A 288,358-nucleotide genomic window follows, 5' to 3' on the forward strand; every position below is an offset into this window, starting at 1 on the left:
TCTACATTGGAGATGTATGAGAATTTCCATTTGACAAGTGCCTTCTGTGTGCTGGGAAGTTTCCAGATATGTTAAAAAAATTGACCATATACTATAAAGTAGGAGTTTTTTCTCAAGTTATGAGGGCAGAAACTGAGGCTCACAGAGATTAAAAGATTCATAAAAGTTTTCAGTATTAGTGGTGGCTAGATGGGGATATGGGCTTCACAGGTGGTTCAGTGGGTAAAGAATCTGCATGTGGTGCAGAAGACCTGGCTTTGATTCCTGGGTCAAGAACAGCCCCTGCAGGAGGGCATGGCAACCCACTCTAGTATTCTTTCTGGGGAATCTCATGGACAGAGAAGCCTGGTGGGCTACAGTCCAAAGGGTCACAAAGAATCAAACACTTCTTAAACGACTGAGCCTGTGTTCTATACTTAAGTTTGTCTGGTTCCAAATCTGCTACTGAAGTTGGACATGAGTTTGAGCAAATTATGGGAGATAGTGAAGGACAGGTAATCCTGGCATGTTGCAGTTCATAGGGTCTCAAAAAGTTGGACATGACTTAGCGACTGAACAACAAAAACTGAAGTTGGTCTGAATCAGCAAAGAGGGATTCATTATCAAGCTGGTTTTAGGAAAGGCAGAGGAACCAGAGATCAAATTGCAAATATCAGCTGGATCATCGAAAAAGCAAGAGTTTCAGAAAAAACATCTATTTCTGCTTTATTGACTATGCCAAAGCCTTTGACTATGTGGATCACAATAAACTGTGGAAAATTCTGAAGGAGATGGGAATACCAGACCACCTGACCTGCCTCTTGAGAAACCTATATGCAAGTCAGGAAGCAACAGTTAGAACTGAACATGGAACAACAGACTGGTTCCAAATAGGAAAGGGAGTACATCAAGGCTGTATATTGTCACCCTGCTTATTTAGCTTATATGCAGAGTACATCATGAGAAATGCTGGGCTGGAGGAAGCACAAGCTGGAATCGAGATTGCCGGGAGAAATATCAATAACCTCAGATATGCAGATGACACCACCCTTATGGCAGAAAGTGAAAAGAATTAAAGAGCCTCTTGATGAAAGTGAAAGAGGAGAGTGAAAAAGTTGGCTTAAAGCTCAACATTCAGAAAACTAAGATCATGGCATCTGGTCCCATAACTTCACAGCAAATAGATGGGGAAACAGTGGCTGATTTTATTTTTGAGGGCTCCAAAATCAATGCAGATGCTGACTGCAGCCATGAAATTAAAAGACACTTACTCCTTGGAAGGAAAGTTATGACCCACCTAGAGAGCATATTAAAAATCAGAGACATTACTTTGCCAACAAAGGTCCTTCTAGTCAAAGCTACTTTTTTTCCAGTAGTCATGTATGGATGTGAGAGTTGGACTATAAAGAAAGCAGAGTGCCAAAGAATTGATGCTTTTGAACTGTGGTGTTGGAGAAGATTCTTGAGAGTCCCTTGGACTTCAAGGAGATCCAACCAGTCCATCCTAAAGGAGATCGGTCCTGGGTGTTCATTGGAAGGACTGATGTTGAAGCTGAAACTCCAATACTTTGGCCACCTGATGTGAAGAGCTGACTTATTTGAAGAGACCCTGATGCTGGGAAAGATTGAGGGCAGGAGGAGAAGGGAACAACAGAGGATGAGATTGTTGGATGGAATCACCGACTCAATGAACATGGCTTTGGGTGGACTTTGGGAGTTGGTGATGGACAGGGATGCCAGGCATGCTGCGGTTCATGGGTCTGCAAAGAGTCGGACACGACTGAACGACTGAACTGAACTGAACTGAGGCACTCATCTGTATGATCCAGCTCATGATGTTTGTTTTGTTTTGTCTGGTCAGCACTAGGATATGTTTTCTCTGGTTAGCCCTTCTTACTCTCTTTTGAACTGTGGTGTTGGAGAAGACTCTTGAGAGTCCCTTGGACTGCAAAGGAGATCCAACCAGTCCATTCTAAAGGAGATCAGCCCTGGGCATCTTTGGAAGGAATGATACTAAAGCTGAAACTCCAGTATTTTGGCCACCTCATGCGAAGAGTTGACTCATTGGAAAAGACTCTGATGCTGGGAGGGATTGGGGGCAGGAGGAGAAGGGGACGACAGAGGATGAGATGGCTGGATGGCATCACTGACTCAATGGACGTGAGTTTGAGTGAGCTCTGGGAGTTGGTGATGGACAGGGAGGCCTGGCATGCTGTGATTCATGGGGTCACAAAGAGTCGGACAAGACTGAGAGACCAAACTGAACTGAACTGAACTCTCTTATATCCTGATGTGCAGGCACACACACACATACACACTATGTATATATAAATAAACATTTATATATAACTCATATATTTATTTTCTATCCTTGGTTTCTAGAAACATTTAGAGTTTGTGATGTCTCTCCCTGGTATAATGAATGATTGTGGGTTTTGGAACAAGACAAGTGGAGCATTTTAGTCTAGGCCTAACCAATTACTAACAATATATGTGCTTTGGGCAAGACTTTAGCCCAATTCCACCACACATGTGAAAATAGCCAACCCTAGGTTGCAGAGCTGTTGTAAAGATGAAAAGAAAACACATGTAAAGTGCCTGGTATTTGGTAAATATTAGTGCCCTCCATGATCCCTTCTCACCCTCATCAGCATCTTTTGTGAAATCACTTTGAAAATTCTCCACTGTTAGCTCTAATACTGACTATTCTGAGAAAAGTGTTGGTTGAGGCTATAATATCAATTGCTAGAGTAAGGAAATATTAGACTAGAATTCTTCCTGCCTCCATGTCTACTGAGTCATAGAGTTAGAAGATACTAAGTACAAAAGAGAATGTGAGAATAGCCTTGATATTAATGTGCCATAATTTATAATAGAAATATTCAGTATTTCATTCATGATCCTTGGTCCCTTACCATACCAAAGATGTAAAAATGGGTCATAATAAGGAGAGGTGGGAAGATAGGTGAAAAGATTTCTTAGGAGTTGGCTATCACTGTGTTTAATGTCTTTACTTATTTCCCTTACTTCAACCCAATGGGGATGGTGGTCTGTGTGGCCCTTTGGAGAGCTAGATGTATATGTTACTGCAGAAGTTGGTGGGAAGGGCAGCTCTGTTTCCTTGGGTCTGATTTTCAGGCAGGATATCTAGAAGACAAGTCTGACAGACTGCTTTGGTGATAGAAGTAGAAGAGGGTTGCTCAAATCTCATTAATCTGTGTTCCTCGATCTCATCCAGAGAAGGTACGTGAATGATTCTGATGGAGTAGCCTGGGCCACATAGAGGAACTTATAGCAGATGCTGCCAGTGCTTCACATATGTCACTCAGGCCCTTCCATGTCAGTGTCCTCCAAGTAACTCCAGTCCTAACGACTTTTCTAGAACTGGAGGGGGCCACTCTGCCTGGGATAGACCAGAAGTGTCAGGCAATTAATTCCTCCTTGGAGCAGTCCTAGAACAAGTTGAAGTGTGAGCACAAAGTGTATTTGTATACATACTAATACCACAGTTCTCTTGCTTCTAAGCTGGGATATTCCTGAGGTACTTGTTTGACACTCTCTGTCTTGTTCCCTGTGGACATAAATGTAATTCTAATGGCAGCTGGTTTTGTGTTGTGCTCTTCACTGGTGGTTTCCTCCTCCCTCATTACCCTGCTGCTATTTCTCTGAAAGTCCCAAAAACTATTTGCATTCAAATCCTCACCTAAGGATCTACTTTTTGAGGAATTCAAACTAAGACAACGAGCACTAAAGAAGGTCAAAGGAAGAACACCCTTACGAAAGGATTCTGGAACTCACCAACCAAGTTACAAAAAGGGACCTATTACTGGTGGTGATAAGAGAGGTGATGATAATCCTTGGCAGGCTGAGCATCACAATTATAAGTATTCTCATCTATGGTGAATTGGAATGTAGTTTAAGCTTATACAGTATCTCAGCATTTTTTCAATATAGTGGCAATGGTAATTATGAGGACTGTGGAACTGGTTATTGTTAATTTTTAAGGGAAAAAAAATGACAGGCTCAATTCAACAACCACCAAATTATTCTCAGTATGAATCTAAGAAGACTTCAGATACGGCATTTGAAGAGACCATATTTCCTATAGCCAGAGGCAGATCTAGCTAAAAATTGGATGCAGACCTGAATGGAAAAGGTAGAATTGTAAAGACAATTCTCAGCCATGCCAAATCTCTTATGCTAAAATTGGGGCCTTGATAGGAAAGAACTGTGGCTCTGACATCTGAGATGGGAATATTTGTGGCAGATAAACTTGAAAACATTGAATTTGTAGATTCTCTTGAACACCTAGGCCTATAGAAATGGTTCACTCCTTATTGTTATAGGATTATAGATTTTCTCATTGCAGACAAATCATGAGATGTCGTAAGACATCTCTTCATGAGATGATACTTATCTTCTTCAAAGTTTACCTCTATCCCACTTATAGATTCTAGGATAATAACTAGGATAAAAACTCAGCTTGAACTCTTGGAAAAATAATTTCCCTGCTCCAGGAAAAGAGGAATTATCTCAAAAGAGCTATAAGACTTGGAAAATATGTCCTGGTAGAATCAGGAAAACATACTTGAAAGTGGACTTTGAGGGTTCCACCCAGCAGGGAGGACTATAAGACTGAAAACAAAGAATTTCAAAATGAAGGGATTACCTACTCTTCCCCATGACATCGGTTTTAATGTACTGGGAAGGACTCCTGTAGTCCATGCTAATATGCTGCTGGCATAGTTATTTGAAGCTTGGAAACTGATGGCCTGCATCAAATGAAATGCAATTGCTGTATAAATACTCAGCTCTTTTGCTCTTCAGATGGGAGATTTCTTGGATCTGTGTTGAACACTCTTTCCTAAGTTTTCTCTTAGAATTAAGCAGCAAAACCCTGACTAGATTCCTGGGGTGGGGAGGGGTGAAGAAATGTCACTGATGACAACTGAGCTAAGGGCTGAATGTCAGCATGTCAGGGAGGAGGTTCTCCATCTTGAGTCAATTTGGAGACCTATCAGGATTCAAGAGTGTAAAGGTATCTTGGGACAGAATCAATCAGGGTAAAATTTTCCTATCCTGTTACCATTTTTCCTCCCCTTTTCTTTGACTCCAGAGATAAAATAAACTATTTAGCGATCTAGGGATGAGAAGGGAGGAAAAAAGAGGAGAAATACAAGCCAAATATACAGAAATCAAGTCAAATACTAATTTTTATGGCTCTAGGCTTTCATTTTAAAATAAGTACCTGAACTGGGAACTTCCACATGTACAAACTGGGTTTAGAAAAGACAGAGGAACCAAGGTCAAATTGCCAACATTTGTTGGATTATAGAGAAAGCAAGGGAATTCCAGAAAAACATCTACTTCTGCTTCATTGACTACACTAAAGCCTTTGACTGTGTGTATCATGACAAACTGCAGACAATTTTTGAAGACATGGAAATACTAGATCACCTTTTCTTTCTCCTAAAAAACCTGATTCAGTTTAAGAAACACCAGCTAGAACCAGACATGGAACAACTGACTGGTTCCAAATTGAGAAAGGAATATGTCAAGGTTGTATATTGTAATCCTACTTATTTAACTTATTTTTTTTTTATGCAGAGTACATCATGAAAAATGCCAAGCTGCATGAGTCACAAACTGGAATCAAGATTTCTAGGAGAAATGTCAACTTCAGACAGGCAAATAATATCATTTCACTCTAATGGTAGAAAGTGAAGAGGAGCTAAAGAGCTTCTTAATGAGAGTGAAAGAGAAGAGAAAAAATGCTGGCTTAAATCTCAGCTTGAAAACAGATAAACAAACCAAAAGCTAAAATCATGGCATTTGGTCCCATCACTTCAGGCAAATTGATGGGGAAAAAGTGGAAACATGACAAGTTTTATTTTCTTGGATTCCAAAATCACTGTGGAAAGTGACAGCATCCATGAAATTAAAAGACACTTGCTCCTTGGAAGAAAAGTTATGACAAACCTAGACAGCATATTAGAAAGCAGACACCTTACTTTGCCAACAAAGGTCCTTATTGTCAAAGCTATGGTTTTTCCAGTAGTCAAGTATGGATGTGACAGTTGGACCATCAAGAAGGTTCACTGAAGAACTGATGCTTTTGAATTGTGGTGCTGAAGCAGACTTTTGAGAGTCCCTTGAACAGAAAGGTGATCCAACCAGTCAATCCTAAAGGAAATCAACCCTAGATATTCTTTGGAAGGGCTGATGCTGAAGCTGAAGCTCCAATACTTTGGCCACCTGATACAAAGAGCTAACTCATTGGAAAAGACCCTGACGCGGGGAAAGTTTGAAGGCAAGAGGAGAAAGGGTGACAGAGGATGAGATGGCTAGATAGCACCACTGACTCAATGGACATGAATTTGAGCAAATTCTGGGAGATAATGAAGGACAGGGAAACCTGGCGTACTGTTGTCCATGGAGTCACAGAGCCGGACATGACTTAGTGACTGAACAACAACAGCAACAAGGTTTTCATTTTAAAATAAATCCAAGCTGTGAGGAAAGAGAAAATATACAATTAATTAGTTTTTAAATTTTTATGTCTTAGACTATATAGTCTAATTACTGAATTGACATTATGTTCTGATTTAAAAGGATGTAGGAGTGTCTTTTAACTAAAAGTGATTAAAAACGTCATGATTTTTCATTCAGTGGCATAAAAGATATTTCTGGAGAATATCTAAGTTCCAATGAAACAAACATACAAACATATTCATTTGATTATATCAGGTGTGCCTCTTCAACATGCTCTTTCTGCTACTTCATTATTGCTTTTGTCTGCTCCCAATATCTTCTGTTATAGTAATAAAAACATAGCTGATAGCAACTGATGTAGAGGAAAATTAACTTAGAGTACAGGAAGAAATCTAAGCTGTCTCATATATTCTTTTCTAGTCAGTCATACTTCAGGGTTGGTAACTCCCAGGCTCCTTTCACATTGTTTCATTTGTTTTCTTTTCAAGCATAAAATGGTATATAAACAATGAAAAAAAAGTATAAGAGATGAAAGTTTGAAAACCATGAAGCCATTTGGCTTTCTTTCTTGATTCGAAAAACAAATACAAAAATCTTTGCTTCATAACGAAGAAAGAAACAGGAGGAGTTTAGATGGCCACCCACAATATGGAATAAGTCATTTACTATTACGTGTTCCACTGGAATCTTCCAGAGCATTGAACATCATGTGCCCACCAACAGATCTGTGACCCAAGCCAAATGTTTCTCTCTTGCTGTGAGCTTTTTGTGTTACAGAAAACAAAATACAAAGCTATACTCAAATCCTGCAAGATTACTTCCCCTTTCTTTGCATGAACCTTCATTTACCATGAAAGGTAACAATTTTGTTGGCACTACTTATTCTCTTCCAAACACTCTTGATTGATCCTTGGGACCTAATGTTTTTAAAATTTGTTGCAGATTGATTTACTAGAGAATTCTCACTCTACATCAGATGCTCTCTTGGCCAAATTCAATAATTCAGAGAAAACAGTAATTGGAATTGTCATAAAATATAGGTAGGGCTCAAGATGCCCACCTCTTTCTTTGAATTATTGTCTCTTTAACTGTACAGAGAGAGGTTATATGTATAGGCCAGAGGTTCTCAACCACAGTAATTTCACACCCTCACCTCCATGATATTTAGTAATGTATAGAGATAAATTTGATTGTCACATTGGGGAGGGGTACTGAGAGTATCTAGTGGAACGAGACCTGGAATGCTGCTAAACATATGTGTTAGCCTCCTATTGTTGTGTAATACAGCAGCTCTAAGCAGCACTCATGTATTGTTTCAGAGCTCCATAGGTCAGAAATCTGGGAGAATTGGGAGGGGTGATCAAGCAGGTTCTCTATTTAGAGTCTCACAGGACTGAAATCAAGGTGTTGGCCCAGCCGGGCTCTTATATGCAATCTCTGTGGCAGAATCCTTTTCTAAGATCATTCAGGTTGTTGGCAGAATTCAGCTCCTTGCTGTTGTAAGACTGATGTCCTCCTTTCCCTGCTGGATGTCAGACATTGTTAGAGCCTAATGGGCATCCATATTAGTTAGCTTCTGTCCCCTGCCATCCATAATAAATGCCATAATAGCATGTTTTTGTGAATTTGTGCTTTGAATTTCTGTTTTCCTCTTCTGTTACCAGCTAGAGAAAACTCTTTTTTAAAAGTGTTTACTTAACCAGATCAGGCCTATGTAAATAATCTTTATATTTTAAGGTCAACTTTATGGGAATTAATTAATCTCCAAAAAATCACTTCATAGTATTTAAATTAGTTTTTGATTGAACAATGAGGAGGGTGTAGCCAAGGGGGACCATCCTTAGAATTCTGCTTACTCCATGCCTAAGACAACAAAGAATTATCTGGCTCCAAATGCTAATATTGCCAAGATCAAAAAACTCTGGTTTAGGCATATCTTTTTGTGCATGGTGGAAATATTTTGTTTATCTTTCTTGTGAAAGACAGATTCACAGCCTACAGAACTTGAAAGAAGCATATGCCAGTGGGTTTCTGATCATGATCCAAAACTCTCATTTTGTCAGAGCTGTTGATCACAAAGATCTTAAGGGTTGCTTGATATCTGCTGGTCTTAACCCATCAACCTCTTAGCTTCACATCCATCCATCTACTTAGTTTACATTCTATTTTTTGACATGCATGGTATTTCATTTAAAGTTGTTAGAAAAAAAAGGAGGAGCAAACATTCTTTATATTTGGCTAAATGACAAAAATGTGGACATATGTGTAATTAGAATACAGGTTCCTAATTACAGGGGCTTTTTTTTTTTTTTTTTTTTTTTTTTTTTGGTCACTGATGTACTAAGCACCTAGCACAATTTGAGGCACATGTTAGGCACACAGTGAATATTCATTGGATGAATGAATTTCCCAGTCAAGGATAATGTAGCAATAGGAATCTTGACTTTCTGTACAAATAACTCAGATTTAAATGGGTCTGAGACTTGAATGGAGAATGCTCTATTATGACATATAAAAGGATGAAGCATATACTTACACAGCTTGAGATCAGAAATGCCCTGATGGGTATATAAAGATATGTGGACTTGCAACCTTTCTTAAAGTTAGAGAAGCCACCTGATTTAAATTCCTACTCTAGGAAGAAATCCCCTATATGAAGAAATCTGATTTAAATTCCTACTCTAGGAAGAAATCTCCTATATGAAGAAATCTCCTATATCAGAAATTTCCCTGGTGCGTCTAGTTTCTGTTTGAGTCCTAGACTGTGTCATGGGTCTTCCAGGATGGCTCAGTGAGTAAACAATCCACCTGCAATTCAGGAGACACAGGAGATGCAGGTTCAATCCCTGGGTGGGGAAGATCCCCTGGAGGAGGAAATGGCAACCCATTCCAATATTCTTGCCTAAAAAATTCCTTGAACAGAGGAGCCTCACAAGCTATTCATTCCATGGAGTCACAAAGAGTCAGACAGGACTGGGCACGCATGAACAGATGGTGTCATGGGAACTGGACACTTTGGAATAGAAATGTTCAAAGAGCTTTTTTCTCATGAATACTCCCTAAAAGACTTTTGGTGAATCATAGACCCCTTTGCACATTTTAATTTGACATTGAAAACTTTTAAATTATAAGTTAACAGTTATAAAGAATGTAATTTCTGGTATATCCCATATGATGCAAGTATTTTAAATATATTTTGTTAAAACATCCAGATTGATAGATTTAGTCCAATCAATTTGTAAATATGTCTTCCATAATATCTATCATAAAAATGCAGTTCAAATTGTCTATTCAAATAGATGAATCAGGCTTACTTTCTGTGAGAAAAATAATCCAAATTCATTTTTCAATTTAAATAAACTAGACTATTTGTATCCCTGTGACAACCATTTCATTTCTAAATTCTAATTCTAAGATAAATCAATATATAGATAGATATAGAGCCTTAAAATGAGTCTGTCACCTGGATGAAATAAGGCATTGTCCTATCAATATTTCTTACAGATGAAATTTCTGCTTTGCTGTCACTTCCTCAGGAGTTATACATCCTCAAAGTATTCCTTTGTTGGTTCCCCAAAGGACTGTACACCCTGAGCAATGCATGACAGTAAGGCTGAGGAACAGGTTTGAACATAGATTTTTCCTTAAGACAATAAAGTAGGAGAAATACAAAGAGAGGTGACATAGGATAAGTTTTAATCTCAGATAGATACATTTTGGGGAAAATTACACATAGAGGTTGATGATTTGGGAAACGATTCTTCTAAAACTATACATCCCCATCAGATCAGATCAGATCAGTCGCTCAGTCGTGTCTGACTCTTTGCAACCCCATGAATCGCAGCACGCCAGGCCTCCCTGTCCATCACCAACTCCCGGAGTTCACTCAGACTCACGTCCATCGAGTCAGTGATGCCATCCAGCCATCTCATCCTCTGTCGTCCCCTTCTCCTGCCCCCAATCCCTCCCAGCATCAGAGTCTTTTCCAATGAGTCAACTCTTCGAATGAGGTGGCCAAAGTACTGGAGTTTCAGCTTTAGCATCATTCCTTCCAAAGAAATCCCAGGGCTGATCTCCTTCAGAATGGACTGGTTGGATCTCCTTTGCAGTCCAAGGGACTCTCAAGAGTCTTCTCCAACACCACAGTTCAAAAGCATCACTTCTTCAGCGCTCATCCTTCTTCACAGTCCAACTCTCACATCTATACATGATCACAGGAAAAACCATAGCCTTGATTAGATGAATCTTTGTTGGCAAAATAATGTCTCTGCTTTTGAACATGCTATCTAGTTTGGTCATAACTTTCCTTCCAAGGACTAAGCATCTTTTAATTTCATGGCTGCAGTCACCATCTGCAGTGATTTTGGAGCCCATAAAAATAAAGTCTGACACTGTTTCCACTGTTTCCCCATCTATTTCCCATGAAGTGATGGGACTGGGTGCCATGATCTTCGTTTTCTGAATGTTGAGCTTTAAGCCAACTTTTTCACTCTGCACTTTCACTTTCACCAAGAGGCTTTTGAGTTCCTCTTCACTTTCTGCCATAAGGGTGGTGTCATCTGCATATCTGAGGTTATTGATATTTCTCCTGGAAATCTTGATTCCAGTTTGTGTTTCTTCCAGTCCAGGGTTTCTCATGATGTACTCTGCATATAAGTTAAATAAACAGGGTGACAAATACAGCCTTGACGAACTCCTTTTCCTATTTGGAACCAGTCTGTTGTTCCATGTCCAGTTCTAACTGTTGCTTCCTGACCTGCATATAGGTTTCTCAAGAGGCAAGTCAGGTGGTCTGGTATTCCCATCTCTTTCAGAATTTTCCACAGTTTACTGTGACCCACGCAGTCAGAGGCTTTGGCATAGTCAATAAAGCAGAAATAGATGTTTTTCTGGAACTCTCTTGCTTTTTCCATGATCCAGTGGATGTTGGCAATTTGATCTCTGGTTCCTCTGCCTTTTCTAAAACCAGCCTGAACATCAGGAAGTTCACGGTTCACATATTGCTGAAGCCTGGCTTGCAGAATTTTGAGCATGACTTTACAAGTGTGTGAGATGAGTGCAATTGTGTGAGTTTGAGTATTCTTTGGCATTGCCTTCTTTGGGATTGGAATGAAAACTGACCTTTTCCAGTCCTGTGGCCACTGCTGAGTTTTCCAAATTTGCTGTCATATTGAGTGCAGCACTTTCACATCATCATCTTTCAGGATTTGGAATAGCTCAACTGGAATTCCATCACCTCCACTAGCTTTGTTGGTAGTGATGCTTTCTAAGGCCCACTTGACTTCACATTCCAGGATGTCTGGCTCTAGGTGAGTGATCACACCATGTTGATTATCTGGGTCATGAAGATCTTTTTTGTACAGTTCTGTGTATTCTTGCCATCTCTTCTTAATATCTTCTGCTTCTGTTAGGTCCATACCATTTCTGTCCTTTATCGAGCTCATCTTTGCATGAAAAGTTCCTTTGGTGTCTCTGATTTTATTGAAGAGATCCCTAGTCTTTCCCATTCTGTTTTTTTCCTCTATTTCTTTGCATTGATCGCTGAAGAAGGCTTTCTTTTTTTTTTTTTTTTTTAATTTTATTTTATTTTTAAACTTTACATAACTGTATTAGTTTTGCCAAATATCAAAATGAATCCGCCACAGGTATACATGTGTTCCCCATCCTGAACCCTCCTCCCTCCTCCCTCCCCATTCCATCCCTCTGGGTCATCCAGGTTCGATGCACGATACTGAAGAAGGCTTTCTTATCTCTTCTTGCTATTCTTTGGAACTCTGCATTCAGATGTTTATATCTTTACCTTCCTCCTTTGCTTTTTGCTTCTCTTCTTTTCACAGCTATTTGTAAGACCTCCCCAGACAGCCATTTTGCTTTTTTGCATTTCTTTTCTATGAGGATGGTCTTGATCCTTGTCTCCTGTACAATGTCACGAACCTCATTTCATAGTTCATCAGGCACTCTCTCTATCAGATCTAGGCCCTTAAATCTATTTCTCACTTCCACTGTGAAATCATAAGGGATTTGATTTAGGTCATACCTGAATGGTCTAGTGGTTTTCCCTACTTTCTTCAATTTAAGTCTGAATTTGGCAATAAGGAGTTCATGATCTGAGCTACAGTCAGCTCCTGGTCTTGTTTTTGCTGACTGTATAGAGCTTCTCCATCTTTGGCTGCAAAGAATATAATCAATCTGATTTCGGTGTTGACCATCTGGTGATGTCCATGTATAGAGTCTTCTCTTGTGTTGTTGGAAGAGGGTGTTTTTTATGACCAGTGCACTTTCTTGGCACAACTCTATTAGTCTTTGCCCTGCTTCATTCCATATTCCAAGGCCAAATTTGCCTGTTACTCCAGGTGTTTCTTGACTTCCTACTTTTGCATTCCAGTCCCCTATAATGAAAAGGACATCTTTTTGGGGTGTTAGTTCTAAAACTAAAACTTTTTTGGGTGTTAGTTAGGTCTGCATCCCCATAGACCCCTAGCAAAATCTTAATGTACTTCCAGGGACATAAGCCCCTCAGTTTAAAGACTGGTTTACATAGTTAGAAAAAACTCTTTTAAATTATGAAATAGTGAACTGAAATATACTTCCTACTATATATCTTGGACTTCCCTGGTGGCTCAGACGGTAAAGCATCTGCTTACAACGAGGGAGACCCGGGTTCAATTCCTGGGTCGGGAAGATCTCCTGGAGAAGGAAATGGCAACCCACTTCAGTATTCTCGCCTGGAAAATTTCATGGATGGAGGAACCTGGTAGGCTACAATCCATGATGTCGCAAAGAGTCGGACACAACTGAGCAACTTCACTTTCACCGTTTATCTATTCTTTTATGTTTCAGTTCTCTTTGAGTACCTAGAACAGGACAAATTCATCTTCCATTGATGACACTCTAAACATTTGAAGTTTCTATGATGTATTCTTGATGTCTCACCATCTCTAGGATTCATAGCCCAAGTTTCTTGAGTTACTCATTGTCTATCCTTACTTTCATTCCCTTCACCCTTATATTTATCCTCCCATAAAAATACTCAAGCTTATAAAAATTTTCCTGAATTTTTATGTCCAAAACAGTACAATGCTTCTACTATAAGGGTTAAAATATTAATCTTTGTGATAAATTTACAATGTGAAGAGCTACCATTTATTGAATGCTTAGTATATGCTTAGTGCTCAAAAGAAACACTGCAACGAAGATGCTATTCTCATTTTATACATGAGAGGAATGAATCAGGAGAAAAAAAAAAGTAGATAATTCGAATAAAGTCAAAAAGTTCATTCAGAACCTTGTTTATTAATCAGTTGCTTACTGGGCCAGTAGTTGATTTAATAGCAATATGGCAACACGTGGAACATATTTTTGTATATATGCAGGGACCCCGAGTAGTTGAGATACGTGATTAAGCAAAATGTTAGGATCACCTAAACAAACTCTGAAAAAGTCCTTGTAAATCTAAGATGACCTGGAATGTACTGTGGTCTTGAATAACCTGCTTAGGTGACCTAGTGAAGTACTAGGGTTTCCAAACGACTCTGCTCAGTACAAGGGATTGCTTGGAGCATCTTGTGAACTGGTGCTGGGGAAAAGGGGAGGCCCCGGTGAAGGGACTTCCCAGCTCCCCTCCACTGCTTCAACAAAACAGCTCTGTTCTTCTCCAGTTTTATTTGCTTACCCTTCTCCAATAAGAAGTAGATAGAGATAAAATTGTGATAGGGTTAAAATAGATATATGTGTATGCCAGTGTGAGTGTAAGAGGGAAAGAGAGAGAAACCACTAGTCACGGAAAGAACGCTAATTTTGCAGCCAGCTTGTTTGGGTTTGATCCTAGTATTATACGTACTATTAGGCAACTTGGGCATGGTTTTTAGCTACTTTGAGCTTTAATTTCCTCACCTGACATATGGAAGGTACTCAAAGATCTTTGTTGAGCAAATAAGTGAGTAAATAAATAAATAAATTTGTATTTTGGCAAAAATAAACTTGCAGGGTTATGTTGAGGCTTTATTATAGAGTCTTTAGCATGCTTGGTATATAGCAGGCATTTTGCAAATAATAATAATAGCCATGTATTATTGTTGGTGGTAGTGTAATTATTATGGATTCATTGCTTTTGGGGGATTGATGTGCCAGGTACTCATGTAGCACTGTTCTGTAAGCTAGAGATTCCTCTTAAAACTTGAGAACAAATATCATATGTTGCTGAATGTTGGGAATGCACCTGAGTCCAAAGGGGCCTTCCCATCATAACAGGAGATCATGGGAGTCTCAGAGGCTTCTTGGTCTTCCACTCTTGCAAGTGTTACCTGAAAAGTTTGGTCGTAAAAACACTGGCAACATATTGTCTGGAAGAAGTCTTGCCATTGTGCCAGGTGTGCCAAAATCATACAGCGACTCAATGGGATCAGTTCTTGCAGCCCAAGAGGTATGCATGTTTTCTGTCACTGGTATTCTTGGGGCTTGAATCATACTACCCAGTGACACCCACTTCTATCTATTGAGCACTTTCATTTTCTGGGTTAGAACAAATTATAAACCTGCAGACTCTTCTTCTTGAGGCAGGAAGGAGAAAAAAAGTGACCTGAAAATTGATGTCTTTAATCTACCTAAATCATTTCCAGTTAAATACCATTGTCTTGTGGATCACATTCATCTGCTGCAGATTGTAAATTCTCCAAGCAAGACCTTGTCTTTTCATAGATTGTGGAAAATGGTGCAGACACTTTTAGCACTTGTGTTATAACAGATGGTTATCATTTATAACAAAAGAATAAGAACAATGGCAGCCTAATCACATGCCCTAGAAGCTTGGTATGGAAAAGAAATCCCATTATATATATATTGCAATCCCAGTACTGTGTATTATAAAAAGTATGCACGTTTTGCACTAGGAAAATATGACAACTTATTTTTTTTTTCAATTTTAGAAAACAGACCAGTGGGAGTTAATTCTTACTATGTAAAAATTCTTTGCTTTACAAGACACTTTTTCTAAAGAGTCTCTTTAAATAGCCAGATCTCTTTTTGGAGTATTTAAAATTGAATTTGCTTTACAAAATGCTGATTAGATTCAACTTTTCAGGAGCAAGAAAAGTGTACACAAATGGGGCGTTGCATGTTAAGAGTTAATGGTGAAGTCTCAGTGATCATAGTGAAAAGGAGGCCCACCCTTCTAGAACTTGAGCCCATCAAAGTCAGCATAGCTAAATGTGGCAGGTGGCTTTTACAAGGCATTAGGTGTCCCCACTCCAGGAAAGAAACCTAAACCAGCACTGGGGTCATTGACCATCATTAACTCTGTGACTCTGGAGGCCAAAGGCATCAATCCATGCTCTCAAGAAGCCATGCATTATTCAACATGTACTGCCCTATTAGCTTCAGTAGAGATATGTTTTGTTTTGTTTTTTAATGGAAACTATTATGGAAAAATGTTGATGACTTTTATTCAAATGAATGAAAGAATCTGGGGGAGAAAATATGTATTTTTCTCTTATATGTGTCATGGGCAAGAAGAGAGAAAGGAAAAGTTAGAGTAGGACTAGATAGGAACACAGGTTCAGAAGAAGGGACCCCCAGATTACAGACAACTGTTTACCACACACATGAAACCATCTTTCTTACAAAGCCTTCTGCTTGCAAATACAAGGTGCTTACCATTTATTGCTTTTCTTCCTCAATGCTGAGGCACAGCAGGAAAAAGCAGCAGTGAACACTGCAGCACTCAATTTAGCAACAGAGAATTGTACAGGCACTGTATTGGACTCAAAGATGGGAAGACAACAGAACTGTAAGGGAAGAAGGAAATGCACACTTAATAAGACACCTGAATGCCTTCAAAGACCAATACATTATCTTTGAAACTGCTGTTTTCTATAGTAAAAATATGAGAATACTTTGTTTTGAAGTTGGCTACTGTAGTCAAATGTGCTATTCATATTTTCCCAAGGGTTCCAAACCAATAGTTCATTAGTCTCTGCCCAGATTTAGGCAGAATCTTTCAGGAAGTCCTATCCATTGTACTGAAAGACTACTGTTAATACTACAGAAAGGCAAGGGACACCTTTGCAAATGTTAGGGCCAATAAATGGGGTACTCTGTAAGAAGCACAATGCTTGGAATTTTCATAGGGTTTCATTTCTGCACTTTTCTGAATGATTTTCATCTCCCTGCCTTATAAGCTTTTTGCGTGCTGTGTGTGCTCATGAGCGTCTAGATTGTCAGCATACAAGGAGTATTTAATACACTGAGTGTTATTTTGGGCCTGGAGTTGAGTGCGTGAGGGAAGAGAGGAGGATCCCGAGTTGGGTAGAGGGAAAGATAAGTGGGAGATTCTGACCTTATAGGAGAGGAAAATGGTTCATTTGCATTGTTTGATATTAAATAAATGTTCACGTTTGTATTTCAGGTTCTGCCACATCTGTGTTCAGAAATGTCCCTCTCACGGACGCAGTTTCTGTTCAGAGCCAGGCCAGCACAGACAGGATTGGAGAAAGGGACGATCCTCGTCAGCAGAGAGAGGAAATCTATTGTGTGCCCTGAGGGGAGAGGGATCTCTAGAGTGTAAAAATGTGTGCTTGGGACCACGTGGGCAAGAGGTGAGGGTGAAGAATCGGGCAGCCAGAGAACGAAGCTTCAACCCTTCCCAAGCAGAGCGCTGCGGAAGGTGGGTTGCTTACAGGGTGGAGCTGGGGATTACTGCCCAGCGCCTGGGCAGGGAAACAGCAGGGAACTGAGAACCTGTGTGGCAGAGCCTGGCTTTGCCAGGACGAGGTGTTGGGGTATGAGGGTGAGGTGGGGGCCTGAGGGGTGGCTTGGAGCCCTGGCGGTGGCTGCCTGACGTCACCGGCCTCTCTGGCAATAGGCTGCGAGCTGAGCTCCCCAAAGCGGCAGCGGCGGCGGCAGCGCGGCTCGGTTTCTGGCCCCTTCACTCCGCGCCTTCTGCAGCCGATACTGCAGCCGCGCGGCGGGGCTCCCTCCTTGCAGCCAGCTGGCGGCCCCAGGTAAGGGACGCGGGGCGACTGAAACTCGGGGCGGCCGGGTGGCCTGGCGCGAGTGGGTAGGACAGCCCTGGCGGCCTGCGCAGGCACCTCTGGCCGTGGCTTCGGCCCCCGCCCCTGCCCCGGCCCGGGCTTGCGCGCCGCCTCGCTGCTCCGCAGTGCAACAGTTTGCAGCGGCCTCTCGAGAGCGGAAAGGGGGCTCTGCTGTGCGCTAAGGGTCTTCCTGGCTCTGGTCCCCGGGAAGAGCCTCAGGGCCCTCAGGCTGAGTCTGGAAAGACCCGAGAGAAGGTCCGTTCCCCAAACTTTGCAGGCGGGAACCCTCCCCCTTTCATTTCCAGTACCATTAGAAGCAGGATACTGTCAAGTGGGGGTGGAGACACAGAGAGATGGGGAAAAGGGGGCGTTTGTAGGGATGTGCTTTAGCTAGGAAAGGTGCTTCAGCCAGTGCTTTTTTTTTTTTTTTTTGATTGGGGGGTGGGGAGGTACCGAGGAAGAAAGCTGGAGCAAGGGTGGAGCGCAGTCCTGCGTGTCAGCCGTGGCCGCGGACAGGGATGGAGTGGATGTAGCTCCAGAGTTACCCCCATGGGAATGATACCTAAGGGATCTGACATCGTTCAGGGAGGGTCTGGAGGGCGGGGGACCCAAGGGAGGATTGCGTTCCCGGAGCCGGCTCGGCGGCCCAGGGTGGGTGCTAGGAAGGGTAAGATTCAGGAGAAGACATCCATTGAGAGGGCGCAGAAAAGAGGCGAACCGGCGCTCTGAGAAGAGAGGACCGCGTTCCGAAGTGGCTGCGTGTCTGTTGCAATTAGAAAGTTGTGGAGGGCGCAGGGAGGCTGCTTTATCTGCTGAGTAATCGGCATCTCTGCGGTGTCGGCGCAGACCCTCTTCTCCGCAAAGTGGCGAGAGAGCAGAACTGAAGGCTTTGGTGCGCGGCCAGGGGCGGGCGGGCGGACTGGGGTCTGTGGGCTGTGAAGACTGGCAGCGCCCAGCTGAAGCAGTGCGCTCAGAGGGCCGCTTTGCAGTGGCGCTGATCATTCCGGTTCTCTGCTCCCTAGGCAGCGGCCGGGATCCTAACCAAGCCTGTTCTCTTTGCAGCCTGGTGCTTTGGCAAAGGAAAAGGGCGCGCGGACACGCGTTCGAGGCGGGGCCGGAGAGGATCTCCTGGGCACCGCTCGCTCCCTGGCCGGTTTGCTTGCCCACAGTTGCTCCCTTAGTCCTTCGCTCGCGTGCGCATCCCCTCCCACACCAGGGAGTAGTTTTGGGTGCTGCGGGCTCCGTCCTTTTCTTGGCTGGTGAGAACCGTGTGCTCAAAAGAGGAAGTCCTGAGGGCCCAGCCCCTCCCAGCCCAGCGCCGATGAGTGCCAGGGCGCCCAAGGAGCTGAGGCTGGCTCTGCCGCCGTGTCTCCTCAACCGGACCTTCGCTTCCCCCAACGCCAGCGGCAGCGGCAACGCGAGCGCCCGTGGCCAAGGCGCAGGAGGCGGTAGCAGTGGCACCTGCATCACGCAGGTGGGACAGCAGCTTTTCCAGTCCTTCTCCTCCACGCTGGTGCTGATTGTCCTGGTCACCCTCATCTTCTGCCTCATCGTGCTGTCCCTCTCCACTTTCCATATCCACAAGCGTAGGATGAAGAAGAGGAAGATGCAGAGGGCTCAGGAGGAATACGAGCGGGATCACTGCGGCGGCAACCGCGGTGGGAGGGGGCTGCCCCAACACGAGGGAGGCCAGGCTTCCACCCAAGGAAAAGAAGCCCGGCTGGAGAGGCAGGCCCGGGACTCTGCCTTCTGCGCCCCATCCAGCGCTTCTTCTTCGTCTTCTCCTCCTGGCCTCCCATGCCAGGCTCCCTGTGCTCCGCCTCCACCGCCGGCCCCCAGTCCGCAAGGAGCACACACAGCCTCCTCCTGTTTGGACCCAGTTGGCGAGGGCCTTTTGCAAGCGGTGGTACTATCCTGATTGTCTAGCCCCTCTCCTCTTCCCTTCCTCCTTTCCAGCATTTTTGCCGTCCTTGCTTTTTTTTTTTTTTTTCCCCTCCCTTCCGGTCTTTCTCTTCCACTTTCCTGTGGCCTCCCTTTCCTCTTCCCTTTTTCCTTATCTGTCCTCCCCCTCCTCTGTTTCTCCTCCGCCGAGGCACTGTGCGGTATTTGTAAATATTGGGCGAGGGAAGTCTCGGAAGAAGAAATAACGCTGATAATACTTTATTATTAATATTTATAGTAATTATTCTAATATTAATTACATGATCCAAGCGCATGACAAATCACATAATTTCTCATTGTCAATGAAAGACGCGTCTTCCCTTTGCACTCTGCGCCCCCCACAATACGGAGGAGAAACCGCACAAGCTACCAAATATGTAAAAGGCATTGACCCCTGGAGCAAAGGGAGTGGAGGGGCCTGGTGTGTTGTACATAGCTGTCAAGTTAAGGTTCATTACCTTTCTTCTCCTTAACCCCCAAAGCTTTCACTTTTCCTTCAGCTTCCCTCCTTTCCCCATTCCTATCTTCAGCTGGGCTCAGGCAATAGTACACTATAAAGAAAACGTAAACTTAAGCACCAGGACTACAAGAGGCCACAGAGACTTGTCCTGAAAAACGTTTATGACAGGTACCGCTCTCCAGTCAGCTCTCTTCTTACCTTCAGTTTCTCTTTTCTAGGACCAGGCATTTTAATTTACTTTTAGAAATGCCCCTTGCTGGTCGAGCATAAGTTTATTGAAAATCTTTTAAATGAGTTTAAATGACAGAATCTAGTCCTTTATCCTTGCCCCACCCCCACCTGTACACCTTTGACTTGTGGCATTTCAGGATTCAAGGAGGATCCGGGAGCTGTCCAGCTAGATCTGGTGCTGAAATTGTCTCAGAACTGGTTACATTCTTTGGTTGTGCAGGTGCAAAAGGGGCTATTTTGGGAAGTGAATATGTTAGCTTTTTGTTGGTTTCTTTCCTCTTTTTCTACAGTCGGGTTTATATGTACTATTGGTTTTCTTCTTATTAAACATTGCATACATTACCTTTTTTTTTTGTAAAAAATAAATTAGGCAATGTGCAGTACTGAAAGTGCAGTGTTTAACCAACCAGAATGTTTCTGTTTAATTTTTAGAACACGTGCGCCTTTGTTATATATTTATTATATTGGTACCAAATACAAAAGCAAACTATAATTCTGTACTATGTTCTTCAAACTGTATATTCGTGTTCTTCTTTAGCTGTTGATATAATGGTTACCACTGGATGAGGATTTCAGTGGTCAGGCCTGGCTTCTGCTGTTTCCAGAAGTGTTCTTTTGTACCTTACTCTGTAGTAGACTGTTATAAAAAGATGATACTTCTGTTTTCTTATTTCTTTTGCAAATGACAGAGACAACCACAACAGAAAACAAACAAATAATGGATGTGCAGGAATGCCATCTATTAAAACATGGTTAATATTTAAACAGTGGCTGTAGTCCTCCCTGCATGCAGTTACCACCTGGAGGCAGTGGTGTGTGTGTGTGCTTGCTTATATTGTATGTGTTGGGGGTGAGACTGGTGGGGATGTTGGGCAATTTGGATGACAGGACATGCAAATTTTAAAAGAAGTTAATCCAGTAACTGCTTGTAGAATAAAAATGTCTGCAACTTGTTAGTTAGAAATCTGTTCCTGTATCTGGGGTGCAGTTAAAGAGTGTCTCTCTTTCCCTTTCTCAGTCTGGCTTACCTAACTTCATTGAATGTATGAAAAAAGACTAAGAAAAAGGAAAGTGAGAGACAAAATTCAATATTTTTGTTCTCTCTCCTAATGCCAGACAAGGCCATCTGTGTTACAAGTGGAATCCACCTATGGTTATTTACCAATTTGTTTCCCTTGGGCTGATGATAGAAGGGTCCAGAAGCATATTATAACTTATCTGTATGCAGAGGCATCCTTTCTTGGGAACAAATATGGAAAATGTATGAATGAGAATGTTCTACAAAAAGCTCAACTAAAAGGGACCTTACTAACCTGCAGGATGTAAGGCAACAGTGCCCCTAAGTGCATCCCTCTCCCAAGTAACAAGTAGTTCTAGAATCTCTGTCTTGGTTCCAGGTGTATGTGCTATTAGAGGAAACATTACCTCTGAGATTTTAGGCCATCTATTAAATTGCCCAAACTCAATTTACATCTTTTCTAAATTGATGTAATAAGCTAAATTTTAATCACCGATTAGATACCACTCAAGACCTTTCCTGAAGCACAGAGGATCATCATTTAAGCATGTAGTGTTGTAATACTAGGAAGACTAGGTGTAATCTTTGGATACAATATATTAAACAATGAACCAGATTCTCTCCAGTGCCTTAGTCACTTCCTAGTAATAGATAAAAGACAGCATTAACTCCCTCAGTCCACTTGGGAATCCTTTAGTATATCAGAGCTCTACATTGTACATTAGAATGACTAAGGCACTGTGAAGAAGAAAGTCCATTAATTTTTGTAGCTCACCCTCATCTAGCTATAGCTATTTAATACCCTATTACAGAATGACTTTGGGGCTTGAAATTTGAATAGAATTAGGGATTCAGAAGGGAGCATCCTCATTTCCAGTGAGCTCCACTAAGTGCATGGATATTACTTTCTCCCCCTCATTTGGTGCACTTTTTACAGTGAATAATTTCCCATTTTATTAAAGCAATAAGATGTTCTGTTGTGAGCAGTGCTGGATGATGATTCCATTTCCTTGGTGCTGAAGCTACTCATACATTTTTGCCTTATGAATCATAGTGCATTCAAGGCATGCAATAATAATCCGGTTTCAAGAAGCAACCTGTACACTCCAGGGGGTAATTATGAAATTGTCTTGTATAATATTTCCCCAAAGGAGTAGAGGGAACAGGAGAAATAAAAACATTATATATATTGTCTTACAAAGATCTCGATACCTCTAAACATAGCCACACATCCATAATATGCTATAATTGTGCACCTTTTAATATGTACACCTTTCTCCATTAATTGACTATGGTTTAATATTTTTAATAGTGCTCTCTGTAAAGATGATGTGGTTTGTGAGTCAAATTTCATGCTGAGTTAATATTCTCAGAACTCCATAAACTTCTGGTGGTGTCACTTGAGGTTTTTTTTATGAGATAGAGAATCACATGAAATTTTAGTAATGCCAGTTCCCACACCAAATTATTGCAATAAGCACATATCCAAGCAATTTGCACAGACCCTGTTTAAAGCATTGCTTCTTATAGAGCTCAGTTGACAGTCTCAGGAGTTCGGGATGCTACCAACAGGGCATTTTGGATTTCATTTTATATGAAACAAAAGGAAATCTGGAAATAGACAAATTTATTTTAAGGATTTTATTCACTGATGTCCCGTCAAACTAATTGCTTCAAATCCCTATAGCTACAGCTCAACTTATGCACTTGCTATTCAGTATTCATAAGGTGGCATGCTTGATTCTTATTGTTTTTAAAGATAAGAAAATTGGAGAGAGAATACCATTATGTCAACTGTATAGGACTCTGAATCTTAAAGATGTAGATGGATATAATCTTCTTTAGAATTTATATACACCCATAGATATGTATTTATATATGCATACATTTTGTACAAATTTACAATGGACTTTTTGTATTCTCTTTTCTGTCATTACAAGAATGAGATGGAAACCAAATAGTTGTTCCATCCTCTTATCCAGAGAGGATACTGAGAAGTTGGGTATATGCATGCACTTATTTCTCTGGAGTTAAATCTGAATGACTTTCCCTTTATTTAATGAAAGGGGAGAGTTCTGTTTGACTCGGGGGAATTGGTAATTAGATAAGCTTCCTTTCCTTGTTAGTGACTCAAATGTAGCAATGATACTGAATTTATGACCATATCTATGTGGTCTGAATATCTAGATGGAAAACAAAAATACCTAGAAGAGATTTAGGGCCATCTAGACCACAAACCTGGATTGTGGCTCAATTTTTAATTTTCAGCCTATATGTGGTGTGGAGATACAATTTATATCTGCATAGCTAAAGGTAAAGTGAAAATATGACCATTATCTGTTTAGTTTGATAAGTAGTATTTGGAAAATATGGATAAAGTAGCTTTAAAAAACTTTGGCATCTGACTTTTTCCACTGTTTCTATCTATATCAATTTAATTAATTAGATAATGGTTAAAATTCCATTTTCCATTGTGCAGGCATGCTTTAAATGCTTTTCTGTGGGTGACAGTTGAGCAATTGCTAGCTGATATTATGTGGAAGTTGTAGGTTAAATTAGAACCAGAAGCTTAATCTGGTCAGGCTCCTCAGGTCCATTCCCATGTGAATCTGGACTTTGAGTCTAAATCTGAAAAGCCGCTCATCTGGGCTATTCTTTTTTGGAACTAGTGTTTGTGGCTCATAGATGTTTTAGTTTACATTAGGATAAATTGACCTATCTACTGAAGGATACTTAATCATTGAATTGAACGTAAATCTTATTCTGATTTGCTTTTTATTTATTTGATAATTTTTGAGAAACAGTTTCAATGGCTTGAAATCAATACTTATTAATGTCACCAACCTAATAATACAATTGGTGCCATGTAGGAATGCTTAGCTTAGGATAGAATTTAATTAGCTTTAATTAGGGACATGTCTTATTAAGATGGTCCTATCTGTGTGAGGGAGGGGCATGTGATTTCACTGGATTTTTTTTTTCTATTGAGAGGTTAACAACAACAATAATGACGACAACAAGACCAGCAACAGAAAAAAAAAAACAAACCTGATTTTGGAACTTGAGTATATCCAACAGACAGAATAAAACAGATACCAGAATTCATGGAAATTTTGTTCTGTTTTTCTATCAATAAAAGAGTTTTCTTGTTAATTGGCTTTTTGGACACTATTTCCTTATTAACTTAATCTGTGAAATAGCAGGATTACAAAATTATTCATTCTATTACCCCCAGATGCTCAAAGAAAAAAATTTTTAAATCCCATTACCCATCTGATCTTCCTTACAAATCAACTGCATGTGAGAAGTGGAAAGTGTATACATTTTGAAAGTGAAAAGTGAAAGTGTTAGTCACTCAGTCATGTCCGATTCTTTGTGACCCCATAGACTATAGCCTGCCCAGTTCTTCTGTCCATGGAATTCTCCAGGCAATAATACTGGAGTGGGTTGTCATTTCCTACTCCAGAGGATCTTCCTGATGCAAGAATAGAACATGCGTCTCTTAACATCTCCTGCAATGGCAGGTGGGTTCTTTACCACTAGCACCGCCTAGGAAGTCCAATTTAGAATAACCCAACAAACTGAGTCCAGTACAATAATTCACAATCATTTTAAGAACATGCTCAGTCTCTTTAGATCACATGCTCAGTCTCTCAGATTTCCTCTCTCCCAGCCTATATTTCTCTAACATAACCAGATGTACGGGGAAAAGATACAGTTGACATGATTTTGTGGCAGTGGGGGAAACTGGAGCCTCAGATTCATTTAAATTCCTATGGATTCTACTTGAACCCTGCTGAAAAGCAGCTGATTGGAACTGCTCTCTAATCTGAGGTGCTATTTCCCTATCCAGCCTTTGTGCTGACATTCACCACTGTAGTCTTAGACCCCAGACCTTTGTCCCCAGGCTCAAAGTCATCTCCGCAGGGATCTATACACCCTGTCCCCTGCCATCCCTAGGTCCAGCAGTGCTCTACAGTTTGTCCCCTTTTTTAAATATAGGAACTTCTGGGTGTCCTGCATGCCATGGACCTTCTATTGAAGAGCACAGGTGCTAAGACTTAGTCTCCAACCATGGTCCTCCTGGGAAGTAAATATTCTTCAGCCTCAGCTGTTTGACTCAAAAGGTGGACAGGTATTCATTTAGCTAGGCCTCATGAGACTTTGATCACTTGATGTGAAGGACTGACTCATTGGAAAAGACTCTGATGCTGGGAAAGATTGAAGGCAAAAGGAGAAGGAGGCAACAGAGGATGAGATGGTTAGATAGCATCACTGAGTCAATGGATATGAATCTGAGCAAACTCCAGAAGATAATGGAGGACAGAAGAACCTGGTGTGCTCAGTCCATGGTATCACAAAGAGTCAGACATGACTTAGCGACTACACAACAACAGAAGACTGACAATGAATATACTTGCTGACTCCTTGGATATCCCTATGAGGACTTAATTAATTAAATGGTAGCTGGATATTCTTTCTCTGATTAGTTATTGAAATCCAATCTCTTTTTCTAAAAGTACTTCTCCAAATATGTCCCAGTCTTGCTGATATCACTGGGCTTCCCTTTCTGAAAAGTTGACTCTATTTTTCAAAACTTTGCAGAACTTTTATTAATGCCTCTTTTCTACCTTACACTGACCATCCTCTGTCTGCATCTGCAAATCCTCTCTCCTTGGGTCATGGCCCCAAAATAGGATTTTTAATTTTAGCCTGGAAGATTATATATCACTGAATGATACAAAAATTTGCTCTGCAGATTTTCAAAAATCTTGGGGAAACCCCTCAAATACACTGAGATGACAAAAAAAAAATACTTTTCACATACAGATGTGGCTACTCTATTTTCCTATAATTAATCTAATCTATGTCATAGGAACTAAGCTCTTTTAAGAAAATTCTCAAACTCTCAATTTTTTTCTTTCTGCCTTGTTTCTTTCCAAGTTAGTGTCTGGGAAAGAATTACATGATCTTATTGTTACAGATGATGAAGATGCCTCTGAACTGTGCAGTGTTAAATATATTTTGGGGCTGTAGAGTGTCCATTCAATCTACCCTCTGGGAAGAAAGTTCCAGCTAGTACCCACCACTGTATCCTGTGATCCTGGACATTTTATATATCTCAAAATCTGAGTCTACAGAAGCTTTTTTATTCTAAATGCAAGATTTTGCTGTTTTACTGTGTGATAAGCATCTCTAAATCTCCTCAACTGGGAGAAATGAAAATCTCTGGGTACCTTGGTACATCCCATTCAGGCAATGGGTAATAAGAAGATCTCTAATTGCCTATTGTCACCACCATCGACCCACTGCCACTGCCTTCCTATAGAAGAAAGAATAATAGCTCACTTTCCCTAGTAATGGTTCCTCCTAGTATAGCCAGGGAGATACTCTAAACTCTCTGGTCTAAAATCCTCAGACTCTTTGATCCTTTTAGAATGCTCATCATTTGACCCCTCTCTATTGTTGTCTGTTCCTAAATTAAGGGGCTTAAGCAGCAAGAACAGAACCTACCCATCTCAATAAATATTTGACTCCTTTCTTCCCTCCAAATTAACTGAAAGGGATAGACTTTTTCTATATAGCCTCCTTAAGGACTTCCTCTGGTACAGTCAAGCAAAAAGGGGTAGATTGGGGCTTTTGCTTTCTAAATGCCATGTCTCCAACCTCACAGGTAAGTCTTAAAATGGAAGAGAGAGTGTGGAAGAGTGATTGGTCTATTGGTAAACAGGCCTACATTGGGAGTTGCTTCAGAAATACTTTATTAGTTACACTTGTTTATACAGACATGGCTATTTTTAGTTGAACAGCAAAAATTCAGGGATATCAGAAAGACATTCTTTCTCCACTCTGCTTGCCAGTGTGTGAAGTCCCTAAGTTAACAGCTGGTTCCAGTGGTTTAAAACACCCTTGAGAGAGATCATATGTGCCACCAGGCACATATTTTGTGCCTCAATATGTATCACCCTTTCCTAGAGATCCTGCAAAAGAAAGGAGAAGAAGACGTGTAGGTCCCTAAGTTCCAAAAGGGGCAGATATCATCAGAGAAGAACAAAGAAGGAAAAGCTGGAAGATACACTTCTCTAGCTTTGCCCTTGTGGGGTGGACCCCCTTCACCTGTCACAGTGAGGAGATGCATAAAGGATCATAATTATGCCCTGCATATGAGACCATGGCCATGCTATGTCAGGTTTATTTGCAGGATTCACCCAGGTTAGCAGTCCTGTTCTTAGACTCATGGGTAGCTTCATTCCTTTGCTACACTTCTACTTCCCTGTTTCTGACAGCTGTCAATCTACCTGCAGTCCCCACAGTCCTGTGGCTTGGTCACTGATTAGGTCATTGACAATTTTTGTTTTGAATCTGATTGATGAGATGATCCCTTTGAATCTTTCACCTCTGGCATTTGGGAGTTCATTCAATCAAATGATATTCACTGAGAACAAACTACATGCCAGGCATCATTTTTGGTGCCAGAAATACAGCAGTGAACAGAATAGGCAAAATGTCCCATCTTCACAGAGATTTCATTCTAGTGGAGGAAGACAATAAACAAAAGTCATAAGTAAATTATGAAGTATCTATTGGGATAGAAGTGCTATAGAGATAATAAACTACAGAAGGGGGATATGGAGTGTTCCGGGAGAGAGTGGATTAGGATGGTCAGAGAAGGTTTCACTGAGAAAATATCTGAGCAAAGACTTGAAGAAGTTTCACAAATATATGAATGAGTTAACTGAACTGATTAAAGATTGTTTGGTTAGAAGGACTTGTAAAACCCAGTTCAACAAAGGTCCTAGTTTTGTTGTTGTTGTTGTTCAGTCACTCAGTTGTGTCTGACTCTTTGCAACGGCATAGACTGCCACATGCCAGGCTTCCCTGTCCTTCACCTAGTTTTGTAAATGATCAAATAAAAATTTTGGTTTAGAAAGAAGGCAAGAAATGGATGCGTACCGAACAATCTATCAAACTGTCACTCCCCAAGTAGGGAAGAGGGGTAAAATCTATTCCTAACCTTGAGGACCTCATAGTCTAATAAGCCAATAAATTTCAACTCAGGTCAATCCTGGTAACAAATATATGTTTTTAGAAAAAGTACCTCAGAAACATAAAGCAAGTGTAGCAGAAAAGTCTGTAGGGAAGGGTTAGAAAAGTTTCCCAGAGGAGGTAATACTTTAGTTAGCTTTCAAAGCATAAGTAGGTATTCGCCAAGAGAAGGAAATACATTCTAGGCAAAAATAAAAACAAAAAACATGTCTGAAAGCACAGAGGTAAGAGTGCTGTGCATATTTGGGGAATGTTACAAAGTTCATACTGGAAGTGACATACAAGAAGTCTGGAAAATGAAGTAAGCCAGACCATTAAGGCTCCTTTAAGAGTCTCTTCTGAGAATATGCTTTTCTGTTGTCAGTGGGGAGTCAGTGAGGAATTTTGAATATAGAGCAGCATCAGCGTATAGAATAGAATCAAATGTGTTCATCGAACTAGATGTAGAGGCACCAGATAGAAAGCAACTGTCACAATCTTGCAACAAATGAAGAGAGTTTGAACCAATGGGGATGAAGTTGAAGGAAAAGGGTATATTCAAGAAAATGTTAGGCTACTGAATTGATGGAGCTGGTGATTAATAGATGCATGGGGTGAGGGAGTGGAAGCAAAAAGAAGAGAAAAAGGCAGAGAGTAAATTTATGCTTTCTATTTTGTAGATTAGAGCAAATGGTCTGGGTGCTGCTTAAGCATGAATTGGGAAGAATGAATTGGGAACAAAGTTAATCATGAACCACTGGGGGCTCAAATGGAGTTATGGTCTTTGCTTGGAATAGCATAAATGGGTTTGCTCCTAGGTCATGCTCAGACTGATAAAGTCTTGCTCTGTGAAGTATCCTGAAATCTGGCATTTGAACTTCAACAAATAGCATTGCCACTATCATGTAGTTTCTGGATGACTGCTCATTGTCATCAACTTGCAGGAGTTCTCCATATGTCTGGAAGTGTGTGTGTTCTGATATTAGCTTCTAGGCCATTTGTTGCAATTCTGAGACATGCCTGCAGAGAACTGTGAAGTTATACAGGAGCTACCATAAACCTCTTGGTTCTCTTGGAATAGAGAAATGATCAGATATGACACCATTGACTGTGATAAGAACTGATACTGCTGCAAAGGAATTGCAGGGTGTTGTTGAATTTGTTGAAGATCCAATATAACCAGAATTATGGGGAAAAAGCCTGAGTTCAAATATTGGCTCTGCCATTTGGTATCCCTGAGACCTTGGGTAAGTTCTTTAACTTTTCATGCTTCAGTTTTATGAAAGTTTGTTGTATGAATCCAGTGAGAATGTATATGCAAAGGTCTACCAATAGTGGACAATGATTGCATGGTAGTTCTTATTTCTGCTTCCTTTTTGGGGATTACATAACAAAGGGAGGGTGTAGTTTTCTGTTAGATGATTAGTAGAAAGCTTATTTCTTTATGCTCTAAAATCACATTCTAATCTCTAGCAAAGTGCCTGGCATATGGTACTTATTCAATAAAAAATGTTGTTAATAAATAAGTGACTGAATGAGTTGAAATTTTGCAAACACATTCCTGATAATGTCCTTTGATTCTACTGTAGGGTTGTAGTCAAAAACACCCACAGAAGAAAAGTAAAAGTCAACAGGATATTTGTAATGATCATCAATTTCACTTGACTTCTGGATGGCAATAAGAGTGGCATCAATGGAATCTTTGGTATTATCTTCAAAGAAATGTTTTGCAGATATAATGTTCCACCACCATATTCTAGCCCTACTCTATGGTTGTCTAAATAGCCCAGCAAAACTTGCTTGTAGGATCTGAATCTTAATGCTTCTCGTGGCTGGTACAAAAGTAGTAAGTCAATCATATTAACTGAGGCCAAATGAACACTTGTTGAAGAGGATCAGGTAAGTAATTGGTTACCTGGTATTGTCTCAGTGTCCATGAAATCTTCTACACTTGGAAGAGATGCTAAAGAAGAAAATAGGACCCAATCTTCTCAAAGAGATTGTGACTCAAAGAGTTAGGGAGAGAAGACTTCCAGAATGTAATAATGAAAGAGAAAACAAATTGAAGTGGCAGTTATGAATAAATAATAAGCCAACTTGAATGAATACAAACTGATTATGGATTATAAAATCTTCTTTCACTCTCACATCCATTAAGGAAGCCATAAGATTCCACTGATTACTGTAGACAGAGAAATTTGAGTCTGACAGCAAGATATGGAGTTGAGGAAATGAGAGACCTAGTCTCTGTCTACACTAGAAAGTGTGCTGCTGTCCCTAGTGGTTAGGAAAACTATAGACCTTTGGCAGACTTGCCACAACCCATAATTTCTCTTTTTTCACCTACCCTAGAAGCGACTTAGCAGCAGCAGCAGCAGAATGTCCTTATGTTCTCTGAACCGCCCAATGTTTCCCAATGTTTCGCTCTGTGTCCAAATACCACTTGAAGGTCAGTCTTCCTCTTTTATGACTGCTATACCCAATTTCAATGTGTGGAGATTGTGTTTCTCACACCACCAACAGGCAATTCTTAGACACCGGTTGGGTATCTTACAATTTATCTAAAATTTGACACCATCTATCAAGAGACAGCATCAGAATCCACAGGTAAGGGTCTCAATCTCACTACACTGCCCCTACTCTTACTTCAAACATAGGTCACAATTCCAGGTTGTTCCTTTTGGTCCATTGGCTACAAATCGGAGGTTCCCACAACTTCCCCCACAGCTTCAACTAACTTCCTAGAGTGGCTCACAGAACTCATAGACACATTTTACTTACTAGGTCTCCAGTTTATTAGACAAAAGACTGTAACTCACAAGCAGCCAGATGCAAGAGATGCACAGGGCAAGCTATTTGTAAAGAACACAGAGCTTCCATGCCCACTCAAGTGCACCACTCTCCCCAATTCTCCATGTGTTCACCAACCCAGAAGCAATATGAATTCCATTTTTAATTTTTTTTTAAGGGAGGCTTCATTACACAGGTGTGATTGATTAAATCACTGACCATTGATGATTGAACTCCATCTCCAGGCTCTTTCCCCTTCCTGGAGGTCTGAGGGTGGTCTAAGTTCAATCACATGGTTGGTTCTGCAGACAGTCAGCCCCCATCCTTAGGTGCTTTCTTGGTTGCTTTCAATTTTTAGGAAATTCTAAGAGTTTGGGGAGCTGTGAAGTAGGAAACTTGGAGGAAGATCAAATATATATGACAAATATGTTTTTGTCATCTGAATGACAACATATACATTTTTCTTACCAATCACAATTTTATACCTTCAAAAGTCACACTTTCTCTTGGGACCATTGTCTATCTTTGAAAATTCAAAATGAAAGTGTGTCCCTCTCTTAATTTCATCTGTGGCTTACTCCTTTCCTTATCAGATCGCTACTGTTTGCAACGTTGAGCATGGGTATTTGGTATTTATAACCAATAATGACTATGATGGTTTAAGATACCATTCTCATTTAATGGAAGCCTACAATGCCTTGGGTAGGGATAGGTATTTCAGAGAAAAGCTCTGGGTGCCCAAGTGTTGATCTTGCTACCTTTCTGATCATATCAAGAGAATAACCATCTACTTTGTCTTCAACAGGTAAGACCCAGAACAGATTAACAACCATAGAGGCCTCAGGCCTTGAAAAAAATATGACCTCCCAATCTATCCCCATCATGTGATTTAATACAAAAATAAAACTCATATATAAATCAGGAAGTCCATTAATAAAGTTCTGCTTTTTCCCATGACAGCTATTTTAATGTTTTGTTAAAATAACACTTTTTATTTTTTCAGGTTCAGTCTGCCCAGTGGAAAATCTAGTCAGCATTAAGTATACTTAATGAAATAACAATGTGAACTCTGCAAGGGCCAACATCTTGGATCTACAGAAAGTTCATCACCCAACCCTCTAAACCTGCTGGGCTTAGTCATCAAGGAAGGGGCACCTTAGACTTCACAGACATATAAGGAGGGGGTACACTGGGGCCATGGATCTTGTCAGGCCTGGCTAATACTGATTTCTATACTCACCTTACAGTTTGAGGAGGTCAGTTGGTGAAGTGGAATATGAGAGAAAGCATGCTCACTTTTGCACCTTCTAATTGGAAGGCTCTTTGCCTCTTCAGATGCCAAAATGTCCTTAGGGGCTAGTCCAGGACTATCAATCATCATGACTTATGCTCACTCTGGCTTATTCCACCTATAGTTTTCAGCAGAGTTGCCCAGGTGTCATTCACTTTCCTGAACTGCAAAAGGAAAAAAAAATTATCAGGGATAAAATCTTCAAGAAGATCTTGTTTCAAACCAGTAAAACATCATTGCCCTCTGTTCTTTTTCTTTGTAGAAATGCTCATCAAAATTATTTAAAGAAGATAATGATAACCCTGTATGAGAGACAGCAAAAAAGAGACAGATGTATTGAACAGTCTTCTGGTGGGAGAGGGCGAGGGTGGGATGATATGGGAGAATGACATTGAAACATGTATATTATCATATGTGAAACAAATCGCCAGTCCAGGTTTGATGCATGATACAGGGTGCTCAGGGCTGATGCACTAGGATGACCCAGAGGGATAGGATGGGGAGGCAGATGGGAGGGGGTTCTGGATGGGGAACACATGAACACTCATGGTAGATTCAAGTCAGTGTATGCAAAACCAATACAATATTGTAAAGTAAAATAAATTAATTAATTAATTAAAATTAAATTAAATTAAAATTTTAAAAAAGACACTAAAAAAAATCATTTAAAGAAAGAGAAACTTTAGCACCACATAGAAAGTATCCTATCCAAACTCAAAGTAGGTGCCTTTGTTTGCACCTGTTTTATATTTAACCAAGGTATCTCAGTTAACTTTCAGGATAAAATTTCCAAAGTAATTATTTCTATTTTGTAGACTAAAAACTGAGGCTCTGGATGATTAAGCAATTTCCCTCAAGATCACTCATTTAGTAACTGAGTCTGGTTTTGAATTAAAATTTGCTCCTAACTATCAATACACAGAGCATATGCTCATTAACTGTTTACTATGCTGGGGGACCAGAGATGCTATTTCTCTGTGCACTAGCACATAGGACTGGAATCAAATGGAATGACCCAGCTTTTTGAGCTCTGTTCTGTTCTCTCATGAGAACCTCATGGCCTTCAGACCTTGCTGTAAGAGTCAGTGGATATGGCAGTTCTCCCCTTCCAAAGACAAGTAAATAGAATTATGCAAATCAAATTGGTAAAGTCACTGCCTCTGAAACAAACCCAAAAGCCACAACCACCCACCAAATTGCATAAAACAGAGCTGTGGCTCTGAGAATACACAGTAGCTCCAAATGCACTGAAATAGAATGCACCAGTATAGCTGTTAGGATGTCATACTGGGGAGGAAACAAGCAGTTACTCCCTCAAGGCTGAAGAAGGTCATGTGCTATAGTAGAAGTATTATCATAGCTTTCCACAGAGCCAGACAAAAAGTGAAAGAATTCAAATTGGGCCTAGGTAGAAGGGAAGAATGAGGAAAGGGGCTTCTAAAAGGAAAGTGGGACTGTAGCTCTTAAGGGTTTGAAATACAGATTTGATTTTGTTTCTTTATAAATATTGTAAATGGGGTAATTGGAAATGTTTCACTATAGCTTACTCAATAACAGTAAGCTGCATAAGTGAAGCTAAGAATTTTACTTTTATCTTACTCATTCTTGACAAAACTCTGTGATGCAGAGGTTGTCCTCACTCATAACTTACTGATAAGGAAACTGGGGCTTAGCTCGTGACTTGCTTATGGCCACAGGGTGAGTTGCTGAGCCAGTGTGGCCCTGGAGCTCTGTGTCCCTCTAATCTGGCAGTCACTCTATTCCTGTATTTTCTCTGTGTTCCCATCCAGATTCTTTGCTAGACAACTGGCTATGCTTGATCCAACATGACAATTTTTTTTTTCCTTTTCCATGAATGCTAACTCTAACCAACCTCTCTTGCTACCATTTTGGCCTGTAGCAAAAGGTTCAAAATCTCTCCCAGCTTATTTCCCCCACTTATCTGTACTTTCTGATTGAGAAACATCTGGCAAAGTACAGACAGCTGACTATAGGCCATGGATTAGGCTTTGAGAAATTTGGGTCTCAGGTTTCAAGACCTTACTCTGACTGTGTAAAAATCCCCCTTCACAACACAGACAATGAGAGAGAACAGCAGTGTACACAGCCACCCACTGATGGGCACCAAGCAATGCCCCTGGCAACCACACAGAAAGCATCCTTTGGCAATGTTTAAACCTAGTTAAATGCCCAGAGTATGTGGGTGAGCTCCTTTGCAGGGCACAGGAAGAAGCAACTCATGGTGGAAAGAGCATAGACTCTGGCCTGAATTCCTGCTATTACCTCACCTGTCATGGGACCTGGAAATGTTTGCTCAGATCCCCTGAGCCTTTATTTTCTTCAACCTTAAAATGAAGATAGAGATACCTACTTATAAAATAACTGAGATTTTTAGTATAAGAATTTATATCATGTATCTAAAATAGCAATGAAACCCAGATTGTTGTTCTCTTTCAACAGTGGTGATCATGCATCGTGCACTTGTTAAGTACACAGGCACTTAGTGTTCACTGTATCTCCACATAGTTCTATGAGATACATTCTATTAACTCTTTTTTTTTTTTTTTTTTTTTTTGCATAGGTAAGCAAACTTAGAGTTAGTAAGGTTATAGAACTTGCCCAGAGTCACATGGCCAGGATTGTGGGAGACTTGATCTGATCCCAGTTTTGTCTGAGTCTGAACTCGTGCATTTTATACCACCTTTCATGCTATCTTCTCTTCTCCATCTCCTCTACTTCACCACAATTCTTTTATTTCACACTTCATTCAAAGGTGACAACTCAATATTAGAGCAAATAGATGGAATACAATATTAGTTTTCCATAAACTTAGCCCAGAGTGCTTGTTTATGGCCAGGACTTTGGTAAAGGGCAAGGCAGCTGCAGGGGAGCAGAGCAGAACCAAGCAGCAGAGTTGATTGATCCTGTTGAATACAATTTATCTTCAGAAGGAAAATGCATTTGGGCACCTAATCTTCAGCTCTTCCTATCTTGTAATTCTGAAATAACCTGATCCAGAAGGTTTACTGTTCCACAACTGGTTTGGAGGTATCACTCTGGCTTAACCTGAGGCCTCTGATTAAAACTCTAGCACATGATCATCAATGATATTTTCACTCATTTTTCCTTGAAGGAGGCTTGTAAATACCTTCCAAGAGCACCTCTTTGACTTGTATATAGCTACTTCTGTTAGTAAATCCAAGGAAGGCTAATGGGCTTCCAACTTTGGAAATTATTGTACCTAGACATTCAGTGAAGTGTTGATTTTACAGTTTTATAAGAACAGCTTATTCAAGAAGGGAATCTTCCTAAGTTATGGATTTCACTTACCCTAGCTTAGGAATGAGTAAACAAATTAAATAGCAACAGCCCCACAGCACAGACAGTGTTCTTTGGTGAATATCAGGATCCAAGACATTCTTCTTAAACTTGAAACCAGAATGAAATTGACATGCACAACTCATCCACTGGTACATATCAGACGTATCTACCCTTGGACATTGTGGTTTTTTGTTTTTGTTTTTGTTTTTCTGATTATGGATACCCTTGTGCAAAGATGAGACAACTTTCTTCCAAAAGGACTGGAAATATTTTTTCTCCTACTCTGGAGGGAGGGAAGTATTATGTATTATCCCTTTTACAGAGATAGTCTGAGGAATGGCCAGTATACTACTAAATATAAATCACAACTCAGTATACCAATCTGTCTCCATGAAATGGATTCAACACAGAAATACAAGCTGGGTAAGTGTCTCTTAGCATCCACCAGAAATCCTCTTCAAAATTGCTTCCAGCCACCCCCATTTACTTGCTCTGCTTCTTCTCTCTTTGCTCTCTCTCTCTCCCTTGTATTTTTTTTTTTTATAACATGCTCTATGTTAGCTACATACTTTGGTTCCTGTTCTCCCTTCTAACCATTGGATGCATGACCCAGTTTCAGTCTTTATGTGTAGAGCAGAAACTGTCAGTGCTTCTCCTGCATTCCTTTGACATTAGTGAACATCATAAGGATTCCCTTACATGTGAATGGCTTCTTAGTGCAAACATCACAACTCTCTCAGTTTAGTTCAGTCACTCAGTCATGTCCAACTCTTTGTGACCCCATGAACTGCAGCATGCCAAGCTTCCCTGTCCATCACCAACTCCTGGAGCTTGCTCAAATTCATGTCCATTAAGTCAATGATGCCATCCAACAATCCCATCCTCTGTTATCCCCTTCTCCTCCTGCCTTCAATATTTCCCACCATCAAGGTCTTTTCCAATAAGTCAATTCTATGCATCAGGTGGCCAAAGTATTGGAGTTTCAGCTTCAGCATCAGTCCTTCCAATGAATATTCAGGACTGATTTCCTTTAGGATGAACTGGTTGGATCGCCTTGCAGTCCAAGGGACTCTCAAGAGTCTTCTCCAACACCACAATTCAAAAGCATCTATTCTTCTGTGCTCAGCTTTCTTTATAGTCCAACTCTCATATCCATACTTGACTACTGGATAAACCATAGCTTTTACTAGACAAACCTTTGTTGGCATAGTAATGTCTTTGCTTTCTAATATGCTATCTAGGTTGGTCATAGCTTTTCTTCCAAGGAGCAAGCATCTTTTAATTTCATGGCTGCAGCTACCATCTTCAGTGATTTTGGAGCCCAAGAATATGAAGTCTGTCACTGTTTCCATTGTTTCCCCATCTATTTGCCATGAAGTGATGGAATCAGATCCTTTTGTAATCAGATCTGTGATCACAAAGATCTATGATCTGTGATCTGATCTGTTATCAGAGCTTAGCTTTGTGAATGCTGAGTTTTATGCCAGCTTTTTCTAACTCTCTACCTCTCTACAACTTTTTTTTTTAATTTTATTTTATTTTTAAACTTTACATAACTGTATTAGTCTCTACAACTTTTTACCTGAATGTTTTTTCAGGCCGTAGGAACACACCACACCTCCTCCCATGGAAGACAGAAGTCCTACGAAGTTAAATTCCCCACAGGAGACTGCCATCATTTTCCCTAGTGAGATATGTGCTGTATAGTCCCCTAAAGACTCCTTGACTAATTTCCCCCTCCCCTATGGTGCTCCTTCAATTCACCTCCCAAATAAATGAAAAGTGAAAGTCGCTCAGTTGTGTCCAACTCTTTGAAACCCCATGGGCTATAGAGTCCATGGAATTATCAAAGCCAAAATTCTGGAGCTGGTAGCCTTTCCCTTCTCCAGGGCATCTTCCCAACCTAGGGATTGAACCCAGGTCTCCCACATTGCAGGCGGATTCTTTACCACCTGAGCCACAAGAGAAACACTTGTGGAGTGGGTAGCCTATCCCTTCTCCAAGGGATCTTTCTGACCCAGGAATCGAACTGGAGTCTCCTGTATTGCAGGAGGATTCTTTACCAACCTGAACTATCAGGGGAGCCCCCAAATAAATGAATCCTATTTAAATCTTTGTCTCAAGCTCTGCCTCTTGGAGTAGCCAACCCACAGTACTACCCTAGTTTTAGGCATGAGCATTCTCTGGTACATAAACTTATATGTCTTCTGAGACCTAAAGGAAAAGATCCATAGGCTTAAGTCCTGCCGTAGACTCCTGATAAATGCTGCAGTCAAACTTGATCTTCACCTAGGTTGTTCTAGGTAGGAGAAGTTTGAGACATTATCAGTAACTAAATTGATGCAAAATTTCATGATTTATGAAAGTGAATAGACCAAATAAGATACTTTCTGAAAAACTGTCCCCAAATCACTTCAAAAATAATTTTGTATGAACTTGACTTGACCTGAGGCAATATAATATGGTGGTAGAAGCTTGGGCTCTGGAGTCAACCTTCTTGTACCTCTCTTAGCCAATGCCTGTGTGCTATACATTCAAGTGGAAGGCACAATCCCCTAGGTATTTCCAGGGCAGGTGACTTTCATTTGATGAGGACAATTCTTAGCAGAAGGGTGTAGCTGTGAACTGTTAGCTGAGGGTTGGGTACAGTGCTTAATAAAGAGGATCTTAGTGGGACTTCAACAGCCATTATTAATATCCTCTACTTCCTAAAATGCATATCATGTTGTTAATAATAGAATTCTATAGTCATTTCTGCTACAGTGATTAGAAAAAAAAAATCCACCAATGCTTATTCTGTTTCTTAATCAATTGGTAGCACAAAGTATTCAAATAATTTGCTTCCTTTCTCCCCAGACACCAAGCATGCCATCTCTTGTTGGGCATAGTGAAGGTAAAAATGTTAGTTGCTCAGTTGCATCTGACTATTTGTGACCCCATGAACATAGCCCTCCAGGCTCTTCTGTCCATGGGATTTTCCAGGCAAGAATACTGGAATGTGTTGTCATTTCCTTCTCCAGAGCATCTTCCTAACCCAGGGATTGAACCTGGGTCTTGTGCATTGCAGGCTTATTCTTTACCCTTTGAGTCACCAGGGACATAGTGGTCATAGGCTATTATCAAGGAAGAATTGTAGAAGCATCTCTTCCTCTGGTACCTCATAAATTTCTTGCTAATCGTAGGGATTCTGAATTTGCTTTTAGATCTCACTTGTCAGCATCCTTGCCATCTATACAAATCTTGGGGTGGGAAGGCAATTACACTATCTTGTGGGTTTATGAGAAACTACCAACCTGTATCTGGACAGACTGTCTATATTGCCACAACATGCTTTGGGCCCAGGGACTAAAATCTTCGATCAATCCCATCTGCTTTCTGAAAAGTTATTTTCCATTAATCCTTTCCTTCACATGCATAGTTACTCTGTTTCAGTTCAGTTGAGTTAAGTTCAGTCGCTCAGTCATGTCCGACTCTTTGCGACCCCATGAATCGCAGCACGCCAGGCCTCCCTGTCCATCACCAACTCCCGGAGTTCACTCAGACTCACATCTATCGAGTCAGTGACGCCATCCAGCCATCTCATCCTCTGTCGTCCCCTTCTCCTTCTGCCCTCAATCCCTCCCAGCATCAGAGTCTTTTCCAATGAGTCAACTCTTCACATGAGGTGGCCAAAGTACTGGAGTTTTAGCTTTAGCATCAGTCCTTCCAAAGAAATCCCAGGGCTAATCTCCTTCAGAATGGACTGGTTGAATCTCCTTGCAGTCCAAGGGACTCTCAAGAGTCTTCTCCAACACCACAGTTCAAACGCATCAATTCTTTGGTGCTGAGCTTTCTTCACAGTCCAACTCTCACATTCATACATGACCACTGGAAAAACTATAGCCTTGACTAAACGGACCTTTGTTGGCAAAGTAATGTCTCTGCTTTTGAACATGCTATCTAGGTTGGTCATAACTTTCCTTCCAAGGAGTAAGCATCTTTTAATTTCATGGCTGCAGTCACCATCTGCAGTGATTTTGGAGCCCCCCTAAAAAAGTCTGACACTGTTTCCACTGTGTCCCCATCTATTTCCATGAAGTGATGAGACCAGATGCCATGATTTTTGTTTTCTGAATGTTGAGCTTTAAGCCAACTTTTTCACTCTCCACTTTCACTTTCATCAAGAGGCTTTTTAGTTCCTCTTCACTCTCTGCCATAAGGGTGGTGACATCTGCATATCTGAGGTTATTGATATTTCTCCTGGCAATCTTGATTCTAGCTTGTGCTTCTTCCAGCCCAGCGTTTCTCATGATGTACCCTGCATAGAAGTTAAATAAGCAAGGTGACAATATACAGCCTTGACATACTCCTTTTCCTATTTGGAACCAGTCTGTTGTTCCATGTCCAGTTCTAACTGTTGCTTCCTGACTTGCATACAGATTTCTCAAGAGGCAGGTCAGGTGGTCTGGTATTCCCATCTCTTTCAGAAGTGTCCACAGTTTATTGTGATCCACACAGTCAAAGGCTTTGGCATAGTCAATAAAGCAGAAATAGATGTTTTTCTGGAACTCTCTTGCTTTTTCTATGATCCAACAGATGTTGACAATTTGATCTCTGGTTCCTCTGCCTTTTCTAAAACCAGCTTGAACATCAGGAAGTTCACGGTTCACATATTGCTGAAGCCTGGCTTGCAGAATTTTGAGCATCACTTTACTAGCATGTGAGATGAGTGCAATTGTGCAGTAGTTTGAGCATTCTTTGGCATTGCCTTTCTTTGGGATTGGAATGAAAACTTACCTTTTCCAGTCCTGTGGCCACTGATGAGTTTTCCAAATTTGCTGGCATATTGAGTGCAGCACTTTCACAGCATCATCTTTCAGGATTTGAAATAGCTCAACTGGAATTCCATCACCTCCACTAGCTTTGTTGGTAGTGATGCTTTCTAAGGCCCACTTGACTTCACATTCCAGGATGTCTGGCTCTAGGTGAGTGATCACACCATTGTGATTATCTGGGTCATGAAGATCTTTTTTGTGCAGTTCTTCTGTGTATTCTGTGTATTTACTAATGGCTAATAGAGCTTTTCAGCAAAATAGAGTGGTGGGAAAACAATGAATTAAGAATCCAGAGGCCTGAATGTGAATCCCGGTTTTACCACCTCCCCATTGTGGAGACCTCAGCAAGTCATTCTTCTGCCAAGCATCCTTTTCCTTCTTTATAAAACTGATTCTAAAGATCTGCCCTGAGTCCTTCACAGGATCATTGTGTGATCAAGTGAGAAAACACACAATTGATATATAAAATGCTGTCCCAAGGCAAATTTTAATGTTATTGACATTGCAATGCTTAGTATATTTACCTTTGAATGTCTGTAGCCTTATAACTTTGGCTAATGAGTGGTATAGATCCAAATAGAACCCCTGCAAAAGCCTCACCAATGGCTCCACTTTACCCTAAGCATCCTCCCTTAGCTCTTCAGTGATCTAAGTCTTCCTTTTGTGGTAAGTTATTCAACTTTTATCCAAGATTAACTTTCCAGAGAAATAGAATTATATTGTTATACCAAGGAAGATAATTTCAAAATCCATTAAAATGACTAATTTAACATTAATATATTTGTCTATTATATCACTTCTAATACAAAAACCAGCTTTTCTTTCATAGTTGTACCAACATACTGGTGATACATGGAGCATAGAGTTTGGATTAAATCTTAGTTCTGATTTATGCTGTCTGCGTGGCCTGGAGCAGAGCATCTAACCTCTCCCAGTCACTGTTCCTTTAATATGTAAAATGGAAATGTTAATAACATAAACTATCTCCAAGAGTTGTTGTGAGTTTTAAGTACCATAACACTAAAGCCCTTTACATTGATCCTGAAACATTATACCAAATAAGTATTGTCTATTGTTAACATGGGCTTCACTGATGGCTCAGACAATTACTCTGCCTGCAATGCAGAGACCCAGGTTCAATCCCTGGGTTATGAAGATCCCCTGGAGAAGGGAATGGAAACCCACTACAGCATTTTCCCCTGGAGAATTCCATGGACAGAGGAGCCTGGTGTGCTATAGTTCATGAAGTCTCAAAGAACTGGATAAAGTTGAATGACTAACACTTTCACTTTCACATCATTAACATGCCATGCTATGGCCCAAGGCCTAAAATAACTTTATGCTCTATTTTAAAGAAGAGAGAAGTATACCTGGATGAACACAGAAATCTGTAGATTCCATCTTTCTGCTACATATCTCCTGGTCTTAGGACTTATTCCTTATCAGGCAGATTCTGATATGGACATTCTTGTACAAGTGATTTATTGTGGAAGAACTTTCAGGTAAGACCTGTGAAGAAGAGAGGAAAGCAGGATAGGGTCGATAAATGCTAGAAAGTAGCTATGCATGCATGTGTGCTAAGTCACTTCAGTCATGTTCAACTCTTTTCGACCCCATGGACTGTGTGACCTCCCAAGCTCCTCTGTCCATGGATTCCCCAAGCAAAAATACTGGAGTGGGCTGCCATTTCCTTTTCCAGAGGATCTTCCCAACCCAGGAATCCAACCCATGTCTCTTATGTCTCCTGCATTCTTTACCACAGTCAGCTGAGTCTAAAATCATTTACTCCTTAATCCCAGGGAGCTTTGGGGTGTGAATAACTCTATAGTTACTCACTAGAGGCAAGGGGGGCAACATTTTCCAATATAATTGTTAACCTCTTTGTTTTTCTTTAGGTCTGTTAGGATAAATAGGTTTGCAAAGAAAAAAATGTAGATATCCCTAAGTATATTCAGTTTCAAACAAGCTTCTATAGCTAAGTGTTTCTCTAATCCCTAAAGATCCTTGTTAACAGCATTAAAATTCTAATGGAATATATTAATCTAAAAGCATGCAAAAACCTTTTCCAAATGTGATTTATTTAACAATATAAAATCAGTTTCTCAATGATAATACCCAGGTCTTCATATTTTCTTAATCTTGCAAATAATTCTACATGGAAAATTGGTATCCAGGCTGCCTAACATTGCCATCTAGCCTATATAAATGCATAAAAGTTAAGATCCTATTATGAAGTTTAAGGTTTTGCCCCCAAGTACTTAGCATTTAAATTTCTGGAATTAGTGGTTTGCTCTTATTACCTTTTCACAAAAGGCTTCCTATGGAAATGGATTCTGTTATATGTTTGATCAAACATTCATTATTTTTATCTGTTTCTTGAGGAGCATTAACTTACCATGAAGAGGACACATTAAAATGATGTATAAATCAATGGCATGTTTATTAATGGTATAGTAACGGGATGTCAGGCTCTAGCAGTCGGACAACCACCTAATATGGAAGTTAACAGCAGGAGAGCCATGAAATCTTATGTCTGCTGCTTATTTTGAGGGGGAAAAAAAGAAAAAGAAAAACAACATGTATGGCTACAGCTTCAAAGGGTTAAAATTACATCATTTTCACTTTGAGGTGAAACATTTCTTTTTTGAAATCATCTTTAAAGTAGCAGGACATTATATCATAGACTTTGGTTATTGATGGTGAAATATGTGCTTTTTAGTGCAGTGAGAAGCTTGCTTAATTCCAGGTTGTTTATTTTAACAATATTTATTTAGTGCCTTCCTTTTTTTGAACACTAGGAAAATAAAGCAAAAGGAAAGACATTTATCTTCTTTTTCAGCTAATAGTCAAGGGCAGTAGAGAAATGAGTGAATATTTCCAATTACAAGTAGAGGTAATCATTTGCAGAGGTACCCAATCTTTTCTTTAGAATCAGGTAAGGATTCCAGGGAAGAAAGCACTGTTCTAAGTTTCCAATAGATGGGAGTATTGAGGAAAGGTATTGCAAGAACCCTAAAGCTCCACAGTGTTAGAATCTATGCCTGTACAACTTCTATCACATCTCTTAACACAGCACCAGTACACTGCAGATTATCAATAAATACATGTTGAAGGGAGGAAGAAAGTGAAAGATAGTGAAGTGATAGTCACTCACTCATGTCCAACTCTTTTCAACCCTATGGACTGTAGCCGACCAGGCTCCTCTGTCCATGGAACTCTCCAGGAAAGAATACTGATGTCCATTGACAGATGAATGGATAAAAAAGTTGTGGTATGTATACACAATGGAATATTACTCAGCCATAAAAAGGAATACATTTGAGTCAGTACTAATGAGGTGGATGAACCTAGAACCTATTATACAGAGTGAAGTGAGTCAGAAAGAGAAAGATAATGTATTCTAACACATATATATGGAATCTAGAAAAATGGCACTGAAGAATTTATTTCCAGGGCAACAATGGAGAAACAGACATAGAGAATAGACCTATGGACATGGGGAGAGGGGAGGAGAGGTTGAGATGTATGGAAAGAGTAACATGGAAACTTACATTACCATATGTAAAATAGATAGCCAATGGGAATTTTCTGTATGGCTCAGGAAACTTAAAAAAAAGAGGGGTTATATATATACTTATGGCTGATTCATGTTGAGGTTTGACAGAAAACAGCAAAATTCTGTAAAGCAATTATGTTTCAATAAAAAATAAATTAATAAAAAAAAAAAAGAATACTGGAGTGGGTTGCTATTTCCTGCTCTACGAGATCTTGCCAACACAGGGATTGAACCCAGGTCTCCTGCACTGCAGGCAGAGTCCTTACCAGCTGAGCCACCAGGGAAGCTCCAAAGGAAGGAAGAGAATGTGACAAAATAGATGTTCAACATAGTTACAAATGAATTTATGTGTGTCTGAAGCTACTGATGCCAATTGACATCACCTACGTCAGCCGTAGAGTTGTTTTCTCAATGGCAGAGCTGATTAATGCTTCTTACACAGTTGTTTGCTAAGCAATGGCTTTTAGAGTAATTGCTTTATCCATTCCTCTATTGATAGACATTTAGTTTGCTTTCATGTCTTGGCTATTGCAAATAGTTCTGCCAAGAACATTGGGGTGCATGCATCCTTTCAAATTATGGCTTTCTCTGGGGTATATGTCCAAGAGTGAGATTTCTGGTTAATATGGTAGTTCTATATTTAGGTTTTTAAAGAACTTCTGTACTGTTTCCCATGGTGTCTGTACCAAGTTACATTCCCACAAATGGTGTAGAAATGAAGTAAGTCAAACATAGAAAGACAAATATCATTTGATACCACTTAAATGAGGACTCTAAAAAATAAGGTGGTACAAATGAACTTATTTACAAAACAAGAGTCATGGGTGTAGAAAACAAAATTTTGCTTACCAGGGGATAAGGTAGGGAGGGATAAATTGGGAGATTGGGATTGACATATACATACTAATATATATATATATAATAGACAACTAATAAGAACCTACTCTATAGCACAGGGAACTTTATTCAATATTCTGTTATGGCCTAAATGGAAAAGAACCTAAAAAAAGAATGGAGATACACACACACACACACACACACACAACTGATTCACTTTTCTGTACATCAGAAACCAACATGACATTGTAGTCAACTGTACTCCAAAAAAATTTTGGAAAAAAAAAAAAGTGATTGCTAATTCTTCAGTTGGATAAGATAGAAGATTGGTTTTATTTTTAAGATCCCTAAATATGGCTTTTGATCCCTCTATTGTACATTATTCATACAGCAGAGTAATGTTTTTAAAGAATAGGTTAAGATTCAGCTAAAATGTAGAAACTAATTAAATTACTCATTCATCAAATACCTATTGAAATTCTATTATGTGACAGGGTATGTAAAAAGTCTCAGACATAGGAAAATGAAAAAATACAGTCTCTATACTCAAGCTGTTTACAGTCTTTGATGGAGAAAAATGCTGAATCAGACATTTACAATATGCTATATGCATTGTCATTAAGGTATATATAAGATGCTATGAGGCTGCAGGTGAGGGGAAATGATTAGAATGCATGGTTTGAGGTAGAATTTGTTATTAGGGAAGATTTATTAGAAAAAATGATATCTTGCCTGAACATTAGAAGTACGGATTAGGTTCAGTTCAGTTCAGTTGCTCAGTCGTGACCCCATGAATCGCAGCACGCCAGGCCTCCCTGTCCATCACCAACTCCTGGAGTTTACCCAAACTCATGTCCATTGAGTCGGTGATGCCATCCAGCCATCTTATCCTCTGTAGTCCCCTTCTCCTCCTGCCCCCAATCCCTCCCAGCATCAGAGTCTTTTCCAATGAGTCAACTCCTTGCATGAGGTGGCCAAAGTATTGGAGTTTCAGCTTTAGCATCATTCCTTCCAAAGAACACCCAGGACTGATCTCCTTTAGAATGGACTGGTTGGATCTCCTTGCAGTCCAAGGGACTCTCAAGAATCTTCTCCAACACCACAGTTCAAAAGCATCAATGGCTATGTAGGTGTTAATGGAGAGGAAAGACTTTTTTTTTTTTTTTTTACAAACATTGGAATACAATGAATTATGATGTATATGTGTAATGAAAAGTTGGCTAAGCATGTAAGAAAGGGTAAGGGGAGGAGATAAAAAAGTAGTGGGAAATGTTTATTGCAGCACTATATATGTCCCATCAGCAAATAAACAGTTAAGGAAATATGGTATATACATAGAGTATTATTCAGCCTTAGAAAAGAAGGGAATCACACTATCTGCAAAAACATGATGAACCTGGAGGACATTAGGCTGAGTGGAGTAAACTGGTCACAGAAGAACAAATATTGTATGATTTCACCTGTATGAAGGATCTAAAATAGTCACATTCATAGAAATGGAGACTATGACAGTGGTTGCAAGAGACAAAGGAAGTGGGGAAAATGGGATGCTATTATTCAATGGGCATTAAGCCTTAGCTATGCAAGATGAATACGTTCTAAAGATCCACTGTATAACATAGATCCTACAATATGGTATTGGGGACATTAAAATTTTTGTAAGAATAAAATTCATGTCAAGTATAGGTGGAACTCATGTCAAGTGTTCCTATCACCCAACAATAGAAGGATACAGGGAAACTCTGGATGGTGTTAGATATGTATACTTCCTTGATAGTGGTGTTGGCATCATGGATGTTTGCTTATGTCCAAATTCATCAAATTATACACATTAAATGCATATCTCATGCATTTATATCCCAATAAAGTTGCTTCAAAAAGATGGTGAGGCATAGGACTAGAAAATAAATGGAGTCAAATAATAAAAAACCATGTATGCTACACAAAACATTTTAGACAATTTGATAGAGAATTTGAATGTTTTGAATAGGGAAGTAATGTGATCAGACTTATATTTTAGAAGTATGGCATTGGCAGTATAGGAAATCATGCCTGATTTGGAAGGTGACTTGGAACGTGTTACAGGTTTCCATGTGATTAGTGATGACAGCCTGGAAAATAAGTGTGGGCAGAGTAAAGGGATATTTTTGAATCACATGGCAGATTTTTAGAAATATCAAGAAAACCCTTTCTCCACCTCTGCCTGTACTCCCCACTCCATCTCCAAGAAGCCTTCTAATTTTTTTCAAACTTTAACATAGAATTTTGCTATTATTATTAAATATTAAATGTGAGAGTTGGACCATAAAGAGTGCTAAAGAATTGATGTTTTTGATCTGTGGCGCTAGAGAGGACTGTTGAGGGTCCTTGGACAACAAGGCAATGAAACCAGTCAATCCTAAAGGAAATCAACCCTGAATATGCATTTGAAGGACTGATGCTGAAGTTGAAGCTGAAGCTCCAGTTCTTTGGCCACATGATTCAAAGAGCTGACTCACTGGAAAAGACCCTGATGCTGGTAAAGATTGAGGGAAGGAGAAGAAGGGGGAAACAAAGGAAGAGATGGTTGGGTGGCATTATCAACTCAATGCACTGAATTCGAGCAAACTCTGGAAGATATTGAAGGATGGGGAAGCCTGGCCTGCTGCAATCCATGGGGTCACAAAGAGTCAGACATGACAGTGACTGAACAATAACAACAATATATTAGAGATATTAATATTAAGGATAGGCCAATGGGCAAGGCACAACAGGGCTTCAGATCTATAAACTCATGAGGCTGACACATCATACACAAATATGGTTATATGAACCAGAATTATTTTTTTAGCTGTCTTTAAAGAAGTGACCAAAGTACCCTACTTCATTAAAGGTACCCCTCAGAAAACTGTTAAATAAAATCATGTTGTTAATGATTTGCACTGGTTGTCTTCCCTGCTGGATCAGGAGGTAAAATATCCAACTACAATGTAGGAGACTTGGGTTCCATTCCTGGACAAGGAAGATCCTCTGGAGAAGGGAATGGCAACCCACTTCAGTATTTTTGCCTGGAGAATTCCATGGACAGAGGAGCCTGGCAGGCTACAGTCCACGGGGTTGCAGAGTCAGACATGACTGAGCAACTAACACACACACTAATGATTTGAAGCTAAGAAAGACCAGGAAACACAGTTGATACAAGAATTATATTCACAAATGGATGAAATGTTGGTAAACAAAATACTTGTGGAGGTGTGTTTGTCCTATATTCTGCCAGAGAGAATGAAAGTCAAAAAAGCACATTGTTCTGAATAGTGGAGTGGAACTTCCAAAACAATGGGGAAAAGATTGTAACTATGTGAGCCTGTAGATATGTTAACAAACCTAATATGGTCATCATGTTGCCATATTTCATAAAACAAATCATCCCGTTGTACAGCTTCACCTTATACAATGTTATATGTCCATGCTAACTCAATGAAGCTGGGAAAAAGTTTTAAAAATATTATGGGGAGGGAGGTGGGAGGGGGGTTCAGGATTGGAAACACGTGTACACCCATGGAGGATTCATGTTGATGTATGGCAAAATCAATACAATATTGTAAAGTAATTAGCCTCTAATTAAAATAAATTTAAATTTAAAAAATAAAAAATAAATATTCCAGATTTTAATGTTTTTATCTTTAGAGGTTAACTCCAAATGACCCAGAAATAGCTAAATATATCAGTTATGGATATTTTAGTGAGATAGAAACTATTGGAGATTTATAGGAAGGTTCCTGTGAATGAGACCTTACTTTGAAATAGGGTCTCTTTAGACATGATGAAGTGAAGGATCTGAGATGGGATCCTTCTGGTTGTTGTTGCTGCTGCTGCTAAGTCACTTCAGTCGTGTCCAACTCTGTGTGACCCCATATACAGCAGCCCACCAGGCTGCCCTGTCCCTGGGATTCTCCAGGCAAGAACACTGGAGTGGGTTGCCATTTAAGGGTGGCCTTAAATCCAATGACAGGGTCTTTATTAGAGACAGAAGAGGCGAAGCCACAGAGATGGGAGCTATGTGGCCACGAGTTCAGTGAGGCCTGAAGCCCTGAAAAGCTGAAAGAGACAAGAAAGACCCTCCACAGGAGCCTCTGAAGGAAACAAAGACCAGCTTACACCTTGATATGAGACATCTGCTCTCCAGAACAGTGGGGGGAGGATAAATTCCTAAGTCACCAGCTGGTATTATTTGTTACAGCTGACCCAGGAAGCAAAGATAAGTAATTTAAAAAAGTATATATGACAAAGGACAACTACTGTAAAAGCAAAAATGGCATGTTCAAAGAAGGAGACATTATCTTCAATAATTTCTATAAAAAATAGAAAAGGAACAAAGTACAACAGAAAAATAACAGTCAACAGGCAGTTCATAGAAGATACACAAAAGATCAATAGCATGTAAATATATGCTTAACTTTCTCAGAAACCAAAAAACAAGTCAACTTTAATAATCATAAGGTAGTATGTCTCAGTATCAAATCAAAAATATCTTAATTTGATAGTACAAAGTTTTCACAAGCATTCAAAGAAAGTTACCTTTCTATAAGTTGCCAATTAATTCTTTTAAAATGTATTTTTAATTGAAGGATAACTGCTTTACAGAATTTTGCTGTTTTCTGTCAAAAGTCAACATGAATCAGCCATAGGTATACATATATACCCTCTCTTTTAAACTTTCCTCCCATCTCCCTCCCTATCCCACCCTTCTAGGTTGATTCAGAGCCCCTGTTTGAGTTTCCTGAGCCATACAGCAAATTCGGTTTGCTATCTATTTTACATGTTACCCTTTCCATACATCTCACCCTCTCCTCCCCTCTCCCCAGGTCCATAAGTCTATTCTCTATGTCTGTTTCTCCACTGCTGCCCAGTAAAAATTCTTCAGTACCATTTTTCTAGATTTCGTATATACATATATGCGTTAGAATACTATATTTATCTTTCTCTTTCTGACTTACTTCACTCTGTATAATAAGTTCTAGGTTCATCCAGATCATTAGAACTGACTCACATGTGATTCTTTTTATGGCTGAATAATATTCCATTGTGTATATGTACCACAACTTCTTTATCCATTCCTCTGTCAATGGACATCTAGGTTGCTTCCATGTTCTAGCTATTGTAAATGGTGCTGCAATGAACAGTGAGATACATGTGTCTTTTTCAATTTTGGTTTCCTCAGGGTATATGCCTAGGAGTGGGATTGCTAGGTCATATGGTGGTTTTATTTCTAGTTTTTAAAGGAATCTCCATACAGTCTTCCACAGTGGCTATATCAATTTACATTACCACTAACATTGCAAAAGTGTTCCCTTTTCTCCACACCCTCTCCAGCATTTATGGTTTGTAGACTTTTTGATGATGGCCATTCTGACCAGTGTGATGTGATATCTCACTGTAGTTTTGATTTGTATTACTCTAATAATGAGCGATGTTGTGCACCTTTTCATGTGTTTGTTAGCCTTCTGTATGTCTTCTTTGAAGAAATGTCTGTTTATGTATTTTTCCCACTTTTTGATTGGGTTGTGTGTTTTTTCTGGTATTGAGTTGTATGAGCTGCTTGTATATTTTGGAAATTAATCTTTTGTCAGTTGTTTCATTTGAGATTATTTTATCCCATTCTGAGGGTTGTCTTTTCACTTTGCTTGTAGTCTCCTTTGCTGTGCAAAAGCTTTTAAGTTTAATCAGGTGCAAGTTAATATAGGTTGATAAGAAGTCTGGAGTCCTTGAGGAGGAGAAAGGGTTCTGGGGCTATTGAGGAGGAGAAAAGTACAAACATTTTTTTCCCCTACATTCCTCCATTGTCATCACATAAAATGTGTTTTCTTTAAGCCAAGAGCTAATGGCTCAAGGGTATGTTTTTCCTTAGTGAAAGTGAAGTCACTCAGTTGTGTCCGACTCCTTGCAGCCCCACGGACTGTAGCCTACCAAGCTCTTCTATCCATAGAATTTTCCAGCCAAGAGTACTGGAGTGGGTTGCCATTTCCTTCTCCAGGGGATCTTCCCAACCTGGGGGTCAAACCTGGGTCTCCCACATTGCAGGCAGACACTTTACCATCCGAGCCAATTGTACAAATGATTATATAACAACAATACATCTTGTTTGAGAACATGCTTCTCCTTTTTAACAGAAACCTTCTGACCAATCTTCTTATCTTAAGAACCATGTTATGGAAGTGGGTCTGGTAAGACCTCTCTATTGTTAGTTCTAATCCTGCTGATTTAAGATGTATATTGTAGGTGTGGGTCTGGTAAAAGTGTATAAGGCATTGATAAGCCTGGAAAAGGTCAGTTTTCATTCCAATCCCAAAGAAAAGCAATGCTAAAGAATGTTCAAACTACCATACAATTGCACACATCTCACACACTAGCAAAGTAATTCTCAAAATTCTCCAAGCCAGGCTTCAACAGTATGTGAATCATGAACTTCCAGATGTTCAAGTTGGATTTAGAAACGGCAGAGGAACCAGAGATCAAATTGCCAACATCCATTGGATCATCAAAAGAGCAAGAGAGTTCCAGAAAAACATCTACTTCTGCTTTATTGACTACACCAAAGACTTTGACTATGTGGATCACAGCAAACTGTGGAAAATTCTTCAAAAGATAGGAATACCAGACCACCTGACCTGCCTATTGAGAAATCTGTATGCAGGTCAAGAAGAAACAGTTAGAACTAGACTTAGAACAACAGACTTATTTCAAATTGGGAAAGGAGTATGTCAAGGCTGTATATTGTCACCCTGCTTATTTCACATATATGCAGAGGACATCATGTGAAATGCAGGCTGGATGAAGCACAAGCTGGAATCAAGATTGCTGGGAGAAATATAAATAACCTCAGATACACAGATGACACCACCCTTATGGCAGAAAGTGAAAGAACCTCTTGATGAAAGTAAAAGAGGAGAATGAAAAAGTTGGCTTAAAGCTCAACATTCAGGAAGTTAAATCATTACACGTGGTCCCATCACTTCCAGGCAAATAGATGGGTAAACAATGGAAACAGTGAGAGACTTTATTTTCCTGGGCTCCAAAATCACTGAAGATGATGACTGCAGCCATGAAATTAAAAGATGCTTGCTCCTTGGAAGAAAAGCTATGACAAACCTAGACAGCATATTAAAAAGTAGAGACATTGCTTTGCCAACAAAGGTCCACTTAGTCAAAGCTATGGTGTTTCCAGTAATCATGTATGGATATAATTTGGACTATAAAGAAAGCTGAGCACCAAAGAATTGATGCTTTTTAACTGTGGTGTTGGAGAAGACTCTTGAGAGTCCCTTGGACTGCAAGGAGATCAAACCATTCAATCCCAAGGAAATCAGTCCTGAATATTCATGGAAGAACTGATGCTGAAGCTGAAACTCCAATACTCTGACCACCTGATGCGAAGAACTGACTCATTGAAAAAGACCCTGATCCTGCGAAATATTGAAGGCAGAAGGAGAAGGCACAACAGAGATTGAGATGGTTGGATGGTATCACCGATTTGATGGACATGAGTTTGAGCAAGCTCTGGGAGTTGGTGAAGGACAAAGAAGCCTGGTGTGCTACAGTCCATGGGGTCACAAAGAGTTGGACACGACTGAACAACTGAACTGAACTGAATTTATAAGACTAGTGAGTGGGGGCATTCTCTGACCCCTCTTCTGATGTCTATTTCAAAACATTTCTCTGTCCTCTTTCACTGTAACAAAAGCTCTGAGTAATCAAGCCTGGTCCCTGATCCTAAAGCTAAATTTTCTTCTTTGGAGATCACAAATCTGACACCATTCATTGTAAGCTATCAATACCAAAGTAGTGAAGAACTCTTGACCCCACTTTCCATTTTAGCCTCCTCTTCCTTTTTTGGCTGTGCACTCAAAACCAAAGCTTGGAGGAGGCATCAGTTGATGCAGATAAAGCAGAGGAGAGTCCCTGGTGATCTGTAAGGTAGCTCAAGAACTCGCCTGCAGTGTGGGATACCTGGATTCGACCCCTGGGTTGGGAAGATCCCCTGGAGGAGGGCATGGCAACCCACTCCAGTATTCTTGCTTGGATGATCCCAATGGACAAAAGAGCCTGGCGGGCTACAGTCAACAGGGCCGCAAAGAGTCACACACCACAGAACAACTAAACACACACAAGACTTCATTATGTGTATGCGATGTGTATTAAGAAGAGGCACATCTGGAGAGTCAGGTAATGTCTTAGACCATTGTTTCTCTACCTCAGCACTGCTGACATCTGGAGCTGGATGACTCTGTGATGTGGAGTGTTCTGTGCCCTGAGGGGTATTGAGAAGCACCTCTGGTCTTCACTCACCACATGCCAGGAGTGGCCTTCTACCTGCAATGGTGACAGCCATAAATGTTCTTATTTATTATTATCCTCTTAGATAATATTGAATGCTGTTTATGGATAATGTAAGATTATGACTTTCTCATTCAAAGAGTTATTGATTCAGAATAGAAGCTCTGTGAGTCTATTCTTTTTTTTTTTCTAATTTAAACACATTTATAATGAAGAGTGAGATGGCAGTTTCCTCATTGCTTTATTTTACTAATTCCCTGCCAGAAGGAATTTAACAAATTGGATAATGGCTTTATCATATGATTCCCCAATTTTACAAGAGATTTCTAAAGAGAGCCACATAATGTCCAAAGGTCCTTAAAATTGCCTGATATCCTTTCAGGACTTCCCTAGTGGTCTAGTGGTTAATATTCCATGCTTCTAATGCAGGGGGCACAGGTTCGGTTCCTGGTTGGGGATCTAAGATCCCACGTACTAAGTGGTGCAGCTAAAAAGTTAAAAATTATGAAGAAAAGAGTGAGAGAGGGGATAACTGCTGAGGTAAGGTCCTGAGAAATCAGAAGATAAATTAATCAAATCTTCAGCAGGAATTAGATTTTCACAAGAGAAAAGTCCTTCTTCCCATGGAATCTTGAGTCAAATTTGTCAGTTGTCCATGAATACAGATAATGAGACAAGAAGCTCATTATCAAACAGTCCTTGGTGCAAAGGAACTGGAAAGTATGTCTCTCACATCCATTCTAACTAAATTATAGTATTTCTATGGGAAGAACCTATGTCTTATTCTCTTTTAATATATACTCATACCAGAGACAAGAAATGATGCAAAGTAGGTAATCCATAAATGTGCTTTCTTATTGCAAATCAATATGGGATCAATATCTCATACAAATTCAATATGTGAGTAAATGTGTGCTTAAAACTCTGTAAATTATTTAGGATTTAACAGTGCTTGGATTAACCATATTCATAGCTTTTTTTGAGACACACTGTATATAAGTTCTACAAATAAAGGAAATATCCTTTCATATTCTTTTATGAAGGTTTATTACTTACATAATAGACCTTGGAATAAAGGGTCAGTAGGAGAAAATTTTCATTGTTGTTTTGAAGTTGATCTCAAGAAAGTCAGAGATATGTTTGGTGTGAATGGTGAAAATTTTTTTCCTATGAGTATGTGTGTATTATGTCTCCAGCCCTTGCTGACATAACTATAGGGTGCAAGATCTGATAGCATGGGAATACAATAGAGGTGCTCACATTCATGGAAAAGGATTTTTAGAAAATCAAGCTAAGGGACTCCTGACAGAATTTTTTGGTCTCCAAGAACACTAACAAAGAGATAGAGCTGTAATTTTAAGGTTTTCATGGACAAAATTAAACTTGAAAATGTGTATTAGGAACCTACTATGCAATGGACTGTACACAGATTTACTGGGCTTTTCTGGAGTTAAAAAAAAGGGCACCGCCTCAGGAGAAGTTTAGCAGAGGAATAGTAACTCACACTTTTCTTCAAGCCTTGGAACAGTTCACAAAGTTTGATTAGTAGTCCTAGCAATCATTTCAACATTGACTTGCCATGTTGATGAAGCACATTTGCATAGTGAACAAGCTATATGGCCTGTTTGGGGAATCCTGAATACAAAGTTGAAGTAGCTCAGTCCCCGACTTTAAACAATCGCATCTTGGTAGGGGGAAAAATATATATCCAAACATCAAATTGACTCTAATGCAAGGCAGAGAAGCTTTAGTGTTCTAATTGAGGCACATACACACTGGTGGCTCAGAGGTTAAAGTGTCTGCCTGCAATGCGGGAGACCAGGGTTCAAACCCTGGGTCGGGAAGATTCCCATGGAGAAGGAAATGGCAATCCAATCCAGTATTCTTGCCTGGAGAATCCCATGGATGGAGGAACCTGGTGGGCTACAGTCCATGGGGTCGCAAAGAGTTGGACACAACTAAGCGATTTCATTCACTCACACATCAGTCTGTCAGTCAGTTCAGTCACTCAGCCGTGTCCGACTCTTTGCAACCCCATGAATCACAGCACGCCAGGCCTCCCTGTCCATCACCAACTCCCGGAGTTCACTCAAACTCATGTGCATCGAGTCGGTGATGCCATCCAGCCATCTCATCCTTTGTCGTCCCCTTTTCCTCCTGCCCCCAATCCCTCCCAGCATCAGAGTCTTTTCCAATGAGTCAACTCCTCGCATGAGGTGCCCAAGTACTGGAATTTCAACTTTAGCATCATTCCTTCCAAAGAACACCCAGGAATGATCTCCTTCAGAATGGACTGGTTGGCTCTCCTTGCAGTCCAAGGGACTCTCAAGAGTCTTCTCCAACACCACAGTTCAAACGCATCAATTCTTCAGAGCTCAGCTTTCTTCACAGTCCAACTCTGTCATCCATACATGACTACTGGAAAAACCATAGCCTTGACTAGACGGACCTTTGTTGGCAAAGTAATGTCTCTGTTTTTGAATATGCTATCTAGGTTGGTCATAACTTTTCTTCCAAGGAGTAAGCGTCTTTTAATTTCATGGCTGCAACCACCATCTGCAGTGATTTTGGAGCCCCCCAAAATAAAGTCTGACACTTTTTCCACTATTTCCCCAACTATTTCCCATGAAGTGATGGGACCAGATGCCATGATCTTAGTTTTCTGAATGTTGAGCTTTAGGCCAACTTTTGCACTCTCCTCCTTCACTTTCATCAAGAGGCTTTTGAGTTCCTTTTCACTTTCTGCCATAAGGGTGGTGTTATCTGCATATCTGAGGTTATTGATATTTCTCCTGGCAATCTTGATTCCAGCTTGTGCTTCTTCCAGCCCAAAGTTTCTCATGACATACTCTGCATAGAAGTTAAATAAGCAGGGTAACAATATACAGCCTTGACATACTCCTTTTCCTATTTGGAACCAGTCTGTTGTTCCATGTCCAGTTCTAACTGTTGCTTCCTGACCTGCATATAGGTTTCTCAAGAGGCAGGTCAGGTGGTCTGGTATTCCCATCTCTTTCAGAATTTTAGATATCTCTAAAACAGTAGGAAGTCAAACAGACATAGGTATCCCAATGGCAACATTACATTGTGAGGAGACTGCCGCAAGGCTGCAATAGAGACAATGGAGAAAAAAATATTTATAAAATAAGACTGGTTCCATCACATATAAACACTCAGACAATATTTTAATTTCCCATTCATGGATCACAGTCTTGTTGTCGTGAAGAGGCTTGCATAACTCAATGAAGCTATGGGGCCACCCAAGACAGATGGGTCATAGTGAAGAATTTTGACAAAACATGGTCCACTGGAAGAAAAAATGGCAACCCACTCCAGTTTTCTTGCTGCAAGAGCCCAAGGAACAGTATGAAGAGGCAAAAAGATATGATACAAGAAGATGAGCCACCAAGGTTAGAGGGTGTCTAATATGCTACTGTGAAAGACTGGAGGGTAATTACTAACAGCTCAAGAAAGAATGAAGCCACTGGGCAAAAGTGAAAAGGACAGGTATACATGCGTTAGTATACTGTATTGGTGTTTTTCTTTCTGGCTTACTTCGTATACCTGTGGCTGATTCATTTTGATATTTGGCAAAACTAATACAGTTATGTAAAGTTTAAAAATAAAATAAAATTAAAAAAAAAGTGAAAAGGACACTCAGTTATGGATGTGTCTGGTGGTGAAAGTAAAGTCTGATGCTGTAAAGAACAATATTGCATCTGAATTTGGAAGGTTATGTCCATGAATTAAGGTAAACTGGATGTTGTCAAACAGGAGATGGCAGCATTGAACATCAACATCCTAGGAGTCAGTGAACTAAAATGGACAGGAATGGATGAATTTAATTCAGATGACCCTTATGTACACTACTGTGGGAAGAATCCCTTAGAAGAAATGGGCTAGCCTCATAGTCAATAAAAGAGTCTAAAATGCAGTACCTGGGTGCAATCTCAAAAATGATAGGATGACCTTGGTTTGTTTCTAAGGCAAACCATTCAACATCAGAGTAATCTAAGTCTATGTCCCAACCATTGATGCTGAAGAAGCTGAAGCTGAATAAGTTCTATGAGTACATACAGCACCTTCTACAACTAACACCAAAAATGATGTCCTTTTCATCAGAGGACTGGAATGCAAAAGTAGAAAGTCAAGAGATACCTGGAGTAACAGGCAAGCTTGGCCTTGGATGCTCTATATAGTCAGAAAAAAATAAGACCTGGAGCTGACTGTGGCTCAGATCTTGAGCTCCATATTGCAAAATTCAGACTTAAGTTGAAAAAAGTAGGGAAAACCACTAGGCCATTCAGGTATGACCTAAATCAAATTCCTTATGATTATATAAGGTGATGAATACATTCAAGTGGTTAAATCTGGTAGACAGAGTCCTTGAAGACCTATGGCTGGAGGTTCGTAACATTGTATAGGACACAGAGACCAAAACCACTTTCAAGAAAAAGAAATGCAAGAAGGTAAAGTGTTGTCTGAGAAGGCTTTAAAAATAGCCAAGGAAAGAAGTGAAAGGCAAGGGGAAAATGAAAAGGTACACCCAACTGAATGCAGAGTTCCAGAGAACAGCAAGGAGAGATAAAGATTTTTAAATGAACAGTGCAGAGAAATAGAGGAAAACAACAGAATGGGAAAGACTAAAGATCTATTCAAGACTAGAGATATTAAGAAAATATTTCATGAGAGGATGAGCATGATACAGAATGGAAACTGTAAGGATCTAACAGAAGCAGAGATATTAAAAAGAGGTGGCAAGAATACACAGAAAAACTATATAAGAAAGGTCGTAATGACCGAGACAACCACGATGGTGTGCTTACTCACCTAAAGCCAGACATCCTGGAGTGTGAAGTTAAGGGGGCCTTAGGAAGTATTACTGCAAACAAATGTAGTGGAGGTGGCAGAATTGTACCTGAGCTATACAAATACTAAAAGATGATGCTGTTAAAGTTCTGCACTCAATATATAATCAAATTTGGAAAACTAAGCAGTGGCCACAGAACTGGAAAAAGTCAGTTTTCATTCCAATCTCAAGGAAAGGTAATGTCAAAGAAGATTCAAACTCCTGCACAGTTGTACCCATTTCACATGCTAGCAAGATAGTGCTCAAATGGATTCAAGCCGGGCTTCAAAACTATGTGAAATGAGAACTGCCAGACATACAAGTTGGGTTTGAAGAGGCATAGGAAACAGGGACAAAATTACAAACATCCACTGGATCATGGGGAAAGCAAGGGAATTCCACAAATACATCTACTTCTGCTTCATTGACTAAGCTAGGGTTGTGTGATCACAACAAACTGAAAAATTCTTAAAGAGATGGGAACACCAGACCGTCTTACCTGCCTGCTGAGAAATCCATATGCAGGTCAAGAAACGATAGCTAGAATCTGACATGGAACAACTGGCTGGTTTAAATTGGAAAGGAAGTATGACAAAGCTGTATATTGTCATCCTGTTTATTTAACTTATATGCAGAGTACATCATGAGAAACGTTGGGCTGGATGAAGCACAAGCTGGAATCAAGACTGCCAGGAGAAATATCAAAAACACTAGATATGAAGATGGTACCACCCTAATGGCAGAAAGCAAAGAGGAATTAAAAAGCCTCCTGATAAGGTTGAAAGAGGAGAGTGAAACAGCTAGCTTAAAGCTCAACATTCAAAAAGTTAAGATCATGACATCTGGTCTCATGACTTATGGCAAATAGAAGGGGAAAAGGTGGAAACAATAACAGATTTTATTTTCTTGGGCTCCAAAATCACTGTGGACTATGAATTTCAGCCATGAAATTAAAAGACACTTGCTCCCTGGAAGGAAAGCAATGACAAACCTAGACAGCATCTAAAAAGCAGAGATATCGCTTCACCAACAAAGGTCCATATAGTTAAGCTATGTTTTTTCCAGTCATCATGTATGGATAGGAGAGTTGGACCATAAAGAAGACTGAGCACTGAATAACTGATGCTTTCAAGTTTTGATTCTGGAGAAGACTCTTGAGGTCCCTTGGACTGCAAGTATATCGACAAGTCAATCCTAAAGGAAACCAACCCTGAATATTCATTGGAAGGACTGATGCTGAATCTCCAATATTTTGGCCACTTGATGTGAAGACCCGACTCATTGGAAAAAACTCTGATGGTGGGAAAGATTGAAGGCAAATGGAGAAAATGTCTGCAGAGGATGAGAGGGTTATACAGCTTCAGAAACTCAATGAACATAACTTTGAGCAAACTCTTTGAAACAGTGGAGGACAGAGGAGCCTGGCCTGTTACAGTCCATGGGGTCACAGAGTCAGACACTACTTAGTGACTGAACAACAAGAATTTTAATTAGAGTTTCATGGCTCTGAAAGTACAAATCTAAAATTATATCTCTGTAGTAAGTTTTGACTAGAGATGTGAACAACAAATTCAAACAAATTTTAAACTAATTATTAGGGTTAGGAATTATTTGTTGAAAGGAAGTGACATTTCACACACTGCATACTGTACATACAGTATGCATTAATCCTTACAGAAAACTTAGATAAAATGTCAAGAAAATAAATGTATAATAAAGTGTTTACAATGTGTATTTAATGATAAATGAGATTTCATAGTAGTAGTGGAGAATATTAAAAGTAATCCCCATTTATTCCTATAACATGGCTTGGGGTACTTCAATATGAGACAAAATGCTAGCATGAATGGGTTATGGATCTCTCCATTCAGGCATATTTTTAGTCCCAAGATTAACATGTTAGGTGGAAATTCAGGGGACTATTGATCTTTTTTGAATGATCAAAATAATCTGGATGATCTACAAAATCTTGTATAATGTTATGAACCTCCATCCATAGGTCTTCAGGCACTCTATTAGATATAAGCCCTTGAATCTATTTGTCACTTCACCTGTATAATCATAAGAGATTTGACTTATATCATAACTGAATGGCCAGTAGTTTTCCTAACTTCGTTCAATTCAAGATTGAATTCTGCAATAATGAGTTCATGATCTGAGCCACACTCAGCTCCCGGTCTTGTTTTTGCTGACTGTATAGCGCTTCTTGATCTTTGTCTGCAAAGAATATAATCAATCTCATTTTGGTATTGATCATCTGGTGATGTCCATATGTAAAGTTTTCTCTTGTGTTGTTGGAAAAGGGTGTTTGTTATGACCAGTAAGTTCTCATGGAAAAACTTTGTTAGGCTTTGCCCTGCTTCATTTTGTACTCCAAGGCCAAACTTGCCTGTTACTCCAGGTATCTCTTGATCTTCTACTTTTGCATTTCAGTCCCCTATGATGAAAAAAAGTCACGTTTTGCTGTTAGTTCTAGAAGGTCTTGTAAGTCTTCATAGAACTGTTCAATTTCAGCTTCTTTAGCTTTAGTGGTTGGGACATTGACTTAAATTACTCTGATATTGAATAATTTGCCTTGGAAATGAACCAAGATCATTCTGTCATTTTTGAGACTGCACCCAAGTACTGCGTTTCAGACTCTCTTGTTGACTATGAGGGCTACTCCGTTTCTTCTAAGGAATTCTTGCCCACAGTAGTAAACATAATGGTCACCTGAATTAAATTCCTGTCCATTATAGTTCACTGATTCCTAAAATGTCAATGTTTACCCTTGCCATCTCCTGTGTGACCACTTCCGATTTACTTTGATGCATGGACCTAACATTCCAGGTTCCTATGCAATATTGTTCTTCACAGCATTAGACTTTACTTTCACCACCAGGCACATTGACAGCAGGGTGTTTTTTCCACTGTGGCTCAGCCTCTTCACTCTTTCTGGAACTATATATATCCACTCTTCTGAAGCAGCATATTGGATACCTACCTACCTGGGGGTGGGGTGGGGTGCTCATCTTTCAGTGTTATCTTTTTGACTTTTCATACTGTCCATGGAGTTCTCAAGGCAAGAATTCTGAAGTGGTTTGCCATTCCTTTCTCCAGTGGACTACGTTTTGTCAGAACTCTCCACAATGACACATTTGTCTTGGGTAGCACTACATGGGAGAAGGCAATGGCACCCCACTCCAGTACTCTTGCCTGGAAAATCCCATGGACGGAGGAGCCTGGTAGGCTGCAGTCCATGGGGTCGCTAAGAGTCGGACACGACTGAGCGACTTTACTTTTACTTTTCACTTTCATGCATTGGAGGAGGAAATGGCAGCCCACTCTAGTGTTCTTGCCTGGAGAATCCCAGGGACAGCGGGGCCTGGTGGGCTGCCGTCTATGGGGTAGCACAGAGTCGGACACGACTGAAGTGATTTAGCAGCAGCGGCGGCAGCTCTACATGGCATGGTTCATAGTTTCACTAAGTTACACAAAGCTGTGATCCATGTGATAATTTTGTTTAGTTTTCTGTGGTTATCATTTTAATTCTGTCTTTCCTCTGATGGATGAGGATAAGAGGCTTGTGCAAGCTTCCTGATGGGAAGCACTGGCTGTGGGGGAAACAGAGTCTTGCTCTGATGGCTAAGGCCATGCTCAGTAAATCTTTTACCCAATTTTCTGCTGATGGTGGGGCTATGTTCCCTCCCTGTAGTTTGACCTGAGGTAAAACTATGGTAGGGGTAATAGTGACCTTGTCCAAAAGGACTCATGCCAGCACACATCACCTCCCATGACTGCTGCTCTTAGTGCCCTTAACCCTGTGGCAGGCCACTGTCAACCCACACCTCTGCTAAGAACTCCCAAACACTCACAGACCAGTCTTGCTCAGTCTTTTGTGGGGTCACTTCTCCTTTATCCTGGGTCCTCATGACCCAGGTTTTATTTGTACCCTCCAAGAGTTTCTGTTTCCTCAGCTCTGTGGGCATTCTCTAATCAAATCCCACTGACCTTCAAAGTCGGATACCCTGGGGATTCTCAGTCCCTTTGCTGGATCCCCAGGTTGAGAAGTTTGTTGTTGGGACTAGAACTTTCACAACACTGTGAGAACTTCTTTGATATAGCCATTCTCCAGTTTCTGGATTCCTCACCCTGGGCTCTAGGTAGGGAGAGGTGGGCTAATGGCAACCTTTTGCAAGGGTTGCCATACACCACACCACACCTCCTAGGATTACCACTGCCATAACCCCTATTCCCCCAGCAGGTCACTGCTGATGCATGCCTCTACAGGAGAACCTCAAACACTCAAAGGCAGGCTGGGCTCAGTCTCTTATACAGGTCACTGCTCCTTTCCCTGGGTTCTGTTGCACACAATGTTTTGTTTGTTCCCTTCAAGAGTCTCTGGTGAATATGAAGTTTGATTTTAAACTCCATTTGCTCCTCCTACTGTCCTGTTGTGGTTTCTCCTTTGCCCTTAGATGTGGTTTTTTTTTTTTTTTTTTTTTTATGATTTCCAACATTCTCCCATCAAGGTTTTTTTAGCAACTAGTTGTGATTTTGGTGGTTTCATAGGAGAAGATGAGCACACATCCTTCTACCCTGCCATCTCACTTATAGGTGGTGATCAAAACCATCCCCAAGAAAAAGGCAAAATGGTTGTCTTAGGAGGCCTTACAAATAGCTGAGAAAAGAAGTGAAAGGTAAAAGAGAAAAAGACATACCCATCTGAATACAGAGTTCCAAAGAACAGCAAGGAGAGATAAGAAGGCCTTCTTAAGTGAACAATGCAAAGAAACAGAGGAGAAAAAAAATAGAATGGGAAACACTAGAGATCACTTCAAGAAAATTAGAGATACCAAGGGAACATTTTATGCAAAGATGGGTACAGAAAAGGACAGAAACAGCAAGGACCTAACAGAAGCGGAAGATATTAAGAAGAGATGGCAAGAATACACAGAAGAACTGTACAAATTTTTCTTAATGACCAGGATAGGTCATTTAGTTCCCCAAGAGGAACTTAAGAGTTTTCAAGAAGGTGAAAGAGAGTGAAAACTAAGATAGCATCTTGTCCCATCTCTTCATGGTAAATAGATGGGGAAATGGAACCAGTGACAGACTTTATTTTTTTGGGCTCCAAAATCACTGCAGACTGTGACTGTAGCCATGAATTAAAAGACGTTTGCTCCTTAAAAGAAAAGCTATGACAATCCTAGTTGTGTATTAATAAAGCAGAGATATTACTTTGCCAACAAAGGTCAATCTAGTAAAAGCTATGGTTTTTCCAGTAGTCATGTACAGATGTGAGAGTTGGACCATGAAAGCTGAAGACCAAACAATTGATGCTTTTGAACTGTGGAAGGACTGATGCTGAAGCTGAAGCTCCAATACTTCGGGCACCTGATCTAAGAACAGGAGAACAGAGAGAGAGAGAGAGAGAGAGAGATCTTCTGAAAGACAAGGCATTTACTCCCAATGAAAGTCAGTTATTCTTCATATAAGAGAAAAAAGGCGTGAGAAAATCCACCTGAGGCTCTTTTGGAATTGATCTATCAAAGATATGGAAAAATGGCAAAAGGATTGAGAGAAACCCCTTTGAGGCATTGAAGATCTTCATCAATTTCAGGGTATTTCCACTACAAAAAAAAGGGGGCCAGAGAAACAGTGATGAGATAAATTCCCAAGATACAGAAAGTTGACTCTGGTACCAGAGCAATAAAAATTCCCCAATTACTTAATAAGATGGCAGCCAGCTGTAATGCAGAAAAGAAGACTTTTTTTTTATAGTTAAGAAAGCTTGTGGCTCAACTTTAAATCATAATGAGAACTGTGGAAACTTACCAGTGCTCAGATTTTAAGTCATGCAGAAAAGAAATCCCTGGAGAATGAGTAAATGAAGCCAAAAGGGAACTGAGTAAAACTAAGCAGCCATTCTAGAAGCATGACATGACAAGGAATGTGTCCTTTTTCTTTGAGTGACTATTATTTACTTCAGTGTCTATTTTTTAATATATAAAAGATCTGGCATAATGTAAATAATTATAGTACATATGGATGCCCAAAGAAGATATGACCCATGGACAATAAGAGAAATAATCAATTCAAGTAGAATTAAAGCTGATGCTGAAGTTGGCATTATCAGACAAAAACCCTAAAATATCTGTGATTCTTTCTGAATTAGTGAGGTTATTTTTAGATAAATATTCAAGAGTCAAATTGCTGGATCATATAGTAGTTCTATTTTTAATTATTTTTCAGAAACTGCCATGTTGTTTTCCACAGTGGAAATACCAATTTACTTTCCCAAGAGCAGTGTACTAGGGTTCCCCTTTCTCCACATCCTCATCAACATTTGTTATTTGTGTTCTTTTTGACGATAATCATTTTGAAAGGTATGAGGTGATATCTCATTGTGGTTTTGATTTGCATTTGCCTGGTGATTAGCAATGTTGAACTTCTTTTCATGTGCCTGTTAGCCATCTGCATGCCCTCTTTGGAAAAATGTCCATTCTGTCCTTTGGTTCAATTTTCAATCAGGTTGTGTGTGTGTGTGTGTGTGTGTGTGTGTGTGTGTGTGTTTATCGTGAGTTATTTGGGCTGTTTATATATGTTTGGTATTGATCTCTTATCAGCCATATCGTTTCCAAATATTCTCTCTTACTCAGTAGGTTGTCTTTTTGTTTTGTTGATGGTTTCCTTGCTGTGAAAAAACTTCTAAGTTTAATTAGGCCCTGCTTATTTATTTTTGCTTTTATTTCCTTTACTTAAGAGACATATTAAAAAATATTGCTATAATTATACAAATAAACAACAAGCACATGAAAAGATATTCAACATTGCTAATATGTATACACAAATATATACACAATGGGACACCCCCCAGTCATAAAAAAGAATAAAATTTTGCCACTTGCAACAATGTGAATTGACATGGAGAACATTATGCTAAGTGAAATATTTCAGAAAGAGAATGAAAATACTGTATAATATTAGTTATATGTGTAATATAAAAAATATAAAAACTAGAGACCATAACAAAAAAGAAGTGGACTCACAGATATAGAGGCAAAAATAATGGTTGCAAGTGGAAGTGGGGAAGAGGGGCATATAGGAATAAGAGAGAATGAAGGATAAAAATTATTCTGTGTAAGACAGGTTAAGGATGTATAGTATAATTGGGGAATACAGACAATATTTTGTAATAATTTTAAATGGAATGTAATCTTTAAAAAGATTACAGATACATTTAAAGATCTGTAATCTTCAAAAGATTATAGATACATGTAAAAGACAGATAGTGAAAAAGCAGAAACAGTGACAGATTTTATTTTCATGCACTCCAAAATTATTGTGGATGGTGACTGCAGCCACAAAATTAAAAGACACTTGCTTCTCAGAAGAAAAGTTATGACAAACCTAGACAGTTCATTAAAAAGCAGACGTATCATTTTGTCAGCAAAGGTTAGTACAGTCAAAGCTATGATTTTTTCAGTAGTCATGTATGGTTGTAAGAGTTGGGCCATAAAGAAGGCTGAGCACTGAATAATTTATGCTTCTGAATTGTGGTGCTGAAGAAGACTCTTGAGAGTCCCTTGGACAGCAAAAAGATCAAACCAGTCAATCCTAAAGGAAATCAACCTTGAATATTCATTGGAAGAACTGAAGCTGAAGCTGAAGCTCCAATACTTTGACCACTTGATGCAAAGAGCCAACTCATTGGAAAAAACACTGATGCTAGGAAAGATTGAAGGCAAGAGGAGAAGGGGATGACAGAGGATGAGATGATTGGATGGAATCACTGACTCAATGGACATGAGTTTGGGTAAACTCCAGGAGATAGTGAAGGACAGGGAAGCCTGGAGTTCTGTAGTTCATGGGGTTGTAAAGAGTTAAACATGACAGTGACAGAACAAAAAGAACAATCTTTAAAAATTTAAAAAATTTTTTCAAATTAAAAAATAAAATAAGTTTTGCCAAATATCAAAATGAATCCGCCACAGGTATACATGTGTTCCGGCAAAACTAATACAATTATGTAAAGTTTAAAAATAAAATTAAATTTAAAAAATAAAAATAAAATAAAGTAAAATAAAATACCAGTGATGTTTTTTAAAAAATGCCAAAGGATTGTGGAATAGGTGGACAAAATATATAAAGCAATTGGTATCTTCAGTAGAGACATGGAAATTATGAAAAAAGAATCAAATAGAAATACTAGAATTGAAAATTAAATGAAAGAAATAAAGAATTCTTTAAATGGGCAGGGTAGAAACAACAAAGAAAAGAATGGGTGAAGATAAAACAGGTCAAAATTATAAACAGAAATGCAAATAGAAAAAAAAATGAGTAAAATAACAGAACAAAGTGACCAAGGTTTGTGGAATAATATCAAAAAGTCTTACATGCATGTAATTGGAGGCACTGAAAGTGAAAGCAGACAATTATTTCAAAAAGTAATGGCCAAAACTTTTCATTTTGGATACCAAACCAAAAAATTCAAGACCAGTAATCCCCAAAACTATGAACAGAAAGAAAATCACAGGTAGGCACATCACAAATTGCTGTTTCTTCTTTAAGTGCAATTAGTCAAAAAGCCAGAGAAATTAAAATATACTGGATACACAGAGGCAATAAATTACGGATGACTTTCCAGCATAAATAATGGAAACCAAAAAGCAATGGAATTATGTCTTCAAGAAGCTGAAAATAAAAATACTATCAAGCTAAAATTCCGTTTCTAGAAAAAAATTTTAAATGAAAGTGATTAAAATTACAGACAATTAAGACAGACTTTTAAATGAATAATTCTGGGACAACTGGGTAGCTATTTGCAAAAAGTTAAAATTAGATCCACATCTAACACCATACACATGACTAAATTACAAGTACTGTAAGAAAGTAGAGACATATTCTTCCTTCAGTTCAGTTCATTTGCCCAGTCGTGTCCAACTCTTTGCGACTCCATGAATCGCAGCACGCCAGGCCTCCCTGTCCATCACCATCTCCCAGAGTTCACTCGGACTCACATGCATTGAGTCAGTGATGCCATACAGCCATCTCATCCTCTGTCCTCCCCTTCTCCTCCTGCCCCCAATCCCTCCCAGCATCAGAGTCTTTTCCAATGAGTCACCTCTTCACATGAGGTAGCCAAAATACTGGAGTTTCAGCTTTAGCATCATTCCTTCCAAAGAAATCCCAGGGCTGATTTCCTTTAGAATGGACTGGTTGGCTCTCCTTGCAGTCCAAGGGACTCTCAAGAGTCTTCTCCAACACCACAGTTCAAAAGCATCGATTCTTCGGTGCTCAGCCTTCTTCACAGTCCAACTCTCACATCTAAACATGACCACTGGAAAAACCATAGCCTTGACCAGACGGACCTTTGTTGGCAAAGTAATGTCTCTGCTTTTGAATATGCTATCTAGGTTGGTCATAACTTTCCTTCCAAGGAGTAAGCGTCTTTTAATTTCATGGCTGCAGTAACCATCTGCAGTGATTTTGGAGCCCAAAAAAATAAAGTCTGACACTGTTTCCACATCTATTTCTCTTAGGTGTAGGGGGAAATTCTATCTAAATATAGCTCAAAATCCTGAACCAATAAAAGAAAATTTTATATGTTTCATTACATAAAAATTTGAAGGAGAAAAGATTAACAACTTAGTAGAAAACTAATATGAAGAGATCATTTGCAGAAATATACAAAATAGCTCACAAACTCACTCATAATGAGAAAATGCAAATAAAAGAACACTAAGAAACCATTAATGACATATTAGACTGACAAAACTAAAATTATCTTGGCAATGCTGTGGAGAAATAGACACTCATACAATGCAGATGGAAATGCAAGTTGACTCAACCCTTAAAGAAGAAAATTTGAAAATATCTACTAATGCTATTTATGCACTTAACTCTGACCCATAAGTTCCCCTTCTAGAATGCAACCTAAAGATGCACCTCAACAACAACAACAAAAAACGCATATCCACAAGCTTATTTATTGCAGCATTGCTCATAATAGCAAAATATTGGAAATAGTCTAAATGTTCATGCATAGGAGAGTGGTGGTTGCATAAATAGCACATCTATACAAGAAAATATTAAGCATTCATCAATGTATATCTGTGAACAATAGATTGGAGTGATTTGGACTGATTTATAAGATACATAATTGAGTTAGCAAGCAAAATGGAAGAATAACTTTAGTAAAGTGCACTTTCAGGAAAAAAGGAGATAGAAACACATGCTTTTCGTCATTTGTATAAAGAAATACAGGAAAGCTACACCAGATGCTAAAGAGATTGGATATATTGGATATGCATAGGATATATATAGGTGGGAAGGAAAGGAGTGGAAATTAGTGGGGAATGAAAACAAGTTGGTAGGGATGAAGATGACATGATACTTCTTGAAGCATAACTTTTTGTATACTTTTGACTTTTAAAAACCATAGTAACATTTATTATGGGCCAGAACTCAAATAATTACTATTAACAGATTAGAGAAAAGCTGAAATGAAATCCAAGCTGATTCTAGTTAACCCAATTTTATTACAAATGAAATATATTAATGAACTAAAGAGCCTCTTGATGAAAGTGAAAGAGGAGAGTGAAAAAGTTGGCTTAAAGCTCAACATTCAGAAAACTAAGATCATATAATCTGGTCCCATCACTTCATGGCAAATAGATGGGGAAACAGTGGCTGACTTTATTTTTCTGGGCTCCAATATCACTGCAGATGGTGATCGCAGCCATGAAATTAAAAGACGCTTACTCCTTGGAAGGAAAGTTATGACCAACCTAGACAGCATATTAAAAAGCAGAGACATTACTTTGTCACAAAGGTCCATCTAGTCAAGGCTATGGTTTTTCCAGTAGTCATGGATCGATGTGAGAGTTGGACTATAAAGAAAGCTGAGTGCCAAAGAATTGATGGTTTTGAACTGTGGTGTTGGCGAAGACTCTTGAGAGTCCCTTGGACTTCAAGGAGATCCAACCAGTCCATCCTAAAGGAGATCTGTCCTGGGTGTTCATTGGTAGGACTGATGTTGAAGCTGAAACTCCGATACTTTGGCCACCTGATGTGAAGAGCTGACTCATTTGAAAAGACCCTGATGCTAGGAAAGATTGAGGGCAGGAGGAGAAGGGGAGAACGGAGGATGAGATGGTTGGATGGCATCACCGACTCAACGGACATGGGTTTGGGTGGACTCCGGGAGTTGGTGATGGACAGGGAGGCCTGGCGTGCTGCGGTTTATGGTGTCGCAAAGAGTCAGACACTACTGAGCAACTGAACTGAACTGAACTGAATGAATAACATGACCTCATTGAAGGGTATTGGGAAGAGAATAACTAGTAATTAATTTTGGAAAGCAGTATTTTCCTAAAGGCAAAAAGAATTACATTGAAATACTACAATCTAGTTAGTAATTCTTTTTATATACAAGAATATGTTATGAAGTCTGTAATTACTTTATGTGTATTCTGAAATTAAACAAACGGTGAGTATAATATAGATAAGGAGAGCAAGATTTCTCATTGTTGGGGGGAAATTTTACAAATAAGAAAGGAACAAGAAAGACTAAAATAAACTTATTATATTAAATTACAATCAGTGGTGTCTGTATGTACTACTCATTTTTTTTTTTTTGGAATAAGTATACATGCACAAACACATACACATGTTTTTGTGTGCAGCATAGAATACTTACAAATATTTAATAGTCTGTCTTCTAAGAGGATGTGGAGAAATCAGAGTATCCAAAAGCCTAGATATTGATAAATATACTTTTCAAAAAAAACAAAAACAAAAACAGAGCACTTGGAAAAGAAGCTAATTCTAGGCTGCTGCTGCTGCTAAGTCACTTCAGTCGTGTCTGACTCTGTGCAACCCCATAGATGGCAGCCCACCAGGCTCCCCCATTCCTGGGATTCTCCAGGCAAGAACACTGGAGGGGGTTGCCATTTCCTTCTCCAATGCATGAAAGTGAAAAGTGAAAGTGAAGTTGCTCAGTCCTATCTGACTCTAGCGACCCCATGGACTGCAGCCTACCAGGCTCTTCCGTCCATGGGATTGGGGTGCCATTGCCTTCTCCGAGTAATCTAATTCTAGGACTGAGGCACAAAAAATTCAAGATAAACTTGAAACATCTTGTGATATCAGAACACAAAGAAGTGCTTAAATGTATGGGGAGAAGATGAATCATTCATATTGCTGGTAGAAGTGTAAAATTGTACAGCCACTATGGGAAGAAATTTAATAGTTTCTTAAACAACAAATTATCATAAAACTCAGAAATTGCACTCTGAACATTTACTCAAGAGAAATAAAAATTTATGTTCATGCAAAAATCTGTACATGAATGTCCATGGTAACTTTATTATAATAGCCAAAAACTAGAATCAACTTGAATGTCCTGCAATGGGTGAATAGTCAAAAACCTATTGTGTTGACTAAATCCATACCATGGCATTGCACTCATCAACAAAAAGAGTTAATTATTCGGGAATTCCTTGGTGGTCCAGTGGCTAAGCTGTTGCACTCACAATGAAGAGCACCCGGGTTCAATCCCTGGTTAGGAAACTAGATTCCACATGCCATAACTAAAGATTCTGCATGTCACAACTTAAAAAAAAAAAATTATTAGTACACACAACTTAGGTTAATCTTCAGTGAATAATGCTGAGTGGAAAAGTCATTCCCAAAAGGCTATGCTCTCTGAATCCATTTATATAATATTTTTAAAATGAAAAAGAGTTAGAAATGAAAAATACATTATTGCTTGCCAAAGGTTAGATAGTGGTGAGGGATACAAGGGGATTTATAAAAGGAAACAGTTGAAACTATTCTGTATCTTGACTGTGGTGGTAAATACATAAACATGTAATAAAACTGCATAGAACTAAATAAGTACAAGTTAAATTTTGTAAATAATAATACTGGTGAATTGTACTGTCAGTATCTTTTTTTTTAACTTTCATTTTAACACTTTTGAAAGTCCATACAAAATTATAACAGAAACACTTACACAACACTTACTTTGTACCAGACACTATCCCAGGTATTTTGCATAGATTAAATTAGTTCACTCTAAAAAAAAATTCCTGAGGAAAGCACAATTATTACACTAATTTTCAACAGAAGATATAACTGAGTCACAGAGAGGTTAACTGATCAGATTCACACAATTAGTAAATGGCAGTATGAGGCTACAAATTGTGTTCATTTGCATTGTTTAAGAAACTCAAAATATTCTACAAGACATTATGAAAAACAGCCACCTTCTGCATTCCCTTTCCAGCCTTTCCCATACTGTATATCCAACTAATATGCTTACAAAAGATGAGGACTTAAGTCTCTTTTACCACTGTTAGAAATCACCACATACCTCTAGCACTCCACATTTTCCCACTTGAATCCTTTTTATATCATTTATATATATTTGGCCTGGGCAGATGAGAACATGTGCATACATGCACTTTCTTTTTTCTAATAAATAATCTATTATTTATTGAAGGATAACTGCTTTATAGAATTTTTCTGTTTTCTGTCAAACCTCAACATGGATCAGCCATAGGTATACATATATCACCTCCCTCTTGAACCTCTCTCCCACCTCCCTCTCCATCCCACTCCTCTAGGTTGATACAGAGTCCCTGTCGAGTCTTCTGAGCCATACAACAAATTCCCATTGGCTATCTATTTTACATGTGGTAATGTAAGTTCCCATGTTACTCTTTCCATACATCTCACCCTCTCCTCCCCTCTCCCATGTCCATAAGTCTATATTCTCTGTGTCTGTTTCTCCATGTCTGTTTCCCTGTAAATAAATTCTTCAGTATAATTTTTCTAGATTCCTTGTATATGCATTAGAATATGATTTTTATCTTTCTCTTTCTGACTTACTTCACTCTGTATAATAGGCTCAGGTTTATCCACCTCATTAGAACTGACTCAAATCTGATCCTTTTTATGGCTGAGTAATATTCCATTGTGTAACAAAGGAAACTATAAGCAAGGTGAAAAGACAGCATTCAGAACGGGAGAAAATAATAGCAAACGAAGCAACTGACAAAGAATTAATCTCAAAAAAATACAACCAACTCCTGTAGTTCAACTCTAGAAAAATAAACGACCCAATCAAAAAATGAGCCAAAGTACTAAACAGACATTTCTCCAAAGAAGACATACAGATGGCTAACAAACACATGAAAAGATGCTCAACATCACTCATTATCGGAGAAATGCAAATTAAAACCACAATGAGGTACCATCTCACGCAGGTCAAAATGGCTGCCATCCGAAAGTCTACAAGCAATAAATGCTGGAGAGGGTGTGGAGAAAACGGAACCCTCTTACACTGTTGGTGGGAGTGCAAATTAGTACAGCCACTTTGGAGAACAGTGTGGAGATTCCTTAAAAAACTGGAAATAGAACTGCCAAATGACCCAGCAATCCCACTTCTGGGCATATACAATGAGGAAACCAGAATTGAAAGAGACACATGTACCCCAATGTTCATCACAGCACTGTTTATAGTAGCCAGGACATGGAAGCAACCTAGATGTCCATCTGCAGACAAATGGATAAAAAAGCTGTGGTGCATACACACAATGGACTATTACTCAGCCATTAAAAAGAATACATTTGAATTAGTTCTAAGGTGGATGAAATTGGAGCCTATTACACAAAGTGAAGTAAGTCAGAAAGAAAAACATCAATACAGTATACTAATGCATATATATGGAATTTAGAAAGATGGTAACGATGACCCTATATACCAGACAGCAAAAGAGACACAAATGTATAGAACAGTCTTTTGGACTCTGTGGGAGAAGGCACAGGTGGGATGATTTGAGAGAATAGCATTGAAATATGTTCATTATCATATGTGAAACAGATCACCAGTCCAGGTTCGATGCATGAGACAGGATGCTTGGGGCTGGTGCACTGGGATGACGCTGAGGGATGGGATGGGGAGGGACGTGGGAGGGGGGTTTAGGATGGGGAACACATGTACACCCATGGCTGATTCATGTCAATGTATGGCAAAAACCACTACAATATTGTAAAGTAATTAGCCTCCAATTAAAATAAAAAAAAAATATTCCATTGTGTATATGTACCACAACTTCTTTATCCATGCATCTGTCGATGGACATCTAGGTTGCTTCCATGTTCTAGCTATTATAAATAGTGCTGCCATGAACAATGGGATACATGTGTCTTTTTCAATTTTGATCTCCTCAGGGTATGTGCCTAGGAGCGGGATTGCTGGGTCATATGGTGCTTTTATTCCTAGTTTTTTAAAGAATCTCCATACCGTCTTTCATAGGGGCTGTATCAATTTACATTCCCACCAAGAGTGCAAAAGTGTTCCCTTTTCTACATACCTTCTCCAGCATTTATTGTTTGCAGACTTTTGGATGATGGCTATTCTGACTGGTGTGAGGTGACATCTCATTGTAGTTTTGATTTGCTTTTCTCTAATAATGAGTGATGTTGAACATCTTTTCATATCTTTGTTAGCCACGTATATGTCTTCTTTGGAGAAATGTCTTTTTAGGTCTTTTTCCCACTTTTTGATCGGGTTGTTTTTCTGGTATTGAGTTGTATGAGCTGCTTGTATATTTTGGAAATTAATCCTTTGTCAGTTGTTTCATTTGCGATTATTTTCTCCCATTCTGAGGGTTGTCTTTTCACCTTACTTATAGTTTCCTTTGCTGTGCAAAAGCTTTTGAGTTTAATCAGGTCCCACTTGTTTATTTTCTTTTTATTTCCATTACTCTAGGAGGAGGGTCATAGAGGATCTTGCTTTAATTTATGCCACAGAGTGTTCTGCCTAGGTTTTCCTCTAAGAGTTCTATAGATTTTGGTCTTACATTTAGGTCTTTAATCCATTTTGAGTTTAATTTTGTGTATGGCATTAGGAAGTGTTCTAATTTCATTCTTTTACATGTAGCTGTCCAGTTTTCCCAGCACCAGGTATTGAAGAGGCTGTCTTTGCCCCATTGTATATTTGTGCCTCCTTTGTTAAAAATAATGTACCCATAGGTGCATGGGTTTACTTCTGGGCTTTCTGTCTTGTTCCATTGGTCTATATTTCTGTATTTGTGTCAGTACCATACTGTCTTGGTGACTGTAGCTTTGTAGTATCATCTGATGTCAGGAAGGTTGATTCCTCCAGCTCCATTCTTCTTTCTCAAGACTGCTTTGGCTATTTGGGGTCTTTTGTGTTTCCATATGAATTGCAAAATTTTTTGATCTATTTCTGTGAAAAAATGCCATTGGCAATTTGATAGGAATCACATTGAATCTGTAGATTGTGTTTGGCAGTATAGTCATTTTCACAATATTGATTCTTCCTACCCAGGAACATGGAATATCTCTCCATCTGTTTATGTCATCTTTGATTTCTTTCATTAGTGTCACAATTTTCTGTGTATAGTTCTTTTGTCTCCTTAGGATAGTTTATTCCTAGATATTTAATTATTTTTGTTGCAATGGTGAATGGGATTGATTCCTTAATTACTGTTTCTGATTTTTCATTGTTAGTATATGCAATTTCAAGTGATTTCTGTGTGTTGATTTTGCACCCTGCAACTTTGCTAAATTCACTGATTGCTCTAGTAATTTCTGGCTATGTACAGTATCATATCATCTTCAAACACTGAGAGCTTTACTTCCTTTCCAATCTGGATTCCTTTTATTTCTTTTTCTTCTCTGACTGCTGTAGCTAGGACTTCCAGAACTATGTTGAATAATAGTGGTGAAGGTGGACATCCTTGTCTTGTTCCTGATCTTAGGGGGAATGCTTTAATTCTTGTACCATTGAGAATAATGTTTGCTGTACACTTATCATATATGGCCTTTACTATGTTTAGGTAGATTCCTTCTGTACCCATTTTTTGAAGAGTTTTAATAATAAATGGGGGCTGAATTTTGTCAAAGGCTTTTTCTGCATCTATTGAGATTATCATATGGTTTTTACCTTTCAATTTGTTATTGTGGTGTATCACATTGATTGATTTTCATATATTGAAGAATCCTTGCATCCCTGGAATAAATCCAACTTGATCATGGTGTATGAGCTTTTTGATGTTTTGTTTAATTCCATTTGCTAAAATTTTGTTGAGTATTTTTGCGTCTATGTTCATCAGTGATATTGGCCTGTAGTTTTCTTTTTTGTGTTGTCTTTGTCTGGTTTTGGTATCAGGGTGATGGTGGTCTCGTAGAATGAGTTTGGTAGTGCTGCTTCCTATTCAATTTTTTGAAAGACTTTTAGAAGTATAGGCATTGGCTCTTCTCTAAATGTTTGATAGAATTCTCCTGTGAAGCAGTCTGGCCCTAGGCTTTTGTTTTTGGGGGGAGATTTTTGATCACAGCTTCGATTTCAGTGCTTGTAATTGGGTTGTTCTTAGTTTTTATTTCTTCCTGGTTCAGTCTTGGAAGATTGAACTTTTCTAAGAATATGTCCATTTCTTCCAGATTATCCATTTTATTGCCATATAGTTGTTCATAATAGTCTCTTATGATCCATTGTATTTCTGCATTGTCTGTTGTAACTTCTCCTTTTATATTTCTAATTTTGTTGATTTAATTCTTCTCTCCTTTTTTCTTGATGAGTCTGGCTAAATGTTTATCAATTTTGTTTATCTTCTCAAAGAACCAGCTTTTAGTTTTATTAATCTTAACTATTGTTTCTTTCATTTCTTTTTCACTTATTTCTGTTTGGATCTTTATGATTTCTTTCCTTCTACTAATTTTGTTTTTTCGTTGTTGGTGGTGGTGGCGGTCTTTTTTTTTCCAGTTGTTTTAGGTGTAAAATTAGATTGTCTATTCGATCTTTTTCTTGTTTCTTGAGATAAGATTCTGTTGCTATAAATTTCCCTCTCAGAACTGCTTTTGCTGCATCCCATAGGTTTTGAGTTGTGGTGTTTTCATTGTCATTTGTTTCTAGAATTTTTTTTTATTTTCCTTTTGATTTCTTCAGTAACCTGTTGGTTACTTAGAAATGTGTTGTTTAACCTCCATGTGTTTGTGTTTCTTGAAGTCTTTTTTTTTTTTTTCTTGTAATTGATAACTAGTTTCATAGCATTGTGGTTGGAGAAGATGCTTGATACAATTTCAATTTTCTTAAATTTACTGAGGTTTGATTTGTGACCTAAGATGTGGTCTATCCTGGAGAATGTTCCATGTGCACATGAGAAGAAGGTATACTCTTCTGCATTTGGATGGAATGTTCTGAAGATATGACATGAGATCCATCTCATCTAATGTGACATGTATTTTCTTATTAGTTTTCTGTTTCAATGATCTGTCCATTGGTGTGAGTGTGGTGTTAAATTCTACTATTATTGTGTTACTGTCAATTTCTCCTTTTATGTCTGTTAGTGTTTGTCTTATGTTGGTGCTCTTATGTTGGGTACATAGATATTTGCAATTGTTATTTCTTCTTGGATTGATCCCTTGATCATTATGTAGTGTCCTTCCTGATCTCTTGTAATGTTCTTTATTTTAAGGTCTATTTTGCTTGATATGAGGATTTCCAGATTTCTTTTGCTTCCCATTTGCATGGAATATATTTCTGTCTTCTCACTTTCAGTCTATATGTGTTTTTAGATCTGAAGTGGATTTCTTGTAGACAGCATATATATGGGTCTTGTTTTGGTAGCCCTTCATCCAGTCTGTGTCTTTGGGTTGGATATTTAATCCATTTACATTTAAACAATTATTGATATATATGTTCCTATTGCATTTTCTTAATTGTTTGGGATTTATTTTGTAGGTCTATTTTCTTCTCTTGTATTTCTTGACTATATAAGTCCATTTAACATTTGTAGTAAAGCTGGTTTCATGGTATTGAATTCTCTTAACTTTTGCTCATCTGAGAAGCTTTTTATTTCTCCATCAATTTTGAATGAGATCCTTGCTGGGTACAGTAATCTTGGTTGTAGATTTTTTCCTTTCAGTACTTTAAATATATCCTGCCATTCCATTCTGGCCTGCAGTATTTCTGCTGAAAGGTCAACTGTTAAGCATATGGGGTTTCCCTTGTATGTTACTTGTTGCTTCTCCCTTGCTGCTTTTTAATATTCTTTCTTTGTGTTTAGTCTTTTGTTAGTTTGGTTAGTATGTGTCTTGGCATGTTTCTCCTTGTATTTATCCTATATGGGGCTCTTTGTGCCTCTTGGACTTGACTATTTCCTTTTCCATATTAGGGAAATTTTCAACATAATCTCTTCAAAAATTTTCTCACATCCTTTCTTTTTCTCTTCTTCTTCATCTGGGACCCCTATAATTCAAATGTTGGTGAGTTTGATATTGTCCCAGAGTTCTCTGAGACTATCTTCAGTTCTTTTCATTCTTTTTACTTTATTCTGCCCTTCAGAAGTTATTTCCACCATTTTATCTTCCAACTCACTGATCCATTCTTCTGCTTCAGATATTCTGCTATTGATTCCTTCTAGAGTATTTTTTAGTTTCAGTAATTGTGCTGTTTGTTTGTTTGTTTTTTATTTAATTCTTCTAGGTCTTTGTTAATTGATCCTTGCATTTTCTCCATTTTGCTTTCAAGGTTTTTGATCATCTTTACTACCATTATTCTGAATTATTTTTCAGGTAGTTTGCCTATTTCCTCTTCATTTCTTTGGACTTCTGTGTTTCTAGTTTCTTCCTTCAGTTGTGTAGTATTTCTCTGCCTTTTCATTATTATTATTTTTTTAACTTATAGTGCCTGAGGTCTCCTTTTCCCAGGCTTCAAGATTGAATTCTTTCTTCCTTTTGGTTTCTGCCCTCCTAAGTTCCAGAGGTTTATGTAAGTTTTGTGAGATTTGTGCTGAGTTTTTGTTTGTTTTTCCTCTGATGGACAAGGCTGAGTGAGGTGGTAATCCTGCCTGTTGGTGATTGAGTTTGCATTTTTGGTTTTTTGTTTGTTTGTTTAGATGAAGCGTCCTGCACAGGGTGCTATTGGTGGTTGTGTGATGCCAAGTCTTGTATTCAAGTGGTTTCCTTTGTGTGAGTTCTCACTATTTAATACTCTCTAGTATTAGTTCTCTGGTAGTCTAGGGTCTTGGAGTCAGTGCTCCCACTCCAGAGGCTCAGGGCTTGATCCCTTTTGGGTTTGGTATTACAGGTTCCTTTTTTTCTTTCCACTCTTTTTTCCACGTTATGAACTTCTTTCTTCCCTGGGCTTCACCTTCACAGGCCTCAGAAACACTCAGGCCCCAAACATTCAGGACTGGAGAGGAGGGCTGTCAGTATCTTGATTGTGACATTTTACTAGTTTTACTCTCTCCACTGGGGAAGATCTGGGTAAAGGCACATGAGATTTTTCTCTCTATTATATTATTTTTTAAAACTTCATCTAAATTTACAATTATCTCCAGATTAAAAGTATAATTAAAGAGATAAATGGTGGAATGACAAAATGACACAAGTGCAAAATAAAAGCAGCTTGCTATGACCAATATAATTTGAAGAACAAAATAAGTGAGTATTAGATACACACCACATAATAAAATAAATATCCATAAGACTAAACATACAAATTAATGAAAAATATCAAATGGAAGAGAATGGATAATTCTTCTCTACAGAGGAGATCCATGTAAAAGAAACTGAGAAATATAAAATAACCATTAGGCAAACACTTGTTACGATAAAATCAGTGGGCAAAATTTGAGGAGAAACTATATATTAACATAATCTTGAATTATATCTACCCAGGTATTTATTAATTAAAAAGGAAATGTTATGATGAATAAAGTTGCTATGAACTCAACATTCATGTAGAAATTTTTGCGTAAATATTAGCTATCCTTTCTCTGGGACAAAAGTCCATCAAACACCACCTAGCTCAATGATAAAAGTTAATAAAATCAGTAGTAAGACAAATTAGCATAATCTACTCCAATCTAAAACAGTTTGACTGTGAGTAAACACAGTAGGTCCATTTCCCTCAGTTTGTTCTCATGTCTGTAGCCACAATGTTTATCCATTTTCAAAATTCTGAAAACTACTGAAAAAAATTAAAAATTACTTGGCAGTGATATTTTTCTATATGCCTAAAGCAGTGGGTGAAGATAAATCAAGTTATTGGAATGAACTAGTACCGGGTTTAAGGTTTTTTCATATGGAAGAGATGCGTCTATGTAACCAGCTCCCTTTAAGAATTGTGGATCTAAAATGCAAGCTAGCTGTTTTGGAATCGGGCATCTCACACATAACCTTGCAATTCATAGCTAGGAAGAAAGATATGTCTGTAAATATTTGCCCTGAAAATGGAGGACAGAATCTGTATTTGACTTTCCTAGTGTATGCCTTAGTTCAGTTCAGTTCAGTTCAGTTCAGTCGCTCAGTCGTGTCCGACTCTTTGCGACCCCATTAATCACAGCATGCCAGGCCTCCCTGTCCATCACCAACTCCAGGAGTTCACTCAGACTCACGTCCACTGAGTCAGTGATGCCATCCAGCCATCTCATCCTCTGTCATCCCCTTTTCCTCTTGCCCCCAATCCCTCCCATCATCAGAGTCTTTTCCAATGAGTCAACTCTTCCCATGAGGTGGCCAAAGTACTGGAGTTTCAGCTTTAGCATCATTCCTTCCAAAGAACACCCAGGGCTGATCTCCTTCAGAATGGACTGGATGGATCTCCTTGCAGTCCAAGGGGCTCTCAAGAGTCTTCTCCAACACCACAGTTCAAAAGCATCAATCCTTCCGTGCTCAGCTTTCTTCACAGTCCAACTCTCACATCCATACATGACCACAGGAAAAACCATAGCCTTGACTAGATGGACCTTTGTTGGCAAAGTAATGTCTCTGTTTTGCATATGCTATCTAGGTTGGTCATAACTTTTCTTCCAAGGAGTAAGCATCTTTTAATTTTGTGGCCGCAGTCACCATCTGCAGTGATTTTGGAGCCCAAAAAAATAAAGCCTGACACTGTTTCCACTGTTTCCCCATCTATTTCCCATGAAGGGATGGGACTAGGTGCCATGATCTTCGTTTTCTGAATGTTGAGCTTTAAGCCAACTTTTTCACTCTCCTCTCTCACCTTCATCAAGAGGCTTTTTAGTTCCTCTTTGCTTTCTACCATAAGGGTGGTGTCATCTGCGTATCTGAGGTTATTGATATGTCTCCCAGCAATCTTGATTCCAGCTTGTGCTTCTTCCAGCCCAGCATTTCTCATGATGTACACTGCATATAAGTTAAATAAGCAGGGTGATATATATCATTTTCCTGTTGAGTATTCTATGCCATAATGTATTAGCTGTGAGTATAACTTATATAGAGTTCTGTGAGTCCTTCCAATGAATCACCAAATAGTTAACCCTTGACAGGGATCCTTGAAATAGGAAACAGTATCATATCTACTTTATTCTTGACAAAAAAAAATGTGTAATTCTAATCTGTATCTAAGAAAACACCAGACAAACCTAAATTATAAAATGTTCTCCCAAGTAACTGAATAGCACACATAAAAACTTCAAAGTCATGAAAGTCAAAGAAAGAAAAATAAGCTATCAATTGTTGGATGAGACCAAAGACTTTCAAAAATTGAAAGGATTGTAAAATCTGGGATTGAATCTTGGACAGCAGAAAAGACATTACTGAGGAAACATGAAATTTCGAAAATATAAGGTCTAGTTTTCTGTGTAGTATAGCTAATGATATTTTATGAAAGGTAACTTCTTTATTTTCTTGTGTTTGTATCAGGGGAAACTGGGTGAAATGTATGTGAACTCAGCCCTGTTTTTGAAAATTTTATGTACATCTGCAGTTATTTCAAAATTAAAATCAACATAAAAATAAAGACTTTTCAGACCGACAAAAACTGGGAAATTTTATTTCAACAAACTTGCATTATAAGAAATGCTATAAAGCAATATGTTCTTAAGTTTGAAAGGAAATAATAGCAGATGAAAGTGAAGATCTGTTAGACAATATTAATAACACCAGAAAGTATAAATATAAAATTGTCTAGTGATTGTTTAAAATACAAATAATATATTATGGGTTTATAGAATGATGTAGAAGAAAGTAAGAACATAAGAGGAATCCAGAGTAAATAAAATTGTAAAGAAGTTTATTATACTTTTCTTGACTAGTATAATATTGTTTGAAGGTAGACTGTGATCATTGAAAACTTCATATTGAAATATCTATGTGCATGCATATGATACTTAGCTGCTTCATTTGTGTCTGACTCTGTGTGACACTATGAACCATAGCCTTCCAGGATCCTCTGTCTATGGGGTTCTCCAGGAAAGAATAGTGGAGTGGATTGCCATGCCCTCCTCCAAAAGAATCTTCCTGATCTAGGGATTGAGCCCATGTCTTCTCTACTGGGAGGCGGACCATTAAAAACTAAAATGTAAAAATATACGATACAATAAAAAAATTTTTTCAATGAGTTAAAAAGAAGATGCTTGGTCCTTGGAAGAAAAGCTATGACAAATCAAGACAGTGTTTTAAAAAACAGAGACATCACTTTGCCAACAAAGGTCCGTAGAGTCAAACTGTGGCTTTTCCAGTAGTTATGTATGGATGTGAGAGTTTGACTATAAAGAAGGCGGAGTGCCAAAGAAGTGATATTTTTGAACTGTGGTGCTGGAGAAGACTCTTGAGAGTCCCCTGGAGAGCAAGGAGATCAAACCAGTCCAGTCGATCCTAAAGGAAATCAATCCTGAATATTCATTGGAAGGACTGATGCTAAAGCTGAAGCTCCAATACTTTGGCCACCTGATGCAAAGAGCTGACTCACTGGAAAAGACCCTGATGCTGGGAAAGATAAAAGGCAGGAGGAGAAGGGGATGACAGAGGATGAGATGGTTGGATTGCATCATTGATGCAGTGGACATGAATTTGAGCAAGCTCTGAGAGATGGCGAAGGACAGGGAAACCTAGTGTGCCCCCAATAAGCCACTTCATTTGCTCTCTCAGGCCCAGGAAAGGAACAGATGCCTGAAGGGAGCAAACATTCAGAGGTGGGGCCAAAACCAAAGCTGAAATCCAGGAGCAGTGTGATTAAGGAAGAGGAATTGAAACCTCTCTCTGTAAATGCACAAGTCATGGATTTAATCTCTACAAAGCCTGCTTGGTAAATGATGCATCTGTGCATTCTCCAGGATAGATCACATCTTAGATCACAAGTCAAGCCTCAGTAAATTTAAGAAAACTGAAATTTAATCAAGCATCTCTTCCAACCAAAACACTGTGAGATTAAAAATTAATTGAGAAAAAAAGCTGTAAAAACACAAACATATGGAGGTTAAACAATAGGCTATTAAATAACCAAGAGATTACTGAAGAAATCAAAGAGAAAATGAAAAGAGACTTAGAAACAAATGACAATGAAAATTAAACATGGTTCTCTTAGAAGATAAACAAAATTGACAAACCATTAGCCAGACTCATCAGGAAAAATACAGAAGACTCAAATCAATAAAATTAGAAATGTTAAAAGAGAAATAACAACAGACAATGCAGAAAAACAAAGGATCATAAGCGACTACTTTAAGCAACTGGATGTCAATATAATGGATAACTTGGAAGAAATAGACAAATACTTAGAAAAGTAAAACCTCTCAAGAATGAACCAACCAGGAGGAAGTGTAAAATGTAAGTAGACCAATGACAAGCAATGAAATTGAAACTATGATTAAAAATCTCACAACAAACAAAATTCCAAGACCAGATGTCTTCACAGGTGAAATCTATCAAACATTTAGAGAAGAGCTAGCACCTATCCTTATGAAACTCTCCCAAAATTTTTCAGAGGAAATAACACTCCTGACTCATTCTATGAGGTTTCTTGATAACAAAATCAGGCTAAGATACCACACAAAGAAAGAAAATTACAGACCAATACCACTGGAGAACATAGATACCAAATTCCTCAACAAAATGCTAGCAAACAATCCAACAATGCATTAAAAGGATCATACATCATGATCAAGGGAATTTATCCCAAAATGCAAGAAAAAAATCAATCTATTCAAATCAATAAATGTGATGTATTTGATATACCATTTTAATAAAGTGAAGAATAAAAACCATAGCATTACCTCAATAGGTATAGAAAAAGATTCTGACAAAATTCAAGTACCTATTTCTAATAAAACTCTCCAGATAATGGGGATAGTGGGAAACTACCTCAACATAATAAAGACCATATATAACAAGCCTACAGCAACAATCATTCTTAATGGAGAAAACTGAAAACATTTTCTCTAAGATCAGGAACAGGATCAATTCTTGACACTAATATTCAACATTGTCTTGAAGTCCTAGCCACAGCAATCAGAGAAGAAAAAGAAATAAAAGGAATTCCAAATTGGGAAAAAAAAGTAAAACCATTACTGTTTGCAGATGACATGATACTCTACATAGAAAATCCTAAAGATGTCACCAGAAAAGTACTGAAACTATTCAATAATTCTATAAAAATTTCAGGTTACTAAATTAATACTCAGAAATCTCCTGCACTCCTATAGAGTAGCCACAAATTATTAGAAAGAGAAATTAAGAAAACAATTACATTCACTATTGCAACTGAAAGAATAAAATACCTAAGAATGAATATACCTAGGAGACAAAATACCTATGTGGAAAAAAAAAAAAAAGTATGAGACACTGACGAAATAAATCAAAGACAACACAAACATATGGTAAGTTATAGCATGTTCTTGGATTGGAAGAATCAATATTGTGAAAATGACTATACTACCCAAAATAATCTACAGATTGAATGCAATTTCTATTAAATTACCAATGGCATTTTTCACAGAATTAGAATTTGTATGAAAACACAAAGGACTTAAAATAACCAATTAATCTTGAGAAAGTACAATAAAGCTGGAAGAAACAGACTTCCTGACTTCAAATTATACTACAAAGTTACAATCATCAAGACAGTATGGTCCTGGCACAGAAACAGAAATATAGATCAATGGTACAGGATAGAGAATCCAGAGATAAACCCATACACCTATGGTCACCTAAATCTATGACAAAGTAGGCAAGAATATACAATAGGGAAAATACCATCTCTCCAATAAATGATTCTGGGAAAGCTAGATGGTTATATGTAAAACAATGAAATATGAGCAATCCCTAAAACCATACACAAAAATAAAATGAAAATGAATAAAAAACCTAAACATAAGGCCACAGACTAGGAAACTTAGAGGAAAACAGGAAAGCTAGGAAACAGTCAGGAGACTCTTTCACATAAATTGCAGCAATATATTTTGCCCACCTCCTAAAGTAATGAAAATAAAAACAAAAAAATATTGGACATGATGATACTTAGAAGCTTCTGCGCAGAAAATATCACCATAAACAAATGACAGCCCTTAGAATGAAACAATGTGCAAGCAAAGCTACTTACAATGGATTAATCTCCAAAATATACAAATAGACTATGCAGTGCCAAAGAAGACATACAGATTGACAATAGGCACATGAAAAGATGCTCAGCATCAATAATTATCAGAGAAATGCAAATCAAAAACTGAAAATCTTTCACTGGTCAGAATGGCCATCATCAAAAATGCTACAAATAATAAGTGCTTTGGAGGGTGTGGAGAAAAGGGAACCCTATTACTGTTGTGGAAATGTAAACTCATAAAGCCACTATGGGAACAGTATGGAGGTTCCTTTAAAAAATTAAAAATAGAACTATCATATGACCCAGCAATCCCACTCCTGGGTGTATACCTAGATAAATCTACAATTCAAAAAGATAGATGCACACCAATGTTCATTGTAACACCGTATATAATACAATAATGAGGACTTTGAAGGAACATAAATGTCCAACAGAGGAATGGATAAAGAATAAATGTACACATACAGAGTGGAATATTGCTCAGTCTTAAAATGAAATAAAAGCTTGCCATTTGCAGACATGTGGATGGATCTAGAGACTGCCATACATAGTGAAATATGGCAGAAAAATAAGTATTGCATGTGTGTATATATATATATATATATATATAATCTAGAAAAATACTATAGATGATCTTGTTTGCAAAGCAGAAATAGAAGCACAAAAGAGAACAAACATAGATACCAAGGGGGAAAAGGAGGATGGGATAAATTGGGAAATTGAGTTGGACATATATACACTACCATATATAAAATATATAACTAATAAGAACCTACTTTATAGCACAGCAAACTTTATTCACTCCACTGTGGGGCCTAAACTAGAAGGAAATCCAGAAAAAGGGGGATATAAATATAAACATGGCTGATTCACTTTTCTGTACAACAGAAAATGACATAGCAGTGTAAACAGCTATACTCCAATTTTAAATAAATAAATAAATGTTTATAGCTGCAAACTAGAAGAGAATTTATATATTTATCCTGACATGACTTTTTAAAGTGTATATCATGGCATGTAATAATAAAAGTACTCATATTCTTAAAAAGTTATTAAAACTACATAAAACAAAGGCATGTTTCATTTCCATACATTTGGAGATTGCCTATTGTTCATTTCTCATTTATCCCATTGTGGTCTAAAAATATACTTTGATTTCTATTCTTTTAAATTTAAGTTACATTTTATGGCCAGGAGCGTGTTTTCATACAGTTAATGTCCCACGTAAGTATGAGATAAAACTGTATTCTGTTTTGGATAAGAATGTATATAAATATTAATTAGATCAAGTTGATTGATAATGTTGAGCAGGTGAGCTATGCTATTAATGATTTTCTGTCTGCCTGATCTATCAATTACTGAAAGCGAGATGTTGATATCTACAACTGTGACATAAATTTGTCTGTTTCTCCCTTTAGTTCTATCAGTTTATGCCTTGTGAACTTTGACATAATATTGTTAGGTATGTACACTAACAATAAGATTTGTTTAAGGTTGTTCATGCTTCTTGGAGAACTAACCATTTATGAGGGCCTCCTGACTCCTGATTGCTTTGTTTTTGTTGTTCTGAAATCTGCTTCATTCAAATTAGTAGAGCTAAGCCAGCTTTCTTTTGAGTAGTGTCAGCATGGTATATCTTTTAAAAGGTTTTTTTGTCTTTTAACTTTTTATAATTAAACTGGATTTCTCATTTTAAAAAAGCCCCACAATTTCATCTTATTTTATCCACTTCAAAAATCTGTCTTTTAATTGTGACTCAAAGTAACATAGTTTAGTTGGAATGATTATCTACTGTATTTCATAATTTTATTTATTTTTAATTGAAAGATAACTGTCCTACATTATTGTGTTGGTTTCTACCATACAGCAACATGGATCAGCCATAGGTATACATATGCCCCCCTCCCTTAAATCTCCCTCCCACATCCACCCCTCTAGGTTGTCACAGAGCACCAATTTGAGTTCTGTGAGTTATGCAGCAAATTCCAACTAGCTATCTATTTTAATATGGTAGTGTATATGTTGCCATGCTACTCTCTACATTCATACAACACTCTTTCCCCTTCCCTGTTCCACAAGTCTGTTCTCTATGTCTTCATCTCTCCATTGCTGCCTTGCAAATAAAGTCATCAATATCATCTTTCTATATTCCACATATATGCATTAGTATATTTGTTTTTCTCTTTCTGACTTACTTCATCGTGTATAATAGACTCTAGGGTCATCCACCCGATTAGAACTGACTCAAATGCATTCCTTTCTATGGTTGAGTTAACATCCCATTTTATATATGTACCACAGCTTCTTTATCCATTCATCTGTCTATGGACATCTAGGTTACTTTCATGTCCTAGCTATTGTAAATGGTACTGCGATGATTACTGGGTTGTGTGATAGTTTTCTGAATATTTTAAACATGTATTCATTTTTAATTGAAACACAACAGCCTTACAATATTGTGTTGTTTTCTACCATAGAGCAACATGAATCAACCATAGGTATACATATGTCCATTCCCTCTTGAACCTCAGAACCTGAAAACATTCAGAAAACCAAGATCATGTCATCTGGTCCCATCACTTTAGGGCAAACAGATGGGGAAACAATGGAAACAGTGACGGACTTTATTTGGGGGGGGGGGCTACAAAATCACTGCAGATGGTGATTGCAGCCATTAAAAGACGCTTGCTCCCTGGAAGAAAAGCTATGACCAACTAGACAGCATGTTAAAAAGCAAAGACATTACTTTACCAATAAAAGTCCATCTTGTCAAATCTATGGTGTTTTCAGTAGTCATGTATGGATGTAAGATTTGGACTACAAAGAAAGCTAAGAACTGAAGAATTGATGCTTTGGAACTGTGGTGTTGGAGAAGACTCTTGAGAGTCCCTTGGACTGCAAGGAGATCCAACCAGTCAATCCTAAAGGGAATCAGCCCTTAATATTCATTGAAAGGACTGATGCTGAAGCTGAAACTCTGGTACTTTGGCCACCTGATGAGAACCACAGATTCCTCGGTAAAGACCCTGATCCTGGGAAAGATTGAAGGGAGGAAGAGAATGGGACAGCAGAGGATGAGATGGTTGGATGGCATCACTGACTCAATGCACATGAGTTTGAGCAATCTCCAGGAGTTGGTGATGGACAGGAAGCCTGGTGTGCTACAGTCCATGAGGTTACAAAGAGTCAGACAAGACTGAGTGACTGAACTGAACTGATGATAGTTTTGTTCTTAGTTTTATGAGGAATCTCCATAGTGTTCTCCATGGTGACTGTATCTATGCTCCTACTAACAGTGCAACTGGGTTTCTTTTTCTCCACACCCTCTACAGAATTTATTGTTTGTAGATTTTTTTTATGATAGCCATTCTGACCAGTGTAAGGTGATGCCTTATTGAATTTATTTGCATTTCTCTAACAATGAGTGTCCCATCTTTTTGCCTTTTCATACTGTTCATGGGGTTCTCAAGGAAAGAATACTGAAGTGGTTTGCCATTCCCTTCTCCAATGGACCACGTTCTGTCAGACCTCTCCACCCTGACCCATCCGTCTTGGATGGCCCCACACAGCATGGCTTACTTTCATTGAGTTACACAAGGCTGTGCTTATAAACTGTTGTTTCCTGACCTGCATATAGGTATCTCAGGAGGCAGGTCAGGCGGTCTGGTATTCCCATCTCTTTCAGAATTTTCCACAGCTTATTGTGATCCACAAAGTCAAAGGCTTTGGCATAGTCAATAGAAGAGAAATAGATGATTTTCTGGAACTCTCTTGCTTTTTCAATGATCCAGTGGATGTTGGCAATTTGATCTCTGGTTCCTCTGCCTTTTCTAAAACCAGCTTGAACATCTGGAAGTTCATGGTTCATGTATTGTTGAAGCCTGGCTTGGAGAATTCTAAGCATGACTTTACTAGTGTGTGAGATGAGTGCAATTGTGCAGTAGCTTGAGCTTTCATTGGCATTGCCTTTCTTTGAGATTAAAATGAAAAGTGACTTTTTCCAGTCCTGTGGCCACTGGTGAGTTTTCCAAATTTCCTGGCATATTGAGTGCAGCACTTTCACAATATCATCTTTCAGGATTTGAAATAGCTCAACTGGAATTCCATCACCTCCACTAGCTTTGTTCATAGTGATGCTTCCTAAGGCCCAGTTGACTTCACATTCCGGGATGTCTGGCTCTAGGTGTGTGATACACCATCGTGATTATCAGGATTGTGAAGATCATTTTTGTACAGTTATTCTGCGTATTCTTGCCACCTCTTCTTAATATCTTCTGCTTCTGTTAGGTCCCTACCATTTCGGTCTTTTATTGAGCCCATCTTCGCATGAAATATTCCCTTTGTATCTCTAATTTTCTTGAAGAGATCTCTAGTCTTTCCCATTCTATTGTTTTCCTCTATTTCTTGCATTGATCGCCGAGGAAGGCTTTCTTATCTCTCCTTGCTATTCTTTGGAACTCTGCATTCAGATGCTTGTATCTTTCCCTTTCTCCACTGCTTTTCACTTCCCTTCTTTTCATAGCTATTTGTAAGGCCTCTTCAGACACCCATTTTCCTTTTTTGCATTTCTTTTTCTTGGGGATGATCTTGATTCCTGTCTCCTGTACAATGTCATGAACCACTGTCCATAGTTGATCAGGCACTCTGTCTATCAGATCTAGTCCCTTAAATCTATTTCTCACTTCCACTCTATAGTCATAAGGGATTTGATTTAGGTCATACATGAATGGTCTAGTGGTTTTCTCCACTTTCTTCAATTTCAGTCTGAATTTGGCAATAACAAGTTCATGATCTGGGCCACAATCAGCTCCCGGTCTTGTTTTTTCTGACTCTATAGCGCTTCTCCATCTTTGGCTGCAAAGAATATAAACAATCTGATTTCGGTGTTGACCATCTGGTGATGTCCATGTGTAGAGTCTTCTCTTGTGTTCTTGGGAGAGGGTATTTTCTCTGATCAGTGAGTTCTCTTGCAGAATTCTATTAGCCTTTGCCCTTCTTCATTCTGCACTCCAAGGCCAAATTTGCCTGTCACTCCACGTTTCTTGAATTCCTACTTTTGCATTCCAGTCCCCTATAATGAAAAGGACATCTTTTTTGGGTGTTAGTTCTAGAAGGTCTTGTAGGTCTTCATAGACCTCTTCAACATCAGCTTCTTTAGCGTTACTGGTTGGAGCATAAACTTGGATTACTGTGATATTGAATGGTTTGCCTTGGAAACAAAAAGAGATCATTCTGTCATTTTTGAGATTGCATCCAAGTACTGCATTTCGGACTCTTTTGTTGACCATGATGGCTACTCCATTTCTTCTAAGGGATTTCTGCCCGCAGTAGTAGATATAATGGTCATCTGAGTTAAATTCACCCATTCCAGTCCATCTTAATTCTCTGATTACTAGAATGTCGATGTTCTCTCTTTCCGTCTCCTGTTTGACCACTTCCAATTTGCCTTGATTCATGGATCTTACATTCCAGGTTCCTATGCAACATTGCTCTTTACAGCATCGGACCTTGCTTCTATCACCAGTCCCATCCACAACTGGATGTTGTTTTTGCTTTGTCTCTATCCCTTCATTCTTTCTGGAGTTATTTCTCCACTGATCTCCAGTAGCATATAGGGCACCTACCAACCTGGGGGGAGGGTTATCTTTCAGTGTCCTATCTTATTGCCTTTTTGTACTGTTCATGGGGTCTCAAAGCAAGAATACTGAAGTGGTTTTCCATTCCCTTCTCCAGTGGACCACATTCTGTCAGACCTCTCCACCATGACCCATCTGTCTTGGGTGGCCCCACACGGCATGGCTTAGTTTCATTGAGTTAGACAAGGCTTTGGTCCATGTGATCAGATTATTAGTATTATTAGTATTAATACTTTAAATAAACTGTTGCCTTTAGATCAACTATGAATAATAAAAATAAAAGATTTATCCTTTTACAGTACTATGTCCATTGTGATACGAGGTATGTCACACATTTCTGATCTCTTTAATTTCCCATGTTTCTGAAGAATTATTTTAACATCTTTTTCAGGGATGGTTTGGTGATGATGAATTCTGTCAGTGTTTGTCTGAGAAAGTATTTCTCCCTCATTTTGAAGGACAATTTTACTAGATATTAAATTCTAAGGTAGCTGTATTTTTTTTAATACTTTAAATTTTCCACTATACTGTCTTGCATGCACAGCTTCTGATGGAAATACTACTCTAACTCTTTTGCTCTTTTGTCAGTAATGTCCATCCCTCCTCCACATTTGGCTTTTTCAATGTTTTCTATCATGCTTTTACATAGTTTAAACCTATATGCATGTCAGGAAGCAACACTTAGAACTGGACATGGAACAACAGACTGGTTCAAACTGGACAAGGAGTATGTCAAGGCTCTATATTGTCACACTGCTTATTTAACTTATGTGCAGAGTACATCATGAGAAATGCTGGGCTGGAGGAAGGGCAGGCTGGAATTAAGATTTCAGGGGAAAATATCAATAACCCCAGATATGCAGATGACACAACCCTTATGGCAGAAAGCAAAGAAGAACTAAAGAGCCTCTCGATGAAGGTGAAAGAGGAGAGTGAAAAAAATTGGCTTAAAGCTCAACATTCAGAAAACGAAGATCATGGCATCTGTTCCCATCACTTCATGGGGAATAGATGGGGAAACAGTGGAAACAGTGGTGGACTTTATTTTTGGGGGATCCAGAATCACTGCAGATGGTGACTGCAGCCATGAAATTAAAAGATGCTTACTTCTTGGAAGGAAAGTTATGACCAACCTAGATAGCATATTCAAAAGCACAGACATTACTTTGTCAACAAAGGTCTGTCTTGTCAAGGCTATGGTTTTTTCCAGTGGTCATGTATGGATGTGAGAATTGGACAATAAAGAAAGCTGAGCACTGAAGAATTTATGCTTTTGAACTGTGGTGTTGGAGAAGGCTCTTGAGAGTCCCTTGGACTGTGAGGAGATCCAACCCATCCTTCCTAAAGGAAATCAGTCCTGAATACTCATTCGAAAGACTGATGCTGAAGTTGAAACTCCAATACTTTGGTCACCTGATGTGAGCTGACTCATTGGAAAAGACCCTGATGCTGGGAAAGATTGAGTGCAGGAACAGAAGGGGATGACAGAGGATGAGATGGTTGGGTGGCATCACCGACTCAATGGACATGGGTTTGGGTGAAATCTGGAAGTTGGTGATGGACAGGGATGCCTGGTGCTCTGGGGTTCATGGGGTCACAAAGAGTCAGACACAACTGAGCGACTGAACTGAACTGAACTGACTAGACATACATTTGTCAACAAAGTAATGTATCTGCTTTTTAATACACTGTCTAAGTTTTCTTCCAAGGAGCAAGCATCATTTATTTTCATGACTGCAGTAACCATCCACAATCATTTTGCTAAGTTAAGTCACTTCAGTCGTGTCCGACTCTGTGTGACCCCATAGATGACAGCCCACCAGGCTCCCCCGTCCCTGGGATTCTCCAGGCAAGACCACTGGAGTAGGTTGCCATTTCCTTCTCCAATGCATGAAAGTGAAAAGTGAAAGTGAAGTCACTCAGTCATTTTAGAGCCCAAGAAAATAAAGTCTGTCACTGTTTCCATTGTTTCCCCATATATTTGCCATGAAAATGATGGGGCCTCAGTTTTTTTGAATGTTGAATTTTAAGCCAGATTTTTTACTCTGCCTTTCAGTTTTTTCATGAGGCTCTTTAGTAGTTCTTTGCTTTCTGCCATAAGGTTGGTGTCATCTGCATATCTGAAGTTATTGATATTTCTCCTGGCAATCTTGATTCCATTTTGTTCTTTATCCAGTCTAGCATTTTGCATGATGTACCATGCATGTAAGTTAAATAATCACAGTGACAATATACAGCCTTGACGTACTGCTTTCCCTATTTGGAACTTGTCTTTTGTTCCATGTCCAGTACTAACTGTTCCATCTTGACTTGCACACAGATTTCTCAGGAAGCAGGTAAGGTGATCTGGTATTCACATCTCTTTAAGAATTTTCCACAGTTTGTTGTGATATGTGCTGTCAAAAACTTTGGCATTATCAATAAAGCAGAAGTAGATGAGAGAGAAGGCAATGGCACCCCACTCCAGTACTCTTGCCTGGAAAATCCCATGGATGGAGGAGCCTGGTGGGCTGCAGTCCATGGGGTCGCTGAGGTTTGGACACGACTGAGTGACTTCACTTTGGCTTTTCACTTTCATGCATTGGAGAAGGAAATGGCAACCCACTCCAGTGTTCTTGCCTGGAGAATCCCAGGGATGGGGAAGCCTGGTGGGCTGACGTCTCTGGGGTCACACAGAGTCGGACATGACTGAAGTGACTTAGCAGCAGCAGCAGATATTTTTCTGGAACTCTCATTTTTCGATGATCCAGCATGTTGGCAATTTGATCTCTGGGTCCTCTGCCTTTTCTTTTTTTTTTTTTTAATTTAATTTTATTTTTAAACTTTACATAACTGTATTAGTTTTGCCAAATATCAAAGTGAATCCGCCACAGGTATACATGTGTTCCCCATCCTGAACCCTCCTCCCTCCTCCCTCTCCATTCCATCCCTCTGGGTCGTCCCAGTGCACCAGCCCCAAGCATCCAGTATCGTGCATCGAACCTGGACTGGCAACTCGTTTCATACATGATATTTTACATGTTTCAATGCCATTCTCCCAACTCTGCCTTTTCTAAATTCATCTTGAACATCTGTAATTTCTTGATTCAAGAACTGTTGAAGCCTAGCTTGATAATTTTGAGCATTACTTTGCTAGTGTGTTTTAGATGAGTGCAATTGTGCAAAAGTTTTAAAATTCTTTGGCATTGATTTCTTTGGGATTGAAATGAAAACTGACCTTTTCCAGTCCTGTGGCCACTGCTGAGTTTTCCAAATTTGCTGGCATATTGAGTGCAGAACTTTCACAACATCATCTTTTAGGATTTGGAATAGCTCAGCTGGATTTCCACCACCTCTACCAGCTTTGTTCATACTGATGCTCCCTGAGGTCCACTTGACTTTGCACTCCAGGATGTCTGGCTCTAGATGAGTGATCAAACCATCATGATTATCTGGTTATCTGGGTCATGGAGATCTTTTTTGTATGGTTCTATGTATCTTTGCCACTTCCTCTTAATATCTTCTGTTTCTGTTAGGTCCATAACATTTTTGTCCTTAGTTGTGTGCGCAGGAGGAGAAGGGTCGACAGGATAAGATGGTTGGATAGCATCACCGACTCAGTGGACATAGGTTTGGGTGGACTCCATGAGTTGGTGATGGACAGGGAGGCCTGGTGTTCTGCAGTTCATGGGTTGCAAAGAGTCGGACATGACTGAGCGACTGAACTGAAGTGAACTGAACTGAACTGAATTGTGTCCATCTTTGCCTGAAATGGTCCCTTGGTATCTCTAATTTTCTTGAAGTGATTTATAGTCTTCCCCATTCTATTGTTTTCCTCTATTTCTTTGCATTGATCCCTGAGGAAGACTTTCTTATCTCTCCTTGCCATTCTTTTGAACTCTGAATTCAGATGAATATATCTTTCCTTCTCTTCTTTGCCTTTCACTACTTTTCTTTTCTTAGCTATTATGTAAGCCCTTCATTTTTCCTTTTTTTAATTTGCTTTTCATGGGGATGGTTTTGATCACTGTCTCCTGTACAGTGTTTTGAACCTCCATCCATAATTCTTCAGGCACTCTGTCTAGCAGATCTAATCCCTTGAATCTATTTGTCACTTCCACTGTATAATCATAAGTGATTTGTTTCGGTCATACCTGAATCGCCTAGTGGTTTTCCCTACTTTCTTCAGTTTATGTATAAATTTTGCATAAGGAGTCCATGATCTGAGCCATGGTCAGCTCCAAGTTTTGTTTTTGAGGACTGGATAGATCTTTTCCATCTTTGACTGTGAACAGTATAATAAATCTGATTTTTATATTGGCCATTTGGTGATGTCCATGTGTAGAGTCATGTCTTATGTTGTTGGAAGAGCATGTTTGCTGTTTTGCTGTGACCAGTGTGTTCTCTTGGCAAAATTGACAGCCTTTGCCTTGTTTTATTTTGTACTCCAAGGCCAAACTTGCTGGATACTCCAGGTTCTCTTGACTTCCTACTTTTGCATTCCAATTCTTATATGATGAAAAGGACCTCTTTATTTTTCTTTGATGTTAGCTTTAGAAGGGTTTGTAGGTCATCAAGCTGCTGCTGCTGCTGCTAAGTTGCTTCAGTCGTGTCAGACTCTGTGCGACCCCAGAGACGGCAGCCTGCCAGGCTCCTCTGTCCCTGGGATTCTCCAGGCAAGAACACTGGAGTGGGTTGCCATTTCCTTCTCCAATGCATGAAAGTGAAAAGTGAAAGTGAAGTCACTCAGTCATGTCTGACTTGTAGCTACCCCATGAACTGCAGCCCACCAGGCTTCTACATCCACGGGATTTTCCAGGCAAGAGTACTGGAGTGGGTTGCCATTGCCTTCTCTGGTAGGTCACCATCAGTTCAGTTCAGTCACTCAGTCGTGTGTGACTCTTTGCGACCCCATGAACCACAGCACGCCAGGCCTCCCTGTCCATCACCAACTCCAGGAGTTCACTCAGACTCACGTCCATCGAGTCAGTGATGCCATCCAGCCATCTCATCCTCTGTCGTCCCCTTCTCCTCTTGCCCCCAATCCCTCCCAGCATCAGAGTCTTTTCCAATGAGTCAACTCTTTGCATGAGGTAGCCAAAGTATTGGAATTTCAGCTTTAGCATCATTCCTTCCAAAGAAATCCCAGGGCTGATCTCCTTCAGAATGGACTGGTTGGATCTCCTTGCAGTCCAAGGGACTCTCAAGAGTCTTCTCCAACACCACAGTTCAAAAGCATTAATTCTTCGGTGCTCAGCCTTCTTCACAGTCCAACTCTCACATCCATACATGACCACAGGAACCATAGCCTTGACTAGATGGACCTTTGTTGGCAAAGTAATGTCTCTGCTTTTTAATATGCTGTCTAGGCTGGTCATAACTTTCCTTCCAAGGAGTAAGAGTCTTTTAATTTCATAGAACCACTCAATTTCAGCTTCTTCGGCATTAGTGGCAGGGTTATAGATTTGGATTACTGTGATATTGAATGATTTGCCTTGGAAACGAATAGAGATCATTCTGTTGTTTTTGAGATTGTACCCAAGTACTGCATTTTGGGCTCTTTTGTTGACTATGGGGTCTACTCCATTGCTTCTAAGGGATTCTTGCCTGCAGATGTAGATATAACGGTCATCTGAATTAAATTCACCCATTCCGGTCCATTTTAGTTCACTTATTCCTAAAATGTTGATGTTCACTCCTGCCATCTTTTTTTGTCCACTTCTAATTTACCTTGATTCATGGATCTAATATTCCAAATTATTATGTGATATTGTTCTTTACAGCATCAGACTTTAATCTGTCACCAGTCACATCCATAACTGGGTGTTGTTTTCACTTTGGCTCAGCCTGTTCATTCTTTCTGGAGCTATTTCTGCACTCTTTTCCAGTAGCATATTGGGCACCTGCAAAACTAGGGAGTTCATCTTTCAGTGTCATGTCTTTTTGACTTTTCGTACTCTTCATGGGGTTCTCATGGCAAGAATGCTGAAATGGTTTGCCATTCCCTTCTACAGTGGACCACATTTTGTTAGAACTCTCCACCATGACCATCATAACTTGGGTGGCCCTACATAGCATGGCTCATAGTTTCATTGAGTTAGACACGGCTGTGATCCATGTGATCAGTTTGGCTAGATTTCTTTTATTGTTGTTTTCATTCTATCTGCCCTCTGGTGGATGAGTATAAGAGGTCTGTGGGAGCTTCCTGATGGGAGGGACTGGCTGTTGGGGAATCTGGGTCTTGCTCTGATGGGCAGGGTCATGGTCAGTAAATCTTTAATCCAGTTTTCTGTTGATGAGTGGGGCTGTATTTCCTCTGTATAGTTTGGAGGCCAAGCCATGGTATGGGTATAGGCTGTAATGGCTATCTCCTTCAAAAGGACTTATACCACCACACTGAGGCTCCTAGTACTGTTGCATTCAGGACCCCTGACTGACCCCACAGCAGGCTATTCTTGACCCATACCTCCACTTAAGACTCCTGGACAGTCACAGGCAAGTCTGGCTCAGTCTTTTTTGAGATAACTGTTCCTTTCTTCTGGGTCCTGGTGCACACACGTTTTTGTTTGTGCCCTCCTAGAGTCTGTTTCCCCAGTTCTGTGGAAATTCTGTAATCAAATCCCACTGGCCTCCAAAGTCAAATTCCCTGGGGATTCTCAGTCCCTTTGCCAGATCCTCAGGTTGGGAAGTTGTTGTGGTCCCTAGAACTTTTGCAACAGTGTGAGAACTTCTTTGGTATAATTGTTCTTCAGTTTGTGAGTCATCTGCTAAGTTGCTCTATGGTGGGACTAACAGCGACTTACCCCAAGAAGACTTATTCCACGCACTGTGCCTCCCAGGTCTGCTGCAGCCAGAGCTCCTATACCCGTGGCAGGCTATTGCTGACCCGTACCTCCACAGGAGACATTGAAACACTCAAAGTCAAGTTGGACGCAGTCTCTTGTGGAGTTGTTGGGGTGGTCCTTGTCCACACAAGGTTTTGTTTGAGCCCTCAAATGTCTCTGGTGAGTGTAATACATGTTTATTATACTGGAACTCTGTTAGTGTGGTGATGGTTGGCATAGAGAGTGTAATTTAATCTCAATTTTGTGGGCCTGTGTCTTTGAGTTCTGATCTTCACAAATGTTTCTCCAATATATAGTTCTACCTTCCCACCAAGGTGAACCAGGAAAACTATTCAAACCTGGAGTCAAATTCATCTTCTTACCCCAGCTAGGATAACAGTCTGATAAAGTTTTCCTTCTCAAGGGTCAGCCTTTGTTTTGGAGAAATACTCAGAATTTTTTCACAGTGAATACTCTACTCTTCCTCCTATCAGTGTCACGGTGAAATCTTTCTCAGACCCTAACTATGAGAATCCAATGATATTGCTGAATGTAACATTCCCAAAATTCAGCATATGGACTTCTCCTCTTGGTGCCCGAAATGTCCCTTTGTTATTATGTCTGACTTATTCCAGAGCACACAGTTAAATAACCAAAGTTTTAATCTCTATAGCAACCAAACTCTCCCATGAGTATCTTGGAATCATGACTCTTTATATCATGATGGTCTCATTGTTTAGAAGCAGGGTATTAATTTCCAAATATTTGGAGATTTCAAAGATATCATGTTGTCACTAATTTTTAATTTAATTCCACAGTGTCATAGAACATACAACTCTGTAATTCAATCTTTTGGCATTTGTTGAAATATATTTTAAAGCTCAACATGTGATTCACACTTGAAAACAATAAATGTGTATTCTGAAGTTGTTGGGTGTAGTATTCTATAAATGTTAAGTTGATCAAGTAGTTCACCTCTTCTTTATTTTTACTGAATTTTTGTCCTAGTCTTATACCAATTAAAGAAAAACGTTAATACTTTTTCTAAAAATGAAGGCAGATTTATCTCTTTTCCCTTAAGTTCTGATTTTCTACATGAATTTTTCAGCTCTACTATTAGCTGTATAACATTTAGGATTAGTTTGTCTTGTTAATAATTTGATTCTTGTATTATCATGAAATAACTAACTTTATATCTAATAATATATTTTATCTCAGTCTATTTGTTTCACATTTGAGGACTTGCCAATATGGCAGAGTAGGAAGACCCTGAGCTTACCTCCTCCCATGGGAATATTGAAATTGAAACTATTTACAATGTGAGTACCTGTAAGAACAGCCTGAATTCTAGAAGCAAAGATTTTCTACAGCTAAAGTTACAGAAAAAGGAACCACAATGAGACAGGCAGGAAGCATGGTATAGTTAATATTCAACACCTAGAGGTAAGCAAACTACATCAGTTTATGGGCCCTGTATCAGGATGATGAGCAAACCCCCCACCCCTCCTGAATGTTTGATTTTGAAGGCCAGAGGTACTTACTTTAAGGAAAGAGACTCCTCTCTTAAAGGGTACACACAAATATCTCACATGTTTTTTTGATCCAGGGTAGAAGCAGTGATATGAAAGGAACCTGAGTGAAAGCCACTTATCCATCTTGGAGACCCTCCAGGAGAGGCAGGAAGCAATTGAACATTCACCCTGGGGACACAGATGTTGGCAACAACCACTTTTTGTAGCTGATCCCACCATGAGAACACTGGTAGTAGTGTCATTTTGGATTCCTCCCACTAGTTTATTAGTGCAAGGACAAGGCCCCATCCACCTACTTTCTAGCTGATCCCCCAGTCACACCAAGACCCAGCCCCAAACACCATAAGGCCCAGGACGTGACCCCACCAACCAGTGTGCCAGGACTAGCCCTGAGATGAAACTCACCTAATAGTGGACAGACAAGTGACCTATGACTATGGAGGCCCTGCAGCCACCTGTGTCAAGACCTAGCACACTTACCAGCAGTCTAGAACAAGCATCAGGTCCCTTTCAGGTCAAAATGAACACTGAGACAACCAGGGCCCTGTAGCAAGAGACCCTAGAATCCTATTCTGCTAACCAATGGGCCAGTACCAGCCCTGGGTACCTGTATGCCATAACACCACCCACCAGCAGGCTAGCACCAGCTCCAGGTCATCTGATCTCACAGCCAAAAATTCTAGAACCCAGCTCCTCACATCAGTGGGCTGACACTAGCTCCAGAACTCAACCTCACCCATTATTGAGTAAGCACCAATTCTGGAACCCCTTGGACCCTGGTTCTGCCTACCAGTGGACCAACCAGCTACTGGACCACCATAGGCTGTAGTGAGCTGTGACAAGGCCCAACCTTACACTAGCTGGCTGAAACCACACCTGGATATCCTGGTCTCAGTTTCCATGACACAAGCTCTAGGACATCTCAAACCTTAGAGTCAGCCATGAGAAGAATCAGTTCCAATCATCAGCAGGCAAGCACCAGTTTGAGGACCCCCAGTCATGGCCCTGATTACAGCAGGTCAATATGAGCTCTGAGAACCTAAGCCAGTAGCCAGCCACTTTGGAACCTAGTTCTATCCACCAGTGGCCCAGTACTAGACCTGGGATCCCAAAGGGCTTCATAGCCAGTCTCCTCATGAGCCAGTTCTGCCCACTTGCTGATTGGCACAAGGATCACCCCAGTTAAGCAGCCAGCTGTCCAGTAGTAGGCCCAGCCACACAGCAATTGGTGGCCGCCACACAAGGCAGGGCCAGCAATGAACCACCTACTGGCATGCCCACAGTAGTCATACTGCCACAAAAGAAGGACCCATGCAATCCACATAGAGGGTACCCTTAAAGTATATAATTCTGTTGGCCCCATAGAGTGTTTCCTATAATAGCCACTTCTCCAAGATTGGAAAACGTAACCAACCTACCAAATATATAAAACTGAAAACAACAAATTGGGCAAAATAAGGCAATAAGGACATGTTCCCAAATGAAAGAACAAGAGAAAACCTCTGAAGAAGAACTAACTAAAATGGAAAAAAAAAATCTACCCAATAAAGAGTTTAAGGTAATGATTGTAAAGACTCTCAAATTACTTTGGAGAAGAGAAAATAAACAGAATGATAAATTAGAAGTTTTTAACAAAGAACTGGAAAATATAAATAAACTAAGAGCTGAAGAATACAATCACTGAAATAAAAAATACAGTAGATGAACTCAACAACAGATTAGAGATAGAAAGGAAGAGATCCAGTGAGATGGGAGACAGAGTAGTGAAAATCACTGATGCTAAATAGAAAAAAAAAAAAAAAAAAAAAAAAAACAGATTTAAAAAATGAGGACTGTTTAAGAGACCTTCGTGACAACACCAAGCATACTTATATTTACATCATTCAGTTCAGTTTAGTTCAGTCGCTCAGTCATGTCCGATTCTTTGCGACCCCATATTCATATCATCAGATCAGATCTGATCAGTCCCTTGGTCCTGTCCAGCTCTTTGCGACCCCATGAATTGCAGCGCACCAGGCCTCCCTGTCCATCACCAACTCCCGGAGTTCACTGAGATTCACGTCCATCGAGTCAGTGATGCCATCCAGCCATCTCATTCTCTGTCATCACCTTCTCCTCTTGCTCCCAATCCCTCCCAGCATCAGAGTCTTTTCCAATGCATCAACTCTTCACATGAGGTGGCCAAAGTACTGGAGTTTCAGCTTTAGCATCATTCCTTCCAAAGAAATCCCAGGGCTGATCTCCTTCAGAATGGACTGGTTGGATCTCCTTGCAGTCCAAGGGACTGTCAAGAGTCTTCTCCAACACCACAGTTCAAAAGCATCAATTCTTCGGCGCTCAGCCTTCTTCACAGTCCAACTCTCACATCCATACATGACCACAGGAAGAACCATAGCCTTGACTAGACGGACCTTTTTGGCAAAGTAATGTCTCTGCTTTTCAATATGCTATCTAGGTTGGTCATAACTTTCCTTCCAAGGAGTAAGTGTCTTTTAATTTCATGGCTGCAATCACCATCTGCAGTGATTTTGGAGCCCAGAAAATTAAAGTCTGACACTGTTTCCACTGTTTCCCCATCTATTTGCCATGAAGTAATGAGACCGGATGCCATGATCTTCATTTTCTGAATGTTGAGCTTTAAGCCAACTTTTTCACTCTCCTCTTTCACTTTCATCAAGAGGCTTTTGAGTTCCTCTTCACTTTCTGTCATAAGGGTGGTGTCATCTGTATATCTGAGGTTATTGATAGTTCTCCCGGCTATCTTGATTCCAGCTTGTGTTTCTTCCAGTCCAGCGTTTCTCATGATGTACTCTGCATATAAGTTAAATAAACAGGGTGACAATATACAGCCTTGACATACTCCTTTTCCTATTTGGAACCAGTCTGTTGTTCCACGTCCAGTTCTAACTGTTGCTTCCTGACCTGCATATAAATTTCTCAAGAAGCAGATCAGGTGGTCTGGTATTCCCATCTCTTTCAGAATTTTCCACAGTTTATTGTGATCCACACAGTCAAAGGCTTTGGCATAGTCAATAAAGCAGAAATAGATGTTTTTCTGGAACTCTCTTGCTTTTTCCATGATTCAGCGGATGTTGGCAATTTGATCTCTGGTTCCTCTGCCTTTTCTAAAACCAGCTTGAATATCAGGAAGTTCACGGTTCACATATTGCTGAAGCCTGGCTTGGAGAATTTTGAGCATTACTTTACTAGCATGTGAGATAAGGGGTCCCCCAAAGAAAAGAAAACAAAAAGGAGAAAGAGACCATATTTCATGACATAATAGCTAAAAAGTTTCCTAACCTTGGAAAAGAAGCAGCCCCCCTAGTCAAGAAAGCAGTCTCAAACATGACCAACCCAAAGAGAACCACACCAATACACATTATAGTTAAAATGGCAAAAATTATAGATAAAAATAATATTTTTTTCTTATTTTTGAGGGTTTTTTTAATGCTTCTTGAGACAGGATTGTATTGTTATAAACTTCCCTCTTATAACTGCTTTTCCTGAATCCCATAGATTTTGAGTGGTCATGTTTTCATTGCCATCTGTTTAAGTGTTTTTTGTTTCCTCTTTAATTTCTTTAGTGATATCTCGGTTACTTAATAGCATATTGTTTTGCCTCCATGTGTTGGTTTTGTTTTTTTTTTACAATTCTTTTTTTTCTGTAATTGGTTACTAATCTCATAGCGTTTTGTTCAGAAAAAAAGCTTGATTAGAATTTTTTTTTTTTTTTTTAAGTTTACAGAGACTTGGTTTGTGACCCAAGATGTGATCTATTCTGGAGAATGTTCTGTGTGCACTTGAGAAAAAATGTATTCTGCTGCTTTCAGATGGTATGTACTGTAAATATTAATTAAGTCTAGGCTGGTCTAATGTGCCATTTAAGGTTTGTGTTTTCTTATTGTTTTTTCTGAGATCTGTCCATAGTGTAATTGGAGATTTAGCCCCCAATTACTGTATTACTGTCTATTTTCCCTTTTATGGCAGTTTTGAAGTGTAAAAGTGTTAGTTGCTCAGTCGTGACCAACTCGCTGCAACCTCATGAACTGTAGACTACCAGTCTCCTCTGCCTTTGGGATTTCCCAAGCAAGAATACTGGAGTGGGTTGCCATTTCCTTCTCCAGTGGATATTTCCAACCCAGGGACTGAACACGGGTCCCCTGCACTGGAGGCAGATTCTTTACGGTCTGACCCACCAGGTAAGGTAGGATTTGCCTTAGGTATTGAAGTACATCTAACATTGGGTGTATAAATATTTACTATTGTTATATCTTCTTCTTCTTGGATTCATCCCTTGATCATTACATAGTGTTCTTTCTTCTCTCTCTCTCTCTCTTTTTTATGCTTCAAACTCTTCTTTAATTGTTCTCTTTCACTCACTGTTTTTTTTTAATTCATATTTTAATTTGAAGAAAATTGTTTTACAATATTTTGTTGATTTCTGCCATATATCAACATGAATCAGCCATAGGTATGCATATGTTCTCTCCCTCTTGAGCTTCCCTCCCACTTGCCACCTCATCCTACTCCTCTAGGTTGTCACATACTGCTGGACTTTTGCTTCCTGCATCATACAGAAAATTTCCACTGTCTATCTAGTTTTATATATGGTAGTACATATATGTTTGAATGCTACAATCTCATTTCATCCAATTCACTCCCTTCTACCTTGTGACTGCAAGTCTCTTCTCTATGTATCTCCATTGCTGCCCTGAAGCTAGGTTCATCAGTACCAACTTTCTAGATTCCATATATGTCCATTAATAAATGATATTTGTCTTTCTCTTTCTGACTTACTTCACTGTTTTTAATAGGCTCCAGATTCATCTACCTCATTAGAACTGAGTCAAATGCATTCCTTTTCATGGCTGGGTAATATTCCATTGTGTATATGTACCACAACTTTTTTACCCATTCAACTATTCAAAGACATCTATGTTGTTTCTGTGGCCTAGCTTTTGTAAATAGTGCTCTGATGAACATTGGGGTACATGTAACTTTTTTGATTATAGTTTCCTCAGGGTATATGCCCAATAGTAGATTGCTGGGCCATATGGTACTTTTATTCTTAGTTTTTAAAGAAATCTCCATTCTATTCTCCATAGTGGTTGCATCAGTTTACATTTCTACCAACAGTGCAGTTGGGTTCCCTTTTCTCCATACCCTCTCCAGCATTTATTATTTGTAGATTTTTTTGATGACAGACATTCTGACCAGTATAAGGTGAAACCCCATTGCAGTTTTGATTTGCATTTCTCTAATAATGAGCAATGTTGGCATTTTTCATGTGTTTATCATACATCTGTATATCTTCTTTGGAAAAATTTTATTTAGATCTCTGCTCACTTAGATTGGGCTGTTTTACTGGTATTGAGTAGCATGAGCTGCAAGTAACTTTTGGAAATTGATCCTTTGTCAGTTGTTTCATTTGCTATTATTTTCTCTCATTCCGAGGCTTGTCTTTTTCACCATGCTTATGGTTTCCTTCACTGTTTAAAACTTTTAAGTTCAATTAGTTCTCAATTGTTTACGCTTGGTTTTATTTCCATTACTCTGGGAGGTGGGTCATTAGAGGATCTTGCTGTGATTTATATCACTGAGTGTTCTGCCTATGTTTCTCTCTAAGACTTTTATAGTTTCTGGAATTACATATAGATCCTTAGAGTCTGTCTTTGTGTATGATGTTAGGAAGTGTTTTGATTTCATTCTTTTAAAACAGATCTGTCCAGTTTTTCCAGCACCACTCATTGAAGAGACTATCTTTTCTCCATTGTATATTCTTGCTTCCTTTGTCAAAGATAAGGTGCTTATCTCTGGGCTTTCTATCCTGTTCCATTAGTCTATATTTCTGTTTTTGTGCCAGTACCATGTGTCTTGATGTTAGTAGCTTTGTTGTATGGCCTGAAGTCAAGAACCTCCAAGCTCCTCCAGCTCCATTCTCCTTTCTCAACATAGCTTTGCTATTAAGGGACTTTTGTATTTCTTTACAAATTGTTAAAATTTTTTGTTCTAGTTCTATGAAAAATACCTTTGGTAGTTTAATAGGGATCATATTGAATCTATAGATTGATTTGTGAAGAATCATCATTTTCATAATATTGATTTTTCCATCCAAGAACATGGTATATCTCTCCATGTATTTGTATTTTCTCTGATTTCTTTATTCTGTGTCATATTTTTTCCATACAGGTCTTTTGTATCTTTAGATAGGTTTATTTGTAGGTATTTCTTTCTTTTTATTGAAATGGGGAATAAGATTGTTTCTTTAATTTCTTTTACTGAATTTTCATTGTTAGTATATGGGAATGCAAATGATTTATGTGTATGGATTTTATATCCTATGACATTATTCATTGATTAGCTCTAGTAATTTTCTGGTGGTATCTTTAGGGTTTTCTATATATAGAATCATGCTATCTGGAAACAGTGAGTTTTGCTTCTTCTTTAACATTTTTGGTTCTTTTTCTTCTCTGATTGCCTTAACTAGGACTTTCAAAACTATATTGAATAATAGTGGTGAGGTTGGGCACCCTTGTCTTGTTCCTTATGTCAGAGAATATGCTTTCAATTTTTGACCATTGCAAATGATGTTTGCTGTGAATTTGTCATATATGGCCTTTATTATGTTGAGGTATATTCTTTCCATGTCCACTTTCAGAGAATTTTTATCATAAATGGGTGCTGAATTTTGTCAAAATCTTTCTCTCAATACTTTGGCCACCTCAAGCAAAGAGTTGACTCATTGGAAAAGATGCTGATTCTGGGAAGGATTGGGGGCAGAAGGAGAAGGGGATGACAGAGGATGAAATTGCTGGATGGCATCACCGACTCAATGGACATGAGCTTGGGTAAACTCCAGGAGTTGGTGAGGTACAGGGAGGCCTGGAGTGCTGTGATTCACGGGGTGGCAAAGAGTTGGACACGACTGAGCGACTGAACTAAAAACTACTCTCTGCATCTATTGAGATGATCATATGTTTTTGCCTTTCAATTTGTTAATGGTGTATCACATTGTTTGATTTGCTTATGTTGAAGAGTCCTTACATCCCTAGGATAAAGCCTATTTGGTCATGATGTATGATCTTTTTAATGTGTTGCTGGATTCTGTTTGTTAGAAATTTTTTGAGAATTTTTGAATATATGTTCATCAGTTTTTTTGGCTTGTAATTTTCTTCTTTGTGACATTTTTTCTGGCTTTGCTATCAGGGTGATGGTGGCCTCATAAAATGAATTTTTCAGTTTTCCTTCCTTTGCAATTTTCTGGAAGAATTTGATCAGAATATCTGATAGTTGTTCACTAAACTCTTGTTAGAATTCAACTGTGAAGCCCTTTGGCCCTGGACTTTTGTTTGTTGGAAGATTTTTTATTATAGTTTCGATTTCCATGCTTGTGCTTTGTTTGTTCATACTTTATATTTCTTCCTGGTTCAGTTTTGGAGGGTTATAATTTTCTAAGAATGTATCCATTTCTTCCAAGTCATTCATTTTATTGGCATATAGTAGTTCATAGCAGTCTCTTGATCCTTTGTATTTCTGTGTTGTCTCTAGCTCTTTCATTTACAACTTTATTGATTTGAATCTACTCCTTTTTTTTTTTTTTCCTTGATGAGTCTGGCTAATGGTTTTCAATTTAGTTTATCCTCCCAAAGAACTGGCTTTTAGTTTTATTGATTTTTGCTATTGCCTCCTTCATTTCTTTTTCATTTATTTCTGCTCTGATTTTTTTTTTTTCTTTTACAAACTGAGGGGTTTTTTTTTTTTTTAATCTCATTTTTGAAGTCTCTTTAGGTATAAAGTTAGTTTCTTTATTTGATTTCTCTCTTGTTTCTTGAGGTAAAGTTGAATTGCTATAAACTATCTTCTTAGCACTGCTGTGTCTCATAGGTTTGAGTTACCATATTTACACTGTCATTTGCCTCTGTATTTTGTAGTTTCTCTTTGATTTCTTTAGTGACCTCTTGGTTATTTAGAATCATATTGTTTAGCCTCCATGTGTTTGTGTCTTTCATGGTTTTTTCCTGTAGTTGATATCTAATCTTATTATGTTGTGGTCAGAAAAGATTCTACAAATGGTTTTAATTTTAAAAAATTTACCAAGGCTTGATTTGTGACCCTTGATATGACCTCTCCAGGAGAATGTTCCACGTGTACTTGAGAAAAATGTGAAATTTACTTATTTGGGATGAAATGCCCTGTAGATATTGATTAGGTTCAACTGGTCCAATGTATCTTTTAAAGGTTGGTTTCTTTATTAATTTTCTGTCTAGATGATCTGTCCATTGGTGTGAGTGTGTTATTAAGGTCTCTCAATATTATTGTGTTACCTCCAACTTTTCCTTTGACTGTTGTCAACATTTGTTTGTGCATTGAGAAAGTCCTATATTGGGTGAATGCTGGGGTCCAGCCCCGGCCAATCCAGGGTATTCAAAGTGGGGATGGCGTTGGCGACCTATTTAATTATTTATTCATCAAAGATATAAAGAGTAATAGAATGAAGATAGCTCAGTAGGAAAATTCAGTGGAGAAAAGAGGCTGAGTAGCTTGGTTTACGCAGGGGACCAATAAAACTTCAAGACAAGAAGCTTGCACCACTTATGTAGGCCACAGGCGTCCTTCGGTTCTCCCAAAGGAGAGGAGACACTGAGGCCTCCCCGGTCGGATCTTAGAAGCCCAGGCATAATTAGTAAGCATGGTGGGTTCCACGCTCCAGATGGAGACTCAGCCAGAGAGAGAGAGAGACATGGGGAGACCAGTCTTTCGAGGAACTGATCCCAATTCTTTATTTTCCATGGTCTACTTTTATACACTGAGATGTTATGCAAAAGTCATGCGGGGTCAGCAGTCCTGACTTTTATCAAAGTCAGGTGCTTCATACAAATGTATACAGAAGTCTTAGGGGTGTTACATCATCTTCTGGCCAGGGGGGCCTGCTGACAATTTATGACCCTCTCCTTGTGACAGTGGTCAGTCAACCAGAACACTTTTTTCTCCAAGGGTGATTATTCTTAAAACAGACGCCACCCAAATAAAGTTACATTCCTATAGGGTGAGGGTGTAGTGGGTTTTAGTTAAGGAAAGAATTTACTTAGCCTAAGGTCTAATGTGATTAATATCAAAGGTTAATACTTATTTATTTTATATATTCATTAATGTGTGTAAGGGCAGGGGATATGGAGACTTAGCAACAAACATTGGCTCAACAAATGAAAAACCCTTCACCAATACAATTTCTAATCAGCCCATTATACTTATACTAATGGTTTTCTAACTTTTCTAAGGAACCTGTTTTTAGAAGGTTTAAAGCATCTTGTGCCTCTCACAGTTGGGAGGTTGTGAGCAATCACATGTGGCCAGACAAGCCTGTCAGGCAGGCTAGAGAACCTTCAGAGGGGTTTGTAGGTTGAAACACTCCTATCACGCCCAGGAGTTTTTATTAACTGGAGCTCTAGGTTAACTCCTTCTCCAAAAGAGGTGGTGGGGGACAGCCCCCCGTAAAGTCAGAGGTGTAGGTGAGAGCACAAAGTAGTAAAGCAGGCAGGCTCTGGTTATGGGGATAGATGCTCGAGGATTTCCAGGGGGACTCCTGAGGCTCGATCCCGCCTTTGCGTATGTCGAGCCTCCTTCCTCATGACCTTTGCCATGGGCGGAGTGCCTCACGCCAGCTCCCAACAGGTGAATATATATTGATAGTTGTTTTAACATCTTATTGGGTTGATCCTTTGATCATTATGTAGTGTTCTTCTTTGTCTCTTGCAATGGTCTTTATTTTAAAGTCTTTATTCAATATGAGCCCTACTATACCTGCTTTCTTTTATTTCTATTTGCATAGAATACCTTTGTCCAGAATACCTATGTCCTCATTTTCAGTATGTATGTGTCCCTAGGTCTGAGGTGTGTCTTTTGTATTCAGCATATATATGGGTCTGTTTTTTTATCCATTCAGCCAATCTGTGTCTTTCTTTCTTTTTTTTTTTTTTCCCAAGTTTGTCTTTTTTTTTTTTAATATTACTGTATTTGAATTTTATTTTATTTTTAAACTTTACATAACTGTATTAGTTTTGCCAAATATCAAAATGAATCTGCCACAGGTATACATGTGTTCCCCATCCCGAACCCCCCTCCCTCCTCCCTCCCCATTCCATCCCTCTGGGTCGTCCCAGTGCACCAGCCCCAAGCATCTGGTATCGTGCATCGAACCTGGACTGGCAACTCGTTTCATACATGATATTTTACATGTTTCAATGCCAATCTGTGTCTTTCTGCTGGACCATTAATCTATTTCTATTTAAGATAATTATATATGTATGATCCTATTACCACCATTTACTTTTATTGTTTTGGGTTTGTTTTTGTAGGCTTTTTCTTTCTCTAGTATTTCTGGTCTACAGAAGTTCCTTTAGCATTTGTTATAGAGCTGATTTGGTGGTGCTGAATTCTCTTAAGTTTAGCTTGTCTCTAAAACTTTTGATTCCTCTTTTGAATCTGAATGATCTCTTTGTTGGATACATTAATATTTGCTGTAGGTTTTTTCCTTTCATCACTTAAAGTATATCCTTCTTCTGTTGAAAAATCTGCTGTTAGGCTTATGGAGATTCTCTTGTATGCTATTTGTTGCTTTTCCCTTGCTGATTTTAATATTTGCTCTTTGTATTTAATTTTGTCATTGTTGTTTTTAATATGTGTCTGGTGTATTTCTCCTTGGGTTTATTCTGTATGGGACTCTCTAGGCTTCCTGAACTTGTGTGACTATTTTCTTTTCTGTTTTAGGGAAGTTTTTGACTATTATCTCCTCAAATATTTTTTCATACTGTTTCTTTTTCTTCTCTTTTTCTTGAATACTATAATTCCACTGTTGGTGCACTCAATGTTGCCCTAGTTGTCTTTGAGACTGTCTTAATTTCTTTTACTTCTTTTCTTTTATTCTACTGTGCTTCAGTCATTTCTACATTCTATCTTCCAGTTCACTTATCTGCTCTTCCTCAGTTATTCTGCTATTGGTTCCCTCTAGTGTACTTTTAATCTCATTTATTGTGTTGTTCATTGTTGAATATCTGTTCTTTAATTCTTCTAGGTCCTTGTTAAACATTTCTTATATCTTCTTGATCTCTACCTCCAGCCTATTTATCTGTGCCTCATTTTATTTCCATTATTTTGGATCATCTTTACTATCATCACTCTGAATTTTTTCAGCTATACTGCTTATTTCCTCTTCATTTATTTGATCTTGTGGGTTTTTACCATGGTCCCTAATCTGCTGTATATTTCTCTGTCTTTTCATGTTGTTTAATTTACTGTGTTCCTGGTCTCCTTTCTCCTGGAAGGTCATCAGATCAGATTAGAGCAGTCGCTCAGTCGTGTCCGACTCTTTGCGACCCCATGAATTGCAGCACGCCAGGCCTCCCTGTCCATCACCAACTCCCGGAGTTCACTGAGACTCACGTCCATCGAGTCAGTGATGTCATCCAGCCATCTTGTCTTCTGTTTTCCCTTCTCCTCCTGCCCCCAATCCCTCCCAGCATCAGAGTCTTCCTCCTAATTGTGGATTCTGCCTGCCGTGGGTTGGGTTGGACCAGTACCTTGTAAAGGTTTCCTGGTCAGGGGGACTTGTGTCTGAATCCTGGTGTATGGAGCTGGATCTTGTCTCTCTGTAGGGCAGTGCTATGTCCAGTAGTGTGTTTGGTGGGCTTTGCATGGCTTTCGGTAGCCTTTCTGCTAATAGCCAAGGTTGTATTCTTATTTTCTGAAGTTTTGGCATAAGGTGTCTGGTATTGGAGCTTGCTGCCCTTGGGTGGTACTTGGTCTTAGTGCTGAAATGGAGGCATTTGGAAGAGTTCTTACTGATTAATGTTCTATTGGGTCTGGAGTTCTCCAGTGGCCTAAATTCCTGGACTCGGGTTTCCCACTTCAGGGCTTAGGCCCAACTCCTTACTGCAGCACTAAGACTTTACACACCACACAACACAGAAGACAAAACTTGAAGACTAATGGTGAAGCAACACTCAACAGCCAAGAACACCCAAAGGGACTCACAGTTTTATAAAGAAAAAAGAAGTGAGAGAAAAGGAGAAAAACAGGAGTTGATAAAGAAGAAAGCTATCCTCTCTGTATACAAACCCCTAAATGAAAATAAATTGTAAAAGTTAGAGTAGCAAAAATGCAAAATCAAAAACATGGAAAAAATGCAGCATAACTAAACAGTATTGTAAAGATAAAATAAAATGAATTTATTTAATAATAAGGTGCTTTTTTAAAAAGGAAAAAGTTGGCTACAAAAACATAAGTTAAAGGAATAATAAAGAAAAACATTAGAATAACATAAAAAAGGAAAATTATATAGAGTGGTAGCAAGAAGACTGTCCTTGTTCTTCCTCCATATTCTTCTCCACACAGTATGCTCCAGTCAATCTGCTTACTCAGAAAGTCCTCCAACATATCTAAGAAGGTCTTTGGACCTGTTATGGGCAATGTTTGGTCACCTCGGCCTCTAATCTTGCCTTACTTCAGCTCGTACTTCTTTCCTGAGTCCACACTCAGAAACTCCTGCAATATATCTAGGAAGATCTCTGGACCTGTTGTGGGCAGTTTTGGGTCACCTCAGACTCTAATCTTGCTTTACTTCAGCTTGTACTTTCTCCCACAGCCCATAATTGCCCCTCAAGTCCACAGTCTCAGGCTAATTGTGGGATTTAAACTGCTGCACCTGAATCTGCAGGAACAAATTTCCTGCCTCTTCATAGGTTACACATCCCCTAGTGTTTCTCTTTGGCTTTGGCCGTGCCTCTACCTGTAGGCCACCTTCCAGTGGCAGCTCCCCACCCAGACAAGAGGGTGTGAAGACTGAGACTTGTTAGGCTCAGTCAGGCAGGGGAGAGAGAGGGGTATGGCCACAACATTTTGGATGTATGGAGTGTCTGTGGTGGTGGAGACCTGCTGGATATTGTTACAGTTTGAAGCAGCCTGTGCACTATCCCAGAGGAATTGGTCCCCAGTTGTTTGTTCCTAGGAAGAGCCAAGCTTCTTAGGTTCCCAGCAAGTTATGGGCAGTAACCGGGGCCTACTCCCAGCTTGGTGGCAGCTACAATCTTTGGAGTTGGGGCTGTAGCAGTGGCATTTTGTCCACTGCCTCAGTCACTCTACTTGGCTTTGGCAGTGGCTAGTGGCTTTTGTTTCCCGCTGTGTGATCATAAACTATAGTTATGTCTAGTTCTGCCACTGCCACTGGCACTCATGATGACTTTGGTGATTGACACTGGGCACATAACTCTCGATGTGAGTGTACAGAGTTAGAGCATTCCCAGTGGCAGCCACCTCTTGCTTTCCTGGACAGTACCGGCTTTCCTCTGGACTCTCTCAGCTGTGTTGTACTAGCCCCTCAAATATTGTCAAGGCAGTCAATCCCATTTCGCTCCCTGAGGTCTGATCCTGAAATCTGAGTCCGAGCACCCAACCCTACTCTCTGTGGGTGCAGGATTGCAAGCTGCTTCTGTACTGGGAACTGCTGTTTGGCAATAATCCCTGTGGTGAATTTTCTGTTTTGCCTATGGAGTACCTGTTTCTGCATTCCTCTCTGAGGTTCCAAAGTTCCCCACTGTTCCCAAATGTGAAAGGGTTTCTGAGTGTGTGAAAACCTTTCCTCCTTCCTGACTCCCTCCCAGGGTGCAGGTCCCCATCCTGAAATCCATTGTCTCTTTTTTCATCTTTATCTTTGCCCTATCAAATATGTCCTTTTCATTATATGGGACTGGAATGCAAAAGTAGGAAGTCAAGAAACACACGGAGTAACAGGAAAATTTGGCCTTGGAGTTTGGAATGAAGTAGGGCAAAGGTTAATAGAGTTTTGCCAAGAGAATACACTGGTCATAGCAAAAACCGTCTTCCAACAATGCAAGAAAAGACTCTACACTTGGACAACACCAGATGGTCGACACCAAAATTAGATTGATTATATTCTTTGCAGCCAAAGATGGAGAAGCTCTATACAGTCAACAAAAACAAGACCAGGAGCTGACTGTGGCTCAGATCATGAGTCCTTGTTGTCAAATTCAGACTGAAATTGAAGAAAGTAGGGAAAACCACTAGACCATTTAGGTATGACCTAAATCAAACCCCTTATGACTATACAGTGGAAGTGAGAAATAGATTTAAGGCACTAGATCTGATAGACAGAGTGCCTGATCAACTATGAACAGAGGTTCATGACATTGTACAGGAGACAGGAATCAAGACCATCCCCAAGAAAAACAAATGCAAAAAACCAAATGGCTGTCTGAGGAGGCCTTACAAATAGCTGTGAAATGAAGGGAAGTGAAAAGCAAAAAAGAAAAGGAAAGATATACCCATTTGAATGCAGAGTTCCAAAGAATAGCAAGGAGAGATAAGAAAGCTTTCCTCAGCAATCAATGCAAAGAAATAGAGGAAACCAACAGAATGGGAAAGACTAGAGATCTCTTCAAGAAAAGTAGAGATACCAAGGGGACATTTCATGCAAAGATGGGCTCGATAAAGGACAGAAATGGTAGGGACCTAACAGAAGCAGAATATATTAAGAAGAGGTGGCAAGCATACACAGAAGAACTGTACAAAAAAGATTTTCACGACCCAGATAATCACGATGGTGTGATCACTCACCTAGATCGAGACATCCTGGAATGTGAAGTCAAGTGGGCCTTAGGAAGCATCACTACGAACAAAGCTAGTGGAGGTGGTGGAATTCCAGTGGAGCTATTTCAAATCCTGAAAGATGATGCTGTGAAAGTGCTGCACTCAATATGCCAGCAAATTTGGAAAACTCATCAGTGGCCACAGGACTGGAAAAGGTAAGTTTTCATTCCAATCCCAAAGAAAGGCAGTGCCAAAGACTGTTCAAACTACCGCACAATTGCACTCATCTCACATGCTAGGAAAGGGATGCTCAAAATTCTCCAAGCCAGGCTTCAGCAATATGTGAACCATGAACTTCCAGGTGTTCAATCTGGTTTTAGAAAAGGCAGAGGAACAAGAGATCAAATTGCCAACATCTGCTGGATCATCGCAAAAGCAAGAGAGTTCCAGAAAAACATCTATTTCTGCTTTATTGACTATGCCAAAGCCTTTGGCTGTGTGGATCACAATAAATTGTGGAAAATTCTGAAAGAGATGGGAATACCAGACCACCTGACTTGCCTCTTGAGAAATTTGTATGCAGGTCAGGAAGCAACAGTTAGAACTGGACATGGAAGAACAGACTGGTTCCAAATAGGAAAAGGAGTACGTCAAGGATGTATATTGTCACTCTGCTTATTTAACTTCTATGCAGAGTACATCATGAGAAACGCTGGGCTGGAAGAAGCACAAGCTGGAATCAAGATTGCCAGGAGAAATATCAATAACCTCAGATATGCAGATGACACCACCCTTATGGCAGAAAGTGAAGAAGAACAAAGAGCCTCTTGATGAAAGTGAAAGGAGAGTGAAAAAGTTGGCTTGAAGCTCAACCTTCAGAAAGCTAAGATCATAGCATTTGGTCCCATCATTTCATGGCAAATAGATGGGAAACAGTGGAAACAGTGGCTGACTTTATTTTTCTGGGCTCCAAAATCACTGCAGATGGTGATTGCAGCCATGATATTAAAAGACGCTTACTCCTTGGAAGGAAAGTTATGACCAGCCTAGACAGCATATTAAAAAGTAGAGAGAGACATTATTTTGTCAACAAACGTCCATCTACTCAAGGCTATGGTTTTTCCAATGGTTATGTATGGGTGTGAGAGTTGGACTGTGAAGAAAGCTGAGCGCTGAAGAATTGATGCTTTTGAACTGTGGTGTTGGAGAAGACTCTTGAGAGTCCCTTAGACTGCAAGGAGATCCAACTAGTCCATCTTAAAGGAGATCAGTCCTGAGTGTTCATTGGAAGGACTGATATTGAAGCTGAAACTCCAATACTTTGGCTACCTGATGCAAAGAGCTGACTCATTTAGAAAGACCCTGATGTTGGGAAAGATTGAGGGCAGGAGGAGAAGGGGACAACAGAGGATGAGATGGTTGGATGGTGTCACCGACTCAATGCACATGGATTTGGGTGAACTCTGGAACTTGGTGATGGACAGGGAGGCCTGGCGTGCTGCAGTTCATGGGGTTGCAAAGGGTCAGACACGCCTGAGCGACTGAATGTACTGCCTGACTATCTCATTCAGAAGAGATTTGCTTGGCTTTTTGGAAGTCTAGAATCCTCTGCCAGCCTTCAGAAGGTGTTCTGTAGGAGTTGTTCCACATGCAGATGGTTTTTAGTATACTTGTGGGGGAGTGAACATGATCTCCCCATCTTATTCCTCTGCCATCTTGAAGGTCTCCCTTCTTTGTCTCTTGTAATAGTGTTTATTTTAAAATCTATTTTGTCTTATATGAGTATTGCTACTCCAGCTTTCTTTTGTTGTCCATTTGCATAGAATATATTTTCCTATCCTCTCCCTTTCTGTCTGTATGTGTCCCTAGGTCTGAAGTGGGCCTTGTAAATAGACAATCTACCTGAAAAATAATGCAGACTAATGGCAGTAAAGATGAGATTCCAATAATTTTGGAATTTTCTGAGATTCCAAGATCTCATAAATAGGATGGAGGCATGAATCAAGATGATGCAGGAAATATTTAATAAAAACCTGAAAGAACTGACAACAATTAGTGATAAGCAACACAGTAACTGAAATGAAAAATTCACTAGATGGAATCAATAGCACAATAACTGAGAAAGAAGAACAAATACATGAGCCAAAAGATAGAATGGTGGAAATAACTGTCAAAGAGTAGAATAAAAACAGATGAGGGCAGCATCAGAGACTCCTGGGACATTAAATGAGCCAACATTTGAATGATAGGGATATGCATAATACCACAAAATACAAATGGGTCTTGTATTTTTACTCATTTAGCTAATCTGTGTCTTTTGGTTTAGGCATTTAATCTATTTACATTTAATGTAATTATGAACATGTATGCTTCTCTCACATTTTAAGATTGTTTGGGATTTGATTTGTAGGTTTTTTCTTTCCCTTTGGGTATCCCACCAAGAGAAGTTCCTTTTGTATTTGTTGTAAAACTGGTTTGGTAGTGCTGAATTCTCTTAACTCTTACTTATATGTAAAGTTTTGATTTTTCTGTCAAATCTGAATAATGTCCTTGTTGATTAGTATATATTGTTTGTAGGTTTTGCCTTTCATTATTTTAACTATATCCTGTCACTCCCTTCTGGCCTGCAGAGTTTCTGTTGAAAAATCAGCTGATAACCTTATTGGGATTCCCTTGTATACTATTTGTTGCTTTCCCCTTGCTGCTTTTAATGTTTTTTCTTTGTATTTAATATGTGTTAGTTTGATTAATGTATCTCAGCATGTATGGGATTCTCTGCACTTCCTTGACTTGAGTGACTATATCCTTTCCCATGTTAGGGAAGTTTTTCACTATAATCTCTTCAAATACTTTCTCAGACCTTTTTTCTTTCTTTTCATCTTCTCATACACCTGTCATTCAAATGTTGGCTCATTTAATGTCCCAGGAGTCTCTGATGCTGCTCTCATCTGTTTTTATTCTGCTTTTTGACAGTTATTTCCACCATTGCATCTTTCAGCTCATGTACTTGTTCTTCTTCCTCAGGTATTGTTATTGATTCCATCTAGTGAATTTTTCATTTCAGTTACTGTGTTGCTTATCACTAATTGTTGTCAGTTCTTCCAGGTTTTTATTAAACATTTCCTGCATTATCTTGATCCATGTCTCCATCCTATTTCTAAGATCTTGGAATCTTAGAACACTCCAAAATTATTGGAATCTCATCTTTACTGCCATTAGTCTGCATTCTTTTTCAGGTATTGCCTATTTTCCCTTTATTTTGTCTTGTGTATTTTTACCTTTCTTCTTCATCTTCAATATAGTCCTCTGTCATCTTATTTTGTCTTGCTGTGCCTATGGTCTCCTTTCTGCAGGTTACAAAGTTGTAGTTCCACTTGCTTGGTGGGAGAGGTTGGTCCAGGTTCTTGTGTAGGCTTGTGTAGTGGTAGGAGCTGAGTCTTTTTTTTTTTTTTTAATTTATTTATTTTTTATTGAAGAAGAATTGTTTAGAGAACTTTGCTGTTTTCTGTCAAACTGCAACATGAATCAGCCATCGGTTCAGTTCACTTCAGTCGCTCAGTCATGTCTGATTCTTTGTGACCCCATGAACTGCAGCACATCAGGCCTCCCTGTCCTTCACCAACTCTCAGGGTTCACTTAAACTCACGTCCATCGAGTTGGTGATGCCATCCAACCATCTCATCCTCTGTCATCCCCTTCTCCTCCTGCCCCGAATCGCTCCCAGCATCGGAGTCTTTTCCAACGAGTCAACTCTTCGCATGAGGTGGTCAAAGTACTGGAGTTTCAGCTTCAGCATCATTCCTTCCAAAGAACACCCAGGACTGATCTCCTTCAAAATGGACTGGTTGGATCTTCTTGCCGTCCAAGGGCCTCTCAAGAGTCTTCTGCAACACCACAGTTCAAAAGCAACAATTCTTCAGCACTCAGCTTTCTTCACTGTCCAACTTTCACATCCATACATGACTACTGGAAAAACCAAAGCCTTGACTAGATGGACTTTTCTTGGCAAAGTAATGTCTCTGCTTTTGAATATGCCATCTAGGTTGGTCGTAACTTTTCTTCCAAGGAGTAAGCATCTTTCAATTTCATGGCTGAAATCACCATCTGCAGTGATTTTGGAGCCCCCCAAAAATAAAATCTGACACTGTTTCCATTGTTTCCCCATCTATTTCCCATGAAGTGATGGGACCAGATGCCATGATCTTCGTTTTCTGAATGTTGAGCTTCAAGCCAACTTTTCACTCCCCTCTTTCACTTTCATCAAGAGGTATTTTAGTTCCTCTTCACTTTCTGCCATAGGGTGGTATCATCTACATATCTGAAGTTATTGATATTTCTCCTTACAATTTTGATTCCAGCTTGTGTTTCTTCCAGCCCAGCGTTTCTCATGATGTACTCTGCATAGAAGTTAAATAAGCAGGGTGACAATATACAGCCTTGACGTCCTCCTTTTCCTATCTGGAACCGGTCTGTCATTCTATGTCCAGTTCTAACTGTTGCTTCCTGACATGCATACATGTTTCTCAAGAGACAGGTCAGGTGGTCTGGTATTCCCATCTCTTTCAGAATTTTCCACAGTTTATTGCAATCCACATAGTCAAAGGCCTTGGCCTAGTCAATAAAGCAGAAATGGATGTTTTTCTGGAACTTTCTTGCTTTTTCCATGATCCAGCAAATGTTGGCAATTTGATCTCTGGTTCCTCTTGCCGGGGTCCAGCCCCGGCTGATCCAGGGTATTCAAAGGAGAGACAGCTAGGCGACCTATTCAAACGTTAATTAGAGATAATAAAGAGTAATAGAATGAGGATAGCTCAGTAGGAAAATTCAGTGGAGAAAAGAAGCTGAATGGGTTGGTTTACGCAGAAAATCAATATAACCCGTGACACCAGGTTAGCTCTGACCACGGAGGCTGCAGGTGCCCTCTCGAATAGCGGAAGGTGCCCCACCTTAGACACCTTCTCGAGTGGGTCTTAGAAGCCCAGGCAGATAAATGGTCGCAGAGGATATCCGCGCTCCAGATGGACACTCAGCTGGAAGTTAAAGGGAAGAATGACATGGGGAGACCAAGCGTTGGTGAGCAAGGCCCATAGCTTTATTTTCAACAGGGACTTTTATACCCTAAGTTACACATAGAGGATAATAGGGGATGCAAAGTCAGCAGTCTTTGATGCTTATCAAAAACCAGGGTTTCTTTCCTGCAAATTTATCGTATACAAATGGTTTAGGTGATTTACATCATCTTCTGGCCAGAGGCCTATTAACATTTTATGACTCTTGACAAGGACTTATCAACAAAGACTTATTTTCTCTAAGAGTAATTATTTTAAGGTTTGGCGCCATCTTCCGAAGATAAGATTACGTTCCTATAGGGTGGATGTGTAATGGGTTTACAAAGGAAAGAATTTACTACCTTAAGGGTCTAAAGTTACTAACACCAAGGCCACTACTTATTTTTTCTACATACCAACTATATTAATTAATACACATTCAAGGATACAATTCAGGGGGTGTGAAAACTTGGCAACAAACATTGGCTCATCAATGAAATCTTTTACTAGTTTTATTCTGACAGTTTCTAACTCTCTGAGAGGCTCTAAGCTATTTGAATATCTTAAGCTTCCCGTGCCTCTCAAGGCTAGGAGACTGTAAACAATCGTATGCATAGCTGTAGGTGTCATGGTAAACTTGTCAGGCAAGTTAGAGAGCCATCTGAGGGGTTTGGATTTAAACACTCCTAATTGCCCAGGAACTTTATTAATTGGAGCTGTAAGTTAACTCTTTGACAGAGAGAGTGAGATGGTGGTGGGGGACAGCCCCCAGTAGTCAGAGGTGAGAGCACAAAGCAATAAAGTAGGCAGACTCTGGTTTTTTGGGGGTAGATGCTCGAGAATATCCGGGGGCACTCCCGAGGCTCGATCCCGCCTTTGCGTATGCCGAGCCCCCTTCCTCATGACCTTTGTCACGAGTGGAATGTCTCTCGCCAGCTCCCGGCATCCTCTGTCTTTTCTAAAACCAGCTTGAACATCAGGAAGTTCACAGTTCACGTATTGCTGAAGCCTCGCTTGAAGAATTTTGAGCATCCCTTTACTAACGTGTGAGATGAGTGCAATTGTGTGGTAGTTTGAGCATTCTTTGGCATTGCCTTTCTTTGGGATTGGAATGAAAACTTACCTTTTCCAGTTCTGTGGCCACTGCTGAGTTTTCCAAATTTGCTGGCATATTGAGTGCAGCACTTTCACAGCATCATTTTTCAGGATTTGAAATAGCTCAACTGGAATTCCATCACCTCCACTAGCTTTGTTCGTAGTGATGCTTCCTAAGGCCCACTTGATTTCACATTCCAGGATGTCTGGCTCTAGGTCAGTGATCACACCACAGTGATTATCTTGGTCGTGAAGATCTTTTCTGTACAGTTCTGTGCATTCTTTCCACCTCTTCTTAATATCTTGTGCTTCTGTCAGGTCCATACAATTTCTGTCCTTTATCGGGCCCATCTTTGCATGAAATGTTCCCTTGGTATCTCTACTTTTCTTGAAGAAATCTCTAGTCTTTCCCATTCTGTTGGTTTCCTCTATTTCTTTGCATTGATCACTGAGGAAGGCTTGTTCTCTCTTCTTGCTATTCTTTGGAACTGCATTCAGATGCTTATATCTTTCCTTTTCTCCTTTGCTTTTCACTTCTCTTCTTTTCACAGCTATTTGTAAAGCCTCCTCAGACAGCCATTTTGCATTTTGCATTTCTTTTCCATGGGGATGGTCTTTATCCTTGTCTCCTGTACAATGTCTTGAACCTCTGTCCATAGTTCATCAGGCACTCTATCTATCATATCTAGTCCCTTAAACCTATTTCTCACTTCCACTGTATAATCATAAGGGATTACATTTAGGTCATACCTGAATGGTCTATTGGTTGTCCCTACTTTCTTCAATTTATGTCTGAATTTGACAATAAGGAGTTCATGATCTGAGCCACAATTAGCTCCCCGTCTTGTTTTTGTTGACTATGCAGAGCTTCTCCATCTTTGGCTGCAAAGAATATCAGATCAGATCAGATCAGTCACTCAGTCATGTCCGACTCTTTGCGACCCCATTAATCGCAGCACGCCAGGCCTCCCTGTCCATCACCAACTTCCGGAGCTCACTGAGACTCACGTTCATCGAGTCAGTGATGCCATCCAGCCATCTCATCCTCTGTCGTCCCCTTCCCCTCCTGCCCCCAATCCCTCCCAGCATCAGAGTCTTTTCCAATGAATCAACTCTTCGCATGAGGTGGCCAAAGTACTGGAGTTTCAGCTTTAGCATCATTCTTTCCAAAGAAATCCCAGGGCTGATCTCCTTCAGAATGGACTGGTTGGATCTCCTTGCAGTCCAAGGAACTCTCAAGAGTCTTCTCCAACACCACAGTTCAAAAGCATCAATTCTTCGGCGCTCAGCCTTCTTCACAGTCCAACTCTCACATCCATACATGACCACAGGAAAAACCATAGCCTTGACTAGACGGACCTTTTTGGCAAAGTAATGTCTCTGCTTTTGAATATGCTATCTAGGTTGGTCATAACTTTCCTTCCAAGGAGTGTCTTTTAATTTCATGTCCGCAGTCACCATCTGTAGTGATTTTGGAGCCCAGAAAAATAAAGTCTGACACTGTTTCCACTGTTTCCCCATCTATTTCCCATGAAGTGGTGGGACCAGATGCCATGATCTTCGTTTTCTGAATGTTGAGCTTCAAACCAACTTTTTCACTCTCCACTTTCACTTTCATCAAGAGGCTTTTGAGTTCCTCTTCACCTTCTGCCATAAGGGTGGTGTCATCTGCATATCTGAGGTTATTGATATTTCTTCCAGCAATCTTGATTCCAGCTTGTGTTTTTTCCAGTCCAGCATTTCTCATGATGTACTCTGCATATAAGTTAAATAAACTTATATGACTTATAAATAAACTTATGTGACAATATACAGCCTTGAAGAACTCCTTTTCCTGTTTTTGTGTTGACCATCTGGTGATGTCCATGTGTAGAGTCTTCTCTTCTGTTGTTAAGAGAGGGTGTTTGCTATGACCAGTGTATTCTTTTGGCAATACTCTATTAGCCTTTGCCCTGCTTCATTCCATATTCCAAGGCCAAATTTGCCTGTTCCTCCAGGTGTTTCTTGACTTCCTACTTTTGCATTCCAGTCCCCTATAATGAAAAAGACATCTTTTTGGGTGTTGGTTCTATAGTTCCTGTAGGTCTTCATAGAACCGTTCAACTTCAGCTTCTTCAGCATTACTGATTGAGGCATAGACTTGGATTACTGTGATATTGAATGGTTTGCCTTGGAAATGAACAGAGTTCATTCCGTCGTTTTTGAGATTGCATCCAAGTACTTCATTTTGGACACTTTTGTTGACCATGATGGCTACTCCATTTCTTCTAAGGGTTTCCTGACCGCAGTAGTAGATATAATGGTCATCTGAGTTAAATTCACCCATTCCAGTCCATTTTAGTTCACTGATTCCTAGAATGTCGATGTTCACTCTTGCCATCTCCTGTTTGACCACTTCCAATTTGCCTTGATTCATGGACCTAACATTCCAGGTTCCTATGCAATATTGCTCTTTACAACATAGGTATACATATATCCACTCCCTTCTGAAAGTCCCTCCCCATCCCACCCCTCTAGGTTGATACAGAGCCCCTGTTTGAGTTTCCTGAGTCATACAGCAAATTCCCACTGGCTATCTATTTTACATATGGTAATGTAAGTTTCCATGCTACTCTTTCTATATATCTCACCCTCTCCTCCACTCTCCCCATGTCCATAGATCTATACCCTATGTCTGTATCTCCTGGAGCTGAGTCTTTCCTCTCTTAAGGGCAGGGCTGCATTAGGTGGTGTGTTTTGTGGTGTCTGTGAACCTAGTATTACTTTAAGCATGCTGTTTGCTAATGAGTGGGATGTATTCCTGTCAATCTGATTGTTTGACATGAGGTATCCAGCATTGATAGAGAAGGAAATGGCAACGCACTCCAGTATTCTTGCCTGGAGAATCCCAGAGACAGGGGAGCCTGGTGGGCTGCTGTCCATGGGGTTGCACAGAGTTGGACACGACTGAAGTGACTTAGCATGCATGTATGCATTGGAGAAGGACTTAGCAACCCACTCCAGTATTCTTGCCTGGAGAATCCCAGCGATAGAGGAGCCTGGCAGGCTGTTGTCTATGGGGTCACACAGAGTCTAACATGACTGAAGTGACTTAGCAGCAGCAGCAGCATCCAGCACTGAAGCCTGTAAGCAGTTGCGTGGAGCTAGATCTTGTTGTCAAGACTGATACCAAGCTGACTGTGTGGGTTTAACCAACGCCTATGCAGTTATACTGAATGATTTTCATTCTTCTTCCTTAATAACACTGCCCCTGGGGCTTAGCTTTGATATTGGCCCTACTTTTTTATGTGCGCCACCCTCCAACAAGAATTCCATTCAGATGAGAGGACAGAAGTAGCAGCTGATTGGGACACACTTACTCAGGCCAGGGAGGAATATAGTGGCCACAACTGGTATGTTTCACAGTGCCTGAAGGCTGAGACTGGTAGTCCTTTGCAACAGATGGAGGCATACATATTGTGTTGTGAGTAGATAACATTCTTTTGAATAACTAATGGGAAAAAAAGAAATCTCAAGAGAAAATTTAAAACATCTTGAATTAAATGAAAGTAAGGACCTGCCTCTTAGGAAACCTATATGCAGGTCAGAAAAAAACAGTTAGAACTGGACATGGAACAACAGACTGGCTCCAAATAGGAAAAGGAGTACGTCAAGGCTGTATATTGTCACCCTGCTTATTTAACTTCTATGCAGAGACATCATGAGAAACGCTGGGCTGAAAGAAGCACAAGCTGGAATCAACTGCTGGGAGAAATATCAATAACCACAGATATGTAGATGACACCACCCTTATGGCAGAAAGTAAACAGGAACTAAAAAGCCTCTTGATGAAGGTGAAAGAGGAGAGTTTCTTGATGGAAGTGAAAAAGTTGGCTTGAAGCTCAACATTCAGAAAATGAAGATCATGGCATCTGGTCCCATCACTTCATGGGAAATAGATGGGGAAACAGTGGAAACAGTGTCAGACTTTATTTGGGGCGGGGGCTCCAAAATCACTGCAGGCAGGAATCCCTAAGAAGAAATGGAGTAGCCATCATGGTCAACAAGAGTCCGAAATGCAGTAATTGGATGCAATCTCAAAAACGACAGAATGATCTCTGTTCATTTCCAAGGCAAACCATTCAAATCACAGTAATCCAAGTCTATGCCCCAACCAGTAGTGCTGAAGAAGCTGAAGTTGAATGGTTCTATGAAGACCTACAAGACCTTTTAGAACTAACACCCAAAAAAGATATCTTTTTCATTATAGGGGACTGGAATGCAAAAGTAGGAAGTCAAAAAACACCTGGAGTAACAGGCAAATTTGGCCTTGGAATACTGAATGTAGCAGGGCAAAGACTAATAGAGTTTTGCCAAGAAAATGCACTGGTCATAGCAAACACCCTTTTCCAACAACACAAGAGAAGACTCTGTACATGGACATCACCAGATGGTCAACACCGAAATCAGATTGATTATATTCTTTGCAGCCACAGATGGAGAAGCTCTATACAGTCAACAAAAACAAGACCAGGAGCTGACTGTGGTAAGATCATGAACTCCTTATTACCAAATTCAGACTGAAATTGAAGAAAGTAGGGAAAACCACTAGACCATTCAGGTATGACCTAAATCAAATCCCTTATGATTATACAATGGAAGTGAGAAATAGATTTAAGGGCCTAGATCTGATAGAGTACCTGATGAACTATGGAATGAGGTTCATGACATTGTACAGGAGACAGGAATCAAGACGATCCCCATGGAAAAGAAATGCAAAAAAGCAAAATGGCTGCCTGAGGAGGCCTTACAAATAGCTGTAAAAAGAAGAAAAGTGAAAAGCAAAGGAGAAAAGGAAAGATATAAGCATCTGAATGCAGAGTTCCAAAGAATAGCAAGAAGAGATAAGAAAGCCTTCCTCAGTGATCAATGCAAACAAATAGAGGAAAACAACAGAATGGGAAAGACTAGGGATCTCTTCAAGAAAATTAGAGATACAAAGGGGACATTTCATGCAAAGATGGGCTCGATAAAGGACAGAAATGGTAAGAACCTAACAAAAGCAGAAGATATTAAGAAGAGATGGCAAGAATACACAGAAGAACTGTACAAAAAAGATCTTCAAGACCCAGATAATCATGATGATGTGATCACTGACCTAGAGCCAGACATCCTGGAATGTGAAATCAAGTGGGCCTTAGAAAGCATCACTATGAACAAAGCTAGTGGAGGTCATGGAATTCCAGTTGAGCTATTTCAAATCCTGAAAGATGATGCTGTGAAAGTGCTGCACTCAATATGCCAGCAAATTTGGAAAACTCAGCAGTGGCCACAGGACTGGAAAAGGTAAGTTTTCATTCCAATCCCAAAGAAAGGCAATGCCAAAACATGCTCAGACTACCACACAATTGCACTCATCTTACATGCTAGTAAAGTAATGCTCAAAATTCTCCAAGCCAGGCTTCAGCAATATGTGCACCATCAACTTCCTGATGTTCAAGCTGGTTTTAGGAAAGACAGAGTAACCAGAGATCAAATTGCCAACAGCCACTGGATCATGGAAAAAGCAAGAGAGTTCCAGAAAAACATCTATTTCTGCTTTATTGACTATGCCAAAGCTTTTGGCTGTGTGGATCACAATAAACTGTAGAAAATTCTGAAAGAGATGGCAATACCAGACTTCCTGACCTGCCTTTTGAGAAACCTGTATGCAGGTCAGGAAGCAACAGTTAGAACTGGACATGGAACAACAGACTGGTTCCAAATAGGAAAAGGAGTACATCAAGGCTGTATCTTGTCACCCTGCTTATTTAACTTCTATGCAGAGTACATCATGAGAAATGCTGGACTGGAAAAAACACAAGCTGGAATCAAGATTGCTGGAAGAAATATCAATAACCTCAGATATGCAGATGACACCACCCTTATGGCAGAAGGTGAAGAGGAACTCAAAAGCCTCTTGATGAAAGTGAAAGTGGAGAGTGAAAAAGTTGGCTTAAAGTTCAACATTCAGAAAACAAAGATCATGGCATCCGGTCCCATCACTTCATGGGAAATAGATGGGGAAACAGTGGAAACAGTGGCTGACTTTATTATTCTGGGCTCCAAAATCACTGCAGATGGTGACTGCAGCCATGAAATTAAAAGACGCTTACTCCTTGGAAGGAAAGTTATGACCAACCTAGATAGCATATTCAAAAGTAGAGACATTACTTTGCCAACAAAGGTCCATCTAGTCAAGGCTATGGTTTTTCCTGTGGTATGTATGGATGTGAGAGTTGGACTGTGAAGAAGGCTGAGTGCCAAAGAATTGATGCCTTTGAACAGTGGTGTTGGAGAAGACTCTTGAGAGTCCCTTGGACTGCAAGGAGATCCAACCAGTCCATTCTGAAGATCAGCCCTGGGATTTCTTTGGAAAGAATGATGCTAAAGCTGAAACTCCAGTACTTTGCCCACCTCATGCGAAGAGTTGACTCACTGGAAAGACTCTGATGCTGGGAGGGATTGGGGGCAGGAGGAGAAGGGGACGACAGAGGATGAGATGGCTGGATGGCATCACTGACTCAATGGACGTGGGTCTGGGTGAACTCCGGGAGTTGGTGATGGACAGGGAGGCCTGGCATACTGCGATTCATGGAATCGCATAGAGTTGTACATGACTGAGTGACTGAACTGAACTGAACTGAACTGAAAATCACTGCTGATGATGATTGCAGCCATGAAATTAAAAGACACTTACTGCTTGGAAGGAAAGTTATGACCAACCTAGATAGCATATTCTAAAGCAGAGATATTACTTTTCCAACAAATGTCCCTCTAGTCAAAGCTATGGTTTTTCCAGTGATCATGTATGGATGTGAGAGTTGGACTGTGAAGAAAGATGAGTGCTGAAGAATTGATGCTTTTGAACTGTGGTGTTGGAGAAGACTCTTGAGAGTCCCTTAGACTGCAAGGAGATCCAATCATTCCATTCTAAAGGAGATCAGTCCTGGGTGTTCTTTGGAAGGAATGATGCTAAAGCTGGAACTCCAGTACTTTTGCCACCTCATGTGAAGAGTTGACTCATTGGAAAAGACGCTGATGCTGGGAGCGATTGGGGGCTGGAGGAGAAGGGGACGACAGAGGATGAGATGGCTGGATGGCATCACCGACTCAATGGATGTGAGTTTGAGTGAACTCCGCGAGTTGGTGTAGAGCAGGGAGACCTGTCATGCTGCAATTCATGAGGTCGCAAAGAGTGGGAAATGACTGAGCACCTGAACTGAACTGAACTGAAGGTTATATATTAACACAACATACCACAGTTTATGGTAATCCAGTGAAAACAATGTTAAGACCTTATTTGTATATGTATATATGTATTTAAATGATTATATACATTTATACAACTATAAATGTACATTTATGTATAGATGACTACAAGGTATATGCATATATATAATATGTTGCACTCGTGTCACAGTTACAATGAAATATATAGCTGTAGTTACTTATTTTGAAAAAGGAGATCTTTAGTCAGTAACCTAACTTTACATTTCAGGTACTAGAAAAAGAACAAACTAAACCCTAAGCTAGCAGAAGGAATGAAATAACCATCAGAATAGAGATCCATAAATAGACAATAGGAAAACAATAGAGAAAATCAATGAAACCAAAAGTTGTTTCTTTGAAAGTATCAAAAAAAATGTCAAATCTCCATCTGGAATAATAAATTTAAAAGGGGAGACATAAATAATTAAAATCAGAAATAAAAAGAATTAGAAAGAATAATATGAACAACTGTATGGCAACAAATTAGATAAATGAAGTGGAAAATTTTCTAAAAACATACTAATTACCTAAGCTAATTCAAGAAGAATTAGAAAATCTTAACAGAGCTTTAACAAATAAAGAGATAATACCAGTGATCAAAAGACTCCCAACAAAGAAATGTCCCAGACCAGATGACTTCACTGATGAATTTTATTAAATATTTAAAGAAGAATTAACAGCAAATCTCAAATTCTTCTAAAAAAAAGAAGAGGAGGACACATTTCCATCTCTTTCTATGAAACCAGCATTATCCTCATTTCAAAGCCAGATAAAGACATCAGAAGAAAATAAAATTACAATGAAATCCTTTATGAATATGGATGTAAAAATTCTCAACAAAATACTACTTCACTAACCCATAGCATATTGAAAGGAATATATACTATGAGCAAATTGGATTTATCCCAGGAAACCAAGAATGATTCAGCATAATAAAATGATCAATTTAATAAACTACAAAATGATCAATTTAATAAACTACAAAATGATCAATTTAATATAATAAATAAAAATCATATAATCTTCTCAATTGAAAAAATAAAGCTCTGTTGACAAAATCCAATAGGCTTTTATAACAAAAACACTTAGAAAATTAGAAATTGAAGGAAACTTCCTAAACATTATTAAGGGCATTCATTAAAATTCACAGACACAGCATATTTAATGGTGAAGGACTGAAAGCTTTACCTCTAAGATCAGGAACAAGACAAGGGTGTCTATTTTTACAAATGCTATTTGACATTATACCAAAAGTTCTAGGTGGAACAATTTGATAAGAAAAAAATGAAGAGCATACAATTTGGAAAGAAGTAAAGCTATATTCTCAACTGATATTATACCATGTATAAAAAAAATCCACAACAAAACTATTAATACTAATAAATAAGTTCAGCACAAGATTAATAGATAATTCAGTTGTGTTTCTATACATATGAAAAGAATAATCTGAAAAAAGAACTGAGAAAACAATAGCACCTGTAATAAAGTGCAAAAGAATAAAATGCTAAAAATAAATTTGACCAATGAAGTTGAAGATTTATACGCTGAAAACTACAAAATATTGCTGAGAGAAATTAAGTTGGTAATAAATAAGAGGAGAGATGTTTCCCTGGTGGCTCAAATGGTAAAGAATTTGCCTGCAATTCAGGAGACCTGGGTTTGATCCCTGGGTTGGAAGGATTGCCTGGAGGAAAGCTTGGCACCCCACTCCAGTATTCTTGCCTAGAGAACCCCCATAGACAGAGGAACCTGGCGGGCTACAGTCCATGGGGTCACAAAGATTCAGACATGACTGAGAGACTAAGTACAAACAAGTGGATGCCACTAATATCCAAAGTTATTTACAGATTCATCACAATTTCTATCCAGATTTCAACAGCTTTATTGAAGAAACAAAAAAGCCAACCCTAAAAGCCATATGAAATTATAATATGCTCCAAACAGTTAAAGGAAATCTTGAAAATTAACAACAAATTTGTTGGACCAACACTTCCTGATTTCACAAGTCAGTATAAATCTATGGTAACCAAAGGGCTTCCCTGGTGGGTCACAAAATAAAGACTCTGCCTGTAATACAGGAATCAAAATGGTGTGGTACTGTCATTGAGATACATATGTTGACCAACAAAGTATAATTGAGAGTTCAGAATTAAATCTGCACACCTATTGCTATTTGATTTTTGACAGTGCCATATGCCCTGAATGGGGGAAGAACAATCTCTTCAACAAATGGTGCTGTAACAACTGTATTCTTCATATGAAAGAATAAATTTGGACACCTAACTCACATCGTATTAAAAAACTTAAGTCTAGTCAATGACCTAAATATTAGTGATAAAGCCACAAAAATCTGAGAAAAAAAAACATAAGAAAAAATCTTAAGCACCCAATGTGGCAAAGGATTTTTAGATATGACATCAAAACATAAGCAGCAAAACAAAAGATAAATTTGGCTTCATCAAAATTAAAAGCTTGTCTGCATCAAAGGACCTTATCAGTAAAATTAAAAGGTAGCCTACAGAATGGGGCCAAATATTTACAAACTATGTAGCTCACAAAAACTTAATAGCCGGAAATATGTGAAGCTGCCACATTTCAACAACAACAACAAAACTAATTTTAAAAATTGGTAGGGAGTTTTTTTTTTTTGTTTTTTTTTTTTACCATTTTTTAAAATTTTATTTAACTTTAAAATATTGTATTGGCTTTGCCATATATAAAATGAATCTGCCACAGGTATACATGTGTTCCCCATCCTGAACCCTCCTCCCTCCTCCCTCCCCATACCATCCCTCTGGGTCGTCCCAGTGCACCAGCCCCAAGCATCCAGTATCGTGCATCGAACCTGGACTGGCGACTCGTTTCATATATGATATTATACATATTTCAATGCCATTCTCCCAAATCATCCCACCCTCTCCCTCTCCTACAGAGCCCAAAAGACTGTTCTATACATCAATGTCTCTTTTGCTGTCTCGTACACAGGGTTATTGTTACCATCTTTCTAAATTCCATATATATGCGTTAGTATACTGTATTGGTGTTTTTCTTTCTGGCTTACTTCACTCTGTATAATAGGCTCCAGTTTCATCCACCTCATTAGAACTGATTCAAATGCATTCTTTTTAATGCCTGAGTAATACTCCATTGTGTATATGTACCACAGCTTTCTTATCCATTCATCTGCTGATGGACATCTAGGTTGCTTCCATGTCCTGGCTATTATAAACAGTGCTGTGATGAACATTGGGGTACACGTGTCTCTTTCAATTCTGGTTTCCTCAGTGCGTATGCCCAGCAATGGGATTGCTGGGTCATAAGGCAGTTCTATTTCCAGTTTTTGAAGGAATCTCCACACTGTTCTCCATAGTGGCTGTACTAGTTTGCATTCCCACCAACAGTGTAAGAGGGTTCCCTTTTCTCCACACCCTCTCCAGAATTTAGTGTTTGTAGACTTTTGGATCGCAGCCATTCTGACTGGTGTAAAATGGTACCTTATAGTGGTTTTGATTTGCATTTCTCTGATAATGAGTGATGTTGAGCATCTTTTCATGTGTTTGTTAGCCATCTGTATGTCTTCTTTGGAGAAATGTCTATTTAGTTCTTTGGCCCATTTTTTGATTGGGTCATTTATTTTTCTGGAATTGAGCTGCAGGAGTTGCTTGTATATTTTTGAGATTAGTTCTTTGTCAGTTGCTTCATTTGCTATTATTTTCTCCCATTCTGAAGCCTGTCTTTTCACCCTGCTTATAGTTTTCTTTGTTGTGCAGAAGCTTTTAAGTTTAATTAGGTGCCATTTGTTTATTTTTGCTTTTATTTCCAATATTCTTGGAGGTGAGTCATAGAGGATCCTGCTGTGATGTATGTCGGAGAATGTTTTGCCTATGTTCTCCTCTAGGAGTTTTATAGTTTCTGGTCTTAGGTTGAGATCTTTAATCCGTTTTGAGTTTATTTTTGTGTATGGTGTTAGAAAGTGCTCTAGTTTCATTCTTTTACAAGTGGTTGACCAGTTTTCCCAGCACCACTTGTTAAAGAGATTGTCTTTAATCCATTGTATATTCATGCCTCCTTTGTCAAAGATAAGGTGTCCATAGGTGCCTGGATTTATCTCTGGGCTTTCTATTTTGTTCCATTGATCTATATTTCTGTCTTTCTGCCAGTACCATACTGTCTTGATGACTGTGGCTTTGTAGTAGAGCCTGAAGTCAGGCAGGTTGATTCCTCCAGTTCCATTCTTCTTTCTCAAGATCACTTTGGCTATTTGAGGTTTTTTGTATTTCCATACAAATTGTGAAAATATTTGTTCTAGCTCTGTGAAGAATACTGTTGGTAGCTTGATAGGGATTGCATTGAATCTATAAATTGCTTTGGGTAATATACTCATTTTCACTATATTGATTCTTCCAATCCATGAACATGGTATATTTCTCCATCTATTAGTGTCCTCTTTGATTTCTTTCATCAGTGTTTTATAGTTTTCTATATATATAGGTCCTTAGTTTCTTTAGGTAGATATATTCCTAAGTATTTTATTCTTTTCATTGCAATGGTGAATGGAATTGTTTCCTTAATTTCTCTTTCTGCTTTCTCATTATTAGTGTATAGGAATGCAAGGGATTTCTGCGTGTTGATTTTATATCCTGCAACTTTACTATATTCATTGATTAGTTCTAATAATTTTCTGGTGGAGTCTTTAGGGTTTTCTATGTAGAGGATCATGTCATCTGCAAACAGTGAGAGTTTTACTTCTTCTTTTCCAATCTGGATTCCTTTTATTTCTCTTTCTGCTCTGATTGCTGTGAAGTTTGAATAGACTTTTTTTTTTTTTTAAGAGATATACATATGGCCGATAAAAACCTGAAAAGTTACTTAAAATCATTAGTCATTAGAGGAAGCAAAATCAAAACCACAGTGAGATAGCACTTCATACCTACCAGGGTGATGATGATTTTGATGATGATGATAATGATAATCATGAAAAATAAGTATTGGTGAGGAGGAGGAAAAAATGGAATACATTACTAGTGGGAATGTATAATGGTGCAGCTACTGCAGAAACAGTTTAGTGGCTCTTCAGAAAGTTAAACATAGAATTACCATATGACTCAATAAATCTGACTTAGATGGAGTTGCAAAAAGGAACTCAGATATTTGTACATCAGTGTTCACTTAAGCATTATTCACAATAGCCAAAAGGTAGAAAAAAATTAAGTGTCCATTCAACAGAAGAATGAATAAACAAAACATAGTATATGCAGGGGTAGAATGTCTTTCATCCATAAAAGGAATATAGTTCTGTTACAAGGCTACAACATGAATAAAACTTGAAAATATGTAAAGTGAAATAAGCCACACACACACACACACACACACACAAGTTATATTTCATTTATAAGAAATATCCAGAATAGGAAAATTCATAGAGAGAGAAAGCAGATTTAGAAGTTACCAGGGGTTGGGTGAAAGGGAAGATGAGGTGTTAGTGCTTAATGCTTACAAAGTTTCTGTTTGGGTTGATGAAAAGTTTTTGGAAACAGATAGTGATAATAGTTGCACAACACTGTGAATATAATTAGTACCACAAAATTGTTCACTTAAAATGTTTAAAATGGCAAATTTTATGCTATAAATATTTACCATAATAAACAAAATTAATGACCAAAAATCTTGAGAAAACGTTTTGACAAAGAAGATATAAGAATGCTCACTTACAATGATGAGAAGGTAGCCAACATTAATAGCCATCAGATAGATATAAAGTAAAAGTATCTAACCCTCTATAAGGCTAAAATTAAAAAAAGTCTGGCAACACAAAATGTAGTCAGGGATGTAGAGCTGTTAAACTTTTATTCATTGTTGGTGAGAGTGTGGAAAGGTACAATCACTTTGGGGAACACTTTCCAGTTTTTTACAACATTAAAGTATATCTATTTTACAGTTTAGCAATTCTACTCCTATAAATATATTTAAGATAAACGAAAGCATAACTCCACAATATGACCTTGGCAAGAATTTTTTGAGAGCCTCATTTATGATAGTTAAAACCTAGAAACAATTTAAGTGTCTATCAAGAGGAGAATGGATAATCCAACTGTGTTATATTAATCAATGTAATACTACACAGATATAGAAAGAACAAACTGCTGATTAACACAATATATGGTTAAATCTCATAGACACTATTCTGAGTGAAACAAGCTAGAGACAAAAGAGTACATATTGTATGATCCCAAATATGTAGGATTTTAGAACAAGCAAAATGAGTTTATCTTGTTAGTCAGAAAGTAATTCCCTTTGGGACAGATTGGTTACAAAGGATTATTAGAAAACTTTTTGGAGTGATGGACATGTTCTATTTCAACTCTTTGTTAGTGATTACCTGTATGTATATTATTGTTAAAGTTTATGTTACATACACTGTAGGCAAATTATATCCCAATAAAAAAGAAAATGAAAAATAAATAAAATTCACCTCGCAAATTTGTACATAAACTTTAATAAGAGAGCATGTGACTTACTCTGAATTATTTTAATAGGCTCAGTAACATGGTTTGAATTATTGAAACTATAGATTATTACATGTTTCAAGTGAGTTCTGTGTAAACTTTATTTTTACCAGCAGACTATCATTTTTACTTTCAATTTTTTTAAATCAATGTGAAAAACCATTTGAAAGTCTCTCTTTTTACATAACACTATTCCTTTTTATATATGCCAATGAAGTGCTGATAATTGTTTTAAATTTTTCTTTATATATTTATAAGCTTATTTAGCTTTACTGAGGTCTTCAGTTCAGTTCAGTCACTCAATCATGTCCAACTCTTTGTGACCCCATGGACTGCAGCAAACCAGGCTTCCCTGTCCATCACCAACTCCCAGAGCTTACTCAAACTCACGTCCATTGAGTTGGTGATGCCATCCAACTATCTCATCCTCTGTCATCCCCTTCTCCTCCTGTCTTCAATGTTTCCCAGCATCAGGGGTCTTTTCAAATGAGTCAGTTCTTCGCATCAGGTGGCCAAAGTATTGGAGCTTCACCTTCAGCACCAGTCCTTCCAATGAATATTCAGGACTGATTTCCTTTAGGATGGACTGGTTGGATCTCCTTGCAGTCCAAGGGACTCTCAAGAGTCTTCTCAAACACCACAGTTAAAAAAACATCAATTCTTCAGTGCTCAGCTTTCTTTATAGTCCAACTCTCACATCCATCCATGACTACTGGAAAAAACCATAGCTTGGACTAGACAAACCTTTGTGGGCAAAGTAATGTCTCTGCTTTTAAGCATGCTGTTTATTGAGATGTAATTGACAATTTAAAATTATATAGCTTCAAGGTATACATATTATGGTTTCATTTATTTATACACTGTGAAATAATTAGTACAATCAAGCTAATTAACACATCCATCACCTCACATAACTACCATTTTGGAAGAGAGGGTATGGTGAGAGCATTTAAGATCTACTCTCTTAGCCAGTTTCAAGTATACAATAGAATATTACTCTCTATAGTCACCATGCTATACATTAGAGCCTCAGATATTACTCATTTGTAACTGAAAGTTTGCACCTGTTGATCAACATATTCTGATTTTCCCCACCCCTTAAACCCTGGTAACCACAGTTCTACTATGATTATATTAGTTCAATGTTTTAAAATTCCACATACACTTAACTTTCTCTTTCTCTTGTTTCAGTTCAGTTCAGTTCAGTCGCTCAGTCGTGTCCGACTCTTTGCGACCCCATGAATTGCAGCACGCCTGGCCTCCCTGTCCATCACCAACTCGTGGAGTTCAATCAAACTCAAGTCCATCGAGTCGGTGATGCCATCCAGCCATGTCATCCTCTGTCGTCCCCTTCTCCTCCTGCCCCCAATCCCTCCCAGCATCAGAGTCTGGAAAAGAGTCAACTCTTCACATGAGGTGGGCAAAGTACTGGAGTTTCAGCTTTAGCATTACTCCTTCCAAAGAACACCCAGGACTGATCTCCTTTAGAATGGACTGGTTGGATCTCCTTGAAGTCCAAAGGGACTCTCAAGAGTCTTCTCCAACACCACAGTTCAAAAGCATCAATTCTTCGGTGCTCCGCTTTCTTCACAGTCCAACTCTCACATCCATACATGACTACTGGAAAAACCATACCTCAAATGGTATAATGTACTCCAAGTTTAACCACACTGTAGCAAATGGGAGGAATCTTTCCTTTTTCTTATTTCACCACTTATTTATTTTTTTATTTAAGCATATTTGCTTTATAGAATTTTGTAGTTTTCTGTCACACATCAACAAGAATCAGCTGTAGGCACACCCATAGCCCCTCCCTCCTAAACCTCCCTCCTATCTCCCTCCCCATTCCACTCTTTTAGATTGTCGCAGAACCCCTGTTTGAGTTCCCTGAGTCATACAGAAAATTTCCATTGGCTATCTTTTTACATATGGTATAATAAATTCCCATGTTACTCTCTCCATACATATTGGAGTATAGTTGATTTACAATGTTGTATTAGTTTCAGGTATATAGCAAAATGATTTAGTTATACATATATCTATTTTTTCAGATTCTTTTCCCATATAAGTTTTATAGAGTAATGAGTTAGGGTTCCCAAGGCAATGGCACCCCACTCCAGTACTCTTGCCTGGAAAATCACATGGACGGAGGAGCCTGGTAGGCTGCAGTCCATGGGGCCGCTAAGAGTCAGACACGACTGAGCGACTTCACTTTCACTTTTCACTTTCATGCACTGGAGAAGGAAATGGCAACCCAGTCCAGTGTTCTTGCCTGGAGAATCCCAGGGACGGGGGAGCCTGGTGGGCTGCCGTCTATGGGGTCACGCAGAGTCGGACATGACTGAGGTGACTTAGCAGCAGTAGCAGCATACTATACAGTAGGCCCTTATTAGTTATCTATTTTATATATTGTTGTTACTTCATTGCTAAATCATGTCCAACTCTTTGAGCCTCCATCCATGGTATTTCCCAGGAAATAATCCTGGAGTGGTCTTCCATTTCCTTCTGCCCAGCCAAGGGGATCTTCCCAACTGAGGGATGGAACTTTCAGTGCTGGCATTGGCAGGTGAATTCTTTACCACTGAACCACCAGGGAAGCCCAGCCTCCTAATTAATCCCTTCCCCTCACCTTTCCCCTTTGATAACCATATATTTGCTTTACGAGCCTGTGAGTCTGTTTCAGTTTTACTATATGTTTCTAGGTTATTAGAAAAGATTATGGTGTTAAAAAAAAAAAAGGAAAAGATGAAGAAATTATTTGTCTTTCTTGAAAAATCTGTGTCATCAGATTACCTTTATCATGATGTCATGATTACCTTTATAATGATATTATTTAGTCACCAAGTAAAAAGAAAAATTAGAGTTGGGATTACGTATTCTGTTATAACTGCCAATTTGTTGGGTAATGAAGCAAGTAAGACAACCTCTTATCAAGACCATTATGTCCAGCTGACTGGAAATGAAACTAGATATTCTCTGAGAGTCACCACTTTAAACTGTAAAACCTAAAGTATTTATTTAGGAGAACTTTTATTTTTGCCTCATAATTAGGAAATCAACTTCTGCAGATACTCACCAATGCCCATGTATCTAAACTTTTTTCAGACACTATAAGCTGCTGAAAGTCCAGGAACAATTTTCTGTTTAGATCACAGACCTTAGGAATTTATAGTCTAGCTTGGGATGGACATGTGATATAAAGTGGTGAAGAAGACAAAAAAGTAGGAAAGTAAGATATACAAATATAAAGCAATTAAAGTACAAGGTGCAGACACATAAAATTAACTTAAAAATGTTTATCTAGATAGAAAAGGGCTGTGGGAAGTGAGGAAGAAGAGATCATTGAGAGTTAGAAATATGTTTTCTCCTCAATAAAAACTGTGCTTAATGTGTGTATGGGAAGGTGGAGGTGAAGGGGCACTGATATTTCCTTGCATATTCCCAGTTCATCAAACAACTGAATCCTTGGGCTTGCATAATTTCAATTTAGTTGACTGATTTTTTTTTATAGATTTCTTACAATAACCAATAATTTAGCTTCCATTTATTAAGAAAACATACTTAGATTAATGACTTACCTAAGATTGCAACATTTGTGAAGGCAAATGGTATTTCAACACAGATCAATATGGTTGTGAAAATTTAGCCATTATATACTGACTTTGAACTCTTGTAACTCAACCATTTGGCACCTATGGTCTTTTAGACTCCCAATAATAATGCAAAAGTGGTACCAAGAAAATCCAATACATGTAATCAAGTCATTCAAGGATATAAGGCAAGTATGCTACTCTAATTGTAGGAAAACTGTTGATTTCAAGGTAACTAATGAGGAAAATCTTTTCTCTCACTCTTCTGTCTCTCCCAGGCAGTGTTGAGCTTCAGAAAGTTGGTGATGTGAGCACCAACCCCATCCTTAGGTCATAGGGCCCAGAGCAAATTCAAATCTTATACTTAATTTTGAAAATGTCCTAGCAGAACCTAGAGATGATGCTATGTGCCAAACCACCAAATTATGTTTAAAGTAGTAAAAGTTTTATGAGCATTTACCCTATATTCCCATAGTGCCTTGTTAAGTGTTTGAAGCAACAATGATTCAGTACTGTATTGAAGCTGACTTCTACAATGAAATAAGGGTCATCTGTTAAATTTTCAGGAGTTTGTGAGCTGACTAAACACAGTCACTCTTAAAAATTAAATTATATAAACTTAGGGCTTTCCTGATAGCTCTGTTGGTAAAGAATCTGCCTGCAATGCAGGAGACCTCAGTTCAATTCCTGGGTTGGGAAGATCCTCTGGAGAAAGGATAGGCTATACACTCCAGTATTCTGGCTTGGAGAATTCTATGGACTGTATAGTCCATGGGGTTGCAAATAGTCATATCGTGTTGAAGCTGACTTCTACAATGACATGAGGGTCAACTGTTAAATTTTTAGGAGTTTGTGAGCTGATTAAACACAGTCACTCTTTTTTGTTTGTTTGTTGTTTTTTATATTTTATTTTTTTAAATTTACAATATTGTATTGGTTTTGCCATACATCAACATTAATCTGCCATGGGTGTACACGTGTTCCCCATCCTGAACCCCCCTCCCACCTCCCTCCCCATACCATCCCTCTGGGTCATCCCAGTGCACCAGCCCCAAGCATCCAGTATCATGCATCAAACCTGGACTGGTGATTCATTTCATATATGATATTACACATGTTTCAATGCCATTCTCCCAAATCATCCCACCCTCTCCCTCTCCCACAGAGTCCAAAAGACTGTTCTATACATGTGTCTCTTTTGCTGTCTCATATACAGGGTTATTGTTACCATCTTTCTAAATTCCATATACATGTGTTAGTATACTGTATTGGTATTTTTCTTTTTGACTTACTTCACTCTGTATAATCGGCTCCAGTTTCATCCACCTCATTAGAAATGATTCAAGTGCATTCTTTTTAATGGCTGAGTAATACTCCATTGTGTATATGTACCACTGCTTTCTTATCCATTTGTCTACTGATGGACATCTAGGTTGCTTCCATATCCTGGCTGTTATAAACAGTGCTGCGATGAACATGTGTCTGGGGTACACGTGTCTCTTTCAATTCTGGTTTCCTCAGTGTGTATGCCCAGCAATGGGATTGCTGGGTCATAAGGCGGTTCTATTTCCAGTTTTTTAAGGAATCTCCACACTGTTCTCCATAGTGGCTGTACTAGTTTGCATTCCCACCAACAGTGGAAGAGGGTTCCCTTTTCTACACACCCTCTCCAGAATTTAGTGTTTGTAGACTTTTGGATAGCAGCCATTCTGACTGGTGTGAAATGGTACCTCATTGTGGTTTTGATTTGCATTTCTCTGATAATGAGTGATGTTGAGCATCTTTTCATGTGTTTGTTAGCCATCTATATGTCTTCCTTGGAGAAATGTCTATTTAGTTATTTGGCCCATTTTTTGACTGGGTCATTTATTTTTCTGGAATTGGGCTGCAGGAGTTGCTTGTATATTTTTGAGATTAGTTCTTTGTCAGTTGCTTCATTTGCTATTACTTTCTCCCATTCTGAAGGCTGTCCTTTCACCTTGCTTAGTTTCCTTTGTTGTGCAGAAGCTTTTAAGTTTAATTAGGTGCCATTTGTTTATTTTTGCTTTTATTTCCAATATTCTTGGAGGTGGGTCATAGAGGATCCTGCTGTGATGTATGTCGGAGACTGTTTTGCCTATGTTTTCTTCTAGGAGTTTTATAGTTTCTGGTCTTATGTTTAGATCTTTAATCAATTTTGAGTTTATTTTTGTGTATGGTGTTACAAAGTGTTCTAGTTTCATTCTTTTACAAGTGGTTGACCAGTTTTCCCAGCACCACTTGTTAAAGAGATTGTCTTTTCTCCATTGTATATTCTTGCCTCCTTTGTCGAAGATAAGGTGTCCGTAGGTGCATGGATTTATCTCTGGGCTTTCTATTTTGTTCCGTTGATCTATATTTCTGTCTTTCTGCCAGTACCATACTGTCTTGATGACTGTGGCTTTGTAGTAGAGCCTGAAGTCAGGCAGGTTGATTCCACCAGTTCCATTCTTCTTTCTCTAGATTGCTTTGGCTATTCAAGGTTTTTGTTTGTTTGTTTTTCATACAAATTGTGAAATTATTTGTTCTAGCTCTGAGAAAAATACCATTGGTAGCTTGATAGGCATTGCATTGAATCTATAGATTGCTTTGGGTAGCATACCATTTTCACTATATTGATTCTTCTAATCCATGAACACGGTATATTTCTCCATCTTTTAGTGTCTTCTTTGATTTCTCTCACCAGTGTTTTATAGTTTTCTGTATATAGGTCTTTTGTTTCTTTAGGTAGGTATATTCCTAAGTATTTTATTCTTTTTGTTGCAATGGTGAATGGAATTGTTTCCTTAATTCCTCTATTTTCTCATTATTAGTGTATAGGAATGCAAGGGATTTCTGCATGTTGATTTTATATCCTGCAACTTTACTATATTCATTGATTAGCTCTAGTAATTTTCTGGTGGAGTCTTTAGGGATTTCTATGTAGAGTATCATGTCATCTGCAAACAGTGAGAGTTTTACTTCTTCTTTTCCAATATGGATTCCTTTTATTTCTTTTTCTGCTCTGATTGCTGTGGCCAAGACTTCCAAAACTATGTTGAATAGTAGTGGTGAAAGTGGGCACCCTTGTCTTGTTCCTGACTTTAGAGGAAATGCTTTCAATTTTTCACCATTGAGGATAATGTTTGCTGTGGGTTTGTCATATATAGCTTTTATTATGTTGAGGTATGTTCCTTCTATTCCTGCTTTCTGGAGAGTTTTTATCATAAATGGATGTTGAATTTTGTCAAAGGCTTTCTCTGTATCTATTGAGATTATCATATGGTTTTTATTTTTCAGTTTGTTAATGTGGTGTATTACATTGATTGATTTGCGGATATTGAAGAATCCTTGCATCCCTGGGATAAAGCCCACTTGGTCATGGTGTATGATCTTTTTAATGTGTTGTTGGATTCTGATTGCTAGAATTTTGTTAAGGATTTTTGCATCTATGTTCATCAGTGATATTGGCCTGTAGTTTTCTTTTTTGTGGCATCTTTGTCAGGTTTTGGTATTAGGGTGATGGTGGCCTCATAGAATGAGTTTGGAAGTTTACATTCCTCTGCAATTTTCTGGAAGAGTTTGAGTAGGATAGGTGTTAGCTCTGCTCTAAATTTTTGGTAGAATTCAGCTGTGAAGCCGTCTGGACCTGGGCTTTTGTTTGCTGGAAGATTTCTGATTACAGTTTCAATTTCCATGCTTGTGATGGGTCTGTTAAGATTTTCAATTTCTTCCTGGTTCAGATTTGGAAAGTTGTACTTTTCTAAGAATTTGCCCATTTCTTCCAAGTTGTCCCTTTTTTTTTTTTTGGCATATAATTGCTGATAGTAGTCTCTTATGATCCTTTGTATTTCTGATTAAACACAATCACTCTTAAAAATTAAATTATATAGATTTAGAGTTAAGTAAGATGCATTGGGCTTCCCTGGTGACTCAGACAGTAAAGAATCCACCTGCAATGTGGGATACCAGGTTTCTATCCCTGAGTTGGGAAGATCCCTCTGAGGGGTGTATGACAACCTACTCCAGTATTCTTGCCTGCAGAATCCTGTGAACAGAGAAGCCTGGAGGGCTAGAGTCCATGGGGTCACAGAGTCAGACATGACTGAGGTACTAAGGACAGCATAGCACAAGATACGTTAGTAAAAGGACACTCAAAAATCATGGCGGATTCATGTTGATGTATGGCAAAACCAATACAATATTGTAAAGTAATTAGCCTCCAATTAAAAAATAAATAAATAAAAAATCACCATCTCATATTCATTTTTCTATGTTTTACTATTCTCTGTGTTGCTTTTGTTTAGTTGCTCAGTCATGTCCAACTCTTTTGGGACCCCATGGACTGTAGTCAGCAAAGTTCCTTTGTTCATGAGATTGTCGAGGCAATAGTTCTAGTCAGTTGCCTTTCCCTACTCTAGGGGATCTTCCTGACCCAGGGATTGAACCCATGTTTCCTGAAAGTTTCCTGCATTGCAAGCAGATTCTTTACCATTGAGCCACCTGAAGTCCACTATTCTCCACACTTGAATGCTGTTTACACGCATTGGTTCTGTATAGTGGAAATAATGCTGTTCCACTGTTTGTCATCTCTTGGCTTTGCATTGAGGAACATTATATTTGTAGCTTGAAATCAGCTATGGTGGGAAAGTTTACATCATATAAACTGTCAAATACTAAAAATGAGGATATGATTTCTTTTTAGATAATTTTTTTAGATTTAAGAAAGTCATACAGAAATATTAATAATACAGATTAAACTTGAAAACATGTCATGTCTGTAACTGTTATACAGTAAGTAAAGTTGATCATTGAACACATGGAAACTAGGGTGATCCACTGCACAGAGATGAAAAATCTTTGTATAATTTTACAGTCAACCCTGAGTGTCCAGTTCTGCATCCACAGCTTCAACCAACCATAACTAAATATGTCTATTAGTAATAAAAATTTTAGTGTAAGTGGACCCCTAGAGTTGAAATCCTTGTTGTTCAATTATCAACTGTAATGCAAAAAAAGTGAGAAAATATTCTTTCAGTATTCAAATCTATTATCCAAGTCAATAAAGAAGTCACTTAAGCTTCCCCAGTGGCTCACTTGTAAATAATCTGCCTGCAATGTAGAAGACACAAGTTTAATCCCTGGGTTAGGAAGATCCCCTGGATTGGGAAGTGGCATTCAACATCACTATTCTTGCCTGGGAAATCCCATGGACAGAGGAGCCTGCTGGGCTACAGTCCATGGGGTCACAAAGGATCAAGCATGACTTAACAACTAAGAAACAAAACAAAAAGAAATCACTTATGTCATTGAAAACAAGTAAGTAAAGTTCCAACATACATTTGCCCTGTTTAGCTTTGGTCTTATTCATTAATGTAAACAAAATATCAACCAATGTTAATGTTAGAAATACACTTGTGTTAAGTACTGAGACAGCCCATGTAGTCAAGGTACTTAACTTTAGAAACAGAAATGTATAACTAGAATACAATGTGACCAGCTTTACAGATGGAGAAATGAACTAAACTGAGCTTTGGAGTCTATCAGGAAAAGAAGTAGGTGAAAGAAGGCAAGTAAAGTGGCTCATAAAATGAGTAGGAGATTTTTGATTTGCAAAGGAGAAAAGAAAATTGCAAGCACATTCAAGCTGTAACTAATCCAGTTTGGGGAGAATGCTGCTGCTGCTAAGTTGCTTCAGTCGTGTCTGACTCTATGCGACCCCATAGATGGCAGCCCACCAGGCCCCCCCGTCCCTGGGATTCTCCAGGCAAGAACACTGGAGTGGGTTGCCATGGGGAGAATACATGTTAGTAAAAGATTATAATATGTATATATAGCATGAAAGAATAAAAAGCTCATCAGGGAACCATGGGAAGCCTGAGGGGACAGATATAACATTTCAGAATAGTTAACATGAACTTCAGGATGGAGAACAGTTTAGAGGCAAAAATAGAGGGAGCAATACCAGGAAAAAGGCCATAATCATATTCTAAACCATTATTACAAAGAAACAATAATGAGGGCTGGAACTAGGGTTGTGGTAGTGAAATGTAGAGGAAAATAAGGATGCAAGAAGCACCATGAAAATTAAAGGATTTGGTAACTTACTAGTCTATCAGTTTACACAAATTTACATAAAAGAAGTTTATTGTCTGAAACTTCTCTAGACATGCCAGTGACTCCACATTTGCCCATGAGTTCTCCAAAGCCCAACTGATGTTTCATTTATAATAGAACTCAGGTGTCTGCTCTTTGTGCAAACACAGTGACTCCATAAACTTTGGGATGGCCTTGATCAATTATACCTCATCCTTTTTATGAAGTAGAATGATTGCTTTCTTAGCCGTCAGGCTCAAAAAAAGCAGTTCCTCTGTGTTTTCTAGAAGGTTGCATTGATTTAGTTTACAGCTTAACCTGAAATGTATACCCAAGCACATCCTATGAGGATCTACAGTGCTGCTGACAAGCACCATCAGGGTTCTGAGATGGACTTTATATCGTATTTTATGTTGGCTCAGGACTCCTAAAATGTTATTGGCTATCTTTTGACAAATGAACTGAAGTTTCACCTAACTTTATTAAAATTCCATGACAATAACTCACAGTTCTGTTTATTTTGCAAGTAACACACATAGTAATTCTTTAAATAACTAAATTGTAGCTCTTTTGAATAAAAACCTAACTGTAACAATCCAGGGTTGACTTTTTTATTCATAAAATAAGGCCAGTTAATTTTATTTTTTTCTCTATAAATAGTTAGATCACGAAGTTTAAACACAACTATAAATAATCCTTTTCTTAGTAGAGATTATATAATTTCTTTAGTTATCATTTCTTGTAGCTTCTTTTGATTCTTTTCACATATTGAGAGGTGTAGTTTTCTTAAAGAATTGTATGTTACTCTGATCGGAAGCCACAAATTTAATGTAAACCAGTTCAAGTCTTCCCTCAGAGTTGAGATATCCTAACGTGTGAAGAAAAGAGGGCTCTGTCAAACAGATTCAATTCAGCTCAACCATTGCAAGAAAATAACTGAAGAACTTCAAGATCATGATGGCAATAGTTGCTGCTAAGTCAATTCAGTCGTGTCCGACTCTGTGCGACCACATAGATGGCAGCCCACCAGGCTCCCCTGTCCCTGGGATTCTCCAGGCAAGAACACTGGAGTGGGTTGCCATTTCCTTCTCCAATGCATGAAAGTGAAAAGTGAAAGTGAGGTCGCTCAGTCGTGTCTGATTCTTAGAGACCACATGGACTGCAGCCCACCAGGCTCCTCCGTCCATGGGGTTTGCCAGGCAAGAGCACTGGAGTGGGGTGCCATTGCCTTCTCCGATTATGGCAATAGTGAAACTCAAAAACACAAGTGTTACAGATACAATATCCCAGGGAGAATTACAATTAGACCAAGTCCAAAAAAATTCTTTATTGAATATTCATTTGGGATGAAAAGAGTGTTCTGACAGTTACACTGAGTGGTTCTCCAGCAATGATCCAATGATGGCAACAGTGGTTTTCTTACTTAAGTATTGGGTTAATAAGTGTCTTAAATCTGTCTGCATTGAAGAATGTAGCCAAAACTGAGAAAATAACAATGAGAAAACTTGCCTTTGAAGAAAGCCATGAGACACCATTGTGTTTTAGTCCTGTGGTTGTTTCATCTTCTCAGCTTGATTCTGTTACTTCATAAGTTAGGTTTCCAACTGTCATAGAACATTTTTATTTTTTGAACAGTTCATTCTTTCTCTAGACAGTGTGTTTTCCACTAAACAGTGTGTTGTAGGTCAAGTTTCTATTATATGTAAAATATCCTGTTTTTGTCTATTCTCTGCAAGAGTTGTGTAATCATAAGCGTTTCTATTTCTTAAGAGAGGTGGTACATACCTACACAGCTGTCTAGTCATGATGCTTGCTTTGTTGGTCTATTGATAAGTACTCATTAGATATATATTTTAGTTATAGAATTATTTAAGGATTTTGTCACTTTGATAAATTTTCTATGAATTTCAATGGTTTTATCTTTTAATCTCTCTTTCATGTTTCCACCTCTTTGTCTCTCTTACATATTGTATAACTTTTCTATTATTTCTGTTGCAGAAACTCTTCAATTGTGTTTATTCTTTAAAACTATCCACTGTGCTTTGTAATTTTAACAAAATATGAAAATATAGCCCATGTGTAAAAGTTTAGAGTTGATAAGTAAACAGTTCCATTAATTTTAAAAAGTGTGAACACACTAACATAACCACAGCCTACAATAACAACAAAAAATTAAGTTACAGACTCCTAGAATTTTTTGTCTCTTTCCAATCACTATCCTCTCACCCATAAAGGCAATCATTATCCTTACTTAAACCATTAGTGAGTTTACATATTTTTAAACTTTATATAAATGGAATCACATAGTTTGATCTCTTTAGTGTGTAGCTTTATTGCCAGCTTATCAATACTGAGAGTTTTTCAACCAACTAACTTCTGATTTCCTTAATTTTATTGACTTCTTTCTTTTCTTTTTACTGATTTCAACTCTGATGCTCATTATTTCATCCCATACTTGTTTGCTCATCTTTCTAAATTTCTTATGGTAAAAGCTTAACTATTGAATTTAGTTTTTTTCTTTTAAGATAAGCATTTAAAGATTTAAAATTCCTCTTAATTATTGCTTTAGTTGCATCACAAAAATTTATATATATTATGTTTTATTTTTATTGAAACCTCTCAATTTCTAACTTAATTCAAAGATTTACTGGAGAAAAAACTTTACACGAGTTCAATCATTTTCAATTTATAGGGACTTATTTTATGTGTTAGAATATTGCATAAAGTGAATAATTATCCATTTATATTTGGTAATTATATGTATTTTGCTATTTAATGGAATGTCATATATGTCAATTAGGCCTTAATAGTTTATAGTACCATTAAATCCTACATTGTTGTTGTTGTTCAGTCATCCAGTAGTGTCCAACTCTTTGGGATCCCATGGACTGCAGCACTTCAGGCCTCCTTGTCCCTCACCATCTCCCAGAGTTTTCCCAAGTTCATGTCCATTGCTTTACTGATGCCATCCAGCCATCACAGACTCGAATGCCCTCTTCTTCTGCCCTCAATCTTTCCCAGCATCAGGGTCTTTTCCAATGTATTGATTGTTTGTATCAGGTGACCAAAATATTGGCGTTTCAGCTTCAGCATCAGTCCTTCCAATGACTATTTAGAGTTGATTTCCTTTAAGATTGACTGGTTTGATCACCTTGCTGTCCAAGAGACTCTCAAGAGTCTTCTTCAGCCCCACAGTTCAAGGCATCAATTCTTTGACTGGCTTATTTTATATCTAAGAGCTTCCAAATATGCAACCATAAATGTTGAATTCCTCTTTTCAAGTTTAACTTTTTGCATTTTGTATTTTGAGGCTTTTTCTTATGTGAAAAGTGAAAGTGTTAGTTGCTTATCCTGTCCAACTCTTCGCAACCCCATAGACCACCAAGGCAGCTTTGTCCATGGATTTCTCTAAGCAAGAATGATAGAGAGATTAGACATTCCCTTCTGCAGGGGCTCTTCACAAACCAGGGATTGAACCTGGATTTCCTGCATTTGCAAGTGGATTATTTACCATCTGAGACACCAGAGAATTGTGCACACTGATTGTTGATAAGTCACTAAGCCATGTCTGACTCTGTGACTCCATTGACTACAGCATGTCAGACTTCCCTGCCCTTCACTATCTCTTGGACTTTGCTCAAATTCATGTCCATTGAGTCAGTGATGCTATCTAACTCTCATCCTCAGCCACCCTCTTCTGCTCCTGTCCCCAGTCTTTCCTAACATTAGGGACTTTTCCTATGAAATAGCTCTTCACATCAGGTGGCCAAAGTATTGGAGTCTCAGTTTCAGGATCAGTCCTTCCAATGAATATTCAAGATAGTTTCCTTTATGATTGACTGGTTTCATCTCCTTGCAGACCAACAGACTCGAGTTTTCTCCAGCATCACAATTCAAAAGCATCAATTCTTTGGTACTCAGTCTTCTTTATGGTACAAATCTCACATCTGTACATGACTACTGGTAAAATCGTATTTTTGACTGTATGGGCTTTTGTTGGCAAATTGATGTCTTTGCTTTTTAATATGCTGTCTAGATTTGTCATAGATTTCCTTCCAAGGAGCAAGTGTCTTTAATGTTATGGCTGAAGTCACCATCAGTAGTGATATTTGAGCCCAAGAAAATAAAATCTGTCACTCCTTCCATTTTATCCTCTTTTATTTCTTATGAAGTGATGGGACCATATGCCATGATATTATTTTTTGAAACTGAGTTTTCAGTCAGCTTTTTCACTCTCCTCTTTCACTCTCATCAAGAGGTTCTTTAGTTCCTCTTCACTTTCTGCCATTAGAGTGGTATCATCTGCATATCACCTTACCTGCCTCCTGAGAAATATTTATGCAGGTAAACAAGCAACAGTTAGAACCAAACATGGAACAACAGACTAGTTCCAAGTTGGGAAAAGGTTGTATAGTGTCACCCTGATTGTTTAACTTATAAGCACAGTACATCATGCAAAATGCTGGGCTTGATGAAGCCCAAGCTGAAATCAAGATTGCCGAGAGAAATATCAGTAGCCTCAGATATGCAGATGATATGCCATGATATACCTTTTCTTCTGTTTGTGTGATCTTCCATTTCTTTTATCAATGTTTTATACTTTTCCAAATAAAGATCTTTTAACCCCAATTTGTGCTTTCCTGGTAGCTACCAGGTAAAGAATCCAACTGCAATGCAGAAGACCCCGGTTCAATTCCTTGGTTGGGAAGATCCCCTGGAGAAGGGCATTGCAACCCAATCCAGTATTCTTGCCTGGAGAATCACCAGGGACAAAGGAACCTGGTGGGCTACAGCCCATGGGGTTGCAAAGAATCAGCCATGAATGAGTGACTAAGCACACAGCACAACTCCTATTTACATTTATTCTTAGGTATTTTGTCCTTTTATAGGCTTGTAAATGAAATTTCTCTTAATTTTTTTATGAAAGTTAGTTTTTAATGTATAAGAATACAACAGATTTCTGAATATTTACTTCGTATCCTGCAACTTTACCAAATTATTGATGCATCTTTATAATTTTTTAATGACATCTATAAGATTTTCTGTGTAAGGTGTCTTGTCACTTGGAAATAATGACAATTTTAATTCTTCCCTTCCGATTTGAATTTCCTTTATTTCTCTTTCTTATTTGGTTGCTGTAGCTAGGACTTCCAATACTCAAATAAAAGTGAAAGTAGGTATCCTTGTCTTTTTTCTGATCTTAGAGGAATGCTTTCAGCTTTTCACTACTGAATATCAAACCAGCTGTGGGCTTGTAATTTAGAGCCTTTATTATGTTGAATTTAGCTTAACATAACATTTATACTTACTTTGTTGAGAGTTTTTATCACAAATGAATATTAAAATTTGTTTAAAGCTTTTCCTGCACCTATTGAGGGGATCATATGATTCTTGTTCTTCATCTTATTAATGTGATGTGTCACACTGATTGATTTGCTGATACTGAACCATTCTTGCATCCCTGGAATAAATCTCACTTGATCATGGTTTATGATCCTTTTAATTTATTGTTGAATTTAGTTGGTAACCTTGTATTGAGGAATTTTGCACCTGTGTTCACTGATAATATTGGTGTGTGTGATATATTTGTCTGATTTTAGAATCAGTGTGATGCTGGTCTTATAGAATGATTTTGGAAACATTCTTTCCCTTGCAATCTTTTTGCATGGTGTGTGAGAGTATCAAATTTTGTCAAAATGATTGGTAAAATTCACCTGTAACAACATGGTCCTGGATTTTCTTAGAAATTATTTGATTACGGTTTCAATTTCATTACTTTTATTTAGTTTGTTCTATTTTGGTCTTGGGAGATAGTACATGTATAGGAATTTGCCCATTTAGTTTAGGTTGTCAGTTTTATTTGTGTGTGCTTAGTCGCTTCAGTCACGTCTGACTGTTACTCTATGGATTGTAGCCTGCCAGGCTCCTTGTGTCCATGGGATTCTCCAGGCAAGAATACTGAAATGGGTTCCCATGCCCTCCTTTTGCTTTCAATCCTTCTGAGCATGAGGGTCTTTTCCAATGAGCCAAGTATTGGAGCTTCAGCTTTAGTCTTTCCAATGGAAGGGAGGAATATTCAGGGTTAATTTCTTTTAGGATTGATGGGTTTGATCTCTTTACAACCCAAGGGACTCTCAAAAGCCTTCTCCAGCACCACAATTCAAAAGCATCAATTCATTGGCATTCAGTCTTCTTTATAGTTCAACTCTCATATCTGTACATGGTTATAGCTATGACTATATGGACCTTTGTCAACAAAGTGATGTCTCTGCTTTGTAATATTCTATGTTTGTTGTAGTTTTCCTTCCAAGGAGCAAGTGTCTTTGAATTTCAAGGCTACAGTCATTGTCCACAGAGATTTTGGAGCCTAAGAAAACAAAATCTGATGCTGCTCTCACTTTCCCTCCTTCTACTTGCCATGAAGTAATGGGACCAGATATCATGATCTTTGTGTTTTGAATGATGAGTTTTAATTCAGCTTTTTCACTCTTCTCTTTTGCCATCATCAAGAGGCTCTTTACTTCCTCTTCATTTCCTGCCATTAGAGTGGTATCATCTGCGTATCTGAGCTTATTGATATTTCTCCTGGCAATCTTTATTCCAGCTTGTGCTTCATCCAGCTTGGCATTTCACATGATACACATTATATAGCATATATATATATATATATATATGATATATATATAAATATTTATATATATATAAAACTTTATAACTTGTAAGTTATATATAACATATATATATGTTTTGTATGTTACATACATAAGCTATATATCTTATATATATTATATATATATGTAATATAACATATTCTCTACATGTAAGTTAAATAAGCAGGGTGACAGTATACAGCCCAGTCATATGCGTTTCCCAATTTTGAAACAATCATTTGTTTCATGTCTGGTTCTAACTGTTGCTTATTGATCCACAAACAGGTTTCTCAGAAGACAGGTAAGATAGTATAGTATTCCCATATCCTTAAGGATTTTTCACATTTTCTTGTGAGTAACACAATCAAAGGCTTTGGCATAGTCAATGAAGTAGATGTTTTTTCTGAAATTATCTTGCTTTCCATGATCCAATTTGATCTCTGTCTTTTTTGCCTCTTCAAAACCCAGCTTGTATACATCTGGAAGTCCTTGGTTCACATATTGCTGAAGCCTAACTTGAAGGATTTTGAGCACAATCTTACTAGCATGTGAAATGAGCACAATTGTATGGTAGTTTGCAAATTTTTTGGCATTGCCTTCTTTGGGATTGGAATGAAAAACTGACATTTTCTAGTCCTTGGACTTTGCTGAATTTTCTAAATTTGCAGCCATATTGAGAACAGAATTTTAACAGCATGATCTTATAGGATATTGAACAGTTCAGGGTAATTCCATCATCTCCAGCAGCTTTGTTTTTAGTAGTGTTTCCTAAGGCTCACTTGATCTCACATTCCAGGATGTCCAGCTCTAGTGACCACACCACTATGGTTATCTGGGTCATTAAGAACTCTGTTATAGAATTCTTCTACGTATCCTTGACACCTCTTCTTAATCTATTCTGTTTCTGTTAGGTACTTACTGTTTCTGTCCTTTATTGTACCCATTCTTGCATCAGATTTTTCTTGATATTTAAAATTTTCTTGAAGCGATATCTAGTCTTTCCCATTCTATTATTTTCCCTTGTTTCTTTGCATTGTTCATTTAAGACAGCCTTCTTATCTCTTCTTGCTATTCTCTGAATCTCTACATTTAGTTGGATATGTTTTTCTCTTTCTTCCTTGCCTTTCACTTCTTCTTTCTTTAGCTGTTTGTGAAGCCTTCTCAGACAACCATTTTGCCTTCTCGCATTTCTTTTGCTTTGGGATGCTTTTGGTCACTGTCTCCTGTAGAATGTTAAGAGCCTCTGTCTACAGGTCTTAAGGCACTCTGTCTACTTGATCTAATCCTTGAATTTATTCATCACTCCACTGTATAATCATAAGGGATTTGATTTAGATCATAACTGAAGGGCCTACTGGTTTTCCATACTTTCTTCAATTTAAGCTTGGATTTTGCAATAATGAGCTCATGATCTGAATCACAGGCAACTCCAAGTCTTGCTATTGCTGACACTATAGAGCTTGTCCATCTTCTGCTGCAAAGAACATAATCAATCTAAATTGGATGTTGACCATCTGGTAATGTTCATGTGTAGACTTGCCTCTTATGTTGTCAGAAAAGGTGATTGCTATGACCAGTGTGTTCTCTTAAAAAAAAAAAAAAAAAAAAAAAACCCTTAACCTTTATCTTGCTTTATTTTGTACTCCAAGGCTAAATTTGCTTGTTATCTGTGTATTGCTTGATTTCTATCTTTTCATTCTAATCCATTATGATGAAAATGACGTCTTTTTTGCTGTTACTTCTAAAAGGTCCTGCAGATCTTCATAGATCTGTTCAGCTTCTTTGGTGTCAGTGGTTGGAACATAGACTTGGATTATGGTGCTGTTGAATGGTTTGTCTTGGAAATGAAGCTAAATCATTCTGTCATTTTTGAGGTTGTATCCAAGTACTGCATTTTGGACTCTTGTTGACTATGAGGGTTATTCCATTTCTTCTAAGGAATTCTTGCCAGCAGTAGTAGAAATAATGGTCACCTAATTATTTTTGTCCATTCCATCCATTTTCGATCACTGATTCCTACGATGTCAATGTTCACTCTTGCTATCTCTTGTTTGACCACATCCAATTTAACTTGGTTCATGGACCTAAGATTCCAGGTTCCTGGAACAATGCAGTATTGTTCTTTATAGCATCATACTTTATTTTCTACCAGAAACATATACAACTGAGCATTGTTTCTGCTTTGAAATAGCCACTTCATTCTTTCTGGAGCTATTTCTTCCCCAGTAGCATATTGGACATTTTCTGGCTTGGAAGACTTATCTTCTGGTGTCATATCTTTTTATCTTTGTACACTTTCCCTGGGGTTCTCTACACAAGAACAGTGAAGTGGGTTGCCATTTTTCCTCCTCCAGTGGACCATGTTTTAGCAGAACTCCTCACTATGACCCATCCATCTTGGGTGGCCCTGCACTTCATGCCTCATAACTTCATTGAGTTATGCAAGACCATCTGCCACAATAAGATTGTGATCAATGAAGTGGAGGGACACACGCAGATTGAAAATGATGTGATATAAGTAGGTATTCCATGCAAATGGAAATCTACAAAAGATAGAGTAGTAATACTCATATCAGAAATAATAGGATTTAAAGTCTGCTAATTAGAGACAAAGAAGGACACTGCATAATGATCAAGGGATGGATCCAAGAAGAAGATATAAAAATTGTAATTATATATGCACCCGACCTGGAAGCACTGCAACATATAAGGCAAATGATCTTCTTTCTTCACAAATGAATTCTGTCAAATATTTAGAGAACAGCTTGTATTGGGAAGAATACTTCCAAACTCATTCTGTGAGGCCACCATTACACTGATACCAAAACCCGAGAAAGTTATCGGAAAAAAAATAGAGAGAGAAAGAACATTACAGGCCAATACCATGGTTGACCATACATGCAAAAATCCTCTCCTAAATACCAGCAGTCCTTATTGATTTTCTGTCTGAATGATGTTTCTGTTTATATAAGTAGAGTACTAAAGTCTCTTGTTACTGTGTTCATGTCAGTTCTCCCTTTACATCTGTTAAAAAATTGCTTTATGTAATTTAGGTGCTATTTAGGTTGAGTAAATAGATATTTACATTTGTAATATCTTCTTGATAGATTAATTATTTGATCAGTATGTAATTTCCTTATTTGTCTCTTGATGACAGAGGATGAGATGATTGGATGGCATCACCGACTCTATGGACATGAGTTTGAGCAAGCTCCAGGAGCTGATGATGGACAGGGAAACCTGGTGTGCTACAGTCCATGGGGTCACAAAGAGCTGAACACGACTGAGCAACTGAACTAATCTGACAATCATTTACAGTCTACTGTATATAAGTATTGCTACTCCTGCTTTCTTTTCATTTCTTTTTTTTTTTTTTACTTTTCATTTTTTATTTTAATTCATTTTATTTTTTATATTATTTATTTATTTTTACTTTACAATATTGTATTGGTTTTGCCATACGTCAACATGCATCTGCCACGGGTCTATACGTGTTCCCCATCCTGAACTCCCCTCCCACCTCCCTCCCCATACCATCCCTCTGTGTCATCCCAGTGCACCAGCCCCAAGCTTCCTGTATCCTGCATCGAACCTGGACCGGCGATTCGTTTCTTATATGATATCATTTCTATTTGCACAGAATATCTTTTTCCATCCCCTCACTTTCAATCTCAGAGAAGGCAATGGCACCCCACTCCAGTACTCTTGCCTGGAAAGCCCCATGGACGGAGGAGCATGATAGGCTGCTGTCCATGGGGTCGCCAAGGGTCGGACACGACTGAGCGACTTCACTTTCACTTTTCACTTTCATGCATTGGAGAAGGAAATGGCAACCCACTCCAGTGTTCTTGCCTGGAGAATCCCAGGGACGGGGGAGCCTGGTGGGCTGCAGTCTCTGGAGTCACACAGAGTCGGACACAACTGAAGTGACTTAGCAGCAGCAGCACTTTCAATCTGTCTGTATATTTAGATCTGAAGTCAGTTTGGGGCAGCATATACGTGGATCTTGTTTTTGAATCCATTCAGCACTTCTATATTTTGATTGGAGCATGATTCCTTCTACATTTATAGTTATTGTTGATACCTAGCAATAATTGCCATTTTAATTGTTTTTTTGTTGCATTGGGTTCTTTCTTGTTTGTTTCTTCTGTTTCTCTCTTTACTTGTGATTTTTGTTACTGTTGAGTGACTAAGTCACGTTTGACTCTTTGCAACCCCATTAACTGCAGCATGCCAGGCAGGCTTCCCTGTCCTTTACTGTCTCCTGAAGTTTGCTCAAACTCATGCCATTTGAGTCGGTGATGCCATCCAACCATCTCATCCTCTGTGATTTGATGAATATTTTAGTGTTATTTTGAATTTCTTTCTTTTGTGTATATGTATCTATTATAGATTTTTGGGTTTTGGTTACCCTGAGGTTTATGCAGCAGTCTACCCGTCTCTCTATCATCTACCTATCTTTCTTTCTTTCTGTGATTATTTTAATTTGTTGATATTTTAAGTTCGAATACATGTTAATAACCCTTATTTTTAGTCCTCTTCTCCCAATTACTGCTTTCGACATGTTTTAAATCTTTTTGTTTTATGAGTCCCTAATCACTTATTGTGAATATAGATGATTTTACTACTTTTGCTTTTAAGCCTCCTATTGGTTTTGTATGAGGTTGATTACTAACTTTTTTATTTATTTTGCTCTACTGATGAAAATTTTCCTTTTGTAATTTTCTTATTTCTAGTTGTGACCTTTTTTCCACTTCTAGGATGCCCTTTGAGCTTTCCTGTAAAGCTGGTTTTGTGGTTATAAACTCTTTTAACTCCTGCTTTTCTATTAAACTTTTGATCTCTCCTTCAAATCTGAATAACAGCCTTGCCTGGTAGTGTTCTTGAATGTAGGTTTTTGCCTTCATCACTTTAAATATAATATGTGATTCCCTTTTGGCCCACAGACTTTCTGCTTAAAAGTTAGCTGATACCCTTGTGGAAGTGCGTTTGTATGTAACTTGCTGTTTTCCCCCTTGCTTCTTTTAATATTCCCTCTTTATTTTCAAAATTTTCAGTTTAGTTTCAATGTGTCTTGATATGGTCTTTTCAGGTTGATCTTTCAACCTGTCCTTCTCTCTCTCTTCTATATCTGCCATTCCTATAATGTGAACTTTAGTACACTTGATGTTGTCCCAGAGGTCTGTTAAACTGTCATCATTTGTTTTGTCTTTTATCTGTTCAGCTTCAGTGATTTTTCACTACTCTTCCAGCTCAATGATACACTCCTCTGGTATTACATAACCTATTGCTGATTCCTTGTAGTATGATTTTTATTTCATCTATATTCTTCACCTTTGTTTGGTTGTTTTTTTTTTACATATTTTTTACATATTATATATATATATGTTAAAATCTTCTAACTTTTCCTCTCTTCCACTAATTTTCTCCCAATTTCTTAGAGCATTTTTATGATTATTTCCTTGAACTCTTTATCTGGTAGGTGGCTTATCTTCAGTTCAGTTACTTCTGGTGTTTATTGTGTTCCTTTTTTTGGAACATATTCCTCTATCACTGCATTTTTCCTATTTCAATTTTTATTTGTATATATTTGGGAGATTGTTTACTTTTCTAAGCTTTGGAAAAGTGGATTTTCTTTCTTCTTCTTTTTTTTTCTTCCAGCTTTATTGAGGTATAATTGACATAGAGCACTATGTAAGTTTCAGGTGTACAGCATAATGACTTGGCTTACATACATCATTTAATAATTATCATTATAAGTTTAGTGAATGTTCATCTCATATAGATACAAAGTTAAAGAAAGAGAAAAAAATATTTTCCTTTTAATAAGAACTCCTAGGATTTACTCTTTTAACAACTTTCATATATAATATATGGTAGTGTTAATTATTTTTAGCATGTTATACATTACATCCATATTTATTACCTATTTATCTTATAAATGGAAGTTTATACCTTTTTGGCTGACTTTATCCAACTCCCCCTCTCCCCAGCCCCAACCTCTGGTAACCATATATATGATCTCTTTTCCTATGAGTTTGTTTTTATTTGTTTTTGGAATATGTTTGGTGTACAACACTAGGTTAGTTCCTGTAACACAGTTAAGTGTCCAATATTTCTATGCATTTAAAAATGATCACTTCAAGAAGTCTAGTTATAATATCTCACCATATAGAGATAGTACATAATTATTGCTGTTTTCCCCATTTTACATTTCATACTGGCACTTCTTTTATTCTGCAACTGGAAGTTTGTATTTCTTTTTTTTTTAATTTAAATTTATTTATTTTAATTGGAGTCTAATACTTTACAATATTGTATTGGTTTTGCCATACATCAACATGAATCCGCCACGGGTGTACACGTGTTCCCCATCCTGAACCCCCCTTCCACCTCCCTCCCCATACCATCCCTCTGGATCATCCCCGTGCACCAGCCCCAAGCATCCTGTATCCTGCATTGAATCTGGACTGGCGATTCGTTTCTTATATGATATTATACAGGTTTCAATGCCATTCTCCCAAGTCATCCCACCCTCTCCCTCTCCCACAGAGTCCAAAAAGAAAAGTGGATATTCTAAGAAACATCTTACATCACCACTACTGGGACTGGGTTAGGCTGAGGAGATGGACAAAGGCAACTAACAGCCTGATAAGGTACTGTTGAGGAAGTAACATTTGAACTGAGATCTAAAACAAGAGCAGATGAGGAAAGAGTCATCTAGATGAAAGAGAAATGCAATTGTGGAGACCCTGAGATAGGGTTAGAAGACAAGTGTGGCTTGAGTACAGTTAATTTGAGGGAACAAAGCAAGATATGAGCTCCAAAAGAGAATCAGTTATGTAGGACTTCTGGGCCAGGAGAAGGATTTGACTTTTAGTTTATGTGTAGTTGCTAATCACTAGGTAACTTTATTCAGAGGAGTAATATTACTTTATTTATAGCTTTAAAAGATCACTCTGATTCCTGTGCAGAAAATGGACAGAAGGTGGGTTAAGAAAAGAGACAGTGAGACAGGTTGGGTTAGTGTAGCAATCAAGGTAGAAGATACCTGTGACTTAGACTTGAGTTTAGCAATGAAGATGGGGCACAGTGGTGAGGTTTATATTACATTTTGGCAATGGATCCAAAGGAACATCCTGACAGTGTGGATCTGAAGTGTTATGGTTTTGATCTTTCAAACAACCAACAAGAATTCCAGGATAGATTAGAATTTTGGCATTTTACTAGTTTAGGAAGACTCATAGAAAAGCTAGTTGGAGTGGGCAGTGATGAAAAGATGTGTTTTAGATACCATTCTTATGAATATTAGCCATTCAAGTGGACATATTTAGTAAGCAACTAAATATCTAAGTTTGGAGATCAGAGGAAAGATCTAGGTTAAGGATATGGATAAAAGATTAATCAGTTTGTATATAAAATTTAAATCCTCAAATTTGATGAGAGTATAGGTAAAGAAAGAACACCAAGGGAAACATTTGGAACAATATAATACTTAGACTCAAATATTTCCTGCCATTCCCACAGAAATAGCATATTAACTATGCAATAAATATTAGGTAAGTGAATAAATTTGTTGCCATATGGATTGCCTAGTATGTTTGGAAAAATATATGCCATGACCTGGGCCAATGCACTTAATTTATCTAATAAAATGTGCTAAACCTATTATTCTCATTTTGTGCTAACAAATATTGGCAATCCATATACTTTAATTCTATATAATATTATGTTTATGCCAATATATTTTAGCCACTGCCAGACAACCTTTGTATAATACTGGTGGGTTTCACCATTCACTTGGCCTGCAGAGATAAAACTTGAGGTGATTCTGTTGAGTCCCCATTTAAGCAAAGATATGAAGTGTAGGCCTCCCTTTATTGTTTCCGTCTGTTTTTCACATCCAGGTGATCAAACTATTGTTCTGGAGAATTTCTCAGTGTTCTGAGTGACTATAATTAGGAAAGAGCTGAGCACAGACAAATAACATTCCTACTCAGTTCATCATCAGTGTGTCACTGGGAATCAGATATTGAGGGAGGCCCTCACAGGATGGTTATAGTAAGGTTTACAGGACGCTACCCTGCAGGAAATTCACATTGCTTGTTTGAATGGCAACGTAAGTCCTGTTGTACATTGACTTAGCTTCACATTTATTAATTATACTCATGCGGGCAGATTGCAGGTTCTCTATTCACTGATTCCTCTCTGCTGCTTATAGCATGGTTATTTCACATTGGAGATTGGTTCCACGAAACCCTGTGGATACCAAAATTTGTGGATTCTCAAGTCCCTTATATAAAATAGATTGTTGTTGTTCAATCATTAAGTTGTGTCCAAATCTTTGCAACCCCCATATATTGTAGCACACTAGGCTACCCTGTCTTCCACTATCTCCCAGAGTTTGCTCAAATTCATATCCATTGAGCCTGTGATGCTATCTAACCATCTCATCCTCTGCCACCCACTTCTCCTTTTGCCTTCAATCCTTCCGAACATCAGGGTCTTTTCCGGTGAGTCAGCTCTTCACATCAGGTGGCCAAAATATTGGAGCTTCAGCAACATTCCTTCCAATGAATATTCAGGATTGATTTCCTTTAGGATTGACTGGTTTGATCTCCTTGCTGTCCAAGGGACTCTCAAGAGTCTTCTCCAGCACCACAGTTTGAAAGCATCAATTCTTTGGCACTCAGCCTTCATTATGGTCCAACTCTCACAGCTGTACATTACTGCTACCATAGCTTTGACTATATGGATCTTTGTCAGCAAAGTGATGTCTCTGCTTTTTAATATGTAGTCCAGATTCGTCATAGCCTTCCTTCCAAGGAGCAAGCATCTTTGAATTTTGTGGCTGCAGTTACTGTCCACAGTGATTTTGGAACCCAAGAAAATAAAATTTGTCACTACTTCCACTTTTTCCTCTTTTATTTGCCATGAAGTGATGGGGTCAGGTGCCATGATGTTAGTTTTTTTTTAAATGTTGAGTTTCAAGTCAGCTTTTTCATTCTCCTCATTCACCCTTATCAAGAGGCTCTTTATTTCCTTTCACTTCTGCCTTTAGAGTGCTATCATCTGGCATAGTATTTTCCTATAACTTATGAATATCCTCCACATTCTCCCATATACCTTTAATCGTCTCTAGATTGCTTATGATACCTAATGCAATGTAAAGACAGTGAAAGTGAAGTCACTCAGTTGTGTCTGACTTTTGCGACCCCATGGACTATACCCTACTATGCTCCTCCGTCTATGGGATTTTCCAGTCAAGAGGCCTGGAGCGGGTTGCCACTTCCTTGTCCAGAGGATCTTCCTGATCCAGGGATCGAACCTGGGTATCCCCCATTGTAGGCAGATGCTTTACCATCTGAGCCACCAGGGAAGTCCTAATACAATGTAAGTGCTCTGTATATAGTTTCAAATAAAATGTAAATACAATGTCTATAGTTTCAGGTATCAAGCAAACTCGACATTTTTGAATTTTTTTTTTCCAAAAAATTTTTGATTAGTGGTGATTGAACGCACAGAAGCAGAACCTGGTGATACTGAGGGATGACTGACTATACATCCTAGACTAGCACATTTCTTCACATTTATGACCCCTTCAATTTTCCTTCCCACCACCAGCTATGCCAATTTTCAACTATCCTTGTGTTTGAAGTTGTATGGCTCTTTAACCATTCTTTCTAATATGCCGTTTATGCATAAATATTGTGTTCTCCTGGAGAAGGAAATGGAAGCCTACTCCAGTATTCTTGCCTGGAAAATCCCATGGACAAAAAAGCCTGGCAGGCTACAGTACATGGGGTCACAAGAGTTGAACACGACTTAGCAACTAACCACCAATATGATTGTGTTCTCCTGGGCTTCCCTGGTAGCTCAGCTGGTAAAGAATCTGCCTGAAATGCAGGAGACCCCAGTTTGACTCCTGGGTCAGGAAAATTCCCTGGAGAAAGGATAGGCTACCCACTCCAGTATTCTCAGGCTTCTCTGGTGGCTCAGATGGTAAAGAATCCACCTGCAATGGTGGGGGACCTGGGTTTGATCCCTTGATTGTAAAGATCTCCTGGAGGAGGGCAGGGCAACCCACTCCAATGTTCTTGCCTGGAGAATACCCATGGACAGAGGAGCCTGGTGCACTACAGTCCATGGGGTCACAAAGAATCTGATATGACTGAGCGACTAAGCACAGCACAGCACTGGTTTCTCCTACTTTATGACTTTTTCTTGTTGCTATTCAAAGTCAAACTCACAATATTCAATAAAATCACTTATCTTTCAATAGATGCCTGTCTTTACCATGATTTTATTATTTCATTCCACAGATGGAATTGACATTTCTTTTAGATGGTACCTTCTTTCCTCCTAAGTCATTTAATGAAATCTAATTAATGATTTATGGGCTGAGGGGAGCAGGAGAAGAAACAAGGTAATCAAAAAAATGTGGGAATAAAAATCTTAGGTAATCTTTGAGAAAAATGTCATTTAAGTGTCAGGTAGGAAATATTCAACATTATATTGTTATGTCTCTTTACTTCTTTTATGTTTATGTTTTAAAGGAAGCTTTGGGGCAAATAATATGCTTTCTAACATACAAAGAACAGAGAGGCTTTTCTAATCTTCTCATTCTTTTATCTGTATGTGAAATTATTCTCGGAAGCTAAGACCCTAAATGGCTCCAGTGTGTTTTTTAGTTTGAGTGTCTTGAGAAGCAGACTCTGAGTTGCAGATTTGAATACAAGCATTTTGTGTATGAAATATGCCAAGAATTAGGAATTGAGAAGCAATACAGGAGACAGAATGAAGACAATCCAATATATTAATGAACCAGTTACCCCTGTGGGCAACTGGGGCTTAAATATTGCTTAAAATTTTGGGAGATTACATAGAATTCACTTCACGAGTGTGGAAAGAGAGATGAATTGGATATTTTTCATTCAAATCTCATCTTTCAAAGGATAAGTTCTCCTGGGGAATCAACTGACTGATAATCTAGCCTGCTTGTGTAGACCTATCATATCAGAAAAAAAAAAAAAAAAACCCTTCAGGCAGAAATATATAGGTGCTTATAGTCGAAAGCTGTCAGTATACTTAAGAAGAGCAAGTGCCAAGGCAGTATATGAAGGATACTCAGACAACTTTTATATCTCAGTGACTTAAAAGCAATGAATCTGTGTTTTACCCACTAATACTGCATGTACATCACAGGGTGTCATGACGATCTATTCAGTGACATTCTTACACGAGGAGACATTCTCACACAAGCCTGTTTGGAAGCTGATAATCTTTGTGGCAGGAGAAAATGAACACTTACACTTAAAAATGGGAGCATGGGAATTACAAAGCAGATTGTAATCTATGGCAATTCTGATATCATATACGGCAGGTTCTTTAAGGGCCTTTGATAGGGGAGGATTCCTTGGTTAAACTCTAATTCTGCCCCATTGTCTGTTTCCTGCATGAACAATGTCTCTACATTCTGGAATATCATTCATTTTCCATTATTCATTTTAGTCAGATTTAAAGTAAGAGTTGGGACTCCACCATTCTTGAAGGCTGAATAAATTTCTTAGTCTCCTTTTCCCCATAGAGGATTGAAAGTCCGTGGTTTATAGTAGGTCTTGAGTAACCACAGTCTTTTAGTCTAGACCAATATTTCCTCTGCAAAGAAACCCTTTTTTAAAAAAGTAAGGTATCTTATAAATATTTGATTCTACTCTATTCCATTTGACAATAATCACATTAAAATTTATTTCCAAGAACCATTCTCATGTTTGCTATATTTATTTTCTTGCTTACTGCATGCTTTCTTTTCTCCATTTGGTTTTTAGTATTTTGAGCCTATGAGGCTTTGGTGAGAAAGCCACACTATCTTTTTTTTTCCCCTTCTGAGTCATTTTATTCAATTGAAAGTATTTACTGGCGCTAATTTAGTCCATTCAGAGGTTTTTAAACAGTCAGCATAATAGTCATATTCTTGATTTTATTTGTTAATAATTTGAATTTTAAACTTTTGGTACTCAAAGCATTTTTCAATTTTATCTTTCACTATTTAAGGTTGAGAGGCAGTTGTCTTTTCTATACTTACAAGTTTCTGAAATTGCCAGGTGTCCCTATTTTCTTTCATTCCTTCTTGAAATCTGGTCAATTCCTTTCTCTGCTCTACTCTTTTTTTCTCTGATACCTTTGTGAGCACAGCTACTAATAATGGATAATAATGTACTTGCATAATAATGGATACTAATAACATTGTTTTTCAGCCTCTTCCTTGTTGCTAAAAATTCATTATGTGGATATTGGCCTTCCAAGTTATTTCAGACATCAGTTCCATCAAATGTTTTGCCAGTGTATAAGATGGGAGGGTTGTTGTTGTTCAGTCACTCAGTCATATCCAACTCTTTGCAACCCCATGGACGGCAGCACACCAGGCTTCCCTATCTTTCACCATATACCGGGGCTTGCTCAAACTCATGCCCGTTGAGTGATGATGCCATCCAACTATCTTATCCTCTGTTGTCCCTTTCTCCTCCTGCCTTCAATTTTCCCCAGCATCAAGGTCTTTTCCGATGAGTTAGCTCTTCGCATCAGGTGGACAAAGTATTGGAGTTTTGGCTTCAGCATCAGTCCTTCCAATGAATATTCAGGGTTGATTTCCTTTAGTATTGACTGGTTTGATCTCCTTGCAGTCCAAGAGACACTCAAGAGTCTTCTCCAACACCACAATTTGAAAGCATCAATTCTTTGGTGCTAAGCTTTCTTGCCTGGAGAATCCCAGGGATGGGGGAGCCTGGTGGGCTGCCGTCTATGGGGTCACACACGACTGAAGCAACTTAGCAGCAGCAGCAGCAGCAGCTAGCCTTCTTTATGATCCAGCTCTTACATCCATACATGATTTCTGGAAAAAACACAGCTTTGACTAGATGGACCTTTGCTTGCAAAGTAATGTCTCTGCTTTTTAATATGCAGCAGCTTTGACATTTTCAGAGGATTAAAATAAAAGTTTTCTTAATCGTGCCCAGAGTGTATACATCATGCTTCTACTGGAATTTTTCTTGGTATGATCTTGTTCTGATGATATACTGATGGAGAAACCGTCATCTTGAAGTTTTTTATTGAAAAGCAAAAATGTGGTCTAGAAGTTTCACACAAGCAATTAAATATTTCAACCCCAAATGGACACATGTCACTTCTGCTCACAACTTATTGGCCAATATTAGTCATATGACATCATCTAGTCATCCAATTGGAGAAGGAAATGGCAACCCACTCCAGTGTTCTTGCTTGGAGAATCCCAGGGACAGGGGACCCTGGTGGGCTGCCGTCTATGGGGTCGCACAGAGTCAGACACGACTGAAGTGACTTAGCAGCAGCAGGAGCAGCAGTCATTCAAGGGACATGGAATTCAGATTTCCCTGTGTCTGGGGAAAGAAAGAACCTAGTTTAATAAGCAGAGTACTGGCTACCAGTACAATCACTAGGGGTAGAACCTGAGTGGAGGAGAAATACATCCTTCTCTCTTCTACCTCCTAGTGGATGGGATATGATATGTTCAGCAGGTATTATCTACTAATGCAGTCATACACAGTTTCAGTCTTTTGTCAGCTCCTATCTACTTGAAAATGTAAGACCTGAAGACTATTAAATTTGCAGAGACACAAAATGCTAGTGCTTGAGGAAAATTTTGATAGCATATATTCCAATTTCTAATTATTTAGAGATAAGAAAATTTTATCTATTAACATTAAGCATTTGATTTATACTACTAATGGTTGGGTGGTAAAGAAACTGCCTGCAATGCAGGAGCTGCAGGAGAGGCAAATTCTATCCCTGGGTCAGGAAGATCCCCTTGAGAAGGGCATGGCAACCCACCCCAGTATTCTTGCCTGGAAAATCCCATGAACAGAGGAGCCTGGCAGGCTACTGTCCATGGGGTTGCAAAGAATCAGACATGGATGAAGTGACTTAGCACACTAATAGTGCCAGGAATTGCATTAAATAGTTTATATTTGTTTTCTTATTTAATTACCCAAACAAACCTATAAAGAGGTGTCATTATTGCCACTATATATATATATATATATATATATATATATATATAAAAGAGCTGATGCTGAGGGAGGGGCCAATGACTAAGTTACCACAAACAGCAAGTGCTACATTTTGGATTCAAATGCACATCTACCTGGATCCGATATCCTGTTGACAAAGTCTCCAGGATATGTCCTCCTGTGTCCAGTATATCATTTATCATTATTAGATTTTAATTTTCAGCATCTTCTGTTTTGATACAATAATATATTGTCAAAATCCACTTCCCCTTTTGATATCAAAAAGAAGTATCTCTGTGTTGTGTGATAGCATAAATAAATACTTTTGTTGAACTGATGCCAGTGAAGACTGATTCCCCAAGTCCCAAGATGTTCAATTATTGTGTCCAGGTGCTGAGATGACAAGTTTTATTTACATATCTCTTATTTGTTTCCATGCTTGGTTTGGTTCTCTTTGCTCTGCATCTGTCCTTGGGGGGCATTTTTGCTTAATGGAAGAACAAGATCAATAAACAAGACTATTTTATTAGCCTCCACAAATAGCAGAATAACTGGCCTGATGGTCACATTTTTGTAGATCTGTTATCAGGACTTTGGTGTTCTGCATTTTATAACAATCATTTCTCAGAGAAAGTAGACTGACATAAAAAGAGAGTACTAGTGACATATAAACCCCCATATATTGCCATGCTTGAAATCAAGCATCACCCCTATCTGGATAAAATCTTTTATTCTCTCTCTCTTAAGGTTGTTCAAATATAGACACAATTACTGTTTCATACTGTTGATTCAATTTGCTGTGAGCAAATTTGTTAGTTATACTTCTTATTCTTCATGACAAATAACTTCTTAAGTATTATAAAGGATAGATTAATTCTCACCTTTAGGCTAAATGCCCTATGTTTGCATTGATTCAAAAGTTTAGAAAGCTGCCTATCCTTCTACAAAGTGATCTTCATTTCAAAATTATTCATACACAATACTGTACTCTGATATTAGCATTTAGTATAGGTAATTATAATAAAGAGCCTGTGTTAGTTTCCTATGACCGATATAACAAATTACCACAAACTGACTGACTTAAAACCACATGAATTTATTCCCTCATGGGTCTCGAGGTCAGACTTCAGAAATTATATCATTGGGCTAAAGTCAAGGTGTTGGCAGGGCAGGGTGTCTCCAGTAGAGATTCCTTTTCCAGCTTCTGGAGGCATATTCCTTGTTTTCCTTAGTTTATGGCAACTTCCTTCATCTTAAAAGTCAGCAACATCCTCTCTTCAAATCTCTCTCCTTGCTTGTATCACATTATCTTCTCCAGAAGCAGTATCTCCCTCTGCCTACCTCTTACATAAATACTTGTAACTATATTTATGGCCCACCCAGATAATTCTAGATAATCTCTCCACATCAAGATCTTTAAGTTAAGATCTTTTGCATATAAGACAATGTCAATATTTTGTCATACAAGGCACTTATCTCAGGTTCCAGAGATTAGGGACCAAATTCTTTGTATGCGTGGATTCTCAGTTGTGCCCAACTCTTTTGTGACTCCAAGGACTGTAGCCTACCAGGCTACTCTGTCCATGGAATTTTCCAGTTAAGAATACTGGAGTGAGTTGCCATTTCCTTCTCCAGGGGATCTTTTCAACCCAAGGATCGAATCCGCATCTCTTGTGTTTCTTGCATTGGCAGGGGGAGCCAAAATATTTGCAACACTTTGTAACTTGAGAATGACCCAATGGACTGTAGCCTGCCAGGCTGCTCTGTCCATGGAATCCAGGCAAGTGTACTGGACTGGGTAGCCATTCCCTTCTTTAGGGGACCTTCATGACCCAGGGATCAAACCCAGGTTTCCTGCATTGCCTGAACCCTCCTCCTTCCTCCCTCCCAGTACCATCCCTCTGTTGGATGCAATTTTGAATTTCACATTGGAAAAAAGGTATTTCACTTAAATAATAAGCAAACGGAGAAGGCAATGACACCCCACTCCAGTACTTTTGCCTAGAAAGTCCCATGGACAGAGGAGCCTGGTAGGCTGCAGTCCAAGGGGTCGCTAGAGTCGGACACGACTGAGAGACTTCACTTTCACTTTCACTTTCATGCATTGGAGAAGGAAATGGCAACCCATTCCAGTGTTCTTGCCTGGAGAATCCCAGGGACGGGGAAGTCTGGTGGGCTGCCATCTATGGGGTCACACAGAGTCCGACACGACTGAAGTGACTTAGCAATAGCAATAAGCAAACATTTTGATGTAGGTTATACACATTGTTAAGATTCTATTTTTTTTTTTTTTGTCCTGAATTCCAAGAAGCTTATAGTCTAATTTGTTGCCTAGTGCAGTAACTTTATGTGTGCATCTTAGTGCATGCTAACTTTATGGGCAATGCATTAACCTCCTCTTCCTCTGTGGTTTTAACTTCTAAATTATAATATTTTGTTAACCATAGATTATGTGTGGTATATGTGTATTTGTGTAATAATTTAAGGAGTATGAAGAATATGCATGAGATACAAGCTGCTTGTAGGCCAGAAAAGAACATACATCTATCAGTTCAGTTCAGTTCAGTTCAGTCGCTTAGTCATGTCGGACTCTTTGGGACCCCATGAATCACAGCACGCCAGGCCTCCCTGTCCATCACCAACTCCCGGAGTCCACTGAGACTCACGTCCATAGAGTCAGTGATGCCATCCAGCCATCTCATCCTCTGTCGTCCCCTTCTCCTCCTGCCCCCAATCCCTCCCAGCATCAGAGTCTTTTCCCATGAGTCAACTCTTGGCATGAGGTGGCCAAAGTACTGGAATTTCAGCTTTAGCATCATTCCTTCCAAAGAAATCCCAGGGTTGATCTCCTTCAGAATGGACTGGTTGGATCTCCTTGCAGTCCAAGGGACTCTCAAGAGTCTTCTCCAACACCACATAAAGGGGGTAAAATAAAATACATATTGAAAAACAACATAAACAATATTTTCTTAAGGATTTCTGAAAGAGGTGACATTTGAGTTGAGTTTTTAAGGAAAAACATTTCAATAGAAGGGAAGGCAAGGATATTCATGAATTCAAGATTGAATTGTGTTCATTCATTACTTAATAAAGATTCTTTGAGGTATTTGTATATGATGTCACCATTCTGCACACCCAGGATATAAAAAAGAACAAGAAAATAAACTCCTATTCTTAGGATATCTGTATTCAGAAAAGAGGAAGTAGACAACAAAATTAAACAAATAAATCTGTAGTCAAGTTAACATGGTAAAAATCACAATGAGGAAAACAGTCACATTCTAGATGTATAGAGAGGGCTTGAGTAGCTACAGTCAGTCAGTTCAGTTGCTCAGTCATGTCTGACTCTTTGTGATCACATGGACTGCAGCACACCAGGCTTTCCTATCCATTACCAACTCTGATGTTTGCTCAAACTCATGTCCATCGGGTAGGTGATGCCATCAAACCATCTCATCCTCTGTTGTGCCCTTCTCATCCTGCCTTCAATCTTTCCCAGCATCAGATCTTTTCCAAGGAATCAGTTCTTCACATCAGGTAGCCAAATTATTGGAGTTTCAGCTTCAGCATTAGTCCCTCAAATGAATATTCAGGGCTGATTGCCTTAGAATAGACTGGTTGGATCTCCTTGCAGTCCAAGGGACTCTCAAGAGTCTTCTCCAACAGCACAATTCAAAAGCATCAATTCTTCCGTGCTCAGCTTTCTTCACAGTCCAACTCTCACATCCATACATGCCTACTGGAAAAACCATAGCTTTGACTAGACAGACCTTTGCAGCCAAAGTAATGTCTCTGCTTTTTAATATGCTGTCTAGGTTGGTCAGCGTTATTCTTCCAAGGAGCAAGTGTCTTTTAGTTTCATGGCTACAGTCACCATCTGCAGTGATTTTGGAGCCCCCCAAAATAAAGTTTCTCACTGTTTCCATTGTTTCCCCACATATTTGCCATGAAGTGATGGGACCAGATGCCATGACCTTCGTTTTTTGAATATTGAGTTTTAAGCCAGCTTTTTCACTCTCCTCTTTCATTAAGAGGCTCTTTAGTTCTTTATTGCTTTCTGCGTTAAATGTGATGTCATCTGTGTATCTCAGGTTATTGATATTTAATCCTGCAATCTATTTCAGCTTGCATTTCATCCAGCCCAGCATTTTGCATGATGTGCTCTACATAGAAGGTAAATAAGCAAGGTGACAATATACTGCCTTGATATGCTCCTTTCCCAATTTGGAACCAGTCTGTTGTTCTATATCTGATTCTAACTGTTGCTTCTTGACCTGCATATACATTTCTCAGGAGGCAGGTAAGGTGGTCTGATATTCCCATCCCTTTCAGGATTTTCCAATTTGTTGTGATACACACAAAGGCTTTGGCATAATCAACAAAGCTTAAGTAGATGTTTTTCTGGAACTCTCTTGCTTTTTCCATGATCCAACAGATGTTGGCAATTTGATCTCTGGTTCCTCTGCCTTTTCTAAATCCAGCTTGAACATCTGGAAGTTCATGGTTCACATTCTGTTAAAGCCTGACTTGGAGAATATTGAGCATTGCTAGCATGTGAGATGAGTGCAATTGTGTGGTAGCTTGAACATTCTTTGGAATTGCCTTTCTTTGGGATTGGAATGAAAACTGACATTTTTTCTTTGGGATTGGAATGAAAACTGACATTTTTTTGAAATTGCCTTTCTTTGGGATTGGAATGAAAACTGACATTTTTAGGGATGGGAAGTCCTGTGGCCACTAGTGAGTTTTCCAAATTTGCTGGCATATTGAGTGTAGCACTTTAACAGCATCACCTTTAGGATTTGGAATAGTTCACCTGGAATTCCGTCACCTCCACTAGCTTTGTTCATAGTGATGCTTCCTAAGGCCCACATGACTTCACATTCCAGGATGTCTGGCTCCAGGTTAATGATCACTTCATCATGGTTATCTGGGTCATGAAGATCTTTTTTGTGTATTTCTTCTGTGTATTCTTCCCACCTTTTCTAATATCCTCTGCTTCTGTTAGGTCCATACTATTTCTTTCCTTTATTGTGCCCATTTTTGCATGAAATGTCTCTGATTTTCTTGAAGAGATCTTTAGTCTTTCCTATTCTATTGTTTTCCTCTATTTCTTTGCACTGATCACTGAGGATGGCTTTCCTATCTCTCCTTGCTATTCTTTGGAACTCTGCATTCAAATGGGTATGTCTTTCTTTTTCTCCTTTGTCTTTCACTTCTCTTCTTTTCTCAGTTATTTGTAAGTCCTCCTCATACAACCATTTTGCCTTTTTGCATTTCTTTTTCTTGGGGATGGTCTTGATCACTGCCTCCTGTACAATGTTATAAACCCCCGTCCATAGTTCTTCAGGAACTCTATCAAATCTAATCCCTTGAATCTATTCATCACTTCCACTGTATAATAATAAGGGATTTGATTTAAGTCATATTCAAGTGGGCCTTAGAGCATCACTACTAACAAAGCTAGTGGAGGTGATGGAATTCCAGTTGAGCTATTTCAAATCCTGAAAGATGATGCTGTGAAAGTGCTACACTCAATATGCCAGCAAATTTGGAAAACTCAGCAGTGGCCACAGGACTGGAAAAGGTCAGTTTTCATTCCAATCCCAAAGAAAGGCAATGCCAAAGAATGCTCAAACTACCACACAATTGCACTCATCTCACATGCTAGTAAAGTAATGCTCAAAATTCTCCAAGCCAGGCTTCAGCAATACATGAACTGTGAACTTCCTGATGTTCAAGTTGGCTTTAAAAAAGGCAGAGGAACCAGAGATCAAATTGCCAACATCCGCTGGATCATGGAAAAATCAAAAGCATTCCAGAAAAACATCTATCTCTGCTTTATTGATTATGCCAATGCCTTTGACTGTGTGGATCACAATAAACTGTGGAAAACTCTGAAAGAGATGGGAATACCAGACCACCTGACCTGCCTCTTGAGAAATCTGTATGCAGGTCAGGAAGCAACAGCTAGAATTGGACATGGAACAACAGACTGGTGCCAAATAGGGAAAGGAGTACGTCAAGGCTGTATATTATCACCCTGCTTATTTAACTTATATGCAGAGTACATCATGTGAAACGCTGGACTGGAAGAAACACAAGCTGGAATCAAGATTGCTGGGAGAAATATCAATAACCTCAGATATGCAGATGACATCACCCTTATGGCAGAAAGTGAAGAGGAACTAAACAGCCTCTTCATGAAAGTGAAAGAGGAGAGTGAAAAAGTTGGCTTAAGGCTCAACATTCAGAAAACGAAGATCATGGCATCTCGTCCCATCACTTCATGGGAAATAGATGGAGAAACAGTGGAAACAGTGTCAGACTTTATTTCTTTGGGGCTCCAGAATCACTGCAGATGGTGACTGCAGCCATGAAATTAAAAGACGCTTACTCCTTGGAAGAAAAGTTATGACCAACCTAGATAGCATATTGAAAAGCAGAGATATTACTTTTCCAACAAAGGTCTGTCTAGTCAAGGCTATGGTTTTTCCTGTGGTCATGTATAGATGTGAGAGTTGGACTGTGAAGAAGGCTGAGCACCGAAGAATTGATGCTTTTGAACTGTGGTGTTGGAGAAGACTCTTGAGAGTCCCTTGGACTTCAAGGAGATCCAACCAGTCCATTTTGAAGGAGATCAGCCCTGGGATTTCTTTGGAAGGAATGATGCTAAAGCAGAAACTCCAGTACTTTGGCCACCTCATGTGAAGAGTTGATTCATTGGAAAAGACTCTGATGCTGGGAGGGATTGGGGGCAGGAGGAGAAGGGGACGACAGAGGATGAGATGGCTGGATGGCATCACTGACTCGATGGATGTGAGTCTGAGTGAACTCTGGGAGTTGGTGATGGACAGGGAGGCCTGGCATGCTGCGATTCATGGGGTAAGAAAGCGTCGGACACGACTGACTGAACTGAACTGAATACCTAAATGGGCTAGTTCTTTTCCCTACTTTCTTCAGTTTAAGTCTGAATTTGGCAAACAGGAGTTCATGATCTGAGCCATAGTCAGCTCCTGGTCTTGTTTTCACTGACTGTATAGGCTTCTCCATCTTTGACTGCAAAGAATATAACCAATCTGATTTCAGTATTGACCATCTGGTGATGTCCATGTGTAGAGTCTTCTCCTTTGTTGTTGGAAGACAGCATTTGCTATGACCAGTATGTTCTCTTGGCAAAATTCTATTATCATTTGCCCTGCTTCATTTTGTACTCTAAGGTCAAGCTTGTTACTTCAGGTATTTCTTGATTTCCTACTTTTGCATTCCAGTCCCCTATAATTAAAAGGACATCTTTTTTGGGTGTTAGCTATAGAAGAATTTGTAGGTCTTTACAGAACCATTCAATTTCAGCTTCTTCAGCATTACTTATTGGGGCATAGACTTGGATAACTGTGATATGGAATGGTTTGCCTTGGAAACAGACAGAGATCAATCTGTCATTTTTGAGATTGTACCCATGTACTGCATTTTCAGCTCTTTTGTTGGCTATGAAGGCTACTCCTTTTCTTCTAAGGGATTCTTGCCCACCGTAGTAGATACAATGGTCATCTGAGTTAAATTCACCCATTCCAGTCCATTTTAGTTCACTGATCCTAAAATATCGATGTTCACTTTTGCCATCTCTTATGTGACCACTTGCAATTTACCTTGGTTCATGGACTTATCATTCCAGGTTCCTATGCAATATTGTTCTTTACAGCATCAGACTTTACTTCCATCAGCAGTCACATCCATAACTGGGCATTGTTTTTGCTTTGGCTTTGCTCTTCATTCTTTCTGGAGTTATGTCTCCACTCATCTCCATTAGCACATAGGCATCTACCGATCCGGGAGTTCATCTTTCAGTGACATATCTTTTTGCTTTTTCATACTGTTCATGGTGTTCTCATGACAAGAATACTGAAATGGTTTCCCATTCCCTTCTCCAATGGACCACGTTTCGTCAGTACTCCCCACCATGATCTGTCTTGGGTGGTCCTACAAGGCATAGCTCATAGTTACACTGAGTTAGACAAGGCTGTGGTCCATGTGATCAATTTGATGAGTTTTCTATGATTGTGATTTTCATTCTGTCCTCCCACTGATAAGGATAAGAGGCTTATGGAAGTTTGCTGCTGGGAGAGACTGACTGTGGGGGAAACTGGGTCTAGTTCTGATGGGTAGGGTTTTGTTCAATAAATCTGTAATCCAATTTTCTCTTGGTGGGCAGGGCTGTTCAGTTCAGTTCAGTCCCTCAGTCATGTCCGACTCTTTGCGACCCAATAACTGGAGCACGCCAGGCCTTGCTGTCCATCACCAACTCCCAGACTTCACTCAAACTCATGTCCATTGAGTCGGTGATGCCATCCAGCCATCTCATCTTCTGTCGTCCTCTTCTCCTCCTGCCCCCAATCGCTCCAGGTCAACCCTTCGCATGACGTGGCCAAAGTACTGGAGTTTCCGCTTTAGCATCATTCCTTCCAAAGAAATCCCAGGGCTGATCTCCTTCAGAATGGACTAGTTGGATCTCCCTGCAGTCCAAGGGATTCCCAGGAGCCTTCTCCAACACCACAGTTCAAAAGCATCAATTCTCCGGCACTCAGCTTTCTTCACAGTCCAACTCTCGCACCCATACATGACCACTGGAAAAACCATAGGCTTGACTAGATGGACCTTTGTTGGCAAAGTAATGTCTCCGCTTTTCAATATGCTACCTAGGTTGGTCATAACTTTTCTTCCAAGGAGTAAGCGTCTTTTAATTTCATGGCTGTAGTCACCATCTGCAGTGATTTTGGAGCCCCAAAGAAATAAAGTCTGATACTGTTTCCACTGTTTCCCCATCTATTTCCCATGAAGTGATGGGACGAGATGCCATGATCTTCGTTTTCTGAATGTTGAAATTTAAGCCAACTTTTTCACTCTTCTCTTTCACTTTCATCAAGAGGCTGTTTAGTTCCTCTTCACTTTCTGCCATAAGGGTGGTGTCATCTGCATATCTGAGGTTATTGATATTTCTTCCAGCAATCTTGATTCCAGCTTGTGCTTCTTCCAGTCCAGTGTTTCTCATGATGTACTCTACATAAAAGTTAAATAAGCAGAGTGACAGTATACAGCTTTGATGTACTCCTTTTCCTATTTGGAACCAGTCTGTTGTTCCATGTCTGGTTCTAACTGTTGCTTCCTGACCTGCATATAGGTTTCTCAAGAGGAAGGTAGTCTGGTATTCCCATCTCTTTCAGAATTTTCCACAGTTTATTGTGATCCACACAGTCAAAGGCTTTGGCATAGTCAATAAAGCAAAAATAGATGTTTTTCTGGAACTCTCTTGCCTTTTTCATGATCCAGCAGATGTTGGCAATTAGATCTCTGCTTCCTCTGCTTTTTCTAAAATCATCTTCAACATCTGGAAATTCACGGTTCACATATTGCTGAAGCCTGGCTTGGAGAATTTTGAGCATTACTTTACTAGCGTGTGAGATAAGTGCTATTGTGCAGTAGTTTGAGCCTTCTTTGGCATTGCCTTTCTTTGGGATTGGAATGAAAACTGACATTTTCCAGTCCTGTGGCCACTGCTGAGTTTTCCAAATTTGCTGGCATATTGAGTGTAGCACTTTCACAGCATCATCTTTCAGGATTTGAAATAGCTCAACTGGAATTCCATCACCTCCACTAGCTTTGTTCCTAGTGATGCTTTCTAAGGCCCACTTGACTTCACATTCCAGGATGTCTGGCTCTAGGTGAGTGGTATACCATCCTGATTATCTTGGTCATAAAGATCTTTTCTGTACAGTTCTTCTGTGTATTATTGCCACCTCTTCTTAATATCTTCTGCTTCTGTTAAGTCCATACCATTTCTGTCCTTTATCGAGCCCATCTTTGCATGAAATGTCCCCTTGGTATCTCTAATTTTCTTGAAGAGATCTCTAGTCTTCCTCATTCTGTTGTTTTCCTCTATTTCTTTGCATTGATCGCTAAGAAAGGCTTTCTTATCTCTTCTTGCTATTCTTTGGAACTCTGCATTCAGATGCTTATATCTTTCCTTTTCTCCTTTGCCTTTTGCTTCTCTTCTTTTCACAGCTATTTGTAAGGTCTCCCCAAACAGCCATTTTGCTTTTTTGCCTTTCTTTTCCATGGGGATGGTCTTGATCCCTGTCTTCTGTACAATGTCATGAACCTCCATCCATAGTTCATCAGGCATGCTGTCTATCAGATCTAGGCCCTTAAATCTATTTCTCACTTTCACTGTATAATCATAAGGGATTTGATTTATGTCATACCTGAATGGTCTAGTGGTTGTCCCTACTTTCTTCAATTTCAGTCTGAATTTGGCAATAAGGAGTTCATGATCTGAGCCACAGTTAGCTCCTGGTCTTGTTTTTGCTGACTGTATAGAGCTTCTCCATCTTTGGCTGTAGAGAATATAATCAATCTGATTTCAGTTTTGAGCATCTGATGATGTCCATGTGTAGTCTTCTCTTGTGTTGTTGGAAGAGGGTGTTTGCTACGACCAGTGTATCCTCTTGGCAAAACTCTATTAGCCTTTGCCCTGCTTCATTCCATATTCCAAGGCAAAATTTGCCTATTACTCCAGGTATTTCTTGACTTCCAAAATCTGTCCTCTGCTTTTGGATTTGCCTAGCCAAGACTGATGTTGAAGCTGAAACTCCAATACTTTGGCCATCTGATACAATGAACTGACTCATTTGAAAAGACCCTGATGCTGGAAATATTGAAGGCAGGAGGAGAAGGGGATGACAGAGGATGAGATGGTTGGATGGCATCACCGACTCAATGGACATGAGTTTGGGTAAACTCTGGGAGTTGGTGATGGACAGGGAGGCCTTGTATGCTGTAGTCCATGGGGTCACAAAGAGTTGGACATGACTGAGTGACTGGACTGAACTGAACTAAACTGATAGATGAACTGCTGTTCAGTCATTCAGGCTGTCCAACTATTTGTGACCCCATGGGCTGCAGCACGCCAGGCTCCCCTATCCTTCACCATCTCCCAGAGCTTGCTCAAATTCATGTCCATTGAGTTGGTGATGCCATCCAAAAATCTCATCCTCTCTCGTCCCCTTCTTCTCCTGCCTTCAATCATTCTCAGCATCAGGGTCTTTTCTAATGAGTTGGCCATCTCAACAGGTGGCCAAAGTATTGGAACTTCAGCTTTAGCATCAGTCCTTCCAATGTATATTCAGGGTTTATTTCTTTAGAATTGACTGGTTCGATATCCTTTCTGTCAAAGGAACTTTCAAGTGTCACCTCTAGCACCACAGTTCAAAAGTATCAATTCTTTTGTGCTCAGCCTTCTTTACGGTCTAACTCTCACATCCTTAATGACTACTGGAAAACCCATAGCTTGACTAGATGTACCTTCATCAGAAAAGAGATGTCTCTGAATTATAATATGCTGACTAGATTTTTCAGGAGGAGAAAAGGACGACAGAGGATTGGATGACATCACTAACTGAATGGACATGAATTTGAGCAAACTCTGGGAGATGATAAAGGACAGGGAGCCTGGCATGCTGCAATCTATGGGGTCGCACAGAGCCAGACAAAACTGAGTGACTGAACAACAAGGTTTGTAATAGCTTTTCTTCAAAGAAGTAAGTGTCTTTTAATTTTATGGTTTCAATCACCATCCACAGTGCTTTTGGAGATCAGAAAAATTAAGTCTGTCACTGTTTCCAGTTTTTCCCAGTCTGTTTGTCATGAAGTGATGGGACTTGATGCCATGATCTTTGTTTTTTCAATGTTGTGTTATAAGCCAACTTTTCACTCTTCTCTTTCACCTTCATCAAGAGGCACTTTAGTTCCTTTTAGCTTTCTGCCATTAGAGTGGTATCATCTCTGTGTCTGAGGTTATTGATATTTTTCTTGGCAATTTTGATTCCAGCTTGAGCTTCATCCAGTCTGGCAATTCACACAGAAGTTAGATAAGCAGAGTGATAATACACAGCCTTGACATACTCCTTTCCCAATTTGGAACCAGTTCATTGTGCCATGCCTCGTTCTGGACTGCATACAGGTTTCTCAGGAGGCAGGTAAAATCTGGTATTCCATTCTTTTGATGAGCTATCCACAGTTTGTTGTGATTCACACAAAGGCTTTAGCATACTCAATGAAGCAGAAGGAGATATTTTTCTGGAATTCCCTTGTTTTTCTATGATCCAGGAGATGTTGGCAATTTGATCTCTGGTTCATTCATCTTTTCTAAATCCAGATTTACATCTGGAAGTTTTCATTTCACATACTGTTGAAGCCTATGTTGAAGGATTTTGAGTGTTACTTTGCTAGCATGTGAAATGGGTGCGATTGTGAGGTAGTATGGACTTTTTTGACATTGTCTTTCTTTGGGATTGAAATGAAAATTGACGTTTTCCAGCCCTGTGGCCACTGCTGAGTTTTCCAAATTTGCTGGATATTTAGTGCAGCACTTTAACAGCATCATCCTTTAGGATTTCCTTCTCCACACATACACTTTTAGGATTTTGAATAGTTCAGCTGGAATTCCATTACCTCCATTAGCTTCATTCCTAGTAATGATTCCTAAGGACCACTTGACTTCACATTCCAGGATGTCTGGCTCTAATTGAGTGACCAAATCATCATAGTTATCCAGATTATTAAGACTTTTTTGTATAGTTTTTATGTGTATTGTTCAGACTGCTCCTAAATATCTTCTGCTTCTGTTAGGTCCATATCATTTGTGTTCTTTATAGTGCTCATCTTTGGATGAAATGTTCCCTTGGTATCTTTAATTTTCTTGAAGACATCTCTAGTCTTTTCCATTGTATTGTTTTCCTTTATTTCTTTACATTGTTCAGTCAAGAAAGCTTTCTTATCTCTCCTTGCTATTCCCTGGAACTCTGCATTCAAATAGGTATATTTTTCTTTTTCTCCTTTGCCTTTAACTTCTCTTGTTTTCTCAGTAATTTGTAAGTTCTCCTCAGGCAACCATTTTGCGTTTTTGCATTTCTTTTTCTTAGGGATGGTTTTGGTCATTGCCTGTACAATGTTATAAACCTCTGTCCATAGTTCTTCAGGCACTCTGTCTATGAGATCTAATCCCTTGAATCAATGTGTTGCTTCCAATGTATAATCATAACAAATTTGATTTAGGCCATACCTGAATGGCCTAGTGGTTTTCCTTACTTTGTTCAATTCAAGTCTGATTTTTGCTATAAGCAGTTCATGATCTGAGCCACAATCAGCTCCCAGTGTTGTTTTGGCTGACTGTATAGAATTTCTCCATCTTTGGCTGCAAAGAATATAGCCAATCTGATTTCAGTATTGACCATCTGGTGATGTCCATATGTAGAGTTATCTCTTGTGTTGTTGGAAGATGGTGTTTGCTATGACCAGTGTGTTCTCTTGGTAAAACTCTATTACCCTTTGCCCTGCTTCATTCTGTACTCCAATGCCAAACTTCCCTGTTACTCCAGGTATCTCTTGATTTCCTACTTTTGCATTCCAGCCCCCTGATGAAAAGGGCATCTTTTTTAGGTGTTAGTTCTAGGTCTTGTAGGTTATAGAATCATTTACCTTTGGCTTCTTCAGAATTTCAGCATTAGTGGTTGGGGCATAGACTTGGGATACTGTAATATTGAAAGGTTTGCCTTGGAAATGAACAGAGATCATTCTGTCATTTTTGAATTTGCACCCAAGTACTGCATTTTAGACTCTTGTTGACTATGAGGACTATTCCATTTCTTCTAAGGAATTCTTGCCCACCATAGTAGATATAATGGTATCTGAATTAAATTTGCCCTTTCCTGTCCATTTTATTCCATTGATTCCTAAAATGTTGATGTTCACTCTTGCCATCTCCTATTTGACCACTTCCAGTTTACCTTGATTCATGGACCTAAAATTCCAGGTTCCTATGCAATATTGTTTTTTACAGCACCGGGCTTTACTTTCACCCCCAGACACATCCACAACTGGGCATCATTTCCTCTTTGACTCAGTTTCTTCATTCCTACTGGAGCTACTTCTCTGCTCTTCTCCAGGGGCATATTGGACACCTACCAACCTGGAGGATACATCATTCAGTGTCATATCTTTTCGCTTTTTCATGCTGTTCATGGAGTTCTCAAGGCAAGAACACTGGAGTGGTTTGCCATTCCCTTCTCCAGTGGACCACACTTTGTCAGAACTCTCCACCATGGCCCATCCATCTTGGATGGCCCTATACAACATGGCTCATAGTTTCATTAAGTTACACAAACCTCTGATCCATGTGATTATTTTAGTTTTTCTGTGATTTTGGTTTTCATTCTGTCTGCCCTCTGATGGATGAGGACAAGAGGCTTGTGCAAGCTTCCTGATAGGAGGGACTGGCTGTAGGGAAACTGAGTGCTTGTTCTGGTGGGCTAGACCATGCTCAGTAAATCTTTAATCCGATTTTCCGTTGATGAGTGGGGCTGTGTTCACTCGTCATTTGACTTGAGGCCAGACTATGGTAGGAGTGATGGTGACCTCCTCCAAAAAGACTTATGTCAGCATGCCACATCTCCCAAGACTGCTCTGTCCGTGCCCCTGATCCAGTGGCAGGCCACTATCAACTCATTCATCTGCCAGAGACTCCCAAACACTCATAAGCAAGCCTGGCTCAGTCTCTTGTGTGGTCACTGCTACTTTCTCCTGGGTCCTTATGCACACAAGATTTTTTTTTTTTTTTTTCCCTCCAAGAGTCTCTGTTTCCCCAGTCTTGTGGAAGCTGTGTAATCAAATCCCACTGACTTTCAAAGTCAGATTCCCTGAGGATTCTCAATCCTTTTGTTGGATTCTCAGGTTGGGAAGTCTATTGTGGGGCCTAGAACTTTTGCAACAGTGAGAGAACTTATTTGGTATAATTGTTCTTCAGTTCGTGGAATACCCTCCCAGTGGCTCTATAGTGTGGCTAATGGTGACCTCCTCCAAGAGGACTTGTGCTACAAGCTGTGCACCCCAGAACTGCTGCTGCAAAAGCCCCTGTCCCCATGCCTTGCAGGAGACCTTCAAACACTTACAGGCAGGTCTGACTTGATCTCTTGTGTGTGGGGGGGTCACTGTTCTTTTCCTTGGGTCCTGGTGCACACAAGGTTTTTTTTTTGTGCCCTCCAAGCATCTCTGGCAGGTATGAGGATTGATTCTCAATGGGATTACACCCCTCCTGTTGCCTTACTGCTGTATCTCCTTTGCCCTTGGATATGGGGTGCTGTGTCTTTCTTTGGTGGGTTCCAACATCCTTTGGATGATTGTTCAGCACTAGTTATGATTTTGGTGTTATCACAGGAGAAGATAAGTGCATGTCCTTCTACTCCTCCATCTTGCTGTTAAAAAATACTCTCAAGTACGGCTGCATGCTTACAAGATGGACTAATATGCAGCTTGCCCTGAAGCTTGGGTGGGAGGGAAGAAGACTCGAATGTGGGCTGTAGAAATGGGGGCATTCATCTGACCCTAACATTGACCTAGTATCCAGGTTTCCCCTGGTGCAACAGCAGTTTCCTGGCATGCAACTGTGAAGGAACTGTAGTTGATGTTGTAGGAATCAGAAAGAAAAATAAGAAGGTTACTAAAATGATCCATGTGAGCTAATCATGATGACCACAATGTTTTAAAAATATTCAAATTCTTTGGTAGTCCTCCCTTCAGGAGGTTAAGCTTAGTTCACCTTCCCAAGTGTGGGACAGATTTAGTGTCTTATGTGTAGTAAATAGAACATGGTGGAAGTGATAGTTTGATTTCTGAGACTGGGTTTCAAAAGAAAGTGTGCCTTCCTCTTTGCCTAGTCTCTGGGGGAGTGCGAGGTGAGATGTGACAAGGACATAGAAGCCCTGCAGTGAGAAACTGAGACTTCTCCTAAAATTCATGTAAATAAGCCATTTTGGAAGTAAGTTCTCCAGCCCCAGTCAAACCTTCAGATTACTGCAATCCTGGTTGACATCTTGACAGCAACCACATGAGACACAGAGCCAGAATCACTAAGCTAGATCACTCCTAGGTTTCTGACCCACCAAAATTGTGAGGTAATAAATGTTTATTGGAGCTTTAGGGTAAATCATTATGTTACGATTGTTATGTCCAGTTATGGACAGAAACTGGAACCAGCTCAGGTACTTGTTGAGGGCAAAAGGAATATGGCATAAGTAGAAGAAGAATGCAGTCATAAATAGCAGTTACAATAATGTGACCAAATACAAAAAAGAAGAATGTTATAGTTATGAGTATGTCTTCCCTATTTGATATACTTTCATATATATTAACCAAATATTCTTGTTTTCTTCTTCTCTCCCATTTCAGTACCATCTGAAATGTAATATTTAATAATATTTAAATTTATAGTCAAGATTTAAGTAACAGGAATATAAATAGTTAAAGAATAAACAGTACCCGAACCCTAAAAATGATCTTTGCCATCTTTTGGGGGCAAAGAGTTAGCATGTTTCCATTTGTATGTTGAATAACTGCCTCATGTTAGGTGGGATCATCATTTTGCTATTGTCTTTATTTCACAATTAGTATAGTTATGTTTTGAAGAGGTGTGTATGGGTACTGAGCTGGCAAGGTGTGTACTGTGGTGGCTTTGTAATATGCAGTAACCAGCCTACAAATACTCAACCTTCCTTTGAAATTTCCTTCGACTTTTCTGACAGTGGGCTGGGCATATACTTTGCTCTGTCATAAAGGACACTAGCTTTTCCTGAAGGATGCTTAAATTATCAAGGTTGAAGGCAGCAGGAGCAGACCTGGATACCCTTTCATCCTTGTGAAGTCTCTCAGGCTTACTAATTACATATCTCTGTCGCCTTTCTGTCTACTGACAAAAGACTTCAAGCTATATGTCAGATGCAAAGACACAGCTTTAGAGAGACTATTTAACCAGTTATCTCAACTGAGTAAGATCTAATTCCAGGAATAGATCTCTGTCTTTCACACACACACACACACATACTTCCTGACCTTCACACTCACACTCCCCTAGTGGATTGTCTCTGATTGAATTCTGACAGTGGTGTTAAATAGAGAAGTGGTGAGAATTGGCTGGGTTTATAATATAGTTTGAAAGTAGAACCAATGGTCCTTACCAGGGGTTTTGATCTGGGGATTGAAAGAACATGATAAATCAAGGATTCCCCTTATGTTCTTGATCTAAGCTACTAGGTGAAATTGGAAAGACTGGGGATAAGGAGAGGAGAGAATATGTCCAGAGTCCTACTTTAAAAAGTTTAAGTTTGAGATTAGAAATTCAAGTGAGAAAGTGTTAAACAAGTAAATGGATAAATAAGTGTATCTCAGGAAAGCAGTCCAAATTGGACACAAAGACTTAGGAGGCATAAGTATGTACATGATATTTAAAACAATGGAGGTAGATTCATTTTCTTAGGGAGATAGTGGAAATCAAGAATAGAAGAGAGATAAGAAAAGAGGTCTCCAACATTTAGAGGTAAATCAGAAGTGGTTACAATAAGGGAGATTGGAAAAGACCCATCAGTAAGTAGAAGGAAATGTGAGTGTGACATAAGAGCCAACATCAAAAAGTGCTTCAAAAAAGAGTTTAAAATGCACCCTAGTGTTGCTGGTGTCCTTAGAATTTTGTGAGGCATTCTGGAAAAGCCCACAGCTTCTTTACTTCTGTATTTCAATTATCTGGAATCAGGAGTGGATCCAGAACCTGCATATTCCTCAATTTCCTTTCCTTCTAATAACATTCATGACTACAACTGTAATCTCATTATGCTGTTTATCTCTGTTTTCTAGAAGCCCAGAATTCCCAGGTCATTCTCCTCTCATTCCCTGAAATCTCATCTAAGACTTAAGACCTCCCTGCTATTCTCATCAAACTTGAACATCAACTCTTTTTACTCAACAACTCCTGAAACATTCCTACCATGCCCTCCAGAATTCAGTCACTCACCAGCAAAATTTCCCATTTCTTCAACATTATCTCTAAATATGCTCTTCTTGCTCAATTAAAACTTGGCTGGATTTCCCCTGAGGTTTCTGCTTCCCCTCCAGTGATAGCATTTTATCTCTCACATTCCACATACCATAGGGTATGAACATGTGTTACTTTGCCACTTCCAAAGTGAAATTGCCACTGTGAATGGCATATTAGACTATGCCACCGTGCAGTCATTTATTAACACTTCATCCCACTCATTTACTTTTAAATTTTAGCTCTTTCCAAAACCACTCCTATCACAGTTTTTGGGGATGTCATTTTTCATAAAGGTAATTCTTGCAAGATTCTGGAATGTCAGTTGCTGAATTACTTCACCTTCAATAATCCTGTACCCCACCCCCCATATCCTAGTAATCCACTCTCATAGTTATATCTTATTATTACCAATAACTTCAAATTCTCCATTAACTAAATTTCAAGGACCTTTTAGTTCTAGTCACCCTCTAAATTACTCCACATCCAACTGCCTTTTAATTCACAGTTCTATATCCATTGATCTCAAAACTGTTTCACTGTCCCTTTGCCTATCATGACTTCACTATCACCCTTACTCAGTTTAAATTCCATAGCTCATCATTAAACACCGACTTTTGCATAGATTCTCATCTCTCCAGCACATCTCTGTATTTATCACTTGTTGTTTTGTTTCAAAGTTGTGTCCAACTCTTTGAAACCTGATGGATTATGGCACACCAGGCTTCTCTGCCCTTCATTATCTTCTAGATTATTTATCTCCTGGAGTATTTATCACACTAGGTAGTGAAATCTTGGCCTTTGTTAAATACAGTCTTCCATCTATCTTGTATCTGTTCCCCAATATATTCCCCAATGGTCAAAGAAAATCATAAACATGATTGCTATGGACTGAATTTTTGTAACTCCTCAAATTCATATGTTAAAACTGAATCTCCAATGTGATTGTATTTGGGAGTTGGGCCTTTGGAAGGTGATTAGGTCATGAAGGTGAAACCATCATAAATTTGATGAGTTTTCTTATAGAAGACGCCCTTCCCCTATGTGAGGACACAGTAAAAAGATGGCCACCTGTGAGCCAAAAAGTGGGCCCTCATTAAACACCCAATCTGCCTGTGTCTTGATCATAGACTTCTCAGGCTTCAACACTGAAAGATAAATTTCTGTTGTTTGTAAGATCTAGTTTATGTATTTTGTTATGGCAAATTGAGTTGACTAAGAAAACAATGCTAATTGAACTTTAAATTTATAACTAATAATTTCAAATAAATGCTTAGTATGGCTCTGCTATCTTAATATATATTTCTAGTTCTTTTATTCTTCTACACGTCTACATAACAACTATGTTATACTCTTAAGCCTTCAATATCTTCCCTCTCTTAAATTTCAGCTGATAGCCTTGATCCTATTTCACTCAGAAAGGAAGTAAAAAGGAAAAAAAAAAAATTCCAAGTGCACTCAACACCACAGCTAACTACATGCCTGCATTTGTGCCCATTTTTATGCCTTCCTGCTGTTATTATGGATTAATTTACCCTTCTGGTTAGGACTAGACCTTTCACCTATACACTGTGTCTCATATCCTTTCACTGACCCCAAGACGTATTAATTCCCTCTTCTCTCATGAATCACAGTTTTGCCATCTCTATTTAATCATAGTCTTAATTTTTACAGACTGTCATATCTCCTATCTGGAATAAAGCTTTTATTGACCCTGATCTCCCTTCCAGTGACTTCTCCATTTCTCTGTTCACATCTCTAGCAAACATTTAAAAATATTGACTATATTTGCTATCTCTAATTCTTCTTCTAATCTCTCTTGCATTCACACAATTCAGGCATTTCCCTCTCTCTTACCTATTCAGTCTACTCTCATCAAAGTTGCCATTCATGTCTTTGATGTTCTGATGTCCAGTGGTTAATTTATAGTCCACATCTTACTGGGTCTGTCAGCTGCCTTATATATAGTTTTCTTCTTAAACTCTAATCCTTCTTAGCTTCTAGAATGCCACACTTAAATCTTTGTCTTTGGCCTGCCTTACTGACTGCCCATTCTTAGTTATTTTGCTTGTTTGTTTGGTTGATTGTTTTATTGGTTCTTCCTCATTGTTCTGACTTCTAAAGTTTGGAATGCCCCAAGACTCAGATCCCTGGTCAGGATATTAAGATACTGCATGGCATCTGGTCCCATCACTTCAGGGCAAATGGATGGGGAAACAATGGAAACAGTGACAGACTTTATTTTCTTGGGCTCCAAAATCCCTGTGGATGGTGACTGCAGCCATGAAATTAAAAGACACTTGCTCCTTGGAAAAATGAAAGTGAAAGTTGCTCAGTCATGTCCTACTCTTTAAGACCCTGTGGACTATACAGTCCATGGAATTCTTTAGGCCAGAATACTGGAGTGGGTAGCCTGTCCCTTCTCCAGGGGATCTTTGCAACCCAGGGATCAAACCCAGGTCTCCCACATTGCAGGCGATTCTTTACCAGCTGAGCCACGAGGGGAACCCTTGGAAGAAAAGGCTATGGCAAACCTAGACAGTGTATTAAAAAGCAGAGACATCACTTTGCCAACAAAAGTCCATAGAGTCAAAGCTATGGTTTTTCCAGTAGTCATGTATGGATGTGAGAGTTGAAACATTAAGAAGGCTGAGCACTGAAAAACTGATGCTTTTGAATTATGGTATTGGAGAACACTCTTGAGAGTCTTCTTGGATGAGTCCCTTGGATGCAAAGAGATCAAACCAGTCAATCATAAAGGAAATCAATTCTGAATATTCATTGGAGGGACTGATGCCAAAGCTGAAGCTCCAATACTTTGGCCACCTGATGCGAGGGCTGACTTCTTAGAAAAGACACTGATGCTGGGAAAGATTGAAGGCAGGAAGAGAAGGGGATGACAGAGGATGAAATGGTTGGATGGCATCACCAACTCAGTGGACATGAGTTTAAGCAAGCTTTGGTATATGGTGAAAAACAAGGAAGCCTGGTGTGCTGTAGTCCATGGAGTCAAAAAGAGTCGGACATGACTGATTGATTGAATGACAGCAAGGATATGCAGTAAAAATTGACCTTAGCTTTTTTTCTCAACGGAGCTGTGATATTTGTGACTAGAATCTTACCACTTGAGAACTTTAGCAGAGTATCAAGTAATTTAATTGGATTCCTCTTAGCTTCCTCACTCCATGGTTGCCATCCCCACCATCACCATTATCAGCATTATCATTATATTATCTGTTTTGTTGTTTTTGTTTTTTTCCCCCTTTTGGCCTTGCAGCACAATTTGAAGATCCTGACCAGGGATCAAACTTATGCCCCCTGCCCCCCACAGAGCCATTGTTTCAATTTCTACTTTAAAAAGAACTTACACCTTATTTGGAGAAAGGTGATTTTTTTTTTTTTTTAACATAAGTATATGGTGTCATGAGAGTGCCAGCAATGTTTGGTTTCCATGAATGAACCTTGAGGATGAATGTTTCCAAACTTCCCAGTAAGTGCATTATGTAAAAGTCTGCTGCTGCTGCTAAGTTGCTTCAGTCGTGTCCGACTCTGCGTGACCCCATAGACAGCAGCCCACCAGGCTCCGCCGTCCCTGGGATTCTCCAGGCAAGAACACTAGAGTGGGTTGCCATTTCCTTCTCCATGTAAAAGTCTGGACCTGCTCAAAAACCTGTTCATCTCAAAGTACTCAGTATACTGAGATCCTTTCTTTTCCCTTCCTATCTGCCTCAGCAGCACTTTAAATTGTTTATCAGAGCAGTTATTTACTCAGAATGTTAATGGAGAGGACTAGCATACTCATCTGTTAAATTACAATGACAATTTAGAAATTTGGTGCCATCTTAATCTTGGAGCTTGGTGTGCTAATAAAAGAAACACAGAGTCAAGGTGATTTTCAGATCATTTTAACAGGATAACTAATATAAGGGATGAGAATTTGTATCCTGGACTGCTTTTCATTTCAAAGTTGATGAGGACACTGTTCTGTTACACAAAGACAGAAAATTTATAAGGGTATGCAAGGCAGATTACGGTGTGACCTAGCTGTTGAATTTTTCATTTGTACCATAAACAAAGAATGAGAAACATTTACTACCCATTTCAAAGATAACTATACTTGAAAAGAGACTGTGGAGTGGGAGCAGGCACCATTAAATTTCAATCTTTAAAATGTCATTGCATTTTAGACATTTCTGTATATGGCTTTTCGCTCTTAATTATTTTCTTATTAAAATTTATAAAACTGCTATCTCCTTTGATGAACAAGTCACTAAAGAGTAGCAAGAAAGGTATCATAGCTTCCAATTGTATCATAGATTCTGGACTAAATGTCATCTCAGTATTTCAGTGTAGCAGTTATTAGCGTGAGTTGATGTTCTTACCGTTACAACCTGCTTACACTACAATACAAAGCCTTGATAAAAATCTGTAAGCCTGCATAAGATGAATTATCATTCTGGGTATTGGCAGAAAGTTCAATTTGGAAATGCAAACTAAACTGTCTGAAATTTTAGTGACCATGTCCATTATAATGGATTAGTATAATGGTTCCAGATATTTTGTCATGTGCTCAGAAGATGAGGAGGGAGATTTAACATAAAGTTTCTGTTAGGGACATCAAGGGCCATTTAGAAGACTGAATGTTTATCTGCTTTGATGTGAAACTCTGACATCAACTGGATCCAACAATGCCCTAGTGTTCAACTCAGGTTAGCAGTTAGTAATCCCTTCTTATTTAGGTAATATTGATCACAATGTTTCAATTTTTGCCCTCCTTTACTTCTCATATAAGGGCCATTCTATTTTCTTTTTTTTTTTTTCTTTTTTTTTTAATTTTATTCTATTTTCTAAATGTTGTTTTTATTTCTTTATTTGTGTTCATGTGTATGTATATATATGTGATACATGTATATACATGGGTGTGTATATACATATATCATAGTTAACTCTTTCAACTACTTTCAAAGTATATTATTATTCAAGAAAGAGGTATATCATTAATATATAGGAATCATTTTAGTTAAACTGATGGAAGGATTATTTTTTTCAGACTTAAAATTGACTTTTTCATATTTACAGTAATTCTTTAGCATAATATAATAAATATTTGTGCACATTCAAAGATGCTAAAGTAATCATGTGTGATAAATATTAATCATTGGGGACTTAACAAATGTACTCAGGGTCCTTTGAGACTCTGTTGTTCCATTTTTATTGGTGTGAATTAGACATGAAGTTGTAAGCAAGGCTATAATGCATTGATATAAGGCAGGCATTGTACGTAGATAGCTCACAGCGATGTTTTATTTTGCCAACATGATATTTTAACATTCTTTGATTTGCCAACACTTAAAGATTGAGAGTTTCTCACAGAAATTTTGGATTTTCTGCTTTGTTTTGAAATATTGGGGATCTGGGGACACTTGATCTATATTCAGTGGTAAGCTAGTAGATGTTTAACATCTTGCTCTCTCTCAGAAAATTCTAATTTGTATCATTTACAGATTTCTGTGATATAAATACTTCTACCATGGTTGATTTCAAGCTACCAATGTGACATTACTCAAGTGGAATTGAGAAGAGATGCATGCAATCTGTTCTTGCAAACCAGTGTGAGCCAGCTCATCACATTTATATTTCTCCTCAGCACAACTGGCTAAAGCTGCTAGCTGACCCCTTTAGAAGAGGCGCAGTCTCTTTAGTTCTTCCCTCTGGCAACTGTGTTGCTTATTTAGGTGACCTGCTAATTCAGAGGAGTTATGTTTATATCTGTGACCTCTGGCAGAAGAAATAATTATGTTGAGAATTAAGGCCCTGGGACCCTGAAAATGAGAGAAGCTGAAAGTTATTTAAGTAGGCATTGTGTAGTTCAGGTTGAAAAGAGCTGACAATTATGAGAATACAATAAATCAAAGATAGGAGAAGTAGATACAAAGCATTGTGCTGATCAATATCTGTGCATTTGTAGCTCCAGTCATTTTCTGAAGCATGTGGCCTCTACAGAAACTAGTACACAAATAAAGTTAGAGCAGTGATGGTGGTACTCCTAGGATTACAATGTTGGATCATTAGAAGTAAGTTGGATGGGGAGGCAGCCTCCCGGGCTGTCTATGTAGCCTGCTGGCCTGAGAAAAATCTAGTGATTTGGGCCTCATGGCTGCTCGGGGCCTCTGGGAAGGCCAGATAGCTGCCTAATCTTTAAGACTTACCATACCCACTCTGGTCCTCAGTATACTCTGCTGATCTGCTTTCATGAACCAGAGCAGAGCCTGACCAGAAATGCCACATATGATTTTGAGGGTACTGCACAACTCTGGGGGGTACATTTTCCACAGAGCATGATTTGGATGATCCCTCCTTAATTGTTCAGTACATTAGCCTGTGCTCCATACTTGTGTGGAAATAAATGAAGACCAACCAAATAACAACAATAAAAGGCTATTCATTCAGGTCTTGCTAGAGAAAGAGGATTAACCACTGTCACTTGCATTTTAGCAAAGACTCAAAGACAAGTAGAAAAGTGGGAAAACTTTATAGTGGGAAAAGGGAAAACTTCAGGTATGCCCTGATTGAAAGATGTTTTCAGGAAGCCATAGAAGGCTAATTAGAAGCAGAGTATCTTATGAGGTATATATTTGACTTTTTCCGACTGGTCCAAAATTGGAAGTGGGAATAAAAATCAGAGAAGCTCTCAGTTATTAGTCAAGTTCTTGTCCTTTTCAGCCAATTGTTATCGAAGTTATTGTTTGCCTTTTTGGATTGTTATTAGAGCAATCTGGTCTCCTGCAAGTCTGACTTACAGCAGGCTGGCTTCCTAGGCTGATTATTGGATATAAAGGAGTAGGTTTCCTGGGCAGGTTGCTGTAGGTTGTGGGTCAGAGTTCTGTTTTTACACATGGTTTGGCTGTTGTCTGTATATTCAGTCTCCCACCTACTGGTCCAAACTGGCTTTCTCATTGACTGCCTTTTCTCTGCCAAGCATTACTATTTCTGAGGGTAGCTTCACAATGAGTCTGTCAATATCAGGTTTTCCAACAGTTAAAATAAGTTTTACAAAGGCATGTTTTAGGTGATATGATACTGCAATTTATAATAAGAAACATATGTTAGATCTTCATTCACTGTTTCTACACATAGCTAACCCTAGCTCCTGGGATTTAAGTATTGAGAGCCATAATGGTGTCTTTTACTATGTAAACGAGATGACTTTTGGAAAGTTTCTAAAGATGAGGGCTGGTTGCCCTCAACCAACCATGTGACTAGAAAGTTAGGACTTTCAGTCTCACTCCTCAAGCTTCAGGCAACAGGGAGGTGCTGAAGATTAAATTCAACTGCCAAAGGCCAGTGGTGCCTATGTAATGAATCCTACATAAAAACCCAAAAGAGTGTGGTTTGCTTGCTCTGGGTTGGTGAACATGTGGAGATGCAGGGAGAGTCGTGGTTTCAGAGAGCATGGAATCTGCTCACCCTTTCACATATACCTTGCTCTATGCATTTCTTTCATCTCACTATTTCTGAGTTGCATTTATTTTAAAATTAGTGGATAATTTGATAAGTAAAATGCTTCTATGAGTCCTGTGAGCTGCTCTAGCAAATTAGTTGAACCCCAGAAGGGGGTTGTTGAAATCTCTGGTCTATGTTCTGTCAGTCAGAAGCAACAACCTGGACTTATGATTGGCATCTTGCAGTACTGAGGCCTCAAACTGTGGGACCTGATGCAGTCTCCAGGTTGAGTGTCAGAGTTGAGATGAATTGTAGGACACACCATTGGCATCAGAGAATTGCTTGATGGCATGAACAAAGGCTACATACATTGTAATTGGGTAGCAGAATCACAGTGGTGGGAATGGGAGATAGGTGGAGATGGAGTAGAACGGTTCATATCACAGAGCTTCAAATGGAAGTAGGAATAAACCAAAGAGAAACATTGGACTCTCTGACAGATCAGGGCCAAGAGACATGGGACATTTTAGTACTGATTCTGTTGTAGTTTGGGAGCTTCCCTGGTAGCTCAGTGGTAAAGAATCTGCCTTCAGTGCAGGAGCTACTGGAGACACAGATTTGGTCCGTGGGTCAGGAAGATCCCCTGGAGAAGGGCATGGCAACCCACTCCATTATTCTTGACTAGAGAATCCCAAGGACAGATTATAGGGGGGTTATAGTCCATGGGATTGCAAAGAGTCAGACATGACTGAAGTGACTTAGCATGTACTGTTGTATTTGGAGGATGTCAGCATTTTAACTTAGACTTAGGGGAGGAGGGAGTTTCCATCTACAATGATAACTAATCTTAGTTGCCCATGCTGAAATATCCAAACCAAATGAAAAGGTTAAATATACCTACTATACTTAACTTCTATGGGTGCAAAAGTTAAAGCCAAAGAGGTTGTTATAAAATACAGATAGCTTATATGAAAATAGACTACAGTAAAGCTTCTGCTAATTATCCTTTCTGTAGGTGACCTGTCCTCATGGATCAATTCTCTTTTGGGGGTTGACTTTCTCTTCAGTGATTATCCTCTTAATGTATCACAGCCTTGTCATGGCAAAGGGGCTTGCATAACTCAATGAAGGTATGAATCATGTTACGCAGGGCCAGCCAAGAATGTCAGGTCATAGAAAGGAGTTCAGCAAAATGTAGTGCTCTGGAGGAAGGATGGCAAAACATTCCAATATTCTTGCCACAAGAATTGCATGAACAGTATGAAAAGGCAAAAAGATAGGATACCAGAATATGAGCCATCAGGTCAGGAGTCCGATACGCTACTGGGGAAGAGAGCAGGGCAATTACTAATAGCTCCAGAAAGAATGAAGTGCCTGGGCCAAATTAGAAATGATGCTCAGTTGTGAATGTTTCTGGTGGTGAAAGTAAAGTCCTATACTGTAAAGAACAATATTGCATCAGAACGTGGAATGTTAGGTCCATGAATCAAGGTAAAGTGGTCAAGCAGGAGATTCCTTGTGGGTTTCCTCAGTGGCTCAGTGGTAAAGCATCCACCTGTAATGCAGGGGACACAGGAGACTCACAGGTTTGAACCTTGGGTCGGGAAGATCCCATGGAGAAGGAAATGGCAACTCACATAGTATTCTTGCCTGGAAACTCCCATGGAAAAAGGAGATTGGTGGGTAACAGTTCATGGGGTCAAAAAGAGTCAGACACAACTGAACACACATGAAAGCAGGAGATAAAAAGATTGAACACCTATGTCTTAGGAATCAGTGAACAAAAATGGACAGGAAGGGGTGCATATAATTCAGATGATCATTATTATCTACTACTGTGGGCAAGAATCCCTTAGAAGAAATGGAGTAGTCCTCATAGTCAACAAAAGAGTCTGTAATGAAGTACTTGGGTGCAATCTCAAAAATTACAGAATGGTCTAGGTTCATTTCCAAGGCAAACCATTCAACATCACAGTAAACCAAGTCTATGGCCCAACCACTAATGCCAAAGAAGCTGAATGGTTCTATGAAGACCTACAAGACTTTCTAGAACTAACATGAAAAACAGATGTCCTTTTCATCACAGGGGATTGAAATGCAAAAGGAGGAAGTCAAGAGATACCTGGGATAAAGGACAAGTTTGGCCTTGGAGTACAAAATGAAGCAGGGTGAAGGCTGAGTTTGGTCAAGAGAACTCACTGGTCAAAGCAGACACCCTTCCAACAACACAAAGACAACTCTACACATGGACAATCACCAGATGATCAGTAGTGAAATCAAATTGATTATGTTCTTTGCAACTGAAGATGGAGAAGCTCTATACAGTCAACAAAAACAAGACCTGGAGTTGGCTGTGACTAATAATCATGAGGCCTTATTGCAAAATTCAGGATTAAATTGAAAAAAGTAGGGGAAACCACTAGGCCATTTAGATATGACATAAATTAAACTCCTCATGATTACACAGTGACAAATAGCTTCAAGGAGGTGACAAATAGATTCAAGGGCTTTGATCTGTTAGGCAGAATGACTGAAAAACTATGGAAGGAGGTTAGTAGCATTGTACAGGAGGTGCTAACCAAAATCATCACAGAGGAAAAGAAATGCAAAAAATCAAAGTGGTTGTCCGAGGAGGCCTTACAAATAGCTGAGAAAAGTAGAGAAGTGAAAGTTAACGGAAAAAGCAAAAGATATATCCAACTGAATGCAGAGTTCCCGAGATTAACAAGATAAGAAGACCTTCTTAAATGAACAATGTGGAAATAGAGGAAAAAATTAGAATGGGAAAGACTAGAGATCTATTCAAGAAAACTGTAGATAACCAGGGTATGTTTCATGCAAGAATGGGCACCATAAAGGACAGAAACAGTAAGGACCTAACAAAAACAGAAGAGATTAAGAAGAGATAGCAAGAAAACACAGAAGAACTGTACAAAAAAAGGTCTTGATGACCTGGATAACGACAATGGTGTGGTCACTCACCTAGAGCTAGACATCCTGGAGTGTGAAGTCAGTTCAATTCAGTCACTCAGTCATGTCCGACTCTTTGCAACCCCATGGGCTGCAGCAGTGTGAAGTCAAGTGGGCCTTAGAAAACATGACCATGAACAAAACTAGTGGAGGTGATGGAATTTCAGTTGAGCGATTTAGAATCCAGAAAATGCTGTTCTCAACATGTCAGCAAATTTGAAAAACATAGCAGTTGCCACAGGACTGAAAAAGATCAGTTTTCATTACAGTCTTAAAGAAAGGCTATGCCAAAGAATGTTCAAACTACTGTACAATTGTGCTCATTTCTCGTACTAGCAAGGTTTTGCTCAAAATCCTTCAAGCTAGGCTTCAGCAGTATGTGAATTTAGAACTTCCAGATGTACAAGCTGGGTTTAGAAAAGGCAGTGGAACCAGAGATCAAATTGACATCATTGGCTGAATCATAGAGAAAGCAAGGGAAGTCCAGAAAAACATCTACTTATGTTTCATTGACTATGCAAAAGCCTTTGACCATGTGGATCACAACAAACTGTGGAAAATTCTTAAAGAGATGAGAATATCAAACCACCTTACCTATCTCCCGAAACCTGTACGCAGGTCAAGAAACAACAGTTCAGATCGAACATGGCAAAATGGACTGGTTCAAAACTGGGAAAGGAATATGACAGGCTATATAGTGTCACTCTGCTTATTTAACTTCTGTGCAGAGTACATCATGCAGAATGTCAGGCTTGATGAATCACAAGGTGGAGTCAAGATTGCTGGGAGAAATATCAACAACCTCAGCTATGCAGATAGGTGATACCACTCCAACGACAGAAAATTAAGAGGAATTAAAGAACCTCTTGATGAGAGCAAAAGATAAGAGTGAAAATGCTGGCTTAAAACTCAACATTCAAAAAACTAAGATCATGGCATCTGAGCCCATCGCTTCATGGCAAGCAGAAGGGGGAAATGTGAGAGTAAGACAGATTTTATTTTCATGGGTTCCAAAATCACTGGAAATGGTGACTGTAGCCATAAAATTCAAAGATGCTTGCTCTTTGGAAGGAAAGCTATGGCAAATTTAGATGTATATTAAAAAGCAGAGACATAACTTTGCTGACATAAGTCCATATAATCAAATCTATGGTTTTTCCACAAGTCATGTATGGATGTGAGAGTTGGGCCATAAAGAAGGCTGAGGGCCAAAGAACTGATGCTTTTGAATTGTGGTGTTGGAGAAGACTCTTGCGAGTCCCTTGGACAGCAAAGAGATCAAACCAGTTAATCCTAAAGAAAATCAACCCTGAATATTCATTGGAAGGACTGATGCTGAAGCTGAAACTCCAATACTTTGGCCACCTGATGCAAAGAGCTGACTCATTGGAAAAGACCCCAAAGCTGAGAAAGGTGGAAGGCAGAAGGACAAGGGACTGGCAGAGAATGAGATGGTTAGATAGCATCACAGACTCAATGTATATGACTTTGAGTAAATTCCTGGAAATAGTGAAGGACAGGAAAGCCTGGCATGCTGCAGTCCACACGATCGCAAAGAATCAGACATGACTTAGTGACTAATGAGCAACAACATCTCTGCAATGAGAGCAGGGGGTGTGCTCAGTGTGTTTTGCAATTACTCGTAGAGCAGCTTTGATGCCTTCAACATATTGCTAGCTGGTTAAGTTGTGCAGCTTTTTAAAAGAGAAGTTCTCTAAGATAAGGCAAAGCAGCAGGCTATGTTATGTGCATAGCCAACTGAAGCAGCTATTTTAGAGAAGGCTGTGACCTGTGGTGAACCAAGCTTGTGTGTCCTTGGTCAATAGATTCACCTCTTGTCCTCATCGAGAGGTAACACTACCACTTATTTTCCGTATAAACTTGAAAAATGGTATGCAAACAGTTGAGCTTCAAAATTCCTTTGGTTAAAAATTAAAAATTTGTTCTTGAAGTTTGAATTTTCCTGGATTTCTGTTTTTCATTCTGTTTCCACTTTTCTACTCTTTCTTCCTTCAATACTGTTTTTCTCCATCCCATGATATTAAAATTTACCATGGGATGACCCAGAGGGATGGTACGGGGAGGGAGGTGGGTTCAGGATGGGGAACATGTGTACACTCGTGGAGGATTCATGTTGATGTATGGCAAAACCAACACAATATTGTAAAGTAATTATCCTCCAATTAAAATAAATAAATTTATATTTTAAAAAAATTTACCATGATTTTCTACTTCCTTTCAATAAAGTCCCAACTTTTAAAGATATTTTCTTATCAATTAGAATCAAAGAAATAAAAGTGAAGATAAAAAATTCCTCTCAGTTTGCCTTATCTTAACATGCAATATGAAGACTTTCCCTTATTTTATTTTTTCTTCCCATACCTCTCTTTTTATTCATGTCTTTTACTCATTCTCTTTAGCTTGTGTCTGTGCCCTTTAACTTAGCTGTGCTGTGATGTTGCTTAGCATGATGGTCAGTTCAGAGGTCAGGGACACATTATTGAATCTGCTCTGTACTGCATTCATGCCACACCATATTCAACAGTGTTTTCTGGTTTGACAATGATGTCACCAGAAAACACTTTCTTCCCCAGATAATACACTGAACTTTTCAACTCCAACTACCCAAGCTAGATCCTTAGCTTTAAAACAAAAACAAAAACAGTAGCACTGTTTTGCATTATTTGTCATGTCTGTTCAAATACATTAAAATGTGTAGAAAAGCATGGAGGTGTTACTGCTTTGTCCTAAGATTGTGACAATACTGGGAGTGTTGGTTGCTCAGTTGTGTCCAACTCTTTGCGACCTCGTGGACTGTAGCCTGCCAGGCTTCTCTGTCCATGGAATTCTCCAGGTGAAATAATGGAGTGGGTTGCCATTCCCTTCACCAGGGGATCTTTCAAACCCAGGGATTGAACCCAGGTTTCCTGCATTGCACGCAGATTGTTTATCAGCTGAGCCACCAGGAAAACTCTGAGTATACTGGGAAGTTACTGGCGTTTTTTTTTTTTTTCCACCTACTGTGTAATGTAAGGTCATTTGCTGATAACCGATCAATGCTTTGAGTTAATGCTTAAATGTTTAGATATTTATGCTAATTGTCTTCAGAAAGGCAATTTTTTTTTTAATTTTTTGAGCATTCAGCTCAATAGTGAGCAGAAGGTGCTTTTATGAGAAGAAAAGATTGTTCTTTCCTCCTGGCAAACATTCCTCCTGCCAGGGTGGCCCATGGCTTAGTGAATGCTGGGACGGCTGTGCCTCTGCCTGCACTTGCCCCTTTGAGCTGGCGGTGTTAGAGGATTCCCTCTCACATGCTGCTTTCAACAATGCTGCTATACCTATCAGGGTTTCACCACAAAAACAGAACTGATGGGACACAGTGTGAGACAGAGAGAGAGAGAGACAGGTAAACAGATTGACAGAAAAAGAGAGCTTTATTGAAAGAATTGGCTTGCAGGATAATGAGGGGTGGGTAGGGAAGTCCAAAATCCAAAAAGCAGCCATCAGGACAGGCAGTCTGGAGTCTCAAGTTGAGCCTTCTGTCCATGGGATTTCTTCACCTGGGAAGACTGAATTCTGATTTTAAAGCCTTTCAATTGCTTGTATCAGGCCCACCCAGATATCTAAGTTTTATTATTTAGACTAAAACTGATTATAGACTTAAATCTACAAATATCTTCATAGCAACACTCTATGTTTAACTGGATAACTGTGACGATAGCTTAGCCATCCATGCATCCATGGTCAGTCATGTCCGATTCTTTGTGACCTCATGGACTGTAGCTCACCAAACTCCTCTGTCCATGGAATTTTCCACACAAGAAACTAGAGTGGGTTGCCATATCCTTCTCCAGATGATCTTCCCAACCCAGGGACTGAACCCGCGTCTCCTGAATTTCTTGCATTCGCAAGTGATTTCTTTACCACGGAGCCACCTGGGAACACCAACCTTAAAACTACCACAACTGCCAGAGTTACAGAGGCCCCTTTTCCAGAGATATCTCTCAGGATCCTCCTTGGGAAGAGGGGTGGGAGGGAGTCTATGCCCTCATTGAAAGAGCACCCACTGCCAATGCATAACTGCTCTGGGGTTACAAAGGTTTGCCTGTCCTCTTGCCTTGACATGGAGATGATTTGCAGTGTAGTTCATGCTCCAGCGTCCCCCACTGTGAATCGGACCTCAGTTAGACTTTACCTGAGGCCACATCCCATGTGCTATCCAGCTTCCCTCCCCTGTCCACAGGTTTTCCATGAGGAACATGCACTCAGTAAATCACCTGTGCCAGAATCCCTGTCTCAGGCTCTGCTTCTAGAGATCCTAATCTATTGCAGTGCTTTATGCAATAAACACTATTCCATAGCACCAACAGTCTGTGAGTGCTGCTGTTGCTGCTAAGTCGCTTCAGTCATGTCCAACTCTGTGCGACCCCAGAGACGGCAGCCCACCAGGCTCCCCCGTCCCTGGGATTCTCCAGGCAAGAACACTGGAGTGGGTTGCCATTTCCTTCTCCAATGCATAAAAGTGAAAAGTGAAGTCGCTCAGGCGTGTCTGACTCTTCATGACCTCATGGACTGCAGTCTACCAGGCTCCTCTGCCCATGGGATTTTCCAGGCAAGAGCGCAAGAGTGGAGTGTCATTGCCTTCTCTGAGTCTGTGGGTGGGCCTCCCTTATTTTCCTTTGTAAAACCTTCTGCCCCTTTCCCCCAATCTTGTTCTTCTAGAAATGCTTTTTTTTGTATCAGGTTTACCCCATCAGTGCAATACTGGAGCTGGCAAAGCTGTCGAGTATTTGTATGTAGTTACAGGTCCAGTGGGCTCCAGGCACTAAAGGAAGTTTATAATATTTTTTTTTACTCTCACCTTTATTTTTTGTTATTGTTCTTCCTTCCCACCCCCATCTCTGTTCCATTCCGATTTTCCTTTCTCCCCTTCTCCTTCCTGTTCCTGTGTCTAATGCCTGGGGCCTGCTAGTGGCAGTCTGTAGGCATTACTCAGCCCTGCCAGGAGCCCACAAGGGTAAGAAACCTGCTAACCTTTGTTCTTTCATTAATATAATATCAGCTGCCCACAGAACTTGTTATCACAAAAGAGAGCCTACCTGGATTCTTCTGTGGTATTTGGCTTTTGATTTCTCCTTGTTCTTAGGTTATCCATTCCAAATTCTCCCTTGGTCTCCCCTACTTCTGGTGTAGTACAGCCTAGTCTTCTGCTCTGTCACCCCATTACCAGTAACTGTCACACTTGCCCCCCTACACAGTCGCCTCCTTAGACGTAGCATCTGAGGCTTTGAGGGGCAATTCCTGCTACTGCTTGTCTATTAGGGACCAAGATAGAAGGTACCTGTTCATTCCCAGATTCCAGAAACATAAATCTTAAGAATGAGCCCTGAGCAGATGGAAATCTTATTGAAATCAGGGGCCTCATGTTGTTTAAGTTTAAAAACCCTGAACACCTGAGTTAATGGCACCTATAGCCTGTCTCTCCATCCTTGTTGGGTCATTGTCAAATGGATCACTCCCTGCACTGGCTCATCTGTCATATAGTATTTTCAGTCACTTAGCTTGTCCTGGTGGGGAGCCTTCCCACCCCGGTTTTCAAGTAATGCTTTCTGAAAAGCCTTTGATTTGACCAGTCTTTGGACCTCTGCAGGGATAGCATCTGCTTTGTGGCTCTCTAAAATCAAGGAATTTGGTCTTCATCTATATCTCTTATCTTGCAATCAGAACTAGAGTGGTTAAGAATTTTTTTAGTTCTCTACACTGATTTTCAGACTTTTCTTTTTTCTTTTTCTTGCAAATATTTATACTTACTGTCTACATACCATGATTATGGCTCTACTTTGGACTCTAATGCTGGGAGGCATTTGGGGGCAGGAGGAGAAGGGGACAACAGAGGATGAGATGGCTGGATGGCATCACTGACTCAATGGACGTGAGTTTGAGTGAACTCCGGGAGTTGGTGATGGGCAGGGAGGCCTGGCATGCTGCAATTCATGGGGTCACAAAGAGTCTGACAAAACTGAGCAACTGAACTGAACTGAACTTGAATCTCATTACCACCTCAAATGTCCCCACTTTGAGAGTCCAGACTCTGCTTCCTTATTTTCTAACCATGGCCCCCCTGAGTTGTTTTTTTAACTAATTAATTTTAATTGGAGGCTAATTACTTTGCAATATTGTAGTGCTTTTTGCCATACACTGACATGAATCAGCCATGGGTGTACGTGTGTCCCCCATCCTGAACCCCCACCCACCTCCCTCCGATACCATCCATCAGGGTTGTCCCAGTGCCCCGGCTTTGAGTGCCTTGTTTCATACATATATTCACACTGCCTGGTTTTTGTTCCCCTCCCCCTTTATTTCAATGCCTATAAGTGCCCTGACCCTCCTGTTTCCTCCTTGTTCATATCTGCACCTGCTTTCTCTTTTCCTACTTCTGCCTGCTGTCTTCAGCCAGTCACCTCAGTTGCTCTCTGGTTAACACTCTCAAAACCCCTCTCTTCTCTCTATTGAGTGAAGATTGGAAAAAAGCCTCATTAAAGCAGAAGTTGATTTTACCCTTGATGTCTTCTACAATTAATGCTATATATCCTTGGACTGCCTTCTTCTTCTTTTTTTTCAATTTATTTTTTATTGAAGGATAATTGCTTTATAGAATTTTGTTGTTTTCTGCCAAACCTCAACATGAATCAGCCATAGGTATACATATATCCCAGAGAAAGCAACGGCACCCCACTCCAGTACTCTTGCCTGGAAAATCCCATGGACGGAGGAGCCTGGTAGGCTGCAGTGTATGGGGTCGCGAAGAGTCCGACACGACTGAGCAACTTCACTTTCACTTTTCACTTTCATGCATCAGAGAAGGAAATGGCAACCCACTCCAGTGTTCTTGCCTGGAGAATCCCAGGGACGGGGGAGCCTGGTGGGCTGCCATCTATGGGGTCGCACAGAGTCGGACACGACTGAAGTGACTTAGCAGCAGCAGCAGCAGCAGATACATATATCCCCTCCCTCTTGAACCTCCCTCCCATCTCCCTCCCCATCTCACCCCTCTAGGTTGATACAGAACCCCTGTTTGAGTTTCCTTAGCCATACAGCAAATACCCATTGGCTATCTGTTTTTCATATGGTAGTGTAAGTTTCCATGTTACTCTTTCCATACATCTCACCCTCTCCTCCCCTCTCCCCATGTCCATAGGTCTATTCTCTATGTCTGTTTCTCCATTGTTGCCTTGTATATAAATTATTCAGTACTATTTTTCTAGATTCCATATAGGTGTGTAAGAATACAGTATTTATCGTTCTCTTTCTGATTCACTTCACTCTGTATAAAGAAGTTGTGGTATATGTACACAATGAAATATTACTCAGCCATAAAAAGGAGCGCACTTGAGTCAGTTCTAATGAGGTGGATGAACCTGGACTGTCTTCTTGCCTAATACAATCAATAGCTCTTCCAAAATCATAGATATTTGCTGTTGTTAACTTAAATTGTTGTATGAAATTATGACAAATATTTTCTGAATAGGCACAGAGAAGACAGAAGTCATAAGGTATGGACTCTCTCAAATTCCTGCTCTCTCATCATTTATTTGTGCATTTATACATTATTTGTTATATATTATCTATCATATTATGTGAATAGTATACATCTTATATATGCATTATTATATATACAATATATAGTACTTTATATCTAATACACAATATAATATGTGTTATTCCATCTTATATGTTATAACTAATACAATATAAATTTACATATTATATATTAGGTTAGTAAATTTGCATACACCCTAAATTACCATTGCCTCCTGTGCCAGAGATCATGCTTTGTATTCACAAAAACTTTTCATTTTCCTCTTCCTGAGCATCTAGGAAGACAACATTATTTAGGGTGGGCCTTGTGACTAGTTATGCCCAGGGACCTATAAGCAGATGTGATGTCTGGTCATCTAAGGCCAAAACAGAGAAAAGCAAAAAGATGTGAGTTCTCTGCATTTCTTCTTTCTTTCTGTGACTCCCTGTATGATGCAGATGGTTTAAACTCTGTAGATGATTTAGATACTGTAGCTGCAGGATACCTGCCACAGTGCAGGCTCCTGTCCCACTGCCCTGGAGGGAACTAACAGAGAGCCTGCAGTGGGTTTTCATGAACAAGGATTGAATATTCTGCCTCTGAAACTGAAGGATTTATTTGTTACTAACATGAAATACATATGTCTTTCCTTTCTTAGGGAAAGAGATGGTGTTCCCTTGTGAGGATTTTGCTGACCATCTATTATTATATGGAAGACCCTGTAGGCAAGTTTCTGAACACATCATGCATTTTCATCCTTCCATGCTCATTCTTGTCTGTCATCTCAGTCTAGGTCTTAGGCCTTAGGTCAAGTTACAGTTCTATTTTTAGAGGTATGACCTTAATTAGATGACTTGGATTCCTCAATAATAGCAAAGTGATAATAAGACCTAGTCAAAGTGTTGCTTTTTAGGATTGAACAAACTTGTGTGTACACAGAATCCTTTACTGCAATCCCTAATTCCTAAGGGGAAATGCCAGCAGGAGCTCCTCAGTGATTTGACTGCCTTTTTCTTTCCTTTCCCCTTATTAAAATCCAAGACATCATTCCAGGCTTGCCTCAAATAAGACCTCTTTTCCCATTAAAATGGTTTCCTTTTTTCCTTTGCAATCACTCAGCAGAATGCACGTCCTTTTTTTTAGCCTTATTTTATTCTGCCTGGAATGAGAATTATTTGTTCACATATCTTATTGCTTTCTAGTAGATTTTTTTTTTTTCTAGTAGATTTTAAACTCAAGGGCAGAGACATCTGCCTCTTTTATCCTTTGTATTTTCTTCTTCCTCACAGCACCCAGTGAGCATCTAGCAAGTAGGAGGTACTCAATGATGTTTATTTAAATGAAATGAAATGAAGCCTAACGGGTTTTGCAAATAAAATGGGCTTGCTCTTTCCCAGAACCTCAAAGACATTTTGGCAAAGATGGGAAATCAAATAGGCAGTTTACCCAGCACATATTCTCTAAATCATTAGTAAGGTTAAAATGAGAGATTCGTGTTGTCTTGAAGCTATAACAAGGAATATTTGCAGTGAGCTCTATTTTATGAGGAAGTATTCTACATGGATTTTGCACAGCAATTGTTGATAACAAAGACATGCCACAGAGCTATCTGACATTTTTCTCTACAGACCCCATTCCACATTCAGCTTTGGACTCAGAGTTTAACTTAGCTTGCATAATGTCTGTCAGAAGAGGAAGAAAGCTGCAACTTGAAAGTCTTAGAAGGCAGTGAAAGAAAGATGAGACATGCAAAGGCATTTTGGCTTTCTTTGTCTTTTCACAGTCTTGACCACAAGATTTAAAAGTAATTGCAATGGCAAAAATTTAGATATTTAGGACAAAACAGAAGTAGTGTGTGCACTTTTTTAAAAATTAATTTATTTTTCATTGAAATATAATTGCTTTACAGACTTTTGCTGTTTTCTGTCAAACCTCAACATGAATCAGCCATAGGTATACATGTATCCCAAGTGTTTGCTGCTGTTTTTCTCCAAATTAATCATAGTTGTCACTGGAGTAGTTCATGGAATTATGGTTGAAATAATTTTTAAAATTCACTTGTAATAGAAGAATAGTAAAATGCATTGATACTGCTGCTGCTGCTTTAGTCTCTAAGTTGTGTCCAACTCTTTTGTGACCCCATTACCTGTAGCCCTCTAGACTCTTCTGTCTGTGGGATTTCCCAGGCAAGAATATTGGAGTGAATTGCCATTTCTTTCTCCAAGGGATCTTGTGAACCTAGGGATCAAACCTGAGGCTCCTGAATTAGCAGGCGGATTATTTACCACTGAACCACTTGGGAAGCCTGGTAAAATGCATTATGTATGGTAAACCAAAAGAACATTATAAGACATTTACAAAATCATATTTTTGTAGGATATATATTAACTGAAAAAAGGCAAGAGCAAGAAGGAGCAGCTCAATTAAGTATATGTGTCTCAAAAATTTCATATATGTGTACAAATAGAGAAAGCCCAGAAAGAAATACATCAAAACATTAGTAACATGCATTTTTTTAAAGTATTGTCTGACAGTACTATGGATAATTTTGATTTTTTAAATATTTACTTTTCTGTATCTCACTTTAAATTATTATAGCATTTTCTCTTAACTTTCCCTTTATTTCTGCTGCACTAACAGAAGAAATCAGAAGCAAAAGACAACTTACTTTGACTTACTGTAATAGTAACATTTAGATACTTATGGATTACATACAACTGTAAACATTTTTTTCATAAATTATTTTATTTTCATAACAATTCTGCTGTTATTTGTACTAATTTTCCAGATGAAGGAAAATAAATACATGAAAAAGTTAAGGAAAATGTTCATGACAATCCATGTAGTAAGTGGTAGAGTTCAGATTTAACATCAGATTGCTCACTCCAGATCTGAGCTCATAACATTAGACCCAGGGTAACTCCTAGGTTATAGGGAAGGGAGGCAGGTCTGCAGTGACATGAATGTGTAAACCATATTCCCAGCTCAGTTTGTTGAGGGTGGTGAGGAAAACCAGGGACTGATTCTAGAGCACAGGAAAGGAAGTCTCTGAATAACAGGGCAGTAGGGTTCCCTAGAAAAACAAGCCCAAACTGAAAACTATTTTCATTTAGAACGAGTTCTCAATTATTGAGGGCCTAAGTGATGTCCATTGAACTTGAAAGTCTTTAAAAGTTTTTGACAAGAGACTGGCAGTTAACACGCTGCAGTGTTTTTGTTTGTTTGTTTGTTTTAATAAGAAAACATGCTTAATTTGTAATGTGTCTTACAGTAAAAGGACATCTTTAATATAAAATATAATATAAATATATATATAGCTCTTCCAAATCAATAAGTAAAAAATCAGTAAAAAGTGAAAAGTATAAGAACAGCCAATTCACAAAGAAACAGATATGACCAGAAAGTCCATAGAAAAAATAATCTTTCTCATTAAGAATTTCAAAATTAAACAACAGAATGTGGTACCTATTTCTGCTTTAAATTGAGATATAATTGACACAAAACATCATACTAAGTTTAAGTATACAACAATGGATATATGAATATAATGCAAAATGACCACACAGTAATTTGTTAACATCCATTACCACACATAAGTTGCAATTTTATTATATTCTGTTCTGTTCAGCAAATATTATTTGAGAATATATTATCATGAGGACATGTCTCCATGCAAATGACTTTGAAGGATCAATTGGAGTGACAGGAGGTTAGAAGCTGTCATAACCCATTGAGATAAGGTTCTAGAGCTTAGGAGAAAGGTCAGGTCATGCTTAGCATACAGGCAAGAATTTTAACTGCATCTGCATACTACTTTACAGTTCCCAGTGTGATCTCTTAAAACATTGCATTTATTTTTATTTTATGTGCCTAAGAACTCTATCGGAGAAGGCAATGGCAACCCACTCCAGTACTCTTGCCTGGAGAATCCCAGGGACGGGGGAGTCTGGTAGGCTGCAGTCCATGGGGTCGCAAAGAGCAGGACACAACTGAGCGTCTTCACTTTCACTCTTCACTTTCATGCATTGGAGAAGGAAATGGCAACCCACTCCAGTGTTCTTGCCTGGAGAATCCCAGGGATGGGGAGCCTGGTGGGCTGCCGTCTCTGGGGTTGCACAGAGTTGGACACGACTGAAGCGATGCAGCAGCAGCAGCAGCAGCAGCAAGAACTCTATAAAATAGAAAGACAAACAGCACTTGCCAAGTACTCACTATATGTTAGACACTGCCTTAGAATCTTTGCATGTCCTGGCTAATGCAACCTTCACAAAAGCTTCTTTCAGGCAGTCTTGGTTATATATTAAGTAACTAAAGCTCAGAAGAATGAATTAGCTTCTGCGTGGTCACATGCTATAAGCTAAGGGGCCCCACTGAATGCACATATGGAACTCTGTCCCTTGCACCACATGCATGGAGTCTGGATCAACTAAGGCCTAGATATTGGAACAAATGCATTTCTACAGAAGAGTTGCTCTTAAACAACTCAGTACCTATTTCAGCTTCTTTGCTACCTTTAAAAAAAGTTCCAGTTAGGTTCTCAAAAATTCTCTCCAGTTCTACCCACTATTCACCATCTGGATCCACATGATACTTTTATGGTCCCCTGCCTGCAGGCCCTAGGCTTTGGATTTAATTTTTCCTCCTCATTAGCCTTCTTTGGAATTGTGCTCAGCAAAGGTCAGTTCCTGAACTACTGCCTATTTTTATAAGTAAAGTTTTATTGGACTGCAGCCATGCTCAGTTATTCATGTCTATCTGTGGCTTTTTGTTTTTATGCTACAATGGCAGAGTTGAATAGTTGCCAGAGCAACTAGCTTTCAATCCCTAAATTATTTACTATTTGGCCCTTTACAAAACAGCTAATCATAATATGCTTTGTCACGTCATTTACCTGGGCCCTATGTTTCTATTTATCCCGAGTGCTATTTCAGTTCAATTCCATCTTTGTTCTGTGCCCATCAGCATTAAGCCAGCCCTGTCATTCCCTGGCCCACTCTGTATGTTGTCATGAACAAGAATTGAGCAAAAGACAGAAGGATAGCTCTGGCCTTGGAGAAGTTCACAGTCACAAGAAATGAGGAAAGACAGAACTGCCAAAAAACAGGGTTGCTGAGGTTATTAGAAGTCAATAGACAGATTCTCTCCTCAAAACAGGCTTTAATGGTGGCTAGAGTTGAAAACAAACAAACAAACAAACCTGGAGGACAATGTGAAATGAGAAGTCTACTGAATCTAATCATTAGCAGGTCACTGATGACCTTTGGAACTGTACAATGAGGGCTGCAAACCAAATTTCTAGTCGTGAAGAAGATAATGATTTGGACTTCCAAAATGGCTTTGCATTATAGGCTGCACTTTCTTCCTGACTAATTTCTCCATGGGCAATTTTGTGATTTTGTTTCCTTATTTAACTTCTATACACATTTAGAAGAGTTAGTTATGCTCATCATTTGTAATCAAGCAGCTGTTGCATTTGAAGGATCTCTTGATAGCCACATCGACACATTTACACTCTGTTTTGTTTGTAGGTTGCATAATTTTTTTTTTCTTTTTATGAAGCTGTGGAGATATAACTTTTGCCCCTATATACGCTCCTTGAATCTCTGATAACAGAAGTGGAATGTTAGTGAGGTCACATCTTTGCTGGTAGACAGAGAGATCAATGGCTTTCAGGTGTTAATGAGATGTCCTCAGAATTTACACCATTGTGAGAGAGCTGATGGTTCCCTGCTGAGCCATTAGAACTTTCTTTCATTTCATTTCATTACATTTTCAGCCTGCATAAATTTTAGTCATCAGGGTTGGATATTCAGTAAATAGCGGAAATTTAAGCCTTCTCAATCATGAACTTCTTCCCCTCCACCTTCAAACTTTCATGTCTCTAACCTCAAAGAAAAATGTTCCTCGTCTTTCCCAGATGTGCTTTTTTTTTTTTAATACCAGATGTGCTTTTGATCCCAGTTCCTATCACCTCCTCCAGGCATGCATCCTTCATCCCATCTCTGCAGTGTTTTTAACTTCTCTTCCAAGACTTCATCTCTTCAGTCTATGAATATATTTAAGGTTCTCCCCTCCCCAAGCAAAATTTATTACTTGGTCCTCCTTTTCTCTCAAGTTATTGCACTCCAAACTATCACTACACTTTTACTGCAAAACTTTCTGAAAGAGAATCCTACTCTGTGTTTTTTCCTTAACATTTTTCTCTCCTTCATTTAACTAGTTTAGTGCTCCCTTAGTTCCCTGGTGGCTCAGACTGTAAAGCATCTGCCTACAATGCGGGAGACCCAGGTTCAATCCCTGGATCAGGAAGATCTCCTGGAGAAGGAAATGGCAACCCACTCCAGTATTCTTACCTAGAAAATCCCATGAACAGAGGAGACTGATAATCTGCAGTCCATGGGGTCGCAAAGAGTTGGACACGACTGAGTGACTTCACTTTGCTGTTTAAAATATTTGGAAAATGTCATTGGTGGTCTCCCAACTGCCAATGCATTAACATCTTCTTAGTGCCCTCCCAGCTTGCCTCTCAAGCCCTCTGATCCCTTTCCTGACACTCTCATATTGTGTCCCTGGGATCAAATGTTTCTGGTTCTTCTCCCTCTCTGATCACTTGCTTCTGAGTCATTATTATGAAATGCCATTTCTCTACTCCTTACTGCTGGATTTCTTCAGATTTCTATTCTACACCTTCTTTTGATTCTAATTTCATAAATTCTTCCTGAGATACTTTACCCCCACTAATAAATTCATCTATCTTGAAATGCTCAAACAAATCCCCAAATTATATCTCGCTCCTGAGTTCCAGACCAGTACTGCTTTTTGTAATGATGGGAATGTTTTTTCACACTGTGTGATACAGTTGCCGCCTGCCACATGTGGCTATTAAGTACTTGAAAAGTGGGTAATGTGATGAATTGAATTTTTTTTTAAGTTTGTTTTCTATTTCAATAGCCACATGTGGCTAGTGACTACTGTGTTTGAGGCTAAATAGCCTCTGTTTAAATCTCCTATTGGATAATTCCTTTTCACTTTTCACCTTAATATATCACAAACCAAAGTCACCACCTAATTTGTCAAATATCTCCTCTTCTTGTGTTCCTCCTTTTGTTAAATAGCATCATCATCTAAACATTTACCCAAATAGCAAATCTCAGAATCAGATTTGATTTTTTTTTTTAATTTTCCTCACGCTGACCATCAGTTGTTTCTATTCTGAAAAATGTCAAATCTGATCTTTCTTTTTACTACTAATGATTCTGCTTTCCTTTCAGCATTCATTATTAATGACTTGCAGTACATTGTTCAGTCATTTGACACACACAGACACCTACACACACACACACACACACCCCTATGCTTGAACTTGATATTTGCCATTCCATTTTTTGTAAGAGGGTCTTTACATCTGGCGAGATAATCCTGGTTCTGAAGTTGAAAAGAATAAGATATTAAAGCCAACTTTAAAGAAACGTTGCATTCTTTAGACTTCGCTATTCTCTGGGCAATGTTTGTAATCCCAGATCCCTATTATTTCACATACCACCCGTGACACAAATTAATGTTGCACTGGCAGCTGCTAATCCTTCACTTTTCCTGTTCCATAAAGGTCAACTAATAGTTTACTTCTACTCTTCTCCCCCTCTAGTGATTTGAGGAATGAATATAATATGTGTTGCTGTTGATGTTCAGTCACTAAGTCATGCCCAACTCTTTGCAACCCCATGGGCTGCAGCACACCAGGCTCCCCTGTCCTTCACTATCTCCCAGAATTTGCTCAAATCATGTCCATTGAGTTGGGGATGTTACCTAATGATCTCATCCTCTGCTGCCCTCTTCTCCCTTTGCCTTCCATCTTTCCCAGCATCAGAGTCTTTTCCAATGAGTTGGCCCCCCTAATCAGGTGGCCAAAGTATTGAAGCTTCAGCTTTAGCATCAGTCCTTCCATCAGGGTTGATTTCCTTTAGGATTTGATCTCCTTGTGGAAAAGAGACTCTGAACAGTCTTTTCCAGCACCACAATTCAAAATTTAGTGCTTAGCCTTCTTTATGGTCCAACTCTCTTAGTGTATATGACTACTGGAAAAGCCATAGCTTTGACCATATGATCTTTGTCAGCAAAATGATGTCTCCGCTTTTTAGTATGCTGTATAGGTTTGTCATTTTCCACAGTTTGTTGTGATCCACACAAAAGCTTTAGCATATCAATGAAGCAGAGGTAGATGCTTTTCTGAAATTCCCTTGCTTTTTCTATGATCCAATGGATGTTGGCAATTTGATCTCTAGTTCCTCTGTCTTTTTTTAAACCCAGCTTGTACATCTGGAGTTTCTAGTACTGCTGAAACCTAGCTTGAAGAATTTTGAGCATTACCTTGCTAGCCTGTGGAATGAGTGCAATTTTACAATAGCTTGAATATATTTTGGCATTGCCTTTCTTTGGAATTGGAATGAAAACTTACCTTTTTCAGTCCTGTGGCCACTGCTGAGTTCTCCAAATTTGTTGGCATATTGAGCTCAACACTTTAACAGTATTGTCTTTTAGGATTTTCAAAAATTTATTTATTTTTAATTGAAGGATAACTGCTTTACAATATCATGTTGGTTTCCACCATACATCAACATGAATCAGCCATAGATGTACATATATCCCCTCCCTCTTGAACTTGCCTCCCACCTTCCACCCCGTCCTACCCCTCTAGATTGTTATAGAGCCCTGGTTTGAGTTCCCTGAGTCATACAGCAAACTCTTATTGGCTATTTTACATACGGTAGTGTACATATGTCCATGCTACTCTCTCCATTCATTCCAACCTCTCCTTCCTTTCCCTGTCCATGTCCATAAGTCTGTCCTCTATGTCTGTGTCTCCACTGCTGCTCTGCAAATAATGAACTTATCATCTTTCTACATTCCATATATATGCATTAAAATATAATATTTGTTTTCCTCTTTCTGACTTACTTCACTCTGTATAATAGGTTCTAAGTTCATCCACCTCATTAGAACTGGTTCAAATGCATTCCTTTTTATGGCTGAGTAATTTATTCCATTGTACACATGTACCACAGTTTCTTTATCCATTCATCTGTCAATGGTCATATAGGCTGCTTCCATGTCTTAGTTATTATAATTAGTTCTGGGATGAACATTGGTGTACATGTGTCTTTTTCAGTTTTGGTTTCCTCAAGTTATATGATTCTTTGTGAGACTCTTGGGTCATATGCTAGTTTTATTTCTAGTTTTGAAAAGAATCTCCATGCTGTCTTCCATAATGGCTGTATAAATTTAAATTCCCACCAACAACGCAAGAGGGTTCCTTTTTCTCCACACCCTTTCCTGCATTTATTTTTTGTGGATTTTTTGATGATGACCATTCCAACAAATGTGAGGTGATATCTCATTGTAGGTTTGATTTGCATTTCTTTAATAATGAGTGATGTTGAGCATCTTTTCATGTTTATTAGCCATCTGTATGTCATCTTTGAAGAAATATTTGTTTAGTCTTTTGCCCACTTTTTATCTGGGTTATTTGTTTTTCTGGTATTGAGTTGTATGAGTTGCTTGTATATTTTGCAAATTACTCCTTGTCAGTTGCTTCATTTGCTATTATTTTCTCCCATTCTAAGGGTTGTCTTCTTTTTAGTTTTCTTCGTTGTGCAAAAGCTTTTATGTTTCATTAGGTTTCAATTGTTTATTTTTTATCTCCATTAGTCAGGATATGGATTATAGAGGATCTATTTTTTTTTTTTTTTCAGAGAGTCCCAAACAGGATAAACCCATGGTGAAACATCCCAAGACACATATTAATCAAATTAACAAGACCAAACACAAAGAACAAATATTAAAAGCAGCAAGGGAAAAACAACAAATAACACACAAGGGGATTCCCATAAAGATAACAGCTGATCTTTTAAGAGGATCTATCTTTTAAGATTTTTAAATAGTTCAGCTGGAATTTCATCACTTCTACTAGCTTTGTTTATGGTAACCCTTTCTAAGGCCCACTTGACTTTACATTCCAGGATGTCTGGCTCTAGGTCAGTGACTACACTATCATAGTTATCTGGATCATTAAGAACTTTTTTGTATAGTTCTTCTCTGAATTTTTGCCATCTCTTCTTAATCTCTTCTGCTTCTGTTAGGGCCTTGTCATTTCTGTCCTTTATTGTGTCTATCTTTGTATGAAATATTCCCTTGATATCTCCGGTTTTCTTGAAGAGATCTCTAGTCTTTCCCATTCTATTGTGTTCCTCTATTTCTTTCCGTTGTTCACTTAAAAAGACTTTTTTGTCTCTCCTCTTTATTCTCTGGAACTCTGCATTCAGTTAGGGTATATCTTTCTCTCTCTCCTTTTCCTTTCACTTCTCTTACTTTCTCAACTATTTGTGAGGCCTCCTCAGACAAACATTTTGCTTACTTGCATTTCTCTTTTTGGGGGATGATTCTGGTCACTGCTTCTGGTACAGTGTTACAAACATTTGTCCATAGTTTTTCAGGCACTGTCTACCAGATCTAATCCCTTGAATCTATTTGTCATCTCCACTGTATAATCATAAGAACATATCTAAATGGCCTAGTGGTTTTCCTGACTTTCTTAAAATTAAGCCTGAATTTTGCAATAAGGAATTCATGACCTGAGCCATAGTCAGCTCTAGATCTTGTTTTTGCTGACTATATAGAGCCTCTCCATCTTTGGCTGCAAAGGGTATAATCAATCTGATTTCAACATTGACCATCTGGTGATGTCCATGAGTAGAATTGTCTTTGTGTTGTTGGAAGAGGGTGTCTGCTTTGACCAGTGAGTTCTCTTGATCAAACTCTATTAGCCTTTGCCCTGCTTCATTTTGTACTCCAAGGCCAAACTTGCCCTTTATCCCAGTATCTCTTGACTTCCTCCTTTTGCATTTCAATTCCCTGTGATGAAAAGGACATCTTTTTTTTTTTTTTTTTTTTTTTTTATGTTAGTTCTAGAAGGTCTTATATGTCTTCATAGAGCTGTTCAACTTCAGCTTCTTTGCCATTAGTAGTCAGGCCATAGACTTGGATTACTGTGATGTTTAATGGCTTGCCTTGGAAATGACCCTAGATCATTCTGTCATTTTTGATATTGCACCCAAGTACTGCATTTCAGACTCTTTTGTTGCCTATGAGGGCTACTGTATTTCTTATAAGGTATTTTTGACCACAGAAGTAGATATAATAGTCATATGAATTCTATTCACCTATTCCATCCATTTTAGTTCACTGATTCCTAAGATGTCAAAGTTCAATCTTGCCATCTCCTGCTTGACCACATCCAATTTACCTTGATTCGTGGACCTAATGTCCCATGTTTCTATGCAATATTGTTCTTTACAGCATCAGGCTTCACTTTCACCACAAGGCACATCCACAACTGAGCTAGTTCTGCTCTGGCCCAGCCACTCCCTTCTTTCTGGAGCTGTTAGTAGTTGTCCTTCACTCTTTCCCAGTAGCATATTGAACATCTTTTGACCTTGGGGTCTCATCTTCTAGTGTCATATATTTTTGCCTTTTTATACTGTCCATGGGGTTCTTGTGGAAATAATACTGCAGTGGTTTGCCATTCCCTCTTCCAGTGGGCCACACTTTGTCAGAACACTTCAATAAGACCTGTCCATCTTGGATGGTCTGCACAATATTGTCATAGCTTCCTTCAGTTATGCAAGCCCCTTTGCCACAACAAGGCTGTGATCCATGAAGGGGATCACAATAGTTTAATTCTCCTCATCATCCTGTAATGCTTGGAGGAATGACTATAATGTGTAGTTATACTGACTAATATATTTTTGGCCACAAAGCCATTTTGAGGAGCAGACTTCCAGTTCTACTGAAACCATAAAACTGACCCTGAAAAGGAATAAACTTAGAATTGCCAGTGTCAGAGCCAAGAGCTCCATGCCATTTCATTTACAGGGTACCAGCCTCTCTTATTCTCCTCAATCCCAAGGTCCAATATAGAATTCAAAAAGTCCACACAATACACAAAGGAATAGGAATGCACAGAGAAACCTTGAGAATCCAACAAAGCAACAGTCATATGTCATCTGTGGTTGATGCTGTTTTTCTAACTGCTTGTTTTTTTTAGTTAAAAGTCAAAAATATTCTCTTGCTTAAGTTATGAGAATTGGTATTATTACTTTTTCTTTCAACACACTCATGAAGAGAAAGTCACAGCTTATGGTGCAGAGGACAAAGGCCAGTGTGTAGCTTGCAGCCATCTGGACAGGAGATAGAAAAAAAGAAAGTCATCTTAAATTAAGGCTGTTCTGTGGACCACAAAATTAATACTCTTCTCTCTTGCCTGAATAATTTTAATAATTTAATTAGTCTTCTTACCTCTGGCCATTTCTTCTACCTTCCATCTATATATTGCCCTAGTTTTGCTAATGAAATATAATCCTTCTCTAGCTTGCATTGCTCAAAAGATGAAGTCTTAAATTTTGAAATAACGTACAAGATCACTAGTAATCTGACCCTTACATAAATGATGGCCCCAATTTTACTATCCCTCCCACCTACCCAATGCCATGAGTTTTTTAGGCATTTGCTAGAAATCAAAGTTGCTTTCCTTCTCTGCACCAGACCTATGCACCACAAGGAAGAGATTACAGGAGGCCAGAGGTACTTAGAAATCAGTCAAATGTCTTATTTCACATTTAGTCACTATATCAAATTATACCACACAATAAATATTTAGATAATGTCAGGTTTCAGCTCTTTTATTGTGAAACTTATCTTTTTGTTTTTTGTTTGTCAAATGTTGGAGCTCACTGGATCCTCCTTTCTCTATTCCACAAGAAGTTTTGCATCAAATCAGATGTGTGCTTCAGTGAAGGGAAGTACGCTGATACATGCCTACCTATTGAATGAACCCTGAAAACATTCTACTAGTTTTAAAAACCTAGACACAGATGTCATACATTGTATGAAATATCCAGAATAGAAAAAGCCCTAGAGACAGAAAATAGATTAGATGGTCATGGGTAGGGGGAAGGAAAAATGGACAGTGACTGCTAATGGGTATGGGGCTTCTTTTAGAGCAATAAAAATGCTCTGGAATATAATGGTAAATTTTATAGTGCTGATGGTTGTGCGTATACTTAAAATACACTGAATATACTTTAAAAGGATTAATGTTATATGAATTATTTCCCAAAGGAAAGAACCTACTTAAGTAACTCTCATATTCTAACAGCCAAGACTGAAAACAACACAGTTGTTTTTCCAAGGGTGACTGGTTGGTCCATTCACTGTGGTATTTTTGTACTATGAAATGTTACTAGTTATGGTCATGTATGGATTCGAGAGTTGGACTGTGAAGAAAGCTGAGCACCAAAGAATTGGTGCTTTTGAACTGTGGTGTTGGAGAAAACTCTTGAGAGTCCCTTGGACTGCAAGGAGATCCAACCAGCCCATTCATTCTAAAGGAGATCAGCCCTGGGTGTTCTTTGGAAAGAATGAAGCTAAAGCTGAAACTCCAGTACTTTGACCACCTCATGCAAAGAGTTGACTCAATGGAAAAGATTCTGATGCTGGGATGGATTGGGGACAGGAGGAAAAGGGGACTACAGAGGATGAGATGGCTGGATGGCATCACCAACTCGATGGACGTGAGTCTGAGTGAACTCCGGGAGACAGTGATGGACAGGGAGGCCTGGCGTGCTGCGATTCATGGGGTCACAAAGAGTCGGACACGACTAAGCGACTGAACTGAAATGAACTGAACTGTATGTTACTAGTGATCAATTGGAGCAAACTACTGATATAATCAACTACCTGGCAAAATTTCAGAGAATTATACCTAGTGAAAAACGAGAGCCAATCCCCCAAACTTTTATACTGTATAATTCATCAACATAACATTATTGCACTGACAAAATTATAGAAATGAGAAATAGATTAGTGATTGATTCATCAATAGGGTTAAGAATAGAGACACAGACCTAAAGAACAGACTTTGGACACAGTGGGGGAAGGAGAGGGCATGACAAATTGAAAGAGTAGCATTGACCTATATACACTACCATGTGTAAAATAGATAATCAGTGACATATATACACTATTATGTGCAAAATAGATAGTCTAAAATAGATAGTCAGTGTGCTGTATGGGCACAGGAGTTAAACCCAGTGCTCTGTGACAGGCTAGAGGTGCGGGATGGGGTGAGAGGTTGGGAGGGGGATCAAGGAGGGAAGGAACATATGTGTATCTGTGGCTAATTCATGTTGTTGTATGACAGAAACCATACAACATTGTAAAGCAATTTTCCCCCAATTAAAAAAAAAAAAAAGAATGGAGGAGGGAGGTATGGGAAGAAAGTGGGCATGACTATATCAGGGCAACAAGTAGGGTTATTGTGGTAATGACATTTGTTATATAAATGTCATTATCCTGGTTGTTTACATTATAGTATAGTTTTACAAGATGTTACCACTAGGGGAGGGCTTCCCAGATGGCACTAGTGGTAAAGAACCTGCCTGCCAATGCAGGAGACATAAGAGAAGCAGGTTCAGTACCTGGGTCAGGAAGATGTCCTGAAGGGGGCATGGCAAGCCATCCCAGTATTCTTGCCTGGAGAATCCCATGGACAGAGGGGCTTATGAGGTACAGTCCATAGAGTCCCAAAGAGTCAGACAGAACTGAAGGGACTTAGCACACATTCATGCACCATTAGGAGAAACTAGGTAAAAGGCACATAGGATCTCTCTGTATCATTTGTTACAATTGCATGTAAATCTACAATTAATCTAAAATAAATAGTTTAATTAAAAAATAAACAACTTCTGAAGTTAGTCCTTGGAGGTATTTGCCAGTTAAAATTCAATAAAAGAATGAGAACACTCTAAGACATAACCCCAGCACTTAACCATCTGTAGAAGAAGTAACTCAGTCTGAAAGAAAATGTCAATGAGATTGCCTAAATACTGAACAGGAGCATCTGGGAATATGGAATGAGGAGAGTCAAATCAAAGGAATCTCCCAGTGTAAAGGCGTATTTTGCTAGAATGTTTAGCTGATACGAAAAATTCAAAACTTCAGGGAAGTTCATCGGACTTTAGGAAAGGGAATTTAATATGCAGTTTTATGTGTCAACTTGGCAAGGTTACAGTCCTCACTAAATAAAAATCTAGATGTTACTGTGAAGGCATTTTGCAGACATGATTAGCATTCATTAGCAGTTGCCTAAGTAAGGAGATTATCCTAAATAATCTGGTTGGGACTGAATCCAGCAGTTAAAGAGAAGAATTAAGCTTTCCCTGAAGAAGAAATTGTACCTGCAGATTGCAGTTTCCATTCATGCCCAGGAATTCCAGATTGTCCTTCCTAATGGCTTACCCTGAAGATTTTGGGTTTGCCTAGCCAGGACTGATGCTGAAGTTGAAACTCCAATGCTTTAGTCACCTGAAGCAAAGAAATGACTCATCTGAAAAGACCCTGATTCTGGGAAAGATTGAAGGTGGGAGGAGAAGGGACAACAGAGAATGAGATGGTTGAATGGAATCACCAACTCAGTGGACATAAGTTTGGTTAAACTCCAGGAGCTGGTGATGGACAGGGAGCTCTGGTGTGCTGCAGTCCATGGGGTCACAAAGAATCGGACACGACTGAGCAACTGAACAGAACTGAAGTGAACCGAGCCAGCCCCTATGATGCATAAGCCAATTTCATGCAATAAATCTCTTAATGTATAATATATTTCCCTACATCTCTGGAGGAAGCTGACTGACAGATGGGCTTGTTGCATTTTAAAATAAAACCAGGAAACGGAAGATGGTGGAGGAGTAAGAGAGAGAGATCACCTTCCTCCCCACAGATACATCAAAAATTCATCAGAATGTGGAACAACTCCTACAGAACAACTTCTGAACTACAGCAGAAGACCCCAAACTTCCAAAAAAAGGTAAAGTGGTCTCCTTAGAATGAGGTAGGGCTAAAGATAAAGGCATAAAAGAGACAATGGATTTCAGGGCAGGGGCTTGTGCCCTGAGAGAGGGAGTCATGAAAGAGGAAAAGTTCTCACACACTAGGAAACCCCATCACAGATGGGGCCAGGTGGGAGCTTCAGAACCGTCAGAGAGGATGAAGTGCAACAGTAGGGGCTCAGAGGGCAAAACGGAGAAAATTCACCATAGAAATTGCTGCTGAAGATCATTTTGCAGAAGAGGATGGGGGCAAGGTGCTCAGACATAGGCTCAGATCCGAGGAAGAGGTTTGGGGTTGGCTGCCATGAGGATACTCTGAGAGGATTACTTCCACACAGCTATGGAATTAGATGTGACTGCCACTACCAAGGGCTTCCCAGGTGGTGCTAGTGGTAAAGAACTCCCCTGCCAATCCAGGGAAAGAGACACAGGTTCGATCCCCGGGTCAGGAAGATCCACTGGAAAAGGGGATGGCAAGCGACCCCAATATTTTTGCCTGGAGAATCCCATGGACATAGATGTCTGGCAGACTACAGTTCATAGGATGGCACAGAGTCAGACAGGATTGAAGCAACAGCATACACACATGCCACTGCCAAAATTGGGGAATGTGCAAGGGGCGACGACAAAACGCTACTAATGCAGTCCTGATCCAAGAGGCGGCAGCTACCACCAGGCTGTGAGCAGACACAGGTTACTTCCCATACCTTGCTGGGAGCTTGAACAGCTTAGATGTTCTTAGGGACCCACAACCTGGGGTCAATTCCTCTGGGAGAGCTCACAACCCTTCTCAGATTGTAACGGCATCCAACAGGTCTCTACTGCCACAGGCACTCCCTGGTACCTCCCAATTGTGGTTGCCATACCCTCCCCTCTCCTCAGCCTGAGCAAGCAAGTGAGCCCTAATAAGCCTTGGGCTTTGTCCTCTCAAAGGATTAGACAGTGGAAGTGACAAATAGATTCAAGGAATTAAATCTGATAGACAGAGTGCCTGAAGAACTATGGATAGAGGTTCATGACTTTATGCAGGAGGCAGGGATCAAGACATTGAACAAAGCTAGTGAAGGTGATGGAATTCCAGTTAAGCTATTTCAAATCCTAAAAGATGATGCTGTAAAAGTGCTGCACTCAATATACCAGCAAATTTGGAAAACGCAGCAGTGGCCACAGAACTGGAAAAGGTCAGTTTCATTCCAATCCCAAAGAAAGGCAATGCCAAAAAATGCTCAAACTACTGCACAATGGCACGCATCTCACACGCTAGAAAGTAATGCTCAAAATTCTCCAAGCCAGGCTTCAACAGTATGTGAACTGTGAACTTCCAGAGGTTCAACATCTGGAAGGATGGGAAACACGTGTACACCCATGGCAGACTCATGTTGATGCATGGCAAAACCAATAAAATATCGTAAAGTAATTAGCCTCCAATTAAAATAAATAAATTCATATTTAAAATTTAAAAAAGAGAGAGAGAAAAAAAGCAGAGGAACCAGAGATCAAATTGCCAACATCCATAGGATCATCAAAAAAGCAAGAGAGTTCCAGAGAAACATCTACTTCTGCTTTATACACTACACCAAAGCCTTCAACTGTGTGGATCACAACAAACTGTGGGAAATTCTGAAAGAGATGGGAGTACCAGACCACCTGACCTGCCTCCTGAGAAATCTGTATGCAGGTCAAGAAATAACAGAACCAGACATGGAACAAGAGACTGGTTCCAAATAGGAAAAGGAGTATGTCAGGGCTGTATATTGCCACCCTGCTTATTTAATTTATATGCAGAGAGCATCATGAGAAATGCTGGGCTGGAGGAAGCACAAGCTGGAACCAAGATTGCTGGGAGAAATATCAATAACCTCAGATATGCAGATGACACCATCCTTATGGCAGAAAGTGAAGAAGAACTAAAGAGCCTCTTGATGAAAGTGAAAGAGGAGAGGGAAAAAGTTGGCTTAAAACTCAATATTCAAAAAACTAAGATCATGGCATCTGGTCCCATCACTACATGACAAATAGATGGGAAAACAATGGAAACAGTGACAGACTTTATTTTCTTGGGCTCCAGAATCACTGCAGATGGTGACTGCAGCCATGAAATTAAAAGATGCTTGCTCTTTGGAAAAAAAGCTATGATAAAGCTACTTAACATATTTAAAAGCAGAGATATTACTTTGCCAACAAATTTCTGTCTGGTCAAAGCTACGGTTTTTCCAGTAGTCATGGATGAATGTGAGAGTTGGACTAAAAACAAAGCTGAGCACCAAAGAATAGATGCTTTTGAACTGTGGTGTTGGAGAAGACTCTTGAGAGTCCCTTGAACTGCAAGGAGATTCAACCAATCCATCTTAAAGGAAATCAGTCCTGAATATTCAATGGAAGGACTGATGCTGAAGGTGAAGCTCCAATACTTTGACCATCTGATGTGAAGAACTGACTCATTTGAAAAGACCCTGATGCTGGGAAACATTGAAGGCGAGAGGTTAAGGGGATGACAGAGGTGATTGGATGGCATCACCAACTCGACGGACATGAGTTTGAGTAAACTCTGGGAGTTGGTGATGGACAGGGAAGCCTGGAGCTCTGCAGTCCATGGGGTCACAAAGAGTTGGAAACAACTGAGTGACTGAACTGAACTGAACTGAACTTTGTCCTCATGTCTGGACAGGGGACAAACTACGGACTTTAGGGGCAACTGTGAACTTTAGCAGCAAATATAAGCTGGAGTAAGGCCAGATTTGAAACTTAGCAACCGCCACACTGCTCGCCAAAAGTCCAGAAACCTTCCTAGAAATGTTGGAGGATTTTGGTGTGAGTCTCACTGGGTGTTCTGGCTGTTAAGTATTGCCTTAACCAAGTGTCTTGGGGTTTTGTCTTCTGTGCTGTGTGGCTTGTGAGGTGTTGGTGCTACAGTAGGGGTTGGCCTGAACCCCTAAGATAGGAGATATGAGCCCAAGACTTTGATTCACCAGTGAATTGCCAACCCCAGGGAACATTAATAGGTGACAGTCCTCCCTAAGGCTTCCATCTCTGCACTGAAACCAAGCCCACCCAAAGGTCAGCAAGTTCCAGTGTCCTGACACTCCACACCAGTCCTTCAGCAAAACAGGAACACAATCCTGAACATTAGCAGATAGGCTGCCCAAAGTTATGCCAAACCCATAGACAGCCCAAAACACACTGCTGGGCATGGCACTGCCCTTCAGAGAAAAAATCCAGCTCTATCCACCAGAACACAGGCACAAGTCCCCCCAGCCACACATGAAACCTTCACAAGACTGCTTCAACCCCACCCATGGGAAGCAGACTCCACAATTAAGAGGAAATGTGACCTTCCAGACTGTAGAACAGAGACCCTAAACACAGTTGTTGTTGTTGTTGTTGTTGTTGTTGTTCAGTTGCTAAGTCGTGTCTGACTCTTTGTGACCCCATGGACTTCAGCACTCCAGGCTTCCTTGTCCTTCACTGTTTCCCAGAGTTTGCTCAAACTACATCCATCCAACCATCTCTTCCTCTGTTATCCATCCCCTTCTCTCCTGCCCTCAATCTTTCCCAGTATCAGGGTCTTTTCCAATGAGTTGGCTCTTCACATCAGGTGTCCAAAATATTGGAGCTTCAGCTTTAGCATCAGTGCTTTCAGTGACTATTCAGGGTTGATTTCCTTTAGTATTGACTAGTTTGATCTCCTTGCTGTCCAAGGGACTCTCAAGAGTCTTCTCCAACACTACAATTCAAAAGCATCAATTTGTCAATTCTCAGCCTACTTTCTTATCCATCTTTCACATGCATACATGACTACTGGGAAAAACATAATTTTGACTATGTGGACCTTTGTTGGCAAAAGGATATTTCTGCTTTTTAATATGCCATCTAGTTTTGTCATAGCTTTTCTTCCAAGGAGCAGGTGCCTTTTAATTTTATGGCTGAAGTCACTGTCTGCAGTGATTTTGGAGCCAAATAATATAAATTCTGCCACAGTTTCCACATCTATTTGCAAACTAAACAAATGAAAATACAGAGAAATATGCAGCAGATGAAGGAGCATGATAAAAACTCACAAGACCAAGAAATGAAGAGGTAATAAGTAGTGTACCTGAAAGAGAATTCAGAGTAATGACAGTAAAGATGATGCAAAAATATTGAAAACAAAATGGGGGCATGGGTAAACAGACTGGAGGCACGAATCGAGAAGCTACAAAAAATGTTTAACAGTGACCTAGGACAATTAAAGAATAAACAATCAACTATAAACAATGCAATAACTGATATTAAAAATACACTGGAGGGAACTAACAGTAGAGTAAATGGGGCAGAAGAACAGATAGTAAGCTAGAAGATAGAATGGTGGAAATAACTGAAGCAGAGCTGAATAAAGAAAAAAGGATAAAAAGGAATGAGGACAGTCTCAGAGACTTCTGGGATAACATGAAGCACACCAACATTCCAATCATAGACATCAGAGAAGAAGAAGACAAAAGGAAAGGGCATGAGGAAATATTTAAGGAAATTATAGTTGAAAAGTTCCCTACAATGGGAGAGGAAATAACCACTCAAGCCAAGAAGTCTGGAGAGTTCCATACAGGATAAACCTAAGAAGAAACATGCCAAGACACATATTGATCAAACTAATGAAAATTAAATACAAAGAAGAAATGTTAAAAGAAACAAATAACATACAAGAGAACCCTCATAAGGCCAACAGCTGATCTTTCAACAGAAACTCTGCAGGTCAGAAGGGAATGTCAGGATATATTTAAAGTGATGAAAGGGAAAAACCTGCAACCAAGATTATTCTATCCAGCAAGGACCTCATTCACATTCGAATGAGAAATCAAAAGCTTTACAGACAGACAAGTAAAAGCTAAAAGGATTCAGCACTATGAAACCAGCTCTTCAAAATATGCTAAAGGTACTTCTCTAGACAAGAAACATAGAATAGACCCATAAAAACAAATCTAAAACAATAAGGTAAATGGTAACAGGATATACTTTCAATAATTACCTTAAACGTAAATGGGATAAGTACTCCAAACAAAAGACACAGACTGGCTGAATGGATACAAAAACAAGAACCTGATATATGCTGGTTACAAGAGACCCATTACTTTGCCTCCAGAGTCTGTATAGTGAAAGCCACAATTTTTCCAGTAGTCAAGTATGGATGTGAGAGTTGGACCATAAAAAAGGCTGAGTGACGAAGAACACATGCCTTCTAACTGTGTGCTAAAGAAGACTCTTGAGAGTCCCTTGGACTGCAAGGCAATCAAACCAGTCAATCCTAAAGAAAATCAACCCTGAATATTCTTTGGAAGAACTGATGATGAAGTTGAAACTCCAATAATTTGGCCACCTGATGCAAAGAACTGACTCATTGGAAAAGACCTTGATGCTAGAAAAAATTGAAGGTAGGAGACAGTGATGACAGAGGATGAGATGGTTGGATGGCATCATCGACTTGATATACATGAGTTTGAGCAGGCTGCAGGAGATGGTGAAGGACAGGGGAGCCTGGTCTGCTGCAGTCCAGGGGGTCACAAAGAATCAGACACGACTAAGTGACTGAACAACAAGAGACCCACCTCAAACCTAGTGACACATAGAGATTGAAAGTGAGGGGTTGGAAAAAGATATTCCATGTAAATGGAAATCAAAAGAAAGAGGGAGCAGCAATACTGTATCAGATAAAATAGACTTTAAAATAAAGACTGTTACAAGAGACAAAGAAGAACACTGCATACTGATCAAGGTATTAATCCAAGAAAAAGATATAACAATTATAAATATGCATGCACCTAATATACGAGCACCTCAAATACATAAGGCAAATGCTAACAACTATTAAAGGGGAAATTAACAGTAGCACAATAATAGTGGAGGACTTTAATATTCCACTCACACCAATAGACAGATCATCCAGACAGAAAATTAATAAGGAAACACAAGTTTAAAATTATATACGGACCAGTTGGGTCTAACTGATATCTACAGGACATTTCATCCAAAAGCAATATATTTAATTTTTTCTCAAGTGCACATTAAACATTCTCCAGGATATATCACATTTTGGGCCACATATCAAGCCATGGTAAATTTAGAGATATTGAAATCACTTCAAGAATCTCTTCTGATCACAATGGGGGAAAAAAAAAAACTATAAAAAAACACAAACACATGGAAGCTAAACAACATGCTTCCGAATAACCAACAGATCACTGAAGAAATAAAGAAAAGAAATCAAAATATGCCTAGAAACAAATGACAATAAAAACAATACAACTCAAAACCTATGAGATGCAGTAAAAGCGGTGCAAAGAGGGAATTTTATAGCAACACAAGCCTACGTCAAGAAACAAATCAAATAAATAACCTAACCATACATCTAAGGCAACTAGAAAAAGAAAAACAACAACAACAACAAAACAAACAAACAAACAAAGTTAGTAGGAGGAAAGAAATCATAAAGATCATGCATGTATGGGCACCTTATATTTGACAACGGAGGCAAAAATATACAGTGGAGGAAAGACAGTCTCTTGAACAAATAGTTCTGGATAAATTGGTCAGCTAAGTGTAAAAGAACAATATTAGAACAATTCCTAACACCATACACAAAAATAAATTCAAAATGGATTAAAGACCTAAGCATAAGACCAGAAACTATAAAACTCATTGAGGAAAACATAGGCAGAACACTCTCTGACATAAATCACAATAAGATCCTCTATGACCCATCTTCTAGAGAAAAGGAAACAAAACCAAAAATGGAACCTAATTAAACTTAAAACTTTTGCACAATGAGGGCAACTACACACAAGGCGAAAAGGCAACCCTCAGAATGGGAGAAAATGGCTAATGAAATAACTGACAAAGAATTAATCTCCAAAATATACAAACAGCTTGTGTAGCTCAATACCAGAATAGTTTCTGCCCAATCAAAAACTGGATAGAAGACCTAAGCAGAGATTTCTCTAAAGAAAACATACAGGTGGCTAACAAAATGAAAATATGCTCAACATCACTGATTATTCAGTTCAATTCAGTTCAGTCACTCAGTCATGTCCAACTCTTTATGACCCCTTGGACTGCAGCATACAAGGCTTCCCTGTCCACCCCACCAACTCCCAGAGCTTGCTCAAACTATCTCTATCTAGTTGGTGATGCCATCCAACCATCTCATCCTCTGTCATCCCCATCTCCTCCTGCCTTCAATCTTTCCCAGCATCAGAGTCTTTTCTAAGGAGTCAGTTTTTCTCATCAGGTGGCCAAAGTATTGGAGTTTCAGCTTCAACATCAGTCCTTCCAATGAATATTCAGGGCTTATTTCCCTTTAGGAGAGACTGGTTTGATTTCCTTGCAGTCCAAGAGACTCTCAAAGAGTCTTTTCCAACACCATAGTTCAAAAGCATCAGTTCTTTGGCACTGAGCTTTCTTTATGGTCCAACTCTCACATCCATACACGACTACTGGAAAAACCACAGCTTTGACGAGACAGATCTTTGTTGGTCAAGTCATGTCTCTGCTTTTAAATATGCTGTCTAGGTTTGGTATAGTTTTTCTTCCAAGGAGCAAGTGTCTTTTAATTTCATGGCTGCCAACACCACGTGCAGTGATTTTGGAGCCCAAGAAAATTAGTGAAATGAAAATCAAAATTACAATGAAGTATCATCTCACATTGGTCAGAATGGCCATCATCAAAAATCTAAAACAATAAACACTGGAGAGGGTATGGAGAAAAAGGAACCCTCTTGCACTGTTGAGGGGAATGCAAATTGATACAGTCACTATAGTGAATGGCATGGAGATTTATTTAAAAACTAGTGATAAAACTATCATATGACCCAGAAATCCCACTACTAGGCATATACCCTCAGGAAACCATAATTGAAAAAGACACATGTACTCCAATGCTCATCCCAGCACTACTTACAATAGCTAGGACATGGAAGTAACCTAGATGGCCATCGACAGATGAATGGATAAGGAAGTTATGGTATATATACACAATGGAGTATTAATAAGCTATAAAAAGGAACACATTTGAATCAGTTCTAATGAGGCAGATCTACCTATAACGTATTATACAGACTGAAGCAAGTCACAAAGAGAACAACAAATGTCATATACTTAAGCATATATATGGAATATTGAAAGGTGGTACTGATGATCCTACTTGCATGACAGCAAAGGAGAGACAGACATAAAGAACAGACTTTTGGACACATTGGGGGAAGAAGAGTGTGGGACGATTTGAGAGGATAACATTGAAACATATACATTACTAGATATGAAATAGCTAGCTAGTGGGAATTTGCTGTATGATACAGGGAACCCAAATCCAGTGCTCTGTGACAATCTAGAGGGGTGAGGTGGGGAAGGAAGTGGGAGGGGATTCAAGAGGGAGGGGACATATGTATACTTATGGCCAATTCATGTTGACATTTGACAGAAATGATCACAATATTGTAAGTAATCATCCTTTAATTAAAATTTTAAAAATTAAAAAGAAAAAGAAAAGCCAAAACTCTTTTCTCAGAAATTTTTGAACACAACTCTGCAGATTCAAACTTTACTATGTTATAGCTTTAATTTATTGCCTGAGAGTCTATGAATTAAAATAAAACTCCATCCCTGACAGCAAATTAGAAAATGATGGAATTAAGTTTAAAAGGCCTCTTCCTAAATTTAAAGACCAAATCAGAGTGAGTTTTCTGATATGCAGTTTTGATAAGACATTACCAGGCTAGGAGATAAAGGCTGTCTTCATTGCCAAAAATAAATCTCTCTCTTCCTTTTATTCATCAAGCTTCTATTAAAATTTGGCTAAGTATCAGGCGAGGTGCTAGATGCTAGATTAATTAACACAAGTAAACTGAGTTGTATTTCTTTTCAAAGAGCTGCTCATATCTCTCATGAAAGAAACAGGTACAATTGCTAAAGAAGGCCCTGAATAAGCAAATAAATTTATCTCTATCGTTTTTAGAGATTCATTTCCCACTTAGGAGCAGAGGAGCATTTTTGATATATAATTTATTCATGATTTTAAGGAATCTTTAAGCTATTAAAACTACATGTCCAATAGCACACTTGACACCAAAGAATAAACTGTGGCAAATTCTTTTGAGTTGTTAGCATTCTTTACCCATTCTCTGCTGGTAATATTAGAGGGTTTATTCTACTAAAGTAAAAATTCTGGAATTACTCTCTTATGACATCTCACTTGTCCTTTCTAATTATAATTTCTCATACAATGTAGAGCTAAGTTCATATTTGGATGGTGATGTAGTGAGCCCATGACAAGCAACCTTTCTTTAGGTTTTGATTTTTACCTGTATTTTAACTGTAAAAACTCTTATCTACTGCTCAAAAATAACATTGCAGTTTTGTTTTTATTGTGTTTGTTGTGTGGTTTTTCTTCCAGCAGAAGAGGGTTTTTTGTTTTTGTTTTTGTTTTTTTGCTAGGCTTGTTGATATCAAAGTGAAAACCCTATAGTTTTTATTAGGAGTTATGACTTTACTTATTTATTGTCTTGGTAGACGGATTAAAGACTTAAGAGGTGCTTAAGAGGATGGCTTTGGGAACAGTATGTCAGACTTATACCACTTGAGCCTCAGTTTCCCTTTCTGAGATAATAATTATAATAAATATGAGAGGATTAAGTGAAATGATCACATAAAGTGCTTAAGTATATGCTTAGAATGAAATAAATACTCTGAATCTTAGCTATGGTTATATGATCCCAGCAGCACTGTAGAAGTGTCTATTTTGGTTATAATCATGTGAGTCATTTAAAGCTAACAGTAGCTGGAGTTTGTAGGAAGGCAGGCCACTTATTATTGCTAACAAATATCTTGACTATGTAATCTTACTTAATCTTTAGAAAAAGTCTATAGATAAATTGCACTTAGCATTTTTAAAGCATTCACTTTCTCACGATCTGCTTTACTTATCATACACATTTATATAATCTGCAAAGACATGTATAGTTCTGCATTGCACAAAGAAGTTCTTAAAGAAACAGAAGTATTCTCAAGATCAAAATCTCAAACATGAAAAATCTTGAACTGAAACTCTAGTTCTTTTGCTTCTGCATTTTTCATCATTTCTCATTTATTTTGTCTAAATCAAGAATTCATGTTCTTTGATAATGAATTCTAGAAGAAGAAGAATTTGTTAGAATTTTAATCTAACAAAAACATCCCCGTTTTTTTTAACTTCCTTTCTAATGTGCCTAACCACAGAGTGGAGGTATCTAGTCTGTGCCCTGGTCAAGCGTGCCTGAGGTGCATTCTTTCTGTATAAGCAGCTCAGTCACTTGTCTTTCACAACACAATTTAACACTCTTGTCTCCCATAAAGCCCTCCTTGATCACTCTAGTCTACTATTCTTTTGTTTATTCAACTTCCTGGGCATTTATTCTATGCTCTCTTTTATTGTCATTTACCTTTTATGCTAATGCTTACCTCTTCAATTTGACTGTTAAGGTCCTCATACAGATGTACCATAGCTTCACACAGTACCTGGTTCAAACAAGTATGCAGTTGTTTGCTGCTGATGATGGTGATGTGATGGTGGTGATGATAGCAATACTTACAACAACGTCTCCAATTTACCTCATGGTGTTCTTTCCATGACTGTGACCCTGGCAAGCAACAATCAGTTAGTCACTGGTAATTGACCTGTTCATTTGTATTCACTCATTTGATTCAGAAAATTTCAGGAGAGTCTAGTATACACTAGAGCCTGTCTAGATATTGGAGTTGCAAAGACAGAGAGTTCTGAACATCAGAACTTACATTCTAATGGAAGCTGCTGCTGCTGCTAAGTCGCTTCAGTCATGTCCGACTCCGTGCGACCCCATAGACGGCAGCCCACCAGGCTCCCCCGTCCCTGGGATTTTCCAGGCAAGAACACTGGAGTGGGTTGCCATTTCCTTCTCCAATGCATGAAAGTGAAAAGTAAAGTGAAGTCGCTCAGTCGTGTCTGACTCTAGCGACCCCATGGACTGCAGCCTACCAGGCTCCTCCGTCCATGGGATTTTCTAGGCAAAAGTACTGGAGTGGGGTGCCATTGCCTTCTCCATCTAATGGAAAAGATAGACTTAAAAAACAAATGTGTAGTACGATGACATATTTCAGGTGTTCTAATATGAATATTATCGGGACAGGAAAAATGAGAGAAAGATTCCTAATTTATTTATGAGAGGAAAGGTGGGTTCCTGAAAAACTTCAGAGAAAAAGTCAACTTTGAGCCAAATCTTAAAAGATGACTAAGTGGAACAAACCCACTTATGCCCTTTTCTTTCTACTACTGGTAGCAAATATGTCCCAGGGCATGACAAGACCATTAGTTTAAAGTGCCTGGAGCTGAAACAGGACTGGAGATTTTGACCTTCAGTGACTGGAGTAGGAGGTAATGACATGATCTAATTTAAGGAAACAAATTATCTGTTATTTGTAGAAGTTACTGTGAAATGACCTGAAATTGTGTTGAGATCATTGTGGCCTACTCTTGCAGAAAAGAGGTATCTCTGCCACTGTGTGGGATTCTGAAGAGCTCATAACAAAAACAAAAAAGGTTTATTTTGCACTTGAGACTATCAGAAAAAGAGTCTCATTATACACTATTATGTTATAAACATACACTAATATGTCTCATTATACACTATTAGGCAAAATCTCTACATCACCACATAAATATTGCTTTATTTAACGCATTTATTTAGCACCTGCTCTATGCCAGGTACCATGACAGGATCTGAGAACTGTAGCAATGAGCAAAACTGACACAAATCATTATACTCCTGAAGCTTATATTCCAGTAGGAGGAAATCAACAGTAAGCAAATAAATAAGTCAATCATACAGTACATTAGATAGGGAAAGTTCTATGGGAAAAATTAAAACAGAGAAGGAAGGTAAGGAGTATTGTGAGGCAGGGGGTAGATAAGAACTTGTATTTTTAAATAGACTGGTTAGAAAAGACCTCACTCCGAAGGGGGCAATCAAGCCGAAATGTGAAAAAGATGAGGGCTCAAGTCACAGAAATATGAGGAAGGAGAAAATTCCACATTTGGTAAACAGCATGTACAAATTCCCTGAAGCAGGACTACACTTGAACCAGTTAAGAAATATTGGGGAGACCAAAGTGGCTGGAATGGAGTAAATGAGGGGAATAATATGAGATTAGTGAGATAATTAGGGGACAGACTGAGTAGAGTTTTCGTATTTTTCTAAGTATGTTGGCTTTAACTCTTAGTGGCATGGTGAATCACTGAAACTTTAAAGCATGATCTGTCTTACATTTCAACAGGATAACTTAAGCTTCTGTATTGAGTATATTCTCTGGGGGATGAAGGGAAAAGTTAAAGAGAACAATTAGGACTTGGTTTTCATAATCCAAGCGAGAAATCATGTGGCTCAGCCCAGGATGGTAGTGGTAGATAGTAATGACAAGAGGTCAGAATCTAAATATACTTTGAAGAAAAAGCCAGAATGATTTGCTAGTGAATGAGATTTTTGATAGGAGAGAAAGGAAAAAATAAAAGATTATGATTTTGACCTCTTTGCCATTAACTGAGATGGGGAAGACTGTAAGAGAAGCAAGTTCTGAAGTAAGATCAAATTTTGGGCATATTATATTTGAGATATTTGTTGAACATTCAAGTACGATGAGTGTAGGAGACCAGAAGTTAGAGGGAGAGATCTGTTCTGTACACATTCACTTTTGAGTCTCAGCATATATATGGTATTTGAAGTCAGGAGACTGGATGAGATCACCAATGAAATAAGTTTAAATACAAAAGAGAGTCCTGGAGGATCACAGTATTTAGAGGCTGTGAATAAGAGAAGGAACTAGCAAACGATTTTAAGAAAGAGAGGTCAGTGAGGCAGGAGGAAAACTAGGACTTTGTGATGTGCCGGAAGCCAAGCAAAAGAGGTTACAGAAGGAGTCATCAGCTGAACCTAATACCGCAGTGGATCAAGGTGAGTGAGTTCTGAGAACTGATCAGTGCACTCAGCATCACAGTAGTCATTGGTGACTTGATAGGGAAAGTTATAAATGTGGAGCGATGGAGAAGAAAGCCTGACTAGTTTGAGAGAGAATGAGGGTTGAGACATTGGATACAGGAAGTATACACAACCCTTTGAATGAGTTTTCTTTAAACCAGTCAGAGAAATGGAGCTGAAGTTATAGAGTATGGTATTAGTTTTTTGTGTGTTTATTTTTAAGGAGATAAAAATATTATACCCCCACAATCTGCATAACTTCTTTATCTTTATTGGAGGAATAAAATCTACATGCCCAGTGTAGACATAGACTAAACTGTAGGCACCTATATTGTGGTGCTCCTTTAAAAGAGATTAAATGTTGCCAGTGTTTGGATTGTTTCAAAAGAAAATTTTCCTTAATCTAACCAAGATATCAATCAGAATAGTTTGACTTAAATTGTAAAATCATGAGCCTGAAAATTGTCAACCAAAGTCAAAATTCAATAGTAATATTCCTGGTTGATTTACTCTTACAAGAACATTATCAGTTTAATAATTAATATAATAATTTATTCTGTGTGCTGTATGTGCTGTCCTAAGTCACTCAGTAGTGTCTGACTCTTTGTGACCCTATAGACTGTAGCCTGTCACTCTCCTCTGTCCATGAGATTTTCTAGGCAAGGATACTGGTGTGGGTTGCCATTTCCTCTTCCAGGGGATCTTCCCAACTCAGGGATCAAACACATCTCCTATATTTCCTACATTGGCAAGTAGATTCTTTAACACTGAGCTACCACAGTTTGGTGGCCAAATTATAAAATTTTGATCATTTAAGACTTCATATTTAATATAAATATTATGCTTGGAAGAATTTCAAAATATAGGGCTAATATCAACTTTGAAGATGATTTAATTTAATGTGTACATTTTATCAGTTGATAACTTCAACCAGAGACTAAAATGACATAACTGAGATCACCAAGCCAGTTAAACAGGGTCAGGACTAGAAACCAGCTGAGTAAGGGCCACTCTACTGTGTCTCAGGCTTCAACTTGGGAGAATACCCTGACTATGTCTAAAATGGGGACATCTCTATCAGTGTATATGTTAACATGAAGAAAAATATTATAAGAAAAAGCTGCTAATTTAGCTGGTAAATGATGAAATCAACACTGTGTATTTTTCCCCTTCATTCTGCAGCTGAAATAATTAGTGCCCAACAATTTTGATTCATTCAGTATATACTCAGAGAGCACCTTCTGTATTCCAAGCTCCATAGAAGGTCTAAGAGACATATGATGAACTCAGTACATCCCCAGGGCTTAGTGTCATTTGTAGAGAGAAGAGAAAGGGACTGACAATGTATAGGCCAGGCACCTTCATAAACAATCTCTTCTTATATCTCACCATAGCTATGTGAAGTAGGGGTGATCACATATTTTTTACAGATAAGGAAACTGGGGTTAATTTGCTCGAAAAGTCAGAGTTGTATAGTATAGTGAAAGTTGCTCAGTCGTGTCCGACTCTTTGCAACCCCATGAATCGCAGCACACCAGGCCTCCCTGTCCATCACCAACTCCCGGAGTTCACTGAGACTCACGTCCATCGAGTCAGTGATGCCATCCAGCCATCTCATCATCTGTTGCCCCCTTTTCCTCCTGCCCCCAATCCCTCCCAGCATCAGAGTCTTTTCCAATGAGTCAACTCTTCGCATGAGGTGGCCAAAGTACTGGAGTTTCAACTTTAGCATCATTCCTTCCAAAGAACACCCAGGGCTGATCTCCTTTAGAATGGACTGTTTGGATCTCCTTGCAGTCCAAGGGACTCTCAAGAGTCTTCTCCAACACCACAGCATCAATTCTTTGGCACTCAACCATCTTTATGGTCCAACTCTCATATCTATATGTGACAACTGGAAAAACCATAGCTTTGACTATATGGACCTTTGTCAGTAAAGTCATGTCTCTGCTTTATAATGCACTGTCTAGTTTAGTCATAGCTTTTCTTCCAAGGAGCAAGCGTCTTTTAAATTCATGGTTGCAGCCACCATCTGCAGTGATTTTGGAGGCCAAATAATAAAGTCTGTCACTATTTTCAGTGTTTCCCCATGTATTTGCCATGAAGTGATGGGACCGGATGCCATGATCTTCATTTTTTGAATGTTGAGTTTTAAGCCAAATTTGGCCAAATGAGATTGTGGTTACCTTGGTTCAGAATTGCTTAGTCACCAGTAACAGAGGTCCACTGAAAGTTACTCTAATACCAATGAGGCACTAATTGGTAAGAAACAAGATGCCTTTCAGAGCAGGCAGGATTGCCAGCCTCACAGGTGGCTAGAACCAGAGACTGGACAAGAGCCCAGCAGCCTGACTACTTGTTAGCTGGTCTCCACCTCAGTCCTCAGAGTCACACGCCTTTCATTTTTGCTTCTCTCTGCGTATATGCTTTATTTTTCTCTCTCTGAAACCTGACTTTCCCTGATTACTTTTTATTGTCCCAATACAGCCATTCCAGTTAAAAGCTAGTGGAGCCAAGTCCTAGTATCTTTTGTGTTCTGATTAAATTTTTGGAGTTTGAAGCTCACTTAATTCCCTTTGGCGCTGATGGTATAGTCTGACCTTAAGATCCCTAAGATTCTGAGTGAGTCCCAGAATTCTAGGGAGGAGAGAAGCTCTAAGGACTGGGCCCCAGGGTATTGGCATGGCTTGGTCAGGAAGAAGCTAGGAGAAATTGGGAGTTCATCTGGTATTCTTGGCTCCCTCTCTTGGCTCTACATGGATGTCGTTACCCCATCTGGGGGCATCTGCTGCCCTCAGACTCTTCAAAGTTTTCTTTTCTATCCCTCACCTTTCTTTGACAGCAGTAGAACTTTCCTCAGATCAAATTCAACTATCCCCACTGCTATTTGTACCCTCCAAGCTATGATGTTCTCTCATTTATTCAGCTATGGTCTGAATGACACTATCTGGCAAACACAGAACCCTTCATAGTCAACTAAGAATATTTGTTTTCAAAAGGACTTTAAGCAGTGGCTCAAATAATGAGAGTGCCAGATACTAGGCAGGAGGCATTTGAAGTCAGGAAGGTCTTAAAGTAAAAGGCAACTCATAAAAATGTATATTTCAGTCTCAACTCCATTACTTTGGGCTGTGAGAACCTGGAAATTTGCTGGCATCTCCATTCCCAAATTTTTAATTATCTCATTTCTACTTATCCCATAGAATTGCCATATTAAATTGGATAAAGTATGCCAGTATGTAAAGTACCCAAATGTTGTAGGATTTCAGTGAATGATGATTGAGGATTACCCTCAATCCCCCACTCCCACTACATACCCTTCACTCAAATCTCATTACAAAAATGGTTGTCTTAGAGTAGGACCAAAGTTTTGTGGGCACCTTTAGAAATACTACTGGCTCCTCTCTCTGAGGCAGGTATTTCCTACTCTTTTATGCACAGATTGTCTCCATAGGCTATCACATTCTTCCAATAAAAGCATAATTGTTATAACTTTGAAGACAACAAAGGGACTCAAGACATAGAGGCACTTTGGATCTAAAAGGTGACTACTGACATTTTAGATCAAGGAGAGTATGGGGATGTGTTTCTAGTGGTACCACCTTATAACCCTAGAAGCCTCATTTTTACAATATCTGTGTTAATTAATAATTCCATGGGCAGAGAATCCTGGTAGGATACAGCCCATGGGGTCACAAAGAGTCAGACACAACTGAGTGACTAACACACATTAATTTATAAATAACCATGCCCCTTACACAGTCATAATCATGAAGATAATAATCTCATTAACAGCTGCTATATTTTCACCACAGCTTTGTATTTAACACATCAAGTATTTCACATATCATCTCCCACAAAACTCTCAGAGTCATTATCTCTCTTTTTTTTTTTATTTTAATTGGAGGCTAATTACTTTACAATATTGTGGTGGTTTTTGCCATACATTCACATGAATCAGCCATTGGTGTACACATGTTCCCCACCCTGAACCTCCCTCTCACTTTCCTCCCCATCCCATCCCTCAGATTCGTCCCAGTGCACCAGCCCTGAGCACCATGTCTCATGCATCGATCCTGGACTGGCGATCTATTTCACATATGATAATATATATGTTTCAATGCTATTCTCTCAAATCATCCCACCCTCGCCTTCTTCCACAGAGTCCAAGAGTCTGTTCTTTACATCCGTGTCTTTTTTGCTGTCTTGCATATAGGGTCTTACTAAATTTACCATCTTGCTAAATTCCATATATATGCAAAAATATACTGTATTGGTGTTTTCTTTCTGACTTACTTCACTCTGTATGATAGACTCCAGTTTCATCCACCTCATTAGAACTGATTCAAATTCATTCTTTTTAATAGGAGTAATATTCCATTCTGTATATGTACCATGGCTTTCTTATCCATTCATTTGCTAATGGACATCTAGGTTGCTTCCATGTCCTGGCTATTGTAAACAGTGCTGAGATGAACATTGGTGTGTCTTTCAATTCTGGTTTCCTTGGTGTATACGCTCAGCAGTGGGATTGCTGTGTCGTATGGCAGTTCTATTTCCAGTTTTTTAAGGAATCTCCACACTGTTCTCCATAGTGGCTGTACTAGCTTGTATTCCCACCAACATTGTAAGAGGGTTCCTTTTTCTCCACACGCTCTCCAGAATTTATTGTTTGGAAACATTTTGATAGCAGCCATTCTGATCAGCGTGAGATGGTACTTCATTGTGGTTTTGATTTGCGTTTCTCTGATATTGAGTAATGTTGAGTATCTTTTCATGTGTTTTTTAGGCATCTGTATGTCTTCCTTGGAGAAATGTCTCTTTATTCTTTGGCCCATTTTTTAATTGGGTCACTTATTTTTCTGGAATTGAGCTGCAGGAGTTGCTTGTATATTTTTGAGATTAATTCTTTGTCAGTTGCTTCATTTGCTATTATTTTCTCCCATTCTGAAGGCTGTCTTTTCACCTTGCTTATAGTTTCCTTTGTTGTGTAGAAGCTCTTAAGTTTAATTAGGTCCCATTTGTTTATTTTTTCTATTTCCATTACTCTGGGAGGTGGGTCATAGAGGAGCCTGCTATGACTTACATCCGAGAGTGTTTTGCCTATGTTTCCCTCTAGGAGTTATACAGTTTCTGGTCTTACATTTATATCTTTAATCCATTTTGAGTTTATTTTTTTGTATGGTGTTATAAAGTGTTTTAGTTTCATTGTTTTACAAGTGCTTGACCAATTTTCTTAGCACCACTCTTAAAAAGATTGTCTTTTCTCCATTGTATATTCTTGCCTTCTTTGTCGAAGATAAGGTGTCCATGGGTGCATGGATTTATCTCTGGGCTTTCTATTTTGTTCCATTGATCTATTGTCTTTGTGCCACTACCGTACTGTCTTGATGACTGTTGCTTTGTAGCATAGCCTGAAGTCAGACAGGTTGATTCCTCCAGTTATGTTCTTCTTTCTCAAGATTGCTTTGGCTATTCAAGGTTTTTTTTTTTTTTTGTTGTTTTTTTTTTTTTTTTTTGTAGTTCCATACAAATTGTGAAATTATTTGTTCTAGCTCTGTGAAAAATACCATTGGTAGCTTGATAGGCATTGCATTGAATCTATAGATTCCTTTGGATAGTATACTCATTTTCACTACATTGATTCTTCTGATCCATGAACATGGTATATTTCTCCATCTATTTGTGCCATCTTTGATTTCTTTCACCAGTGTTTTATAGTTTTCTACATATAAGTCTTTTGTTTCTTTAGGTAGATATATTCCTAAGTATTTTATTCTTTTCATTGCAATGGTGAATGGAATTGTTTCCTTAATTTCTCTTTCCATTTTCTCATTGTTAGTGTATACGAATGCAAAGGATTTCTGTGTGTTAATTTTATATCCTGCAACTTTACTATATTCACTGATTAGCTCTAGTAATTTTCTGGTGGCATCTTTAGGGTTTTCTATGCAGAGTATCATGTCATCTGCAAACAGTGAAAGTTTTACTTCTTTTCCAATCTGGATTCCTTTTATTCCTTTTTCTTCTCTTATTGCTGTGGCTAAAACTTCCAAGACTATGTTGAATAGTAGTGGTGAGAGTGGGCATCCTTGTCTTGTTCTTGACTTTAGGGGAAATGCTTTCAGTTTTTCACCATTGAGGATAATGTTTGCTGTGGGTTTATCATATATGGCTTTTATAATGGTGAGGCATGTTCTTTCTATGCCTGCTTTCTGGAGGGTTTTTATCATAAATGGATGATGGATTTTGTCAAAGGCTTTCTCTGCATCTATTGAGATAATCATATGGTTTTTATCTTTCAATTTTTTGATGTGCTGTATCACTCTGACTGATTTGCGAATATTGAAGAATCCTTACATCCCTGGGATAAAGCCCACTTGGCCATGATGTATGATCTTTTTAATATGTTGTTAGATTCTATTTGCTAGAATTTTGTTAAGGATTTTTGCATCTATGTTCATCAGTGATATTGGCCTGTAGGTTTCTTTTTATGTGGTTTCTTTGTCTGGTTTTGGTATTAGGGTGATGGTGGTCTCATTTGAGTTTGGAAGTTTACCTTCTGCAATTTTGTGGAAGAGTTTGAATAGGATAGGTGTTAGCTCTTCTCTAAATTTTTTGTAAAATTCATCTGTGAAGTCATCTTGTCCTGGGCTTTTGTTTGTTAGATTTTTTATTACAGTTTCGATTTCTGTGCTTGTGATGGGTCTGTTAAGATTTTCTATTTCTTCCGGGTTCAGTTTTGGAAAGTTATACTTTTCTAAGAATTTGTCGATTTCTTCCAAGTTGTCCATTTTTTTTTGCATATAATTGCTGATAGTAATCTCTTATGATCCTTTGTATTTCTGTGTTGTCTGTTGTGATCTCTCCATTTTCATTTCTAATTCTGTTGATTTGAGTTTTCTCCCTATTTTCTTGAGTCTGGCTAATGGTTTGTCTATGTTATTTAAATTCTCAAAGAACCAGCTTTTAGCTTTGTTGTATTTGGCTATGGTCTCCTTTGTTTCTTTTGCATTTATTTCTGCCCTAATTTTTATAATGTCTTTCCTTCTACTATCTGCTTCATTTCTTCTTTTTCTAGTTGCTCTAGGTGTAGAGTTAGGTTATTTATTTGATTTTTCTCCTGTTTCTTTAGGTAGGCTTGTATTGCTATGAACCTTCCCCTTAGCACTGGTTATACTATATCCCATAGTTTTGGGGTTGTTGTGCTTTCATTTTCATTCATTTCTATGCATATTTTGATTTCTTTTTTAATTTCTTCTGTGATTTTTTGGTTATTCGGAAGTCTGTTATTTAGCCTCCATATGTTTGTATTTTGAATAGCTTTTTTCCTGTAGTTAACATCTAGTCTTACAGCATTGTGATCAGAAAAGATGCTTGCGATGATTTCAATTTCTTTGAATTTACCAAGGCTAGATTTATGGCCCAGCATGTGATCTATCCTGGAGAAGGTTCTGTGTGCACTTGAGAAAAAGGTGAAATTCATTGTTTTAGGGTGAAATGTCCTATAGATATCAATTAGATCTAGCTGGTCCATTGTATCATTTAAAGTTCATGTTTCCTTGCTAATTTTCTGTTTAGTTGATATATCCATAGGTGTGAGTGGGGTATTAAAGTCTCCCTCTATTATTGTGTTACTATTGATTTCCCCTTTCATACTTGTTAGCACTTGCCTTACATATTGTGGTGCTCCTATGCTGGGTGCATATATATGTATAATTGTTATATCTTCTTCTTGGATTGATCCTTTGATCATTATGTAGTGTCCTTCTCTGTCTCTTTTCATGGCCTTTATTTCAAAGTCTATTTTAGTATACTGTATTGGTGTTTTTCTTTCTGGCTTACTTCACTCTGTATAATAGGCTCTAGTTTCATCCACCTCATTAGAACTGATTTAAATGTATTCTTTTTAATGGCTGAGTAATATCCCATTGTGTATATGTACCACAGCTTTCTTATCCATTCATCTGCTGATGGACATCTAGGTTGCTTCCATGTCCTGGCTATTATAAACAGTGCTGAAATAAAACACCAGTACAGTATACTAACACATATATATGGAATTTAGAAAGATGGTAACAATAACCCTGTATATGAAACAGCAAAAGAGACTCTGATGTATAGAACAGTCTTTTGGACTCCGTGGGAGAGGGAGAGGGTGGGATGATTTGGGGGAATGGCAATGAAACATCTATAATATCATATATGAAACGAGTCACCACTCCAGGTTTGATGCACGATACTGGATGCTTGGGGCTGGTGCACTGGGACGACCAGAGTGATGGTACAGGGAGGGAGGAGGGAGGAGGGTTCAGGATGGGGAACATGTGTATACCTGTGGTGGATTCATGTTGATATATGGCAAAACCAATACAATATTGTAAAGTTAAAAAATAAAATAAAATAAATGCATAGAAGAAAAAAAGGAGAGAATCTACCAAAAAAAAAAAAAAAAGTCTATTTTATCTGATATGAGTAATGCTACTCCTGCTTTCTTTTGGTCTCCATTTGCATAAAATATCTTTTTCCAGCCCTTCACTTTCAGTCTATATGTGTCCCTAGGTTTAAGGTGGGTCTCTTGTAGACAGCATGTATAGGAGTCTTATTTTTGTGTCCATTCATCTAGTCTTTGTCTTTTGGTTGGGGCATTCAACCCATTTACATTTAAGGTAATTATTGATAATGATTGCCATTTACTTTGCTGTTTTGGGTTTGAGTTTATAAACCTTTTATGTGTTTCCTGTCTAGGGAAGATCCTTTAGCATTTGTTGAAGAACTGGTTTGGTGGTGCTTAATTCTCTGAGTTTTTGCTTGTCTGTTAAGCTTTTGATTTCTCCTTCATATTTGAATGAGATCCTTGCTGGGTACAAAAATCTGGGTTATAGGTTTTTCTCGTTCATCACTTTAAGTATGTCCCACCATTCCCTTCTGGCTTGAAGAGTTTCTACTGAAAGATCAGCTGTTATCCTTATGGAGATACCCTTGTGAGTTATTTGTTGTTTTTCCCTTGCTGCTTTTAATATTTGTCCTTTGTGTTTGATCTTCATTAATTTGATTAATATGTGTCTTGGGGTGTTTTGCCTTAGGTTTATCCTGTTTGGGACTCTCTGGGTTTTTTGGACTTGGGTGGCTATTTCCTTCCCCATTTTAGGGAAGTTTTCAACTTTTATCTCCTCATTTTCTCATGGCCTTTCTTTTTGTCTTCTTCTTCTGGGACTCCTATGATTCGAATGTTAGGGCGTTTAACATTGTCCCAGAGGTCTCTGAGGTTGTCCTCATTTATTTTAATTCTTTTTTTTTCCCCTCTCTGCCTCATTTATTTCCACCATTCTATCTTCCACCTCACTTATCCTATCTTCTGCCTCAGTTATTCTACTGTTGGTTCCTTCCAGAGTGCCTTTGATCTCAGTTATTGCATTATTCATTATTGATGGACTCTTCATTTCTTCTAGGTCCTTGTTAAACTTTTCTTGCATCTTATCAGTCCTTGTCTCCAGGCTATTTATCTGTAACTCCATTTTGTTTTCAAGATTTGGGATCATATTTACTATCATTATTCTAAATTATTTTTCAGGTAGACTCCCTATCTCCTCCGCTTTTGTTTGGTTTGGTGGGCTTTTATCATATTCCTTTACCTGCTGAATATTTCTCTGCCTTTTCATCTTATTTAGGTTGCTATGTTTGGGGTGGCCTTTCTGTATGCAGAAATTTGTGGTTCTTCTTTATTGTGGAGGGTCCTCCCTGACCATGGAGTTGGACGAGTGGCTGTTCATGGTTTCCTGGTTAGGGAAGCTTTCCTCGGTGTTCTGGTGGGTAGAGCTGGATCTCTTCTCTCTGAAGTGCAATGAAGGGTCAAGTAGTGAATCTTGAGGGTTTGGTGTGACTTTTGGCCGCTTGTATTTTTGTGCTCAGGATTATGTTCCTGCTTTTTATGGTGGAGAATTAGCTTGGTATGTCTTGCTCTGGAATGTGTTGGCTCTTGGGTGGAGCTTGGTTTCAGTGTAGGTATGGAGGCTTTTGGATGAGCTCTTGTCGATTAATGGTCCCTGGAGTCAGGAGTTCTCTGGTGTTCTCATGTTTTGGATTTAAGCCTCCTGCTTCTGGTTTTCAGTCTTATACTTAGAGTAGCCTCAAAACTTCTCCATCCATACAGCACCGATGATAAAGCATCTAGGTTAACAGTGAAAAGATTCTACACAGTAAGGGACACCCAAAGAGGTTCACAGAGTTACGTGGAGAAGAGAAGAGGGAGGGGAGGATACAGGTGACCAGGAGGAGAAGAGGGGGGAATAAAAAAGGGGGAGAGCAATCTAGTCAGTAATCAATTCCCTATTTACTCTCCACAGTCTGGAACACTCAGAGTGCTTCATGGAGTACATGGAGAAGAGAAGAGGGACGAAGGAGATAGAGATGACCAGGAGGAAAGGAGGGGAAGTCAAAAGGAGAGAGAGACCAATCTAGCCAGTGATCAGTTCCATAAGTGTTCTCCACAGCCTGAAACACCTAGAGATTCACAGGGTTAAGTAGAGAAGAGAAGGGGGAGTGAGGAGATAGAGGTGACCTGGGGGAGAAAAAGGAGAGTCAAAAGGGGAGAGAGCAATCAAGACAGTAATCACACTCCTAAGTAAAGATGGGTACTGAGGATTGGATTCTTAAAGGTACAAAATTAATAACAAATGCCAAAAAGCAAAGATAAAAAATCTAGAGTAGAGGTTAGACTCTCAAAAATACAAAATGTAAAAAAAAATCACAAAAGTTATAAAAATATATAAAATATATATGAAATTTGCTTTAAAAATAGGGTCTTTTTTGCAAGGTAATAGTAGGTTTTAAAAATGAAAATTAAGTGAGTAATAAAGAACTTAAAAATAAAAAAATTAAAAAATGATAATAGTAAAATATATCTAGAAATTTCCCTAACACTGTTGAGAGTGTGGGGTCAGTTCAGTTTCAGATAGTTCCTTGTTCCAGCTTAAACTTCTTCTCAAGGACTATAGGTCCCTTCCAATGTAGTCAATCGGAGAAGGCAATGGCACCTCACTTCAGTACTGTTGCCTGGAAAATCCCATGGATGGAGGAGCCTGGTAGGCTGTTGTCCATGGGGTCGCTAAGAGTCAGACATGACTGAGCGACTTCACTTTCACTTTTCACTTTCATGCATTGGAGAAGGAAATGGCAACCCACTCCAGCGTTCTTGCCTACAGAATCCCAGAGGCAGGGGAGCCTGGCGGGCTGATTTCTATGGAGTCGCACAGAGTCAGACACGACTGAAGTGATTTAGCAGCAGCAGCAATCTAGTCAATGTTAACCACAAGGTTTTAATCTGTTGCACCTGTCACTTCCAAAGCATTTCCCTCTTCTTTGTTTATTTTGGCTTCCTCTGTTTGCAAGTCTCTTCAGTATCTAACTTCTGCCCTGACACAAGGTAGCAAAGGTGGTCATTTGTTTAGGCTCACTTGTTCAATTATGCTGTGGAGAGGGAGGAGCACTGCAAACAAATATCACTGGCATGTGTGGGGGTTCTCAGAGTGTCTGGGCCACACTGGGTTCGTCCACACTCACAGTGTGTGTGCTTTCGTGGTTTACACTGCTCAGGCTCCAGGTTGCTCTGCAAGGGAACTGCCTAAAGAGGGCCCTGGATTGCATGCACTTCCCAGATCTAAGCCACTCAGGTTCAGGTTCTTGGGTCCTCCACAAAGGCACAAACTCGGTTGGACCTGTGTTTTGTGCCCTTCCCAGGTCCGAGCAGCTCAGACGACCAGGTGCTTGGCAAGCACACTCTCCCCAGGTGGGCGGTGCATCTTATCTCCTCCCTGGTCCTGGCCGCTTGGTTTCTCGTCGTGCGCAGTGGGAGCATCGTCTCAGGTGTGCCGTGTGTCTCCTCTAGGGAGCTGATCTCTGGCTGCAACCCTCCTGGCGGATGTCAACCATCCAGGATCCCAGGAAGACTTGGTTAGTAACTGGGAGACTGCTCGCAGTTTGGTAGAGGATGCCATCTCTGGGGCTGAGTTTGCCCCTTTCCGGCTCTGGCTGTCACACGCCTGCCTCCCTGCCTCCTGTGGGGGATGGGCCAGTCCACAGCCGGCTAGCTCTCCTTTGGTATTCGCTCAGTCCTTTGTTCTGTGAGTGGCCCAGCAGTGCCTTAGGTTAGAGCTTTTTGTGGGAAAGTTCTCTCTCTCTCTCTTTTGTCTTTTTTTTTCCCCCCTCTCTCTGGCTATCCCACGGTTTGGGTTGCTATCTCGTGTTAGCTCCCTCAGATTGCCCACAGGGCATTCAGGCCTGGTCCTTACCCTAAGCAATGCAGCCCGCACCTCCCTGTTCAGCCCCCACTTGCTGGTGGTGGATGCGAGCGTCTGGGCTACTTCTTTGCTGGGAGTTGCGGTTAGGTGCATAATCTGTGGGTTCTATTTATTTATTTTTTCCTCCTGGTTATGTTGCCCTCTGAGATTCCAAAACTCCCCACAGACCCGCTGGTGAGAGAGTTTCCTGCTGTTTGGAAACTTCTCCTCTTTCACTACTCCCTCCCCAGGACAGGTCTCCATCCCTAACTCTTTTGTCTCTCTTTTTATCTTTAATATTTTGTCCTACCTTCTTTTGAAGACATTCGACTGCCTTTCTGAGTGCGTGGTGTCCTCTCCCAGCATTCAGAAGTTGTTTTGTGGTATTTGCTCAGCGTTCAAATGATCTTTTGATGAATTTGTGGGGGAGAAAGTGGTCTCCCCATCCTATTCCTCCACCATCTTAGGATCGCCCCCATCATCTCATTTTACAGATAAGGAAACTAAGACTCAGAGGTGTTCAGTAACCTGTCTAAGGTATGACTGTACTGAAAGATCAGTCATAGAAAAGGCAGAGGAACCAGAGATCAAATTGCCAACATCTGTTGGATCATCGAAATAAGAGAATACCAATAAAATATCTACTTATGTTTTATTGACTATGCCAAAGCCTTTGACTCTGTGGATCACAACAAACTGTGGAAAATTCTTCAAGAGATGGGAATACCAGACCACCTTCCTGCCTCCTGAGAAATTTGTTTGCAGGTCAAGAAGCAACAGTTAGAACCAGACATGCAACAACAGACTGGTCCCAAATTGGGAAAGGAGTACCTCAAGGCCATATATTGTTACCCTGCTTATTTAACTTATATGCAGAGTACATCATGAGAATGCCGGGCTGGATGAAGTACAAGCTAGAATCAAGATTGCCAGGAGAAATATCAATAACTTCAGATATGCAGATCACACCACCTTTATGGCAGAAAGCGAAGAAGAACTAAAGAGCCTCTTGATGAAAGTGAAAGAGGAGAGTGGAAAAGTTGGCTATTGTAAAGTAATTAGCCTCTAATTAAAATAAATAAATTTAAATTATAAAACAAAAACTCAGCATTAAAAAAATGAAGATCATGGCATCCAGTCCCATCACTTCATGGCAAATAGATGGGGAAAGAATGGAAACAGTGACACACTTTATTTTGGGGGGCTTCAAAATCACTGCAGATGGTTACTGCAGCCATGGAATTAAAACACACTTGCTCCTTGAAAGGAAAGTTATGGCCGACCTAGATAGCATACTAAAAAGCAGAGACATTACTTTGCCAACAATGGTCCATCTAGTCAAAGCTATGGTTTTTTCAGTAGTCATGTATGGATGTAAGAGTTGGACTATAAAGAAAGCTGAATGCTGAAGAATTGATGATTTTGAACTGTGGCACTGGAGAAGACTCTTGAGAGAGTCCCTTGGACTGCAAGGACATCAAGCCAGTCAATTCTAAAGGAAATCAGTCCTGAATATTCATTGGAAGCACTGATGCTGAAGCTGAAACTCCAATACTTTGGCCACCTGATGTGAAGAACTGACTCATTGGGAAAGACCCTGATGCTGGGAAAGATTGAAGGCAGGAGGAGAAGGGGATGACAGAGGATGAGATGGTTGGATGGCATCACCAACTCGATGAACATGAGTTTGAGCAAGCTCTGGCAGTTGCTGATGGACAGGGAATCCTCGTGTGCTGCAGTCCATGAGGCTGCAAAGAGTAAGGCATGACTGAGTGACTGAGCTGAACTGTACTGAAAGATAAAAGGATTTCAACTCCAAAAATGATCATTTTAATTACTAACAGTATGTTGTGTTGCTCACTCCTGCTTCTGTGCAGCTTCCATATTCTCTGTCCTCTATCACAGTGATGACTTTAGCTGCCTGGAAGTTCCAGCTCTCTATAAGCCCTCATCAAGCTGGATGGATTCCCTGAAGACTCTGCAGCCCCACAGCTGAGTTCCAAGCTTCATCCATTTCACAGATCCAGGACCCTGCTATTCAAAGTGTGGCACTCGGACAAGCAGTGTCACCTGGGAGCTTGTTAGAAATGCAGACTCTCACCCCATACCTACTGAGTAAGAACTGACATTTTAAAAAGTTTCCCAGGTGATTTCTATGAATATTAAAAACAGTGATCTGAGAATTGAATCACAATGGATACAGATTATCTTAATTGCTTGGATATTTTTCAGTGTGTTAATCTCCTTTCTGCATTAACCATAGTGTTTTTGATACCTGTGAGCAAACTCCACCATGAAGCTTATCACGCTCTACTTTCCCAGTTTTATTTAATAGCAGTGTCTTCACTGACATAGAGTTAGAGAACTTGGGAGCCAGTAAATGATTTCGCTTTGGGGGAGTCCTCTGCTCTATGCCAGATAGAAGGTCCTGCTCAACTTCTACTCTGGAGGTCAGGACCACTGATTGACCAAGCCTTTACAGCTCATGGGATAAGGGATGTTTTTCTTTGTTTGCTGGAAATGAGCCTTCCTGTTTATTTTTTCCTTTCCACATTAGACTTGAACATAGCACAACTGCGTGTGTGACAATTGTCCACCTCTGCAACCAGACATTCTGAAGATGTCAGCTTCTGTGCACTCGAAGAAAACCCTTCTGATTTGTTTCTGAGAAGCCATTTCTGTCTTATTTCTCAAAGCAGACAGAGTTAGAGAAAGGAATTCATTCATTTAAGGTAGTAATAGAGGGGTAGTGGGTCTTTAAATTCTGGCAAAAGAGAGATTTCAAATACCTGTTTGCTATAATGCAAAAGAGGGTAAAAATGGGGGGGGGGGGGCAAACTGTTCCTACTGCTGCCAATCAATTTCAATATATCACTTTTAATCTTTTGAGAAATTCTATGATTTAGAGGTGCTGTCAATGGTCAGCAGAACAGGTCAGAACAGGTGAGCTTCCCAGATCGCACTCTCCATCACTCTCCATCACTCCTCCTCATCAGACCCTATCAGAGGACTTGGAGCTGGGATGTTGGCCCATGATGACTCAGGAGCATGAAGGTCAGCTCCCAGGGCTGCTGAGACTAGTGCTCACATGGCACATCTGGAGAAGGCTAGAAACCCTGGGAGAGGGAATTCTGCATGAAATGACTTGGCTCTCTGTGCTTCCACCAGGCCCCAGAATGATTAAAGAGTGGTTCTCGGGATTGACATATCCTCTGGGAAAGATAGATAAGATACAGGATTTGGAGAGGACTTCATTGTACATATGTTAAGAATTTTTTTTTTTTCTCCCTTGGTTATAAAACTAAGGTGTTCCATTGTAGAACATTTGGAAAACACAGAAAGGTCCATAGAAGAAATCAAAGTTGCCTATAACCTCATTAGCCATAATAATTATATATTGGGTTAATATAACCCAATATATACATATATATACATATATAACCCAATATATACATATATATACATATATAACCCAATATATACATATACGTATTTTAGATATACATACTTTTTCATTTAATATCATTCATGTTCATTAGTAAATATTGTCAAAACATAAAATAACTGCTCCATGTAAATATGCCCAGGCATTATTAAATTGATTATTTTTGTGATTTATAATTTCTACCTACTGAAAATATCTGTTTTGACTATTCTTCAACAAAAGTCTTTGATTATCTGTCATTATCTCCTGAGGAAAAACTCTTAGAAGTAGAATTGTAAAGCAATGTTAAGGTTGTTAACAACCTTAAGGTTAAGGTTTCTGATATATATTACATTTTGCTTCCAATTTGCAACTCCAACTGCTGAGTTTGTTAGTACTCATTGAAGCCTTATAAGATGAAGCAGTCAGTATGCTTTCAGTTATAAGTAATAATGATAATAATAGCTAGCTCAAAGTGGCTTAAACAGAAACAAGATTTATTGGCTTATGTAACTGGGGGGGTAACAGCTTCATTCTATTTTTCCCCAGATAACTTCATCCTCAGTCTGATTTCCTTGCAGTTACAAGATGGCTGATGGTGATGTGCTGCTTCTTTTATAACTAAAGGAGAAAGTCCCACAACTGTTGAAAAAATCCATTCTGATTGGCCAGGCTGGGCTAGCAACACCTAACAATGAGGCTGGGGATTCCTGTTACTCTGATAGGCACTACTATTCAGGGAGCCACCTAGGAGAAGAGTGAGGGTCAGGCCCCCTTGCCATTTGATTGCTCATGACAGTCAAGGTATGAATGGGCATTGGCAAGGCAACCACTAGGTCCTTTATTTCTCTGTTCAATATTGTCAGTTTTAAAAATTTTCTAATATGATAAGAAAAAATGACATTCCACTGCTATTTTATTTTGCATGTCTTTGATGACTATTGAGGTTTAATATGTTTAAAAAAAAAACATTTATTGGCCATTTCTATGTCTTTTTTATTAAATTGCTTCTTCAGGTCCCTTCCCCAGTGGAGTCCATTCTAGTACAGATTGCAAAATCATGCTTAGGAACCTGAACATGCAGAACAGTAGCTCTCATACATTAAGCTCATCTAAGGAGTTTAAAAAATATGTTGTCATAACCCCACCTCCAAAGATTCTGGTTTAATTCATATGCAGTATGTTTTAAGGGCTTCCGAGGCAGCTCAAGTGGTAAAGAATATGCTGCCAATGCAGGAGACATAAGAGATGTGGGTTCAGTATCTGAGTTGGGAAGATCCCCTGGAGGAGGGCATTGCAACACACTCCAGTATTCTTACCTGGAGAATCACATGGACAGAGGAGTCTGGCAGGCTATAGTCCATGGGGTCACAGAGTCAGACATGACTGAAGTGACTTAGCATGCACGCCCACAGTATGTTTTAAAATCTACCCTGGAGATTTACTCTCCCAGGATTGAGACATGCCTTTTGAAACACCCTTCCTCAAACCTACAAGCTTCCCTCAGCTCAGCTGGTAAAGAATCTATCTGCAATGCAGGAGACCCCAGTTCAATTCCTGTGTTGGGAAGATTCGCTAGAAAAGGGACAGGCTACCCACTCCAGTATTCTTGGATTTCCCTTGTGGCTCAGCTGGTAAACAATCCACCTGCAATGCAGGAGACCCGAGTTCGATCCCTGGGTTGGGAAAATCCTGTGGAGAAGGGAAAGGCTACCCCCTCCAGTATTCTGGCCTGGAGAATTCCATAAACTGTATAGTCCATGAGGTCACAAAGAGTCAGATACACTGAGCGACTTTCACTTTCTTTCCTCAAACCTACATAGATCTTCTTCACATTGAACCTAAATTTTGCTTCTTTAATATATTATTCTGGAATCCTACAAGATATCATAAGTAGCTCTAGTAAAGTGCAGCACTTATTCAAACACTGGGAAAAAACAGACCTAGATGAATATTCATGACCACTTAGTACACATAAGTCAAGCAATCAGCAGCTTCTCCAGCAGGGTCAATACAGCAGTGCTTAGGCTCAGTGTAATCATTATTGGTCTCTTCCTTTCTGATTAAAGGGAAAAGGCAAAGATGTCCCTAAGAAACCCAACTTGGGAGCAATATATTTGTAAATAAGGAGCTAAACAGAAATACGTTCCTGTTGAAAAGCAGAAACATATTTACTTCTACCTTGGTTGTTTATGGCATTGCAGCTGTTCCACAGAAACAAATGAAGTTATGCTTGGTTTATTCCCACTCCTAAAGAGCCCAAGGAAATGTGAGCAGACATTTCTTTTAACAAATGACAGTGCTTCTATTAAGAATCTATTCTGCATGCATCTGCCTTCTCCATGTTTGGGGAATAGCAGGGTACTTGTTATTCCCAGGATGTGTTAAGTCAATGAAATCAAATAGGAAACTCTGTTCCTTCTGACATTGTACTGACAAATTGGTTGGATTTTTTAAAAAATCAGAAACACCTCTCTATTTCAAATCATTAATCAGGAGAAATTGCTTTGTAAAGGTTCCTTTCCTTGGCCAAAACTAAGATGTGCTTCCTCCTTCAGTGTTTAGGAGGGCTATTAGGCTTTTGAGTACTAACAGGAAAGCTAACATCCTTCTCAACAGTTTCTGACATTGCCTCTAAGTGTTTATTTGATAAATCATCATGTATACTGTATACAACCATCACTGATTAATCTTTCATTATCTCACTCAGTCTTACAGATTTTTCCATAAGCTGTTTGCTAATGTTTTATTTATCAAATTATAAAAATATTTAGCATTTTAAACAAACACATAAACACCATCTGTGCAAAATAGTTGCAGCTATTACCAGACAGAAGTAGCCATCACTGAGGCTGGCATTTGACAAGCACCTTTTGTTATCTTCAGAAAAGCTGACAGGGAAAATATATTTTAAGGGAAGGCAAGACAAAAATAGGGCATTTAGAAGCTCTCCCTTTTATAAGACATTTTAACTCAAACCTGTATACTTGCTTGTCCAAAAGGTGTAATGGAAATGCTTAAAGGGCTTGACTATTCTGGCAGCCTAAGTTTGTCTACCAAGCCCAGAGCAGTATTCATTTAAAGGAAGAAAGTCTTTTTTGTCTTCTTGAGAGTTAATAATACAAAATGCAAATTTTCGAAAAGTATAATCAGTCCCCAAGGAAGTTGTTCCCATTTTCATAATTTGCAAATCCAGCAAAATGCAGCAAATTGTGCAGTTTAGCAATGAGGGAAGAATCTCAACCCTCAAAAAGGCAACAGAGTATTACTATCAGAAAATTCAAATGCCTCAGCAATGGTCATAAAGATATGACTGAGATTTTTCTTATTTGGCAGACAAGAAGAAAATGTCATAAAAGACTCAGGTCACAGTCAATACAATATTTTCCTGAAGTGGAAGGTAAGGATAAACAAAGCTCTAGAATAGGCTAGTGCAAATATGCTCAAAAAGACACTGGGTGGGCCCCCAGGCGATTACTGGAGGCACTTGGGCTCTTACCCTGTCTTCCTGGATAGATGCCTCCCCCTCCTACAGGTCCCTTTGTCCTCTTTGTAGGTAGAAAAAGTATAGGAGAAAGAGGAATGGCTTATGAATCAAAAAGAAAATGGTACGAATCTCCGTCGCAAATACACCATGTAACTTAAAGCAAGTTATTTCATTTTAGGCTAAATTTCTTCAATAGCAAAATGAGCATAAAATACATAGGAGCGCAAACAACATAAAGGAAGGAAGGGAGGGAGGGAGGGAGGGAGGAAGTGGAGGAGAGAAAAAGAGACTGAGAGATGGGGGAGGAAAAGGAAATGAAGGGAAGGAGAAAGAGGAGGGAGGAAGATAAATGCTATTATTAGGATCAAATAAAACAGTTTCTCAGTCAACTTTAGTTCTCTATCTGCCTGCCTGTTCCCGTTTCCTGCAGTCTCTCTCAGACTCTCAGTTCTGCTCCATTTACCCTCATCCCAGGGCACTGACAACACTCAGTCAAAGCCCCCAACATAGGAAGGACCTCTCAGCTCCAGGACTGCTGATGGGCATGGCTAGGTAAACTATTCACAGCACAGTATGGAGAAGACACAACTTTACCAGTGTCTATCTTCATTGTAGGGAAGGCTGAACATCAAAATATGGTTGGTGAAGTCTGTTATTGTTGTTAGAATGTTAGTTAATCCTTCCTCCCTAACTAAAGCTTATTTTTAAATTATCATTATTGTGTCCTACTGAGAAGAGAAGTAAACATAAAACAAAACAAAACAAACAATAAAAACTTCAAGGTTTTTCTGGAAGAGCTAGACTGCAGGGAAAATAGGAACAATAATAGGTAATAAATAGCATTTATTGAGCACTTCAGAGAAGGCAATGGCACCCGACTCCAGTACTTTTGCCTGGAAAATCCCGAGCCTGGTGGGCTGCAGTCTATGGGGTCGCTAAGAGTCGGACACGACTGAGCGACTTCACTTTCACTTTCACTTTCATGCATTGGAGAAGGAAATGGCAACCCACTCCAGTGTTCTTGCCTGGAGAATCCCAGGGATGGGGGAGCCTGGTGGGCTGCCATCTGTGGGGTTGCACAGAGTCGGACACGACTGAAGCGACTTAGCAACAGCAGCAGCAACATTGAGCACTTAAAAAGTGTCATTCAGTATGTTAAGTGATTTATATATTTTATCTCATTTAATCATTTTAACAACTTTACAAGTAGCTATGAGGCACCAAGAGTCAGTAGAGGCAGAGAAAGATTAAGAAATGTCTTCAAGACTTTGAAGCTAGACCTTGAGCTAGGAAATGTGGAGCTGAAATTTAAAACTAGACACTGTGATTCCAGAATTCTTGAGCTTAATCTTTATGCTGAAAGTAAGCATGGGCTTAGAGTTGGACAGACAAGGGTTTAATCATTGGCCCTGCATTATAAAGGCTGAATGACATTGAATATGACACTTAAACTTTGTGAAACTTCATTCTCCATTTGTTAAATAGAGGCACTAACAGAACTTTGAATCAGAGGTCTGATGCTGAATATTAGGTGGGATAATATATGTAAAAACCCTTGGCATGGAACTTGATACAGAGTAACCTTTCAGTAAATGTTAGCTATGGAGACTTTCATTTTTTTATGGAGGTAACAGAAATAGCAACACTAATTTGATTTTATTTGCTAATTTTTGTGCATTTATCACAACATAGTCACAATTGATACTGGTGCACATATATACACATATATATGTATATATATGTATTTTTTTAAGACATTAGTTCGCACTTTGGAAAAAATGAATTATATTCTGAAAACTTCTCATGCATTAGGATGAAATGGTTTCTGCTGTTATGAAAAACTTTGGACTGGGATTTAAAAATCATCTTGGAGAGAAGTGGACTGTGTACAGTAATAAATTACTACCTTGTTATCCTGCTCCTTAATCCAATCTAATTCTTGTTGTTTTGTCCGAGTCATTAAGAAACTATATCTAAAAGGCTCAAAGGAAAGCAATGTTGTGGAAAAAATTAGAGTTCAAAATTCATAAAATAAGATCCCTTTTGCTCACAGAGTTGAGGCACATACGTGCTTTGTTTCCTCATGTTGGATATACTTTAATATACACAGAAACCCTTGAGCTTTCTTTCAAAAGGGATAAACTACAAAATAATAGCTCCATAAGGAAGGAACTTTAAGATGGCACCAACTCTATCAAATTGAGTTTCATACATATGTACTATTTATTGGCTTTGAGCTAGCAGGTTGAGTAAAATAAGGAGAGCTATTTGAATACCTTTCTTCCTTTTAACGATGTGTTGAAAAACGTTCCCAGTTCTCCTAAATATCTCCAGTCGGTCATGTCTGAGAGGATGTCATGGCAACCCACTCCAGTATTTGAGCCTTGGAGAATCCCCATGGACAGAGGAGCCTAGCAGGCTACAGTCCATGGGGTCGCAAAGAGTCAAACATGACTGAGCAACTAAACACAGCACAGCACAACATTGTATCTGACTAGTGTTTCAACTTTGCAATTTTATTATTTCCTAAGATGTTTCTGATCACTGTATATTGTTTTCACACCAACTGATTCTAAAGAACTCTCAGTAATTTCCATCTTCATCAAAAAGCCCTGTAGGAGGGGGAAACTAAGACTTCCAGGAGTGATATACACGTAAAGAAAACAGTGAAAGGGGATAGAAAGCAGGGTCAGAGAGGCTCCTGGGAAGAGTGGCTGCCAAGAGGGCTTTAGGAAAATAAAAGTCGGGTGGTTTCTCTAACTGCTAGCCCATCCCAACTTCTTTAAAGGGCTGATGACCATAAGGAAAAGAGCAAACAGTCTCTTTTCTTTCAAACTATGGAGCTTCCCTTGTGGCTCAGCTGGTAAAGAATCTACCTGCAATTTGGGAGACCTGGGTTCAATCCCTGGGTTGGGAAGATCCTCTGGAGAAGGGAAGGCTACCCACTCCAGTATTCTTGCCTGGAGAATTCCATGGACTGTATAGTCCATGAGGTCACAAAAAGTCAGACACGACTGAGCGACTTCCACTCATTTTCTTATGGGGAAGCTAAACAGATTTTTTCTTTGAAAAAATTGTTGGGATTTCAAGAATGTGCTGTTTTGTCTCATAATATTTAAAACAAAACAAAAGGGAGGAGAAGGAGATGATGATACATGAACTCTTGCTCACTTGCAAGAAAGTAAACACTCAGATATGCAGATGACGGGACCCTTATGGCAGAAAGTGAAGAGGAACTAAAGAGCCTCTGATGAAAGTGAAAGAGGAGAGTGAAACAGTTGGCTTAAAGCTCAACATTCAGAAAACGAAGAACATGACATCTGGTCCCATCACTTCATGGGAAATAGATGGGGAAACAGTGGAAACAGTGTCAGACTTTATTTTGGGGGGCTCCAAAATCACTGCAGATGGTGACTGCAGCCATGAAATTAAAAGACGCTTACTCCTTGAAAGAAAAGTTATGACCAACCTAGATAGCATATTCAAAAGCAGAGACATTACTTTGCCAACAAAGGTCCATCTAGTCAAGGCTATGGTTTTTCCTGTGGTCATGTATGGATGCGAGAGTTAGACTGTGAAGAAAGCTGAGCACCGAAGAATTGATGCTTTTGAACTGTGGTGTTGGAGAAGACTCTTGAGAGTCCCTTGGACTGCAAGGAGATTCAACCAGTCCATTCTAAAGGAGATCAGTCCTGTGTGTTCTTTGGAAGGAATGATGCTAAAGCTGAAACTCCAGTACTTTGGCCACCTCATGGGAAGAGTTGACTCATTGGAAAAGACTCTGATGCTGGGAGGGATTGGGGGCAGGAGGAGAAGGGCACGACAGAGGATGAGATGGCTGGATGGCATCACCGACTCAATGGACGTGAGTTTGAGTGAACTCTGGGAGATGGTGATGGACAGGGAGGCATGGCGTGCCGCGATTCATGGGGTAGCAGAGTCGGACACGACTGAGAGACTGAACTGAATTGAACTGAACTGAAACACTCCTAAGTTATTTTTGTTACTCAACAAAAACAGCAGATAGTGACTGAAGAAAAGAGGGTGAGAGTCCACGCGAGAAAGAAGACAGAGAGGAAACAGAGATATGGAGGGAAGGGGAGATAGACTGGAAAAATAATAATCATAGTTGAAATCCTTTCCTATCCTGACAGATGTATGTTTTAAGTGGCTATTCTATCCTACCCATTAAGCAGACCTCCAAAAGTCCTGCCCCCACCCCACCACTGTGATGCCAGCCATGACACAGCCTTTGGGTCAGTCCAGGAACTATCTACATACACGTAAGTGTTTTGCCAAGAAAATCAGGGTGACAGATTCTTTGTGTGTCATTTTCTGGAACAGAAGCTTATTTTTAAAAGCACATTTAAGAGTCACTGATTATTTTACTTGCAAACAAATCATATGCATTATGGACACTTGTATTTTGAGGCAGACTTGGTGGTACTGAGAAGGAAAATCTCTTGTGTTTATGAGACCAATCCTGATGGGAAGACAATTATGGGAAAAGGCATTTGGATCCTGGGCTCCTGTAGAGGAGAGAGAGAGGGAGAAAGAGAGAGAGAGAGAAGAGCCATGGACACCACCACCCACCCCCCCCCTCCCCAATCAACAGACATGAGGCTTGAAGGATTCATGGGTATAAATCTGGAAATAGTACATTTAGGGTTGAGGACACTATAGTCTGAATCAGAAATGACTTGTCCAAAGGCAAAGTTTATTAGCTGGCATTTCTCTCTACCTCTCAAAGAGTTAGTATATCTGGGGTTCAATGTATGTCCTCCTGGAATCTTTAATGTCTATCAGTATTGAGCTTATGAAGATGTTCTGAGTCTTCCTGAGTCTCTCTCTCTCTCTCTCTCTCTCTCTCTCACACACACACACACACACACCCCTAGTTGTTAATTTCTTTTTAGTGTAATAATTTGTCTGTATATTGACATTCAAAGAGGGGAAGGTCTTTCATGCTAACAAGCAAAGTTACCATAACAATCATTCAACATCTTCTAGAAACTTGAACCTAGAACACTCAAAATATTTCATCTCATACTTCATCTAACCCTCAAAATGCCTCTAGACTTTCAAATAGTAGCAGCCACAATATCTTCCTTTTACTGTCCTTGAAATCCCATTTCCTCCACATTAGGAAATGAACTAATTATTTCTTCTTGCCTCCATCTTTTGATTTGCAACTCAATAACCACCTCTTCATCAGCTACTTCATTGTATCATTGTCAAATCAATCAGCCCTATTTTATTCCATCCTCTTTGTATGCCTGCTTGTGGCACAAACTATTACCTGCTCCCCTTCACCAGAACCGAAGAAAAGCTTCTTGCAACTCCTTACTCTGATTCAGAAATTGTTTCAACTTTTTCCTCCTTGCCTGCCTAGAGGATTTCATTCTTTGATTTTTCTGACTAATAGCTTGTCTTACATAGATGCAGGAGATTCCACAACCAGAAAATAAATATGCTCCCTAGTCTCAGAGAGCTTTAAGCTCAGGGGAGAAGACAGATCCTTGCTCCTCAAATTGTGGTGTGTAAGGTTTGCAATATCAATGTTGCCTGGGGTCTATTTAGTAATGCAGAATTTCCCATGCCATCTCAGACCTACTGAAACAGAATCTGAACCTGAATGAGACTCCTGAATGATTCAAATGCAGATTAAAGTTTTAAAAGCACTGTAATCAATACCAGATACATAAGAATAACCTTTACCATTATTGGGCAGTGAGAAGTACTTGTAAAAGGAACACACATCCGATGTGATGGGTCAAGTGAAAGTAAATGTGAAAGTCGCTCAGTCGTGTCTGACTTTGCAACCTCATGGACTGTATAGTCCCTGGAATTTTCCAGGCCAAAATATTGAAGTGCGTAGCCTTTCCCTTCCCCAGGGATCTTCCCAACCCAGGGATCGAACCCAAGTCTCCATCATTGCAGGTGGATTCTTTACCAGCTGAGCCACAAGGAATGGGTCAAGGAGGATTATCAAAGCTGAAATTCGAAGGACACATTAAGGCATTGGAGATGGGGCTAGAAAGAAGTGGACATATTTTCAAAAAAGTTATTAGGTGTGGGTGGTGAAGGTGGGAGTGATTCCATAAAAAGATTCTTTCTCTGATTTAGACCACAGGGTGTATGGTGATATCATTTCCTGAGATGGAGAACGCTGTTGAAGTAGCAGATGTGGGCAGGGAGGAAATTGGATGAGTTCCATTCTGGTCCAGTGTTTGATATTATAACTGGGTTCTTGTTTTCTAGGAGGCTTTTTTGTCAGTTGGATCTGAAAATTTTATTTTAGTGTTTGTTACATACTTTTTAGCTAACCTCTTAGGTTTGGTGATGGGCATTTGAAATGTTCTCTAGCTGGGACCCCCACACTCTCCAGACTCTGGCAGTGGTAGCTCCATTTTCACCACCTCTCATAAGTTTTTGTCAAGGGGAAAATGGAGAAATGTGTAAGCCATTGGCCTCACCTTACCCAAGGGTAGGGAGAAGATCATTCGGATAACTTCTAGTGTTCATTCAGTTTAGAGACTGTCATGGACTGAATGCTTGTATACCTAAGAAATTATATGTTGAAATCCTATCGCCCAATGTGTTGGTATCAGGAAGTGAAGCCTTTGGGAGGTGATTAGATCATCAGGATGCAGCCCTTATGAATGGATTTTATAAGAGATTTCTCCAGCTCTTTCTACCACATGAGGACACAGGAAGAAGAATCAGAAAACAGGCCCTCACCAGATGTCAAATCTGCTGACACCTTTGACCTTGGACTTCCCAGACTCCAAATGTGTGAGAAATAAATTCCTGTTGTTCATAAGCCACCCATTCTATGGTATTTGGTATAACTCCAGAAAGAATGAAGGGATGGAGCCAAAGCAAAAACAACACCCAGTTGTGGATGTGACTGGTGATAGAGGCAAGGTGCGATGCTGTAAAGAGCAATATTGCATAGGAATCTGGAATGTCAGGTCCATGAATCAAGGCAAATTGGAAGTGGTTAAACAAGAGATGGCAAGAGTGAACATTGACATTCTAGGAATCAGCAAACTACAATGGACTGGAATGGGTGAATTTAACTCAGATGACCATTATATCTACTACTGCGGGCAGGAATCCCTCAGAAGAAATGGAGTCGCCATCATGGTCAACAAAAGAGTCCAAAATACTTGGATGCAATCTCAAGAATGACAGAATGATCTCTCTTCATTTCCAAGGCAAACCATTCAATATCACAGTAATCCAAGTCTATGCCCCAACCAGTAGTGCTGAAGAAGCTGAAGCTGAATGGTTCTATGAAGACCTACAAGACCTTTTAGAACTAACACCCAAAAAAAGATGTCTTTTTCATTATAGGGGCCTGGAATGCAAAACTAGGAAGTCAAGAAACACCTGGAGTAACAGGCAAATTTGGCCTTGGAATATGGAATAAAGCAGGGCAAAGGCTAATAGAGTTTTGCCAAGAAAATGCACTGGTCATAGCAAACACCCTCTTCCAACAACACAAGAGAAGACTCTACACATGGACATCACCAGATGGTCAACACCAAAATCAGATTGATTATGTTCCTTGCAGCCAAAGATGGAGAAACTCTATACAGTCAGCAAAAACAAGACCAGGAACTGACTGTGGCTCAGATCATGAACTCCTTATTGCCAAATTCAAACTGAAATTGAAGAAAGTAGGGAAAACCACTAGACCATTCAGGTATGACCTAAATCAAATCCCTTATGATTATACAGTGGAAGTGAGAAATAGATTTAAGGGACTAGATCTGATAGAGTGCCTGATGAACTGTGGAATGAGGTTCATGACATTGTATAGGAGACAGGGATCAAGACCATCCCCATGGAAAAGAAATGCAAAAAAGCAAAATGGCTGTCTGGGGAGGCCTTACAAATAGCTGTGAAAAGAAGAGAAGCAAAAAGCAAAGGAGAAAAGGAAAGATATAAGCATCTGAATGCAGAGTTCCAAAGAATAGCAAGAAGAGATAAGAAAGCCTTCCTCAGTGATCAATAAGTGATCAGTAAAGAAATAGAGGAAAACAACAGAATGGGAAAGACTGGAGGTCTCTTCAAGAAAATTAGAGATACCAAGGGAACATTTCATGCAAAGACGGGGTCAATAAAGGACAGAAATGGTATGGACCTAACAGAAGCAGAAGATATTAAGAGGTGGCAAGAATATGCAGAAGAACTGTACAAAAAAGATCTTCACTTCCCAGATAATCATGATGGTGTGATCACTCACCTAGAGCCAGACATCCTGGAATGTGAAGTCAAGTGGGCCTTAGAAAGCATCACTACGAACAAAGCTAGTGGAGGTGATGGAATTCCAGTTGAGCTCTTTCAAATCCTGAAAGATGATGCTGAAAGTGCTGCACTCAATATGCCAGAAAATTTGGAAAACTCAGTAGTGGCCACAGGACTGGAAAATGTCAGTTTTCATTCCAATCCCAAAGAAAGGCAATGCCAAAGAATGATCAAACTACCGCACAATTGCACTCATCTCACACGCTAGGAAAGTAATGCTCAAAATTCTCCAAGCCAGGCTTCAGCAATATGTGAACTGTGAACTTCCAGATGTTCAAGCTGGTTTTAGAAAAGGCAGAGGAATCAGAGATCAAATTGCCAACATCCACTGGATCATGGAAAAAGCAAGAGAGTTCCAGAAAAACATTTATTTCTGCTTTATTGACTATGCCAAAGCCTTTGACTGTGTGAATCACAATAAACTGTGGAAAATTGTGAAGAGATGGGAATATGAGACCACCTGACCTACCTTTTGAGAAACCTATATGCAGGTCAGGAAGCAACAGTTAGAACCGGACATGGAACAACAGACTGGTTCCAAATCAACAAAGAGTACATCAAGGCTGTATATTGTCACCCTGCTTATTTAACTTTTATGCAGAGTACATCATGAGAAATGCTGGGCTGGAAGAAGCACAAGCTGGAATCAAGATTTCTGGGAGAAATATCAATAACCTCAGATATGCAGATGACACCACCCTTATGGCAGAAAGTGAAGAGGAACTAAAGAGCCTCTGATGAAAGTGAAAGTGGAGAGTGAAAAAGTTGGCTTAAAGCTCAACATTCAGAAAACTAAGATCATAGTCCCATCGCTTCATGGGAAATAGATGGGGAAACAGTGGAAACAGTGGAAACAGTGGAAACAGTGGCTGACTTTTTTGGGGTGGGCTCCAAATTCACTGCAGATAGTGATTGCAGCCAGGAAATTAAAAGACGCTTACTCCTTGTAAGGAAAGTTATGACCAACCTAGATAGCTTATTAAAAAGCAGAGATATTACTTTGCCACCAAAGTCTGTCTAGTCAAGGCTATGGCTTTTCCAGTGGTCATGTATGGATGTGAGAGTTGGACTGTGAAGAAAGCTAGCACTGAAGAATTGATGCTTTTGAGCTGTGGTGCTAAATAAGACTCTGTGAGTCACTTGGACTTCAAGGAGATCCAACCAGTTCATCTTATAGGAGATCAGCCCTGGGTGTTCATTGGAAGGACTGATGCTGAGGCTGAAACTCCAATACTTTGGCCACCTTATGAGAAGAGTTGACTCATTGGAAAAGACCCTGATGCTAGGAGGGATTTGGGGGCAGGAGGAGAAGGGGACAACAGAGGATGACATGGCTGGATGACATCACCTACATCAGTGAACCTCCAGAGTTTGGGTGAACTCCAGGAGTTGGTGATGGACAGGGAGGCCTGGCATGCTGTGATTCATGTGTCACAAAGAGCTGGACACGACTGAGTGACTGAACTAACTGAACTGATACATATGTTCAGAATAAGATAGTTTATATTTTAATGATATATTTCTATATGAGTATGTATGTGCACCAATACTATGAAAAAAGGACTTGGAGGCTATACATCCGTGTTCTCAACAAGAGGGGAATTTTGTCCACTGAGACATTTTTGGTGGTCATAACTGAGAGGTGGATGTTAAGAGCCTCTAGTGGATAGAGGACAAAGATGCTACAAAAATACCCTGCAAGGCCCAAAATGTCCATAGTGCCATTGTTGAGTTACTCTGCTATTCATCAAAATTAGTAACAATGTTATTCTCTGGTGAGGGACTGAAATGGTTAAACATTTAAAGGGTATATCAGTTCTATCTGTAGAGTTTCAGTTTAAAATAAGATGCTTATTTTCTCAGTTCAGTTCAGTGCAGCCACTCAGTCATGTCTGACTCTTCATGACCCCATGAATTGCAGCACGCCAGGCTCCCTGTCCATCACCAACCCCCAGAGTTTACCCAAACTCATGTCCATCGAGTTGGTGATGCCATCCAGCCATCTCATCCTCTGTTGTCCCCTTCTCTTCCTGCCCCCAAATCCCTCCCAGCATCAAGGTCTTTTCAAATGAGTCAACTCATCGCATGAGGTGGCCAAAGTATTGGAGTTTCAGCTTCAACATCAATCCTTCCAATGAACACTCAGGACTGATCTCCTTTAGGATGGACTGGTTGGCTCTCCTTGCAGTCCAAGGGACTCTCAAGAGTCTTCTCCCACACCACAGTTCAAAAGCATCAATTCTTCAGCACTCAGCTTTCTTCACAGTCCTACTCTCACATCCATATATGACTACTGGAAAAACCATAGCCTTGACTAGACAGACCTTTGTTGACAAAGTAATATCTCTGCTTTTTAATATGCTGTCTAGGTTGCTTATAATTTTCCTTCCAAGGAGTAAGTGTCTTTTAATTTCATGGCTGCAGTCACCATCTGCAGTGATCTTGGAGCCCAGAAAATAAAGTCAGCCACTGTTTCCCCATATATTTGCCAAGAAGTGATGGGACCAGATGCCATGATCTTAGTTTTCTGAATGTTGAGCTTTAAGACAACTTTTTCACTCTCCTCTTTCACCTTCATCAAGAGGCTTTTTAGGTTTCTTCACTTTCTGCCATAAACATGGTGTCATCTGCATGTCTGAGGCTATTGATATTTCTCCCGGCAATCTTGATTCCAGCTTATGTTTCTCCCAGCCCAGCATTTTTCATGAGGTATTCTGCATATAAGTTAAATAAGCAGGATGACAATATATAGCCTTGACATACTCCTTTTCCTATTTGGAACCAGTCTGTTGTTCCATGTCCAGTTCTAACTTGTTGCTTCCTGACCTGCTTATATTCTACACACTATTAATAAACAAAACATGAAAATAATATATATCTATCACAAAAAAAGAGAAAATACAGAAAAGTTTAAAAATTTAAAACTATCTAAAACCCATCATCCAGAGATATCCAGCATATTTCTAGTTGCTTTCCCTATGTATATGCCTGTGAACATACAGAATTATATTTTGAAAATAATGCTCATTCTCTACATAAACCCTATTTTCCCAATCACATTATATTATCAACATTATCTCATGTCAATAAATACAGGATTTTAAGTGGCTGTGAAACATTACATCTACATGGATGTACTAGAGCCACATTTCTAAAATAAATTCAGAAATATTCATATGTTTAGAACTTAAGTGGAAACTAACTTCTGAAGCAAGAGTTTTATTGGGAGAATAAGTTATAGTACATAACATCAACTTCAGATTTCAGTCAGATGACAACCTCTTTCCATTTTCAATAGGAAAAAAAATTAGCAGAAACTAATAAATACTACATTCATTTGAAAACAGAAATTTAAGAGCTGGTTAACTTAGAAAAAAATATTACTTGGTAACGTTGCTACAGCTAGAAGCCCACTAAAGTACAAGTAATTGCCACTTGTGGTTTAATTAATCTATTTTCTCAAGAACATAGTTTGGAGCTCAAGTATGCTTATTGGGGAGTGATTAACCTTCAATAGTAATGTAGAGGACACCAAACAGCTTATTTAAGCATCTCCCGTCTTGAAATGCTACTAAAGTGAATTAAATTCCTATTTCTATTCATAGCTCAGAGCAAATTGCTCATTATGGTCAGGCAGATGAAGACCCTGTGACACGTGGAGGCCACCGGAGCTAGAAATGCCTGGCTGCAAGGAGGTCTGTGACCGTGAAAAGACAGGACGGTGAAAGCTGGCAAGCACCCTGCCTTTCCAAGTTCAGCTTTCCCGCCCATTGACACGTCTGTTAATTCAGCTCTACAAGGCTTGAAAATGCTTCAGGATCACCTCCGAATTCCCATTTGCCCTAACTCTGCCCCACGCACTTGACCTTACATGCCTTCAGAATAGCAGGAGGGTTCAGTGAAACAACGGAAATGAGTTTCCTAAAGTGCTGTCTATTCAGAAAATATTTTTCCCCTTCTGGCAAAAAAGTGATGAGGTGATAGTTCTAAGATGAGGCAAAATTGTGAAAACATCCACATTTCTCAGTGGGGACTAAAGATGAGGACTCTGGAACCAAAATCCCCATTGGTTAGCTGTGCAACTGTAGACAAGTTACCTACTGTGTCTACACTTCAGTTTCCTCTATCGCCTAGTGGTAAGAGCACTAATACCCATTATTTTATGATCACTTGAGCATTAGACAAGACAAGTTTAAGTAAAGCAGCATGCTACCTGTAGATACAGGCTTGGTCTCAAGAAGTGCCTTTCGTTTCTGTTCTCATTTCACACTCTCTAAAGGCCTGCCGGGAGAAATATCAATAACCTCAGATATGCAGATGATACCACCCTTATGGCAGAAAGTGAAGAGGAACTAAAAAGCCTCTTGATGAAAGTGAAAGAGGACAGTGAAAAAGTTGGCTTAAAGCTCAACATTCAGAAAATGAAGATCATGGCATCTGGTCCCATCATTTCATGGGAAATAGATGGGCAAACAGTGGAAATAGTGTCAGACTTTATTTTTGGGGACTCCAAAATCACTGCAGATGGTGACTGCAGCCATGAAATTAAAAGACGCTTACTCCTTGCAAGGAAAGTTATGTCCAACCTAGATAGCATATTCAAAAGCCAAGACATCACTTTGCCAACAAAGATCCGTCTAGTCAAGGCTATGGTTTTTCCTGTGGTTAATGTATGGATGTGAGAGTTGGACTGTGAAGAAGGCTGAGCGCTGAAGAATTGATGTTTTTGAACTGTGGTGTTGGAGAAGACTCTTGAGAGTCCCTTGGACTGCAAGGAGATCCAATCAGTCCATTCTGAAGAAGATCAGCCCTGGGATTTCTTTGGAAGGAATGATGCTAAAGCTGAAACTCCAGTACTTTGGCCACCTCATGCAAAGAGTTGACTCATTGGAAAAGACTCTGATGCTGGGAGGGATTGGGGGCAGGAGGAAAAGGGGACGACAGAGGATGAGATGGCTGGATGGCATCACTGACTCAATGGACATGAGTCTGCGTGAACTCCAGGAGTTGGTGATGGACAGGGAGGCCTGGCTGCTGCGATTTATGGGGTCGCAAAGAGTCAGACACAACTGAGAGACTGAACTGAACTGAAAGGCCTGATACTTCTAAGTCTGAAATGAGAAAAGGCTATGGTAAGTGCAGAAAAGTATTCAGGGCAACTGTAAAGAGAAGAGTGAAGGTGTTTGGGGAGGTGTCACAGAGAACAGTTCCCTCATAGCTAATTAATTTCTCTCTAAGCTGCTTGGACCAGTGTTCCTCTTGCTGGACCTGTTTCTGAGTGGTTCTGCTTTTAGCATGTCAGCTAGGCCAATTTATCCTTTCCTCCTCATGTAGGAAAGGGAATATCTTCCTGTCAGTGCTTCTTGGGGAATTATCATGTGCAAACTGATTTATTCATTCATTCATTCCATTGTTCAACAAATATTTATTGGATACCTGTTCTCTGGGTCACACAAGAGATAAGGAGGTGAGTGAAATGCAGTCCCTACTCTAAGAAAGTTCAGGGTTTATTGCAATAGCGAGATATTTCTACAGACCTCAGCAGAATAATGAAGGGTGTTTGCAAGCAAAACAAACTACTGACCCCTTTCACTATATAGCCTTTTCCTGCTTGCTTAAAAAAAAAAAAAAAAAAAAAAAAAAACTGTTGCCAACACGGCTGGAAAATGCTTTTGGAATTCTTAAATCAAGTAATTCTTCAACATTCCCAGTCTCTGAGAATGCATTGACTCACTACTATTAAGTCCCCTTCCTTTAACTTTATGTTAAAATATATATATATATATATATATATATATATCTCAACATGAAGTAAAAATTTGTGAAGTTTGAGTTAGATCCAATTCCAGGGCTTAAATACAAAGTTAGGAAGTATTGATTTCTGGACGAAACTCTCCATAAGGTTATCATGATGAATTCCTTATTTCTGTTACATATTTGACACTATTTTTGGTTGCTTGGCCTTATTTTATCTAAAGACTAAGATCTTTTCTGGCTGATCTCAGTTAAAATGATTCCTTTCTGGCTTATCCAGAGAGCTTTTTATTGAAGGCTTGACCAAAATGGTAAATATCAGGATGGCATCTAGTGAAATATCATGAAAAAATTCTTCTCTGAAATTCTTTGACCATGGACTGTCTGTCCTAAAAGTGTGATGACTCAGACCAAATCAGACATAGAATGCACCTTACAAATGTCATTTGGCAAGTGCACCATCAGACAGGCATGAAAAGGACAAAAGTTTTCTGAAAATTTTTTCTAGAATAAGACAATCTTAGAGGAAATAATAAATATAGTGCACATTGCAGACGGGAGTCTGTTCTTGCCTTGCTTCCCTTGTCAGCACTGAAGTGGATTGCCCAGGGGATAGTCTATGTGAAGGTGCAGCCTGGCTTCAAGTCAGTTTGGCTTTCCTGGTGATTGAATTCCCTAACAGGCGTAATGAATTCCTTGGTCCTTGTCCTCAAATTATTCTGATTATGGTATCCTGTCACTTTCATCTTCAGGTATAGCTTTCCCCAGGCTCTAGAGCCAATTATTTTAATCAATTTCAGGAAGTATAGGATTCCTAAGTTCTGTATCACTGGTCTTGCTCTAGTTCCATTCTGACCTTGTGTTTCAGGCCTAATAGCTGTGTTCACACTTTGTTCTGAATGCCCAACATGTGTATTAAACACCAATTTTAGTAATTGGATCCCTACCTTAGTTTAGTATCTTGACCCAGACAGATTCCCCTACGGCTAGACTTCTCCCTTACGTTGGGCAACCTTCCCAAGGATCAGAGCCTGTGTTCTGAATGCTAATTCCCATATGAGGTACTTGAAACACAAAGCCAGACCCCTGCCTGTGGGCATTGCTTGTCTCAGTGACAGTTACCTGCAGCCCTTAGCTAGTACCACTAACGTATCTACCCAATACACTGTATTTTGGATCAAACCTCTCTACTTAGCCTTCCTTAACACTCCACCTATCCACTTCTTTCACAATCACAGTGCTTCTCATTCATCAGGACATGCAGGCAAGGAGATGGCAATCACAACTCTGTGAAAGTGCTGTGGAGGGGAAATGGGTGTTTCGGGTGTTGGAGCATTTAGGGAAAAACCGACATGAACTTTGGGTATGACAGAAAACATCCTGAAGGAAGTGACATTTAAACTGACACACGATTAAGCCAGACCACAGGCACAAGATGAGAGAAGGGATAAAGAGAGATTACATCAAGAAGAAAAACTAGATCAAAGACTGGGGGATGAGAGAAAGAGAGCATGGCACATTTGAAGCTGGTTGAAAACAAGCTTGAGAAGATGAGAAATGAGAGAGAAGCTGGTTGGAGCCCAGATCATACAGGTAAGAAGTCTGATTACTATGCATAAGCAATGGGAAAGCCTTGAGAATTTCGAGATAGGGAAGTGACATGCTATCTATGTGGGGATGTAGACTCCTATCCTGCCTCTGATCTGGTTCAATCTGTTTGCAACCAAAAACAGGATTTTGACAGCCAGTTATATAAATAGCTATTGAAGGTTTTGCCAAAATAGACCAGAAAAGATTTATTTATATCATTCAGATACAGCCTCATCTTGATAGTTGATATGGATGGTTCCTTTAAGAATAAATTGCCCTCACTTGATGACCACAAGCAACTTCAGGTGCTGATAACTTTGTTATGCTTTTCAACACTTATGAAATGTAATTTTAAATAATTCACAAGAGCCATCTTATTGTAGTAAATAAAGCCAAATTATTCTCCAGATGCTGTCCTCAAAAAGAAAACGTTGAAATCTGATTAAAGTATAATTTAGATTATGTTTCACAAGGCTTTATAATAAGTATTTCCAATAACTGGAAAAAAAGACTCTTCCTGTTCACACTCTTCCAGTCAGTCTTATGTTTATTTTTAAAATTGAAAGAGCAAATGAACCCAGTCATATATTCTAAAATGCATAATATAATGAAAGGCTATTGTTGAATCACACAAAGACGCTGGGATTCTTGGCCCCTGGAGGAGAAGAATTCAATCCGGGGCCAGAGACGAGGCTTGATCACTCAGAGCTTTTGTGTAATAAAGTTTTATTAAAGTATAAAGCAGATAGAGAAAGCTTCTGACATAGGCATCAGAAGGGGGCAGAAAGAGTACCCCCCTGCTAGTCTTCAGCTAGATGTTATATAGTCACTAGCAGTCTGTTAATGAAAGAAAGGAATGTCTTATAACTCAGAATGGCACCAGGCCCCTTACCTATAAGATGCATTTGGGGATAATCTTGGCACCAAATGGTTCATCCTGGGCCATAAAATGATTAACTTGAATCTTAAAGAAGGGCAGACAATCATACAAATAGTTTCATTTACATAGATTAGGGGAACAATATCTGAATATAACATACTGGTTTGTCAAGTCGGTTCTGAGCCAAGAGGCGGAACCAACTTGAAGACAGAGTTTGGGGTAAATGCATAGTACATTAGCATAGCTTAAGACAAACATTTCCATAAGGAAAATGCATTGGTTATCTCTAGGTTTGAGAATAGTTAACTTCAGGTGAAACCAGGTGTCATTATGGCAACAAGGTATTTTAAGAGAAACCTCTTTTTAAATTTGTAGAGAGAAGGAAAAAATATCGCTAGTTTGTTTCCTCCTGCCGCTTAAGAGAGAGAAAAATGTCTGACACTTGCAGACACTATTTCCTCCATTTGGAGACCCCTGGCCTTCCTGCTTGTTACCCTCTCAATAATTTTATTATTTTATTTTAAAATTTTTATTCTAATTATTTAAAATTTTTTAAAAAGTTTTATGCCTTTGTCCCACTTCAACTTCCTGCAACTACCAGTCTGTTTTCTGTATCTATGAACTTGGCTTGTTTGTTTATAAGCTGTTTTTGTCTTTAAAATTCTTTATATAAGAGAAGTCATATTGTATTTGTCTTTCTTTAACTTATTTCACTTAGCATAATGCCTTCAAGGTCCATTCAGGTTGTCACAAATGGAAAATTTTAATTCTTTTTTACGGCTGAGTAATATTCATGTATATGTGTGTGTGTATATATATATCACATCTTCTTTATCCATTCATCCATTAATGAACACTTAAGTTATTTCCATGTCTTGACTATTGTATTAATACTGCAATGCATATATCTTTTCAAATTAGTGTTCTGGTTTTCTTTGAAAAATTACCCAGAAATGGAATTGTGTATCATATAGAAGTTCTATTTTTAATATTTTAAAGAATTTCCATACTGTTTTCCATAGTGACTGCACTAAATTACATTCCTAGTAACAATGTACAAGTGTTCATTTTTCTCTACATCCTTGCCAACACTTATTATTTCTTGTCTTTTTGATAACAGCTTTTCTAACAGGTGTGAAGTGATATCTCATTATTTTGATTTGCATTTTTCCCTAATGATTGGTGATGTTGAGCACCTTTAGTATTTTAACTTGCCTTTCTCTGATTATTAATGACATTGAGCATGTTTTCACATGCTTTGTGGCCATCTGTATATCCTCTTTTGGAGAGATGTCTGTTTAGATTCTCTGCCCAATTTTAATCGGATTTTTTTTTTTTTTTTTTTTTTTGCTAGTTAGTTGTATGAGTTCTCTATATATTTTGGATATTAACTCCCTATCAGATATATGATTTGCAAATATTTTTCCCATTCAGTAGGCTGTTCTGTTAATAGTTGCCCTTGCTGTACAGAAGCTTTTTAGTTTGATGTAGTACCAGCTGTTTAGTTTTGCTTTTGTTGCTTTTCCTTTTGGTGTCAGGTTCAAGAAATCATCTGCAAAGCCTACATAGAGGAGCTTACCACCCATGTTTTCTTTCAGTGGTTGTATGGTTTCAGTTTTTCACATTCAAGTCTTTCATTCATGTTGAGTTCATTTTTGTGCATGGTATAAGATAGTGATATAGTTTCATTCTTTTGAATGTGGCTGTCCAGTTTTTCAAACACTATTTATTGAAGAGACTGTCTTTTTTCATTCTATATTCTTGGCTCATTTGTTGTAAATTAATTGACCACAGATTTATTTCAGGACTCTGTATTCTGTTCCATTTATCTATGTGTGTTTTTAGGCCAATACCATATTGCTTTAATTACTATAGCTTTATAATAAAGTTCAAAATCAGGATGTGTGATACTTCCCAGGATTGTTAATTCTCAAGATTGCTTTGGAGTTAATTAATAAAAAATTTCAGAAAATCTGTTAACTTATAGGTAGCTTATGAAGGTGACAGAAATATTAATTTCTCTTTCTGGAGAAAAATCAACTAAAATATTAGAACCAACTCTTAGTAAGAAAGAGTTAATATAATGAATCAATAAGATACTTCAGTCTGCAGTATTATAATATAATCTTTTTTCATTTTTCTATTCTTTACTTAGAGCTACAGTGGATGACTGAGGCATAACCTATTTCACTCTTCTTCAACAGAAATGAAGAATATGTTTTCTATTCGAAGTCTTTGTGCTACCTTTAATCGTTACCCACCACCACAATCATACATACATGTGCAAGTGCTTGAACACATGCAATGAACTAGATGCTAGACAGGCAACAATTCTGTTTCTTTGTTGCTGTTGTTCATTGTTTTAATTAAGTAGAAACTCAAACAATTTCATTCATCTTTAAAAATTTTTAAATGACTCAGTTCAGTTCATTCAGTCATGTCCTGCTCTTTGCGACCCCATGAACCACAGCATGCCAGGCCTCCCTGTCCACCACCAACTCCCACAGTCCACCCAAACCCATGTCCATTGAGTCAGTGATGCCATCCAACCATCTCATCCGCTGTCATCCCCTTCTCCTCCTGCCCTCAATCTTTCCCAGCATCAGGGTCTTTTCAAATGAGGAGAACATAGGCAAAACACTCTCTGACATACATCACAGCAGGATTCTCTATGACCCACCTCCCAGAATATTAGAAATAAAAGCAAAAATAAACAAATGGGGCCTAATTAACCTTAAAAGCTTCTGCACATCAAAGGAAACTATTAGCAAGGTGAAAAGACAGCCTTCAGAATGGGAGAAGATAATAGCAAATGAAGCAACTGACAAACAACTAATCTCAAAAATATACAAGCAACTCCTACAGCTCAACTCCAGAAAAATAAATGACCCAATCAAAAAATGGGCCAAAGAACTAAATAGACATTTCTCCAAAGAAGACATCCAGATGGCTAACAAACACATGAAAAGATGCTCAACATCACTCATTATCAGAGAAATGCAAATCAAAACCACTATGAGGTACGATTTCACGCCAGTCAGAATGGCTGCGATCCAAAAGTCTACAAGTAATAAATGCTGGAGAGGGTGTGGAGAAAAGGGAACCCTCTTACACTGTTGGTGGGAATGCAAACTAGTACAGCCACTATGGAGAACAGTGTGGAGATTCCTTCAAAAACTGGAAATAGAACTGCCTTATGATCCAGCAATCCCACTGCTGGGCATACACACTGAGGAAACCAGAAGGGAAAGAGACACGAGTACCCCAATGTTCATCGCAGCACTGTTTATAATAGCCAGGACATGGAAGCAACCTAGATGTCCATCAGCAGATGAATGGATAAGAAAGCAGTGGTACATATACACAATGGAGTATTACTCAGCCATTAAAAAGAATACATTTGAATCATTTCCAATGAGGTGGATGAAACTGGAGCCTATTATACAGAGTGAATTAAGCCAGAAAGTAAAACACCAATACAGTATACTAACGCATATATATGGAATTTAGAAAGATGGTAACAGTAACCCTGTGTACGAGACAGCAAAAGAGACACTGATGTATAGAACAGTCTTATGGACTCTGTGGGAGAGGGAGAGGGTGGGAAGATTTGGGAGAATGGCATTGAAACATGTAAAATATCATGTATGAAACGAGTTGCCAGTCCAGGTTCAATGCATGATACTGGATGCTTGGGGCTGGTGCACTGGGACGACCCAGAGGGATGGTATGGGGAGGGAGGAGGGAGGAGGGTTCAGGATGGGGAACACATGTATACCTGTGGCGGATTCATTTTGATATTTGGCAAAACTAATACAATTATGTAAAGTTTAAAAATAAAATAAAATTAAAAAAAAATACAGGAAACATAAATCAAAAAAAATTAAATTAAATTAAATTAAAAAAAAAAAAATGAGTCAGCTGTTCGAATCAGGTGGCCAAAGTATTGCAGTTTCAGCTTCAACATCAGCCCTACCAATGAGCATCCAGGACTGATCTCCTTTAGGATGGACTAGTTGGATCTCCTTGCAGTCCAAGGGACTCTCAAGAGTCTTCTCCAACACCACAGTTCAAAAGCATCAATTCTTCGGTGCTCAGCTTTCTTCAGAGTCCAACTCTCACATCCATACATGACCACTGGAAAAACCATAGCCTTGACTAGACGGACATATATTGACAAAGTAATGTCTCTGCTTTTGAATACGCTCTCTGGGTTTGTCATAACTTTCCTTCCAAGGAATAAACATCTTTTAATTTCATGGCTCTAATCACCATCTGCAGTGGTTTTGGAGCACAGAAAAACAGTCAGCCACTGTTTCCACTGTTTCCCCATCTATTTCCCATGAAGTGATGGGACCAGATGCCATGATCTTTGTTTTCTGAATGTTGAGCTTTAAGCCAACTTCTTCACTCTCCTCTTTCCCTTTCATCAAGAGGCTCTTTAGTTCTTCACTTTCTGCCATAAGGGTGGTGTCATCTGCATATCTGAGGGTATTGATATTTCTCCCAGTAATCTTGATTCCAGCTTGTGCTTCTTCCAGCCCAGCATTTCTCATGATGTACTCTGCATATAAGTTAAAAAGCAGGGTGACAAAATACAGCCTTGATGTACTTATTTTCCTATTTGGAACCAGTCTGCTGTTTCATGTCCAGTTCTAACTGTTGTTTCCTGACCTGCATACTGGTTTCTCAAGAGGCAGGTCAGGTGGTCTGGTATTCCCATCTGTTTAAGACTTTTCCACAGTTTGTTGTGATCCACACAGTCAAAGGCTTTGGCATAGTCAACAAAATGACTCAAGAGCTATAAAATATATGATATGTAAGAAACTATACTATTCTAGTAATACAGAATATATTTTTAATTCTGTATACAGAAAATGCATGTATATGTACTCCATCTATATCTATATGTATGTATTATCTATAAATAAAGTGATACTACTTAGGGAAAGAGAATATATGACAGAAGGACACCACTAAGGGAAATCCACAGAGGCAAGTATACAGTGAAAAAGAGAAGTAGGAATACAGAAATCTACAGAGGCAAAAACAGCCTGAAAGCTTTGACACATCTTCCTATTCACCAGGTTTAAGAGCATTAGGACAGGTGAGTGCCTCCTAATAATCAGCTTTCAATGCTCAAACAACTTCACAATTTGTAAATCATCCTTTTTCCAGGTCAAAAGTAATTCATTTGTACACATTTGATATATACAGCTTGATGTGTTTGGGCAAATGCATATACCCATTATACCATCACCACAACCAACCTACATGTCCATCATCTCTAAAATTTTCCTTGTGTTCTTGTGTATGTATGTTTATATGTTAATATAAACGTTATAATATAATGTTATAATATAACATTAATAATACATTAACTTGGACGTGGGATATCTCTTCACGGCTGATCCAGCAAAGCGCAGCCACTGCTCCTTACCTTGGACGAGGGGTATCTCCTCACAGCGGCCCCTCCTGACCTTGGACGTGGATTAGTTCCTCTCGGCCTTCCTGTGTGTGGGTTCACGTCCAAGGTAAGAGAAACCCAAGTAAGACGGTAGGTGTTGTGAGAGGATATCAGAGGGCAGACACACTGAAAACATAATCATAGAAAACTAGCCAATCTGATCGCACAGAACACAGCCTTGTCTAACTCAATGAAACTAAGCCATGCCGTGTGGGCCACTCAAGATGGGAGGGTCATGGTGGAGAGATCTAACAGAATGTGGTCCACTGGAGAAGGGAATGGCAAACCACTTCAGTATTCTTGCCTTGAGAACCCTACAAACAGTATGAAAAGGCAAAATGATAGGATACTGAAAGGGGAACTCCCCGGGTCAGTAGGTGTCCAGTATGCTACTGGAGATCAGTGGAGAAATAACTCCAGAAAGAATGAAGGGATGGAGCCAAAGCAAAAACAACACCCAGTTGTGGATGTGACTGCTGATAGAAGCAAGGTCTGATGCTGTAAAGAGCAATATTGCATAGGAACCTGGAATGTTAGGTCCATGAATCAAAACAAATTGGAAGCAGTCAAACAGGAGATGGCAAGAGTGAACGTCAACATTCTAGGAATCAGCAAACTAAAACTGACTGGAATGGGGGAATTTAACTCAGATGACCATTGTATCTACTACTGTGGGCAGGAATCCCTTAGAAGAAATGGAGCAGCCATCATGGTCAACAAAAGAGTTCAAAATACAGTACTTGGATGCAATCTCAAAAATGACAGAATGATCTCTGTTGGTTTCCAAGGCAAACCATTCAATATCACAGTAATCCAAGCCTATGCCCCAACCAGTAATGCTGAAGAAACTGAAGTTGAATAGTTCTATGAAGACCAACAAGACCTTTTAGAAGACCTTTTAGAACTAACACCCAACAAAAGATATCCTTTTCACTATAGAGGACTGGAATGCAAAAGTAGGAAGTCAAGAAACACCTGGAGTAACAGGCAAATTTGGCTTTGGAATACGGAATGAAGCAGGGCAAAGGCTAATAGAGTTTTGCCAAGAAAATGCACTGGTCATAACAAACACTCTCTTTCAACAACACAAAAGAAGACTTTACACATGGACATCAGATGGTCAACACCGAAATCAGAGTGATTATATTCTTTGCAGCCAAAGATGGAGAAGCTCTATACAGTCAGCAAAAACAAGACCAGGAGTTGAATGTGGCTCAGATCCTGAACTCCTTATTGGCTAATTCAGACTTAAATTGAAGAAAGTGGGGAAAACCACTAGACAATTCAGGTATGACCTAAATCAAATCTCTTATGATTATACAGTGGAAATGAGAAATAGATTTAAGGGCCTAAATCTGATATAATGCCTGATGAACTATGATGGAGGTTCATGACATTGTCAGGAGACAGGAATCAGGACCAACCCCATGGAAAAGAAATGCAAAAAAGCAAAATGGGTGTCTGAGGAGGCCTTACAAATAGCTATGAAAAGAAGAGAAGTGAAAAGCAAAGGAGAAAAGGAAAGATATAAGCATCTGAATGCAGAGTTCCAAAGAATAGCAAGAAGAGATAAGAAAGCCTTCCTCAGTGACCAATGCAAACAATAGAGGAAAACAACAGAATGGGAAAGACAAGAGATCTCTTCAAGAAAATTAGAGATACCAAGGGAACATTTCATGCAAAAATGGACTTGAAAAACGACAGAAATGGTATGGACCTAACAGAAGCAGAAGATATTAAGAAGAGGTGGCAAGAATACACAGAAGATCCATACAAAAAAAGAACTTCACGATCAAGATAATCAAGATGGTATGATCACTCACCTAGAGCCAGCCATCCTGAAATGTGAACTCAAGTGGGCCTTAGAGAGCATCACTACGAACAAAGCTAGTGAAGTGATGGAATTCCAGTTATTTCAAATCCTGAAAGATGATGCTGTGAAAGGGCTGCACTCAATATGCCAGCAAATTTGGAAAACTCAGCAGTGGCCACAGGACTGGAAAAGGTCAGTTTTCATTCCAATCCCAAAGAAAGGCAATGCCAAAGAATGCTCAAACTACTGCACAATTGCACTCATCTCACATGCTAAGAAAGTAATGCTCAAAATTCTCTAAGCCAGGCTTCAGCAATACATGAAGTGTGAACTTCCAGATGTTCAAGCTGGTTTTAGAAAAGGCAGAGGAACCAGAGATCAAATTGCCAACATCTGCTGGGTCACTGAAAAAGCAAGAGAGTTCCAGAAAAACACCTACTTCTGCTTTATTGACTATGTCAAAGCCTTTGACTTTGTGGATCATGATGAACTGTGGAAAATTCTGAAAGAGATGGGAATACCAGACCACCTGATCTGCCTCTTGAGAAACCTATATGCAGGTCAGGAAGCAACAGTTAGAACTGGACATGGAACAACAGACTGGTTCCAAATAGGAAAAAGAGTATGTCAAGGCTGTATATTGTCACCCTGCTCTCCCATCCATACATGACCACTGGAAAAACCATAGCCTTGACTAGACAGACCTTTGTTGGCAAAGTAATATCTCTGCTTTTCAATATACTTTCTAGGTTGGTCATAACTTTCCTTTCAAGGAGTAAGCATCCTATACAGAATACATCATGATATGTAACTTCTATGTAGAATACATCATGAGAAATACTGGGCTGGAAGAAGCACAAGCTGGAATCAAGATTACTGGGAGAAATATCAATACCCTCAGATATGCAGATGACACCACCCTTATGTCAGAGAGTGAAGAGGAACTAAAAGCCTCTTGATTAAAGTGAAAGAGGAGAGTGAAAAAGTTGGCTTAAAGCTTAACATTCAGAAAACTAAGATCATGGCATCTGATCCCATCAGTTCATGGGAAGTAGATGAGGAAACAGTGGAAACAGTGGCTGACTTTGTTTTTTTAGGCTCCAAAATTACTGCAGATGGTGATTGCAGCCATGAAATTAAAAGATGCTTATTCCTTGAAAGGAAAGTTATGACCAAGCTAGATAGTATATTGAAAAGCAGAGATATTACTTTGCCAACAAAGTTCTGTCTAGTCAAGGCTATGGTTTTGCCAGTGGTCATGTATGGATGTGAGAGTTGGACTGTGAAGAAAGCTGAGCACCGAAGAATTGATGCTTTTGAACTGTGGTGTTGGAGAAGACTCTTGAGAGTCCCTTGGACTGCAAGGAGATCCAACCAGTCCATCCTAAAGGAGATCGGTCCTGGGTGTTCTTTGGAAGGAATGATGCTGAAGCTGAAACTGCAATACTTTGGCCACCTCATGCGAAGAGTTGACTCATTGGAAAAGACTCTGATGCTGAGAGGGATTGGGGGCAGGAAGAGAAGGGGATGGCAGAGGATGAGATGGTTGGATGGCATCACCGACTGGATGGACATGAGTTTGAGTGAACTCCGGGAGTTGATGATGGACAGGGAGGCCTGGTGTGCTGTGATTCATGGGGTCATAAAAAGTCAGACACAACTGAGTGACTGAAATGAACTGAACTGATCTGAAGATAAAATGCACAATACCACATTGTTAACAATAGATATTAGGTTGCACAGCAGTTCTCTATAACTTATTCATCTTGCATAGTTCAGTTTAGTTCAGTCGCTCAGTCATGTCTGACTCTTTGCGACCCCATGGACTACAGCACTCCAGGCCTCCCTGTCTATCACCAACTCCCGGAGTTTACTCAAACTCATGTCCATTGAGTCAGTGATGCCATAACTGAATCTCTGAAACCCATTGAATGATTCCTCATTTCTACCCAACCCCACCACAGTCCCTGGCAACCATCATTCTATTCTCTGCTTCTATAAGTTTGACTATTTTAGATGGCTCATATAATAAGTGGAATTTTGCCTTATTTATCTTTCTTTGACTAGCTTATTTCATTTGTCATAATGTTCTCTATGGTTCATCCCTTATTGAAAATGGCCGAATTTCCTTCTTCTTTAGGCCTGAATAATGTTCCATTGTATTTACATATCACATCAAAAATAATTATTTCTCCTTCCAAGTTTGTACTTGTATGTGCTTATTCAAATTGTATTTGTACAGGTTTGTACTTGTCTTATGTAAGAATTAAAATTAATTTGAAGCTGAAATCAACTCTAGAAGTTATAAGTGTTCCAGGCCTGTTGTCTAGGGCTCTTGGATACACAGTACCTCCCCCACCCCACTGGTTGCTGTTGTTGCCTTTGCTATTGCTCTGATAGCCACTTCCTATGTTTTCTGGGTAGGCACCCTCCCTATGGGGCTACATGTGAGGCTGATGTTAATAATCTGGCTTCTTTCTGCTTTTGCCTCTTCAGAATCTTGCTTAATATTATTCCCTCTGGCTGCAATAAACATAACAAAGAGATATGGTGTCCTCAGTACTCACCATGTGCTTGGTCTATGGTAGGCCACAAACAAATGTTTTAGGAATGTAAAATAAATTAGAAGCTGTACTTTTTGTTCCCACTAAAAGCTAACAAATCAAGCAGTTGCAGAAAAATCCCAGGGATTTGCATTTCAAATCCTATTAGTTTTTAATGTTTCCAACTGAAGCTCCCTATATCATTCTATGTTGATAAATTCTTGAGATCAGCTTAGATTTTGGATTTCTTTTAGTCTCAAGTATTTTTAAGATCTAATTTAATTATTCAGGAACGTACTTTATTCTCCAAATATTTTTTATCTCATTTCCATGTTGAAACTGGAATGCTTGGTCATCTCCCTTTAAAAAACAGTTTTATACTATAATTTGTGTGTATTTTGGAATGTGACTTTCTTCCATGAGAATTTGAAAATATGTGCCCTGAGCCATTTACATGAACATGAGACACTGGAAGATAAAATTAATGCATTTGTATCTCAGGACTCTTGCTATAACCCCAAATATACTACTAGCCAAAAGTTGTATTTTCAAGTTTCAGTGCAACTCTTTTTGGCAAGAGATTTCATTTAAGTCTTTATTTTTTCCCTCTGAAAGCTTTTCTGATATAAGATTTAAGATTAAGGTGAATCAATGGCCTTCACTGCTTTTTATTTTCTTCCCAACCATGAGCATCCACACAGGAGAATAAGAGGTGAACTTGAAGAAGCCAGCCTGCAGCCTTTCCATTCTTCTCACTTCCCCTGCTTTTCTCTTCCTTTGCCCTCGTTCAGCTTTCGAGATGAAAGTAGGCTATGAGAAAGGATGGTGGATTGTTCCTGGATGAAGTGGAGCCAAGTGACAACACAGCCCATAAAACAATGATGCAGTCCTCTATTTTTGCTACAGTCAAATTGCTTTTCAAGATTTTTGTGTTATAAAAATGCATGGATTTTTAGAAACTATACTGATTATATAACCTAATCCTCATTCCAACCCTGAAAGCCAGATGTAGGGCAAACAACTATCTAGCTTTTCTTGCTTTTCTGCTTCGTCCCAAAAAATAAGAACTTTTGACCTCTCAGAATTCTCAGAAGGGTGAGAAAATAGCTTATTTTTTTTTCCTATCTCTCACTGCTTTCTCTCTATGGGAGAAGAGTGCTCTAATTTGTCATATGACTAGAGCCTGGAGTCTGATGGTCTGGGTTTTCCATTGTATTGAGTTTATGTGTTTATAGTTTAACACACAAAAGTGGTCCCAGAACACTGGGCTTTTAACTTCTCTCTGACTTGCTCTTTGGACTCTGTGTGCTCAATAACTGGTTCTCCTTGCTCCTGGCTCACTTACTGTCCTCACAGCAGTCCAAAGTCTCACCTCAGATGTTCATAAAATCTAGACGTTTTGTCCATTTAGAAACCCAGTGAAAGCTTTTATTATCTCCATGTTCAGACATGGAAAATGTCTCAGAGAGGTTAATAACTGTCCAAAGCCATACAGTTAGTGGATGGAAGAATGAAACTTTGAACCCCATGTACCTGGCTCTAAGAACATACTTTTTTATTCTTACTGTCCCATAACACATGCCCTGTAGTTCTTGGACCAGTACGAAGGCTGGGAAGCACCAGAAATCACTTTTATGATTTCACGGGGTCAACTTGCTTTTATACCTGAGTGTGGAGCTCATAGAAAAAGCAGTGGCCAGGATACCCAACTTCTATTTCTGCCTTCCCTCTATGCCTGACTCTTGAGAAACCTAGGATATCATTCATGTCTGGCAGGCTTGTCACATAACTATTCCAGAAATATCAAAGAATTTAGCCTTGTGAGGACCTTCCTGAACTGTGCTGGTTTTCCATCCAAACCTCCTGCCCAACACATGTTCTATAAGGGTCACTCTTTAACTGGGTACATAAATGAGAAAATCCAAACCATCTATGGCCTTACATAAAAAAAAGAAGATTTCACTTTTTAAAAATGGTGTAGAGGTTGGACAGTTTAGGGCAGGTATAATCACTTCATTCCATGGTCTTCAGGACCCAAGTACTTCCTATCTTTCTTGTCCACCATCACTCCCATGTCTTTTACACATTCAGATTGGCTGCTGGAGTCCCAGCTATCATATTCATATCCAGGAAAGAAGTAGGGATGGAGACCAAAGGAGTTTTCCTAGATACTCTACCAGTAACTTTTGTTAATATCCCACTGACATCAAGCTACCAGGAAAATGTTTCTTTTTAGCTGGGCATTCATTCTATAACCCAGAAGGAAAACCAGCATGTTATTAGTAGGGAAGAAAGACAAAATGGACATTGGGTGGGCAACTTGCAGTTTTACCATATCTGCAAATACATCCACCTCCCCCACACATACAAGGCTGTCATGCTGTACAGCTCCAGGTGTCATTCACACTGTATTCTGTGAGCACAGATATTTAAGTATTAGCTGCACTCACATGGTTCAGGTGCTTTTCTGTATGAGTTTATTTAAATGATACTTTTATACATTCAACATCAGAATTATTTAAGAATTACTGATCTTGAGCTTTGGAAGAATTTTTATAAAATGGCTAATTTAAATTTTAAAATACACAGATGAAACAAGTATTGATAATCTTCAGATAACACTTCAATATGTTTCCATATTTAGTGCCATTAGTCAAGAAAATTGGAAGAGACAGAATTCTGTGTCTCACTCAAAAATTTTCCCAGCCCCTCATGGGCAGAAAGTGAACCTAAGGTCTCTCCTCCTGTTGTCTAACTAAATTTTTGCTCTTTAATCATTTATATGTATCTATTTACGTATGTATCACACACCTTTGTTACACATGCATTAGTAAAACCATGGAGAAGATAGGACATATCTTAAAGTCATGGTTCTTTGAAGGTCATCAACCATACTGACCTACAAAGGCCCCTCCAAAAAAAATTACTTTTTCAGAGAGGCAAGAATCCTCTCCTCTGGTTATAAGGCTTAAACTATTTTTAAAAATTGTGGTATGTTATCATATGTGAAACAGATTGCCAGTCCAGGTTCGATGCATGAGACAGTGTGCTCAGGGCTGGTGCACTGGGATGACCCAGAGGGATGGTATTGGGAGGGAAGTGAGAGTGGGGGTCTGAGGATGGGGAACACATGTACACCTGCAGCAGATTCATGTCAATGTATGGTAAAAAAAAAAAAAAAAAAAACACTACAATATTGTAAGTAATTAGCCTCCAATTAAAATAAATACATTCAAAAAAATAATAAAATAAAACAAAACAAAACAAAAATTCTGGTGACTCTTGTTGCCATGGGGCACAAGCACAATCAGCCAAAGAGAATGGAGTTGATGAAGGAGATGTAGAAGAGAGAGAATGTCCTGAGGGGATACAAGTCCCTGGAGTTCTTTCCTATCCTTCAAGGATAGAAATCCATATTTTCCTTGAGTCAGATATCGGAAGAGCCTTCTGTTGTGGAAAGGTGGTTATGCAACTCTAACCAGGTTTATAAGATCACAGGTGTGATATATAATGGAGTGTCACCAGGGACTGAGGGTATTTTCACTCTTCTGGGAGATGTTTTCAACTCAGAGCATAGCCATGAGAATTATAACCGAACCTGAAATTGGAGGCCCCGTTCTTAACACTAAGGAGTTTCTTGAGCCTTCAGCAGCAACACCACATCTCTGAATGGGTGGAAGGCTGCATCACTTTGCCTAAGCATTATATCAAGGAGCAACAAAAGTCACAGATTAACTGGTTCTCCTTCATAAAGACATGGCAAGTTCCAGCATCTTCCCTCACCGATGCTATTTTCACTAAAAAGTTGCATTGTGTTATGGCTTGTGCTTCATTCCTCTATAGTTTCCTTTTTACCTCACAACCAGCTACTAATAAGTAATAAAATAAGCAAAGGTAGGCAACAGGAAAGAGACACAGAGAAGTAAATGACATGGATAACCCAAAATAACATGGACTTTCCCTCAATAATCCAAAGCTGCTGATTTGCAAAACTATGATGTATCCCAAACAGTCCTTTGCTTTTTTAAAAGCTGCAAACTCTACAGTAATTACCTAATCAGTAAGCATGACCTCTGCATTGAGGAGATCTGCAATTGGCAGGCAGAGAAATGAGAAATAGAGTCACTGAAGAAATTCCTTTATTAAGAAATCCTTGCATGTTACTGGATTTTATAGCTTACAGTGAACTGTCATATTCATTGTCTTATATCTTCCAGGAATACTATAAGATAGTTAGAAGAGCATGGTTACTCACTTCCAGTGGATGGGAAAGCTCAGACTCTGAGAGTTCTGTCCTATAGTCAGGCCAAGATTACACTCATGGAATGAGTTAGAGGTGGGACTTCACAAACCAGCATCTGTATTCCTACTTTAGAGCTCTTTTTTATTAAGCAGCCCTATAGACCACTCCATTTTTCCCTTGAACATTAGTTAACCCAAGGCTTTTATAGAATGCTTGTGACACAAAATAAAATGCATACAAATCACTCAAAACAAATAGCCTGGAGACTGAATGTTGAAAATATTTTAGCATGCATTTTTTCCTCACATTTTTGTTGCATAACTAATAACAGTAATTATTAGCATAAAAGAATGCTAGGCACTTATGTTCTTTATACATATTAATTTATTTAATCATCATAATAATCCTTTAAAGAAGGTATTGTTATTATTGTTATTATCCTTATTTTAGGAATAAAGAAACTGAGGAACAGAAGGGATAGAAAACTTGCTCATTGGTACATTGCTACTGTTTGTGATTCAAGCTTATGCTCTTACAATAATATATAAATACTTCCCACAACAGCACACATGTACATACTCACACATATACATATATAAATACATAAATTTTAGATCATGTTCTATAATTCTTTGGAAGTTTCCTTTTGTATATATCTATATTTATTGCATATTTTCACATTATTCACATACAATAAAATGTGTATATGTATAGATTTTAGATTTATTGAGTATCTTGGACTTCTCTTATTAATAAATATTTAATTTGCTTCTACTTTTTCATTATAAATAAAAATGAACATTCTTAAATATAACCCCCTGTATCCAGCTGATTATTTTCTTAAGATAAATGCTTAGCCCCTGATCAAAGTTTGATGCATTTCCTTCCAATAATTTTTTAAAGAGGGTATTAAATCTTTTATTGATTATACATTATAAAGGATGATACCCAAGCTTCATTCCCATCTATAACTTTATCTGGTACCATAATTCAATTTAGATATATTTCATAGGATGTGCCAACAATCATTAATAACCAAAAAAAAAAAAAAAACTCCATGACTTTGTATGGGTGACCCTTTTAATGGTGAACTCCAGGTCACAACACAGTAACTGTCAGTTCAACTACACCAAGGTTCTGAAGACAACAGCTTCTCCACCAAAGCCAGCTGTAAATAAATTTCAAATGGAACTTGGCATCATTCCTGAAGGAATTCTAACATTACACTGTTGGGGTAGTTTACCAAAATGGCTTCAGAGTAGACTACACAGCACATTAAAAAAAAAAAAAAAGACATTTATTCAGCATCATGATCAGACTATTACATTTAGCAATCAACAGCATGAGTGTAAAAAAAAAAAAAATCTACATTAAAACCCTTTGTTGGAATGCTTTACACTTTCCACAGAACAGAAACTAAAATAACCTGTTATACAATTAGTCACAAGTACAGTCCTTGAGTTTTTTGCCCAAACACATGAGTACTGTCTAAAACATGTCTTCTTTGTAGCAGCTAGGCCCTGCTACCACTGTTGGTGGGGTTCACAAATCTGTTTTAACCTGTAGCTTCCCTGTCACTTCCCTGACCCTCCTCTCCTGCTAGGCTTTGTTTCCTAGCAGTAATTAAAACCTTTGGCCACTGCCACAGCTACTGCTGCTGCTGGAACCACCATAGCCACCTTGGTTTTGTGCTTTGGCAAAGTATTGGCCTCCACCACCATAGGGGCCAGAACTTCTCCAAAGTTTCCTCCTTTCATGGGTCCAAAATTGGAAGATTGATTGCTGTAATTGCCAAAATCATTGTAGTTTCCGCCACCTCCAAAACTGCTTCCATCATTACCAAATCCATCATAACCATCTCCACTGCCACCATGTCCACCACCACCATGGCTGCCACCAAAGCCATCTTGACCACTGAAGTTTCCTCCACGACCAAAGTTGTCATTCCCACCAAAACCACCTCCATGACCACCACCAAAGTTTCCAGAACTACTTCGACATCTCTGGCTGGATGAAGCACTAGCCATCTCTTGCTTCAGTTCAGTCACTCAGTCGTGTCCGACTCTTTGCGACCCCATGAATCGCAGCACGCCAGGCCTCCCTGTCCATCACCAACTCCTGGAGTTCACCCAAACTCATGTCCATCGAGTCGGCGATGCCATCCAGCCATCTCATCCTCTGTCATCCCCTTCTCCTCCTGCCCCCAATCCCTCCCAGTATCAGGGTCTTTTCCAATGACTCAACTCTTCGCATCAGGTGGCCAAAGTACTGGAGTTTCAGCTTCAGCATCAGTCCTTCCAATGAACACCCAGGACCGACCTTCTTTAGGAAGGACTGGTTGGATCTCCTTGCAGTCCAAGGGACTCTCAAGAGTCTTCTCCAACACCACAGTTCAAAAGCATCAATTCTTCAGGGCTCAGCTTAGGGCTTTTCTCACTTCACAGTTGTGGCCATTAACAGTGTAGTATTTTCTGAATGACAGTCTTGTCTATGGAGTCATGGTCATCAAAGGTTACAAAAGCAAAGGCTCTCTTTTTGCCACTGCCTCGGTCAATCATGATTTCAATCACTTCAGTTTTCCTATACCCTTCAAAATAATCTCTCAGGTAATGTTCTTCCTGTCTTCTTTAATGCCACCAATAAAAATCTTTTTCACAGTTAAGTGGGCACCAGGTCTTTGGGAACCTTCTCTTGAGACAGCCCTCTTTGGTTCCACAACTCTTCCGTCCACCTTGTGTGGCCTTGCATTCATGGCTATATTCACCTTCTCCACCGTGGCATATGTGACAAACCTGAAGCCTCTGGAGCGCTTGGTGTTTGGATCCCTCATTACCACACAGTCTGTGACCATTCTCCATTGCTCAAAATGGCTCCTCAAACTCTCATTGGTTGTTTCAAAGCTCAGTCCTCCAATGAAGAGCTTCCACAGCTGTTTGGGCTCTTTGGGAGACTCTGACTTAGATGTGATGGCAGTGGACAAGGGGGAAAAACTTCAATGATACTTTCCTGACAACATCCACAAACAGAGAAGCACCTTCCAATAATTTTTATTTGCGTTTGTACATGGTTGAGATCAAACTGTACCTCGAATTTTTTATCCTACTTTCTAACTTACCAATGGTTTATAATAATCATTTTTCCATTTTATTTAAAAATTCTATGTGTTAATACAACAAAAGCTAAACAATAAAAAGACAGTAAAGGAGGCAATGAGACATGAAAAGAAGGTGTCTATGACAGTGACTTGCTCCCAGTTTTGCTCCCTCAAATCTGTCCTCCACACCACAGCTAGTTTTCTCTCTAATGTTAAGGCTATCATGATATTCCTTTGCTTACAATTCCCAGTGGCTCCTACTTCCTATAGACATTATCCTAGTTCCTCTGCAGGGCACACCATGTGCCATATGAGCCAGCTATACTTCAGGCTTGGAGGCCTTGAAGAAACCTTTAAGGCTCCCTCCCACACAGTTTCCCATACCCTAGTTTTTTTTTTGTTTTTTTTTTTTCTTTCTTAATTGAGGTTTAATTGGAATATAACATTATATTAGTTCCATGTATACAAAGTAGTGATTGAATATTTTTATATATTTCAAAATGATCACCACAATAAGTCTAATTAACATTCAACACTGCATACAGTTTAAAAGGGCTTCCCTGGTGGCTCAGCTGGTAAAGAATCTGCCTGCAATACAGGAGACCTAGGTTCCATCCCTTCGTTGGGAAGAGCTCCTGGAGAAGGGAAAGGCTACCCACTCTAATATTCTGGCCTGGAGAATCAGTCCAGGGTCACAAAGAGTCGGACACAACTGAGTGACTTCCACTTTCACTTTCTATAGTTTACAAACAGTTGATGTGTGTGTGATGAGGACTTTTATGATCTACTCTGTTAGGAACTTTCAAATATTCAATACAGTATTGTTCACCATGGTCACCATGCTATACATTACCTCCTCATGACTTATTTTATAACTGGACATTTGTACCTTTTGACACCTTTTGCTATTTTACTCACCCCTACCCACCCCATACTTCACCTCCCCACCATAGGCAACTGACAATCTCTTCTCTGTATCTATGAGCTTGTTTTTTTTTTTTAATTCTAATTCCACATGTAAATAAGAATATGTAGTATTTTTCTTTCTGACTTATTTCACTTTGCATTACGCCCTCAAGTTTCATCCTCACAAATGGCAAGATTTAGTTCTTTTTTTATATCTAAATAGTATTTAGACATAAAATAAATAAAACACCCATACGCTAGTTTTTGATAGTCCTTTTTCCTGGAATGCTTTCTCTTTCCTTTCCCCCCAGATTAACCTGTTAAAGAATCAACAGTTTAATTCTTTAAGCTTCTACTCAGAAATTGTTTCCTCCAGGAAGAATTTTTCCTTGGACTCCACCACACTCTGAGCTGGATATCTGAGCCCCATCTGTGGCATTATGTGACACCCTGGAGCAAGAAAAAATTGGGGGAATAAATGCATTCAGGGACAAGGCCAGCCTAGACATTACATTTGAATATTCCCCAGCCTTGCTTTATGGAGTCTAATTCAACTCTGGAGTGATCTTGTGGAATTCCATAGGAATCTCGGAACAGAATTTCCCTAGATCATGAGAGATCCCTGGGGGAGGGCAGCTTGTGACTGTCTCTCTTTTTCTGTCTCTCCCAATAGCCTGCCAGGTTTCCTACTACAGAAGTCAGTCTGTGTCTTAGAAGAGTTTTCAAAAAGTTTTTTTTTTTTTTTTTTTTTTTTCCCCTTGCTGCTGGGATCACCAATAGTTCTCTTTAGCTTCTGGCTTAGGTTAGTAAGAAAAATTCCCTGCAAGTTAATACTACTTTTATTAGTTCTCTATTCCTTAGTATGAATGAGGGTCTGAAAGAAGGATTCAGTGAAGGAAGATAAAACAGAACACCCTGAAATTTGCCAAAGTCCTTCCTTGACTACATCTCACCCTCAGAGTTGTAACCAACCCCAAGAGAGTGAGCCTGGGGACCTGGGCCTGCAAATCCACCAGTACTTCTCCTAGGCCATAAGAGCAATTCCTACATGTTTGCTTTCACTTTCTGCTACAGCAGCTAGCCAACACCCACTGGGGCCTGATGTGGCTGTCTAAGCCCCATTCCTCCTCATTTAGAGATCATGCAGGGACTATTTTTGTACCCCACTCTGATATCTGGACATCTCCAAATGTGGTTTGAAAATTTCCTGTTGCCTGAGGATTTGTTCCCTGTGGAGGATGCAGCAGCTAAAATCATAAGGAATGTATCTGCCATTCCCTGAATCCTTTGTAGCTAAGTTAAGTCACTTATTTAAGCAATCCCTGCCTCTTTATGAATGGGACAGAATCTATCTATAGCTATTTTTTACCTTAATGTCTTGTTCAAAATCAAGGTACCCTGTTGCAAACATTACCTCCAGTCCATTTAATGAGGATTTTTTTTTTTTTTTTTTTGTGGTGGGTGGCGGGGGCGGAGAGGGGGGAGGGCGGGTGTTGGGGGAATCTCTTCATGAAACAGCTTACTGAAACCAGCATCCAAAATAGCTTAGCTCTCTAAGCAAATATCATACCATTAACAGAAGGAACTGGGACCTGAGGCCACACTGGGAATTAAGGTTGCTGGGGTGATATTCTGCTTTTTTATATAAGCTGTGGTGTTTTTGAATAAAATCATTTCACCAATGAGTTTCAATTTCTTCCTAAATTAGAAAATTAGTACCTCCTTCCTTCTTGCAGAGGCTGATGGAGAGCAGTTGACAAATGTCCCCAAGGCTTTGGAGTTATGTAGTTGCTTTTTCTAGCAGCATCTCTTTCTCAGTAAAGGTTCTCAGAGGCTCAGTGTGGCTCAGGTAAAAATTGCCTTTCATCTATTTCTTCCTTGCTTTCCAGATAATCTGTGGCTAAAATTAGCAATGCTTAGTTCAGTAAAAAATATTGTTACAGCGGCAGCCATGGAAACGGTGTCTGAGCAGCTTCCCCTTCAGGGAGCTGACTTTTGTGGGATATGCTTTCTTGCTGATTAAATGAAACAACTCACTGCTTTTGAAGCTGAGGTCTGAAATTAGTTAAGAGTACAGGCAAATCTTCCGAAAGAACCATCCTCCCCATTTCTCCTCTTTCTTTCCATTAAGGAAAGAAAAAAGTATATCTCAAATTAGGTGTCAGATTTTGCTTTGAATAGAGTATAGGAAGGCTAATCTGTTGACCCATCATCCTACATTTGAGTTGTCTTTTCACAGAAATAGTGGATAATGCTATTAATGCTGATGCCTTTCTCATATATCTTCTTATAGTTTACCAAAAATGCTTTCCTGTGTGCTCAAATGCCACTGAAGTCTTATGATCAGTGGAGAAGATAGAGAGAGCATAATGAGGACATTCCTGATCAGACAAGGAAAGCGGCTCAGCCATTCTAGGCCACATGGCAAGTAATTAGAGGAGATGGGATGAAAATTCTCTCATCTCTGATTGCGTTGTTCTTTTACATTCCCTGGCCAATCTCCTTGTGCCTGAGGTAGTGAATTCAAGCGGCCAAGGTCAGACTCCCATCCAGTTGAGTCTGAATTTGGTAAACTTTCAACTTTGCCTTTGTCAACTTCCCTGACTAGCAGGGTCTCCCCTGCTTCAGAGAGCAGAGCCCTCCTGATGCTCCCTGGGAAGAAGTCTGCATTTGAATTCCACTTTCTGATCTGTCTGCCTTCCCTCCAAAGGACCCTTCCTCTGGGTCCTTATTTTCCTCCAGCTTCCATTATCTTAATTCATCAGTTCTCATGTTTTTCTTTATGGTCTCTGTTCTCCTGGCAACTTCTCTGAGAAGTTTATTTTTCTAAATGTGTTTATAGGGCTAATGAATTAATGAGTGCCAGGACAGGGGCACTTCTTTTAACAGACTCCAATTACTTTGGTTCTAGTAAAGGGCTCCTTCACATAACTTTGGCCAACCCAGGAAAGATCAGGAGCCAGGCTCCAAAGTTTTCCCCTGTAGCCAGAGTGGAGATTGAAGGAAGGGTAATGATTTTAGGGAGAAGGAGGGCAATAAACTATTCTCGTGGGAAATTTTTTCTTTTTGCCTTTTGATAGAGCATCCTTAGGAAATTGTAGTTCACAGTATTTGAAGGATTTAAGCCCTTACTGCCACTATGAATTATCATAGGTTTCTCCCCCTTCTTCATTCTACCTCCCCTATCCTAAATGCTCCAGTAGTTCCCCAAGAGGCTCAGGGCCAGAGCAGGGTTCCTGATCATGACAGTCCTTGAAGTCAGACATAGCTGGCTCCTTCTCTCCCTCCGGTGCCAGACCAGAGATTCATCACTGATTCTCATCCCGCAATCCACATGCCACTTTATGAGATAGGGACAGGGACAAACTCATCACAGTGTGGTTTCCTTGGCCCAGCAAGCATCCAAACCTGCACACTAAGTTTTGTTCCCACTTTATGTAAGAGACAAAATGACGATTATTTGCTTATTTGCTGAGCTTTCAAACTCTGTGTCCTTATCAAGTGCTCCCATGGCAGCAGAGGGTTCTTTGTCCTCAGAAGTGGTGGAGGACAGCTGGATTGTGGAAGTCCTCTCAGGTATATGATGCATTCACAGCTGCAGGAGAAGACGTGTCAGGCCAGCAGTAATGCACAACTGTCATTGTGCATTACCAGTCATCAGAGAAAACAGCCACACACATGACTTGCATTTCTGTGTCAGAAATTGTTTATCCTGAGTCTACGAGCTTAATGGCTTCCTCTTCCATGAAATCCTCCCTGTGTCACTTCTACGCTCCTCTCTGTTTTCCTCTGGGTTCTCACAGTATCCCACGCTCGGCTCTAATGCCTCTTCAAACTGTGTTGTATTTACCTTGTTTTTAGCTTCCTCCTGAGAGAAACATATACTAATGCATCTGTTAAATGAGTTTAGACTAAAGGTTTATATGAAAAGTCAAATGAAAAATACATCTCATTTTACAAATTAATTCTCATCAGCCAAAAGTGTCTGACAAGAAAGAGACTATGAAGCGTAGTTTTTGCCGTTGTTGTTGTTGTTTTGGTTGCTAAGTCTTGTTCGACAGGTGCAAAGAGAATAAAGAGATCATTGTGTAGAGGCCAATCTCTACTCAGGTGGGAGGACTACTGATTCCTGGGCTGCTTGTTGATTCAGGGTAAGCTCCTAGACAGCAGCTAGCTGCTGCTGACAGCTGAGTACAGCCACCCAGGCCGGACAGTCCAACAAGGAGAGAGGCCTCAATTATGGGGTGAAAGCTGAGGAGCATAATAAAGACAAGGCCTGAATAGAATGTAAGCCCACCTGAACCCTGTGTTGAGCCAAAATTGTATCCATTCACGGAGATGGGCTTTTTCTTATATACTTGTTTTAAATCTGCATCAGTGCACAGAGACTCGGGCTGTCAAGGAACTAGACACCTCAGAGATGCTTCCTCCCCACCGACTTCTCTTACCAGCACAGTTTTTCTTGGTCTCCTGCTTACCTTCATACACACCTCTGACCCAGTTCTGTCCACACCTGACATACACACTCATTCAGTTGCTTTTTTCTTTCTTTGGTTTGATTTCTACCAGACCTGTGAGGATTCTTCTGATGCATCTGGCTGTCAGCTCTGCTTACATTAGAAAGAGTTAAGAGAGAGCATAAAGGATAGCAAAGGAAATTTGGAGATAATATGGAAATTAAAGGAATTAAGTAACTTAAGTAGAATTATGAATTTCACTTACATTGGGCTGAACTTAACTACCACAGGAAAACAATCATATGGATTTGAAACTACAGGGGAAATACTTGAAAACAGTTACTCTCAGATATTTGAGCATAGATATAAGCAATAGTATGGACTTCCCTGGTGGCTCAGATGGTAAAGCATCTGTCTGCCTACAATGTGGGAGACCCGGATTCAGTACCTGGGTTGGGAAGATTTCTTGGAGAAGGAAATGGTAACCCACTCCAGTATTCTTGCCTGGAAAATCCCACGGATGGAGGAACCCGGTAGGCTACAGTCCATGGGGTCACAAAGAGTTGGACACGACTGAGCGACTTCACTTTCACTTTCTATAAGCAATGAATGGAAGGATTTTGCTACACTTTCTATCTGATTCTGGAGCAAAAATGTGGTTAGGGATGTTGACCTGGCAATTCAGTTGCAGTCTCAGTTCAGTTGCTCAGTTGTGTCCGACTCTTTGTGACCCCATGGACTACAGCACTCCAGGCTTCCCTGTCCATCATCCATCCTGGAGCCTACTCAAACTCACATCCATTGCGTCGGTGATGCCATCCAACCATCTCATCCTCTGTCATCCCCTTCTCTTCCCACCTTCAATCTTTCCCAGCAGCAGGAACTTTTCCAATGAGTTGGTTCTTCATATCAGGTGGCCAAAGTATTGGAGTTTCAGCTTCATCATCAGTTCTCCCAATGAATATTCAGAACTGATTTCCTTTAGGATGGACTGGTTGGATCACCTTGCAGTCCAAGGGACTCTCAAGAGTCTTCTCCAACACTAAGGTTCAAAAGCATCAGTTTTTCTGTGCTCAGCTTTCTTCATAGTCCAACTCTCACATCCATACCTGACTACTGGAAAAAGTATACCTTTGACTGGCATTCCAAAAGTTGGGCAAAACTGAATCTGGTCTACTGAATAACAAGTAGCACTCTCAACATATTCTTAAAACCTGACTGATACAGATCTATGCCTTCTTTGTTTCAACAACAGATTTTATTGTTTATTAAATCTTAGTTAAGTGTCTTACATATGCAGGGTTTTTTATGCCAGTTCAGTGAGTAAAGAAGAGTGGATTCTTCCTCTCAAGAGCATGACCAATACTGACCTGAGCCAGCACTTCCTACATATGAATTCTTACTGGCATTGTATATGCACCTTTCTCTCCACCCAACCAACCAATGTACACATTCACCCACTCTATTCCCTGCCACTTATACACTCTATATTCCTCTGATGCAAGGACAAATATTTTTATAGCTCCATTTACCCCTTGGTGTCAGTAGACTTAAAATAGAACACACCTTTAAATTGTATTTTTCCAAGATGACTGCACCAATATATTCCATCCCAGATCCTCTGCTTACAAAGTGATGTTGACCCTCCTTCCATTGAGAAGTAGGGTCTTGTTCCCTCCCCTTGATTCTTAGTGGTCCTGTAACTACAAGCAAAGTGCCACTATGTGACTTCTGAGGCTAAGGTGTAAACTGGCAATATGCCTCCAACTTGGTCCTTTTCAGATGCCTGAACTTGAAACTAGCCACTGTGTTGTGAGGAAGCCTGAGCTACATGGAGAGGCCACAGGTAGGCATTTCTACAGATAGGCCCAGAGGAGGTGCTAAGAACTCAATTATGAGCTCACATCAACATCTTTAGACATGTAAGTGAATTACCCTTAATTATTCAATCCCTCCCTCCTACTCCTGAACCTCTCTACTAATTAATGCTTATAAAATCAGTTTTCTCTGCTAAACCCTGCTCAAATTGCAGATCCAGGAGCTACACAAATGATCA

The 288,358-nt window shown here is 39.2% G+C and overlaps 1 protein-coding gene and 1 pseudogene across 1 annotated transcript; one reads left to right on the top strand and one right to left on the bottom strand.

Moving 5' to 3' along the window:
- Positions 1-18,819: 18,819 nt before the first annotated feature.
- C15H11orf87 (chromosome 15 C11orf87 homolog) lies at positions 18,820-19,416 on the top strand. Its single transcript, XM_055547396.1, has one exon. The coding sequence runs from the start codon at positions 18,820-18,822 to the stop codon at positions 19,414-19,416; it is 597 nt and encodes a 198-aa protein (XP_055403371.1).
- Positions 19,417-279,468: 260,052 nt separating this feature from the next.
- The window catches only part of LOC129628713 (heterogeneous nuclear ribonucleoprotein A1-like), a 9,721-nt pseudogene continuing 831 nt past the window's right edge, over positions 279,469-288,358 (bottom strand).

Source organism: Bubalus kerabau, chromosome 15 (assembly GCF_029407905.1).
Source record: "Bubalus kerabau isolate K-KA32 ecotype Philippines breed swamp buffalo chromosome 15, PCC_UOA_SB_1v2, whole genome shotgun sequence".
Lineage (NCBI taxonomy): Eukaryota > Metazoa > Chordata > Mammalia > Artiodactyla > Bovidae > Bubalus > Bubalus kerabau.

Coding starts and splice junctions, on each gene's coding strand:
- C15H11orf87 (XM_055547396.1), top strand. CDS start 18,820: ATGAGTGCCAGGGCGCCCAAGGAGCTGAGGCTGGCTCTGCCGCCGTGT.